The sequence below is a fragment of the Azolla caroliniana genome, unplaced genomic scaffold (genome assembly GCF_043228905.1).
Source record: "Azolla caroliniana isolate FFs.n. ecotype wild unplaced genomic scaffold, voAzoCaro1.0.p SCAF_17, whole genome shotgun sequence".
NCBI lineage: Eukaryota > Viridiplantae > Streptophyta > Polypodiopsida > Salviniales > Salviniaceae > Azolla > Azolla caroliniana.
Window position 1 is genome coordinate 1,391,089 of NW_028230452.1, and position 288,358 is coordinate 1,679,446.

The following is a 288,358-nucleotide window of genomic DNA, read 5'->3' on the forward strand; positions in this document are numbered from 1 at the left end:
TGTAATATAGGATAACGTTGAAACACAACTTAAACATTAACCTTTAATCAAGCCCAATTGGAAGATTAACAATGGAATTGGCATATAAAGGTAATGGTGGGATACAAGTTGGATGTATTGAACCATTGGAGCAAGATGAAACATTTTTTATGTTGTTTAATATATATAAATCATCACGAAAATCGTCTAGGTTGAAGTCATTCCATTGGAACCATGTATGTGTACAAGTGAAGTTACAAAATATAGAAGGTTGAAGTAGCCATTGTAGATTAAAGTATATCCAATTGATTTTGTGTGAATCAAAACATTGTGCTTTTGTAGAATATGCATGTATAGTAGGATAGGGAACAATAATTCGTCCATGCATAGTACGTAAAATTCGTGTTCGTCTAGTATAACATTCGTTTTCCTACATTGGAAAACGAATGCGAATGTTATTCAAACATTCTTGTGTGTTTTTTTTGTTTTTTCCCTATTCTTAGGCGTATCTACCTCATAATAAATAGTTAATCCAAAAGTATGGTATTTATCATTCTTTGAGGGTGTTTTTCTTTCTTTTGCACGTATGGTACGTATGGTTCATACTATGCTTCCATCATCCATGTATAAATTGGCCGAGCACCTTTAAGATATCTATAAATTAGATATGCATGAATGTGTACAACACACATCGAATTGCATAAAAGAAGCATGAAACCAAGGGCCCAGTTGGTTTTGACTTTGTAATTTCCTCATTTGTTTGTTTCTTCCACCATGAGTACTGATTTACGTACATGATATGTGCACACATGGTTTCAAGAAAATAACACATAAAACAAAGGGCCCTTCAACCTCATAATTTTATTGACTTCATTTGGACAAACCATGTTGTGAACTGAAGTAAAGTAGATACATACACGTACTCGAGTTTCAACACGTGTACACCTCCACCAAGAAATTCAAAAACAATGTTGTGAACTTAAATAGAGTATATATATGATGTACGTAACACATTTACACTTTTCCACAAGAAAGTAAGCATAAAAAGGACCATACAATTTCGTTGATGTTTTTTGATATATCTCAAAGATAATTACAAACATGAGGAAATCTAGATAACATCCTCACTTTACATTAATGTGTCTTCTAACACTAAATTCTAGATTAGACTTCCCATTTAGCTCTTTGCCAAAGCTATGCTTGAGATAGTCACTAAACATTGTTTCTCTATACATAGTTGTTTTTTCATCACTTATGAATTTGTCCATGGGTGCAATCTTATCACTATCATTAGGACCATAGAAACAACCAATCGACATTCTTGGTTTCTTTGTATTTGTCAATGCACGATGCTCCACACTTTTGTAGTGTCCATTTGTTAGTATCTACCATTCAAAGGAAAGCAAAGGTGTTATAATAACATATAACACAATTATAAGTGCTGAATTTATTTAGAACGCACATGATGACTTATTTTGCGATAATGTATTTAGTATTGGAGGATTTGCATACATAGATGATACATTAGGTGTTGAATGTACCTCAACTTGGTCTCCAAGTAGCACAACAAAAGAATTCGGAATAACCTGAACATTAATCCACTTGTCTCCCTTTTTAACTTGCAAGCCTTCTACATCTTGCATTAAGAGTGTGATTGTGCCAAAATCTGAATGTGAACTCAAGCCAAATGTAAGCTCTGGTTGTGGGCAAGTGGGGTAATAATTCATTCCCATTGTTTGACGAGAAAAGTGCCTCTGTAAGTCCTTAGTGTCTAATTCCAAACTTGAAGCAAGCAATTCTCTAACAACATGTACCAAGTTCTCCATTTCCTTGTGGAAGTTTAGTATAGGATCCCTATGAGAAATGAACAATCCATTGGAAACTAATTGTTAAACTAATGTTGACTCAAAACTTATGCGAGAATAATCATATAAATCATGACATGGTTTTGACCTTCAAGGTTACACATATATTCACCTTAGGAAAGTTGGTATGAGCTTTGTATCAGTAATTGAGCTAGGTTTGAACCCAAGGGTATCCTTCCACTCTCGGATCCGCTCATTCTTGTAGAATCCAGTGAAGAAAAACATCGGACAAGAAGGGTTCTTTGAGTTTAAACTCAATTTCTCATCGATCGGTAGTGCGAAAAACTCTGAAGTGGCTGCCCATATTTTTCTCACTACACTCGTTGGAACACAATGATGTGTCACCTAAGCCAAAACATGAGAAAGATCCAACTTCACAAGATCTTAATGCATTTAAGCTAGAACCTTATAAGAGCAAAAATTGTGTAGCAATTATATACATATTAAGGTGTAAACTCTAGGTCAAGGGGTTTGAAATTTTTGCACTTGGGAAAGAACCCACTTTATAGAATGTGTCCCAATTATGTGGGAAAGTGCCCTCCAAGATTGAAGATAGGATGTGTAACATAGCACCAAGCAAGGTAGAGGGTTCTAACATTAAGGCCTCACTCTAGATTGCATGTCCTAGCTAGGTATGCTCTCCTCGAACTAATGGACAAACTATGTTTTCCTAGACTTCATCCTAATCCATAATTCGAGTGTTAATTATTCTCAATATAACAAGGTATGTGTGTGCAAATGTCTAGAAAACGTATACCTCTAAACTAAGTGCTTCTTTACACATCAAGAAATTGGTGATCTTGTATACAACAAATTTCTCACTAATGTGAGGTGATGACCAAGTTGTAAAATTGTCCACAATCTAGAACCACTAAAAACAATACCTGGAAAACGCCCCAATTTGAGCAAGCTTCACGAACTTGGCCTACAATGTAGTCCCAATCATGCCCAAAAACATTAGCTAAGCTAATGACCGGTACAGTTTCACACATAGTAGTTGGGTTCCCAACACATGGTGAGTTGGGACGTTCATGTGGTGGTCGGATGTAAATGGATGGGACATGGTACAATCCTGCATCCACAAGCTCTTTTATGCTTCGGATTTCAATGCTAGTAACAGTATTAGTCGCCATCTTAGTAGTAGTAGAAGTATTGGCCATAATGTTTCTCTTAAGTAAAAGGGGGGGGAGGGGGGGAGGAGAGAGAGAGAGAGAGAGAGAGAGAGAGAGAGAGAGAGAGAGAGAGAGAGAGAGAATGAATGCGTACATGAAAATCAAGTAGCTAGCTCTTATATGGTGTGTGTGAGGGGGTGGGGGGGTGTCAACTTGCTTATACCTGTTTTGGTGTTGGTGAATCGGTGATTGTCATCCATGTACACTCTATAATAATTCTAGTCTATAGTGACCACAACTGTATTTATATACTAGTAGTCTAGCTTTTATGAAGTAAAACAAAATCAAATAGAAACAAGACAATATGAATAGACTTTCAATTGCCTCCACATCATCAATACGAACCATTGAAGGAATATTTTTAGAGAATCGATTTATTAATTTTAGGCTTTAAAATTGGCTAGTCATCTATGACCTTCATACACATCCATATGTTCACATTAAAATATGGTTTTAGCTTACATTCATATTTATTCTGAGGGGTAGGGAAAGCTAGTATGATGTCCAAAATATAAAGGACGACCAAGTGGTCAATATATATCTAGTTTTCCTACAACTCATGATTAGTACTAATTTCTTTGATGGCCTTGGAAACCCATCTATTCACGTACATCACGACCATAAATTTGGGTGTCACACACTTGATTCCCTTGTTCATTGTCTATTTGGTTGTTGACAATACCTAATTGTCAATATTGGATCCCCGTGTGTGTTTTTCTTGTTCTCCACAATAACACACAAAAGTGCACGAGGTGCATGTGTTTTGACGAGGAGGTTACGAGCAAATGGTGACAATAAAAAAATATAACATTTCAAGTAAAACCACCTAATGCAATTGCATATCATGCATATTAATGCCACAACACAATAAATACACATATGACAAGAGGTTCGTGATCTAAATGTATCTTGCCACTCACAAAAGTTTAGACCTAAATGATGGCCTTGATGGTGAAGTCACGAGTTTATACATCTTGGACCAAAAAACCCTTATTTCTCATTGTGAACAAAGTGACATGAGCATGCGACTATTAAGGCTCACTATTATAAACGTGGCTACGACTCTCCTAATTAGCAAGTTCGGCAAGTAGAATATGCAAACACAATGAAATCCACACACATGACTATGTGCACAGGCAATGAGAACACTCTTGACTAAGTGAAACCTTGGCAAGGATACTTCCAATAACATAACAAAATTATAATGTTGAGGCAATTAGGAAACAAATGCCCTTAATTTAGTTTAATGCTAATCCCACCAAGATTAATATAATTCTCTCCCCCCCTCCCTCTCAACAAGGGTGAGCACATGTGTGTGCATTATTTTCGCATAGAGAGTTTTTAGCAGAGTAGTTGCCCTTATTCTTAGGAAGGAGCCAAATACAAGATGATATGTGGATTTGGTCTCATGTGTCAAAATTGGCATCCTCATGGACGATAAAACATCTATTCTATTCTCTCTAACCTCTATTCACAACTCGCATGCTTAATTCACCATACGTCTTAATCGTCCCTCATTTAAACTTGAGCGTGTGTAACTTATTAGTTGTTGTCTAAGTATATCATGTCTTGCCTTTGATATCACTTAATGTCTTTGGGTTTGTATGAATGGGACGCTTGTTGGTGTTGGTCTTGTCTTTCTTGCACAGCACATAATACTATTGTATGCTCAATCAAGATTATACAACTTTTTCCAACACAACTCTAATGTGGTTTGTGCATGGTGATTATGTAACTCTCTTTAGTATATGGAAGTCTATTCACCTTGTAGTTTCCAACTAGTAATCACATAAAATAGACCCAATTAGATGAACAAAATATGAACTGTGGTAATCATCCAATCCTCCACGTTGCTTTAACATGTAAAACTCTATTGACCTCCTTTCAAAGAGAAAGCTTCATTAGTGTTTATTATAATGGTCAACTTTACTATCAAGAGATCTTGAGCTCAATGCTAACCAAAGGACACCTATTGTGAGTTTCAACACACTCTTATGATGAGTTTGACTCTAATGTGGAGGTGGAAGATATTCCTGACACTAACTCATATGACATCATACATTACGTTACTAGTTCTTGTTAATCACATGTGACATCACATATTGTTATTAGTTCTTGTTAATCACATGTGACGTCACATATTGTGTTACTAGTTCTTGTTGATCACATGACATCACATATTGTTACTAGTTCTTGTTAATCACATGTGACATCACATATTGTTACTAGTTCTTGTTAATCACATGTGACATCACATATTGTTACTAGTTCTTGTTAATCACATGTGACGTCACATATTGTGTTACTAGTTCTTGTTAATCACATGACATCACATATTGTTACTAGTTCTTGTTAATCACATGTGACATCACATATTGTGTTGCTCGTTCTTGTTAATCACATGTGACATCACAGATTGTGGTAGTTAGGTTAAATTGTCCATGTCTAAGGTTAATGAATAGGATATATCATGTATCTCTTCATGAGCTCTACCCTAATGTGGATAGCATACAAAGCTCCTAATAGTGAGATTGCAAGTCGAAACGTGGATGGGTGGGCATGTGTAAGAGAAAATAATTTAGAATATCCAAAGATGGTCTATGTGCACTTGCACTTACATAATACTTAAAATAATTTAGAATATCCAAAGATGGTCTATGTGCACTTGCACTTACATAATACTTAATTTAGAATATCCAAAGATGGTCTATGTGCACTTTCACTTACATAATACTTACATAGGCTTCTATAATAGTGATGGTGTTTATTTGGTAAGGACAACTTCTGACATGTTATATGGTGTATGATATATGCTTTTCCTTTTCTTTCTTTGTAGCACATACTCACTTTTTCTTTCCCTCTTCATCACCCCTATGTTCTAGTGAAATTTAGAGATGTCACGAGATGTCACTTTTTTTATTGCCAACTCATTAAGTTTGCTTGGCAATCAATCATGGCAGTCATGTATAGCTTTATTTTATTCATGCCTTACGTCATATGGGCCTTATTGTTCCATACACTACAACATGATTGTGGAACATTACAAATAAAGTGTTACCACAATCTAGAAAATGCCAATCCACATGCAACACAAATTGCCCTATTGTTCCATACTCTACAACATGATTGTGGTACATTAGAAATGAAGTCTGACCACAATCTAGAACATGTCAAAACACATGTAATGCAAATTGCCAATGACGCAAGCTCAGTGAAGGTCATACAATTCGTCAGCATTGATATGTCAACTCTCTCCTTTGAAGATGAACCAACCCCTTAATTTCTAAGCAACCATTTTTTTATCTAGATCTCCATGTCCCTATACGCATTGAGGTATTCTCATAAACGAAAAGGGTTTGCTTTTACTTTTTGCGATTTTATGGAGACATCAAATCACTTATTTCTTAGAAGGACAAGAAAACGCTTGTCTTTAAGTGTCGGCCCAAACTTAAAAGGAAGACCCACATATCACCCCACCTATTTACAAACTACAAAAATGCCCTCAATTTTAATTTAGGGTCGATATTTGAGTGCCTCATTTTTATTTTATTGCCAAAATAACCCTGGATTTTACTTTATGCTTACTATCAAAATTGCCCGCCTTTTTTAATTGGTAAATTTTATTTTAATTACCAAAATAATCCATTATTTTAAGTAGACTTATTGGGTGCTTAATAAGCTAAATAGATATCCAATTAGCCTTACTTTGGTGCCCAATTTGGGTTAACAATAAATCAATCATCAAATTTTATCTCTTTACATATTTATTAGTAAAATGATCAATATATTATTCTAATTAACAAGTAATTACTTAAAGTCAATCTATCTTGTCACAGTTAAAATCTACGGCCATTGTATTTAACAGACATAAAAAGGAAGTGTCAATGTATTCTAAAACTAAAAGCTTCAACTCCAATATCATTCAAGTTTTGTTTTTTGAACATTGCTATCCTGCACTAGTGTTGTGCACTCTCAATCGTGAAGTTCATTATGTCAAATGCTTGAAATTTGAGTCTCTTATCTACTATTCACATAATCTGTGAAAATGTGTCAATTTGGCTCCTTATGTCATACTCAACATCTAACAACTTATTTGTTTGATCACTCAATCCGGACTAGTTTGAGAAACATGACCTCCGGCTTGGTTTATTGTTTAAGTATTCATCTATTCCTTGGCCTCCAATACATGAAATTTCCATATTATGTTGTCCCTCGATCCATTGATTGGCCATTCATAACATTCACTCCAATGGCTACATGAAACATATCTTTTCCATCTTAGACATTCAAAATCCAGTTCATTACACAATCCTCCAATCAATATGTAATCCACAAGGCAAATTTGTCTCATGTGAGACTTGTAAAAACATGAAATAATCATGTGCCAAAGCTTGTATCTAAACCCTAAACCTACAATATCACAATTACTAGTCCCCCAAATGGATGAATAATTATAGTAAATATCGATGGGCTACGTAGGCATCGTATGACAACCATATGTTCTGACAACAATATATGATGTAGCTCCACCACAAGACGTTATTCGAGATAGGACATCTTGTAGTAATAAAAATATAAGACGGGACAAGTGGTTCAAAGCCCACCCTGAAACAAAGGTTTGATTGAAATGGCCATAAGCTTTTTCCAACTCTATTGAAACCATTGTCAATTCCTAATGAACATATCAAGCATAATCCATGACCATTTGAACATCCAAGACATTGCACATTATAGAATATATTCCTACTTACAGTGAAACCATATTGGGCTTGGTGTAACGACTTTGGCAAATATTTTGTAATCTATTTTAAAACAAATTTTCTAAGTGTCATCAATTGAGAAAGCATCAATCCTTCTATTGTTGATAGTCAAGTTTCTTCTTTTCTTGACGTTCTTGACAATAGATTCTTGTGGATGTCATGGATTAATCAATTCAGAAATATTCTTGTCTTTTTTTGCTATAATTCAAGTTTGTTGTTTTCTTGACTTTGTGATAAAAATAGCGAGGTTTGAGAAGAAGTCACAGAAAGGAGAGTAAGAGTAATAGAAAAATAATAATAAAGAATATTACAAACAATTATATATATATATATATATATATAGTTTTGTCATTGATTTGTATCAACACAATGGATCCCTATGTATTATTCAGTCTCTATTATGGTTTACTCACAACATTACTTGTTGGATTTTCCCAAATTCTATGTGTAAGAGCTTTGGTTACTAGGGCGAATCTTTGCGGTATTGTCACATTCAATGGATCAATGATCGGACAAGTATTAATTATTCGATCAATATATTGTTCACCCCTATATATCTTATTCTCCAAACCACACCTACTTACTATTGTAGTAGTGCCATACATTTTTTTCTTTCGGTTTCAAATAAAGGACTTACAAAATTATCAAGACTTACGTCCTACTACCTCATTGCATGATCCACATCGTATATTTCTAAATAGCTCTCTTTTTCAAATTTTGAATCCAATTTTATTACCAAGCCCTGTAATACTGAGACCGGTTCATCTGTTTCACCGGAGTACCATCATACCTTATGGCAAAACATTTACAACAATACATGTCTTCGGCAATTCTTTTTTTTTTTGTACTCTTTTGGGTTATTTGTTTTGATTAGATTTTTGAGGCATTCACAACTACATTTAGCAAACACCATCTTTTTTTTTCTTTTTTGTTGGAGTTTTGCTTTTCTAGGTCAAAACTAGAGTAGCAATGTCATATTTTTAGAGCTACTCAAAGAAACAAATTTAGAACTAATAGAGGAATTCAAATTTGTCAACTCCAACACGTTGTCTTCTATAACCGGCACAAATGTTCAAATAAATAGTGGGCTTGTCCACTCAATTGAATCAGATTATGATTACAGATCTTGTCTTCCTCTCGAACTACTGTGTTGTGCCATTATCTAGCATCATAGAGTAGCAAGGTTGTTCTACACATGAAACATTTTCCAGATTGACAGGTTAGAGACAAATTATTCAGATATGTACTTTAAAAGAATATATTGGGATAGATACATGATTCATATACTATACATTGGATAATTTGTTGTTGGGAGGGTAAACATACAAAGTCTTTGTTAATACAAACCTGACGGAGGGAATTTTTCTACACAAATGACAAACATAATTATCTGGTAGCCAGAAAAGGCTGTGAGAAATCATCATATTATATGATTTGATTCATTCATTCGCGACAAAAATACCTCCTTCAGTACCGATTGGCAACGTAATATCTCTATTAACACCTCATGAAGACCTTTACGGATTTCTTTTCTTCTGTAACTCCTGCATAGTATACAACCCACCTTCTTAGAAGACCTTTTGAATTATTATTTTTTCTTGGAAGACCCATTTTCTTTAGAAGCCATCATTGTGATAGCGATGTTTTCTTTTCTTCTAACTCCTGCAAGGACCACATTCCTGCGTACACTCCCTTTTTCTTCAGGAGTTCTTGGTGTTTCCCCTCTTCAACAATTACACCACCATCCATAACCTATTTATGTACATTTAGTATTTCAGGAAAAATCTGAAATATCCACAATTCATGAAGTTTTCGACTGCGATTGATCAACAGGCAGTCTTGTAAACTACAACATACCAGGATTTTATCACAATGCATTATTGTCGATAGACGATGTGCTACAAAGACACATGTCCTGCCACTAGATAACTCTTTGAGTGAATTCAAAATCCCTGCCTGTTCATTAAGACAACATTCTTACGCATTGAGAAATTTCAGTGCCATCGTGACATTCTGAAAATTAATTTTCATTACCTCTGTAGTGGAGTCAAGTGCACTAGTGGCCTCATCACATATAAGTAATCTTGGAGCCTGGAGACATACATCTCCGAATTACATCCAATCTTGGTATAACTGGTTCAAAATGAGAAAAGAGAAGCACTCACTTTAAGAAAAGCTCTTGCTATGGCTACCCTTTGCTTCTCACCTCCACTAAGCTAAAAGATAGATACAGACATCATTAGCATCACTAAAAATATAGAACATCAAAGTTCTTATCATTTTCAAAGATGTCTCTTTCTATGTTGAAGAATATATAAAGTAACTTTTTGTTATAATCTTCTATTGGATTGGCATAAATAAGAGAATATTGCAGTATGTTTTTCAATTTAGGAACATATGTGTCTGAAGGAATGAATACCTTGAGTCCTCGCTCACCCACAATGGTCTTATAGCCTGCAGGCATGCGCATGACAGCATCATGGAGCCGCTGCACCAAATTTTCAAGTCATTCAATTCTTAAAAATGGGAATTTTTTTATCTATTTTTTTTCTCAATCATGCATTCACCTGGAACAATGGGAATGCTCAAAGCATGCACCAAACAAAATAAAAAAGTTTCATATTAATAAATATGATCGACATTTGTAACAGTTTCCATACTCACTGCTTGCTTTGCAGCCTGCACCACCTCAGCCTCAGTGGCTGAAGGTTCACTATATGCTATATTGTGGAATATAGTGTCGTTGAAAAGCACCTGCAATTTAGGAGAAAAATTTGATAAAGATATTGACCAAAATTAGGTCCCACAACAATTCATATGCATCTGCACTTCACTGTGTCTTGAGGTACGACAGCCACAGCCCTGCGCAAGGAAGCTTGCGTCAAAGACCGTAAATCATGACCATCCATTAACAAAGTGCCTATCTCAGGATCGTAAAGCCGGAGCAAAAGCTTTACGATTGTAGACTTTCCGGAACCAGAAGGTCCTACAATGGCTATACTCTCTCCTGGTTCTGCATAAAATGATACACCATGCAATACCTGCATAGATAATATACGACTTTGAAAGATTGAATTCTAGAAATTGTATATGAGGCTCCATCATTAAACTCACTTTTCTAGTCGATTTAAATGAGAAATGGAGATTGTGTGCCCTCATTCTGACCCCATATCCATTTTGTTTCAGTTGCATTTGACCATCATTCAGACTTGACTTTGTCCTGCCAAGCCAAATAAACCATATATTCCTTGCTCTATATAGTCTGTGATTTTTAAAAGGAAAATGCAAACTGACAAATAGCAGTTTTCTTTCTTTTTCCCATATGGATTAACACTGGTTACACTTTAAAGCAATAGAACAATTTTCACCTGAGAATGTTGAACAAAGAATCAAGATCCACTAGAGATTGCCTTAAATCCCGATAAAGGAAGCCAAGAAACTGCAAGCTAGATGTAATTTTGCAAATTAATCACCATGGTGGCATGCATATACATGCATTAAATTAAGAAATATCAGAAGAATATACCTGCAGTGGTCCTGAGAGCTGAAGAATAAGCCCATTTGCAAGGACAAGATCACCAATTGTCATGGAACCTTGCAATACAGAGTGGCCTGCCAGTGCCATGACAAGTGCAACTCCAGTTGCCAGGATAATGCCCTGTCCTGCATTCAGTAGTGCTGATAGGTGCTCTGCATCCAGCTGAGGAGAAAGTCAATTACATCTCACACCAAAAATCATCTTCTAAATAGGTTGAAATTAAAAGCTGTGGATTCATTTTGTAAGAATTCATAATAGCAAGATCTGTTTCAAAGGTTCAAAATTTGCCACAATTTCTTTCTCAAAGCACCTTGAGAGATTTTTAAGAGGATCTACGCTAAATCAAGATTATAGTTCTAATGACAGAAATGGTAAATAAAATAGCATTATTCCTGTTCTGTTTCATTGTTGGAATTTGCATCAATTACCAAATGCAATAAAATGACCAATGCAGGAGGACTAAATTGATTGCTGTTCTGAATGCTTCAATGAATAATGGAAGTGATATGCAATAAAAACTTTCAGGCTTGTTGCTAAAACATAAAAGGGGAGCAATGCATAGAGCAATGGAATACCATAGCAACTTGTTGCCTCTTCAGTAAGTTATTATACTGTTGTACCTCAAGCTTCTGGCTATTGCACTGCATCAATCCATCACATATGTATCAGATTTAATGCATAAATAAATTCCCAACTGTCACTCACATAGAGCTTTTTGTAACATTAATTTTTTGACAGATCTTCCCCATCAGCCAAAATGCAAGTAGTTCTACCTGTGCAACCATCTCAAAGTTAAGCAGCGCATCAACAACCTTCCCAGTCACAAGCTCTTCAACTTTGTTTGCCTAAAAAACAGGAACACTCTATTTTTTTAAGGTATTGAAATCCCACAACCAGAAAACTTTTGCTTGCAAACCTCTTTACGACTTGATGCAGCAGCTTGTGTAATGTCAATGGTCCACCAAACATATGCCACAAAGGTCACGAGTACAATGCCCGCAATAGTAGAGCTTACTTTTTGTGCTAAGAGCACACAGACTAAACCAAGCTCAATGATAGTGGGAATGAATGTGAACACTGTTTTAAGAAGCAGAAAGTCAAACTTCTACCAGAATGGGAAAGAACAGAAACAAATTAAAACATGCACTCACAAATAAAAACCAAGTATGGAAAACTTACGACAGTTAAGTATTGTTTTATCAATAATGAAATATACTAACAAGAGATGTATAATGGCTTTGCATTAATATAACTGTAATCTATGCAGTTCTTGACAGATATAAATTGTTGTGAATTTATATGTAGGTGACACTCCTGTGGCAATGCTCCTGCTTATCTTTCCACCTAGAAGGGGTACCTTTATGTATGATCGCCCAGAAGCATTAATAAGCATTCTGTTAATTCATAGTGGCAGCTGCCACCTTTGTGCTTTAAATTCCTAGAGCAAGAGAATGCAGTTGAACAGAATACCAAGAAATGTGTATCACTACCCTGACAGTCACTGGCACTAATTACGAAACCAGAAATAGCATTCACCTCAAAGAATGGTCAAAAGGCAGACTTCTTCACTGAGTTGGGATTCTCCATAACTGATCACATAGTTTGGCAGTATCATGGGTAGCAGGGAAATTCGCTTAGGCATTCCAGCTTTAGGAATAAAGCTATTACCCTTCATACAAGACTTTAGTGTGGTATTTGATCATTTCCGGTGGTCACCTTGGTGGCCATCATGAGCACAGCATGCATTTCCAAACCCCCATATGGTACTAGCCTCTAATCTATTCCAAAATCCTAAGTTTGATAAGCTAATGGTTTACTGTAACAAGCTAGCCACAATATGTAAACAGCGCAACTTGGTGCTCCCAATTTGAGTAGCATGTGCACAATAATCTGAGGTTGTAAACAGCTAGCCATCAAACTGGTCATCCTCTAAACATAAAAAGAGGAGTACATGAGCCCCAAAAGGGGGTTATTGTAAGCTTCCAAAGATCAATGCCGAGTCTCAATACATAAACAGTAAACGTAAACACATCACTAGCAAGTTGTTCTCTCTCCCAGATCCTTACCAAGCATACATGTAGCTTTTGTTTGGAAGCTCCTCAATATCCCAATGAGTATCATTTGCTCCTTGGAATGTGAATCATCATCACTATACAGGAATTTGCAATGCTCAGAATTTGACTGGGAATAATAGATCCATCTGGTGTCATATTGGCACCCTTTTGCTTCAGATGCATAACTTTATTGATTACCATATGAATAAAGTGGGAAAGGCTTGCCAAGGCATTTCACTCATAACACTGCAGACTTTGATCCAGAGAGGAAAGGAATGTTAGTTTTGCAGCTGAATAGGGGCATCCCTTCTTGCATGTGTGACAAATTATGGAGTAATATTCTGGGGGGGATTAATGGGTCACTTAATGTATTGTTGGAGGAGAATTATCAATTAGAAATCCACGGTAACTCTATCAGGTGCAGTGGCAGGCCCCAACTTCTCTGGAATATTGCTAGGCTTCCCTTTTTCTATTACAAATGCTGATTATTGGTGAGATCCAATTTTTAAGAGGATGTTTCGGTTCCTGATTTTCTCTTTGTACTATTATCTTCTTAATGGTAGTCTTCTGAAACTGCATCAGTTCTAGGTCGAGATTGCAGGGAGTTTGCCAGCTCGCAATCCACATTTGTGCCTCCATGATGCAGAGGTACAGAGAAAGATCTTTAACCTGTTTGATGTGGTAATAAAAGGAGCATATTGAGGGGGAGGTTTTGGTATAGCTGGAACCTAAACTTCTCAACCAAAAAGAAACACAGATGTGCATGCAAAAAGTTCTTTCATGGCTACTTTCTAGGATCTTAACACAGTGGTACTGTTATCAACATTTCAGCCCCTCTTTTTCACTAGAAGAAAGCCTAAGAGCTTATTTGTTGGCTTAATTTTCCTTGTTCCACAAGGGGATGTCAAGATGATAGACATTCAGCATGATAAGTCACAATAGTGTGACCACAACAATAGTCACTTGCACTGGCTATAAATAGCTATAAATCCAAGCATCATAGTTTCTCTCTGAAGAAAACTATGTCTGTCATTGTGCTGTTTTATGAAATAAGAGGGAGACACCATTGCCTCTTTAAGTAAGGCACTTTGGCCCACCACGCAAGGTAATGGAATATGGATCAACAATGCTTGGTGCTGTTCTTGGTAGAACTGAAGAGATACAGGGAGAAGTTGTTAGAACAACAATACAACCACACAAGATCATCAACAAAGAATAATCACAACTTTCTTTACCCCAAGCACTCCTACTCAAACTACAAGTCTGTCAAGGGTTACACAAGTGGACTTCAGACCAAGACATTGCAGAGGGGTTACAATAGATCCAGCAAAAGCAATTTCTCATGCACGTACGCCCTGACCTCGTGGACCACAATCTCACCATCCTTGTCATCGACAAATAAAGGCCATTATCTCTGGCCATCGTTGGTGCTTCCCTTGCTTCAGAGCTCTCTCCATTTTGGATCGATAAAAATTCCAATCTATCAAACTTGAGAATATTACATGGATTGATAACGAGATTCTTTAGTCACTTCTGTTTTTTACTTTTTTACTTAGCTACATTTATTTTGATTTGTTCTCAAAGACAAGGCAACGTTTTAAGATGTAATCTCTAATTTGGTCGTTTAGCCTCTTAAAAAGATGTTAATATATCTTTCTTTCTCTTATTCTTTCTGTAGTTTCTAGTAAGAAAAAGACTCTCTAGTGAGAGTCAGAGAGAGAGAGGCATATTAGAGAAAGAGTACTTTGGCCCTAACGGGATTCTTGGGAGTTGTGTGTGAATTGTAAAAAAATGGTTGAAAACAAGAAACAGTCGCAAGCATCCTTCTCTACATGTGCAGCCTATCTTAAACAAACATTTTGTGAAGTAGAAGAACAGGTGAAAAAAGCAAAGAAGGACATTGCTGTTCACAGGCTTTTCTGTATGCCGCTAGTTTTCTAATTATGAATCCATAAAGGATAAAACAACTTCCTTAATCATGGGTTTTTCTTTCACATACCCACAGCTCGGAAAATATGTACAACAGCACGTTGTGCACGGTCAAGTATACGGGCAAGCACCCCGGTGCTCCTCTCTAGGTGGAATGCTAAATCAAGTCCCAGAATGTGATCAAGAAGATGAATTGCAACTCTTCTACCAGTAGCATGACCAAGGGGTGCAAAAATTACATACCGCATTTCATTCATGCCTGCACTGACTGCCTGCCAGGACAAGGAATTTATTTAGTGAAGTGTACATCCAAATCATGACAGGGACCTTCTAATATATGCAGTCTCATTAGAACCTTTGAAAAAAAATAAGCAAGGTATAGTGTCCAACGATTTTCTTAATATAAAGAGGATATAATAAATTTATGCTTGAGAGAATAATAATAACTATTAAAAACAAGACCTAATAAATATTTTACTGGCTGCAGCAGGAAACATAGTTGTAGTGAGATTGCATTCTAAAGAGGTAAATGTGTGAGAATGAGTTTCTAATGCAGTTAATCCAGCCAACACATTTCTCAATCAAATGTATTGCACACAAACTAACCAACACCCTAGTAAGAAAGTCCTAATATTGATGGAAGAGAAATTTTTAATTTAACTTTAGACAATTAGAAACAAGTTTAATAAAGTATTTATTGAAGACCTTGCTCATGGCAGAGAGAAGGAGAGCCCCTATTATTAACTTCGGTGATTGTTTATACATATGATCTGGCATAGCTTGCAACCCATCCATTGCCCACTTCAGAAGAAGTGGTCCCACAATTCCTGCAGCCTGCACAACTCACAAAGCAAGTAAAAATAAAAACTTCTGGAGTTGAGATCATTAAAGAGGAATACATTTCTCATTCTTGAAATTATATGAAAATTGCAACCAGAATGTTCATAAAATAGATCAGAACAAAAAATTGGAGAAAATAAGAGAAGATTCAAGAATCTATCACCAAAATACTTCCTCTCTTCTGTTCAGTTGTTGAAATCTTTTGGATCTATGCCAAATTCTGTTCTGCTGCCTACGTCCTTGAGTAAATTCGAAATGTAGCTCATGATATCTGAGACTTTTTACATATTTAGAGTTCCTAGAAGCTTAATTTGACCTATAGGACAAAACAAATCATCTAGTAGCTATTACATCCCGTCTTCGAATTGCAAAAAGGCACAGAAACAAGATACAAGTGAGGGTAGTTAATGGCACAGAACAACGTAAGACAATGTTATAAACATGAATAAATTATCCCTTATAAGGACAGCAAAGCTGAAAAAGCTTGCAAGAAGACAATGCATGTTAGAAACACAGACACAGAAAATTGAAATCATGATTCACAACAATCAACATTATCCATTGAAGCTCACTATTTCAAAATATTATGTTAACTAAGAAGAAAAAATAATTACCTTTCCTCCAATGAGCAGAAACAGTGCAACAAATAAGCGCCATCCCAATGTTTGATCTCCTGTTGCCAGACTCCAAAGGTAAGGCAACACCTATAGATTCAAGACATTAACCATGAAATAAATTTTTCAAATCAAACATTGAATCTCCCAAAATCTGCACATCTAAGTGACTTGATAAGCACTGAAGACACACATACAGTCCCTATGAATGGTGATTTCTGAAGATATAGAATATCCCTCCATACAATCAAAAATATGAATAGTTTGAGAAGTTAAATAAACCCAACTAGAATCTCCCTCCCTAACAGGTATGCATCGAAATCAGTGATCCATAAAACACGTTCATATGCTTTGATAGATCAGTATTACACAATAATTCTCAGTATGGTTATTTCTGAAGACATTGGCATATATGGAGCCATATAACTATAAAAATGCAAATAATTTATGGATTTGAAGCATGTTATAAGAGCCTATAACCAAATTACGAGGCATAATCCTAGACTTATAGATAAGTTATGGACTTTAAGAATTACAGTTATAACTTTAGAAATACATATATATTATTGATCACTAAGCATGCCATAACCACATTGAAGGTGTAACTTAATACATTATTTTCTTGCCTTATAGGGTTAGATCCTACTTCACCCACAGAGTTATATATAGAAAGAAAGAAATAGTAATGTCTTTTAAGAGGCCAAAGTGGCCTATTAAGACCAAACAAGAGATTATATCTTAAAATTTTGTCTCATCTTTCAGAACAACAAGCCAAATAAATAAATAAAAAGGTGACTAAAGAATCTCATTATCTGTACATGTGAGATTCTCAAGTCAAATATATTGTAATTTTTATTTTCAAAAAATCTCTAGCATAGGTCGATCTAGAATGGAGAGATCTCCAAAGCGATGGAAGCACGTGCGACGGCAGGAGATATTACCCATTTTCTAATAATGAAAAGGGTGGTGAGTTTGTGTTTCACAAGATCAAGGCCAACGAGCATGAAAATTTGTTGCCTAATCTATTGTAACCCTTTTGCAATCCTACTCAAGTGCCCACTTGTGTAGCACAAGTAGGAGTGATGGGAGAAAGATTTTGTGATTATTCTTTGTTGATGAGCTTGTGTGGTGTGCATGCTTATCTGAGTCTCTAAATTATGTGACAAGGTCCACAGATGCCCTATGACATCTGGTAGTGCATGTGATAGATGTGTTCGTGGCTCTTGGAATTGTATGCATGCACATTGTCTTTCAAGAGCACCAAGGGCTGCATACCGATGAGAAAGCATTACTCCTAGGTATGTGTAGGATCGTGTGTATGCACCTTTTCCTTTCTCGAGAAGAATTCTACATTTGATCTCTTTACCCATGCTTGAGTGGTGTAAAACACCATCACATTAGCTTTATCAAGATTGAGTGAAAAATCTTTATTTATACAAAATGACTTTAAAGAGATTTGGAGTCTTGGTAGTCCATCTGAAGAGTCAGAGAGCGCACAATATCATCAGCATATAGTAATATCTGTATGGTTGAACCCATTAAGCCAAGCACACGATACAATGTCGAAGGCAGCAATAGATCTTCTTTTAATGGGTTCTGCCCTCCCCAATAAGGGCTCGGAGGTTAATATGTAATTCAGCATTGTCAACCCCTTTCAAAAGCCTTCCTGCCCAGCTGAGAGACAGGCATTCCACTCTACCCACAAACTCTTCTGACTCTAGGATTGAGCCATATAGTTTAACCAAGTAATGACCAATCATGATTGTCCTATAAGTGTTCAGCACCATGGGTTCCTCACTCTTGAAGATTGGCACAATGGTATGTTCTGTCCAGCTAGTAAAAAAACCTTCACACATAGATCTATTAAAGATGTGTGCTAGGAGGGTGTCACGGGCATACATAAAGTGCTCACCTACCAATTCACTATGACTCAGGCCTTTCCGAATTGAGGCCAAACAACAGTGTTTCTTACATTTTGTGGAGTGAAAAAGGAATATTCATGTGGGCGTGAGCTATGTGGGTGGGGTTCTTCTAGAAGTCCTTTATCGCTTTTAAGAATGACATTCGAGATACATGAAGCAGTGTCACTTTCTTGCATTACTGTATTACTACGTGTATCCATAGGAATACGAAAACATGAATGCTCTCAAATCCACATTACTGGAAATAGAGGTACATTATCTCATTCAAGCATGATCTAACCACATTAATAGGTATAATTCTGATTTTAATCTTTTTGCATACCAATGATATATCTGAACCATTTGCTGGAGGCGTTGGAAGACCAGGCAATTCAGGCTCTTCTGATGATGATGATGATGATGATGATGATGACGATGATGATGATGAAGAAGAAGAAGTAGTAGTAGATGACGACGTTGACGACGACGACGATGATGATAATGATAATGATGGAGACAAGAAAACTGAGGATCGGTTGGCATTACTAGACGAGGGATGGATGAAACGAATTGGGCTGCAATGTTTGACGTGTCGAAGAAGGCGAAGATGGTGATGAAGAGAGGGAGGCGCAAACAGCAGAAGGTGAGGAAGGGGAGATGGCGTCCTGCTTCTGGTGCAGAGGATCTTGGAAGACGCCATGGGAGACTGATTCACTCGATCGATCGATCGATCGATCGCTACCCCGGCCCTCCTCCGCAGTGGCTCTCGCAGTTCATCTGTAGATTGAGTGAGTGGCTGAATTGAATTGAGTGACTACCACCAGAAGAGAAGAGAAGAGAAGAGAAGAGGAATTTTGGTGAGGATAGATTTTGAGAGGAAGAAATTTGAATGCAATGAGATAATACCAACAATAATAATACCCAATGTCCCTTTCATGGCTTTCCTTCCTGAGGTACACGATAATGTCCGGCACCATTTGTCCTGTGACACCACGGTAGGACATACCACCCCCCCCCCCCCATATAGACATTTTCACACTTGAGAACGTTCAATGCCACCTCGTCACTACCTTTGGTGTTGGGGCTATACATAAACCAGGTAGTGGGGGGCCCCTCAAATTTGGCTACTTTCACTACCTTTTGCTATCGGGCTACACATGATGATGTTTGGCACCATTTGTCCTATGAGACCACCATAGGACATACCCCATATAGACACTTTCACACTTGAGAATGTTTAACACCACCTCCGAATGGTGGTCGGTCTCACTACCTTTGGGGTTGGGGCTAGACATAAACGAAGTGGGGGTAGGGGGCTCGGGACTAGCTAGTTTCACTACCTTTGCTATTGGGCTATACATAAACCAAGTCATGTGGTGGAACTCAAATACAGGCTACCCTCCTTCCTTTTCGCGCCCTTAGATGTTTGTGTGACACTCTGTTGGTGAGGCAAAGCATGCTTCTTTCAAATCCGCTTGTATCATTGACATCCAAGGCATAACGTAGCATGCTAATTCAATGGTTCAGGACAACAATGGTATTATGTGTTCGTCTCTAGTCCCTCGCTTGGAGGTGGTTATGGATTCTTTTCTTAATCAAAATATATTCATCACTTAGCAATTAGTTTTGTATTCGTAATAAAGGTATAACTTCTAATTATCCAATAATCATTACAACTCAAGCAAGTCCGAAATGGTAACAAGGAGACACCTTCATTTTATTGTCATTCTTCTATTTTGAAGACGTGCATGCCTTGAATAGGAGCATTGGTGTTCAAGTTGCTTCTCATTAAAACCTAAATTGGTGATTCATCAACTTTTTGGATGTTAAATCAATCAAGATGACTTGGGAGATAATATTAATATATCATCATCCTGATTACTATGCCAGTACTCTAAATATATTTGTGCCTTGTTTTGTTTGGAATATTTCTTAATAATAAGCGTTATCTTAATTTTTGCGCTATGAACCTTCACTTTGATTGCACAAAATGTGTGCAATTCCAATTTATTTTTTTCCACTTCTTCAAGTCACAAAATATGATCGCGGGAAAGAGTCAAATATGTGTGAAAGGCTGAATTTTGTCATAGAAAAGGGAATATTGAAAGTGAATCCTATGATGTATTGAGAAATGAGAATTTACAAACAATAACAACTTAGTGACCCGTTACTTCATATGCAAGGTCAACGATGATGATGATTCTTTGTTGTTGAAGTTCACTTCATATGCACGACTAATGCTCAAAACGATGGGGCTGAAGTTAACAGGGGAAGGTTGGGCTGAACAATTAAATCCTCACGGACATGGATTTATAGTACAAGGTGGCAAGGTGTTTCAACGAGTTGGAGTTCGACCTGGCACTAACTCATAACTTTTTGAAGAGATATGGAGGATGGTGGCTTGTTTATCGGTCTGGCACATTTGGACCAACCGTTGTAAGTTTGTTTTTCAACAACAAAAGATCCCTAGTGGTGAGGTATTAATAAATATCTGGTTTGAGTTTGTCTCTTGGCTGCGGGGACGATACGACTCGATTAAGGGGGAATCTGATGCAGCTGAAAGATCTCGATCAAAGTTCTTGCTGAAATGGGGTAATTCTCCTATGGTCGGCAGATCATCATCAGGGCCTCAATGGCACTACCAAGCACCCCGGATGGTTGTTTCCCCCAATAGTTTCCAACAACGCCTAGGTGTTGTAAATTTGTATAGTTATGATACAAATAACTAGGTTATTGGAGTTGTTTGGTTACGTTTGTTGAAAATGAGGTGGGGACTATGTCCGCTTTGGTGGGAAGGCCAGAGTGAGGGCTGTTGAGAGGAATTTTGAGAGTTCTATGATGTAATTTTGTTTGCTAACTAATGCGAAGCAGTATTTTTTTGGAAAAAAAGAAGAAGCTCAAAACGATGCATCTAATCCATTAACAACAATGTTGACCAATGCCTCACATACTGAACCATAACATCTTCGAGCTTTTGTGGTTTTTTCTTACAATCTCATACGTTTTCAAACTTTGTACTCAGTGTTTGGAACAAAACCCCATATCCTACCCTAAAAAACAACAAAAAAAAAGTATGCTACAATTTAAGCATCGTGCAACTCATCAAACTCTTGCTTCAATTCCTCGATGATGTGCTTATCTCTATCACTTGTATCTCTAACTTGGGGGATGAAAAAACAATATTGCAATTTTCTTTTCAACATAAGGTGGATTTTGGATTGCGAAAATCAAATCTTAAAGGTATGGACGCATGCACACAGTAAAACTTGTACCAAACACATCACATTTAAATGTTTACAACCATCTGCAAAATGGATCATGTTAAAACATCACATGTAAATGTTTTGTTGTTTGCATATATCTACCATAAATCACCTTACACCTACATGATGGGAAACTATATCTTGCAAGATTTTTACATTGACTTCAAACAATTACCTTTTTATGGGAAATAAGTCTCTCCCTCTCCCTTGTATAGATATTAGAAACCATATTCAAGAGACTTCGTGAGGAAGGTGGACATACCCTCCAAACACTCGTGAGTATAAATCCATGAGACAATAAGTTAATTCATGCTTTTAGTGTTTCTATAATGGTTGAAGAAAATATTGTGTTATGACACAATTTTGTGCTCCTAAAACAATTCAGCATATGAGCATGGATGCAGTTAAAATAGCTTGTATACATAATTTGATGGGTGTGAGAAAGTGACACATTGGGCATAATAAACATGAGGTCAAATTTGACGAAACAACATAATAAAGGTCACCACACACTATCCACGATGGACTAGTGATACACTTATTCATACAAGAAAATGTTTTAAAGGCAACATATTTTAGCACATAAATGTGGCTAGATCCTTCAAAACTTACTTTATAAAATGCACTTGTTGTAACTCAATGACAATAAGATATATATATATAAAATTCCGCCTTGAGTATGGAACCAAAGTGAAAGATTTTCAATACAGGTTGTTGACTCTTGTAACTAAGTTGAACATGGTAGAGAGAGAGAGAGAGAGAGAGAGAGAGAGAGAGTATGTGTGTGTGTGTCGACACAAATGAGTGTGTGGGAGTGAGAGATAGTTGTTAAGGGTCCTTCTCTAATGTCAACTAAAATTAAACCAATATGTTTGCTCAATGCTCACTAGTTATAACTTATGACAAAGAAACATGCATACGTGTACATATATGTATGTAAAACAATGAAAAAAATTATATGACAACTTTAAGGTGACCTTCTCAAGTTGCATGTATATAAAAAATCCTCATTCATTGGAGACATGCTTTTAAGTTGTCCCAACAATAAATTGTATTGAGACGAAGGGAAAGAAGGTAAAAGGACTCTCTTCAATGTTGATCTAACGCAAGCTTGTACTTTAGTTTAAGATAGAAAAGATGGAAGGACCTTACATACATACATGCACATGTGTATATACATACACAGTGCAATGGAATAGATTTGTGATCATCGTTAGCATTTTTTAACCTATGGGACCGAATAAACACATCATGTTGCATATTACTCCTTCATAAGAACATGGGTTACTAATGTGAACTAAAAAAACTATATGCGAAGTCAATGCATGCATGTACATACACACTCTTCTTGGTGGAAATTTGAGTGTGGCACTTAAATTATCATTCATGTCTAGCAAGTCATCATACTTCTCGTTGATTAACTCAAATTTATTACACACTAGGTTTTCGTTGCATATCTTCATACTTGGGTGATGATACCATGATGCTACCTCAATACTTAGCTCGAGTGAGCTCAGAATCTCTCTTTTATTAGGATTTTTGATGAATGTGGATATATATAACCTTTTAATATTTTCGATGAATGTGGGTATGTATAACCTTCTAAGACATTCGATGTTGGGAAATTTATATAGAGAGATAAAAGGTAGAGGGACTCTCTCTCTTTAATGTTATTCAAGAAACAACCTTGTTCTTAGTTAAGACGACAAAAATGGTATGCATATGTATATATCATCCTCAGTGTATTTTGCAAGACCCAAACTCAGAGCTTGTATCTAGAGCAATGGCTCATACACTCAAATAAGAGATTGGATATGGATACGAAAAGTTTGATTTCAAAAGAGAGAAAAAAGCAAAAAGGTAGGCCCTCTCCAATGTTCATATAACAAAAGTCTAGTCACCGGTGAATACAAAAGAAAGAAATGGATATACACACTAAATATGCACAAATTATATATAATCACATCTTACAAAGTACTATCCGCATAACTAAAAGGGGGAAATTACAAACCTAGTTTAAATGAATATGCATGATAAGATGGTATCCGAACGTGGATTTGGGCCTCACCCATTCATTGGAATCTTCAGCATTGATCGGCTTAGAGAGGATAGATCTCTATACTTGTACGAGAATGCTCAACTCGATCATCCTTGGGAGAGACAATCTCGCACTGACACTGCTTTCGTCGGTCGCGACTGAACCAGGAGCTTGTATTTTACACTTCCCTGATTGGAGACGTCGACACTATGAGGTTCATGAAGACATCGATTCATGGCAGCAATAATCCAGAGGTTTTCGGGTGATCAGAGCATATATATTGATCTAAGTCTCATGCGCGCACACATGCACATGCACACCTACATACCCATATACTAACATACCCACACACCCACCCAAGACACACACACACACACACACACACACACACACACAAAAGTGGGTTCCCTCATTAAGTCGTTAGTTCAGACAGAACAAAAATAAAGAGAAAGAGAGTGACCACCATATGGATAAAGAGAGAGAGAAGAAAGAGAGAGAGTTATTAGCTGTTTCCTCTTTCTCTTCTTCTTCTTCTTCTTCTTCTTCTTCGGGCAGATTTATGCAAGAGAATTTCGATCTCTGAAGCTTTGGTAGAGCAGAGAAATGCAGGCCCTCTCAGATTCTCGATGCCTATCGATGAGCTCCGTATCATCGACAAGAGACGAGCTTCTTCTTCTTCTTCTCCCTCATAATAGTTGCAATAATCTCCCCCATCAGTCTGTTCCTTCTCGCCCTCTGCTGCGTAGCTACCCTGCTGTCTCTGCGAAGATATTCAAAGGCGGCAAGAAAGCTCCTGAGAAGGATTATCCATGGCCAAAGAACCTGAGGGGAGACCACAAAGACCACTCTTTGTCGTTCCTCAGTCGATTCAAGCCTTTGCCCGAGAAGCCCAAGTCTTTCACTCTTCCTTTCGAGAGACCGCTTGTCGATCTGTCGACGAAGATTGATGAGGCAATTCTTTTATCTCTTCAAGATCCGTGCATGCACCTTCTCTCTGTTTATCATCATCATCATCATTTATAAGATATATTTTTTTATTTGTGCTTTGTGATGGTTCCATTAGGTGCGTGAATTGGCGAAGAAAACTGGTATGGATTTCAATACTCAGATCAAGGAGTTGGAGGAAAAGTATGACCAGGTGAGACAGAGAGAAATATGTGCGATTCCTTCATGAAGGGATAAAGAGAGAAATACAGAGCGAGATAGAAACATAAATACAACGTTTGGGAAAGAGGTGCTGTCTAAAATGTTGGCGAAGTTTTTAACTTTCCGGTGGAAATATCTGTGAAAGGAGCAAGTATCCTATGCAAAACATATATATATATATATCGAATTTCTTATTGATTTTCACATAGTTTCATACATGTAAAAGAATTTCAGTGGATCGGATATAATAGTGTTCTTGGAAGCCAAAAATGAACCCATGGAACCTATTGCACAAAAGGGAGCTCATTTAGCTCAGTTTTTAAGGTTTTCTGATGCTTATGCACTCATCCATACATTCTCCAGTGGCTCATCTAGTACAGTAGTGTCGTTTCCTAGATCCATGGCTTACCACGAAAGGACAGCCCGAATATGAGAGGAAATGGCATAGTAAAGTCTTCAAAAGGTCAAACATCCCTATCAGACCAAAAGTTACATCCATGCGAATATTATAGAATGTGATCTATAATATGCATTCCTTAAACTATTTAGTTGCTCTATGTCACGTCTATGTGATCTAAGTGCAAAGATATAAGGACCATGGGTACAAGTAATGTGAGGATACAATGTTCAAAATAAATATTTATCTGGGAGATGTAAAAGTTGAGGATCAGTCCCTTGAACGCTCTCAAAGGTACAAGTAATGGGAGGATACAATGTGTCAAATAAATATTCATCTAATTGATGTAAAACGTGAGTAGATCAACCCTTGAACGCTCCAATAGGATGTTGCTGCATGAAATCAATGTTCTCTGTAGTATACCACCTTGGAGATGATGCCTGATCTCTGGGAATGATACTATCTATCTTCTATGTAATCATGTGCATATCCTCAGGCATCTGGAGTGAGGTAAATGAACTTCTTGCTCAAGCAATACACTGCTATGAGGTGCTGGTTTTGCTTGCTCTGAGATATCTTGACTCAACTTTCTCAAGCAATATCAGTCTATAAGTCTCTAGCAAAAAGAGATCTTGCCCGATGACTTTCCTGATCTCCGACTGACTTAATGTCAGAGATGCTGCACCTAAGGAGTATTGGAAGGTAGGTAGTCTGTGTATGCTGAAACCATATAACTCAAAACAATGGGGGCATTTGGGGCTACCAACAGATCGCCCTCACTGAACAACTATCTAGAGGATTGTCAACCCTGTTAGTCTAGATACAGATGCATTAGATTGAATAATTCTGGATACAAGAGGTCTCTCCATTGATCTCCATTGACTACATACCCGTCCAGATCAGCATTAAGGGTTCTCAAACTGCAGTTCATAAAGAATAGTAAGGGTGGCAAGAGTATCAAAAAGCCAGAAGTTAGTATGTGGCACTTGGAGCTGAGTATGTGGATAATTCCTCGCATCCCCTCTTATCCTCTTAGTGCTACATATGTCCTGGTAAGTCAATCCTGTGCAGCTTCTCTACCGGAGAAGATAGGTCTCAAGAATAATAAATCAAGGCAGGTACATGAATCTACACAATTCACTCTTTCCTCTCCATACATGATATTAGGCACCGGCCTCCTCATCCACTGAGATGTAGTGTGAAACACCACGACCATGGTTTTTTCAAGGTTCATTGAGAGTCTGCTATCTTGTGCAGAAGAATGCAGAGTATCCAAGTGTCTATAATCCCACTGGAGACTCTGCAAATAAGTGAGGTAACATCTTTATATAACATAACCAATTACCTGCCAACTGAATGTGTATATCCCCTCTCACTAAAGAGGGGCATCCTGGTGTCACCCAAATGCTGGAATGAAAGGTCTCTGAATGTCCCTCTGGAATTCTACCAACTACTTTCTGATAAAGTGCCACTTTACCCATGAAACTCCCGAGGAACTCCAAAACCTGTAACCTGCTAATCAATCTTGCTCCAGTGCCTGAGCCAAAAGCTTTTCTGGAATCCATAAAGCAATGATTATCCCGTCTGATTTGGGCTTTACCTACCTCAAATGTAGCTCATAGTGTAAATATATAATTATAATTAGAGAATCTTCTTTTGAATTCTGCCTGTCTCTTGACTAAAAGATCCCTCATCTAACTGCTTCCTGCAGGTTCGAAGAGACTTGTACACACATCTAACACCCGTGCAACGACTAAGTGTAGCTCGTCATCCAAATCGGCCTACATTTCTTGATCATGTTCTTAACATGACAGACAAGGTGTGTGTGCTTTCTATCTAGGCTTTATAAAGTAGTAGAAATATGCAATGATGAACTTATATGCTTCTTTTTTTTGGGCAGTGGGTAGAACTGCATGGAGATAGAGCTGGCTATGATGATCCTGCACTAGTCACTGGTATTGGTAAAATGGACAACATGAGTTTTATGTTCATAGGGCACCAGAAAGGGAGAAATACCAAAGAAAATATATATCGCAATTTCGCCATGCCAACTCCTCATGGGTAGGTTGACCTCGATTATAACAGTAAGAAACACTACAGAACGGTAATAATGCTGTGTTGATAATCCTACTACATTTTACCAATGCAAAAAAGAGATTCTATTTGCAAAATTGATCTATGCTGACTCGTGGGGTTTTACAGATATCGGAAAGCCTTGAGGATGATGAGGCATGCTGATCATCACGGCTTTCCTATTTTGACTTTCATTGACACCCCAGGTGCTTATGCTGATGTCCAAGCAGAACAACTCGGTCAAGTAAGCCACCATTTCTGTACCTAATTCTAAAATTTCTAAATTTATAACTTCATGTATTTCATTCTTTCCATCCACCAGTAATCTTATTTAATATTTAATACATGTTATAGGGGGAGGCCATTGCATTCAACTTGCGGGAGATGTTTGGTTTAAGAGTTCCAGTTATAACGGTTGTTATTGGAGAAGGTGGCTCTGGGGGTGCCTTAGCTATTGGATGCTGCAACAAAATGCTTATGCTTGAAAATTCAGTTTACTATGTTGCAAGGTACACATTACTGTAGCAATCACACTAAATCCTTGTTTGCATGGATGTTTTGTGCTGCTGGTGATGTATTGGATTTTTTTTGAGTGTCTTTTTCTTGTCTTCTCGTGTATTTGCCTATGTGGTGACAGTAAACATCGTTCTGATACATATGTCATTGGGATCTATGGTGGTTATGGGTATAGTTTGGATTTCTTCCATTACCTTTTGTCGGAAATAGTCTTGCACTGATACTTTGTTTGCTTTGCCTTTCTGGCCTCCCCTAATGGAAGTTGGAACACTTTTACTGCTGATGAGAGTGCAAGGTGCATATCAGTGGCATGCATGTGATGCACGAGGGATGCACATGCTTTCACCTTTATTATGCCACTTCAATATGTTTATCAAAGAATTGCCAACCTGGTATGCTGCAACGGATGCTTTGCTGGCTGGGTTATATGACCAGGTTCTTGGGTTGTATAGGTCCTGTCGTGTGAATGTTTCTTTTACAAAATTACAGTAGGTTAGCTTTCCTAAATTACATTTTGTTAGCTTTCCATTACCTCTTGTCAGAAATAGCCTTGCACTGATACTTTGTTTGTTTTGCCTTTCTGGTCTCCCATAATGGAAGTTGGAACACTTTTACTGCTGATGAGAGCGCAAGGTGCATATCAGTGGCATGCATGTGATGCACTAGGGATACTCCATTATTTGGGGGTGCACATGCTTTCACCTTTATTATGCCACTTCAATATGTTTATCAAAGAATTGCCAACCTGGTATGCTGCAACGGATGCTTGGCTGGCTGGGTTATATGACCAGGTTCTTGGGCTGTATAGGTCCTGTCGTTTGAATGTTTCTTTTACAAAATTACAGTATGTTAGCTTTCCCTAAATTACATTTTGTTAGCTTTCCTACTATTCCTTTCCTTGGGTTTTACTGAAATTACAAAGGCTTATGTGATCACTGGGTAAGGAACAAGAACAGGGTGTGAAGACAGTATAGACAAAATAAGAGATATATATGTGTATCATGACATCTCTGTTCTGTCCAGGATGTTGATGTTTGAACACTGGTGGTGAGGCCATTTTGTCCGTCCCCAGAGCTCCTTCAACTCGATGATTGTTAGCTTTCCTACTATTCCTTTCCTTGGGTTTTACTGAAATTACAAAGGCTTATGTGATCACTGGGTAAGGAACAAGAACAGGGTGTGAAGACAGTATAGACAAAATAAGAGATATATATGTGTATCATGACATCTCTGTTCTGTCCAGGATGTTGATGTTTGAACACTGGTGGTGAGGCCATTTTGTCCGTCCCCAGAGCTCCTTCAACTCGATGAGATTTCAGATCCTTTCTCCTGGGGAGGATGTAGGAATTCCAATTGTGTGTTATATCATGATGCTTTGCATTTAGATGTTTATGCCATTCGGAATCGATGTTAACATCTGTGCAGCACATGTATATTGTTGTAGTTATGTAATTATTAACTTCTAATTCTACATGGTGTTCACACTCTTTATAAATTTAGAAATCTCTTTAAAGACAAGGAAAGTGTTTAGCTCTCTAGGCGAACTTCGCTAAGATTGCTTGTAACCATTGTTGCCTCATGCATGACTTGCAGACATGCTATTTACAGTGGTCGCACATGACTTTTAGATAGGTTTTGTACATGAGATGCATTTTGGGATAATCTAGCTACTTTTTATGAGATCATGAAACCATCAGAATGCTCCAGCTGTTTTGTTTCTTAATTTTGAGAATTTCAGGAGTGATGGGATTTTTGGGAGAGATGGATTATAGGAGAAGCTGGACGTGTAGAATCAGAACACACCTTTGCATGTTTATAATAGTATTGTAGCGAGATTATAAGAAGCTTCTTGCTATTGTGAGGAATTAAGTTATTTGGATCACAGAATTTTCAATCATTTTTTTTATCTGAAACTTGGCATATGCTTCATGGTGCAGTCCAGAGGCTTGTGCTGCAATTTTATGGAAGACAGCTGATGCAGCTCCAAAGGTCACTATGTTTTACACTTGTCTAGCTACTTGTAATAGTAGAAACATACTAATTAATTGAGGAAGATGAAAGCTACACAAATATTTCATACGTGGTTTTATTTTCCAACTAGCTATTCTGATGGGGAATGGAATTGTTTTTTACAGGCTACCGAAGCATTGAAAATTACAGCAGCTGAGCTGTACAAACTTAAAATAGTAGATGAGATTATTCCGGTTTGATTTTTTTCACCCTTGTTGGTTTGTTACATTGTTAATGGGCTATTTTAACTTTAATAGGCTTAACTTTTGTATTGGATTATAGAAATCTGATTGTGAGAATATATGCTCAGGAACCCCTTGGTGGTGCACATTCAGATCCATACGAGACATCTCAGAGTATAAAGACATCGATTATGAAGCATATGGAGGTGATGAAAAGTTTATCTTCTTTGTGTTAGTAGATGTTTAAACGGTAGGAAAACAAGAACCCTCCAAATATAAATAATCAAGCCTGTTTATAATACCATGAGGTTACAGAAATTTTGGGGTAATCTTTGAACTTTTCATCTGGATATTTATTAATTTTTTGATTAATGCTTTGTATTAAGTAAACAGTTTTTTTTCCCAATGGGGCAAAGTTTTTGAACCCTTGATAAATAGTCCTTTTAGCGTGCTTCTCCTTAAATAATTTTACAGATGCTAAATCTTTTGAATCGGCTACAGGAAATGTTAAAACTAGATCGAGAGGCGATCATGCGACAACGGGACATTAAGTTCAGGAATATAGGTAGCTATCAGGAGGGTGTGGAGGTTGATCCTCGCCGCAAGAGATCGATGAAGAAAAGAGATGCTCCTTTGGAAGAGATCATCAAATCACTTCCTCATCCGACAGAGCATCATCTAGATTCTAGCACAATGTTAGAAAAAATCAATGCTGTTGTCCATAGGTCATCATCGGACTAGGCAAACAATATCATAATTCAAAATTCATGTGGTAGTTAATGTGGTTTCAGAGATAAGCAAACTAACCTAAATTGAGAGCCTTAGGAATATGCTTTCATTAGAAGCATGTAATATTCTTTGTTTTTCAGATAGTGATGGAACCATAAGCTTATAAACAAGCGTTATAATGTTTTGTATCATTATTTGACATGGAAACAATTTTCCTGAGGTTGAGTAACCCTCTTTAGAAGCTGGATACAAGCATTGTAGTGAAATATTTTTGCGTGTTCTGAGTCTTTTTTGTACATATGGTTTGTTATACGTTAACTTTGACTTCAGGAATCTAGAAAGCACCCAAAATTTAGCTATATATGTCATGCGAAAACATATTAGTGGTTTAGGTTGAAGAGATGAGATAGTTGGTACGGGATAAAGGGCTAGCACAAGGTTGAAACCCTAAAAAATATTTGTGTATTTGGACCTCAAAAAGTTCATGTGAGTTGCAAAACTTAGTGTCATGGAACCTCACCATCATGACTCGAATTGACATAAATTTGTCTATAACTTACGATGTATTCTATTGTTTCATTCTAATAGGTTATTGTGGCTTTGCATGACACCATGTTTGGATGCTATTTGAACATCAAGTACAACACTAGGTGAATCATATGTGTAATACTTGAATGCATTTCAAATTGCCCACTCATAATTCAGTTCACAAGTGGTTCTCAATATTCCTTTTTAGATGCACCCCATGAAGGCCAACTAGAACATTTATAGTAATTACTTTCATGCATGACAACCAATATAATCAAACGTGTTTTCTAATTCATTAAATCTAACAATTGAGGAAATGCTCTTGGTAGTAGGTATATTTAATGAGCCTTTCTCTAACATCCATACTACATTCAACATACAAGTGTTATCTTATTCTTATTCAACAACCAAAAAGTGCAATGAAGTTTGAACACATTAACTTTTAAATTAGAGACAAGTGAGGACCTATTACATTACCTATTCTTGGAATTTGGAGGTTTGATGTATTTCAATTGGCACGTATTATTGTGGAAGGTTTATTCAGTTTGTCGAAGGACAAGAACAATGAGAAATATGTTTAGAGGAATCTATCCATGGCTTCTCATTCAATAATTGCAAAAGCTTTCCCAATTAGGAATTGTTGATAATAGCATGTCATCTTTGTATTGTAATTCAATCAATTGGAAGATCAATTTCGATATTATAAGTTGGACATTGATGTGGTAAAGAAATATGGTTGCATAAAGTCGAGTGGAAGACTACCTATTCCGGTCTATAGAAGAACGGAATGAATGGAGCATGGCAACATGATAACACTTCTCTAGGATCAAGAATAAAATGACTTGCTCTAAATTCTAATAACAGGCAATGAAAATAATACATAGAGATGCAACCATGCCTATGCAAAAACAAAAGTAGTGTTTAGGAGCAGAGAGATGAGTGACGTTGTATAGGAAAATAGTATAATGTAGACAAATGTAAGCAAGTTCGTAAGATTATCCGATGGAGATCAAAAGGTTGTGCATTCAACCCATTCCATTTTGTTGTGCCATTCAAAAGAGCAGTGCAATTAGTGAGATTTGAGCTTGTATTCATGGGTTGCAACCAATGTATTAATTCTCATGTTTGTCCACTTATATTCTAAATTTGTGGCATAAGATAATATGTGTGCGCATGTGGGAACATTCACCATTAGGCATGGACCCCTTTATCACATACACTATTGAGAGAAGAGAAGATTTGAGACAGAGAAGTTGGAAATAAAATTCAAGTGGTAAAGGACATTATGCAATGTATATTAATGTCAACGACCAAGTAGGGGTCTCGATCAATGTGACACGTATCGTAGAAGACAAAGCAAGTTTCCCAGGTAGTAGGGATCACGATCCAAGAACTCAATTTCTTTTTCGGGTGAGGCAATGTGGAGTGTACTACATCTTGAAGAATGATCCATCCCAAGTTATGTGTAAGATGCTCATCAACGATCCAACCCAAATCATGCGTAAGTTGTTCATTAATGAAAAGAGGAGCGACAATCGGGTTGTTGACAAGATTGGGGTGGATTGAGGCATAATGTGTCATTAGAGGTTCAGGACTGAGTGCCAAGAGGTGTGTTGTTACGTACACAGAATAGACTCGGCAGTTGTGTATACGTACACAGAATGAATTCGACACAACGTGTCGACAAAGTTGTGGACCAAGAGACAACACCTCTTGCCCAACATTAATTAACACTTTGATCGCCTCTTTTTCCTTCCTTTTTTTCTTTTCAACATATTTTAAAGTTTTTAGCTTTTATATTTCTCATCGCCTTCGTTAAGTTCTTATAGCCTTCTTCTTCTTCTTCTTCTTCTTCTTCAAGCGACGGCTATGGCGGCTATCGTTCGTCACTGTCGACGGCTCGAAATCAGGTAACCAAAGATATATTCCCTCAGTAAACCGTTTATTTCTTATATTGTCTTATCTTATATTCGGTCTTCTGTTTGAAGATGGTGATTGATATTTGATTGATTGATATTTGAAGATGCTCGTTTGGCAGTTCAATCGCAAAAGGAATGAATCAGAGCAGATACTTTACTTCTGAAACTCCACCGTCTCCAGACCTGGACCCCTCTCCAGATCATGCAAAGTCAAAACCTCCAGAGAGAAACAAGGTAAGCTTCATTTTAAACATCTCCTGAAGAAAATGTATATGTTTGTTCGATAAATGTATATGCCACTTTTTTCTATATACAATTTTCTTTTAATATGAGCCGGATTTATTTTATGTACATGAATATTTCTTGTGACATCTGAATCTGAACCGATTTTGATGCATATAAATTAAATTTCAGCTGAGAAAAGTACAGGATAGCTGGGTTTTGATAGTCTTATGTAGAGAAACATATCAGAGTTCGGGAAATATGTAGTTTATCAACTGGTCAAAACACAAGCTAATCAAGAGCTTCATCAACAATTTATATATGACCGAATTTTATGTTGAGAAACATGTAATTTAGGGAAAATGTCCTTTTCCAAAAAAGTGTAGCTACCTTGCTAGTCAAGATCTTTGCTAGAAATTTTAACGTATGAATTTCATTAAAAAAATTCTAGATTCATGTAGAGGATAATGTATGCAAGTCACGAGAAACCTTTTTTCCCAATCAATCAATATGTTGGCTAATTTTACTAATGTCTTGTAAGAGGCCAAAATGGATTGTAAGATCAAAAGAGAGTTTGCATTGTCAGATGTCTCATCGCTGAGTACGACATATCCTAATAAATATAACTAGATTTGTAAAACTGCCCAATCTAACAAATATATTTAGCTAAGCAGTGAACATCTTTGATGTCAGGTGATAATGACCTTGATTGATTTGTCAATAACAAGGATGACATGGATATGATCCACCTCCACGAAAAATTGCTATTGATTCACCATTATGACCCTTGTTGAATGTTGTTTTCGAGACCCTAGTTGTGTAACCCTTGATTGACTTGTAAAATGCGAAGAATGGGTGTATTTCTTTGCTGATGAGGTTTTCTGGTTGTATTGGTCCTTCAACAACTTATCTCTACGTCTCTTGATTTCTAGCAAAAACAGTACCAATCAATTGTTGGTCCATGTTTTCCATCATCTTGCACAGTAGAACAAATTCTTATTGGACGAGATAGTGGTATCTCTGCGTTATTTCATAGTAAAAAGTATAATGGCTAACTTTTTGCTCTGATTCCACATCCTGATGGCCCACTCAGTAGATCAGCTCTTTCGTAGATTTGCGATTCATATCTGTGTGGCTCCATCTCTAATTGATGTAAGAGGGCTTGAATAGCCCTATCCGATTATAAAGTGCATAAAAAAGAGATGTACACCCATAAATTGTGCATCAATTGTAAGAAGAAGGCCTTGTAGTGGGCCATCTTCCAACGAAGAGGAGTTGTGGGGCTGACCCATGTTTTTTCATTATCTAATACAATGACAATTGTTTGGATCACTTTATTGTTTTCCATGTTGATCATGCCCAAGCGTAGATAATCCATGATATATTAGAACAGAATTAATACATTTCATACCATGTGATCGTAACCATTCTTTCATTTCAGCAAACCAACAATGATCATCTTCATCTTGAATGAATTTCTTGGTTGATATAAGTGCCAATCTTAAATACCTTTGCTTTTGGGGCTCCTTAAACTATGGAATACTAGTCACTTATCTGAATAGTGCATCAGTCACTATTTGGGCTTCTCCGATCTTAGCCTGAATTATATCATGGGGCAGTGATGCTTTGCTCCTTATTTTGTGGGGAATCATCAAGACTAAAGATCTCCTAAATCTCTCTAGTTTTATGCACTCAAAGGTTCTACTCCCTAGAGAAGACTAGGTGTTACATGGGTATCAGTCAACCACGAATTTGGTTGTAATTCTTGGAACTGGATTTGTGCACATTGTCTTCGAGGGCACAGTGGGCTACATAGCCACGAGAAAGTTAAGCACAGACAAACTTCTCATATGGACAATTGAGGCCATGTGAATGTTACCCTAGGCAGGTGTACAATCATGTGTATACCATCTTTTCATCGTCCAATAAGAATTCTGGTTCTGATCTTATTACCCATGCTTGAGTGGTGTAAAACACCACCACTTTTGTTTTATCAACAAATCATCATTTGTATAAAACGACTTTAAAACATTTGAATGTTTTGTAGTCTTTCCGTAGCATTACAATTGAGCACAATGTCATCAACATTTAGTAATACTGGTATGGCTACCTTTGCCGAACATGTTCTTGAACCACCCATTCTCGCTATTTATTTTGATACTTATCTATGTAAAGACTGAAGAGAGTGGATGGTAGTGGTTATCATTGTTTCAATCCAATAGTGATAGCCACAACCCCTGGCAACCTATGAGGAGCATGCATTGGTTCTGACACTAATTCATATAATGCATAGATTTCCCTTCTCATGTCTATCAGGACGCCACGGTCCTCTAGTCATTGCATAAGCCGAGCATGTGGTACAGTGCCGAAGGCTGTTTTGAAAACTACAAAGTGACAGCACATTCTCTTTTTATGGACTTTTCCTTTATCAATAAGGGCTCAAAGAGTACCCACCTTCGCATGTTCATGCAAATCTTGAGGTACAAAATAACGAAGCTATATACATGTGTATTAAGAGGCTAAAATGGCCTAGAAGATTAAATAAGAGATTACGTTGAAAAATGTTTAAGAATATCAAACCAAAATAAATAGAAGGTAAATATAGTACTGTAAAAAATCCAGTTATCTGAGCACTTAAGATTCCAAACTTAGATAGACTTATGCTTCTGCCTTTAAAAATTGCCTACAGGGGGCTGCCCCAAGATGGAGAAAACTCTGAAGCAAGGGAAGCAACTTCAGTGCTAGGTGATAATGGCCTTCATTTGTTGATGATGGGTGGCACCGGATGGTTGTGTCTGATCTATTGTAACCCTTTCTAGCGTCTTGGTCAAATCCTCATTTGTGTAGTCCTTGATGAACTTGTACCATTAGGAGTGATGGGAGGTAAAGAAATTCATGATGGATTGTTGCTGATGATCTGCTGTGGTTGTATTGTTATCCTTCAACAAACTCTCCTTATTTCTTCATACTCTTTTACCTTGCGTAGTGGGTCGAAGTGTCATCTCTCGCTGTTATTTCCTAAAAAACAGCACAATAGAAGACATAGTGTTCTTTCCAGTTCAACACCTAATTGCACAATTAGCAGATCTGTTCTTCCATACATTTGCATGCATATCTGTCTCTCAATTTTTAACTCATGTAAAGAGGCTCTGAGCTGCCCTATCACATTGAAGAGGGCCCTTAAAATAAATCCATCCTGCGACATTTATAAAAAAGAGTGCCTTATAATGGGCCATCTTTCTTCCAAGAGGTATGGGGCTGATCCAGGTTCTTCGACTATTCAATTTAATGATATTGTCTTGGATCACTCTTTCCGTTTCCACGGTAGTGATGTTCAGCTGTGGACAATGTTACTTATATTGGAATGGGGTTAGTGTTTTATACTTATGTGTGCAACTGGAACCTTTCTTGCATTTTAGCATTTCAACAATGACTATTTCCATGGTCGGCAAGCTGTTTTGGTGACATAAATGTCAGTCTAGAGTACCTTTGCTTGGGAAGGCCCCAAATTATTTGGATATCATTTCAACAATGATCATCTCCATTGTCAGCAAGCTGTTTTGGTGACATAAATGCCAGTCTTGAGTACCTTTGCTTGGGAAGCTCCCAAATTATTTGGATACCATGTTCCTTGCTCACTGTTGAGGCTTCTCACATCTCTGCCCCAGTTATATCTTCGAGTACCGATGCTTTGGTCCTTATCATGCTGGAAATTTTCAAGACTAAAGGTCTTTCCAAATCTATCCAATTATATACCACATGAAGGCTCGGTCCCCAAATGCTTACTCGGTAGAGAAGAATTGGTGCTACAAGTGTATTGAACAACCACAATTTAGTTCGTGGTGCACATTCTCTTTGAAGGGCATCGAGGGCTGTATATCCATGTGAATGTCAAGCACATGCAACCACAAATGCTTACCTAGTAGAGAAGAATTGGTGCTACAAGTATATTGAACAACCACAATTTAGTTTGTGGTGCACATAATCTTTGAAGGGCATCGAGGGCTGTATATCTTCGGGCACCGATGCTTTGCTCCTTATCATGCCGGAATTTTTCAAGACTAAAGGTCTTTCCAAATCTATCCCATAGGTTAGGGGAGATAGAGCCACTAAGATTGTTATTATACAGTTCAAGTATAACCATCCTAGGCAAGCTCCAGAGGCCTGCTGGGACGGAACCGGAGAGTTGGTTTGTATGGAGCCGAACATGAACCAAGGTGTCACACTGCCCATACCCATCTGGTATAACCCTAGAGATTTTTGTTAGAGAAGAAAATTAGCTTCATCAATGCCTTGCCATGGAGGAAGTAAGAGGAAACATCAAACTTGACCATGCTTCCACCTTGGCCTAATATTGGAGGGATGGTGCCCACCAGTTGGTTCTGGAAGAGCTGGAAGACTTGCATACTCTTGATATTGGCTAGCTCCAATGGTATCTCACCGGAGAGGCTTTTGTTCCATAGGTTTAAGAGAGTTAAGTTAGTGAGGTTGCCAAGCTCAGTTGGGATGGGTCCTTCTAACTGATTGCATGGCAGATCAAGTTCAGTTAGTGTGGTCAAGTTACCAATGGTGGTAGGGATAGTGCCCAAGAACTTGTTGAAATAGAGCTCGAGTCTTTGTACCACAATTTAGTTCGTGGTGCATATTCTCTTTGAAGGGCATCGAGGGCTGTATATCCATGCGAATGTCAAGCACAGGCAAACTCCTGTAGGGAGAACTGAGCCCCTATGACTGTTACTCCTAGATATGTGTAGTATTGTATGCATGCCACCTTTTCCTCTCCCAAGAAGAATTCCGGTTCTGATCTTGTTGCCCATGCTTGGATGACGTTAAACACCATCACTTTAGTTTTATCAAGGATTTACAAATCTTTATCATAAAAATGATGTTCAGTTATAAAGTAATAGTAATATGGCTACCCTTCCTAAGCATACTCTCGAATCCAATAATCTCTCTATGTAATTAAATTAGATATCTCATCTGTATAAAGACCAAAGAGAGTGGATGATAATGGGTAATTCTTATTTTATTCCAATTGTCTTCGCCTTGACCCCCCAACAGTTGAATTGGAATACACTCTTTTCTTGATTTTGATTCATATAGTGCACCCATCACGTATCTATTTGTAGAGCATCTGATATGATGGTGAAGGCATTCCAGGAACCACAAAGCAATAATAGATTCTCCTTTATGAAATGTCCCTCTTGAATAAGGGCTTGGAGGGTCAGTATGTGATCAGACGTTCTGAACCCCTTTTTGGGAATCGGCCTGTCCATCTCAATGGCAGGTATCTCTTTGCGCATACACTCAATTATGCTTTAGGAGCCAAGTAATGGCCACATTGATAGTCATATAATTGGTACAATACAACCTTCTGTCCCTCTACTAGGGAAGCCTTCACACATAGCTCTAATGCAAGTGAGAGCAAGATGTCACGGGCATAGATAAATGCTCACCTACCAATCCATCATTATCTCGAACTTTTCGAATGTGAACGTGAACCATGTGGGTGGGGAGGGGACAGAATGTCATAAGTACCTTTCATATTCAGGCCAAGCTGAGGTTACATCAGTTGTGTGCTAGGTTGAAAAATGCATATCTCCTAAGTAACTCCTTTTCCTCAACCATCAAAATACTTGTTAGTCAATCTTTCTAGGTATATTTTACTATGAATTGCTATTGTTATATGTAGAGAAATATATAAACTGAAAATTTGTCTTTTAGTGTCCCAATCAAATCCCCACAAGTCGATCTTTACCATGTTCTTGAATATGAACTAATTTCATATATATACATTTCATGAAAAAAATTATAGTTGTGTAGAAACAAAGAAAGATATATCAACATGTCTTAAGAAATCAAGACGACCAATGAGACTGAACAATACATCTTAAAATGCCATCTCTTTATTAGACAAAATGAAGTAAATATTACTAAATTAGGAAAACTGTGTATGATACCATATATACTTGTTATTTGTGCATGGATTAGCTTAGATGAACTGAAACCTTACCTTCTAAAGTTCTCCAACATGGGCTGATCCACGGTGCAGCACATTTTCACACAGACCTTTTCGATTTCTGATTTTCATACTTAGCCAGTGTCACTATACTTTTACGTTGTTATTGATCTACAACTACCGCTCTCTTATATATAAATGACTGAGAGAAATCTAATTTTATTTAGAGTAACGTGTATGTTTTCAGTAGTAGGTTAGGACAGTTTTTGGAATGCCTACTTTAAGTTATAGATAGTAAAAATATGCTATAGCACTGGTTATTAGTATATACATTAAGTGAAAAGAAAAATAGTTTTTGGGGAATTAAGGTTTGTGTAAAGGAAAATAAGATTTAGAGTGCCCGTTTTTTGATAATCTGTAAAAAATACATTGTACTCCCAGTTTCTGTAAAGCCATCATGACATGTGATCTTTGCTCCTGTGAGCAGCTGCTTGTTCTTGGTGGCAATGGATTTGTGGGGAGCCACATTTGCAAAGAAGCTCTGGTGCACGGAATTCCTGTGATGAGTCTCAGCAGGTGAATTGGAGTAATAAAAATTCATTTTTATTATGCAGAAAATGTATGAAGCTAAAAATTCGCAGGCTATATGCACTTATTCTTCATTCTTCAACCTTTTGTTTCGTTTTGTTGTGAAGATCTGGACGACCGAACCTGTATGAGAGCTGGGTTTCCAATGTTACTTGGGTTGAAGGTTAGTACATCTGTAATAGTTAACTGTTTGGAAAACTGAAATTGCGCTATTGCAAATGTGATCATATGTCTGTGATGAATAATGTATTAAGAATTTAGTAAATTTATTATTTGGAATTTTACATCATTGCAGCTGGCTGCTGTAACGGTGCAAGCTGTATTTAGAGTGAATGAGATATGAGGAATGTATGAATTCATTGTTAATGGTGGGATATCTTTTACTGTCTGGAACTTTGAAATTTGCACTGTTGCAAGTATAATCGTGTTCTGAAGAGGGCTATGAATTAACGATGATCTATAATCATGCAATATAATTCCTAGTGATCAATGCCTTGTACACTAGGCGTTAGCGGGGGAGTTAAGATATCCATGTGTAGCCATGTTGACCTAGTTTAGTAGTTCAATTACAACGTATGCAATGCAAGGTCACGTGGAATGATACCTGTTCATACTGATGTCTTCAGAATTAGTGGCCTCATGGAAAAGCAGTAGCACAGTTCTCATCTGTGGAGGTTACACATGAAGACTATGCAGAACTGCATGTAGAATGAGGTCCCTGTTATGACAGTGTCACGATAGAGTGCTTTAAAAATGTTAATTGTATAACAATTTCTGCATATGTAGCATATTTGTTAACAATGTTAATTTTTTTATGTTCAGGAAACTTGTTTGATCCCAACAAATGGAAGGATACCTTGGAGGAGGCATCTGCAGTGGTATGACTAGGTCCTACCACTATCAACAAACACCCCATGTGTCAATTCTCACTGAAGCTTTAATTCTATTAATTGATTCATAGCAGAATTTAACTTTTCTTTTGGCAGGCAGATTTCTTGTGTTGGTGGTTTTGGATCGAATGATGCAATGCGCAAAGTGAACGGGGATGCAAATATCAAAGCCATTAATGCAGCCCATGCCTCAGGTAGATTCCTCTTGCATTTTCAAGCAGTAGATTCGTATGCTACCTCTTTTGTGATGAGTATCAGAGGAGCTTATATATCAACCTTGTGTCCAGCCTTTTTCAAATAACTTTGATATTGATGTATTGACTAAGATTTTCTTTATTGTAAATTCAAAGGCATTTTTGACGTGTTTCTATTGCTCATCTTGTGATTCTTTTACAGGGGTGAAGCGGTTTGTTTATGTATCTGCAATGGACTTCGGTTTCCCCTCTTTTTTTCTGCGTGGCTATTATGAGGGCAAGGTTAGCTATTACGTGATTAAACTTCTCTCACTGCTCCCAACACACCATTTTAGGTTTGCTCATGCATGATTGAAACAGAGTAAACCTTTTTGCCTATTGAATGCTTTTTACGCTATTTGTTTTGCATGCCAAACATTTTCATTGTAATATTTGATAGTTTCTTGTGTTAAATGTAATTATGCTTAATTAAGCAAAACACGTTATTCTTTTCTTCATGCTGGAGTGCTCAAACAAATTAGAGAAAATATGCTAAGGATAGATGCCAAAGATGAGCCCATATATCTCATGGTTGATTCCGCTACTGCTTAGGAAAACTATTTTAGATGTTCTCTCTCATCAGGTCTTGCAAACCATTTTAGCCTCTTATGATATGATAATTCACATATCTTTCTTTCTCTTTGATTTTTGGAGCTGAATGGGAGAGCAGTAGGCTGGGCGACCTAAATGTAGGCCATCTCTTCCACCAGGACTATTAGGGAGATTCATGTGAATTGTCAAATAGCTGTTGTGGAAGATACCATAAGTTCATGGAAGAGAGACCAAACAATGTTAGTGTGGCATAACCTTGTTAAGAATATCCACACTTATTATTCTGGTATAACATAGGTTAAGTTGGATTGCTATATAAACAGTTATAGGCCAAATGTCTATATTTGTATAGCATAGACACCATTTGTGGACTTTTAGCTCGTTAGTGGGGTTTGTGTTTCAGGTGTTTAAAGAATACCCCAATTGAATCTTTTGCACCATATGATTGGCTTTGGTTAATTTGTGGAATTATACCCCAAAAATGATCTTCACTCAAGTTTGTTTTCGTGACTGAGATCATAGAATTTATGTAAATAAATTACGTTCTTACTAGATTTGATTTTCATTGTTCATATTATTATATCAGAAAGCTGCCGAAGAAGCATTGCAAGCAAAGTTTCCATATGGAGGTGAGCCTTCAAATCCTTGACATATTCTACTGATGGTCCATTTTGAGATATCACTGATTATTTTAGATGGCTTGCGTGCATGAATATTAACAGATTAAATAATTTATACAACAAATGTCTATAGAAACTAACTTTTCTAGGTTGTGGAAATATAGGTCCAAATTAAATAATTTATACAACACATTGCAACCTACGGATGGTTGAAAGGGAATTTGAAAATCTGTTTTCTAAGAGAAGTCTCATAAACGTGACCTTAAAACGACAATGATGAATGTTTTCTTAATGAATCCAAACCCTAAACCTCTCTAAAAAATTGTTTGTTATGTACTTTATGGATGTAAAGTCTTGTATAAATATGTAATTTATTCTTCTTTAATTCTCCACTTTTAGGTGTGATCTTGAGACCTGGCTTCATACATGGGACACGCCATGTAGGAAATCTGAAGGTTCCGCTTAGTATTATCGGAAGCCCCCTTGAAATGGTACTCTCATATGATGGTGTTTTGCTTCATTTTTAAACTATTTCTGGACTGTTGTCCAAAATTGTTTAAACACTGACTGTTTTTTGTTCAGGTACTAAAACATGCCAAAGGCGCTTCTCAAATCCCTATAGTTGGACCTCTCTTTGTACCACCTGTGAATGTTAAAGCAGTTGCTAAAGCTGCAGTGAGAGCTGCAACTGACAATGCAGTGCCTCCTGGTGTGCTTGATGTTTGGGGTATTAATCGGCTTGGGGATAGGTGATTGGCCCGTCGTTCAATATTGTTTTGATTAGGAAACATAAAAAATCATATGATCTTCAGCTACAGAAAAGAAGTTAATAAAATTTAGAATGACATCGACATGTTCTTTCAAATAAAATTTTAATAATTTATTTCTCTATATTGATGGCCTAAATGTGTTTCTGTAAACCATTAATTTCTGTAAATTAGCATGAATGACACTTAGCTGTGTCTTAAGGATTATTAATACCTCGTTTCATTAAGCTGCTTTCTAAAAGTCGCATTATTGTTTTTTATGGTAATGAATATGAATGGTGGTACGTGATCGCTCTATGCAATAACCAAGATGTTTATGACAGAAATATCTTCATGCTAGCCATTCCGGCTGGGTTCTTAGTAGCTCGTTGGCTATATTTGCATCCTAAATGGAAACTGGGTCTTTCTCTTGGGTTTAAAAATGTGGAATCTCGCCCACGCCAGTATGTTTGTATTCTTTTCAGGGTGAGTACCCTATAGCGTGGGAAGTTCATTTGATTGATGTAGCTGTTCTAGAATCTTTGTGTGTAGTCGTTAGGTGGGATACGATCTGTACTGTTAGTATGTAGCCTCAAGTCTTGGGCTTATTCTTCTTAGGCCTGTTGAGTGGCTCGCACAATACCCTAGCTCCAGATGTTCGATAGTGCTGAAGGAACAAGCATGGCTATCTCAACTTTCCTAGGTGTTCGGATAGCTTATTCCTGTACACTTTAGGTCTTTATGTCCATAACAATCTAATTGAACTAGAAAATAGCTTATTCCTCGACACTATAGGTCTTTATGTTCGTAACAATGTAATTCCACCTTGCTCAGTGTGAACTCATTCTTAGCACCACATAAAGGTGACTAGGCCTTTTTAATAATTGGAAGATGCCCAAATGAGCCAAGTTGATATGTTAACTGCATAAATTTATGTTCCAGAATGATTAATCATGATTGGAAACATCAAAACTATAAGACAAGGGAAAGCAATTTGGTTTGTCAACATGCACATTGCCAAATTGTGTCTTTTTGACAGATTACTCTTATCTCCACATGATTGTTTGAATTACAAGAGTGACATGATAGTAGTTCATTTGAAACACAAGCTGGTTGTAAGCCACATTTGGAGAGTAACGAAGCAAAGGTATTCATGTAGTCGACTATATTTTATCAATTTGTTGTACTTTCAATGTCCACATTAGCAAGGAGTTCTTTCAATCGCTCGGGGATAGGGCTACTTAAAAATTTATGGTTAGCAGGATTTTGTGCAAAGAAAACGTAATGAGTCATTACTGAAGCGTGTGTTGAAGCCATCATAAGACGAACCTACAAGAGCAGGAAAGCAAGTGATTACCATATGTGGTAGTTTTGAAAATAAAGAAAAACGAAAAGGTGAAAAAATGTGATGGAACGGTGTGTGATTTAATTCATTTAGTAGGATTATGCAAAAACAAATTAGGGTTTACTCACCAAGAAGTAGCCAATGAAGAAGGACACAATGGAAAGTGACGAAGATGGAGTTTGATGGGTTCCAAATGTCGATCCACAGCTAGTCAACATACTTATCATGCCTCCACATATGCCACTCAGCACACAAAAAGAGCTAGTCAAGTCGGTTGACAAAATAGCATCTAACTGCTTGGCAGAAAATAAGTCGGATGTTTCCTTGGCGGCTTTGAGAAAGGGTTTGTGATGGATGCCAACCTAGCAACAATTAACACGATCATTATTGTAAGGACAACGATATTATGTGCAATTTTCAAATATTTCTCATTAACAATATGAACAAACTTTTCCCATCTCTCTTGTAAACTATACAACATATTACCTGTATATATGCCCAACAGTTGGCATGCTTTGAAAGCTTGTGTATGGCTTCATAGAAGCAATGAGCACCCAAGAAGACCATCTCATTGTTCACATGGATTCGATTTAGTGCTCCAGCCTATGACATCCGAATGGCACGAATACCTTTGGGTTAAAATTTGCAATGAAGGATTTTTCAAAAGCTTACCATGGACATTAAATTAAGGTTAAGAACACACGTGAAAGCTACATTTGCTAACAACTAGAATTTGATTAAAACATACCATAACCTTAAGAAAGTGGACCAAGGGCACGACGAATGAGCCAAAAGAGATGCTCCCTAGAGTCGAGTAGAGAGAGGGTTGAGGAATCGTAACTTTGTTTTTGTTATTGTTGTTGTCGTCATCAACGGATGGATCGTTATAAATGGTTGCAATGCTATGGGCAGTGCCTACGACCACAACATTCCTCAATGTCCCCAATGTCCATGCCATACTTATCAACAATGCCATGATAACCAAGGGGAAGAGTGAGCCAATGCTCATCACGCTAACGATTCCCAAGCACCAAAAGAGTTGCCATGTGGCAGCTATCAATAGGAACCAGACGGACACAATGATGGTGGTGCCCCGGCCCTTGTGTGACGCGGAGTTGAGAGAGCAATAGAGCAAGTCTCCGGCGAACTTAAGTTCGCTTTTCCGATTGACCGCAGCGCGGAAGGCGTAGATGGATTGGGCGAGTGCAAACACTAGGGACACTATGCCAAGCCACAACAACAATGAAGAGGTGTGCTTGGTACTAATATCTCCTCCTCTTCTTTTAGAAGGGGGGACACTGGCCATGATGATGAGGAAGAGGGAAGCCGCAAAGGTAAGCATGGAGCTTATCCAGGCAATGGAGTGTGCCATTCTGCTTGGGAAATGGCGGAAGAGTGTCTGGAATATGATGCCACAAATGACTCCGGACAGTACCGATGACCCAAGCTCAGGGTAGTATGGGAGGAGAAGACTCTGGGGGACATTGTCTGTTGCGTTCCGGTACTTCATGTGTCGCAAGCTAAGGAAGAGGATCAAGCCTGATACAACCAGGAGGTGGAGGACAAAGAGGATGAGGAAAGGTAGGTCATTAATGGTGACCTGCTCATGTGAAGCTTTCCCTGGCAATGGGGTCTCGGCATTCCTACCGGTGTCTTCGGGAGCCACTTTGTTCATCATCTTTTGGTAGTTGTTAATCTTCGGCGGCAAGTTTACGTTCGTAGTATGGAGGCCTTCGTCCGGCACTGCATGAACCTCAGCATGATGATCCCCACATCTCCACATGTCATTAGGTTCTTGAATGATGTGATGGCCCTCATCATCATTGTCATGATTTATACAGTAATTCAGGTAATGGCTGCCTTCCATGCTAGCATTATCTAGGGTGTAGAAGTGTGACCTTCTGCTACTCCACTCTCCTAGGCTGCTTAGTATATTGAACAGTTGCGATACTCTTCTGCTGCCACTCGATTCGCCTCCGCTGACCATCGAGGAAGAAGTATTGTTCATGTGATTGACATTATAAATAAAGCGCGATGATGGTCTAGTCATATCGCTGCTGCATCGGAATGATGGCCCCGCACTCACATTGTAATTGTGGTTGTGGCTGTCTCCGTAGTCCCGGAAGAATGAAGAGCTGCCAGTATTATGTGGTTGGTTGGGATTAATGTTGTCCCAGAAGCTCCAGAGCTCGCCAGATTCCTGCATAAATTGCACAACAGGAAGAGAGCAGGCGGGCAACAGAAAAGGCGAGTTAGAAAAGCAAAACAGTAGAGAACAAGAAAGGGGGAGGCAGCACTACCAATCCAAAACAAAAACAAAAAATGGTTACAAGAAAAGAAAGAGATACGAATGAAAAGAAAGAGGAGATATTTGAAAGGGAAAGTTTGAGGTAGAGGAGAAGAGATAGTTTACTATGTTTCCCATGGCGAAACGTGTGATTGCAGGCTTTTGCTTTTCTGCAAGTGCAGAGGGAAAGAAAGAGCGATGGTGGCGATGGTGGTAACCTTGACCACTATATATAAGTCTATATAACTGGTCAAGGCTTTACAGACAAGAGAGAGAGAGAGAGAGAGAGAGAGAGAGAGAGAGAGAGAGAGAATGTGTGTCAGTGAGTCGGTCAGACAGACAGTCAGTTAGGACTCATGTGGGCCAGTCAAAGGGGGTGGTCATGGTTGGTCAAGATTTTGGAAACTCTAAAAAGGCTTAGAAACGAACCAGGGCTAACGAACTATAGGTAAGCCCAAACTGAACGAACTAGGTAGGCCTAACTAACTACCTGACCAGTTCATAAAACTCAGAGAACTGACCCTGTGAGTAACTAGAAGTAGGACACGACTAGTAGTAGTATGTAGTAAAAAAAAAGAGAGTGGGGCTTCATTGACTGCTATTCCGTTTCTGCACATTACTTAACTTTAACTTGACTTACTAACTGTTTCCAATTTCAAAAAACAAGTTCCCTCAAAAGCCGGCCAGCCGGCCAACCCTTTCTCTTCTTCTTCTTCTTCTTGCCTTCTTTACTCTTTTTGTCTGTTTTCAGTTGCCGACTTTGTCGACCGGTTGGTTCTTGTCCTTGCCGTGTCACGATTCGGTTTGTTGTGGTCGTGAATCGTGATCGTGGTTGTCTCGAACTCCAAAAAAACACATACTGCCGAATAGAACAATCGTACATACCTCCGATTCCCTGAATGCTTCACATTGTGAGAAATCTGTGTAATGCACACAACACTTGAGCACTCACTCGTTTGAGGCCTCCTCATTGTTTCGGGCCCTTCCTTTTATAGCTCCAACTCGATCATGAATAGTATGGGAAGCAATGCGCATGTTAGCGAAAAACAAGTGTTGGACGAATCTGCGCATATTTGAACCACACCCTATCAAATGTGGTCACGATAGGAGTGTGGAAAGCAACATGGCTATAGTAAGAAAGTCCACATATAAGGAAATTACCATCGAGCTTGATAGACTGAATGCTTTTTGTAAGTCGCATGAGCTCCTTTGTGCCTTTAGAAGAAATACTATTGGAAACCCGCAAGGTGTAGACTCGTTGGCCTTATAGGTGACCAAATGTGCAAAATCATTAGGGTCATAAATTTAAGTTGTATTAGACAAGGGATCTTCTCTTCCATGCTAGTGCACTAGCCAACAAGGCAAGAGAAAGGTATTATGATTAATTGAAACGTGAGATTGCTTCAACCACAATCCGTTTCCACATAGATTATGTGTCCCCCTTTCCACATAGATGATGTGTAAGCTCACTAAGACAAATTGTGCTACAAGCCTTTTAGCATCTCAATTATAGGGGATACACACCAAAGGTGGGTTGCAAGGGCAAAAGGCTAAGCCAAGGCAAATGAGTTTGTCTAAATGGTCTCTATATTACTTTTGAGTTATTCACCAATATACAAAACCATATTAGAGGATAATCATAATGATGTGATACATGTGTTTTAATTGAAACCACTTTGTTTCTAGTACTTGAATGAATTGAAACCCTAAACCCTAAACCCTAACTACTCTGAGACACCTATGTCAAGGACATGGTGATGTATCTTGGCTTCCATGTCTTGACTGTAGTAGTTTGTGAATGCCTATGTGCATTGTGAAGTTCTTTAATAGAAGTAATTGTTTCAGAAAAATTATTTTTGAAGACGAATGTTGAACTACGTATAATGGGACAAATCTACAATATACCAAAGCCTGGTGATGTTAATCACAACTATTCTTTAAGTAAAGACTCCTTTTTGTATGAAATTTTGTGAAGTTCATTATATTAAGGACAATATTACACAATAGTTTTGGCCAACTCACACCTTACATGCCAAATACGTGGGAATGAGGTGTGATTCCCTAATGGAAACACATGATATTGAAGTAATTCCCTGAAGGAAACTCATGAGTAAGCTTTTTCGATGAAGAAATGATTGCCAAAGGCTTGGCCGATTGTCTCAAGAGGATTCATTAAATCCTCGTTTTTTTAGCTTGGTTTCAATTATCTCTTTGGTCTAGTCAAAATATGGTATGATGTGGTTCGCCAAAAGTTGAATGCGATTAGAGCTTCAATCACCAAACCATAAATTCTAAAACTTAGTACATTAGTAATCAATGAGAAATTGTTTTAGACCTCTATAACGTTAATCGATATATCCTAGACATTGACAAGTCTATATCTCCACCCCAAAATCAATTTGTCATCTTTTAGAAACTATATACAATATGCAAGATTCCATGACCTTGGGTATTAATAATCCAAGGAAATGAAAGAACTTAAAACCTTTATATGTTAAAGTTAAATAATATTTAGGTTTCATGACGTGATCTTAAAACATTGGCATTAGTGATACATTTGTTTAATCACATGATAGGAGTTTTCCATTCCTCTTGAAACCCACAACATGCAACCAAGAGTCAGAACATTCTATAAACTTCACACATATTTAAGGTAAAGGCAAACATCTTACCCCAAGCCCCAACCATAGAATCAATATGGGGTCACCATTGAAGCTTGGAGTAAAAAACAAATGACTTATCTCAAATCCCATGGTCAATGTCCCACGAGATTCTACCATGCCTATTGAGTGCAAGACATAGAGTTCAAGAGTAGTGATATTTTCCCTTAATAATAAGGATCTAGATGTCTTGTTTATAAGATTACCAAATGCTCCCATAGTACTAGGAATTGGCAATGGTTCAGTTTCGGCTTCACCGGTTTGGCCTTGGCCCTTGTCCAAACCAAACCGGTATGAGAGTTTCAAACTTGAACCAAATTGGTTCTTAAAATGGTTTAGCGTCAACCGGTTTGGACAAACTGTTTAAGCATTAACTAGTTTAGGAATCGGTTTGGCCCTAAATGGTTCGGTTCGGCTTGAGCCTTGCCAAACCAAGTTCAAACTAGTTAAGTAGGCTGAAACCTAAACCGAGCTGAGCCAAGCTGTTGCCGATTCCTACCTAGTACAGAGTGTGTTCACAAGCTAAAAGTCACTATGTGCCATTAGAATGATAATGCATATCTAGGTGAGATGCATAAGGATATAATGTATCATTGTCTGGTTCTCATCATCGATGTTGCCGACAATTTAAATGCTTGTAGCATCAAAGCTAGCAAAATGGTGTAGTGATCTAGGAGATTCCCTAATGGACGGCCTCAGGACATTGTTTCCAATTGATTAGAAACTTGAATTGAGATTCACAGTAGGTTTAATGTTTTTTCCTTTTGATAAAAAATGAATTTGGGTTATTATGGAACATACCTTGACGTATTTATGAAAATGTGGAATTTCCTTGAATGGAGTTGCTTAATCATACTTTCCATGTTGCCCTTAGATCGTTAATGTGTAACGTGAGATGAATGATAATATGCAAAGGCAATTCTAATTAATTAGTTAATTCTTTATTATTTTGAATGGTTCACAATACTATCAAGAAGAAAATGGCTTTTGATAGTTGGGAAGTTGTCGCGCCATCTACTAAGCAAAATGGTAAAACCAAATAATGGTTGTATTTATATCATAACACTTAGACCTTTCTAACATGTAAATATGGAAGGAATGATATCATCAAATTCTCTGATATTGACATTAATCTCTCAATAGTTAAATCACCATATTCCATTGGACAATTGTTGCACAAAAGACTCAACTCAAACGACCAAACAATGAATATAAACGTTCAACTTATAAATTATGGCACATCCAAGATAATGGAAATTACAATATCATTGAACATGAAGTTCCCATGTCCAGGACACGTGTCCAATCTCTTGGTCTTCAAATGACCCTTAATTCTCATTTTAAACATGACCGTTCCAAAATTATTTTCTTAAATCACATGTGAAGAAATAAAATAAGGAGTAGGGTTGTTTTCTTGAAAAAAGAGAGTAGGGTTGTCATTTAGGCAACAAAATGTGCACTATCCGTCAATCCTCGGAAACAATATATTGGCATTAGGAAGGATTGCTACTAATTCAAATTCATACTGCAATTTTCACGAAATGCCCAGAAATATTGGCATTCGTGCACATATTTCGTTACTCTTCTAAAGGATCTACATGTAGGGAATCAAGGATTCATAAAACCATGGATTCTTGAATCCCATTAACCATTAATTATCAATTGGCTTTTGAATACCATGTATGAGCACCTACTTTATAAACATTGTCCATATTATCCTCCCTTCATTCCATCATGACTATGGATCTGCCCTTCGCAAAATGCACAAAACCATTTCTCTACAAGGTTAAAATAAAAACCTCTTCGGATCAAAATTGGGTTTTCTTGTATCTTAAAAACTATTTGATTAGTTACACATTATATTTTGCAATTATTAACTTGCACTTAATGTGGTATGTGGAAGCTATATGCACAAAAATGTGGGTCGTAAGTATATTGTATCAAGACATGCATACATGTGAATCTGTGATCCACACTAAACGTATGGATGTGCGATGTGCATATAAAAAACATACATATGTACGTCTATATATGTACATACATTGATACGTACATACAAGTACATGCATACATATATACATGCATGCATACATACATACATACATTCAAATTTTCAACCATCCATGCTTTCTAGACATTGACATACGTACATATAGATTTTACTGTTTTTTTGGTTAGCTTTTTTTGACCCTACTCAATAAATATGTGGTTCAGTTGCTAAGGAGCTAACACATTTTAATAGGGGTCAACAACAACAAACTAAGGATGGAGAAGGAACAAGAGGAAGCATATATAAGACAGAAGGAGAAAACAAACACAAAGAAGAAGACAAAGTGTGGGAGGGAACACATGTCTGTGTGAAGTGAGAAAAAATGGGGATGGTAGGAAGGAAAGAGAAAAACAGGGGGGGTTTGAAGAGAACACAGGATTTGACATTTCATGAAGAGAATAGAGGATTTGGCAATTTATCATATTTCATTCATTAACAAATAAGCTCCAAATGGGCGATCCCATTAGAGGAGGATTGAGAAGCATCATTGGGCATTCCATCTCCCAACAAAACCCATTGGCCACCCTCACCTTCACACTCCTCACCCTCCCTCTTTCATTCCTCCTCCTCTTCCTCCTCTCCTTCACCATACTCCATCCAATTGACAACAATCGGCTTCATGTCCCCGACAACCCATTGGTCCGTGCCCCCAGATCTGGATCTGGCCATTGGACCCATGGACATGATGACATCCTCCTTGCCGCGATCCTATCGGCTTACCTTGTCCTTATCCTAGTGTTCCGTGTAGTGTCGACCACCGGCATTGTGTATAGCATTGCTTCCACATTCCACTTGCACCGCCCATTCGCACTCGGGCTCGGGCCTGTCCCCATTGCCACAAACATACCCTACATATTGTGCCGCGCCCTCGTCACTTACCTATGGTCTTTCACATTCGTCTTCTTCCTCGCCGGCCTCTTTCTCGCAGCTCTACTCTTGGTCGACATATCGTTCTCCTTCGGACCCATGTCCGCATCCATTGGGGCTTGGATTGTTGTCCTTGTCTTCCTTGGGGCACTCTTCCGTACCACTTGTGTCTTTGGCCTCGCGAGCATTGTCTCAGTTCTTGAGCAATCCACATATGGCCTTGGGGCAATCAACAAGTGTGTATTCTTCCTTCTCAAGGGACGGGGTGTTGTAGCTTCCTCTTTGTATGTTCTCTATCTCATCTTTGCCTTCGGTGTTCTTGTCGCCTTCGATTTCACCCAAATGAATGTGGTACACCCAGCTTTACGTGTGCTCGTGGCGTTTGCGTTTGCTTTTGTTCTTGCTTTCGTCGACCAAATGGGCATGGTGTCATTTACAATGCTATACTTTCATTGCAAAGCATACCACAATGAAAGTGTTGACCTTGAACATCTTGATGCTAATTGCTCCTGTGAATGTCTTGATGTTGGAGATCCTTCCCTCCCAATCGAAACCACTCAACAAGCTTAAGTATCTCTCGTGATTTCACATTCATCGAAGAGCGGGCTTCTTCTTCTTTAATTGAGTGTTGTTTGCTAGGATCGAGTCTTCAATTTCGACGGGTTGCTTGGTGTCTCACAATATTGTTTGTCTAAGGAGATATCATCTTCATTGGGTTTAAGGAGATATCATCTTTATTGTAATATGAAGCAAATCTATGCCCGAGGCCAAGGTTAACAAGGTGTTCATTTCGGAGTTATAATTACGTGTTGTAATGGAGTTTCAACTATGTGATGGAATCCTCATTAACTTTTAATGGTTTGGATGGCTTCATGGCCATAGGTCCTAACAAAACGGTTGTTATACACTGCTTGACATTCAAATATTTTGTTGAGAGTTAACAACGATGATGTACACAAATTTTCCAATGGCAAAGAGACACATCAAAGAAAAAAATTTGGTATGTGACACATCTAGCAGGTAGCCACCCATCTTGAATCATGAAAAATTGTACAATAGATTTCAATGAAATTGGCATAAAGTAATTTATGGTATTATAAAATAGAATAAAACTTTACATAATAGTGACATTGCTTAACCACCGGATGTGAACATCAAATTTGGGCTCCTAAAATCCCCTATGCACTATTATAGAACCATAGTGTGTAGACATGGGCCTAAACAAAAAAAACATGGAAATTTACCTTTTGTAAAATGCCTTTTGAGCCCATGACCATGATTCACAAGCCCAAATTGTGAATAAAACAAGAAAAGCAATGCATGTTTAGTGATTACGACACAAAATCCCTAGTAATGAAAAAGAAAGAAAGAGAGACTTGAAGTGATGTAACCCCAAAAGATGTTCGATGGAGAGGTCGACAACCAACGTTGAAACAACTAGTAGTAGTAACTGCAATCTCTAAGAAACACTTTTGCCTCAAAGATATATATATATATATATCGGATGGCCATAATGGGATTATGTTTTTTGACTATATGCCATTTTCTAAAGGTATTTTGGGTCACATCCACAAATTTCGGTTGTTGAATAGATTCTGAGATTCGATTATAAAAAAATTCTATTAATCTTACAAGTATGGGAGGAGTTGAGCACTTAAAATTCCAACCAAATAGAAAATCATATATTAAAAGAAAATTTGTGCATGTGAAGTTGGTCGGAAGACTTGGTCTCTTAGAAACTAATGTGTTGTCCCTAGGTTGTGCCAACCGGGACATAGTCTCAATTTGAACTGGGACTCATCACCAAGGGGGCCAAGTCCCAGTCCCAAAGAAGCCGTACATTGGTTTGCAACAACTTAGTCCGAAGGGGACCAACCAATGGCTATCCACCCCAACAACCAGTCCAAATGGCCATATTTGGCCTATATAAGGAGGATTATTCCGCATTTTACAACCATTACCATATTTTGAGATTCATTCTTAGTCTTTCGTATTTCCTCATCACATGTGCAAATGCCCCAAATGCCCCAATGAATGTAGCTCAAAAAGAGAAGCGATTGATTAGGAGCACTTTTTTTTTTCTTCTAAAAGAGGTTGAAGAGATTAGGGTTCAAAAAGCTTGACAAAAGGTACTTTAGAAGTTGCCCAAGCATAAAAGGAAACCCACAAAGGAAATATAAAAAATAAAGAGACACATGCTATAAGACAAAGATCAAAAGGCCACAATGGACAAATATATTGTTGACTGTGGCATATTGTAAAGGTATCTTGGATCATGTCCACAAATTTCGCATGCCCAATAGACTCCTAAATCTCGATTAATCAGATTCTGATCAGAATGTCTGTATTGGTCTTTAAAAGTATGGGAAGGGCTTGGAGCCTTTAGGGTTAGGGTTCGGAAGAGGGCTGAGGTTGAGCAGCCATGGCCACATCAGTGGATTCAGCTGTGGACTTAGCCTGTCATGGTAGTAAGAGATCTCGTGCCCTCTTCATTCCCTACCCAGTGCATGGACAGATCAATCCAATGATGCATTTTGCCAAGACACTCACCAATCATGACCAAAACCTTCACGTCACCTTCATCAACAATTACCACTACCACACTCGCCTCATGGCCAAGCTACATCATGGCCATGGAAGCCCATCCACCACTCAGGAAGCTTCTGGAAGCCCATCGCCCATGGGAGAAGTAGTCACAGAAGAATTGGGTCGGAGGGGGTTCTCTGAGGAGACCTTGGTACAACCCAACATTGGTTTGGTTTGTGTGGACAATGGCCTCCCTACCGATTATGACTATGTCACTGCCCAGGATTCTCCTGACAGGATGAGAGTGATCTTCGAGAGTTGTTCATTCATGTCCAAAAACATCAAGCTCTTCATCCAGCATTTGGAGGAGAACGAGAAGCAAAGCTGTTACACCAAAGTTTCCTTCATAGCTGTCGGTATCTTTTGTGATTGGGCTATGGAGGTAGGCGTCGATCTCGGCATTCCCACTGTCCTTTTCTCTACCCAATCCACAACTGCGTTGAGCATGTATTTGCACGTTCATCTGCTTACCTCCAATGGCTTCTTCAGTCAAGGTTAGTTACTCAAAAATAATTCATTTTGTGCTTGAATCTTCTTCATGAACTTTGTCTCCAATCTCCAATGTTTCCAAGTGATGTAGACATGGTTTAGGCTATCATTTCCCCATATCTAAGAAGAGAGGGATATATGCACAGAGATAATATTATATATAGAGAGAGACTATGTCTCTGACTCATGAGATATTATAAGAGCTTATCCAATTGCTTAGCCAAGAACGTGTTCTGATATTTGTAATCTTTTGTTAATTGTTTCATTGAATGATGTTAAACACAAACCCTGTGCTTCATCTGTGTCAGATACCAAGTTTGATGAGGAGCAAAACCCAAAGCTTTATGGCCAAGATGCAAAAGATCAGCTCGTGACTTACTTACCTGGTATACCCGGTCTCCCGCCTTCGAGCTTCCCCACATTCATGCACGTGCACGATACATCGAGTCTTTTTATCGAGTTCCTCAAGTCATATTCCGACAAACTAAAGCTTTACAATGCAATCTTAATGAATACTTTCGAGGAGTTGGAAGGAGAAGCATCCCGTGCACTCGAGTCAGAGTTCCATATCCCCGTCTATCCGATAGGACCCGTGCTTCCGATGGGCTCGAAAATGAAGCAAGAAGATGAGAATGCTTGTATCACATGGCTGGATAAGAAATCCAAGCATTCGGTTGTGTACATTTCCTTTGGAAGCCTATGCACTCCTTCGGTCGAGCTCATCAAGAGTATAGCCGAGGGAATCAAGGCGAGCAAACAACCTTACTTGTGGGCACTTAGGCCCTCTAACTTGTGGCCTTCCAGCAATGTGTATGAGTTATTACCGGAGCATTTCTCCGAAGAAACGGATGGCCTTATCATTCCATGGGCGCCTCAACTCGATGTTCTCGCTCACTCATCAGTTGGTGCCTTCCTTACGCATTGCGGATGGAATTCAACATTGGAGAGCATGAGCATGGGGGTGCCCATGATCCCTATACCTATTAAAGTTGACCAAACTACAAATTGTAGGCTTATTATAGATATATGGAAGGTGGGTGTGAAGGTGAAGTTTGTACTACGTTCGGATGGACCTATTGTGAGTAGTGATGATGTCGAGAGGGCTGTGAATTTGTTCTTTCATGACGATGAAGGCAGTGAAATGAGAAGCAGAGCTCAAAAGTTTAAAACAGCTATAGAGAGGGCTACACAATGTGGTGGCACATCATATACTAACATAGAAAGGTTCATCCACTCATTCGAAACATAATCCTCCAAAGCCATTTATCATCATCATTTTATTCCATGATTTTGTGTATCCATCCCATAAATAGTTTTTGTAAGTTCAAAAGGTAAGGCTAATTTAAGAGTGTTGGGATAAAAGTCCCACTCTACCCAAATTGTATTCTTAGTGTGAACACACTTAGGGCTCACTTAACCTCTATAGATTTACATATTCGTATTCGTCAGGTTTCTCATTCGAATGCAAACGAATACGAATACGAATGGGTGGTCAAGTATTTGTTGAACTCCAAAAAAATAAACTTTGTCTTTTTTAATTTCTTATGATAATAAAAAGGAACTTGACAATAAATAGGGATTATAAAAGAGGGACTTGGGGATTTGTCATTACTAAATTTTTATAATAAATGTATAACTTATAAATTATAAATATTTGTTTTATTGTTAATAAATAAATAAAATAAAATAAAGGGTCATTAATTTTTCGCTTTTTATTCCTTCTAAATTTATGGATATTTTTATTTTTACATTAAAAATAGTACTTCAAACTGATCGTATATTCAAAGTTTATACTAATCATATTTGTATAGTAAATATAAAAATATTCGTTTTATAATTTTTTGTATTTCTTGGACTTTAAGAAATATATGATGATTAAGTATTCAATTTATATGATTTCATTATCTTTGTCGGGTAGTTATGTTTATTTGTGTATTTTCTATAGTAATAAAATGTATAATAATGAAGCATCATATAGAGCTTTTCATTATTAAAACTTGTACGCCAAATGACATATTAGTTTTTGCACTCTCATGTCATATGACATACATCTTTAAAAAATGCCCGTAAAAAAACTTAAAGACTAACCCGTCAAATTCAGGCCCTAGATCCATGTTTCTCTTTACTTTCTTAAATAGCCTTTAATTTTTGTTATTTCTCCAAATGTCCAAATCTATGGATTAAGCACCTAATTGTTGAAGTGCATAATTGTTTGAAATTGGGGTCAACCAATGTCAAGTAAAGCAGTTTTGAAAAAGTAGGGGCATTTGCAAGTTTTAACCTATTCAAAATAATGAATAAATTAAGGATTATGTCAGTGGTTCACATTTGATAATTTAATTTGCTTCTATCAACTTTAGGTTTGTTCAATCCTCAAAACTCATGTTCTTCATTGTTGACAAAAATTTCTCCTTTACTTAGTGGAGAAATATTTTGCACCTCATCACCACCAACTTTTGTGTATGTTCCATGCATGTAAAAGTAACCTATCATCTTCAATGGATTACCATGTCCTACACATTATCTATTTGTAAGATGCTATATGTTTTATAAATGAGAATGTGATTTTTCGTTACAAGTGGAGCTAATGATGCACAAGCGGTTGCAAAGGAGTTGAGCATGTTGTTACAAAATGAGCATGGTAAGGAAATTTTGGCTCCGTTACATATGTTACTGTGTATGGTACATACTTTTTAGTTGGGGCATCAAGTCAACTTTAGAGGTTATCTCACCCTCAACAGAAAAGTTGAGAACAGTTCTCTCGACTATAAGATCTAGTAAGGTTTGAAGGGAAGTATTTAGGAAGTATGCTAGGCTAGTTGAACATCGTGAAAGAGAACCCCCAAGGCTTGATGTTGTTACAAGAAAGAACTAACATATGCCTTTACTTTGCTCTAGGTACATATGGTTTATAAAAGAGGTAACCGAAAAAAATTCTAGAACATTTAATACCATGCTTCATGAAACAACGTAGAAGTATAACCAAGAGAAGGATTGAAAGCATGAAAACAATAGTTGAATTGAAATTCTATGGATGTTAGGTGGATAAGGTCGAATCATGGGGTAAAAGCTTTGTATGATCACTAGCAATGGGCACGGTTTTGGCTAAAACGGAACCGTTAAGCCATGGTTTAACAGTTTATTGGTTCCAAAAAAATTTAATAGTTTGGATTCTCGATAAACGGTTCGGTTTCGGTTCTAAAACTCGGGTTATAGGTTTACAGGTTTTTGGTTAACTTTTTTTTTTTACCTTAATAGTTTATTGATGTAATGGTTTAATTAATGGTTTTTATTGATTTAATTAATTTAACTTAAATGTTTATTTAATTTAATGGTTCAATTAAAGTTTTTTTATTGATTTAATAAATTTAACTTAAATGCTTATTTAATTTAATGTATTTTTGTTTCTTTAGATGTTTAACTAGTTTGACTTAAGTGGTTAGGTTTAAATTTTTTATTAAATGGTTTGATTTGGTTTCAACTTTTCCCTAAACGGTTTGGTTTTAACTTTTTCTTAAATGGTTTGGTTTAAATAATGTGAGTTCATTAACGGTTTGGTTTGGTTTTGTTTTAAATAAACGGTTTGGTTTCTTTGCCTTGAAACCGAACCGAACCGTGCCCATTGCTAATGATCACCTTGCCTACTATGATCACGGTGTGAACTCATTCTTTGCACCATATAAAGGTGAATGTACCCTTTAAATAATTGGAAGGTGAGTTATACATTGCTTGACTTTCAAATATTTTGTTGAGAGTAAACAATGAAGATGTACACACAATTTCCAATGGCAAACAGTCACAACAAAGAATTTTTTTGGGTATGTGACACATCTAGTTGCACATCTTGAATCATGAATAAGTGCACAAGAGATTTCGATGTAATTGGCGTAAAGTAATTCGTGGTATTATGAAATACAACACGAGGTTGCATAAAGTGACATTGGTAAACCATCAGATGTGAACATCAAATTGGGTTTCTAAAATCCCCTATGCATTATTATAGAACCATAGTGTGTAGACATGGCTCTCTAGAATCATATGCAAATTGGCTTCAACAAAAAAAATCATGGAAAATTGCCTTTCCTAAAATGCATTTGGAGCATGTCACTCGGATTCACAAGCCCAAGTTGTCAATGCATATTCATTGGTTATGAGTTATGACACAAAATCCCTTATAATGAAAAAACATTAATACGGACTTGAAGTGATGTGACCCCAAGATCTATTCGATGGAGAGATCAACAACCGACGTTGAAAGAGCTAGTAGTAGTAACTTAGTAATCGCAATCTCTAAAAACAAAAAACACTCTTAGTGTCAAATATATATATATATATATATCTATATATATATATATATATCGAAAGGCTGCAATGGGAATATTTCTTTTGACTATATGTCATTTCCTAAAGGTATTTTGGGTCAAAATTTCACATCCCGAATAGATTCTCAAATTTCGATGCATCAGAATGTTTGCATTGGTCTTAAGAGTTTGGAAGGGCTTTGACCATTTGAAAATTAAATAACGTGCTCGAAGGACAACCATATGTTAAAAGAATAGTTACTTTTTCCTATGCCGGTTGGAAGAATTTGTTGTACCAAAATACTAGAGACAGAAGCAAGTGCCTTGAAAATGTCATGCCATCAACAACTTGATCCTCAAGTTTGAACGAAAAAGTGATCGATGAGAGTAGGACTAGGTGCCTTGAAAATGTCATGCCATCAACAACGTCGTCCTCAAGTTTCAACGAAAAAATGATCGATGAGAGTAGGAGCAGGTGCCTTGAAAATGTCATGCCATCAACAACGTGGTGCTCAAGCTTCAACAAGAAAGCGATCGATGAGAGCAGGAGCACTTTTTTTTTTTTTGTAATACAAAAGTTGAAGAAAGTAAAAGGAGATGGATTGACGGGGAGTGAAAGCTCGAAGAAAAGGTGTGTAACCAAGGGAGCGTTAAGAAGCGCGGCCAAAATACATGTCATGTCGCCTCTTTGTGCTGAACGTCTTTCAAACCTAGAGACAAGAATGATACGTTCACAACTTACAAGAAGAGAAGAGAGATACCAAGGCAGAGGACAAAAGGTATAGATAGAGAGGCACATGCACACGTGACACACATACATATATGTACCCAACAAAAATAGCCGTAAAACGAGATAAATCTCGGACTACCGCTTAGGTTCATGGGGATTGCTTTTCCTGCACGGCACTAGGGTTTTTTGAATGGGTGGGGAAGAAAACAAAAACAAACCTAAAAAAAGCAGAAGAAAAGAAGGAAGGGGTTTGGACTAGGGTTTAGGGTTTAGGGTTAGGGTTTGGAAGAGGGCTTGTACAATAAGAACATGTGTAAAAAAGAGGCAGTTATTTATTTATTTACGATGAAAGTACATGTATTTAAGTCTCCTTGCTTCTTCTTCCCCTTCAATGAAAGCTCCATAGAGAGGGGTGACAGAGAGAGAGAGATAGAGAGAGAGAAGAGGTTGAGGTTGAGGTTGAGCAGCCATGGCCACATCAGTGGATTCAGCTGTGGACTTAGCCTGTCATGGTAGTGGTAGTAAGAGATCTCGTGCCCTCTTCATTCCCTACCCAGTGCATGGACAGATCAATCCAATGATGCATTTTGCCAAGACACTCACCAATCATGACCAAAACCTTCACATCACCTTCATCAACAATTACCACTACCACACTCGCCTCATGGCCAAGCTACATCATGGCCATGGAAGCCCATCCACCACTCAGGAAGCTTCTGGAAGCCCATCGCCCATGGGAGAAGTAGTCACAGAAGAATTGGGTCGGAGGGGGTTCTCTGAGGAGACCTTGGTACAACCCAACATTGGCTTGGTTTGTGTGGACAATGGTCTCCCTACCCATTATGACTATGTCACTGCCCAGGATTCTCCTGACAGGATGAGAGTGATCTTCGAGAGTTGTTCAGTCATGTCCAAAAACATCAAGCTCTTCATCCAGCATTTGGAGGAGAACGAGAAGCAAAGCTGTTACACCAAAGTTTCCTTCATAGCTGTCGGTATCTTTTGTGATTGGGCTATGGAGGTAGGCGTCGATCTCGGCATTCCCACTGTCCTTTTCTCTACCCAATCCACAACTGCGTTGAGCATGTATTTGCACGTTCATCTGCTTATCTCCAATGGCTTCTTCAGTCAAGGTTAGTTAATAAAAAATAATTCATTTTGTGCTTGAATCTTCTTCATGAGCTTATCCTTTTCATGAACTTTGTCCTCAATCTCCAAAGTTTTTTTAAGTAGTATAGATGGCTTAGGGGATCATTTACCCATGTGTTAATTGTTTCATTAAAGGATGTTGATCACAAACCCTGTCCTTCATCTGTCTCAGATACCAAGTTTGATGAGGAGCAAAACCCAAAGCTTTATGGCCAAGATGCAAAAGATCAGCTCGTGACTTACTTACCTGGTATACCCGGTCTCCCGCCTTCGAGCTTCCCCACATTCATGCACGTGCACGATACATCGAGTTTTTTTATTGAGTTCCTCAAGTCATATTCCGACAAACTAAAGCTTTACGATGCAATCTTAATGAATACTTTCGAGGAGTTGGAAGGAGAAGCATCCCGTGCACTCGAGTCAGAGTTCCATATCCCCGTCTATCCGATAGGGCCTGTTCTTATGATGGATGCGAATATGAAGCAAGAAGATGAGAATGCTTGTATCGCATGGCTGGATAAGAAATCCAAGCATTCGGTTGTGTATATTTCTTTTGGAAGCTTATGGAATCCTTCGATGGAGCTCATCAAGAGTATTGCAGAGGGAATCAAAGCAAGCAAAAAACCTTACTTGTGGGCACTTAGGCCCTCAAACTTGTGGCCTTCCCCCAATGTGTATGAGTTTTTACCGGAGCATTTCTCCGAAGAAACAGATGGCCTTATCATTCCATGGGCGCCTCAACTCGATGTTCTCGCTCACTCATCAGTTGGTGTGTTTCTCACGCATTGTGGATGGAATTCGACATTGGAGAGCATGAGCATGGGGGTGCCCATGATCCCTATACCTATTCAATCTGACCAAACTACAAATCGTAAGCTTATTGTAGATATATGGAAGGTGGGTGTGAACGTGAAGTTTGTGCTACGTTCGGATGGACCTGTTGTGAGTAGTGATGATGTCGAGAGGGCTGTGAATTTGTTCTTTCATGACGATGAAGGCAGTGAGATGAGAAACAGAGCTGAAAAGTTTAAAATTGCTATAAAGAGGGCTACAGAATGTGGTGGCACATCATACACTAACATACAAAAGGTCATCCATTCATTCAAAACATAATCCTCGAGAGACATTCATCATCATTATTTTTTATTCCATGTATTCTGTGTATCCATCCCTTACGTAGTTTTGGAAAGACAATTCATCGCTTTTTGTAAGTTCAAATGGTAAGGCTGATTTAAGAGGCCCAATGTATAATATATTCAGACAATCAATCGGTGTTTCATATCAAATGGTCCCAGTGCAATTTACCATCCAATTATCTAACCCTTTCTGCCATTCCTGCCCCTTTTGATAATTTATCGTATAGGTCATGCCATATCTAAGTTAGTTAAAAGTTTCTATCTTACAATGCAGTAAGACCATGGAAAAGGAATGCTCTTTCCAACCCTGTTGTGTATTCTATGATAAAAAAGCAATTCCTTGTATCTTATAATTGAAAAGGGATGGTTGGTAACTCACCAATCATGTAGAATTTGTTAAACTAGAGCAATTTTTCAGTTTGATCCTTTGACATTAGGGGGTTTTGAAAAACACATGGAGGGATATAAAGAAGGGGGGGGAACAAATTTCATTCATAAGAAAATAATTCTGCAAAGCTATTATTAACCTGAGATCAAGATATAATGGGAATTCCTAATAGCATTTGTGGCTTAATATGGACAAATGATTGTACATTACAGTTATAATAGAAGGATAAGTAGCAATAATGGGGAAATGGAGTGGTTTGGTTACGAGTTTGTGTCGAAAATGGATGGAATTTGACAACCTCTTAGATTTTGCATCTTTATTTGGTCTTTTTGGCGGTGTGCCATGGTTTCTAATTGGGCTAGGGCAACTGCCTTTCGACATATTCCAAACATGACAATACAAGAATAGCACTTACAACAATATTTTGAATTAGGTTTTAAAGCCACTTATATACTATTTGGGCTAGGGTAACGGCCATTATACACCCGTATTAGACAAGTATCCCATGAGCCAAATGAGTTGCTTTTCAAATTATCAAACATATCTAATAGCATTCTTGCCCAAGGCAATGTTTGTTCAACAAATTTTGGCAGTAAAGTAGCTTTTCTAACCAACATATGCAACGACAAATTAAGAATATTTAGCCCTCCACACAATTGTGGGGTGCATATTTTCTCTAGTGATAGGAGTTGTACACCTCTACGCGACTGCGTAGAGCAACACAATTTGCTTATGATTTCTGAGTTAATCTTTTGTATCATGTGTTTCGGCCAATCAGATATAATTAAGTAATACTGCATGTAAGCCATGAATATAGATTGCACTATCCTCAATCAGACAGGGAGCGGCCATGTTGCAATCTTCCAATAGCTTAACATTTGTCTCATTTTTTACAGAACCCATTCAACCTTTCCTTTCCGTGTTGCATTCCATCCCAATGGATAGCTGAAGCCTGAGATGTCTAACCATTTCATGTGGGCTAACAACTTGACTTGGCCACAAAAGTTGATTGCAATTATATGGTGTCAAGGGTAGGAGTTTGGATTTGTTGAAGTTAACATGTAGTCCAGTAGCTAATCCATACAATTTGAGGACATCCATAATCACTCTCATATCATTTAGATTGTTTTGTGACAGGAATGAAATTTAGATTATCATTCCTACCTAGTACAGAGTGTGTTCACAAGCTAAAAGTCACTATGTGCCATTAAAATGATAATGCATATCCAGGTGAGATGCATAAGGATATAATGTATCATTGCATGGTTCTCATCATCAATGTTGCCTACAATTTAAATGCTTGTACCATCAAAGCTAGCAAAATGGTGTAGTGATCTAGGAGATTCCCTAATGGATGGCCTAAGGACATTGTTTCCAATTGATTAGAAACTTGAATTGAGATTCACGGTAGGTTTAATGTTTTTTCCTCTTGATAAAAATGAATTTGGGTCGTTATGAAAATGTGGAATTTCCTCAAACAGAGTTGCTTAATCATCCTTTCCATGTTGTCCTTAGATCGTTAATGTGTAACGTGAGATGAATGATAATATGCAAAGGCAATTCTAATTAATTAGTTAATTCTTTATTATTTTGAATGGTTCACAATACTATCAAGAAGAAAATGGCTTTTGATAGTTGGGAAGTTGTCGTGCCATCTGCTAAACAAAATGGTAAAACCAAATAATGGTTGTATTTATATCATAAGACTTAGACCTTTGGACATGCTCAAGAGCTATCTGTATTTGAAGTCATTTAGACATAAGCTTGATATTGATAAAATGGAGTGCCCTTAGATGGAGATTTGAAGTCATTTTTGACAATGTAAGCTCATTTAGGCCCTTTTAGTCCACGCACAATTCACCGTGATCTCTTTTTTTAATGAAAAGCAAATGAGAGCCCTACAATGATGTATAAGGTTAAAAATCTTAGTGACATAACTTTTGAGTTGAAGGCCCTTCGTGCGTATCTCGATGAGAACCTCGAGAAAGGATTTATTCAACCTTCTAAGTCACCAGTCGGGGCCCCCATTTTATTTGTGAAGAAGAAGGACGGCTCTCTACGCTTATGCGTCGACTACCGAGGTCTCAACAAACTCAATGTGCGCAACCGCTATCCGTTACCTCTGATCCCCGAAGTCCTTGATCGGCTCCGAGTTGCGCGTGTCTTCTCCAAAGTTGATCTACGTGGAGCGTACAATCTAGTACGCATCAAGCCGGGGGATGAATGGAAAACTGCATTTCGAACACGGTATGGGCATTTCGAATACAAGGTAATGCCTTTTGGTCTTACTAACGCTCCAACAGTTTTTCAACATATGATGAACGATATATTCTGGGAATATCTTGATCATTTTGTTGTCATTTACCTCGATGATATTCTCATTTTTTCGCCAAACATGGAGGAGCACACTCGCCAAGTCCGATTAGTTCTTGCCAAACTTCACGAGCATGGCCTTTATGCCAAAGGCGAGAAATGCAAGTTCGACCGTACCTCGATCGAATTTTTGGGCTACATCATCTCGCCCACTGGCATCACCATAGATATGAAGAAGGTCTCTGTCATTCAGGTGTGGGCGACTCCAAGGCGACTTCAAGATGTGCAATCCTTCCTCGGCTTCGCGAATTTTTACCGTCGCTTCATCAAGGGGTTTTTCACCCTAGCCCAACCTCTTATCGCTCTCACCCGTAAAGGCACTCCATTTTTATGGACCTCCGAGGCGCAAAATGCGTTCGACTCACTCAAACACGCATTCATCATTGCCCCGGTGCTGCTACATGCCGACCCCACAAAACCCTTCCAAGTCGAAACCGATGCCTCTGGCTTCGCCATTGGCGCCATCTTATCCCAGGCAAACGACACCAACCTAATGCACCCAGTGGCTTACTACTCCCGGAAATTCACGGCATCCGAAATCAATTATCCCATATACGACAAGGAGCTTGCTGCTATCATTGCTGCCTTTGAAGAATGGCGAACCTTCTTGGCCGGCGCACAACATCGTGTCCAGGTAGTGACTGATCATAAAAATTTAGCTTATTTTTCCACCACTCGTACTTTGAATCGAAGGCAGGCCCGTTGGTCGACATTTCTCACCGACTACGATTTTGAGATCGTATTTCGACCTAGTGCCCAACATGGGAAGGCCAATGCCCTTTCTCGCTAAGCTGGCCTTGCAATCCACCTTGGGGATGCTACTTATGCTCAACAATCTAGAAGTTTGTTGAAACCCGACCAATTGCATCTTTTTGCCACTTGTATGTTGCAGGATGATTCATTACTCCAATAGATCACTAATGCATCCAAGACCGATGCGTTCGCCAACGAGATTCAAGATAGTCTACAAAGCCCCTCCAAGGCGACCAAAAGGAACGAACTTGACACCTTCACCATACAAGAGGGTTTGCTGTTCCGAAATCATCTCTTATACGTCCCAGATGTCATGACGACATACATTTTGGCCTTACAGGGATTCGAGCCCAAGACGTCTTGGTCTATATGTTAGACCTTTAACCATTATACTAACATATATGATGTATAGTTATAATAAATGTATTATTAGTTATTACAAGACATTTAGAGTATTCTAGAACATTCTAAGATATTCCATGATTATATTAAATATCATAAATATCTAAAATATTCTAGAACATTCTAGAATACTCCATAAGGACCTATAAATAGGTGTCTATTCATTCATCACAACTCATTCGCTTCAACACTAGTTTGTAGCCCCTTAGCCTACTCATTGTAATCCTTGCTCTCTTATAATATAAACTCTCTTTCCATTTCTAGTGTTCTCTCTCTCTCTCTCTCTCTCTCTCTCTACTTTCTACTGTCATCTTATTTTTCTCTCTCCTATTCTCAAGTCACGACACCAAAGGGCCCATGTCGCACCCGGGCGTTGCGGGAATGCCACGATGACCCACTTGCAGGTCACTTCGAGGTCGCGAAAACCCTCGAGCTAATCTCTCGAGGGTATTGGTGGCCATAACCATGGAAGTTGGTCAAAGAATACATAAAGAGTTGTGAGGTTTGTGCTCGCTCCAAAGCCATTCATCATCGGCCATACGGCTTACTACAACCGCTTCCATGTCCTCGTCGTCCGTGGGCCTCTATCTCTATGGACCTATTAACTTATCTACCCTTGGTCAATAGCTATGACTCGGTGTTAGTCATTGTTGATCGGTTTACGAAGATGGCTCACTTCACTCCATGCTCCAAAACCATTTCCGGAGAAGGAATGGTGCATCTACTACTCAACAATGTGGTACGCTTGCATGGACTCCCCATTGATGTCATCTGTGATCGCGGACCCCAGTTTGTCTCTCACTTCTGGCAACGCCTACTACAAACTTTAGGCATCTCTGTGAAGTTGTCATCCACTTATCACCCCCAAACTGACGGGCAAACGGAGCGTGTCAACAAAATCCTTGAGCAGTATCTTCGGTGCTTTGTTAGTTACCAACAAGATGATTGGGTCAACTTACTTTCGCTCGCGGAATTCGCCTACAATAATTCTCTCCATGCATCGACTGGCATCACTCCCTTCTTTGCCAACTATGGTTTACATCCTCGCTTCAACATTTCCCTTCCTACCACTTTCGTGAACCCTTCGGCGGAGGATCGCGCCTGCATTTTGGAAGAACTACATCATGATTTTATCCTTGGAGCTTAGTCTTGCTAGTGAACGATACAAGAAGCAAGTTGATTGCCATAGATCTGCCACTCCACACTTTGTCGTTGGAGACATGGTCTGGTTGTTACGTCAACACATCTCTACTACTTGTCCATGTGCGAAACTTGATTACAAGAAGTTGGGACCTGTTGAGAATCAAGCTTAACGTGGTCTAGTGTGTGAACTCACCTTGAGAGTGAAGAGACACTCCAACGGTCAAGAGTCACCATTATGTCACCACTTTGTATTCTAGCATTTAGTATGAGTCATAGAATCATATTCTATGACACATAACTTATGATCTTTCACATTCCCCATGCTCCATGAGCCTTGTAGTTAATGAAGAGAGAGGGTGACTACATAAAGCACCCTCCTCCCATCTTGTATAAGTTGAGTCTTTCTCCTTTGTTAATATACTTTTAACCTTGCGTATTCTCTATGTTTCACTCACTCACTCCCTCTCTCTCTCTCTCTCTCTCTCTCTCTCTCTCTCTCTCTCTCTTACACACACACACATAACTCACATCTCTTCTGCATCACAAGAATCCATCTCTTGATTCTTTACATGGTATCAGAGCAATTTGGTAGCTCGATCTAGCCCATTCGCCTCATCGTGATCGTGTGTTGTGCTCCACGCCGACGACCAAGAACCGGCTCATCGCTGTCGTAGCTTCGCTACATAGCTCGCATTCAAAGAGAGAAGAAAAAGAAGAAGAAGAAGAAGAAGAAGAAGAAGAAGAATCGACATAATGAATACTCAAATGGGGAGCGCTCTCCCTACCAAGAAGTTGGATCGAAACAACTTCGCATCTTGGGAGTACAAGATGCACCAATACCTTGTCGGACAAGGCTATTGGAGCTACATCAAAGGAGCGCATGAAGACCGACCAGCCGAAGCGGCTCCCGGATACGCAACATGGGAGCAAGCCGCGAGCCGCGTGATGTATTGTTTGGCGACATGTGTTCACGACCACATGCTCAGTTACATTCGAGAAGCCAAGACGCCGAAGGAAGCGTGGGAAAACCTACGAAAGATTTTCGCCGCCAACACGACCGCAAGGAAGCTTCAACTTCGCCAAGAGTTGAACAACATTCAACAAAGGGATATGTCCATCACGACATACACCTTGAAGATCAAGGAGCTTTGCGACTCGCTCGGCTCAATAAGCGTAAGTATAGATGATGATGAGATGGTGCAAATATGCCTCGGCGGCCTCGCACCACAGTTCGGCGCGATGCGAACCGCCGTTCTAGCACGGGAGAAATCTCCCTCCTTCTTCGAGCTCCAATCAATGCTATTGGTCGAAGAAAACCACGTGCGTACAAGGAGCAATGAGTCGGAAGGCCACATGCTCTACACGCACTCTAATGGAGGAAGAGGACGCGGACGAGCGAGAGGCCGATTCGGCGAAGGACAAGGCGGACAAGGTCCGACCTACGACAACAACTCCCAATTTCGGCCGCAAAACGGAGGCCAACGAGGAACCTTCGCAAGAAGGGGGAGCTTCCACTCCGGCCCGAGCTGTCAAAACGCAACCGAATGCGGATATTGCGCAAAGCTCGGCCACCACGAAGAAGAGTGCCGAAAGAAGATGCGTGAATCGGCTTCCACAAGCCAACAACTCACGAATTATGCGCACAATTCCGACTACGAAGAGTATAGCGGAATGTACGGGCACAACTCCGACTACGAGGATCGTGGTGGAATGTACGCATACAACTCTGACCGTGGCGGAATGTTCATGATGAAACATAGAGCAAAGTCTATGTCGGCCTCTACCTCAACTAGTGCCCTCAATCCGGAGGACGTATGGTTTGTTGACTCCGGAGCCTCAAACCATATGACATCCCACAAAGAATGGTTTCTCGAACTTCGAGAGCTGGAGCAACCCGGTTATGTCGAAACCGGAGATGACACTACGCACCCGATTCGGCACATCGGCAATGTTCCGTTCGGCGAAAGAGGTAAGCAAACATATATTAAAAATGTCTTGCATGTTCCCACCATCACAAAGAATTTGGTCTCGGTCGGCCAAATGGTTGAGCAAGGGATGCAAGTACGATTCGACCAAGAAGGGTGCTTCATCGAAAAAGAAGGCCGAATCATCGCACGCGGAAGAAGAGAGGGCCGGATGTTCATTCTCGATTCGCACGAGATGAAATCCGCCATGTTCGCGAAAAGCACGAAAGCCGACTCCGACATAGAGCTATAGCATAAGCGAATCGGCCACATCAATCTCAACAAACTCAAAGCAATGAAATCGAAAGGAGTCGTCATCGGACTCCCGACATTCAAAGAGAAGGAGATTGAAGGTGTATGCGAAGCGTGCCAATTCAGCAAGCAACACCGACACCCATTTCCGAAGGAGCGGAATGTGAGCAAAGGCGTACTCGACGTAATTCATTTCGATGTATGGGGTCCGGCTCAAACGGCGACATTCGGTGGATACCGATGTTACGTGCTCTTCATCGACGACTTTTCTAGGCACACTTGGATCTACCCGATGCGGCAAAAGAGCGAAGTGTTCGGACACTTCCAAAATTTCAAAAATGAAGTCGAGAAAGCCATGGGCCGACATGTACAATGCCTTCGATCGGATGGCGGCAAGGAGTACTTCTCGGACGATTTCATGACGTATCTCCGAAAGGAAGGAATTCGGCGAGAATTCACTTGCCGACACACTCTGCAACAAAACGGAGTAGCCGAGCGCAAAAATCGGCACATCCTCGAAGTAGCGTAGGCCATGATGAACGAGAAGCATATGCCCAAGTCATATTGGGCTGAAGCGGCAAATACGGCCGTCTACCCAATGAACCGGTGCACAACATCCGGCGTGCACGAGGTCACTCCGCACGAAAGATTCTTCGGAAAGAAGCCGAACCTATCACATGTTCGGATATTCGGCTCTATTGCGTACGTACACATCCTTGACGAGAAGCGTCAAAAGCTTGACTCGAAGTCGGAGAAATTTATCCTCGTAGGATACTCATTGGAGGAAAAGGGGTACAAGTGCTACAACCCCTCAACTCAAAAATTTCGGGTAAGTTGAGACGTCGTCTTTGACGAGTCTGCATCCTGGTATGCACCAGAGACAACTTCGACTCTGACCCCGCTCGACCCGAAATCCACCGAACAAGAGATAGAGGATGAAGATCACCTTACGCGCATGTTCGAAGAAAGTCCGATCACGACCCAACTGAGCGGACCACAAGAGCCTTTGAGCGATCAAAGCACATCACGGCCTAGCCCGAAGATGGACAAAGGCAAGGCGAAAATGGCGGAATATGAAGACGATGAATCGACTCACTCACTTGACAGTGAGTTCGGCGGTTTCGAGCTACCAATCGGAGCTAAGAAAGCCCTCATCTCTGCAAATGAAAAACTCCGCTGATACACCCGTGAAAAGAACCCCGTAAGCCGATTCGGCTACAACGATTATATGGCGTACCATTACGCCTTTATGATGAAGGTAGTGACCATAGATTGACATATTCGCATTCGTGGGATTTTCCATTCGAATGCAAACGAATACGCATACATTCGTGTGGTCAAGTATTCGTTTAAAAAAAAAAGGGAAAAAAGGAGATGAACTCCCTCCTTTTAGTTTCTTAGGAAAAAAAGGGGGGACTTGACAATAAAAAGGGGATAATAAAATAGAGAGTTGAGAGAGACTTGATAGTAATAAATTTTGATTCGAGATCTTGATTCTTTACTAAATAAATAAATAAAATAAAATAAATTTTCGTTTTATTTTTAATAAATAAATAAAAGAAAAGAAAGGTTCATTAATTCTTCACCTTTTCTTTTCCCAAAATTTATGGATATTTTTACCTGACATTAAAATTGAGACTTCACATTAATCATGTTTTCATAGTAAATATAAAAATATTCATTTTTTTAAAATAAAAAAATCAATTATTTTAATAAAATAAAGGTTCATAAACTCTCCTCTTTTTTTATTTGACACTAGAAAGGAGAGTTTATACTAATCATATTTTTATAATTTATTAATGAACAATTGTTCTTTTTTTTAGTGAATTAAATTTATTTATTTTTAAATTAATTAATTAATTAATTTTTTTATATTTATTTTACAAAACGAATGGTTTTTAAATATTCGTAGGGCCATTTTGTATTCTCGAATATTGAGAATATCACTCATGGAGAATATGACGAATATCTCGCATGTGTCAATCTATGGTAGCGACAGTACTGGAGCCGGAAACCATTTCAGAAGCCACGAAGGACCCGCGATGGATCGAAGCAATGAACGAAGAGATGCAGGCACTACGGAAGAACAAGACGTGGGATCTCGTTCCCACCTCACCACACAAAAAAGCGATCGGATGCAGATGGATCTACAAGGTGAAGTATAACGCCAATGTCTCCGTAAACCGCTACAAAGCTCGACTCGTAGTGAAAGGATACGCTCAGACGCATGGCGTCGACTACGAAGAGACCTTTGCCCCGGTGGCAAAGATGACAACGGTGCGGACCGTAATTGTGCTTGCCGCGGCGAAAGGGTGGCACCTCCATCAAATGGACGTCAAGAACGCCTTTCTACAAGGCAAATTAGAAGAGGTGTACATGATACAACCACCCGGCTTCAACTCGAGCACCCATCCGAAAGCTGTTTGCCGACTCAAGAAGCCTCTCTACGGCCTCAAGCAAGCACCGCATGCTTGGCATTCGAAGATAACGCAATATCTTCATCAAATCGGCTTTTGTATGTCAAAATCAGACAACTCCCTCTACATACGAAGCGATTCCGCAAGTCCGATCGTCATCATTTTATATGTGGATGACCTAGTCATTGGAGGTGAGCATATCATCGAAATCAATAAGGTCAAATCCCTCCTTTCCGACAAGTTCGAGATGACGGACATGAAGGAGATCCACTACTTCCTTGGCATCGAGGTAATTTGGACTCCGGCCGGAATCATGATCTCTCAATGGCACTACATCCTCAACTTATTATACAAGTTCGGGATGGCTGAGTGCAAATCTGTGGCAACCCCGCTCGATCGTAATCTCAAACTAGATGTGAACTCTGGCACCAAAGCATGTGAGCCGACTCAGTATCGGCAACTCATCGGGAGTCTCATCTACCTCACGATCACACGACCCGATCTGAGTTATCTGGTCGGTCTCCTTAGCCAATTCATGCAAACACTACGTGATACTCACTTGGATTGCGCTAAGTGAGTTCTACGATACGTGGGCGGCACAATGGATTGTGGCATCCTCTACAAGACCGCAATGCCAATACGACTCAAGAGGTATACAGACGCTGATTGAGCCGGCTACAAAGCTGATAGAAGATCAACCTCCGGATTTGTTTTCTCCCTCGGCAGCGGAGCAATATCCTGGAGTAGCAAGAAGCAGCCTACCGTCGCTCTTTCGAGTACGGAGGCGGAATATAGGGGCGCAGCCGTAGCTGCATGTGAAGCCGTATGGCTTAAGACTCGGATTTTGAAGGATTTGGGTGTTCCCATCAAGGATCCGACTTCCCTTTACTGCGACAACATGAGCAATATCTATCTGGCTCGGAACTCGGTGTTCCACGCGCGGACAAAGCACATCGAAGTGCACTATCACTTCATTCGAGAGCGCGTTCTAGTTGGCGATGTCGACCTACAACACATTAGCACCAATCTTCAAACGGCCGACATCTTCACTAAAGCCTTAGGAGCCGACAAGCTATGGCAATTAATGACTGATCTCAGATTGATGATCCCTGACCTGCCAAGCTTGAGGGGGAGTACTACTGAAGACACTACGCAATAACGCATGGATTCCGCAATCACGCAACAAAGCAGCGAAGAGCCGATCTACCGCGCAAAGCCGCGAAGAAAGACACAAGCCGAAGCACCGACTTCGCACAACGCAAGCTGGAGCACGGATTCCGCAACTCCGCATAAAACAAGCTGACGCGAGTCGATGCGTACTCCGGAACTCAAGTTGAAGCGGATTTCGGATACCGTATGAAACCAACCCGACTTGAGCTTGAGGGGGCGTGTTGAGAATCAAGCTCAACTTGGTCTAGTGTGTGAACTCACCTTGAGAGTGAAGAGACACTCCAACGGTCAAGAGTCACCATTATGTCACCACTTTGTATTCTAGCATTTAGTATGAGTCATAGAATCATATTCTATGACACATAACTTATGAGCTTTCACATTCCCCATGCTCCATGAGCCTTGTAGTTAATGAAGAGAGAGGGTGACTACATAAAGCACCCTCCTCCCATATTGTATAAGTTGAGTCTTTCTCCTTTGTTAATATACTTTTAACCTTGCGTATTCTCTGTGTTTCACTCACTCTCTCTCTCTCTCTCTCTTACACACACATAACTCACATCTCTTCTGCATCACAAGAATCCATCTCTTGATTCTTTACAGGACCATTCCGTATCATCGAGTGCATCAATCCCATCGCCTTCCGGCTCGCCCTTCCATCCCACTTCCGGATTCATGATGTTTTTCATGTTTCCCTCCTCGAACCCCATTATGCTTCACAACTCCCAGGACGTCAGGCCCCACCTGTGCAATTGACGACAGGGGAGGAATACGAGGTTGACCAAATCCTTGACTTGCATTGGCACTATCGACACTCACAATACCTTGTCCTATGGAGGGGTTACCCCATGTCTGAGGCCACGTGGGAACCATCAAAAAATTTACAAAATGCCCCAAAGGTCATCAAAGATTTTCATCACCGATATCCCCACAAACCAGCGACCGATTTGGGAAGGCGAAGTAGGAGGGGGGATAATGTCAAGATTCAAACTCTTGACACGACCATGTTATAATCTAGTATCATGGGTTAACCAATATATCTAGTACACAGTTATGTATATAATTGGTCCTTATTATTTTTCTAGCATCATGTGCGTAGTTGCTCCCTTGTAGTATTTACACTTGGCACATGCATGCATACCTACATGCTCTATTGTAGATTCACATGCGTGCAACAAGTATGCATGCCATGTAGTATAAATAGAGGAGTTCACCTTGAAGGAATTCCAGGTGAACAACACCAGTTATGGAGTCTTTCCGTTAATACTACTCGTCCATTTGTCTATCTTCTTTCTTGTCTCTTGAGCTTATGATCTATCCATGACAGATCCTGTCTCAAGGAGGAGGAGAGAGATAGAGAGAGTGTGAAAGAGATCTTGGAGTCAAAAGTGTTACTTAGAGATTGAAAGAGATCTTTGACTCAAAAGTTTTACTTAGACATTGTAGTTACTAGTTCATTCTACATTTGGTTGTTCGTCGCAAGTCACTTTTAAGTCTCTTTTTCATGTTTTTTTTCATTACTAAGCATTGATGAGTTTTACAACTTTTACATGATTGATGAGTTTTTTCTTATCATAGAATACACAACAGGGATGGAAAGGGCATTCATTTTCCATGGTCTTATTGCATTATAGGATACAAACTGACTTAAATATGGCATGAACTATCCAATAAATTATCAAAATTTAGAGTTAGTTCAGGATTATTTTTTGAATGAGTGAATGAACTTTTCTACATTAGTATATGATGTGCCACCACATTGTGTAGCCCTCTCTATAGTTGTTTTTAACTCTTGAGCTCTGTTTCTCATTTCAAGGCCTTCGTCGTCATCAAAGACCAGCTTCACGACCTTCTCGATATTGTCCCTACCCACAACAGGGCCATCCGAATGTAGTACAAACTTGACATTCACACCCACCTTCCATACATCTACAATAAGCCTACAATTTGTAGTTTGGTCAACTTTAATAGGTATAGGGATCATGGGCATCCCCATGCTCATGCTCTCCAATGTTGAATTCCATCCACAATGTGTAAGAAAGGCACCAACTGATGAGTGCGCGAGAACATCGAGTTGAGGAGCCCATGGTATGATAAGGCCATCCGTTTCTTCGGAGAAATGCTCCGGTAATAACTCATACACATTGCTGGAAGGCCATAGGTTTGAGGGCCTAAGTGCCCACAAGTAAGGTTGTTTGCTCGCCTTGATCCCCTCGGCTATACTCTTGATGAGCTCGACCGGAGGATTCCACAGGGTTCCAAAAGCAATGTACACAACCGAATGCTTGGATTTCTTATCCAGCCATGTGATACAAGTATTCTCATCATCTTGCTTCATTTTCACATCCATCATAATAGGCCCTATCGGATACACGGGGATATGGAACTCTGACTCCAGTGCTCGGGATGCTTGTCCTTCCAACTCCTCATAAGTATTCAGTAAGATTGCATTGCAAAGCTTTAGTTTGTCGAAATATGACTTCAGGAACTCAACATTTGGACTCGACGGATCATGCACATGCATGTATGCCGGGAAGCTTGAAGGCGGGAGACCAGGTATACCGGGTATGTAGGTCACGAGCTGATCTTTTGCATCTTGGCCATAAGGCTTTGGGTTTTGTTCCTCATCAAACTTGGTTTCTGAGACACATGGAGAAAGGGGTGTGAGTTTAAAACAATTGAAGGCAAACTTTTTCAGGAATGACACATCAAGACAATTAATAAAAGATTTCAAATTTCAGAAAACATTCTCGGATTATAGTGACTTTTGATTAATAGAACTTAATCCATCAAGACAATTATTAACAAAAAATTACAAACATTAGAAAACATCCTTGGCATATAGCGACTTCGAATGATTAACTTTGATACTAAGTCATCTAACTTTCTTTGAGCAAAGTATACATCCAAGATTCTGTCTTGGATTCGAAGGAAAACAAGACAATGATCTAACTAAGATAAGGGGGAACCTGGTAATTCATGGATACATTATGATAATATCTCATGAGTTATAAACACTCTCTCTCTCTATATATAATATCTCTATGCACATATACCGACCCCTAAATAGTATCTCTATGCACACATATGGGGAAGAGGATAGCCTAAACAATGCATCCATTATCACTTAAAAACTTTAGAGATTGAAGGTAAAGTTGACTTTAACGACTTTAAGAAACAGATTCATGAAAAAAGATTCAGGGACAAATGAATTATTCTCACTAACTAACCTTCACTGAAGAAGCCATTGGAGATAAGCAAAGGAATGTGCATGAGGATACTCAACACAGCCGCGGATTGGGTAGAGAAAAGAACAGTGGGAATGCCGAGATCGGCCCCTACATCCATAGCCCAGCCACAAAAGATACCGACAGCTATGAAGGAAACTTTGGTGTAACAGCTTTGCTTCTCGTTCTCCTCCAAATGCTCGACGAAGAGCCTCAGGTTTTTCGACATGACTGAACAACTCTCGTAAATCACTCTCATACTGTCAGGAGAATCCTGGTCAGTGACATAGTCATAATCGGTAGGAAGGCCATTGTCCACACAAACCAAGCCAATGTTGGGTTGTACCAAGGTCTCCTCCGAGAACCCCCTCCGACCTAATTCTTCTGCGACTACTTCTCCCATGGCCGATGGGCTTCCGGAAGCTTCACGAGTGGTGGAGGGGCTTCCATGGCCATGCGGCTTGGCCATGAGGCGAGTGTGGTAGTGGTAATTGTTGATGAAGGTAATGTGGAGGTTTGGATCATGATTGGTGAGTGTCTTGGCAAGATGCATCATGGGATTGATCTGTCCTTGCACTGGGTAGGGAATGATGAGGGCACGAGCTCTCTTACTACCACTACCACGAGAGGCTAAGTCCACAGCTGAATCCACTGATGTGGCCATGGTTGTTCAGCTTCAGCTTCAGATCAGCCTCTTCACTCTCTTTCTTACTCTCTGACACTCTCTCTCTATGGAGCTTTTCATAGGAGCAAAGTGATGAAGAGACTTAAATATATGTACATAGTACAATACCTTTATGGTAAATAACTAAAAATAACTGCCTCATTCCTCCTTTTAACACGTGTTTTTTTCACCCCATAATGAAGGCACATACATAGCTTCCACTGATGTGGCCACATTTTCTTGTTCATGAGCATTATTATTATTATTATGGCATTTTCACACCCACGTGCTTCTGTCTTTCTATTCATTTTGCTACAACAAAACTCTTCCAACCGACTTAGCAACAAACAAATACATAACTCTTTCTTTTTAACGTATGATCATCCTTCGAGCACGTGATTTGATTTATCTCCTAAATACATACATACCTTTCTCGTAAAATAAATAAATGCCTCATTCCTACTTCACAAATTTTATTTCATAAGCTTGGAACCCTAACCCTGACCTTTTTTGTTTTTCTTTTATCCTCCTTGTTTTCAAATGATGCCCAGTGCACTTGGATGTCTCTAGATAGTTCAGTGATGATATTTCTGTAGAGTCGTGGACATCGGCCCGTTCATTAGAACCCTCTCCTAAATGGCCACCATCTTATTGTTTTGTTGTTGACATGTGTATCTTGTGTCTTTCTAAAACACATCATGTGTCAATCAAGAATGAGGAGACAAGGGAAACTGAAAACAAGATTGGCGTGTGTTGTTTTCCTTATAATTGGCCACTTCTACCTAAGCTCATCAACTTTCAAGCACTTTTTTTCCTTTTTGAAGTTTTGGTTGCCTTTGTCCATGTTCCTCAATCATTGGCTGTAAAGTGAACATGTAACATTTGTTACGGGCATGACCATATAATACCCCGTGGTGAGAATTTACCGTAGTATTCTATAGACGTGGATAAGTGTGAGGGTTAAACGAGAGTGTAAAGAAGGGGAAGATTAATTTTAATCCTTGGGATTGAGACAACCCATTAGGCCAAGTGTGAACTTGCCTGGAGGCCTAGCTACCCTCATTTGACTATCTTGTTGACTACGTCGAGACTCTGTCTTGTGGTGGGTCAACTCTTGTAGCGAGCGCACCAGCACCAGGGACGACTCGTCGCCACGGCGGTGGTATGGGACGCCAATCGAGGCTTGAGTCCGTCTCGATCCCTTCGCCTAGGGGTGGTCGGGTGGATCGACACCCTTCTTTCTCTCTCTCCTTTCTTTCTATCTACCTAGATCTATCCTTATCTAATGCTTACTTTAGTACATGTCTCTAATATTTGGTATCCAAGCCTATGTACTAATCTTTCTTTTGTTTGTCTTATCTTATCGATGGATGGCGATCGATCGTTGTGTGGTTGGCCTTCATGCAGACAAGGATCAACAAGGAACTTCGGTAATCTTTCTTGCTATTTTTGGTCTATTTTTTTCTTCTCCCATCTAATCATGTGTATGGTTAATATGTAGATTATTTTCATTAATTAAATGATGTTGTAGTGGTATTTAATTGGTTATCTAAAATGTTTACATATGTGCACGAGGTCAATACCTTGTTTGACATATAAATAATATGTGATGAGTGTCGTATGCGTACGAGGTTAATACCTCAATTACGTATTACGTTCACGAACATATGTTACGTTTGCGTATGAGGTCAACACCTCGATTTTGTTGTAAATGATATGCGTTTGGTCTCGTATGCGTAAGAGGTTAATACCTCAATTGCATATTACGTTGAACCCTTATTTTTGGATGTCTCGTGTGCGTAGAGGTATATGCCTCGATTATGTCATTTTTGGCTATTAAATATAACGATTTCTTTAATATAGGCATATGTGGTCACGTGTATACGTAGTTGATCGTATATATGTGATAATATACATATGTGTATATAAGTTATTACGTTATTTTAAATCGAATGTTTTCCTTTTCGGGGAAAGGTTCTTGGTGGCCGTCCTCACATTTTTGTGAGAATTGTGTTGTCACCATCTTTTTTTTTCAACAATTTTTTATTGTTGAAATCCCCGTTGGTGACTTCGATATTTCGTTACGTAAAGAAACGCCAATAGCCATAATGATGTTGAGTACGTAGGGTTTGACCCACTTCATGTGAGGCCGCTCTTATGACACACGTATCCAACATCCCTCCCTCATTACATGGTTACGATGCCACCATGAGATCATTCTTACGAGAGGTGTTAACTCTTAGGGCCGGACAATGGCCTAACACAGGGTGTCTACGGAAGACACTTCACCAAAGGGTGTTACGGCAACAGGATTAGACTCAACGATTAATCCGACTTAATTAAGTTACTTAGCATGATCGTCTTTCATAATCACACGCGTAAGATATAACAATTAAGGTAGAACGACAATTAACACAGAGAGATAACAACACTAAGCTTTATTAATTAACCGCTCCTCATTACATTGTATCTGGGCCTTTAAATAGGTTTCCGGTCTGTATTACAAAACGGTGCCATCCGCACCTGTTCGGGATCGGTCCGGATCCGGAACGGCATACCGATTCCGGTCCGTCTGTCCACACTCATAGCTTAATTACAACCACATTCCTACTACTTAAATAACTCTCCATTTCCCACTCTGGACTCCTTTGCCGGCCGGTAACACATGGCACGCCTGTGGGACAGTACCTTGTACGTCGAATCCACAACCGAGCCTTGCTATTCTTCGTCCAAAATATCCAGAATGCTTTGTTCGAGAGTCTCCAATGGTTCATCTGGAATTGGTTGTTGTTGTTGTTGTTGTTGTTGTTGTTCTGTTGATGTCTGCTGCGATGGGTCTGTTGGTGGCTGCTGCGGCTGCTCCTCCGTTTGTTGCTCTAACACCGGCGTCTCCGTCGTTGCTCCCTCCGTCGTAGTGGTCTCCGGTTGACTGGTTTCGGGCTGGCCCTCGGCCGGCGACGGGTCCTCATCACTAAGGTTAATCGTTGCCACTTCCCGTGCTTTTTCTTCCCGAACCCGAGACCCCTCGTAGTTTTCAAACTGGATTTGAACGTCTAGCCTATCATCGTCTAGCTGAGCTACGAGTTGCCTGACCTGCGCCAGCTGTTCATCCGCCAGGACTTGGAAGTCGTCGGCCAGCTCGTCCCATATGACGATGAAGTCCTCAGAAGTCAACGTATAACAATCATCTCCTTCCTTCCGCCGGTGTGCCACGTCTGCCCGTAGCAATTGGAGTTCCGCCGCGTTTTGTGCCCACTTTGCCCACCATCTTACGGAGCTTTCATCAATCAAGTGTTTTGTCTGATTCAGCCATGCCCGGAGGATGGATTGAATTCGGCCCGTTCCCAATTGCGATTTGGTTTCCGCAGCTTGCTGTTCCTCCTTCAGTTGCTTGATGATTTTGACGTTGTCTTCCGCCTGCTCCTTGTAATGCGTCAATTGCCTTTGATATGTGCTTTGTAATTTTTGCAATACTGTTGACGCTCTCTCCTTTTCTTCCTGTTGCTGCCTCTGGAGCTCCATCCGGACCTTCTCCGCCTCGTCCAAGCGTCTTGTATTTTCCGCACGTTCATCGGCGATCGCCGTCGCGGCCCGATCAACTTCCTGTTGGAGCTCGGCCATCCGTTCCTTATGCTCCGTTTCCAGCCGTTTGTAGTCCCGGTGCAGGTGCTCAAAATCATCTGTCTTTTGCTTGAGCCGTGCGTTGATCTGTCGACGGGCCCGGTCCTCACGGTCCTTCTGCTGGCGGAGCTCTTCCTTTAGCCGTTCAATTTCCGTTTCTACCGTCTTCTGCAGCTTGTCCTTTTCCTGTAGCACTTTGTCTTTTTCCTCCCTTAGCCGGTCGTACGCTTGATGGCCTTTCTGGAGGCTCTCCTTTGCTCGACGGAGGTTCTCAGCAGTCTTCTTTAACTCGGCTTCGGCCGCTGTCTTCAATTCCTGTTCACGGCTCCTTAGCGCTTCCTGTGCGGCAAGTTCATCTCTCAATTCCGCAAGCTCCTGGGCTTGCGCCACATCTCTCGCCGGAACGGTTTCCGTTGCTGGGGTCTTATTGCTATGTACAGGTCGATCTGTTTCTTTATTCTGTACACTTACCGGAGTCACCGGTGATTGGATCTATGTTGCCGTTACGGCCATTTTGGCCATCTCTGTCATGACCTGATCCAAGTCTTTTTCAAGGCACCGGATTCTGGACCGGGCCGTCTCTAGTTGTTCGGTTGTGACGAGCAACCGTTCGCTTTGTGCTCTTTCTTCCGCCTCAATATACCCCACTGCTCCGGCTATCTGTTCGCCTATCCACCGGAGCCATAGGCTACCGGTGCATTGTTGTGCTTGCACGAAGGTTTGATAGATGGGCTCACTTGTAGATGGGTGGTCCCGCCTGGTTGCGCCGAGTTGCAGTTCCGTTTCTGCCCGTGGACCACCCTGCTGTCCTGGTTCCCCTTGCGCTTCTTCTTGGTTGGCCGAGGGAGGCTGCATTGACCTTTCCGGCTCTGACGGGATGGGACTTGCCGGAGTTGCCGGTGGTGCCGGGGCTTCTGATTCCGGTGCCATGCGCACCGGTTCCGGTTCCTTCCTCGACGTGGGAGTCTCAATATGGGGAGCTGGTGTTCCCTCCGTTTGAGGGTCCGAACGTTTCCCGGCTGCCTCAACGGTCCTTGCCGACGACCATCGCTGGAGGTGCTCCGTAGGCTCCTCCTCTATTTCCTCTTCCTGAGTCCCGACATTGAGTTTTGCCGCCAAGGGGTCCGCTTCTCTATTCACCGGTCCGCGGAGTGTAACCTTTACGGGCCGTGCCGGTGGTTCCTCCTGCGCATCCGTTGGCCGCTTCCGGCTGGCGCTCTCCTTTCCCTCCTGTTTTGCATCCGCCGCCTTCCCCTTAGTGGCCTTAGAGGCCAACAACTGTTGTCGTTTGGAAGCCGTCTTTGGGGTGCCGTCCGCCACTCTTCCTCACTTCTTGGGCTGGACGGGCTGGACGGGTGGCACAAGCAAGGTGAGCCACTGCGTTACGGCGTGCCATATCCTCCGTCCGTCTCGGCCTTCTTTGTCGTCTTTGCCTCTGACGATCTTGATCGCCGCACACAACCCATCTGCGATCAATATCGGCCAATCCACCTTGATCCCTTCATAGGTGGCGATGATCATCCCTACCCGGTTCTGCGGCATGGCAGGGGGTCTAGGGTACACATGGCCGTATTCGTGGAGCACACAAGCAATCTCGCGGAACAACATATCTCCGCCGCCCTGTGTCCGGTAGCCCTTGCTGGCTAGGGAGTACTCACCAAAATACCTGATGAGTTGCTCCGGGGTTGGATTGTCAATCGTGAGTATGCCTCCCTCCGGAAGGCCTGTTAACGCTCGAATCGCCTCTGCCGTTATGACCTCTGTGTCGATTTCTTTGATCACCTTGTCGGCTTCTTTGTGTGGCGGTACTTCCATCATCATCAAGAAGCCCTCGAGCCCGTGTTGCTTTAGCCATGTCTTGGCGGCTTTCGACAGCGTTTGCGGGTCCATGTCTGTGTCGAGGTCGGATTGCGGTGGCGAGGTTGGATGGTGATGAGAGTGAGATTGAGAGAGAGAGAGTTCAGAAGGCGGGGGTTCTCTGTGCGTAGGTTCTCGTCTGATGATCTTGTAGCGCCTTGGTGCTTCTGTGCTCCTGGGTTCGTGAAAGTAAAGGGTCTCCACACGCAGTGGTTTTTCTCTGTGCATTCTGGCGCCTTTTTCGAGTGTGTGCACGTCGTGTACTAAAATAGCATTATGTCCTGTGGTGGCGCTTTAAATGCCCACTACGTACCTTTTCGCTCCTCGCTCTTTCATCCATTCATTCCTCGCTTTTGCATGATTACTTTGTTTTTGTTTTATTATTATTATTATTATTATTATTAGTGTGACGTTACTTGTCCGTTGGTCCTCTCGGACCCTTACCAGCCTCATTTTCCCCAGTTACCGGCTCGCCGTCTCTGCCGTCTTGGTGGTTGCCGTTTCCCTCACTGGTGTCGGTCCTTTGCTCAAATGGGTTCTTAGGCATCCGTCCTCTATATGGCTTCAATCGGAATCTGTTGACCCATTTGCCTAGCACTTCGCCGGCAAGTGTCCCTAACTGGTAGGACCCATTATACTCACGTGTTAGCCAGTACGGTCCGGTCCATCTAAACCGTAGTTTACCCGGGCATCTTGCCCATCCGGGTCTGAAATACTAACACCGGTTTGCCGATTGCGAACATTTTCTCGTTTCCTTTACTGTGCCGGTCAACAAATGCTTTCCGTCGCCGTTGTTCCAATTCTAAGTGCAGGATGCTTGCCAGTCGTTGTTCCTCGAGTTCACACAGCGCTGTTAACCGTATTGCCTCCGACTCCTTCTCGTTCAGCCGTTCCCGTAGCTGGATCCGTAAGTTGGGTACTTGGAATTCCACCGGCATTACCGCCTCTAGTCCGAACGCTAACCGGAACGGTGTTGTTCGGATGCTCGTCTTGTATGCCGTCCGGTATGCCCAAAGCGCGCTATGTAGCTTGGTATCCCAATCCGTTCGGTTTTCGTTGACGATCTTCCGGAGGATATTCTGGAGCGTGTTGTTCGTTGATTCCGCTAAACCGTTCGCTTGTGGATAGTAAGGTGTGCTCCGTTTGTGGACAACGGCATAGAATGTCGTCAGGCTTTCCACTACTTGGCCGAGAAAGTGCCCCCCTTGGTCGCTTATTAATTCGATTGGGCATCCGTAACGGCACCAGATGTACTCGTATAGAAATTTCGCCGTTGACGCAGCGGTGTTGTCTCTTAATGCTTTGGCCTCCACCCATTTCGTGCAGTAATCCGTCACGACGATGACGTACCGATTACCTGTTCTCATTGCCGGTGGTTTGAACGGTCCAACAAAGTTCAGCCCCCACTTCTGGAATGGCTCGAGTGGTAGTACCGGCTGGTGTGGCATACGAGCTTGCTCCGTTGGCTGGCCCATCCGCTGGCATAGGTCACATTCTTTTGCGTACCGTACCACATCTCTTAATGTCATTGGCCACCAGAGGCCACTTTGCCATATTTTCCTGGTCGTCGCATCCCCGGCATAGTGACCGCCGGCAACTCCGCAGTGAGCTTCCCTCAGTATCAGGTCCTTTTCATTGTTGCGCACAGCCCGTCTCCATATGCCGTCCGCGCCCTTGTGGTAAAGTGTGTCTTGCAGTAAGCAGAAATGTCGTCTTTGCACCGCCAGGCGTTTCCGTTCGTCCCGGTTCATCTCTTCCGGAGGCAGTCGTGTGCTCAGAAACTGGTGCATATTTGTGAGCCACTTGTCTTCCTGTGCCACCGTCTCATTTGCTGCCGTTTCCGTAGTGACTCGAAACAACTCCGCATCCGGAAACTCATCCGCTACTCCGTCACCCGTCTCTCTGGACTCTAATCGGCTTAAGTAATCCGCCACGACATGCTGTATATCGGGTCGGTGGAATATTTCAAACTCGAATTCCTATAACAGTAAGGTCCACGGGGCCAATTTTCCGGTGAGTGACGCTTTGGACACCAGGTAAAGGAGTGTCGAATGATCTACATGGAAGGAAAACTTCATTCCCAATAAATAATGCCGAAACTTTGTCACACTGTAGATCATTCCTAGAGCTTCCCGTTCTGTGGTAGAGTAGTTCCGTTCTGCTTGGGATAGCTTTCGGCTGGCATAGTACACTGGCCGGTACCACTTTGGCTCCGTAAGCTGCATCAGTACGCTTCCGATTGCGATGTCGGAGGCGTCCACGAACACATGAAATTCTTTACTCCAATCCGGAGGCTGCACTACCGGTGCTTGCGACAATAGTACCTTGAGGGCCCTATACGTCGTATCCTCAGTGTTGGTCCACTTGAATGGTGTCCGATGTATGGTGGCATGCAATGGTGTAGCCAGGTCGGCCAAGTATCGGAGCATCCGGCTGTGCCACCGGATATTGCTTAAGAACCGGCTTAATGCCTTTGCCGTTGTCGGCGCCGGTGCTTCTAATATAGCTTTCACTTTGTCCGGGTCGACTACAATACCTTCCTGGCTCACAATATGTCCTAATAGAGTTCCACTGGACACGCCAAATACACACTTTGCCGAATTTAAGCTTAGCCGGTACGCTCTACACTTTTCTAGACAAAGACGGAGGTGCTGAAAATGGTCCTCCTCCCGGCTATAGACGGCGAAATCGTCAAGGAAAACCTGCATAAAAGTCGGGATATATTCACCAAAGATTTCCATGATGATTCGTTGAAATGTTGCCGGTGCCGTTTTGAGTCCGAACATCATCACCACGGCCACAAACACCCCCCATTCGGTGACGAAAGCCGTTTTCTCTTGGTCGTCGGGGTGCATCCGGATCTGATTATACCCGTTGAATCCGTCTAGAAAGCTATAGACCTCATGGCCGACGACGGCATCCAACACTCCATCTGTGAACGGAAGTGGAAACACATCCGTTACCGTAGCTGCATTGAGTTTCCGGTAATCCACACAAACTCGAATTTTTCCATTCTTCTTCGGTACGACTACGATCGGGCTCAACCATGTCGCTTTCTTTACCGGACGGATAAAGCCAACTCTTAGCAGTTTGTCGATTTCCTCCTTGACTTTGGCGGCATAATTGGGATTCATTCGGTACTGTCTTTGTGCCACTGGTTTTGCGTCCTTGCTCAAGTGAACCTGATGCTGGTATAAGTGAGGGTTGAGTCCTCGCATGTCTTCGTATGACCAGGCGAACACATCGCGAAATTCCGTGAGAAGTGTGATCATCGCCGTTTTGTCTTCAAATTTCATGTCCTTGGCGATGTGCACCGGTTTTGCTTCGTCCGTGGTCCCTAGGTTCACCTCTTCCAATTGCGACGCTTTTACGCGCTGTGAAACGGCCATTTCCCGTTCCAACGCTTCCTGCGGTTGCCGTAACTCCCGGATTGCGTCTTTATCCGGTTCTGCTTCAGCCTCTTCTGGTTGCGGTAAGTATGGTGCTACTGCTTCGGCAATGTCAATTTCGAAGAGGGGTATGATCTTCGGGTTTTCCTACAAGTACTGAGCTTCTTCTTCGTCAGCTAACCCTTCTAGCATGTTGACGCATTCCGCATATAATGGTGTACATTCCTTGCTAGTGCTCGTCCTTGGCTGTGTTGGTACCCGTACCTTGGCTTTTCCTCGCCGGAAGGTAATTATATTTTTCCTCCAATTCTGTTTGATATGTGCCGTTTTCAACCACGGCCGTCCCAACAGTAGCGGGTATGTTCCTTGTGCCTGTAATTGTAGCACTACTGCCGAGATGTCAAATGTATGACCGCCGACGGTGACTTCTAATTTCCGTATTAATCCTGTCGGCCGCACTGAGCTTGTATCGGCCATCCACAACCAGAACGGACATGGCTCCCACTCGTGGATTCCTAGGGCATCACACGTCCGGAGGCTTATTACATTCACCACAGAGCCTCCGTCTATAACTGTGCCGGGGAGTTCTTTCCCTTTTACAATGGTAGTGATTACCGGATTGTTGGTGTCCACCACCGTTGGTCCCTCCTCCGGATTCGAGAAGAGTACCGGTGCCGGTGATGATTCTCCTGTCGTCATGGCCGTCTTCAGTCCTTCCGTGAATGTTGGCACGAGTTGTAGGAGTCTTCCGAGTGGCAGCGTAATCTGGCATTCTTGCAACGCCTGCCATGTCTCGTTCTCGGAGTGACTACCGCCGGCAAGCCCTACGGTGTTTTCCTTTTGCCGCTTTAAGTCTGTGACATTCTGCTCGTTTGCTTTCTTCACCCATTCCGTCGCTTGTTTCCGGATGGTCTCCTGTGTCTCCCATTCCTTGGCCATGCCCTTCGACCTTGTGGTCACCTGCTGCAGATCTGCCACCTCAGGGACTACCATATTTACCGCCGATCGTTTTTCATAGCTCTTCACCAGGCATTGATTACTATAATGGCCTTCATGTCGGCAGTAGTAGCAGTAGGCTTTCCGGGTATTGCTGGATTCAGCATTGTCTGTTGTACCCGGGGTAGGTCCTGCGGTACGCGTAGGGTTTTGGGCCGGTTGGCTGCTTGAAGCTCCTTGTTCCGGATCCCGTGGGTAGCCGCCTTTTTTGAAATGCCGTTTTTTGTTATAGCTCTTCTTATTGCGGTACTCTTGACGAGGTTGCTCGTTATATCTGCCGTATTCCTCTCGTTGCTGACGATACCCGGGGGAGTGCTCCCGGTCGTAATGTTCGTATCGTCTATTGTAATCCCGGTACCGATCATGCCTGTCATAGTTATTCCGCCGATTGTCGTACCAGACATCATTCTCCCGTCAATCGCCGTACCGGACATCCTGTGCCGGTCGGTCGCGGTCCATTCGCCGCCAGCGTTCCTCTTCTTCATCCTGGCTGCTGCGTGGCTCAATTTGTCGGACGGGCGGTGCTTGCCGGTTCAATAGATTATACTCGCACCTATCTGTCGTATGGCCCTTGGATTGACAGATTACACATTGCGTCCTCATAGTGCATTCTAGAGCCGAGTGTCCGGAATTCAAGCAGGTTGTGCACTGTATTGCTTGCCGAAACTGGAGGTCTTCATCGGATGGTAACGCCCATTGGAGTGCTCCCAGTGTGAGCCAGGAGCTTGTCTTTTCCATCTCTCTCACCCGGTCAATGACCTGGTCGATGGTACTTGTGCGGAAGTCAATTACCGTGCAAACCATGCGTAGGGGTTCCCGGAGCGCGTTTAGGAATATAGTCCGTAATTCCTCCTCCGAGGGTGCGCGGGCAAGCTGACTATGCATCCGTTGAAACCGGATGACAAACTAGGGAATGCTCTCCCCTGCTTCCTGTCGGATGGTATAAAATAAGCCTACCATTACGGTCTGGTCCACCTCCTTTTGGAAAGAATGCAAGAATTTAGCTTTTAAATCTGCAAAGGTGTTGATAGTAGACGAGTCCTGCGTCCGGCGCCATCTTGCTGCCGGTCCCTCCAATGTGACGCAAAATTCCGCTATCTTAGAGCGTTCTTCTTCATCCGGGGTCAATCGCTGGGACACATGGTTGGCTTCCCATGCCTGTTCAAAGGCGTGCACATGAGCTTCCGCGTCCGGATCATCTCTATACTTGGAGTACTGGAACGGCATGTCGTCGTCCGGTATCGGTGCGCGGGCTGGCAGTGTTGGTGCTCGTTCCGGAAATTTCTCCGACGTCGGTGGTCTTTCCCGATTTGTTTCTGGCATCGGTGGTTTTTCCTCTTCTTTTGGTGACGGAGGCCTCTCCTCTTCGACTTCCGGTGTCGGAGGTCGCTCTTCCTCTGCTGGTTCCGGGGGTTCCAGCGTTAGCACTTCCGGTTTCGGTGTCGGTAAGGTATCCGATCCTTCGTCCTCCGGTCCGCCTGGGGTTTCGTTGCTGCTACGGTAGTTCGTGTGCACGTTGTATTCCCCTTCGGAGTCCGATTCATATGCTTAAAAGGCTTCTGCTTCGCCTTCTCCATTTGCCAACGCGTGGAGAAGGGATTCGGTTTCCCTGAGGTTGCTTAGGCTACTGCCGTCGTCCGGGTGCGATGTTTGCTGTAACCAGAGGGAGTCCTCCGCTACTCTCCGGATTACGTTGGAAAACGAGCGATCCGCTCTAATTTCCTACGCCGCTTGCTGGAAAGCCTCACGTCTCCTTTGCCTTTCGGCAAGGCGTCGAGTTCGGTCTGTAACTAGGTCGTGCGTTGATCTAGACATCCATCTGTGCCGTCTTTCGTTGCAAAAACAGGAATCGTGGTCGCCAAAAACTGTGTTAACTCTTAGAGCCGGACAATGGCCTAACACAGGGTGTCTACGGAATACACCTCACCAAAGGGTGTTACGGCAACAGGATTAAACTCAACGATTAATCCGACTTAATTAAGTTACTTAGCATGATTGCTTTCATAATCACACGCGTAAGATATAACAATTAAGGTAGAACGGCAATTAACACAGAGAGATAACAACACTAAGCTTTATTAATTAACCGCTCCTCATTACATTGTATCCGGGCCTTTAAATAGGTTTCCGGTCTGTATTACAAAACAGTGCCATCCGCACCTATTCGGGATCGGTCCGGATCCGGAACGGCATACCGATTCCGGTCCGTCTGTCCACACTCATAGCTTAATTACAACCACATTCCTACTACTTAAATAACTCTCCGTTTCCCACTTTGGACTCCTTTGCCGGCCGGTAACAAGAGGCATTCGTAATGACGTGACAATGTGATGGGCCACATGGGCCTACTACGAAAAGAGGGCTCATTTGGCTTGACCATTGGGTTGCACTTAGGCGTATGCCATCGTAATTACGAGACTTGAGGTTAGGTAACGTACCAACGTAGTTGTAGTAAATGAGGGAGAAATAAGGACTCTTGACATATATATTTCTTTTAAAAAAACATATATGGGCAAACGCCTCACATATCTTTTATACGCATGAAACATTAAACATTCAAGAAGAACAACTTACTTGGTTGGCTCAAATGTTTAATGCATTTGTTCTCGAGGTCTCGAGTTCAAATATGACCAAGACCATACAACATCATTGATACATATGACTATAATACAACATCATTGATACATATGACTATAACACATGTTTAGACTTGAGGTCTAAGTGCACTTCAAGGTCCTCGTAAAAGGAGTTAAAGAGCCGAAACCACATATGTGGGCGCAGAAACATAGTTTATTGTTAACATTTTTTTCGTGTATAAACTATTCATGACGTGAACATACATGGTTGAGCCTCGGGGAGCCACCATGAAAAATTCGATATAGAGATCAGGGAAAGACATTTATTTGTCACCCCCATGGTTTTTAAAACACCTTTGTGTTACCATAGTAACCTGATCTTGAACCTCATCTCATATGTCTAGAGGAGTATTGACATGAGATCATGCTATCGATTAATGTTGGCCCATGATATGTTTACATCACGACATGATGTTATGACTATCTCTTTGACCTTATCCTATTTCTTTTCTAGAAATAATCATTTAATGGCTCAAAATAACGACCCGATGTCATCCGCTCAAGCGGAAGGAACTCAAGGGAATCCTCCTAGACAAATGTCCATTGAGATGTATTTTTCGCAAATAACCCAATACCTTAGTTTCACCGCTCAATAGATGACCGAACTTCGGCAATCTCAAAGTGCTCTCGAGGCACGTGTCATTAGTCTAAAACATGAGACTAATAGACCTAATGAGCGATAGGATGAACCATCGTTTGTCATTAAGCCATTTACGGGAGACAAAAAGGAAAGAACCGAAGAAGCAATCTGCACGTGGCTGGGTCAATGGGAGTCTCATTTTGAGCTCTATCCCACGCCAGATAGTACGAAGATTGCATATGTCGGCCAAGAACTAGGGGGTAAGGCCGCCGCTTGGTGGCGTGGGCTTCGTACTTTGGGGAAATTGCCCGATACCTGGACAGATTTTGTCACAATTTTCAAGGGCCAATTTCTACAACCTCCCTCTCGAACCGAGGCAACACAAGCTTTAATGAACCTCTCTAGTCGGAAATTTTCCTCGCTAGAAGACTATGTCCACCATGCTAGAACCCAAATCCAAAAATCGGGTCTAGAAGGGGACAATTGGTTAATAGCTTGTTTTGTCAATGGCATCCCCAATTCGGACTATCACTGGATAGTGCACGATAAGGATCCAAAATCCTTCGAAGAGGCTGTTGAAATAGTTCTTCGCTATTAACGCACTTCGAAGAAGGACCACAATAAACCCAACGAAGCGCCCGGGACTAAGCAGTCGCAATTCACTGGGAAACGCAAGACACCCAACAAATTCATGGATCGCGATTGTAAGCGACAACATCCTTTTTGCGTATTTTGCAAAAAGAAGGGTCATACAAAAGATCAATGTCGAAAGCTCCAACGGAAAGAGCACGACAACAAAGCTAAAGTTGCAGACCATAAAGGTCAGATTCCTAATGTCCTTCAGGTCTATACACATCATTTAAGTAATTGTCAATGTTCTTTCCCTCACTATGTATTGGGTACCAATGATTTACTACGTGCAAACGGGTATATCAATGGATCTCCCGTACAATTTTTATTTGATTCGGGAAGCTCACACAATTTTGTGAATGATCGTTTGGTTTAGATATGGGGAATCCAACCCACCGTAAGTGATCACACCTACACGGTGCACTTGGCTGATGGAAGAGTACAGTACATCAATGGGGCGATTCATTCATTAGGAATTTCTATTGACACTTATATAGAGGAAGTAGACTTCCATGTAATGAATCTTTGTACCACTAATGTAATACTGGGTTATCCCTAGTTCTATAATAAAAGCTCTTCTTTATCTATTGATTGGGTTCATCATTCAATTACATTTGTATTGAACAATTGTACTCATTTTATTCAATTTGTAAAAAAACAATCCCTCTCGATTGTTTCCTCGTGTCCATCAATATTTGAGTTGTCTTGTTCAACTCTATTCACGTTTACAATATCGATAATGTCTCGATTCAATTAACATATTTTGAACAACAACAACTTGATAAAATCTTAAATGATTTTCGTGATGTTTTTCCGAGTGAACTACCAGCTGGCTTACCTCCTAAACGTAATATAGACCATCGTATAGATATTGTACCTGGTGTTGCACCAATAAGTATACCTCCTTATCGCTTAAGTCAATCTGAAGAGGATGAGGTATCTAAGCAACTCAAGGACTATTTACGAATGGGTTATATACATTATAGTAAATCTCCATGGGGTGCACCAGTTCTCTTGGTTAAAAAGAAAGAGGGCACATGGTGTATGTGTATTAATTACCGACGCTTGAATAAAGTGACGATCAAGAATTCGTATCCATTGCCCCGGGTTGACGATCTAATTGACCGTCTCCAAGGAGCTCGGTATTTGACGATCTAATTGACCGTCTCCAAGGAGCTCAGTATTTTACGAAACTTGATCTCCGTACTAGCTACCATCAAATTCGTATAAGTGAGGACGGTGTTCCTAAAACGACATTTCGTACGCGCTATGGCCATTATGAGTTTTTGGTTATGCCTTTTGGTTTGACCAATGCTCTAGCTACATTTCAACAAGAAATGAATGACATTTTCCGAGAACAACTTGGAAAATTTGTCGTTATTTTCTTGGATGATATTTTAGTTTATAGCCGTACATTACAAGAACATGCTAAACATGTCCGCTTTGTTTTACAAGCATTGCGTGACAAACAGTTTTACGCGAAGATCTCAAAATGTGAGTTCTTCAAGAAATCAATTACTTATCTTGGACATTTCATAACCAAACGAGGAGTTGAAATTGATCCTTCTCGCATTGAGAAAATCAAGCTTTGGCCCACTCTTCGGAATATTCGAGAAGTTCGAGATCATTCCTTGGTTTTGTCGGGTTTTTGCGAAAATCCCTTCGTAATTACTCCCAATTGACGACGCCGTTTACTAATCTTCTAAAAGGTCAAACGTGTAAGTCTACAAAACCTATTGTGTGGAATGCTACACTAGACCTCGCCTTTAAGGAACTCAAGAACCTGGTTTGCAAGGCTCCTTCACTTCTTTTACCCAATCCTTCAAAACCTTTTGAGGTTGAAACCGATGCAAGCGATTATGCTATAGGTGTTGTCTTATATCAAGATGGTAAACCAATAGCATTCGAGAGTACGAAACTTGATTATGCTCAATGTCGGTATACTGTTCAAGAAAAGGAATTATTTGCAATTATATATGCGCTCAAAACATGGCGCCATTATCTTTATGGAAATCGCTTTGTGGTAACTACGGACCACGAGTCCTTGAAATATTTTTGTGACCAACGAGACCTGAAAGGTCGTAAGGCACGATGGGATGAACTCATCCAGGACTTTGATTTTTCCATACGATATCGTAAAGGTTCCATGAATATTGTCATTGATGCACTAAGTCGCATCCGTGAAGTTAACATGCTTCGCTTCACTGAAATACCATCAGATCTTTATGATCACCTTCGAGGAAAGTATCCTGATGACAATTATTTTGCAAAATATTGGGCAAGAGTTGAGTCTGGAACAGACACCACCACATCCTCGAAGGAATACTTCCACATTGCTAACGGTCTGCTCTACCGTAATGGGAAGGTTTGTGTTCCAGATTTACCTGAGCTCAAAAAGAGAATTCTTTTTTAATGCCATGATGCACCCTCAACAGGGCACCCTGGAATACATCATACACTCATTCTCATCTCCACTCAATTTTATTGGCCTAAGATGCGTCCTAACATACATAGCTATGTGTCTAAATGTCACCAATGTCAGGTTAACAAAGCCGAGCGACTTAAAGCCGCAGGATGTTTACATCCCTTGAACATTCCCAATAATAAGTGGGAAAGTATATCCATGGATTTTATTGTTAGCCTTCCTCGCACCCAAAAAGGGTGTCCGTTGAGGTACTGCCATCTCTATTTCAAAGTCTGTTAGGCAAGGGTGTCCGTTGGCCCCTTTCCTATACTTATTAATAATTGAGGTTTTTCAAGTGTATTTTAATAATCATGCTTTAACAATTAAAGGTTTGCAATGACGAATAGATAATACGCAAGTGCTTGATAATGAATTTGCTGATGACACATCATTATATGTGTGGATGGGGAATAATAGAATTTGCATAATGTTCAATGCGTCGTGAAAGAATTTTGTGAGTTATAAGGTGCTATTATAAGTTGGAATAACTCCATTGGTCCAATAAGAATAAAGAATAATGGAGTTTCACATTGGTTACCCTATCCGGATTTTCAATGGCTTCAACATGGGAGGCCAATACGGTATCTTAGTTGTCAAGTTGGTGTACGATCAATTTATTGCTCCTTTGTTGATTTCATTGAGGAAGAAATTGTTATTTTGGTCTACTAGGCATTTATTGTTTGGTGGAAGAATCCTAATTGCTAATCAAGTGTATCTATCTTCGACGCTCTCATCTTGGTTGTTTTCGAGATCTTATGGGGTGCATCCTGATGTAAATGCAAGATTTAAGGTTGTGTGGAAGGTGATATTATCTCCTCCTCATGAGGGCGGATTGGGGTTGATAGACCCAATGTTTCAATGTAAAGTATTAATTGGGAAATTTGTTGTAAGAAGTATGCTGCTAGGGAATGAACCATGGAAATTGCTACTTCATGAACGTATGAAGAAATTGGTTCGTTTTATAGGTGGACATTGGAAGCCAAATCTGAGGTGGTGGTTTGTGCATGAGGATATGCCTTTGGCTTCTATTTTCACTTCGGATAAATTTTTAAACTCTTTGTCAAGAGCTTGGAAATGTTTGTTGCCTAATCTTGTTCATAAACATCTTACATGGGCAGACAAGTGGAAAAGGCAACCCATTTGCTAGAACCCCTTGATTTAGGATGATTATGGTAATATGTTGGGAAGAAGGACAAGATTAAATTGGGTGGCGGTTGATGATGCATTTGCGGTTAATATCGGTACTTGGTTGAACTTTAATCAATTGTCTAGGGATGTTAAGGAGCAAGCCTTGAAATCAATAAGAGGTGGTAAGTTAACGTTCCGAGAGATAAGTAATGCTTGTAACAGGGTCTTGCGTTCTTCTTTTAAGTCAAACTGTGTATACTATGGGGCATTCTCTTCTTTTAATGTGTTGATTGGAGCAAGAGCTTATACATCTAATGAATCCTTCTTCAATATGTAATGGCTTTTGAGGGAAAATGGCAATGGGTACCTATGGAGGATGATGTTCTCAATTTAGTGGAGTGGAAGCCTATTAGGGTGGTTGCAAAAACAAGAAAGGTATGTACTATTGATCCTCATCCCAAATTATTCACCTCGTGTGAATGGTCCTATTCTACATGGAGAACAGTATACATATTCTAAAAGGGAAGAAATTCCTTCAGTTTATTAATTGACACATGTTGATGCTTGTTAGGCTTTATACGGAATTATAGTTGTGCTAGGTATATACTTATCAATATCTTTAGAAAATTTTGGGCAATATTTTGCCAAATGACCAAATCCAAAACAACGAAAGGCAAGCCGCTATACAAGATTTTATGAGAATAAGATGCCTGCCTTGGGTCAAGTAAATTGGGCAACAAGATATTTGAGGGCATAAACTCTGGACATAGAAATAAAAAGTTTTGTAGATGCAACTCCCATATACTTATCTTGAATCTGACGGGCTTATCGTAAGTTTCCAAAACTATACAAATAGTGCCAACAATCAAATGCACAAAAGACGCCAATTCTTTATGCAAATTGGGAAACACTGCCAGACATGTGTGGTATAGATGTAAATCATGAAGTACCTTATTTGCGGAGAAGTTGTGAATCCACTTTGTGGAAGGAAGCCCATCCTCCCTTGACTGCCAACACCTGATAGTAATTTCAACCAAGCATCTGTACGTCAAAATCTTGTTTCAAAGAAACTTGCAACAACAAATGAAGATCAGCGCACCTAGGACGAATGCCCAAAACATGCGTAATGATAGTCCTCTTCTCGAGACGCTGAATCTCTCTTACGATCTTGTGTTCGATCTTGTTCCGACAACAGAAGCTCTACTACGCTGTCTAAAATAGGTGGGATGTCCGGGTTAGCTGTATGGGAGCCCCGGTTAGACTGTTTACTACGGCGCAGCAGCTGCTCCTGATTCGCGGCAGTGAGGCAGGTCGAAGCAACTGAGCTGGCTGCGGCATGGAGGCCACCGGTTTGTTCGCAGCTATTGTGGCAAACGTGACAACCCCTAAGCATACCGCGGCATGAGCTGAACACCCATCAACAACAGCCGGTAAACAGGCTAAGCGGTGGCAAGTTGGAGGGTTTTAGGCGGAGCGGCGGGAGCCTGGGCGGTGGCAGGTTTATGACGGCATTCATCGCGCTTATCTCTAGGAATATCATTAAAACCCTTGGCACACCACCAAAAAGACCAACTAAAGATGCAAAAATCTAGTAGGAGGAATTGCCAGAAGAGGTTGTCAAATTCCATCCTTCTTGGACCCAAATTGCTAAACCAAAACACTCCATTTCCCCATTATTACTACATATCCTTCTATTATCACTATAATGTACAATCATTTGTTTTTGGAACAAAAAAAAAAACAATCAGTTGTCCATATTAAGCCACAATTGTTATAAGGAATTCCCATGATATCTTGATCACAAGTTAATAATTGCTTTGTAGAATTATATTCTTATGAATGACATTTGTCGCCCCCTTATCTATATCCCTCCACGTGTTCTTTGAAACCCCCTAGTGAAACTGAACAAATCGCTCTAGTTTCATAAATTCTACATGATTAGTGAGTTACTAACGATTCCTTTTCAATTATATGATACAATGAATTGCGTTTTTATCATAGAATACACAACAAGGATCGAAAGAGCATTCCTTTTTCCATGGTCTTACTGCATTGTAGGATAGAAACTAACTTAGATATGGCATGAACTATACGATAAATTATCAAAATTTGGACTTCGGTATGCAGGAATGGCAGAAGGGGCTAGACAGTTGGATGGTAAATTGCACTGGGACCATTTGATATGAAACAACAATTGTCTCAATATATTATACATTGTGCCTCTTAAATCAGCCTTACCTTTTGAACTTACAGAAGCGATGAACCGTCTTTCAAAAACTATGTAAGGGATGGATACACACAGAATACATGGAATAAAATGATGATGATAAATGTCTTTCCAGGATTATTTTTTGAATGAATGGATGAACTTTTGTATGTTAGTATATGATGTACCACCACATTGAGTAGCCCTCTTTATAGCTGTTTTAAACTTTTCAGCTCTGTTTCTCATTTCACTGCCTTCATTGTCATGAAAGAGGGGAAGGCCACAAGTTAAGAGGGCCTAAGTGCCCACATGTAAGGTTGTTTGCTTGCTTTGATCCCCTCTACTATACTCTTGATGAGCTCGACCGGAGGGTTCCAAAAGAAATGTACACAACCGAATGCTTGGATTTCTTATCCAGCCATGCAATACAAGCATTCTCATCTTCTTGCTTCATATTCGAGTCCATCGGAAGAAGCACACGGGTCCTATCGGATAGACGGGGATATGGAACTCTGACTCGAGTGCATGGGATGCTTCTCCTTCCAACTCCTCCAAAGTATTCAGTAAGATTGCATTGTAAAGGTTTAGTTTGTCGGAATGTGACTTGAGGAACTCAATAAAAAAACTCGATGTATCGTGCACCTGTATGAATGTGGGGAAGCTCGAAGGCAGGGTACATGTATGACATTTTCAAGGCACCTGCTCCTACTCTCATCCATTGCTTTTTCGTTGAAACTTGAGGATCACATTGTTGATGGCATGATATTTTCAAGGCACTTGCTTCTATCTCTATTATTTTGTTACAACAAAGTCTTCCAACAGACATAGGAAAAAGTAACTATTCTTTTAACATATGGTTGCCATTCGAGCACGTTATTTGATTTTTAAACAGTCAAAGCCCTTCCATATTTTTAAAACCAATGCAGACATTCTGATTCATCCAAATCTATTCGGCACGTGAACTTTTGATTCAAAATACCTTTAGGAAATGACATATAGTCAAAAGAAATATTCCCATTGTGGCATTCCGAGATTTATTTATTTATTTATTTATTTGAGACCAAAGTGTTTGTTGTTTTTAGAGATTGCAATTACTAAGTTACTACTACACGCTCTTTCAACGTTGGTTGTCGACCTCTCCATCGAACAGATTTTGGGGTCACGTCACTTCAAGTGGTATTAATGTTTTTTCATTATAAGGGATTTTGTGTCATAACCAATGAATATGCATTGACAATTTGGGCGTCTTAATCATGGTGATAGGTTCTAAATGCATTTTAGGAAAGGCAAATTTCCATGATTTTTTTGTTGAAGCCAATTTGCATATGATTCTAGAGAGCCATGTCTACACACTGTGGTTCTATAATAATGCATAGGGAATTTTAGAAAGCCAATTTGATGTTCACATCCAATGGTTAACTAATGTCACTTTATGTAACCTCTTGTTGTATTTCATAATACCATGAATTACTTTATGTAAATTACATCGAAATCTCTTGTGCAATTATTCAAGATGTGCACCTAGATGTGTCACATACCCAAAACAATTTTGTGTATATCTTCATTATTTTGTGTATATCTTCATTATTAACTCTCAACAAAATATTTGAAAGTCAACCAATGTATCTCACCTTCCAATTATTTAAAGGGCACATTCACCTTTTGTGGTGCAAAGAATGAGTTCACACTCTGAGCAAGGTGGTGCTATGAATGTAGTAGGCAAGGTGATCATACAAAGCTTTTACCCCATGATTCGACCTTATCCACCTAAAATCCATAGAATTTCAATTCAACTATTGTTTTCATGCTTTCAATCCTTCTCTTGGTTTTACTTCTACGTTATTTCATGAAGCATGGCATTAAATGTTCTAGAATGTTTTCCGGTTACCTCTTTTTTAAACCATATGTACCTAGAGCAAAGTAAAGACATATGTTAGTTCTTTCCCCATAACGTCAAGGAGATTCCTAAAACCCTATTACTTAACATCTAAACTAAGAAGTTTTTTAACGATAAATATATGCTCTAGTTCAATTACATTGTTACAAACATAAAGACCTAACGTGTAAAGGAATACAGTATTTTCTAGTTCAATTATATTGTTACATACATTAAGACCTGAAGTGTAGAGGAATAAGTTATTTTCTAGTTCAATTAGATTGTTATGGACATAAATACCTGAAGTGCAGAGGAATAAGCATTCCCAACTCAGATTATTTGTGTTACTCAACTACAACCTTTAGTTTTGTGGGTGAAATCCCCTTAGGAAAGTTGTGTACAATCACAAATCGGTCCTGCTACTGCTAACCCTCCAAATCCTCCGAAAGTCTCACCTCCACCAGAGCGCAACCCTTTTCCGGCCCTTTCGGACGACCCAGACTTTGATACAATGCCGTATCACCCTATGTACGCTACACGGATGGCCCGGATGCCGAAGCCCACATCCACTCCTTTCTCAACACATGGCAAGCCAACCATTCGACACAACGATTCACTGCCGCCGAGATCGACGCCTCCAAAATCGCCGAATTCACTTTCTCCCTCGACGGCCCTATTGCACAATGGTATTCCCAGCACGATCTTGGGGAGTTCACCACATTCTAGGACGTCCGCACACAGTTTCTAGAATTATTCCACCGAGAAATTCCTAAACGGGAATTGCTTCGGCAATTTTACACAATCTCACAGGGACCCAACGAAACCGTGTCCTAGTTTGTTCTCTGATTTCAAGATCTCTATCGGCAATTGGCACAGAATGTCTCAGTGAACCATCTAAAGGATACGTTCCTGGCCAGCCTCCGTGAGCCTTTACGCACGACGTTGGCTCTCACGGATCTCTCACAACAAACCATTGAGCAAGTGGTTGCCCGCGTTCTTGCGCTCGCTAGGGCACATCACAACAATTCATTTACAATGGGAACGCTTCAAACTGCCCTTTCAACGACTGAGGAAACGCAGTTCCGGCAAGCGCTAGAATGCACGCTATGCGCCAAATCTAGGCACTCATACAATAGAGCAATGCGAATATAACATGTTGAACCGGACGAATACGACCACAATCCACTAAATCGAGCCTTGTTCCAATCATGCGCAACCACGCCAACCTAACAGAGAGGCGACACGGTAGTTGGAAGAGAACCGACCACAGTACAACACAAGGGGTAACTTTGACACGGTGTCGCGTTGCTACGCGCGTGCGTGGAGAACGAGGCGGGATCACCGGGTCTTGAACCAAAGAGCAGGTGATAGAAGGGGAAAGAGAAAGAGAGAGATGCTCGGTTACGTATGAGCAAAGAAACTCAGGGACACGGCCCTGTCAACGCAGAAGACACGAATGGACACAGAGACAGAGAGACACGAATGTTTGTATATTAATGAATGAAAAATAAACAACAAAGCATGCAAGCGGTTACAACCGAACAGGCTGGCGAACAGATGTCGATGCCTGCTCGTCTGCTCACGAAAGGGGATAGGATGGAGGTGCTGCCAGAAGCACACGGGCGTTCCTCGAAGCAGCGCGAGCCTCCCAAAAACCTGCAGAGAAGAGCGATGGAGAACGAACAGAGGAGAAGGGTTCGGTTTCAGTCCGACAACACTTCGTCCTCCTCAATAAAAATTAATTTCTGTCTCCCCGCGTCTCCCTCTCTATTATAGCTTCAAGAGGGGAGCCGTTTCCCTCATTAACTTCCTACCTACCGAATCTAACTACCTAGGATATACCTTTGTACCCAATTCTCTATTGTATACATTAAAGGGCACGCACGCGTGAAGAGCCGGTTCACGCGCGCTATGCACCGATTACGCTAAGGGACGGTTTTCTTCACGACAACGGTATGTTATACCAAGGCCAACTAGTATCGAGCCGAGCCCCCTTGCTACTCTAATCAATCTCATGATCACTGGCACTGTCATCAAGATCACCACCACTATTGTAGGGATTATGGTCGCGACGATTACGACGCACCACGAAATAATCGTGGATTCCGGAATAATTGTGGGTTTAGAAATTCAGGCAATCGATGAAACTTCGACAATCGTCACTGAGAGAATCATCGCCCCAATAACTGGCGAAACCAACAACACGAGTCTCGAGGCAACTCTCCGTAGGGCTATTCCCCATAGGGACGGGAAGATCCGCCACAAAACCACACACCAACCTAGTTTGAGCACGGTGAACCCAACACCTCGACAACCATCACCTGTTTTAATTGCAATCAACTTGGCCACTACCTAACCAATGCCCCACCATCAATAGGGGAAAAGCACCCGCAATTAATATGATCACGGTCGACGTACAGCAGGTGACTACACGAAGTAAGACCACGCAGCAATCGCAGTGGGACATCCAGGATTCAGTTCAACAACAGGCTAAGGAATGCGTGGACGCAGCCAATAATGCCAACATAGACCATATGAAACCTGACATAGCGGAATCCACTAAACGGAGCCACGACCAACTACAGGCCGCACACTCGGATCGACCTACCTCTGCCGATCAGACGGATACCGATCCCGGGTGGCAGGCACTCGCTGTAAGTTTCTCAGAGAAAAATGCCTCTATGTATAAAAACGCCCTACAAAATCATTCTTATTGATGGTAAATATATATAGGTACAATGTGGGGAAAACAGTTACATATGAACCTTCACGGTTCTTGAAGACAGTTACATGTGAACCTTCATGGTTCTTTATTCATGGTAAGTATTTTCTAATTTCCTAATATATTTATATTGCTTACATTAAAAATGTTCCAACACCCCCCCCTTAAGGTAAGCAATTTATTTCTTCTTAGGGTTTAGTAAACTAAGGCCAATTTTAGAACAACATAACCAATGCTTTTGGCTTGAGACAGGTTTCTTTAAGAAATCAGCCCACATGGTGGTTGTTGAAGTATACTGTAAAATCATTTCTTTTGCTGCTACCAATTCTCTTATAAAGTGATGTCGAGCTCTAATGTGTTTGTTTTGATATGTGATCTTTGGGTTTTCAGCTAACTTTATACACAACTGATTGTCGCAATAGATCTTCATTTCTGAGAGTTTGAAAATGTCAAGCTCTTCAATAATTGTCTTAATCCAGATTCCTTCTTTGGCAGTGAGAGTTGCTGCTACATACTCTGCTTCAGTACTCGACAGCGCCACCGAAGTTTGTCTTTTACTTCGCCATGCTATAGTACCTCCAGCAAATGTGAAGAGCATGCCAGAGGTTGATCGAGAGGTGTCAATATCCCCTCCCCAATCAGAATCCGTCCAACTTTGTAGGGGAGCATGAAGCCATCCGTTGAGTTGGTACGAATTCTGGAATTGGAAGCTGCGGTAGGTAAGTACCATGTCTTTGGTATGTTGTAGGTAGCGGAGAACCCGCTTTAGAGCTTACCAATGTGCTATTCCAGGATTTTGCATAAACCTAGATAGAAAACCAGCACAAAAAGATAAATCTGGTCGTGTACAACTTACCAAATATTTGACACTTCCTAAAATTTGGCGATATGGAAGCGATGTCATGATTTTCTCGTCCATTATAGTTTGTGGACTTATCATTAGAAGATAGTTTGCATGGTACTGTCATTGGTGTTCGAATAGGTTTGCAATCAGCCATGTCAAATTTCTTTAATATATCTTCCACCAACTTCTTTTGTGAAAGAGTGAGAGTACCTTCCATTCGATTTCAAGTTACTTTGATACCAAGGCAAAACTCCATTGGTCCTAAGTCTTTGACTGGAAACTTCATTTTTAGTTGGGAGATGGTCTTCCTCATAGCAGTAATTGAATTTGAGGCAATAGGGAGGTCATCAACATATACACCAAGAAGTATAAAAATTTTACCTTCCTTTCGGATGTATAAATTTGGTTCTGCCTGAAGACGTTTGAATCCAATAGATTCAAGATAAGTATGTAGCTTCAAATGCCACATTCTAGGTGATTGTTTGAGACCATATAAGGATTTCTTGAGTTTGCACATATGATGAGGATTCTTTGAATCTACAAAGAATGGAGGTTGCTCCATATAAATTTCCTCATCCAAGTCACCATGAAGGAAGGCCGTTTCTACATCAAGATGGTGTAGTTCTAGGTTTAAACCAACACTTCTAGCAAACATAAACCTTAGCGGAACTGCTTTAAGAGTTGGGGCAAAAGTGTCTGTAAAGTCAAGGCCTGGAACTTGTGAAAAACCTCGAGCAACAAGTCGTGCCTTGTGTTGAAGTAGAGCTCCTTGTGAATCAAACTTCTTGGTCAAAACCCATTTGTTTGAGATGATATTTCGGTTTTCTGGAGGTGTAACAAGTTCCCAAGTGTCATTCTTTAGTAAAGCATCAATCTCAAGTTGCATTGCTTCTTTCCACTTGACACTATCCGTCCATGAATGGCTTCTTCTGCACTAGGGGAAAAATCATCATTATCAAGAATTTCGAAATCATCTTGTGCAAAATCCACTTCAAGAGAAAGATCAGCCATTAGTGCTTCTAATGGTTCAATGATCTCCATAATTTCTTTCAAGCTTCTAAACTTAGATCTCCTTGTGGGAAGACGAGGGTAAGCATCTTCATCATCAAGCGAATCTAGATCAAGATTTGGCTCTAGATGGGAGGAAACTGAGGAAATATCTTTAGGGGATGTAAAATCTGTTTTAAAATGGAACCCTAAACTTGAATCAGAGGGAGAATGCCAAGATTTTCCTGAGTCTTCAAGATTTGTTGTAGAATCAACTATTTCATAAGTTGAGTGTATTGGTTCACTATCATTTCTGATTATTGTGTCCTTATTGTTTATAGCTAAGAAGGGTGTCGATGCAGAAGCACGATCCATCGCTGGAGTTGTAGTGGCAAATATAGGACCTGTTGTTGTTGTGGTTTGTCCTATTGGAAGCTCCTTTGGAACTGTTGATGTTATCGTAGGAATTTTTGTTGTTGCCACCGGAACTATCGTTGTTGCTTTGGTTTATGTCCAAACCAAACCATGTATGGCGTGTGCAGACCTAGCACTTTGTGTGGAGATCTGTTTTGTAAATAGCATGATGTCGCTACTGCCTCTTGCCAAAACCGGTGTTCAAGTCCTGCCACTTGCAACATGCTTCTACTTGCATCTAATAGTGTTCTATTCGTTCTTTCTGCCACTCCGTTCTGTTGTGGGTTGTGTGGTACATTGAGCTCATGTCTAATGCCATGTACATTGCAGAAATTCTGCCATTCATTTGAGACATATTCTCCACCATTATCTGACCTAACGCTGTTGATTTTACTTTGACATTGATTTTCAGCCATGGATTTATAATAGGTAAAGGCTTGGAAGGCTTCAGACTTTTTCTTTAAAAAATAAAGCATGGTAAATCTACTAAATTCATCGATGAATGAAATGAAATAGTGATTACCAGAAATTGATTTCTTTTGGAATGGACCACAGAAGTCTGAATGTACTAACTGCAACTTTCTTTCAAATCTGCGTTTGCTGAGGGAAAACTTTTGTCTCGTTTGTTTCCCATAAATACATCCTTCACAAAGTGAAAGGTATGTAAATGGTTGTGTTGGCATACCCTCTCCAAGGTTATGAATTTGGCATGTCTTCATGACTCTTGGATGTAGATGTCTGAGCCGATAATGCCATAATAAAGTATGATCAACTTGAGAGTTTCTTGAGGCACTGTGTGCTTCGATTGGTGTTTTGTCCATAGCTTGAAGGGGGTAAAGTCTTCCATGTTTGGGAGACACTATCTTTACGACTTTTCCTGATGATAAAGTATATTTGATAATTGCACAGTTGTGATGAAATTCAATTATTGCACCATTTGTTGTGGCTTCACTTACAGACAGCAAGTTCTTCGCCAGGCCAGGAACATAGTATACATTGGATATACTAATTGTTTGCTCATTGTCAATTGATAGATGAACTATTCCCATTCCTAAAGCCAACTTGATTGCATTGTCACCAAATCGAACTTCCAGAGGTGTAGCAAGTTGGATGTAATCATGAAGAAGGTTTCTACTATGGGTAAGATGATGGGTTGCACCTGTGTCAAACAACCATAAATTTTCCACATTGAAGTTCTGATTTATTGCCACAAATGCTTGGATAAAAGGGTCATTATCTTCTTGTTGGTTTTGTATTGAGGCTGTGTGAACATGTGCTGAGTTTCTTTTATTCTTATTCCTGTGATCATATTGCTTCTTTCTGCAGTCTCTTTCCATGTGACCCACCTTACCACAATATCGACAAATAATTTGAGAGGAAATACTAAGGGCACCTGATTTTTTATTCTGGAACGATTTTTTATTGTGGAACTTGTTTCCATCATGTACACTTGGTATGTTCTTTGTGTACTTATTATTGTTCTGAAATTTGTTTCTATTAAAGTTACCTCTCTGATTCTTCATCGTAGCAATCATTGCCATGTGTGGATTGTCTGAGACATTTTGAGGCTTTCTCCTTCGAAGATCTTCCTGCTTCATCTTTGAGATCAGATTTTGTAGCGAAAGTGTTGGATCAGCCCCATGGATCACTATAAATGGGCCCCATGAAGTTGGTAGGGCTCCAAACATGATGTCTACCTTCATTTCTTCATCAATCTTGTTGCCCGCTGAAATTATTGTATCATATGCAGATTGATATTTGCTGATGAAGGTGTCAAGTGAGTCATCCTCTTTCATTTCCAAAGTTACAAGGTAACGAAATGAAAGGACTTTTGTCGTTCTATCTAATGGTTCATGGTGTTCTTTAAGAAGATCCCACATTTCTTTAGATGACTCAAGGTGTTTGACAAGATCCACTTGTCTATCTGTTAGATGCATGATGATTTCAATCCTTGCATCCAGATCTTTCATCTTCCATTATGTTGTTTCAGGTTCTGTGGTTGGTTGTTTGATCTCACCTTTCATTATTTTAAGTAGATCCATTCGTTGTAGGATGAGTTCCATCTTTAATTTCCACATCCTGTAGTTGTTTTCGTTTAATTTTTCGATTAAATACTTTCTTGTGGTAGGTGTTGTTGATGTTGTTGTTGAGGTCGTTGATGTTCCTTCACTCGAAGCCATTTCTGCAGACCTTCCGGATCAACCTGTAGAGAATGCTTAGAGAGAAAATGAATATCTAGGATTGTTTTCACTCTGATACCATGTAAGTTTCTCAGAGAAAAATGCTTCTATGTATAAAAACGCCCTACAGAATCATTCTTATTGATGGTAAATATATATAGGTACAATGTGGGGAAAACAGTTACATATGAACCTTCACGGTTCTTGAAGACAGTTACATGTGAACCTTCATGGTTCTTTATTCATGGTAAGTATTTTCTAATTTCCTAATATATTTATATTGCTTACATTAAAAATGTTCCAACACTCGCGGACTCCCAAATCTCAATGTCGCTGCATAAATTGCTACACGTACTTCCTCGCTTTCAGGAGACGGTCCATTCCCTCACAAATCGGGATCTAGTGGCGCCATCCGTAAACCTCACGACCCCGACACCAGGACCTCCTCTGATGGATTCCCAAAATCCAGCCGTACAACTCATCATACGAGGTCAAGAAGTTCCCGGATGCATTATCGATGGTGGGTCAGGCGTCAATATCGTTAGCGAAGCAACATGCCACAAGATCGGTATCACTCAATGGGAGTCGTGTCCATTTTGGTTATGAATGGTGGATACACGGTCGGTACGGCTGATAGGCCTCATCGGCAATTTGGAATTTACCCTGGGAGGCCACGCTTTTACCGTGTCCTAGATCTTGCTTCGACATGCAAAGGAGACAAATGGGACTACTGCAAGCAGAAGAGGGGAAAGTGTTAAGAAAACGTGAAGAAGGCACTCGGGCTCTTCTTATGTGTGTGCGGCGGATCGTAGTGTGCTGGATCGTTAGCGTGCTCTAAACAGACAGAGAAAGGAAAGGGGACTTACCTCTGTAGTAGCAAAATGGTTTTCTTCTATTACATGTAGAGCTCAACTTGCTCTCGTCAGTCTTCTGGTCTCTCACTCTCTCTCAGAGTTCTCTACTCACTGTATGTCTTCTTACTGCTTACTTCCTATTCACTCTCACTTACTTTTACCTAAGTCATAAGTTATTACACATGCAGCTAATTAGCTGCCAGTAGCTAATTAGCTGTCAGTCGCTAAATAGCTGTTCACTAGCTAATTAGCTGTCACTAGCTAAATAGCTGTTTTACCTTTTTGTTCACTAGTAGCTAAATAGCTACTATAGCTTATTTCTCATAAGCATCGCATACCATGTTGAGCTTGCTTCTCAACACTCCCCCTCAAGCTCAACTTATCCTTTCTTGGGGTTCTCTTCAATCTTCTTTTCCATTTTGCTTTTTAGCCATCTCATCAATGTTTACAACTCCCATCATGTTCCGAAACTGTGTATGTTTTTCCACACTCAATCCCTTTGTGAGAATATCAGCAACCTGCTGATTTGTATTCACATACACCAGATCAACTTCTCCTTCAATCACTTTTTCTCTAACAAAGTGATAATGCACCTCAATGTGCTTTGTTCTTGCATGGAACACTGGGTTCTTTGCAAGCTGAATGCTGCTCATATTGTCACACCAGATTGTGACAGTACCGTCTATATACTCTCCCAAATCAGCAAGCAATCTTCTAATCCATACCTCTTCACAAGTGGCTATGGCAGCTCCTCTGTACTCAGCTTCAGTACTAGACAATGCAACAGTAGCCTGTTTCTTGCTACTCCATGAAATACCTGCACTTCCCAAGGTAAACATGTATCCACTTGTGGATCTCCTGTCTGTTTGGCTTCCAGCCCAATCAGCATCTGTATATCCTTAGAGATTTATGTCTAGATCAGCCCTGTAAAATAGTCCAAAGTTCTGAGTTGCTTTTACATACCTCAGAATCCTTCTGATGCAGTCCAAATGTGGCTTTGTTGGCTGTTGCATAAACTGGCTGACTAATCCAACTGCATAACTCAAATCAGGTCTTGTTATGGTCAAATAAATAAGGCTGCCCACCATAGACCTGTACATGTTTACATCTTCTATTTTGGCTCCCAAATCAGCCCTCAATTTGCAGTTTTTATCAAGTGGTACAGCAATAGGTTTGCATCCAAGCATACCATACTTTTTCAACATTGTTGTTGCATACTGTTTTTGCAACATACATATACCACTTTCAGATCTGATGATTTCAATACCAAGAAAATATCTCAGATCTCCCAAATCTTTCATATGAAACTGCATTTCCAGATTTTTTTCCAACTTTCTTATTTCATCCACGGAATCTCCTCCAATAATCAAATCATCTACATAGATCAGAATAATAACAATGCAATCATTTTCACTTTTTACATACAAAGAAGGATCAGCTTTTGACATTTTGAAACCAAGATTTTTCAGAGAATCTGAAAGTTCTCTGTGCCATGCTCTTGGTGCCTGTTTCAGTCCATAGAGAGCTTTTTTCAGCTTACATACATAATCAGGATGTTTCTTATCTTCAAAACCTGGTGGTTGACTCATATACACTTCTTCTTCCAAGTTACCATGTAAAAAAGCATTTTTTACATCCATGTGATGCAAAATCCATTTTCTGGCTGCTCCTACAGCAAGTAGTGTTCTCAAGGTTGCCATCTTTGCAACCGGTGCAAAAGTCTCATCATAATCAATCCCTTGCATCTGAGCATATCCTTTTGCAACCAATCTTGCTTTATGTCTACTTACATTCCCATTGGAGTCATGCTTTGTCTTGTAGACCCATTTGCAGCCTACCACATTTTTCTCTTTTGGTAATTTCACTAAATCCCATGTTTTGTTCTCAGCCAATGCATCAATCTCTTCTTGCATTGCATCCATCCATTTCTTCTCAGATTTTGCTTCTTCAAAGCTGTTTGGGTCAGGGATCTGTACCACCTTAGACATATATGCATAGTGCATAGCCATATATGTATCATACCCAAATCTTTCCACAGTCTTTTTCTCTCTATCTGATCTTCTCAGTTTCTGATTTGCATTCTTTATTGCCTTTTCCATACCAGGGATTTTCATTTCCTGTATTCCAAGGAAATCATCCAAAGACATATCTGAATCTTCATCTTCCATGTTTTTTGATAGGTCATCCGGGATTTCATACTCTGGCATTTTCTGTTTTCCTTTTTTGTCATCAGATTTTTTCTGTCCAGTTTTTCCACTCCATGAATTTGAATCAGATTTACCATCTGAGCTTTTTGATGGTCCAGAACATTCTGTTGATGTTGGACTTTGCTGTCCAACCTTGTCTCCATCTCTGTGACAGTCTTCTACATTTTCTGATCTGTCTTTGTCTTCATTTTGACAGTCTTCATCAGTCTCTAGATTCTGTTTTGGGCTGTACCAACTAGCCAACTCATCAAATATCACATCTCGACTTGTCACAATCTTTTTAGTCACAGGGTTATAACATCTGTACCCTTTTTGTTCTTCTGAATATCCAACAAAGATACATTTTTCTACTTTTGGATCCAACTTACTTCTTACTTCTGCAGGCACATGTACATATGCAAGGCATCCAAACACTTTCAAGTGTTGTAAGCTAGGCTTCCTGCCATAAAAACACTCTTCAGGAGTTGCCTCATGTACTCCTGATGTAATACATCTATTTAAAATGTAATTTGTTGTATTTACAGCTTCTGCCCAATAGTATAATGGCATGTTCTTCTCAGTCATCATTGCCCTTGCTATGTTCACCAAAGTTCTGTTTTTCCTCTCAGCAACTCCATTTTGTTGTGGAGTATATCGGCATGTGAACTGTCTTCTTATTCCCTGATTACACAAAAAATCAGAAAATTCATTGGAGAAATACTCTCCTCCTCCATCAGATCTCAAACATTTTATCCTTGTACCAGCCTGCTTTTCTACCATGCATTTAAACTTACGAAAGCAGTCAAATACTTCACTTTTCTCCTTCATGAAGTACACCCATGTCTTCCGTGAACAATCATCAATAAATGTAACATAAAATCTGCATCCACCAATAGATGCATTCTTTGTTGGTCCCCATACATCTGTATGTACCAAATCCAACAGATTTTTGCTTACATGTCTCTCATGAGGGAATGGCAACCTGTTCTGCTTACCATATTGACATGCTTCACATACTTTTCCCATTTCACACTTTTTCAAGTTTGGCAGTCCAGCCACTGCATCTTTTCTCAACATATTCTTTAATGTTTGCATACTTATATGGCCAATCCTTTTATGCCACATTTCCACATCTGAGATTACACTCGTTCCATTTGCAAACATGGCTGAAATCTGTTTGGGCATTTCTACATCCAAGATAAACATTCTTCCTTGTCTCTTCCCTTTTGCAATGAGCTTCCCATTCTTTTCTATATAGCATCCACTTTGCTTAAACTTCACTTGCATACCTTGCTCTACAATCTGTCCAACAGAAATCAGATTCTTAGCAAGGTTTGGAACATGCATCACATTCAACATATACTTGGTTTTTCCTCTTTCTTCCCACAATGGGATATCTCCAACATGTTTTATTTGGTGAGTTGTGTCATCACCTGTTTGTACATAACCAGGAACCTCTGGTTCTCTTAAACTCTCAAACCAATTTGCATGTCCAGTCATATGGTTAGATGCCCTCGAGTCTACATACCACGTAAACTCTTCATTACATTTCTGTGAGCTTTCAGCCACTGCTGCTATCTCATGTTGCACTACAAAAACACCTTCCTTTTCACAATCTTCACTAGTAGAGGCATAGTTACTCTGTTGTCCTTTTCCTCTTTTCTCATCATTTTGTTTCTTGTAACATTCAGCCTGTGTATGGCCTGGTTTACCACAATACCAGCAGCCATCATCATTTACATAAGTTTGCTTACCTCTACCTTGGTTGCTCCCCCTGCCTCTGTTGTTGTTTCCTCCTCTATGAGCTTGTTGTCCTCTTCCTTGAAAACCATTATTATTGGTTCTTCCTGAGCCAAATCTTCCATGGCCTCTTCCTCGGCCTCTTCCGGCATTATTATAGAGGGCTTGCCCCTCGTTCTCTGAGTTTCCTTTATTTGCATCATCCATCTGATTCCTTTCCTCTACCACAAGCATTGAGACCAGATCTGAAAAACTTGGGATACTATCCCTTGTGAGCATAGAAGTTTTAAAACTCTTGTATTGAGGTCCTAAGCCTCTTAAGCATATTTCCACTTTGTCATCATCTTCTATCTTCACATTGATAGAAGCAAGTGACTCACATATACTCTTGATTTTTAGGGCATATTCATTTATTGACATCTTACCTTTCTCCAAGGTATTTAGCTCAGTCTTTAACTGGAGCTTTCTAGCCTTTGTGTTCACAGCAAACAGTTTTACCAAGTTGTCCCAAGCTTCTTTTGGGAGCATAGCATCTTGTATATGCCCAAGCATTGAATCTGAGATGCTGAGTGATAGCCAATGCATTACTTTCCTTGCCCCTTGATTCCAATCTTTAAATGCCTTAATATGTGCAGCTGTTGCATTCTCTTCTGGGATCTCTGGAGCCTCTTCTAGGTCTCCTTCAATGTAATCCCAGTATCCTTTCCCCATCAGAAAGTTTGTCATTCTGAATTTCCACGCCGGGAAATTGTTTTTATCTAATTTCTCTGTGACCATTTGGCCTACATTCTCTGCAGCCATTTTTTTCCTTCCAAAAAACCAGGGTTTTGCTTTAGTTACTTCAACAAGTAACTTTCTGATTTCTGATCAGCAACCAGAGAAATAACTTTCTCAGATTAAGGCACTGCTATACTCTTCCTTACGAGCTACTCTGCTCTGATACCATGTTAAGAAAACGTGAAGAAGGCACTCGGGCTCTTCTTATGTGTGCGCGGCGGATCGTAGTGTGCTGGATCGTTAGCGTGCTCTAAACAGACAGAGAAAGGAAAGGGGACTTACCTCTGTAGTAGCAAAATGGTTTTCTTCTATTACATGTAGAGCTCAACTTGCTCTCGTCAGTCTTCTGGTCTCTCACTCTCTCTCAGAGTTCTCTACTCACTGTATGTCTTCTTACTGCTTACTTCCTATTCACTCTCACTTACTTTTACCTAAGTCATAAGTTATTACACATGCAGCTAATTAGCTGCCAGTAGCTAATTAGCTGTCAGTCGCTAAATAGCTGTTCACTAGCTAATTAGCTGTCACTAGCTAAATAGCTGTTTTACCTTTTTGTTCACTAGTAGCTAAATAGCTACTGTAGCTTATTTCTCATAAGCATCGCATACCATGTTGAGCTTGCTTCTCAACAGAAAGGAGCCGAATCTAGAAGGGCAACAAGAGAGTCAAAAATCGGCATGACTAAACAAACTGAAACGGCAAAGTCGAAAAGGGATCATTGGTAACTCACCAATCATGTAAAATTTGTGAAAGTAGAGCAATTTGTTCAGTTTGACCCTTGAGCTTAGGAGGTTTCAAAGAACATATGGAGGGATATAAAGAAGCGGGGGGACAAATATCATTCATAAGAAAATAATTCTGCAAAGGCTTTACAACTTGAGATCAAGAAAGGATGGTAATTCCTAATAGCATGTGTGGCATAATATGGACAAATGATTGTACACTATATTGAGAATAGAAAGATAAATAACATATTTCCATTAATACCAAGGTCAATCTTTAAATAAATAAATAAATATATCAATGGTTGTATATTATTGATTCTATGTGATAACCAAGATGTTTATAACGGGAGATACCTTGATGCCAGCTATTCCTACTAGGTTCTCACTAGCTCTTTGGCTATATTTGCATCCTAAATGGAAATCAAGTCTTTTCCTAGGGGTTTAGATGTGGAATCTCTCTCCAACCACTATGTTTTTAATACTTTTCAGGGTGAGTACCGATAGCTTGGGAATTTCATTTGATTGATGCAACTATTCCAAAATATTTGTGTAAACATTTTAGGTGGGACAAGATCTTTACTGTTAGTATGTAGTTTTGGGTTGGTTCTTGGGCTAGTTGAGTGGCTCGCACAATACCCCAACTCTAGATGTTCTATAATCTGAGGGGAATTACTGAAAGTGAAGATTGGGTTGCCGGATTCACTGGTGGTGAGGTTCGCGATTCCAGGGATGAATGTTGGGTGAGCACGGAGTCAGCCGTGTCCTCGGCAAGCTCTGTGCAACGAGACGGTGGCCGAAAGTGAGCACTTCTGTTGGGCACTGTACTGGCGACTAGGATTACCACCACGTGAGTTCGATGTGCTACACAGCGTGAACAGGGTGTGCCAAATTGTGTTACCTTCCTAACTAGAGGTGACACCTTCGACTTCTAATCAAAGTCGGATCAAAGGATTGTGGTACGGGGTGGTCGGAATGATACTCGCCATAGAGTATCCACATGTTACGTAAGGGAGGATTCCTCCCCTTAAGTGCTAATATGTGGGGGTGATTCACCACGGGAATTCACAAGGAGTAGTCACACGTAACACGACACGATACATACAAGAACACAAAGTAGACCCAACACTATATGTATTACGAAATGAGATACTGATTACAATCACATGGCTAACTGCTGGAATGGATCCAATACCCTGGATTAATTACGTAGTATACTTAGATCTTTTTCCTCTTCTTTTCTATATCTCTTTCTTTGCTCCTTATATAGGTGTTCTTTGGTGCGCTCCTTCTCCTTCCACGTTTACGGTTGTGTGTATTTCGGCTGATTCTGGTTGTTTACCTATTGCTACCTAATTCCTATTACGATTCTTATTCTTTACAATTTGGCCCATGGACAACACCAAATAGCCTCTTTGGCCACCTCTAAGGCAACTATGATACCTGACCTCAATGTGTTTCATCTTCGTGTGATATACTGAATTCCGAATGAGATGGATTGTGCTCTGTGAGTCGCGATACAAAGTTGGCGTTGGATGGTTAGTTCAGCGCTTGGCCGAAAAATCGACCGATAGTCGTTGCAACTAGATAACCTCTTTGGCTGCCTTTGATGTGGCTATGTATTCGGCCTTTGTTGTGGACAGTGTCATGCATTCTTGCAGTTTCCACCTCCATGAGATGGCTCAGCCTCCATAGGTGAAAATATATCCTAGCGTAGATTTTTTATTGTCAAGGTTGCCAACATAATCAGAATTTGTGAAGTCAGTTGTAAAATCTCGGTGCCTCAAAGGTACCAGAATATGTGTTTTACAACTTGCTATTGGCTCTTTCCGGGATTAGACATGTATCGACCATCGTGTGCAATATATGCAACATATGCAATATTTGGTTGAGTGACCATAATCGTGTACATGAGACTTCCTATGGTTGATGCGTAGGGAATTCGGTTCTTGAGCTCGCTCTCTTCCTCTGTGGAAGGAGAATCCCTATCCAATAGTTAGATCGACATTAGGAGAGGTGTTGGTGTCGGCTTCAAATTCTCCATGTTGAAGCGCTTCAACACCTTCTATAAGTAGTCGGATTGGGAGAGCCAGAGGATCATTTTTGTTTGATTTCGCTCTATCCTCATGCCCAATATGTGTCAGGCCTCTCTGAGTTCCTTTGACATCGAGAATTTCTCGTGAAGTTGACATTTTAGCTTCCCGATTTCTGCTTTATCGCTACCACCAATAAGCATGGCGTTGACGTATACGATCATGTAGATCTAGGACTCATTTGCCAATTACCGAATGTACAAACATGGGTCTAAGTCAAATCGGCTATAGCCAAGCTACTGGATGAAGAAGTCGAACTTCTAGTACCACATCCTTGCCACTTGTTTTAAGCCATATAGGCTTTTCTTCAGTCTACAAACGAGGTGCAGTTTCTCCCCCATTGTTGTGAAGCCTATTGGTTGGACATGTAGATATCCTCTTCCAAATCTCAATGGAGGAACGTTGTCTTCATGTCCAGCTGCTCTAGCTCAAGTTCTTTCGTCGCTACGACCCCAAGAAGGAGCCAAAGGGTTCTCATCTTCACTACCAGATAACAAACCTCACCGTAGTCGACCATGTTCCAACTTGAAACCTTTCACAATGAACTAAGCAGTGTACTTGGGTTTGTCCGAACCATACACATATTTGTACCTAAAAACCCATTTGCAGAATAGCGGCTTCCTTTTGGCTGGTAGTTCAACCAATTCCCATGTGCTGTTTTCCTTTATTGGGTCCATTTCGGATCACATGGCTTGGTGCCATGTTTCAACATCTAGCACAATTATTGCTTCTTCATGAGATTAAGGTTCGCAAGTGTCTGTGTAGTCCAAGTACAGTTAATAAAACTCTGTCCGCCTTAAGACTTGTTTGAATCTCTTTGGTGCCGATTTTGTGGGTTCGGATTCTTCGATTAGCACAAATGTCAGATAGACATGTTGTGAACCTCTATGTGAAGGAGATCATTAAGGGGATCTGTTGTAGCATTAATCTTGTGTTGATGTCAAATCTCCTCTACCCCTACCTTGAGAGTATTCGACCAGTAAGTTTGTGTCTTGGCCGGCTCGGATTGGCCATGTGACATCCTGGCCGATTTGGCTCTGGTAGCCGATTTGATCTTGGTCGATTTTCTAGCCGATGAAGTTTCAACTGTTGGACCATTTTATGTTGGATCCCTTACTCGAATAGGTACTTAGCGAAGGCTTTGGAGGTGTATTCTCTTCCATCGTCTTACCTTAGCGTCTTCACTTTATAGCCAGACAGGTTTCAATTTCGGCTAGCCACCGAGTGAAATCCTCTAGTGCTTTGTTTTTTTAACTTAATTGAGTAAAGCCCAAACCTTCTGTATACAATCATCAAGAAATGTGATGAAGTATTGAGAGCCGCCTAGAGATCTCCCAACCATTAGCCTATAGATGTCAATGTGGATCAACTCCAAGGGCTTACGTACCATCTCTTAATAAATTGAGTGTGGACTTGTAGTCTGTTTCTCGTATTAGCAATGATTGCAAGAGTTTGTTTCAGCTTAACGGACTTTCGGTATGTAGCCAATTGCCGATAGTCGTTCTAATCCGGCTTATGACATGGGGCCAAGTCGATCATGTCATAACGTAGTTGTCGGCATTTCAGCTACATCGAGTGATCCCCTCAAAATTATCACTATAGGCGGGTACAAATTATTGTACTTGCCGCTATGACCGATTTTGAGATTTCCTCTAGTGATCTCCTATGACAACTTGCTTAGTGTCATCTTGTACCCATCTTCAGCTAGCATGCTGATGGAGACGAGACTCCTTTTGAGCTCGGGTATGTGCCGAACCTTGCTCAGGTTCAGTTACCCACTTTTATAGTTCGGTTAACCGAGCCCTAAGTGTGTTTACACTAAGAATACAATTTGGGTAGAGTGGGACTTTTATCCCAAACACTCTTAAATCAGCCTTACCTTTTGAAGTTACAAAAACTATTTATGGGATGGATACACAGAATCATGGAATAAAATGATGATGATAAATGGCTTTGGAGGATTATGTTTCGAATGAGTGGATGAACCTTTCTATGTTAGTATATGATGTGCCACCACATTGTGTAGCCCTCTCTACAGCTGTTTTAAACTTTTGAGCTCTGCTTCTCATTTCACTGCCTTCATCGTCATGAAAGAACAAATTCACAGCCCTCTCCTTTGTGGGTTTCCTTTTATGCTTGGGCAACTTCTAAAGTACCTTTGGTCAAGATTTTTGAACCCTAATCTCTTCAACCTCTTTTAGAAGAAGAAAAAAAAGTGCTCCTGCTCAATCGCTTCTCTTTTTGAGCTACATTCAGTGGCGCATTGGGGCATTTGCACATGTGATGAGGAAATATGAAAGACTAAGAATGAATCTCAAAATATGAGAATGGTTGTAAAATGCGGAATAATCCTCCTTATATAGGCCAAATATGGCCATTTGGACTGGTTGTTGGGGTGGATAGCCATTGGTTGGTCCCCTTCGGAATAAGCTGTCCCAAACCAATGTATGGCTTCTTTGGGACTGGGACTTGGCCCCCTTGGTGACGAGTCCCAGTTCAAATTGAGACTATGTCCCGGTTGGCACAACCTAGGGACAACACATTGGTTTCTAAGAGACCCAAGTCTTCCGACCAACTTCACATGCACAAATGTTCTTTTAATATATGATTTTCTATTTGGTTGGAATTTTAGGTGCTCAACTCCTCCCATACTTGTAAGATTAATACAAATATTTTATAATCGAATCTCAGACAAAGTAGGGGAGTGTGACACAATCAGTGGGAGGGATGGTTGGGGTTGTATGACCAGGCGTGTTGTGGAAGTGAATGAGGTGGAACCCAAGTTTGGCGCTCTTCCTGGCGAAATACGAAAAGACGATTGTCACAATGGACTGCTTGTGAAATAGCTTGGGATACCGAGGTGGGCTCCAAAAAGTTTAAGAGAAGATTCTTGACTGTCATGATGACACTTACATGCAATTTAGGTTTACAAGGAATCGAACCCACAACCTTGTTATATTCGCATCTAGTTCTTGACCATTGTAATGATATATTTATTTGTAAAAGAATTGATAAACTATATGAAATACTATAGAGTAATCTAGAGTACTCTATGTTCTAGAATATTCTAGAGTGCTCTTTTGTCTAGGAAATTCTAGAATATTCTAGCATGGTCTTTATTCTAGGAAGTTCTAGAATATTCTAGCATGGTCTTTATTCTAGGACTTTCTAGAATATCCTATTAAAACTTATAAATATGCATACTACCTTAAGGGATGAACCAATTTGGTTCAACACCATTCTTGAGCTCCCTTGTTTACTCGTTGTATTCCACTCTTCTATTGCAATACATTATCTTTACAATACTCTCTCTCTCTCTCTCTCTCTCTCTCTTGACAGACATTGCTTTGAAGGCCGCGCCGAAAGTGATCAACTAAAGCTTGATCATCCCAATTGATGTCGCATGCTAGTTGTCGCAATTCTGAAACATAGACTGAAGTTGCACGTGAACCTTGTTCGAGTGCATAAATCTTGTTAAGAGTTGTACGTCGTCGATCCGTCTCTTCAAATGTGGCCTCTAACTCGGCGAGGAAGGTGGGAAAGTCCTCCAATAGAGGTGACGAGGTTTCTACCAATGGTGCAAACCAAGCTTGGGCCGGACCGGAGAGAAGGGTGCCCACAAGGCCGACTTGTCGCAAACCATCTCCATAACGTTGAGGTTGTAGTTGAATGATAAGTCGAACTTGGTTGATGAACCCTCGGAAACGCAACCTCGTTCCATCAAAATTTTCTGGGATGCTAACCTTAGGCTCAAGAAAATGCAACGAAGCTAGGCTAGATGTTGGTAGAAGATCGGGCTCTAGGTTAGGTTGTTGTGGGAGATTAGGCTTCGGGGGTTGTGAGGATAGGGAGGCACCGACTTGAAGTTCTTGTAAAGAATTCCAAAGAGCTTCATTTTCAAGCTGGAGTTGTCGTAAGGCTACCATTATTTGGCCTAACTCACTAGTTGAGTCGGACATAACTATGGCTTATGAGAGGGAGAGCTATGAGGATGGGAAGGTGAACAAACTGTCACGGATAGATCATAAGCTCAAGAGACAAGAAAGAAGATAGACAAATGGACGAGTAGTATTAACGGAAAGACTCCATAACTGGTGTTGTTCACCTTGAATTCCTTCGAGGTGAACTCCTCTATTTATACTACATGGCATGCATACTTGTTGCATGCATGTGAATCTACAATAGAGCATGTAGGTATGCATGAATGTGCCAAGTGTAAATACTACAAGGGAGCAACTATGCACATGATGCTAGCAAAACAATAAGGACCAATTACATACATAACTGTGTACTAGATATATTGATTAACCCATGATACTAGATTATAACATGGTCGTGTCGAGAGTTCGAATCTTGACATGATCACTTCCCATTGAGATCGCAACTAAATAAATGCTTAAGGTTCAAAAATGTCCCTCACGTCGACTTCCTAGAATTGCATGGAAAGCAAGAAAAAAGATCCAAAAGCCGCATAAAAGCAAAATTTCGTGTTCCGGTTGGATGCAAGATATGGAAAAATGGTTTGATATATGGGATGCAACACACTTGATTCATGATGCTTCATTGGATTCCTCTATAAATGAGGCCTTTTTGCAACTCCAATGTATCATGGCATGGGACTTTCGTGTTCCGGTTGGATGCAAGATATGGAAAAATGGTTTGATATATGGGATGCAACACACTTGATTCATGATGCTTCATTGGATTCCTCTATAAATGAGGCCTTTTTGCAACTCCAATATATCATGGCATGGGACTTTCGTGTTCCGGTTGGATGCAAGATATGGAAAAATGGTTTGATATATGGGATGCAACACACTTGATTCATGATGCTTCATTGGATTCCTCTATAAATGAGGCCTTTTTGCAACTCCAATATATCATGGCATGGGACTTTCGTGTTCCGGTTGGATGCAAGATATGGAAAAATGGTTTGATATATGGGATGCAACACACTTGATTCATGATGCTTCATTGGATTCCTCTATAAATGAGGCCTTTTTGCAACTCCAATGTATCATGGCATGGGACTTTCATGTTCAGGCTCATGCTTCACACATTATACCACACATATTGCACCTAACTACAAAACCATATTCTTTGGAGAACGGGGAAACCGTACATATCGATACATGTTTTTCAAGAAAACATATCATTCCATTAGTTTTAAGAAGCATATCAGCTACAAAATACAAAATAGATGGAAAGGAAGTGACTATCCTTCCCTAGTCCGTCATGTGTAAGATAATGGCCAACCATGAATCCTTCGTTTGATAGACTTGATTGAGCACTTCCTCAATAGTTGTTATCTACCATTTGAACCATTGCTTCCATGAGACTTAGCTCACATGCATTGCGATGTGAGCTGGGGCGTTGTGGCATAAGTGATGAGAGTGGTCGACTATGCACACTTTGCCCTAAACAAGTCCAAGATTCTAAGTATCACACTTTGATACAATGCTCTACCTTTGATCATATTCAACCATGCTTTCCACAAATCTTCGACCAAGCCCAATCTTTGCACGAACTTCTCTCACAACCACAATGTGCACTCTCGATTGCAATATTCATTGGTAAAGTTCTTGAACATCGAGACTTGCTACTCACTTTCACACGTATCACATGAATTGTAATATTTTTTGTCTCGTATGACATATTTGACCTCTGAAAACGATAATAGAATCTAAGTATCTCTCTCTCTTGTCAATTTCTAAATGTATTTTAGGTCACATCCATAAATTTGACTTGCTAAATTGATGCTGAGGAATTTGTGTATTGGTCTTAAAAAGTATGGGAGAAGTTGAGCAGTAAAAATTCCAAACGTGCAGGATGGACAATCATATATTAAAAGAACACTTATGTATGTCGAGTTGGTTGAAAGACTTGGGTCTATTATGAACAAACACATGTTTCTAAAAGAGAGAGAGAGAGAGAGAGAGAGACTACACACACCGACATTTTGATTTATGAGAAGCGAGGGGAAAGCGATTAAAAAATTCAAATGACGTGCCTGAAGGAGAACCATATTACAAAAGAACATTCCACCACACATTCAAGATTTTATACATGTCAAAAAAAAAGAAGATTTTACATATGCTATGTTGGGTTGGAAGATTGATCCGTGAACAATGAATAAAAAAGGGCATTTTAGTCATTAATTTACTTTACCATGAAGGTATATATGTGTATGTATTTACCTGCCTTCATCACTCCAACCAAAGCTAGCTAGAGGCAGAGGCTAAGCAGCCATGGCCACATCAGTTGATTCAGCTGTGGACTTAGCCTCTCATGGTAGTGGTAGTAAGAGAGCTCGTGCCCTCTTCATTCCCTTCCCAGTGCAAGGACAGATCAATCCCATGATACATCTTGCCAAAACACTCACAAATCATGACCAAAACCTCCATATCACACTCCTCAACAATTGCCACCACCACACTCGCCTCATGGCCAAGGCAGGCGGTCATCATCGAAGCCCATCGGCCATGGACGAAGTAGACACCGAAGAATTAGGTCGGAGAGGGTTCTCGGAGGAGACCTTGGTACAACCCAACCTTGGCTTGGTTTGTCTGGACAATGGTCTCCCTACCCATTATGACTATGTCACTGCCCAGGATTCTCCTGACAGGATGAGAGTGATTTTCGAGAGTTTTTCAGCCATGTCCAAAAACCTGAAGCTCTTCCTCCAGCATTTGGAGGAGAACGAGAAGCAAAGCTGTTACACCAAAGTTTCCTTCATAGCTGTCGGTATCTTTTGTGGTTGGGCTATCGATGTGGCCGTTGATCTCGGCATCCCGACTGTCCTTTTCTCTACCCAATCCACGATTGTCTTGAGCCTGTATTTGCACGTTCATCTGCTTACCTCCAATGGCTTCTTCAGTGAAGGTTAGTAACTTAGTGAAAGTAATTCATTTGTCCTTGAATCTTTTTCATCAATCTGTTTCTTAAAAGTTGTTACAGTCAACATTATCTTCAATCTCTAAAGTTTTTAAGTGACAAAAGATGGATTGTTTAGGCTATCATTTCCCCATATCTAAAGAAGAGAGAAATATTTTGCATCAGAGATATTATATATAGAGATACCATGTCCTTGACTCATGAGATATTACCATAGCTTATGATTTATCCATTGATTATGAAGTTCCCCCTCCCTCATCTTAGCTCTAATCTAAGACAGAATTTTAAATGTATACTTTGCTCAAAGAAAATGAGGTGACTTAGCATCAAAGCTAATTGAAGTGATTATAGTCCTGATCTTTCAGTAATTGTTTCAATGGATTGTTCCTGAAAAGTTCACTTTCAATTATTACAAACATTAACCCTGTCCTTCATGTGTCTCAGAAACCAAGTTTCATGAGGAAGAAAACCCGAAGCTTTATGGTGAAGATGCAAAAGATCAGCTCGTGACCTACATACCCGGTATACCAGGGCTCCCGCCTTCAAGCTTCCCGACATTCATGCATGTACATGATCCGTCGAGTCCTTCTGTTGAGTTCCTGAAAATACATTCCAACAAAACAATGCTTTGCAATGCAATCTTAATTAATACTTTTGAGGAGTTGGAAGGAGAAGCATCCCGAGCACTCGAGTCAGAGTTCCATATCCCTGTGTATCCTATAGGGCCCGTGGCTCCGATGGATGTGAAAATGAAACAAGAAGATGAGAATGCTTGTATCACATGGCTGGATAAGAAATCCAAGCATTCAGTTGTGTACATTTCTTTTGGAAGCCTGTGGAATCCTCCGGTCGAGCTCATCAAGAGTATAGCAGAGGGGCTCAAAGCAAGCAAACAACCTTACTTGTGGGCACTTAGGCCCTCAAACTTGTGGCCTTCCCCCAATGTGTATGAGTTTTTACCGGAGCATTTCTCCGAAGAAACGGATGGCCTTATCATTCCATGGGCTCCTCAACTTGATGTACTCGCTCACTCATCTGTTGGTGCCTTTCTCACCCATTGCGGATGGAATTCGACATTGGAGAGCATGTGCATGGGGGTGCCCATGATCCCTATTCCTATTAAATCTGACCAACCTACAAATTGTAAGCTTATTGTAGATATATGGAAGGTGGGTATGAATGTCAAGTTTGTACTACATTCGGACGGACCTGTTGTGGGTAGTGACGATGTCGAGAGGGCCGTGAAGGTGCTCTTTCATGACGATGAAGGCAGTGAAATGAGAAACAGAGCTCAAGAGTTTAAAACAGCTATAAAGAGGGCTACACAATGTGGTGGCACATCATATACTAACATAGAAAAGTTCATCCACTCATTCAAAAAATAATCCTCAAAAGACATTGATCATCACCATCAATTTTATTCCTTGTATTCTGTGCATCCATCCCTTACATAGTTTTGGAAAGACAGTTCATTACGAGGATTGCCTAAATCTTTATATATCCTATAATGCAATAAGACAATGGAAAAGGGATCCCCATTCGATTGCTGTAGTGTATCCTATAACAAGAAAGCATTCATCTTTCAACCTTTGTACCATATAATCAAAAAGGTATATATATGGTAACTCACCAATCATGCAATTTGTTCAGTTTGACCCTTGAGATTAGAGGGTTTCAAAGAACACAAAATGGGATATAAAGAACACGTGCAGAAATGTCATTTATGCGAAAATAATTTTGCTTAAGGCATTACAAATTTGAGATGGAAGAAATATGGGAATCTATAATAGCATTTTGTATTGGACGTGTCTTAATATGGACAAAAGAGGTGACTAGTGATAAGAGAAGGATAAGTAGTAATAATGGGGAAATGGAGCCATTTTTGTTAGGAATTTCAGTTAGAAAATGAATGGAATTGGACAACCTCTTTTAGCAATTCCTCCAAGATTGTGCATCATTATTTTGTCCTTTTGGTGGTGTTCCTAGGGTTTTAATGATATGCCTAGGAGATAATGTGGTCTCCATGTTAATATAAATGGAATTTTTTTTATTCTTGTGGGATTATTAAAACACCCATTTTGTCCTACTGTTTTGACTCTTTCCATGTTATCCTAAGCTCCTGGGAGTCGGGACCCCTTTAAGAAACTTTATAAAGAGTAGCTTATATACCTAAAGATTTGGTCCTTTTACTGAAATTCAAGATGAATTTCTAAAGTTTCAATTTACACCTATGAGATGGCTTTGACATCAAGTAATTATGGAATTTCCTCATGACACAACAAAACATTATGATGCCATATTACTTACTTCTTTGCATGCTAACTTTATAGGTGATTACAACATTGTAAAACCATTAGAATGGTTTTAATTATGTAGCATGTGAGAAAGGATTGCCCACACACGTAAGCTTAGATGTGCTCTCTATCAATTGGAATGATGTAAATTGGTTTAGAGTTCATCATGTTATGCATGAACAAATACTATTAGGCAACATTTTTGGGAGCCTTCCAAATCTTGAAAGCTAGCTCGTGGAGAAATCGATCAGCCGAATTGTAAGATTTCTACCATTTGGTTGGAAGCAAATGAAGAAAAAACAAAATATGTTACACATTTCTAATGTGACGATACCATATTTATGATAGAATTTGTTGTATTATAGAATATCACATAAAGTTTTATAAAGTGATATTTCATGACCACAAGATATAAACATCAAATGAGGGCCTAAAACCCCTTGTGTACTACAATAGAACCATACTATAGGTATGGTCTCTACAATCATAACTTATAGGCAAACTAACCCCAACAAGAAAATATGGAAATTTTCACATTTTAAAATGTATTTTAAAGGAACGACCATGATGCACAAGCTCCTGTCATTAATAAACAAGAGAAGCAATGCATGTTTGTTAATTATGCCACAAAATCCTTAATAATGAAAAAAAAATGGAGACTTGACGTGATGAGGAGGTAGCGATGGACCAAATCCCCCATGATACTTGAGAGAGAAGTCAACATCCAAACATTGAATGATCTAGTAACTATAGTCCCTAGGAAATATTTTTGTCTTGAGTATCTCCCATTGTAACACCACCAAAAATTTTGTGATAAGGGTGGATCGTCGATCAGTTCAGACTCACGTGTCGACGCTCCTCGTCTACGGGAATCAATGACTATGAGAGAGAATTTGGATCCACTGACCCCCCACCCAACCACCCTCTGTCCAACTTAAATAGAAGATCCCTCTTCAGTCTCTCGTAAGTCCCCCCCATATAGTACATGAGTACCCTATATTCATTATAATGGTATTGAATACAAGTCTCTAGGGAGATTCCATTTATCATTAGATTATTGAATGGACTAGGGAGATTCCATTCCCCCACGTAGGTACTTGAGTACATTAGGTTATTGAATGCACTAGGAGATTCCATTCCCCCACATAGGTACTTGATTACATTAGGTTCTTGAATGCACTAGGAAGATTTCATTCCCCACATAGGTACTTGAGTACCTTGGGTTATTGAATGCACTAGAGATTCCATTCCCTGTGTGCACCTTGGCAATGGTACACATGCCACAAGCACATGACTCAAACCTTGAGTCATGGGTGTCTTCTTCATCCATCGAGAAGACTTAGAAGCCCACGACTCACACCTCGAGTCATGGGTGCCTTTTCTATTCGTCGAGAAAGGCCCTCACCTCAATCCATCGAGGTGGTGTGTTGTGGTTCCAATCACGGAACCCTCAACACATCGGATGTGTTACAATTCCCCCATTTGAAGAAGGTGTCCCCCTTTTGTTTTAAAGGGGTGAAGGGAATTATATGCATTAACCATATCTTAAAATTGCCAAAAGGTTGCACCTTGTTGCCATGAATTCTCTTCTGTGGGTTTTCCTTTCCATTGGCAATGGTAAAGCCTATTAGGCCCATTTTGGTTTGATCAATCCCGATGATGAAGGATGGCCTCCAAGACGAAGTCACTACCTTTGTCAATCACCAAAGCGGGACCCCTTCGAACCATTTCCTCATGGTTTTCATCCAAGTAGCTCCTCTTGAGCAAGGAAATGTGGAACACCGAATGCACACCCATGTGCTCCGGTAGCTTGACTTTGTAAGTCAAGGGAGATAGTTTCTCGATGATAGGAAAGGGAACATCATACCGCCGAGCAAGCTTTGGAGTGATACCCTTTGGAAGAATAAATTGTTCGCTATCTAAGTTGATGAACACCAAGTCTCCCACTTCGTATTCTTCATGCCTACATTTGAGGTCGGCATATTTCTTGTACCTAGCTTGAGCCTTCTCCGTAGCTTCCTTAGCGTGGTTGAGGCAAGTGGACCACCTATCCATTGCGATATTAACACTTGGAACAATGCTAACTAATGGTAACGTCGTAAGGTCTCCAGGAGACAAAGGTTGGAACCCATAATTGAGTTTGAAAGGACTAAATCTCGTGGAATTTTGCTTGTGGAGGTATTGGGACCAATCCTTTTGGTCCAACCTCACATAATGACGAAGATAATCCTCCAAGATTTGATTAGTCCTCTCCGTTTGGCCATCTGTCTGTGGGTGATAGGAACTACTAAACTTGAGATTCGTGCCCATCAAAGCGAAAAGTATGAACCAAAATTTACTGGTGAAGTGGCTGTCACGATCACTAATTATCTCTCTCGGGAGCCCATGGTATTTGAACACATTCGCAAAGAAAAGTTTCGCCAGATACTCAACATTCATGGGGCTTTCATAAGCCACAAAGTGAGCATACTTCGTAAGTCGATCCACGACGATGAAGTTACCCATGTAGTTTTGGCTTTCCGGCAATCTTATGATGAAGTCAATGCTAAGGGATTGCCATGGTTGGTTCAGGATGCTTAACGGTTGAAGCAATCCCACGGGCTTACATCCTTCGGTGTTGTCTTGTTGGCACACTTGGCATCCTCTCACATAGGCTTGAACTTCTCTTTTCCATGTGTGACCAAAAGTACCTACAAGTCAACATTTCCATGGTTTTATCCCCACTAGGGTGTTCAGCCTACATTGTATCGAGTTCATGTCGAAAAAACACAGTTTTGAACACGAACTCGATATCGTGTTGAAAAGCTAACTTTTTGACATGAACTCGATACAATGTATCGAGTTCATGTTTAAGGTTTTATTTTAGATTTATTTTTTTTAATAATTACATTTTATTTTATTTTGGTATTTTGTTTTTCTTTTTAAATATTGAGATTTAGTAAGTGATGAAAAAACCAGAGTTTTTATCACAGGTCGATACAATGTATCGAATTGATGTTTAAAATTATTATTTTTCCATAAAAAATTAAAAAAATTGAAAAAAATTGAAAAAAATTTGAAAAAATTACTTTAAACATGAACTCGATACATTGTATCGAATTGTAATGAAAAATCTAGTTTTTCTATGAACGCAAACTCAATTTATTATTATTATTATTATTTAAATCCGGTAAACAAAACTTTGAGCAACAATTCAATACATCGTATGGAATTATGATGAAAACTCTATTTTTTACATCAACTCGATACAATATATCGAGTTAATGTTTAAAAATCTTGTTGTTTTTTAAATAAAAGAGGTTTTTTTAACATGAACTTGAATCGTACTAAAATCTTTGTTTTTACAAGAGAAAAAGATGCATATCGATAGTGCAAAGAAGTATGTTGCACAACAAAATACTTTATGGTGAACATGTGCATCATTGATTAACAAAAAACTATTAATAATTGTGGTGATGGTAATTGAACCTTGCAAATGCCATTTACATGGTCCATAAAGTGTTCACGTGGTTCTCAATCACTACTTAATGTTGATCTTTATAGTTAAAATGAAGGATGATGACACAAGCATAATTCAAGTGACAAGGAAACTTGCAAGAACTCAAGGTGGGGATATTAATAGCTACACATGTAGATGGCCATGACCTAGGGTACCAATTTTGCATTGGTAAAGTTTTGGACGTGATGATGCATTGAACCTTTGTAATACATCTATCATTGACATTAATGAGGTGGATATCATTGTGTATGACTTTACACTGACAAAAGTTGGATGTTTAAGGACAACAACGATATACATAATAAAAGAGATATTAGCAAGTCTAGAAGATATCTCAGATTGAAGGTGAAGAAGATTTACTGCACACAATTTGGATATACCATTTGGTGAAGATAATGATTTGATTGGTACATTGGAAGATGAGGAGGAAGAGTCACAATTGTATATTATCTATAGTAGTGATTCTCAATTGGAAGGATTGCGCATTCCACTTGTAGAATCTTCTTAAAACGAAGCAAATACACCCTCTCTACAAAAATTGGATGCACTAGTATCACATGTTCCTCAACTTGATGAGAATTTGCAAATATAAAAATACATGATAGGTCTACGAGTGGAGATCATTAGAAATCATGCAAGTTTAGACGCGTTGATAAGTTAATGTAGGCATAATAAAGTTCAACAATGGCTCAATATGTCACTACTGTGCGACAAGGGAAACACTAACTTAAATACTTATATTAATTAGGTAAGTTTTACAAAAATAACAGGTGTACTTGTATCCATACTAATAAAATGAGTTATAATTTATACTTTGACCTATACGTGCATGTATATAATTGTGGAAAATGTAGGATAGTGCACATTAGGATAAGTGATTGGAATAACTAACTTATTAAAGTATTCAATACTTGTATTTAAAGTTGATCTAATCTATTCCTCAGTTTGTTCATATGGGATCAAACCATATGTATATAATTGTGGACAATGTAAGGCAGTGAACTTTAGGATAATGTCGTGGAAATAACAAACCTATTAGGCTTTCATACTTGTATTTAAAATTGATCTACTCTATTGCTTAGGTGATTCACACAAGATCAAACTCCGAACGATAACGCAACTGGAACCATTATCAACACACTACACAATCTAAGCAGCAATGGAATAGAAACATAATAGTTTTAACAATAGAAGACAAAGATCCATAATAACAACATGGACAGTCATGGCAACAATTGTAGGGCCATGTTCTGTTAAGGTTAGCTTTGACCAAAATCAGCCTCAATTTAAACTAATTCATGTTTCTCCATAAATTTGGTAGTCAGTTATGCACGCGGTGAAACCAATGTCATAAATCTACTAACCAAGTATATAAAAATAAAATTGAAACATATAGAAGATTATAAAGAATAGAATCCACTAGGTAAAACCCAAAATTTGTATTAATAATGTGAAATCCTAACAAATCGTCAGTGTCATTTTCTTCATAGAGTCTATTACATAGCAATCAATTCATCAACGTCATTTTCTTCATCATCTTGTGTAGAACTCTCTTCGGCTATACGTGCATTGACTTCCCCTGTTAGCCGAGCCAACGAAATATCTTCTATAAGCTCATCATCAAGCTCTATTAGCTCCCCCGGTTCGCCGGCTAACGAAGGAATAGGCTCTCGCGAAGCAGGTTGAAACCTTTCTGTATTAGCGAGGTTCTTTGCACCGACCTCCTCATCCTGGTCTAGGCACTCCCACAAAGCCTTAATCCGCATATTAATAAATATAACCTGGTCCTCGTCCTTCTCCAATGCAACTGTATTTCTAAAGAGCTTCAATGCACATGCAGACGTCGTTCCTGTGATGTAAGCAACCAGAAGATTTAGTTGTCAAACAAAAAAGATTCGGGATTGGTTATCTCAAGATCGTTAACCTAGTTTCAGGAATACTTGTGCCAGAAAAGAGATCTAATATCCAGTCTCCTTCGATAGAAAACATCTCGATCAAGCGCATTTTTGATATGGGTTGACAAGTCCCCGTTCTGTCGTGGTGACATGTCGCAATTTCCGTGTCACTGCTGGATATACCAACAGATTTGAACCTCCCACTTCATTAGAATGCTCCTTGATTCTCTGTTTCTTAATTTCATCAAAGTAGCCAACCGTGATGTATTCAATGGCATTAACGAACTGAAAAGTTGGCCCTCTATTTACATTGGTCTTGATCCTATAAAAAATAATACATCGAGTTAAGAATAGATTGAACAACCTTAAGAAATGCAATATAGTGAAAGACACCTATAAATAATCATTACCATGCAAGGTTCTCGATGCCATGGCAATGAGATCTCAAAGCTTGAGCTACCGAGTATCCTTGGTCCATACTATGAAAGACAACTATTCGCCACAAGGATGCAGTCGTTAGCTCAGCGAAATCCTTGACCATCTTCTCCAATTGTTTAAACCTAAACGGTTCATCGTCGTATGATGACCCAACCATTTGAAATTCGTAAGGAATATCTGCAATCATTAGCGTATATTCCTTCTTTGGCACCTTTTGGATCAAGTCGACGACATCACCGCAAACCACATTGTAGTAAAGATCTCTCGTAATATCTTTTTTGTGGCTAAATTTTTTAAAGGAGCCATCTTCCTCCATTTCATATGCCTTGACTAAGCGACGATCCTTTTCTTTTCTGGCTCGCTCGAGATGTGCAAGGAAGGATGTAGGGAAATCGTGTATATCCTTAACTTCTCCTTGTTTCTTGCCTCGACACGGTTTCTAATAGAAGCAATAGGACATCAGGTATTATTATACAAGCTCTACATATAATGAAAGGGTAATCAAAAACCATCAATACTAACCCAATCCTTGAATGCAATAAAATACTCTGATAACGCCTTATATGAAGACGTTAGAGGATAATCCTCGGTCACTTGTTCCCAAGTTATACATCCAAGTTGTTTCATCATAACTTCTTGGATTTTCATGTACACCTTATGACTGTAAAATTAGAAATCAAGATTAGAACTTTGAATTACACCATATAGACTACAATTTCAGTATTTGAAAGACTTACTTATTGAACTCAGTGACCATTTCTTCAAGGCTTAAATCTTTCGCCACAACCCTTGACAAAATAGACACAAGAAGCTGCTCGTCCTTAATACCTTGCATCGCTCTCCACAGAGACAGCTTCATGTCGTCTGCGGCTTCTTCAATTGTCAAGTCAATTTTCTTGGCGGCTTGTGACTTTAACTCTAGTTGAGGGTCAACCTTACATTTCTTTTGTCGTTGACCCTTTACCTCCTTATTCTCCCACATTGAGAAGATTTGATCTTGTAGGTACCATACTTCTCCATCTCTAAATGCCAATTGAAACCAAGACTCATATTTTCGAAGACCATCGGACTTAACATTATCATCTATGACAATGCCGACTTCATGCAGACATTGACGTCGTAGGCCTGGACGTAACTTCACACCAAACTTTTGTTTCACGTCCAAATACTCGTGGTGGAAGAACCGTATACCGCGTATCGAGTTCGTGTTTAAAACCTAAACTTTAAACGGGAACTCGATATGCCGTATCGAGTTCCTGTTTAAAAAGCAAAGAAATCACAAGAACTCGATACGGCGTATCGAGTTCCCGTTTAAAGTTTAGGTTTTAAACACGAACTCGATACGCCGTATCGATTTCCCGTTTAAAGTCTGGCCCTGAAAGAGAAAAATTATGTTTTTTGGGGCAACAATTAATTATTGTGTGGAAAAGATATCAAATTGTCTGTCAAAATCAGTCTTTTTTATGTATCGAGTTCCCGTTTAAAGTTTAGGTTTTAAACGGGACCTCAATATGGCGTATCGAGTTCCTGTTTAAAAAGCAAAGGAAACACAGGAACTCAATACGGCGTATCGAGTTCCTGTTTAAAGTTTAGGTTTTAAACACGAACTCGATACGGCATATCGAGTTCCTATTTAAAGTGTATGTTTTAAACAGCAACTTGATACGTCGTATCGAGTTCCTGTTTAAAAAGCAAAAAAAAAATATGAACTCGATACGCCGTATCAAGTTCCTGTATCAAGTTTGTATTGTATAGAGGAACTCGATACGGCGTATCGAGTTCTTGAGCGACAAAACATATTTACAAAAATGTCCACTAGTGTCAGAGGCCTACCTGGAGCAGTGTTGGGCAAAGTCCCAGGAACAGTGTCAGCCTTCCTGTTGCATTGGGACTTTTGCCGGCCAAGGTGGGGGAATGCCGAAATTGATTCCGGCCAGGTTATCCTACCAACAGGAATCTAGCCGGTTGATATTTTTTCAACCGGCTAGTTATATAGTTTTAAAAAAATATAGGTATGTATATATAACAAAAATATAGTTTTAACTTTCCCCCTCTTTCCCCCTCTTTCCCCCTTTCTTCCCTCCTGAGAGTCAAGAGTCGAGACTCGAGACCTTACGTTTCTTGATCCCTGTTCGCTGCTCACAGTCGCTATTTGCTTATCCCTATTGTTGCTTCCCGTTCCCTGCTCCCTATACCTTGGTCTCTACTCTTTGATCGATACTCCTTGTTCCCTGGTCACTGCTCCCTACTTGTTCTTCCCTGTGCACAAACCACCACTCTCAGGTATGGATTTTGCTCATTTTTCTTATGAGGTATGTATTTTGGCTTTCCTCTAGCTAAACAATGTCTTGTCTCTTGAGGTTGTGCTCATTATTGTTGGAGATGAGCTATAATAAAACATTCAATTCTCTAATTCTTTCATAATTATATTGCATGTTGAGGTCTTTATGCATGGCTAATAAAAGCTCTATTTTTGTGCAAAAATGAAGAAATTAAATCCCCATTGTTGTATATATGGTAGTAGACTTCATAGGTTTTTTCATGTAAGAATAACAATCATATTGTTCCTTCTCTTCTTCTTCTTCTTCTAGCATTACATCAAGGCCTTCACAAGATTTGAACCTCCTATGTTGATGGTGAGGATGCTGCATTTTAGGTTTTTGTCTTGTGAAGTCATTATAAGGTTTCCATAGAGGTGAATTAGCCTCTCGATCAAAGCAAGATTCCAGATCATGGATCCTATTAAAACATAAAGACCTTTCTATATTTAGAGGCTTTCCTCCTTCTTGACCAAGACCAAGACCATGACCATCCCAATGACCATGACCATCATCAATATCATCATCATCATCATCTAATCCTTCCATTAGCTCCCATGCATTAATAGTTTCCAATTGATCTACACCATTATCAGCATGAATGCTATGTTGATCAGGGTGACCCATACCTTCTTGCTCTTCCTCTTGTTCTTCTTCAATGATCGGATTAAGCTCTATTCTGAATGATTTGAGGTTATTATAAATGTGGCCCAAATCATCCTTTTTGTCACTGAGCTTGAGAAAACCATAGCTTGATCTAGAAGCAAGGGGAACGACATGATGCCTGTCTTTCACTCTGTTTCTCTCACTTTCTTCTTCTTTTTCTTCATCTTCTTCTTCAATATGATGATAATTTATAGGTTCTGATACAGTTCTTGAAACAGGGGCATACCAGCTTTTATTCATAACATTACTAGAGTTAGTAGTAGTACTAGTACCATTAGTAATGGTTTTTTGTGGAAATTTTTTACTAGTACTATTAGAATTTTTTTTGGTAAATATATATCTTTAGTTTTTGGGTTCCAAAATTTTGTGATTGATTTGATTTGGTATTGCATTAGATTTTTTTTGGTTATGCGGCCAAAAAAAATTTCAACATGTTCCGGTTGACATTGTCGTTGGTAGGAACATGGCCGGCCAAAATTTTAAAATTCCGGTTAGGTTCATGAGAAGCAGGAAAATTTCCGGTAGAGGCTACAAACTTTGCCCAACACTGACCTGGAGTCCTCGCGCTCGATTCTCTTTGAAGACATGGTTGATCGTGTGGCAGTGGAGGCAGAGATCGCGCTTTTGTGCTTCGTGCTCTGTGTGCTTTGTGTACTCTGTGTGCTCTGTACACTCTGTATGCTCTTGTGTGCTCTTGTGAGTGAAATATGACGAGGTCTTCCTATTTATAGGGATTGACCACATTGGTTAAAGTAACCATAGTCACCTTAACCAAGGTTGGTAAGTTTGAGGATAGTTAGTTGGTAACCATAGTCACATTTACTAGAGTAACTTATGATTGCATTAATGATTACAAAGTCAAACTAACATATTGATCAATCTTTTATAGTGATAACAACCTGCAATGACTTCAAAGGTCATGAAGGAGACAATGATAGAGGTTCATGAATATACCAATGATTGATTACTAAAAGCAACAATTTTTATGACTCTCAAATGCTGTGTATTAAAGATGTGGGCATGAATTAACCAATGATTAATAAGTCTAATATTTAAAATGGTGAGCATTAAAGAACCAATGAGTGAGAGGTTCTATATCAAATATGGGTGCCATTAATTAGCCAATGATTTTAACATTAATCCAACATATTTATGGCTTGGTAATGATTAGATTTATATTATACTTGATTTAACTTCATATAGATGTAGTTTAAATAATAATTGATATTTTAAATACAATTACTATATTAAAAATAAAATTTTTATGTATTGTATTAATATAATATTACATAATATAGACATTCTATTGATTTGGCTTTTGTTTAGAGAGAAGTTTATATTTAGAGAGGAGTGTATGTTTAGAGAGGAGCTTATTAGTTTTTTTCCTTACCCTAAGCACATAACTTACAGAGCCCTATCTAGACCTTAAGCCATGAGTGAAGATTCACCGTTCTCGATTGAAGAATATTGTTTGTCGTCAGACTCATCGTTTTCTACTAAAGAGTATTGTTTGTCGACAGAGTCACCATATTCTATTGAAGAATATTGTCTGTCGACAGACTCACCATATTCTATCGAAGAATATTGTCTGAGCTCATCTACAGGGAATGTAAATAATGACACATGTGAAGAGTTCTCTATTGAAGAATACGATATTAATAAAGATACGGAGAATGAAGGTAGTGCCAAGGAAACATTGAATAACATTGGCGATGGTCACAACAAAGAATTAGATTGTAACAAGGTTACACCAACCTCTGTGCAGGAAGAGAAATCTGGGAGCCCTATGCATATTAGAAGAATCCCACGAAGAATTCGTCTGGCTAGATTTAGCTTGGTGACATCAGATAAACAGATTGGATTTGATGTCAAAAAAATATGTTGTGCCCGTGGTTGTATGTCTATGATGGAAAATCAAAGTGGCGAGAATTACGGCGATACTATTTTTCGATGACCGGTGATGAGCAAGACACTTACCTCAAGTCACATATGCAACTAGTATCTGACAAATGTATGGGGATCAAAGTATCATTCGAGTATTATATCTTCCATGCGCAACAGATATGTAGAGTTGCATTCAAAATTGCGTTATGTGTTAGTAGCATGCAGCTACATAGAGTACAACAACGTCTACTTAGCGGGGATCAGATGCTCAATTGTAAAGAGGTTCCAAGTATGAAAGGTGCAATTGGAAGACATGCCATTGGTTAGATGAAAACTTACTTTCAGTTAAATTGTGAAGTAATGCCCACTACAGGTAGGATGCACCTTTCTGATAATTATACACGTCGGGAAGTTTATGATGTCTATCGATCTGATATGCTGGGCTCACGTAATAAGTTTATCACCTATAGCCAATTCACAAGATTATGGAGAGCTCGGTTTTCAAATGTTATCATTCCTCGTAAAGTACGTATGGGGTATTACTCCATTTGTGCAAATCTTAAAAGTTTGGCTAAAGGTGCAAAGACATCAATGGAAAAGGATATGAGTAAGAAGTTACTACAAGAGCATCATGAGGCACAATCCTTAGAACGAAAGAAGGCGATGCATCATAGAGAGAAGTGTTTGAAGAGGCCCGAACAATACATGTGCTTAATGATAGATGGCATGGACCAGAAGAAGACGTGTTTGCCGCATATGCGGAGGCTCCCCAAAGATGTCAATGATGAGTGCCTTGTTCAAATGCACTTGGTGGGATGCTTGGCTTATAATAGGTATGTTGGACCTCACGTCTTCATTACATACCCCAATGTTCACAATGACCCTAACCTAACAGTTACAGTCATTCACCGAGTTTTGATGTCTTGGGGCCAACCTTTCCCCCATGTTCTATACATTCAATTGGACAATACTGCTAGAGAGAACAAAAATTCAACTGTATTTGGCTATCTAAGAATGTTGGTCAACCAAGAATTGTTTAGGAAAGTGAAAGTCAATTTTCTTTTGGTTGGCCACACACATGACCATATAGATCAGATGTTTAGCACATTCTCCAAACAGTTGTCTCGGCATGATGCTTTCACTTTACCTAAACTATTTGATGTCATTTGTGATGCATATACGCCACGCCCAAAAGTGTTACACTTGAAGGAGGTATATGACTTTAAGAGATATATATCAGATGGGGGTGGTGGGAATGTTAAAGTGCTTGCTCAGTTAAACAATATAAGTTTCAATCACATTTTTATGATAAAGAAAAATGGAATAAGTGGTTCTACACTTTTGTATGCTAAACATGGGAACCTGAAGGTGGTTGCTAGTTATTACTTTGTATGCCAAGTACAATTGTCCATGGAGCTAAGTAAATGCCAATTGAGAAGAAAGGACAGTTGCAGAGCGACTTGGTATCAGAACAAAAACGATCATGGCTCCAAGCCTTAGAAGAAAAAAGAAAGCATATTGAGGCCGCCAAGAAATATGCCGCACAACAAGACACGTCATGGTGGGATGTATTTTATAGTGATCAGAAAGGAATTATAGACAATTGTGTATCTTGTGATAATTGGAATTTGGAAACGCCATTCACATGGTCGCTGCAACATGATCGCGTAAATAGAACTCCGGAGCAACTACCAAATGCGATTAATGACAGCTTAGTCCATCCACAACAAAGAGACATTTATGTGGGACCAAGGATGACCAAAGCAGCCGAAGCTAGATGGCAAGGCAATTTACAAGAGCTCACCGCGGGGATGTTGATTGCAACGCCGGCTGATGAGAACTCACATGGCCACCAATTTTGGGTTGGTAAAATTCTAGAAGTGCTAATGCATGAAGTAGAAAACACGATCAAGTCTATAAATGTTCATTGGTACAACACTAGAAATGCAAATGCTTTTACAGGTAAGTATACATTGGAGATGATTGAATGCCCAACAAGAAGGGGAGGTAGGAAGAGGAAGCGAAACATTCGTAACACCTCGACCCTTGATATCTCTGATGTGGATATCATCGTGTACGACTTCACACTTACAAAAGCCGGACGATTAAGGAAGTCAACAATAGATATAATAAAAGAAAAATTACCAGGTCTACAAGGTGGCTCGAGTCAAAGGCAAACGAGATCTGCTACATATAATCTAGAGTCAAACCATTTGGTTTATGACGAAGATAATGCACTGATTGGTACATCCGAGGATGATGAAGAGGAATCGTCATTGTATATTAGTTATAGTAGTGATTCTCCGTAAAGGAGTGATCATGAATGTATATTTGGCTATTAAGTGTAACTACATTCCGCTTGTAACAAATCGAGTAATATAAAAGCATGTGTTTTGAATTCTTATGATTTCTAAAAAATCGTTTCTTATAAAATAACATTGGTTGTAAAGTTTGTGATATAAATTGAGAATGTATCTTTTTGAAATTCGTCTTTTTTTAGTTACTTCTAAATCACAAAAATAGTGGATTTTTAACCTTTTTCATAGTATGTTTGAACATGTATGATACTGGTATCAATCTGTTTTGTAAAATCATTGAAAAAGCCCTAAAATCAACCAAAATTTCCCTTATCCTTCCATTTATGCGCGATCCTTCCACTTGTGAACGCGAACGTGTTTCATGAAAAGAATGATGATAGTTATGCAAATAACTCCCAAATGTATTTGTTGTGCAACTATATGTAACAAATTTAGATAACATTTTATCGAATGAAATAAAAACGTTCATTGTTTTGAAATCTTCTGCTTTCGATTTCTTTAAGTTCTAAAAACTTATTAGTTGTCATTTTTCTTTAAATATCCACAAAGTTACTTTTCGTATTTGACCAGAATTTGGCATTTTTCAATTTTACCAAATGGTGAAAATTTCAACTTTTTCATCAAGTTTTGGAGACCACGTGATACTAGTATCAAGGTGTTTTGTGAAATGGCAAAAAAAAACCCAAAATCAAACAGAATATTCCTTATCCTTCCACTTGTGAACGCGAACGTGTTAACCGGTTTGTGAATGCAAAGAAACGATCTTGTTCTCCCATGGAAAGAATTTGTAACCTAAGAGCACGAGAGGATTTAATATAATCCTTGATATGGCCCGTGTGATGAAGTAGGTCAAGTTGTTGTCCAGCCTTCCACTCAGAATTAGAAGGAAGTAATTGTTTGCTAAGAGCTTCCTTCAATTCTTCCCATGCACGGGTCCCTTTCGTTGAACGCGATAGTTTAGCATCCCCGGTCAAGAAGGTGGAGCAATGGAAGACATGGTCCACCTCATTGACGATACGGACAACTATAACTTGGGCATCTCGAGCTCCATTGTAGTTTTCGTGTTCATGAGGCTTCACGCGTGGAGCTTCATTGGCGCTTCAAGCGGCACGAGACTCTTTGGCAAGTAGGCGCGCACCAACTCTGCATTCGTGTTGGTGATGCAAGCACTAAGGTCCTTGACCGTAGATTGTCGACTTCCCTTTCAAGTAAGGCAACTCTTGTCTCGAGTTCCTTAGTGTAGACAGAGATTTCATGGAGGATTTATAGGAACCTCCTCCTAGGCCAACGACACATTCGTCGGGTTGGATGTAACAGAGGCATTGGGATCGGATGTGTCACAATATAGATACATATTATACATCGAATTGAAACTTGGGAATATGAAGCCATGCATACACCTAATGTTGATGGTTGTATCATAAAATGGTCATGCACTAGAAGGGAGATTGGGTGAACAAGAAGAATAGCATATATTTATCATGTCCGCTTGATGTAACATTGTAAAGTATGTATTTATGGTGTATATGTATGTGTGAGTGTGGTGAATACAAAATATGTTGTGCATTGAAGTAACATCATAAATATAAACTTCTATTGGCAAGTTGTTACATTTCTTCATAGAGTGTCCAACTTTTATAATATGTATGAGTTGGATCTTCATGATCTTTTTTTGTGTGTGTGGTGACTTTCTTACATATGAGAAGATCGGAAATGTTACAATTGGTGATAATGGAATGGTTTATGATTCATCATAGTTTAGAATATTGTCTTATGTTAAATGTTGGTAGATTACTTAATTTCACAAACTATTGCCGACTGTTACTGCCTTTTCCATAATCTCAACTATTGCTACTAATCTCTACTCATTCCAACATCTATCATCACTATCCACCACCTATTGGCACCCACCATTGATGGTTGCAGGTGACGTCAATAGATGTTGACTACAATGTCGCAAGTACTTTTTCATTTATCCATTTTTACTTATTCTCTCACCCCCAATTCAAATAAAGGGAGGGATAAATGAAAAAGTGTAAGTGGCATGGAAGTCATTGAAGTCAAACATACATCCCCCAAATCGGACAAGCAATCGAACATTGTATGCAAAGATGATTATTATCTTCCACTTGAAAGTGCAAAAGAAGCATTTAATGTTACATGTCCACGACACTTTAGAGCTCTTGTATCATTATTGTACCATTTATCTCTTGTATCATTACTCCAAAATTAATGTTACGTGTCCACTTTACAACCAATGACTAAGGAGCACGAACAAAGGCAACCAAAAACAAAAAAACAAAAAAAAAGTGCTTGAAAGTTGAGGAGCTTAGATAGAAGTGGCCAAATATAAGGAAAACAACACATGCCAATCCTCTTTTCGGTTTCCCTTGTCTCCTCATTCTTGACCGACACATTGTGTGTTTTACAAAGACACAAGATACACATGTCAACAACAAAACAATAAGATGGTGGCCATTAAAAAGAGAGGGTTCGGACAAACAAGCCGGTGTCCACGACTCTTATAGAAATATCATCGTCGGTACAAGTCTTCACACCATAGCTGAACCAACTAGAGACATCCGGCTGCACTGGGCATCATTTGAAAACATGGAGGATAAATTAAAAACAAAAAAGGTCAAGGTTAGGGTTCTAGGCTTATGAAATAAAATTTGTAAAGTAGCAATGAGGTATTTATTTATTTTACAATAAAGGTATGTATGTATTTAAGTCCCTTCACCACCTTGCCTTCTTCCTTCCAACCAAATCTATCTATCTATCTGTGTGTGTGTGTGTGTGTGTAGAGAGAGAGAGAGAGAGAGAGAGGAAAGGCTAAGTAGCCATGGCCACATCAATGGAAGCTGTAGACTTAGCCTCTCATGGTAAGAGAGCTCATGCCCTCTTCATTCCCTTCCCAGTCCAAGGACAGATCAATCCAATGATGCACCTTGTCAAAACACTCACAAACCATGACCAAAACCTCCATATCACCCTTATCAACAATTACCACTACCACACTCACCTCATGGCCAAGCTCCATGGTCATGGAAGCCCATCATGGGCCATGGCAGAATTAGGTCGGAGAGGGTTCTCTGAGGAGACCTTAGTACAACCCAACATTGGCTTGGTTTGTGTTGATGATGGTCTCCCTCCCGATTTCGACTGGCTCACGGCCCAGGATTCCGATGACACTAGATGGATGGTTGTCAAGAGTGGTTATGTCATGTCGAAAAACATCAAGCTCTTCATCAAGCATTTGGAGGAGAACGAGACGCGATGCCACACCAAAGTTTCGTTTGCTGTCGTCGGTATCTTTTGTCAATGGGCTATTGATGCCATGGTCGATCTCGGCATTCCCACTGTCCTTTTCTCTACCCAATCCGCGATTGTGCTGAGCATGTATTTTCATATTCCTCTGCTTATCTCCAATGGCTTCTTCCATGAAGGTCAGTACTAAGTGAAAATGAACTATTTGTCCTTGAATCCATTTCTTGAATATGTTTGGTAAAAATGTTATAGTCAAGTTTAACTGCTAATAAGATAATATATCTACTATCCATGACTTATGAGGGATTTTGATTCCCCCTCATCCTAGCCCAAAGTTATATTTTCCTATTAAAAAGAAAAGTGAATTGAATTAATATCAAAGTCAAATCAAAGTGATTATAAGCCAAGAACGTGTTCTGATATTTGTAATCTTTTGTTAATTGTTTCATTGAATTGTCCTTGAAAACATCACACATTTAATGATGTTAAACACAAACCCTGTCCTCCATGTGTCTCAGATACCAAGTTTCATGAGGAGCAAAACCCAAAGCTTTACGGTCACGATGGAAAAGATCAGCTCGTGACTTACATACCCGGCATACCTGGTTTGCCTCCTCGAAGCTTCCCTACATACATGCATGTACATGATCCGTCGAGTCCTTCTGTTGAGTTCCTGAAAATACATTCCAACAAAATAATGCTTTGCAATGCAATCTTAATGAATACTTTTGAGGAGTTGGAAGGAGAAGCATCCCGAGCACTCGAGTCAGAGTTCCATATCCCTGTATATCCGATAGGGCCTGTGCTCCCGATGTTTACCGGAATGAAGCAAGAAGATGAGAATGCTTGTATCACATGGCTGGATAAGAAATCGAAGCATTCGGTTGTGTATATTTCTTTTGGAAGCTTATGGAATCCTTCGGTGGAGCTCATCAAGAGTATTGCAGAGGGAATCAAAGCAAGCAAACAACCTTACTTGTGGGCACTTAGGCCCTCAAACTTTTGGCCTTCCACCAATGTGTATGAGTTTTTACCAGAGCATTTCTCCGAAGAAACAGATGGCCTTATCATTCCATGGGCTCCTCAACTCGATGTACTCGCTCACTCATCTGTTGGTGCCTTTCTCACCCATTGCGGATGGAATTCGACATTGGAGAGCATGTGCATGGGGGTGCCCATGATCCCTATACCTATTCAAGGTGACCAAACTACAAATTGTAAGCTTATTGTAGATATATGGAAGGTGGGTATGAACATCAAGTTCATACTACATTCGGATGGCCCTGTTGTGGATAGTGACAATATCGAGAGGGCTGTGAAGCTGCTCTTTCATGACAACGGAGGCCTTGAAATGAGAAACAGAGCTCAAAAGTTTAAAACGGCTATAAAGAGGGCCACGCAATGTGGCGGCACATCATATACTAACATAGAAAAGTTCATACACTCATTCAAAAAGTAATCCTCAAAAGGCATTCATCATCATCAATTTATTCCATGTATTGCGAGTATTCCTTCATAGTTTTTGTAAGACAATTTATTGCGAGGATTGCCTAAATGTCAACCTCGTAAGGCAGATTTTAAGAGGCCCAAAACATCATATAACAAACATTTGGTGTTTTCTATCAATTTACTATCCAACTATCTAGCCCCTTTGGCCATTCCTACGCCACTCGATCAATCATGTAAAGTTTGTAAAACCAGAGCAATTTGCTCAATTTGACCCTTGAAATGAGGGCTTCAGAGAACATCAAGGAGAATATAAACAACAATTTTGCATTACAACATGAGATCAAGATGTATCTTATTATAGAGAAAAGAGCTGACATCATTAACATAGGCAAAACAGCAGCTACTCATGTTTGTGCGACAAGCAAATACCCATTTTGGCCTACCTTTTCACTCTTTCAGTGTTATCCAAGGCTTCTCAAACTCCTTCTAAGGATCTAGATAAATATTAGTATATAACAAAAGTTCAGCACTTTCCTGAAAATCGAGATGCATTTCTGAAGTCTCAGTTTACATCAATTGAGATGGCTTTGAGATTGAAATCTCGTCATGATACTATAAAACATTTTTTAATTTGATGATAGTGACATTTCCTTCCGATACTATAGGACTTGTATTTGCATGCTAGCTTTATTGGTATGTTCCAACATTGTAAAACTGGTCAAACAGTTTTTTAATCATGTAGCATCAGAGAAATGATTGCCCCACACTTAAGCTTAGATGAGTTCATTATCTGCCAGTATTCTGAGAACTGGCTATGAGATAATCATGTTATCCATGAACAAATAATGTCAGGCTCCATATTTGGGTGCCTTCCAAAGCTTAAAAGCAATCTCATGGAGAAATCGATCAGCCAAAATTGCAAGACTGCTACCATTCTGCATGAAGCAAATAAAACAAAGAAAATATGTTAAAAGAGTTTCATTTCCAATAAAAAGATGTTCAAATTTATAGAAAAAGCAATTCAAACTAACAGTTCTATTGCCTTTATGAATTCTTGAAAGCTAAGAAATTCAGTCTCATCTCGGCGTGTGACCCCATCCATGTGATGCACAACCAGTAATGGATGATTATCTCTAATCAACCATAAAGAAAACAAAACTTTCAGTTTCATTTCCCAAAAGTCCATTTAAATTAAAATTAATAATAATTCTTCGTAAGCCATTGTTAAAGCAAAGATTAATAATGATGCTCAGTTAAACTATTCCTTAAAATTAATAATCTCTATTAGACTTACCTCACGCCATCAACTTGTCTCCCATCCTTCCATTTGTATGATTGCTTGGGACGAAATACTCTCATCCTTTCTGGCATCTGCCCAAGCAATTCTAGAGTTGGAACTTTGGCAGCTTCAATATTTTCATGTAAAATGGCCTCGTCTCCATAACCCAAAACCAAAACAAGATACAAATGATCATTTGCTTTAGTTCCTGGCTGCATTAGAGCCTTAATTTCGCCAACCAAGGAATTTATCCAATCAAGGTACTTTAGGCTGTCATCATTGGAGCCCCTTCCAAGGTGCAATAAAACCAACTCATTACTAACAGCAGAATCGTCACATTTAGTTCCCAGCCCTAGCATTTCTATGAGTTCTAAAGCTGCTATTGAAGGTTTGGGCAGCACTGAATCTGAGATACTGGTAATTGTTTCTTCTTTGACAAATTTGATCTTGTCATTCATTAAGGTAAACCCAGCAGATTTACCCACGTCCCCTACAATGCTTGAATTTGTGATCAAAGCTGCTTTCATGCCCATGAATCTGCAACAAAAACCTAAGCTTTAGTCAAAACCCTAAAGATGTTGAAAACTAGACATCAGACAGTATATTAACTTTTGTTTAGGATATATGGGTTATGTAGTACTTCCTTCACATGTTTGCGACAATAAGGCCTATTTAGTATCTACGCAGATTAATCATTACATAACCTTTACTTAAATTTGATCTCAAAGTCAACTACCACAACACAATAAATCAAACATTCTTTTCATGGGTTCTCAACAATGATCAAAGGAAAAATCCTAAGATTCATATCCCTTTTCCACAGGTTTTTAAAGCTTTATCTTTTACTCAATAGTATCTGCTTGTCAAAAATATTCATGCAGCTTCTTTGCAAGCAAGTTTTCATGATTCATGACTCCTGATTAAACTTTAATTGAAGTTAACAAGGATTATGTTTATTTCAAAATGATCTTATGACACCTATTTTTTGTAGTGAGACAATCAGCAATTTTGCTGGGTTTTCTGAAATATTATCTTCTAAGAACTCAAATAGCACTCAATTTTAATACTTCCTCACACTAGTAATGATAAGCTATAAAACCATGGCAGCAGGCCCTCTCTGCCTCAGCTGGTGACAAATGGAATCCTCCTCAAAAGATAGTGTGTGGGAACTAAGTACCCCCTCAAAATCTACAATGAGAATATAGTGGAAAGAAATTAGATTGATATGGGATATGAATGGGTAAAAATGCAATAAACAGATTCTTGGTAGTAGCAATACTCAATCACACTTTCATAAATAATTTACAAGTTGATATCATATACCAATCACAGAGAGAAAATAAAATAGATCTTTTATCGTCCATGATAAGCTCAATTTTGACCTATGGGACCAAAACAACATATCATCTTGTATGTCACACCTTCCTAAGAAGGGAGGTTACTACTCCGTAGTTAAAGTTGTATTTTGTGGAGAACAAGATTTGAACCCTACACCTTGACTTTATGAGGGGCTGTACTGAGTATTAGGAAAACAGGTAAGGGTTCCAACATGGCATTACATGGCCAGAGAGAAATGGTTGATAAAGGCCAATGAACCCTAACTGGATGAGCCAAGAGTTATGTGACCGATATCAGCATCTGGTGGCTCCAGTCAGCATTGGATTCCAGTGTGTGGGAAGCTGTGTCCATTGGTAAAAATAAAGACGTTCTAAAGTTAGGAGTTAGGCTCCAAATAAAGTGAAACTAAAGTTATGTGTGGATTAGACACTTGGCAGCCTGCACATGATTTGCCTTTCTCAAACAAACCCCTTTTGATGTAGAAGTTGAAATTAAATTTTGGGGCTGCAAGAGACTCTTCCAATGCTAAATGTGCAGATTTCCTGATGAATGATCAGTAGGCAGTACTCTAGAAGTTCCATGGGTTGGTTTCAGTCTTCGAAAATAGAATAAACACAAATCAAACCATCAAGTTTGCTGGATTTCACCACTGGAGAAGTTTTATATAAATGAAGAAATATCTACTTAAGATTTTCACTCACTTGACTTAATTAATTTTACCCAACGAAGCTAGGTTGCTCTTGAACAAAGAATTTGACACCCTGTTGACCTCAAAGGTTGGTGTCACATTGGGATTGATAACTAATAGAAGAAAATACACCAAGATATAGCGCTACTACCATTGGCCCTCAACTGTTTCACACTGCCATGCAATTTTTTCATGTCCAATTTCAATAGTTCTGGATCACATCAAAATAAAATTACAATACAGGCTACATTTTGTGGACCTGAAATTCATCCTGAGTCCATATTGAAATTATTAAATTCCTTTTTAATTTGGTATAGCGTGTCAAGTGTTATCGGGCCATCATTCACTAGAATATAACTAATTTGATTTGTGGGCAAATATCAGGTATCCTTCACTCGTAACTTGTGATTTTAACGATTTGCTGCAGTACATAAATCTCTTTAAAGGCAACTCAAATAAGCCCAAGAGATCTTTGTATAGCCCTTTATTTGTTTCTGTTTCAGTTTCCGCCACTATTTACACTACAATTTTAAAGTGATCAGTATCTAAAAATAAGATGAATATAAAAACATAGTTAAGGATAAAATGTTTTACTTTTTAGTACCCAGAGCATAGTAACAACAGCCTCATAAAGGAATGCCCTCGAGATATAATAGAACTATAAAGTATGCCCAAACCTTTCAGCAATGGAGGGCATGGCATCTTCTTCTTGGTAGCTTCCCTCAGCAGAATTTACCTGTGCCACATAAAAGCAGATTCATTTGTCAGTAATATTTTCTCTAAGCATTCATTTCTTGAACAGAATCCAGATGAGCATGAATCAACGAACCAGAGGATCATGCATGTCAAGAATTTGTTGCATTTCAAACAAAACCCTGCCATTGGGAGTCGCTGTCATCATAAGAATAATCTAAATTATTTAAAAGGACCTCATGCAGTGTTGACGAAAATCTTCTTTATGCATCAGAAAAGTATTGATATGCATGAAATGATAGAAAGTTATGGGAATTCAGCAGAGCATTTACATATTTCAGCAGGATTTTGTTCTTATAATAAATATTTCCATCCAGTGTTCAGATTTTGACAGAGGCTCTAGTGAATGAACTAACATTTTTCCTAGACAACATGGATAAAATGAGTTTAAACTGAACAAATATTATTTTTACCAGGACTATGGATAGCATGAAAAAATATATCTGTAGGACTTTTTATTCTCTTAATAAAATTTCCAACTTAGAAATCTCTACATTTATAAGAATTCAGAAGGAAATGTATATGCTTCTGACTTAGCAGATCTAAAATCTGCAAACAGACCCCTAAACCTTATAGGTTGGTTGAAATTTTTGAATCTCTACAAAGATATCAAGAAACAACAATAAAAAAGACCACAATTTTGAACAAGATTAGAATGAAGTAATGCCACTTTAGCTAAGATTAAGTTCAATGAATATGAATGTATGGTATACATACCAAAAAATCCAATAAGCACGCTATTGAGATTAAAAAGATGAATTCCTACTCGGGTGGCATGAAATAATAGCAATGAATGAATGTTTTTATGGAAAGGGTGCAATATAACAAGCTTTCTATCTGGGGTTACAACGATGACTCAGACAGCATTAAATAATAGAGAAGAACATCACAAGACCTACAGGAATTTGGACAGAATTTTGTCCATAAGTAACACTGTTTTGGTCTCTCATATGAATCTCAACGAATGATTTTGATTGAATGAATGAAAGAATGGTTGAATATCTACCACGATGGGAAGGGATGTCGCGAAGAGCAAGAAATCCACATGATCCGTCTTTTGCTAACCTATGGAGGTTTGTGTGAGAGTCGCTGAGAGCTCCGATCAGACCATCTCCAAAGATGATCAACGCGCGAGCAGGGGCGTCTGCTATCACCATCGCTGCGTTGTTCTTCGTCTTCGTTCCTCCCTTCACTTTGGAAGTACTTCCTTCTTCTTCTTCTTCTTCTTCTTCTTTTTCTAATACGATGCCTCGCTTCTGTAAACAAGTTTTAGGTATTTACTGGAATACCCCTGCCTGGCTTCTCACAGAATTGCCCAAAATACCCTCATTCGAATTCAATACGTACATACCCTTGCATTTGATACCCATAAAGCCATATGGGTGTTCTTTTTTTTTGCTTCCATTCAAAAAGGGCCTTAACTTCGAGCGCCATGTCCATGTCCAAAACATACGAAACTTTGAAGATATGAGAAAGTCAAATGGAAGGTTGTATAGAAAAGGTCAAGTTATATATATGTCAAGGTTTAGTCTTGATTTTGCTTAGTAGAATACTATGGGGAAATCTAGCGGACATGGGAATCGGGATCCCGTAACGGATCACAAGTTAAACAAGCCACAAATACATAGGAACTCATAATGTTTTGGGTGATAATTGAGGGGGGGGAGGAGGAAACAACTCAATGTTTTTTTGGGTAACACTTTTATTACTAGTGGGAAACCTCAAAGTGAGGTGAAAACCCACAAAGAATAAAGAGAAATATACAAGTGCCGATTAGGAGGAAACAACTCAAAATATGTAGGCCTCCCTCCTCTCGTTGCTTGGTTGTTTCATCCACAACACAAATGTCAGTGACCCCTCTAGCAAACAATTCGATTCACACTACCAATTATACCACATATTAAGTTGAATTTTGAAATTAAATTAGAGAAAGAGCATCATGGGCAAACTTTGGAATGAGCCATACACAATGACTTTTGTGTTCTTTCTTTCAATGTTGAACCTTTGCTTGGATAGTATTATGTCTTTACATACGGATGGAACTAAATATTGGTGCTTTTTGAGTGACGTTGAATTATTTACTTGATAAAGACTCAAGATTATCTTTTTAATGTATAGTTTCTGTGATTCAATTGGTAGCTATATAATTTTTATTTATTAAAGCATTTGAGATATTTATCATATTGAAAAGTTGCACAACGTTGGATTATGAATGGAATGGGCTTGCATTCCCCTATCACAAAAGATATTTCTGAAAATAAAGACAAGTGGAATGACTTTATGAGCATTCTATGAGAATTTATCATGTTGAAATGCTAAACATAGTGATCATTGATATTTTAGGTTCGTCTTTGTGGGCAAAAACAGGTGCTTTTGGTGAGATAGTTTTGGTAAAAAACTAATTTGAAGAAGCATTTTCAACTTCCGGTGGCGTTGGGGAAAGTTCGAACATTCGTTCTTTTAAGTTTTGAGATAATAAATTTCCTTAGTCAATTCGTCAAATATTGAACAGTGGGCCGACCACCTTACAACCACCTTTGAGAAGGTCCAAAACCCGTCACAACAGTGGGCCTAAGGACTTGTCACGACAATGGGTCAAGACTCAAGAGCCCTTGTCAAACAACTAATGATTGAGGAAATACTATAATTCATTCATTATAATGAATGTTGTAATGCATCCGTGGCCAGATTGTTAAATGCGAAACACCGTCCTTACAACCACCTACTACTAGAAGGTCCACGATTTCATCGCATCAATGGGTCACACAACTTGTGGGCAAACACTACAAACAAACAAAAGCTTCGGTTCTTACAATCATGGCAAGGTACAGACAAGCTAGTTTTCTAAGTCCTCCCATGTAATCACAAAAAATGTATAGGGTGGTTGAAAGACACAAAGTTTTCCAAAAAATATCTTCGAGTTAGTTGGACTTAAATTTCCAACCCTTTGGATTCCCCCCCTTGTTCAATTGACAATGATGCCGGGGGCGCTACAATCGCAACTTAAATGTCCAAGCCCTTGGAGAAAACGGTCTCTAGGGGCACTTTGGGAATTAGCCAAAAAGCCAACAGCTTCATGATAATACATAATGATTAATAGTAGTCATAATAATGATTACTACTACTATTACTGGTATTATCAATATTAAATAATGATTAATATTATCTATCATTCTAGTATTATTAACAGTGATAATGACTAATATGTACTAATAATAGTAGTAATATAGAAGTAATGACAAAAATAATAGTACTACTAAGACTACTAATTATAATTAGTAAATGAAATTAAGCCCTTTTGAGCTGCCCATTAGCATTGCGCCACGTGGCCGCCGCTTTTCTGCTCCCCGCCCCCTCCCTCGCGCAGGTCGGAGGAGGCAGAGAAGCTTCTTCCTCATCATCACGTTCCGACTGGAAATTTAGGGTTTCGAAATTAGGGTTCCCGCACTCGTTTCCGCCATCGCTCCCCCAGAACTGACCGATCTATATTTCTCATGTTTCATTTCTTCTTTTCTTCCTTCTTCCAAGAAATGTTTGATCTCTTTCTCTGTGTTAGAAATTAGGGTTCCCCCCCCCCCCCCCCCTATCCACTGTCCTCGTTCATTTTCCTGCTTCCGAGAACCATCTGATCTATTTCTGATTGTTGAAACTAGGATCCCATATTTATTTCCCCAGGGTTTCATTTCAAAGAATTTATCATCTCTACTCATACAAACATCTCTCTTCCTGAATTGCAGAAGTTTCCTGGCTTGCTTGTACTCTTCTGTGAAGCTCAGGGATTTTCAATTAGGTGATCTCTTCTTTCTCTGTGGAGTATGGTTCTCATGGTTTCTGGCTGAGAATAGATCGCCTCTCTTCAACAAAGGAAGAAACCTTATTTGAAAGTTTGTTGCCTTCCTTCCATTCATTTATGAAGCTGAAGGAGCAGCAATGAGCCGGCTTCTTATTATTTTGTGAAATTAGACTTGTGCAGAAGTTGCCTGAAATTCTTCACTGGAACAAATTCAACGAGTTTCTCGCTTCTTTCCTATCGACAATATGGTGTCTTTTGTTTGCTGTATCACCAAAGAGGAAGAGGAATAGGGAGAAGAATCATTCTAGAAACGTTTCTGCATATATTTCATTCGTTTGTGAAGCTAGAGAGCCACGGGGAGCTCGTTTCTTCTGTCTTTGGGAAACTAGGGGTTGGTGGATATCGACGTCAACAAAGAAGAAGCTTTGTGCAAACTTTGCCGTCTTTCCTTCACTCATTATCAAGCTAAGAGAGAAACTGAGTTTTTTTATCTTTATTGTTTAATGACTTCCTGGATGCTGGCGATATCTATTTGAAATAGTAGACGATGAGGTGGACACAGGTCGATTTGAAATGGTACATTTTTCACATCCTTTTCAAATTGTTTGTTTCACTTCTTTGTTGTAATCTATGGTGAACAAGCTTTTGTTGCTTCAATGTTTCCAATGGTTGACTTGTCTGATTGTGAAATTCTTGTTGTTTCTGTTTGAATTTTGCAGGTATGATGCCTTCTTTCTTGCCATGCTTGCAGTCAGTGCGTATCCTCTTTAGTAGTTATTCCAAACAATTCATATGACAATGATCTCCACAAGCCATTACAACACATTCATCACTGCGATTCTTTGCAAGAGTAACATAACTTACATGCAATAATATTTTCTTGTAGGGGAAAACATTCCTTTACTAATCAACCGATCTTTATTTTCATCCATGAAAGTATGAGAAAATTGACACAAATCTTAGGAATATAGTAGATGTGATTATTTCGGAATTTTATGTTTCCTTTGATAGTCCAACAAGTCTGAAAATTGACGTGGCTGCTATAAGGAGGGAGGAGGAGGGAGATTTGTAATAAAAACGTGTATCACACAGGTATGGGTGGTTACAAATCCACCCCTGCATTCATGAAAGATAAGTACACCAAGTGCCTCAACCCTTCAGCTTGGATCAGTGAAGATCAATCATTAACCAACTTGGTTTTGTTTGTAATCTCTGTGTCACTCTTTCGCCTGAAACACTGCTTTGTAAGCTTCTTTTGCACATAGTATACTGTGGATCTAAACTGCCATCCTGCTTGTTGTTACATTCATTACTGTTTCCTGAGACTTGTTTTCTTCACAATTTTTTAACCAATTCCCAAATTGATTGTTGGAATGTTTAATCATTTCTATCTATTGAAAATGTCTAATACTTCGAAAGATACACCCAATCTTAACCACAAAGTAGAATTGTCATTTCAATCAATTGGGAGAAATACAGCACCTGTACATATCCACTGCAGATTTGGATAATGGTAAGATACTGACCACTCCTTAATGCCTCACACTATAACAGATTTATAGAAATGATTAATTATCGAAAGCTTTCTTTCGCTTCATTGCAGGTAGATTATGCGACTATATTTGTTTTCCGCAGTCTTATGTTCATTGACAGTGGGCTTTCAGCAGGTTTGAGATTGTAAGTAAAGTAAAATGTCTCAAAGTACTTTGTTCTTATCTGTTTCTGTTCCTGTGACATGCTTATTGCCTATTTACCATTAGATTGCACAATGAAGCATGTCTGGATCCTAGTCACCAAATGTGACAAATTATGCAGACTCTTGTCTTGCAATTGAAAATAGCTTATTAAAATCATTTGAAAGGAAATGTCAAATGAAACCTATTAGAGACATGTAAGCAACCAAGTGTTTGGAAACAATTAGTGGAACTTCTGTTATCATTGAAGCAATTTTCTTGCTTGATATATCCTTGATATTAGAGGAGAATTAATGGTGTTCAAATTAAAGTAATGATCCATCACTCAAAGAAGTTGTGCACACCAAAAGATGACACATTCTGCTTACGAAATTTGATTAGTAAAATGCAATATGATCTAGCCTACTAATTTGGGATTTTAGCATTTAGCATTTTAGTTTTTCGTTGGATTTTGATTAATTAACTCATAACATTATGTCCTAACTTTCTGTCTTTAATTAGCATAGCATACATTTGGGATTTTAGCATTTTTAATTTTAGTTTTTCGTTGGATTTTGATTAATTTTCTCATAACATTATGTCTAACTTTCTGTCTTTAATTAGCATAGCATACATATGATTCAACCCAGAGGTCAATCCCTAACTTCCAAAAGGGATATTGTATTTCCAATATCTATTAGGAGAAAAGAAAAAGAGAAACTCTAATGGCCAAACAACTAGCTATGTATAAATTACTGTACCATAAAGAATCATGCATGGAGTGGAAAGGCCTCAGAGGGCTCACTTTTAGTATAGAAGAAGGATCTTGATCTAGTTCTAGATCTGAACCATGAGTGGATTAAATCTTTCCCATTTCTCTATTTATGCAGGCATAATGATAATTCACAAATGTCTATGAGATTCAAGGGAAGGGTTATAGTCTTATCATGCTTGGGGTTAGGTCTCTATCCATTCCTTTGGGCTTGGACAGTTATTGGCTGTATATGGTTCACCAATTCAAGAAACTGTGTGAGTAATGGAATGATTTCTCTGGCACAGTATTTTGACGTTTGCATTTCTCACATTCTATTATTGAGAAATTGACAGATTCCGGAAGGGCAAAAATGGGGCTTCTTGGTTTGGCTTATCTTCAGCTACAGTGCATTGATATGTATTGCATGCTTGTCAACAGGAAAGGTAATCTTTCAATATATGAATTTATGTGATGACTTGGCTATTATGTATCGAGGGGTTTTCTAATTCAATGTTCTGTATACAAAAACACCACATAAGGATGGCTATGACGTAAGATAATAGATTTTGGGCATCTTCATTTGCATGCCAATGAATTAAGACTGGTAGATTGGAGAACCACAAAACTTTAGCCCTTTTAATTTGCACATCATATCATTTATAAAGCCGAATTATAGGACATAGACAATACAGCCTCCATCCTTGGTGTCTGAAATTATGAGGTATAATATTAGAATTATTTGTGACAAACAGATAAGAATGAAAGCAGCATATTGAATCTACATGAAGACCTTACAGGAGTTTTAAATAATCATAACATAAGTGAGACTCAAAATAAATTTGGAGTTTGGAACTTAATTCATGCTCTCTTGTGATAGTGGCTGATTCGGCGCCAACTGCATCTTGAACAGGCATCACACGACTCTGAGTTCTCCAACTTGCAGGTAGAATTTCTATGTTTCTGGACACTTGCAATAGTTGCAGTTGCATTCAAAATAAAAATATGCGCACTCCTCTACAGGTCTTGGTAGATCTTATCAGAGCTCCAGAATGGGCAATTCAAAATGCCACGTCTCGTCAAGAAATACGAGGGGCATTGGATGCTGCAACATACCACCCTGCACATTTTTTGACACAAAGCCATGTTTGTGACATTCTTTTGTGATGGTTATTAAGATATTGTCTCCGGAGCTATTGCCTGATGGTAGTAGTCTATGCAAGTAATATACAAATTGTTTCTCATCCCGAATCTTTTCTTTCCAGAGGGATCTAATAGAAGGGTTGATTCAACAACTCCCTAAGTTCCAACTTAAGGCAGTACCTACAGATTGCAATGAATGCCCAATTTGCTTGGAAGAATTCTGCGCAGGAAGCGAGGTATTCAAATTTTCTGCATCTCTTTTTTGTTCTATTTGTATATCTTAGCTTACACTTGTCATTTTGAGAAATCTCTGTTCATATATCTGTTAAGATTTTTTGTGACAGGTGCGTGGTCTGCCCTGTGCCCACAATTTCCATGTTGATTGCATTGATGAATGGCTGAGGCTCAATATCAAATGCCCCCGTTGTCGGTGCTCAGTTTTTCCTAATCTCAATCTTTCTGCCCTTGAGAGTGGTAGCACTACACAACGAGCTCTTGGAATCGCAAATGTGTATTTCGGAACAAATGTTCCTATCCAGGTTCCTACTGGAGAGAGCTTACAAATTTCTCGCTATGTGAGGGCACCGATTAGTGAAAACAATCTCTTGCGACTCCAAGAGATACTTGGAACCATGAGAATGGAAAATGTATCATATCAAAGAAGCGAAAACTGATCCAAGGGAGTAGGCACAGACTAGATCAAGAGGTAGGTAGATCACAGGAAAGGCATTCTTCTTAGCCCTACTGTGCGTAGGACCACTCCTGAAACATCCCCGCATGACCAATTTCGACAATTGTTAATTAGATTGTTGAATAGTTTTATGGTAGCAAAAATGTATTAAAAATTGTTCATAGGCTTAGAAAATATACAAGCCATCATCACTTCGTAAATAGAACTACAAGATTGAAGCTCATGAGTTGTAATATTTGTTTTAAGCTCCAAAGAATGGGAAAATGATGTAAAGCCTTGCAGGAAGGGAGACATCATCAGAAACACAAAGAGCAACCTTGTGAAAAAACAAGTTGCACTAGATCAGAAGAAAGAAAGTGTCTTGAATATCTTCCTTCAATAAAGGAATGGAAATGTTTTACATGCATGAAGGTCTTGATTCGGAGCCTCAACTCCTGCATGCTGTAGTATGACATTTATTCAGAGTTCATGATTTCTTTTTTCATAACCTAAGATATTCGCATTCGTAATCATGATTTGACACATAGACCCATGTGCACGTTTTTTTCTCCTTTCTATATAGACATTTATCGGGATAATTAAATTGCATGGCCAAGTTAACAATCTAAAAATAGGTGAGATTTGTGGTTGCTTGTCTACCATCTGCCTAACATTTTAATATGGATATTGAGGAAGTTTGTTATGCGACCATTTTAGTTGCTTAAAGAACTTTATTGATTTTTGTTGATACTATATGCCTAACATTGTTATGCCAATTTTAGTTAGTTCAAGGATTTTACTGATGTTCATTGATATTGTATGTCTAACATTTGACTGTAGCAAGTGAGTTGTTTGTTAAGGCCTTTTAAATAGTTCAAGCATTTTACAGATTTGCATAAAATTTTAGAATCAACATTGTGCATGGCAGAGAAAGTAGCGCTTGACCAAGCCTTATCCGTCTTTTATCGAAGATTGATGAGGTCTACATAGAAGGTGGCATACTTCTCTCTAATGGGTTTATTAGCTAGAAATCTCAATATTGTACTTGACTTTCACACCTTTGTCGGGGATCGAACATGTGTCACCCGTGTGACAAACAAGAATACTCGCCACTATAATGAGTGTAATCTTTCCCTTGTGAACATTGGATATAGCCAGAAACTCTCTTACTTTGGTTTTCTTGAAAAAATTGGACTATAGCTCATTACATAGAAGACTTAAGATAAATCCTAAGTTAGGTTTTTGCAAATAGAAGCTTGGATTTTATTATTGGCACACAAAAGCTCGTGAGACCTGTCTTTTCCTTCAATATCCTTCCTATCCTACACTCTAATTGTTTGGTTTGTCATCAATAAAAAGGTAGTCATCATCTCCGCTCTCGAAGCACTCTAACTTTAACATCTCTCATTACCGATTTGATACTATTTATTTCTTGGTTTAATCGAGTATTGTCTAGTCTTGTGAGATAAATACATGTACTCAATTTTTGTTAGGAGTGCCTAGCACCTTGAAGAGAACACGTGCTGCAATGCGAGTATGGGCAATAATCTCAAATTTGGACTAACTTTTACGTCGTTGCAAGGATCAAACCCCGGTCACCTATGTGATGGGTGGGAATACTCATCACTATATTACTTTCAATGGTCATCTAATGCAATCTTTTCTATGTGAACATTTATTTAGTCAAAAACTCTTCTTTTGATTCTCCTTCCATGATTGAAGTTTAGCTCACTAAATAAGATACTTAGGATAAGTACCAAGTTACCTTTTTTCAAATACAAACTTGGATTTGGAATAAAAAAGCTTGTGAGATGTATGTCTTTTCCTTGAATATCCTTCCTATCCTATACTCTAATTGTTTGTATGGTCGTCAATAGAAAGGTAGTCATCATCAAAGGTAGTCATCATTTTCGCACTCGGAGCAATATAACTTTAATATCTCTCATTACCAATATGATTCTATATATTTCCTAGAGTGTTTGGTCTTGTGAGATAAATACATGTACTCAAAATTATGTTAGGAGTGCCTAGCACCTTAAAGAGAACATGTGTTGCAATGTGGGTATGGGCAACAATCTCAAATTTGGACTGACTTTTATGCAGTTGCAAAGATCGAACACAAGTCACTCATGTGATGAATACTTATCACTATACTACAACGATACATGCATACTTTGTTTTCAATAGCCATCTTATGCAATCTTTTCCATGAATGTTTATTTAGTCAAAAACTCTTCTTTTGATTCTTCTTGCATGATTGAAGTTTAGCTCACTAATAAGAGACTTAAGATAAGTACCAAGTTACCCTTTTGCAAATACAAGCTTGGATTTTATTGTTGAAACAAAAAAGCTCGTGAGACATGTATTTTCCTTGAATATCCTTCCTATCCTATACTCTAATTGTTTGTATTGTCGTCAATAGAAAGGTAGTCATCATCTTCGCTCTCGAAGCAATCTAACTTTAATATCTCTCATTACCAATTTGATTCTATATAATTCCTAGATCTGGTCTTGTGAGATAAATGCATGTACTCATATTCTGTTAGGGGTGCCTAGCACCTTGAAGAGAATATGTGGTACAATGCCAGTTTAAGCAACGATCTCAAATTTGTATTGACTTTTAAGCTATTGTAGGGGATTGAACCCGGGTCACCCATTTGACAAGCCGGAATAATCACCACTAAACAACAAGCCATGTGTACATTGGTTTCAATAATTATCTAATTCAAACTTTTCCATGTGAACATTTATTTAGTCAAAAACTTTTCTTTTTATTTTCCTTGCATGTTTAAAGTTTAGGTTGCTATATAAGAGACTTAAGAAAAGTACCACGTTATGTTTTTGCAAATACTAGCTTGGATTTTATTGTTGGAACAAAAAAACTTGTGAGACATGTCTTTTCCTTGAATATTCTTCCTATCCTACACTCTAATTGTTTGGATTGTTGTCAATAAAAAGGTAGTCATCATCTTTGTTCTCAAAGTAATATAGGTTTAACATTTCTCATTACCAATTTGTTTCTATTTATTTCCTCATTCAATATGAGATAAGTACATGTATTCAAAATTGTTAGGAGTGCATAGTATCTTTAAGAGAAATGAGGTTGAATGCAAGTATGAGCAACAAACTTTCTCGACGTTACCTCAATGAGTATCAAAAAATGAAGCATGTACTTCTCTCAATCATTTATCTATAGAATTCCCCTTCATGTTGATCTCTCAAACGAAATCCTTTACTATACTCAACACCCACTATCGACGCAATGTTAGAATCCTAGCCCTTCCAGAGTGGTATCTCACTGATGGCTCAGGCCCCTCCTAGCCCTTCCACCTAAGCTGCACAAGAAGAGCTCGAAGCCAATCCCAGGGATCAGTGAAGCTTCATAGAGTCTTTCTGTCCACGTGTGGGTAGTCCGCATCTTCACAGACATGTCTATTTCACCGAGTCGTGCTTGACATTTGTCGGAGAAAGCACACAAATGTTGAACTCAAAACATAAATAGAACTTCCTATTGTTGGCCATTACCGTTAGAGATTCCCTGATTTCCTGCTTCAAATCCAACACCAATTCCAACCTTTACTGAGTATGAATCTATGCTTGTTAAGGATCTATATTTCCTGGCCCAACCACCATCTTATGAAAGTATAGATGGGCAGGTACACAAGTTCACAAAATAACTCTTCCTACTTTAAGCAGTCAACTGATAATGCAACCATCATATTCTTATACAATGAAGATAGATCATTTGTAAGCTATTTTGAGTTGCCCATGGTTAAATTCGTTTTGAAATAACAAAGGTCACCTTCAAATAGCATGTGAAATAGCATAGGAAACGAAGGCTGTTGGACATAGCATAGAAAGAATACCTATGACAAAATTCAATCTAAAATAACGAAGGCTAGTTTCAAATGTGTATGGTAGAAAGCATACACGACCCAGAGTACGCCAGAAAAAGAATCCTTATTTTAAATCAAAATTAAAATTCCTGCGTTGTGCAAATTCCAATATATATGCACAGCAGATTCCAGCTTCCATTCTGAACAGAATTCAGAATTGTGTATAAAGAATCCTTATTTTAAATCAAAATTAAAATTCCTGTGTTGTGCAAATTCCAATATATATGCACAGTAGATTCCAGGTTCCATTCTGAACAGAATTCAGAATATTGTGTATTGTTCTAATTATACAAGCCATAAGAGAAAAGAATGTCATATGCTGCTTATCATATGGCATACATTGGCGTCCATTTTTTAACTAAAATAAAAGAAGGCAATGGGCAAGAATAACTTAAAACCATTCAGACATGAATAGAATCCACAACAGCAGAACTAGTCAATCACATATTTCAATATTAAAGGATATGCAAAAATTTAAGAAGCCAGTTCCAAGCAGAGCATTAAGTTGCTTTTAAGTACAGTAAATTAAAGAGATCTGTATGTGCTGACAATGATCTCTAAAACCATGCATTCACCATCCACTTCTGATATATATGATGTTCATCTGCTTCCCATGGGAGGCCTACTCCTTTCCATGACGTAGAATAACAGAGCTCTAAGCATCCAAAAATCTCCTGTTTAGCTGTGGCATGTAGATTTGATAAGGAAGACTAATGTCGAACTTCAACAATCAGGCACAAAACTTCACTTTGGCTTCGAACACTAACCAGTGATAGCTATATATAGAACATATATAGAGCTATCCATATATTACATTATAGATAGCTATCAACCAATATCCTGAAGAAATGAATAGATAAGTTTAAGACCACCTTCATCCACCGTAACCAAAAGGCCTTGTCTGTTAGAAACTGCTGCTGCTCTGAGACTACTCAAACAGCCGTGTATAACTGTTTCTGCGGATAACCATCCTCGTCAATTGTAACTGGCTTTTATATCCTAACACTAGAATCATTCTATAGATGTCACCTAGACAGCCACCCATACATAATAAACCTACAGACCACACAACCAAAAGACACTCATAAAAAACAGAAGGGAAAGCATGCAACAAAATTTCTAAGCACGATGTTATATATGAGCAGAGAGCAAAAATAAAATAAAGACACGATAGGCTTGGCTCTGCTGATCATGGCCCAACTTTTATCCAGCATCCTGCAAAGAGTGAAGGAGTCAATTAAATGATAAAATATAGGTGGAACAAATCTCTAGAATGAATTAATAATAATTACCTGTGGGTTTCAACTTCTAATGACTACTTTTAGACGGAGATGGTGAGCTGCTTCTGCTGCTAGGACTACTGCTTTCTCTTGGTCTACACACATTTTCATTATTGTTAAAATCCTATTCCAAAACTAAATTGAAGATTGTAAGAAAGCTTCGAACTACCTCCTGGGGCTCCTGCTTTTAGAGGACTTTCTAAGGGGTCGTGGAGACCTCTGCAAACAATATTAACAAATCTGCTTTACTCATAGGTCTAAAATATTAAAAATTTCAGAATTTCATATATTAAAGCTAATGATAAGGACCTTTCGAACTGGTGATGGTGATGAGTATGAACTTGATCTTCCACGCCGTCTAACTGGAGACCGTGCCCTATTCACCAGAAACCGAGTTAGTTTCCCTTCGTTATCAAAAAATATAAGGCATTCGATTTAGATGTCATGTACCTTCTGGGTGCTGAGCGAGAGCGAGACCTCAAAGGACGCCGAGGCGGAGATCTTGATCGTCTTCGGATAGGTGGTGACCTTCGAGGGGGAGAGCGCACACGTCTAGCTGGGGGCGGAGACCTTCATCACCAATTGAGAGTTAAATTAAAAAATATTCTTTGGGCATAATGTAAACTACAATGATAGGCCATAAGTTGTAGCACAGGAACAAATCTAAAGTGTGCAACCGATAAACTGTAAAGAACAAGTGGGTGTAAGTCAGTTGGTAAAGGGTTCAACCCAACCCATAAATACATCACTAGGTTTACACAGAGAAATAGCAAAATAGGTCAGTTATGAACCCAATGCTTGAGAATGACCCATCACGAACATAGGCCTGTCCATGTAAAAAGAAAACTGTAAAATAAAATATAGAAACAGTTACCTCCTTCGTAGCACAGGGGATCTTTGCCTCACTGGACTTCCTCTTCCTCGGCGGGGAGATCTACATGGCACAGGTATACTGATTCACTTACTTTTATCTACACAAGTAATACCGAAAACAAAAATCGATTTCAAAAGAAAAATTACCTGATAGGTGATCTCCGCCTTCTACGTGGTGGTGATGGGGATCTCCTCCTTGGAGAACTAGCAGGAGGATGACGGGCACCTTCAGGACCTCTCCGCCTTGGTGAAACCCCTCGTCGCCTCTCAGCAGATGGAGACCTCCGTCGTAGTGCTGGCGATGGTGACTTTCTACGTGGAGCTATAATTGAATGAACCAAAGCCAACTCAGTGCCAAGACATATACTTCGAGAAAATGTTCCCAGTGAGTGATTTTAAGCTATATATTTATCAACAGTACATATCATCATTGAAGTAACAGTCGTATCAATGCAGTTGTGCAAAAGCATTAAGTCTACACACTCCCAAAACTAGATTCAGTATAAATACATTTGAAGTATTCGGTCACAGAACCTGAAGCCCAGTAAGAGATACAAAGTCTAGTAAAAGATACTTCACAACCATTGAAGGCTATGCTTATGTAGTTGACACATCCCAAACAACACAATAAAAAACCCCTAGAATCCACAGACACGAAAAATTGGTCAACTATTCTGTAGATGGTTAGCCTACAAAGTCACAATACACTAGTAATGAATGGTACTAAAAATAGCATACATTCTCGACGTCGAGAAAGACCATCTTTCTCCCCTTCGCCTTGGTTAGTTGCTCTTCCACCTGAACTCTTTCTTGAGGGCAGTGGATCCTGTTTAGGAGGTGGTGATGGTTTCTTTGTAGGAAGAAGTCCAAACTTTATATTAATTATGTTGCCATCAATTTGGCCCTGCAACAGAAAAGTTATAATTCGATGGAGTTAATCACCCATTAGAATCCCTGAACAATTTTTCATGCCAAAAATAATAGGCATTATTCCATGCTCATCCATTAGAATACTTTGCAAGACTATCATCTACATACTTCATGAAGGTGGAGTTGAGCCTTTACAGCATCTGCCTTATTTTTGAAAAACACATATCCATATCCCCTAGGGAGTTGAACCTGAAATAAACCAGGAAATCACTGAATATTTGTGCGCAAAACAGATTGAAAATATGGTAACAAAAGGGCCCAAAAAATTACCTGTCTATCCATAGCAAGCTCTACCTTCACAATATCCCCATAATTACCTAGATACATAAAAAGCATAACATCATTGGCTTGCAAAACCAAAATTCTGTTAGGAGATAAAGAACAAGAATGTTCATATTTTATAAGCATTCATATGATGACTGCAGTAAATAAATATCGGATGCATTCATGTTCAGAGCTGCTCAGTAATGCATCAAAACGCAGATCATATATTTGTAGTTTTAAATACCCAATCCAAGTTTATTCTAATGTTAAGCAATCAGAATGATAAATGTTTTTAAATGCTATCCTGAAGTGTTTGTCTCGGTTAAGAAAACACGGTTTGGCATCAAACACAATTAAACATGTTCTTTGATGCCAGTCTCTACATAAATCTTTGAAATAGTTATAATTAGAATTTACTCTTGAGATTAAATGACTTAAACAAAATATTCTATTATGTAAATTTAATGTAACCTACCAAAAATCTCCTTCAGATGTGCATCATTAACATTCCTTGTCAAGTTGCTAACAATCAGAGTATCAGATTCGGGAGGTGGAGATGTCTCCTTTCTGAAAGAAATAAAATTTAGAGGGACGATGAAGGATTGGCATAGACATTGACAGGAAAGAGGTGAACTTCAATACCTTGTAGGAGAAGACCTTTTCTCCAGGGGGGGAGCAGGTGGAGGAGGAGGAGGAGTCCTTTCTTTTTTGGGAGGGCCAGCCTGATTACTGAAATTAAAGTAAGTGTAACACCAAACTCTAAGGTTATAAAAAAATAGATCAGAAGGGAACAATGTGGATCAAAATTTCAACAAACAAATGCCTGATATGTAAACAAAACAAGCAAAGAAGCAGAAAAAATTTGTAAATTTGTGGACGAATGAGCAAAAGAAAAGCACAAAAGCCTCACCAAAGTGATGGGGATATGTAAGAACATAGAGGAAGAGCAAGCAAAGAATCTTTCAAGAAAAGCAAAGCATGCACATTATTTCATTTATGCAGGGAACATATTCTGCAGGTTGGGTAAGATAATAAAATTGTAGTGAACAGAAAATCCTGGAATTCATGTTCGCATAAAATGAGTTGATGATGCAAACCAAACCAAAGGTCGAACAGGAAGAAAAAAAAGTAAAATATAGAAGCGACACAGGAAAACCTAAACAAAGCAATTGAATATATCTTTATCAAAGGGCAATATATATATGCAAAATGCAGATAAAGAGTAAAGTACAGCGGAGAAGAAAAAATGAAGGAAAATAGAAAAATGGAAAATTGCAGAAGAAAATGAAAATTGCAGAGGAAAAAGAGAAGATGGCGACGTGTAAGAAGAAATAATAAAAGAAATAGAAAACAAGAAGAAAAGCAATCTAGCCAACTCAGGACAATGTGAGCAAAAGAAAAGAAAGCAGGAGAATAGGATAGCAAAGACGATGAATAAAAAGCAAAAAATGGATAAAAAAACCTCCTCATAAACGCAGGCGAAAACGGAAGAAAGGAAAAAACGCCAAAGAGAGAAGCAGAAGACACCATTGGAAAAGAGCGCAAGTGATGTTCCAAGTGGAGCAATCGACAGGAGATGTAAGCAAGAAGATCGGAGAGACGAAGTCATATGTTAAAGAGGATCAATCATATATATGTTCGCACGTACCTTTTATTCCTCCTGTTCCGAGAGATGGGACTGCGGCTTCGGGAAGAATCAGAGGCGCTGGAGGAGAGAGAGCCAGAGCGAGAGCGAGAGCGAGAGCCAGAAGCAGAAGAGGATGCAGAGCTGGATCCTGAGTAGGAGGAAGACGGAGAGGCGGAGCCGGAGCCGGAGCCGGAAGCAGAGGGGGAGGGAGATCGTGCAGGTTTCGCCATCGCCAGAATCTCGCGACGAAGAATCGGGAGGAAGAGCAGACACAGGAAACCCTAAACCTGAGAAGCAAAGAAAGAAAAGAAAAGAAAAGAAAAGAAGGAAGTGTAAGGCAGGGTGAGTGATTATTGAGTTGTTTTATGAAGAGTATGTATTTCCGCCAAATACCCCTGGGATTTCTCTAAATTCCCAAAATACCCCCCAACTCCTTCTCATCCGGTTTCTATTGGGTAGTTGTTGTTTTGGATTGAATTTAAGTGAATTTTCCATCTCACACACCAAGTTACTTACGAAAGAATGCATACATACATACGCACGCTCCAATAACACTTCAGGGACCTTCGATAATCAAGCGTCTTGATTGAACCAAGCTTAGCATACTTCTGATCTGAACAAGAGCTGTTTGCAAGTTGTCATTGCTTCGTAGGGGACAAGTTACGGGCTTATCTCTTATCCCATACATCGTGTATCACTTCATTGCTAATGATCTTGGGAACTCTAAAATGTATGGGATCTTAACTTGTTACAACTTGTATAATAATTACATTGAATGTATCGATTAAGCACATTAGGGCTTTACCTTGCTCCTAGTAAATTATACATTGAGCCTCTATCATCCCTCAACCTCAACAATGGTCATCGATTCAAATCTTTGTTTTCACACACACATGTATCCGTGTATAAGTTAAATTACACGTATGCCATCACCTTGTCAACCCATTGGAACTTACCATCTTGCCATCCTTCAAATGACATTGTTGCCATCTCAACTTCATCTCTCTTTCTTCCATAATACTCAAGGGCTACATGATTCCCATGACCATATAGTAGAAGAATGAGACATGCTCCCTAACTTACAAATCAAGAATTGATATATTTGGGAAGCATCAAAGGCTTGAGTCTTCTCACACCTCCTTCAGCAGTGTAATATAATCGAGATGATGCATCTCACATGGGTTTTTGAGGCGGATCAACATCGCCAATTTCTTTCCTTATTGCTTTTGGTCTCTTATGTAGGGTTTGTTCATTTCTATTTTTCTCAAATAAGTGATCAAGTCACAAAAATGTGTATCATTTTTGTCTCATAGACCACATTGCCCTCTTTAGAGAAGTTAGGGGATCCATGAAAATTGGAGGTAAAATTGTTATTTGTGAAAAAAGAAAACTTTTCAACACAAGCTTCTCAAATCATGGTTAGCATACTTGTAAATGTAGTACTAGTAGCAAATCTTGACTTTTATGATGTCAAAATTGCAACAACTAAAGTCCACATAAGATCTTTTGGATTTCAAGGAATAACATAATCATGTGCATAAAGTGATTACTATGGTTTGATGAGGGTTGCAACATCTAAAGTGTACAAAAAATCTTTTAAATTTCAAGGAATTATATAACCACATGCATAGAGCGTTCATTATGATTCCACTAAATCCAACAAGTTTCCAATTCGGCAAAATGAATCTAAAATATATGTAAATTTAGAGTTTCTCTCCTCAAAGGAAGAGAAAGTTAATTGTGATGTCTCACACAAACATGAAGATATGCTTGTATAAAAGAACATGTGAGTACTTTGTTTCGTGTAAGATTTACAAAAACTCTATCAAAGGTTATTCATACTAAAGCACTAGACAATCTTAAAGCATTTCAAATCAAACTAGACTAGGAATAAAGGAAAAATTCAAAGCTATAATTATCTACCAAAACCCTTTCCAAGCAAATTCTCATATCCACATGTCAAAATAGTCGTTGTCGGGATCTAGAATTTAATCGGGCTTTTTTGAGTTTACCATTTCAAAACACCTCAACATGATTTCATCCAAATTAAAATTGGAGACAGATTTGGGTGGACCCAAAAAAGATGTTCATTAATGAGATTTATACAAAGCGAACAGCATTTTGTTCAACAATGGTATTGTTTGTCGAAAAATCAACACGATACATGGAATAAATCGTATAAAGGAATTACAAAGTGATTATCACCAATAAAGTCGTATTTGTCATTGGCAACCAATACCTCCTATCTACTCAATAATCAATCTTGCATTTGATCATGAAATTCGACTTTGTATTTTTAGCTCTCCGAAGCAAGGTGTGAGCTGCACCACTCATGCAGCATTTCGCAAACAAATTAATGAAGGGTTTCATATTTTGGCTTTAGGGTCTACGATTTTCATACTTTCGACGAATAACTTAAAAACGCCATGGGACTGTGTTTTGTCTCACATCTGAGAAACGGATTCGTACTTCGGGATTCCAAATCATTAGTACTATGACATTTTTAATGCAGCTGAATGCTTGCCTAAACAAATCATTCAAGGGTGATGAAGGATACCATACTTATACAATTTGGTTTCTGTTTGCACGCATTAATTCACAATTGTTGATCTAAAAGATTATTGATGGTGGATGTTTGTGATGGTCGAGATGTCAGTACCGAATGAGCTTTGGCAAACCAAGATCCAGCCAATGGTAGAAACAATTTACCTTGGTATTGCCCATTCTCCTTTTCTACCAAACGGTTTCTCTCCTCCTCCAAAACACTTTGCCATCTCTCCTTCATAAAAGTCATAATCGCGTCTAACCCAGCTTCAGCAATTTTCATCGGTGGAATCACCAATGGATTATCGATAATATTGAGCCTCTTGAGATTTTGCAACTTTCCAAAAGAGGCTGGTAAAATCTTAATCTGGTTGCAACTTAAATCAATTTCAACCAAAGAAGTCAAGTCACCAATTGTGTCAGGCAGGGTTTGTAAATCCTTGAAATTGCAGCTAACATCAAGAACTTCCAAATTTGTCAGATTTCCAATTGCTGAAGGCAAAGCCTTTAACTGATTGAACCTTGCTTCAAGGCGTTTCAATGACTTCAAATTGCAGATTGAAGCTGGAAGACTCTGTAATTTATTCCACTGAAGTGATAGTTGTTCCAAATCAACCAGACTAAACCCAATTTGTGAGGGAAGGTAAGAAAGTTGGTTCAAATTAGCAATTAGAGACACCAAAGAGCTGCAAAATCACATGAAAAGAGAGGTCATTCTCTTTGTTAAGGAATTCAGCTTTCCCCTAGCAGCAAGCCATGTATTTACCAACCCTTGTACCCATGTTCAAATCTCACTATGTGCATTACTTTACAAGATGCCATTGTGGAATGTGGGGGTTGAAGGCATGCCTTTCTCGTCTCTGTTGGACAACCTTACAACTGTGCAACAGACCTAAGCAGGATTTAGCAATACTTAATGAGCCCTTAATTAACTTGATGCAAATTATTAATTATTAATCAACTAATCAAATTATTAATTATTAATTTAAGGTAATTATTAATTAATTAATCAAATTCCATTTGGTATGCCATGAAGGCTGTGTACATTTCTTGTATCAATTAATGCCTATATCTTAAACTCTTTGCACACCAGTGACATCAATATCTACCACTAGTTCATGACTTATCTTTCACATATATAATAGGACACTGAATCATCCTGTTATAATCAATCACATACTCAATTATTACAAAATAAGTTTATGGAAAAACATTCTATTTGACCCCATATGATTGTTTTCTCTTCCAGTGTATGCTAGCATACCGTATAATGTGCCATGATGAGGTAAAAAAGAAGTATACCTGCAATGCAAAATACTTTCTGGAAGGACTGTAAGCTTGTTGGATGAGACATTTAAAACCTTCAGATTCTTCAGCAAGTTGATAGAATCAGGAAGCGACTCCAAATTGTTGTGCTCCACATTGAGAATCTTAAGGTTCACCAAACCACCAATTGCATAAGATAGCTCCTACACATGTAATGCAAAAAAATGAAGGATAAGCATAAATATGTCATGTGATTCATGACCTTTGCCATCAACATAATATATTGACGATTCATTCACCTTCAATTTATTTTCTGACAGATCAAGTGAGACTACAGTGGATATTCTGCCAAATGCATCCGGGATGTTGGTTAAACCTCGCCCTTTCAAGTCAACTTCGATAATTGGTCCTTCTTTAGCTTCTGACAAAATTCTCAACACATCTTCATTAGGATCACCCTCTTCTTCATTTTCCAAAGATCTCAGTGAGGGTGCAGGGGAATGGGATGTCATTGACAACCTAATTATGTCCATTTCTGCATCCCTCAATAGCAATTCATAGCAACGATATAGCTCATCTGTCTGAATTAAGGCTCTAAAAGGTAATTGTGTATTGATTGCATTGGCACGTAGTTCATTCTCTTTCCAAGCCTGTATAACAAGGAATAAACACCACGGAAAACCCTCTTTAGGGTATAGAACAGAAAGTACAAAAAAACTATATTCATTCAAAGGCCAGAGAAAACAACATCTAGACCCTAGGGTACAAGAATGTAATGCAGTCTCGTTCTGATATTGTTAAAAAAAAGGCAACCAACGAGGAAAGTGCTGAAGAAAAGCCTGATTAAGGAAAGAAAATAGAGAAAACCTAATTTACAGTAAAAAGAAAACAAAAAGAGCAAACTTTAAATAAAAATGATTAGGGTAAAAACTAACAAAAAAAAGTCCGCAATTAGGTTAAGAAGACAAAAGCTGCCCAAATTAGATCACAAAAGAAATGAAACCCTGATTACAGCAAAAAAAGAAAAAAGAAAAAGAAAAAGGAAAACCTAACTAGGGGAAAGCAAACAAAGGAAAATCTAATCAAATAAGGAAAGAGAGAGAGAGAGAGAGAGAGAGAGAGGAAGCGGCAGTAGAGATAATGGCATACTAGGTGAGCAGCCCACCGTCGAGGATCCATAGCTGGGGGCAGAGGGGCGAAGTGGAGACGTTCAAGGTCCAACAAGAGGGAAGCATCAATGGATGTGATCGCATCCCATGCCCTTTCTACTGCCTCGCGCAGAGGAGGCTCTCCGAGAGCATCCAGATGCCTCCGGCACTCTGCAACGCCTATGAGTGCAGGGGCAGCAGATCCAACTGCTTCTTCTTCTTCTTCTTCTTCATCATCATCATCATCTGCTGATACCATCAACGGTGGATGGACTCTGCCACCCATTTGAGCCTCTGATTCTGAGTCTTGGTCCACTGCCATGGAGTTGGGAACTAAAAGAGATCGGTTTTCTACTCTTTAAGTCTGTTCTTTGTGTCTGCAGACTGCTTCTTCCTCACAAATTTCTTTTGCTTTTCCACAAAACCTTTTGGGATTTTCAATTCCTTTGCTTTCTGCTTTCTGCTTTCTGCTTTTTGTGTTTTGTGTTTTGTGTTTTGCGTTTTGCGTTTTGCGTTTTGCCTAATTTGCGTTCCTCATACATACACATGTGGGAGTGATGTTTGTTTTATAAGTTATAACAAAGATCTATGTATTTTTCGATGTTTTTTTTTTTTCTTACTCATGATCTTGCTTTGCTCTGCCAGATGTGATGGACGAAGGCATTGAGATGGACCCCGCGTGCATGGAGAGAACACTTGTGTATATAATTGGGTAAAGAGCTTTCTCAAACTTCCACCCTAGCGTCCACCTTGTATCGCACATCGTTCACATACATTGTATTTGGACACTTTCCTGAGGTCTCCCTCGTCTCTTATGCTTATGTGTTAGTTGTTCAACAAACCATTTGAAGAGTTGGATCCTCGTCTTTTTCCATTTGGTTTTCATATTTGTGGACAAAAAAAACAACAACTCAAATTCGAGTAGTATAGTCTCGTCCACTTAACATATGAATTTGATTTAAAAAATGGTCAATCTTCAAAAGTACCTTGGTCTATATAATTTATTCATTCGCCGTAATTAAAAGCTTTTTATCTCCAAACTTGAAATACAGTTTCAAATGTGGTTCCTTTTAATTCTTTGGTTGGATTGGGCTACCAATAAGTGAATCATAATGCATGAAAGCCCGAATGGCGATTTATATAATTAACAAGCTTGACTAATGTGATCATTCTTAATGTAGTGACAACATGCATGCATTGGTCATGCATTGGCAACTTATGCCAATGGAATGCAATGCAACATATAGAGTGGAATGATCATTTGTGTTTTGACTATCTCCTAGTTGGCCTTTAAACGAAACACATAAAGAACACGCACATCCAAATATCAACTTTATTTTCTTGCCCTCGATATTACTAGTAGTAAGTGTCTTTTAACACGAAGACATGAGCTCAAATCCCTACATCCACACATAAATGTTAGATTGTCTAACACTTGTCTTCAAGTATAGGCCACACAAAATCATCAATTTTAGCGACCTTGTAGTATCCAATTTGTTGGCATGACCATCCCGAGTATGGATCAAACGACTCTCTCATTCACTCACTTACATTCTTTTTCTCTCCCTCGTTCCTTTGACCTTCGCAATATTCCATAGATCACAACCAGTTAGTCATGGACATAAACAAAATAATTTTCCCTTCCAAAAACAGTATATAAGTTAAAACAACACGACAATACAAAAAAGCTCATTGTCTCTACCATGGTTGGTAATATTGTGACTAGGTAAACACTCGAAGATTCCTTAAGACCAGCTTGCATAAAGGGAACTCCTTTGAGGGTATCAATTTGTACCATAGACCCAATACCCAAGGTAGTGAAATGCTCTACCTTGGGCAATGGGAGGGAAAATATCTAACTCATCGAGTGAAAGCCATTGAAGCATTACAAAAAATCCCCAATTATGATGCCCAAAGTTGTGACTCTAACACATCGCAACACTAAACACCACCATCATATACATTAGGGTAAGATGCCATGCAAGGTTTCTCTTTAATCAACTTAGATATGTACATGTCGTCAATGTGCACACAAATCTTAAAAAAATTGTTTTCAATTACAAAGAGAGGATATTATAATGTCCTTTGGAGGCCCAAAACATGGCCTATGGCAGCTGAAATGAGCATTACAATAGCCAAATCGCTTAGAGTGGAGGTTGTAATCACATATTTTCTTAAGCTTTACCATGTGAGTAGAAATCATGTGGATGTGCGTAAAGATGTAGGTAGGATTGTCTTTACGAAGTCATGGGAGGTTGGTGGAAAGTATGCAATAAAATGATAATGGGAAGCATCGCTAGATTTTGGTGAATGTTTCACATCATAACACAAGATGCTATTTAGACGAGAGAAGATTGAATAACGGAGGCAACGGGGTTATAAGCAAACAATACATTGATGCAACATGTAGCACGGGAGAAAGTGATATACAATGTGTTGCGGAGATTTGCTAAAACATACAAAATCGAAAGGCCATGACTGCATGCATGTCAACAATCCAGCTACGTGACAAGGGGGGGCAAGATGAAGAATATACAACGCAAAAAGGAAAATCTATAACTACACGGTCAGGCCCTCCCTTCAAAAGAATGGACGGAAACGTAACACTTGACAGAACAGGCGGAATGGCAGACATGGTGCATGGAAAGGCACATACATGCTCCGATAGAGGAGGGAGGAGGGACCGATCGAGGGAATGACACGATTGATTGATCCGATGGCCCCGCCGCAAAAGGAAGAGATGGAGCAAGCGTGCCAATGTGAGTAAAGAGGGAGAGGCCTTTTTTGGGCCGAAGGTCATATTTCTCGATAGATAGAATGGATATGGAATTGTGTGAGAGAGAGATATTAGCGATAGGTAGAGATAGAGGTGGTTCACACGGAGGGGGTTGGGGGGAGGTAGGGTTAGCGCCTTCTTTCTATTTATGCTCCAAGGGTTTTTTTTAGCTGCCCCCTCTGTTCTGCTCTTGCTCTGCTCTACAGTGCTCTACTCTGTTTTCTCTCTGTGTTTTCTTCAAAGGAGACAGAAGACAAAGAAAGAAAGAAGAGCAATTCTTAGGCCTCTTTGCTGGAACACTTTTCGTCGTGCTTTTTCTTCGTCTGTCCCCTTTTCTAGGGTTCCTTTTTTCGCTTCATTGGCTTATATCACACACACACACACACACACACACACACACACATAGATGTATATATAGAAGGATCAATCCCTTCTTCATGAAGCTTACTCTGCAGAAGAAGCTCTCTGATTTGCAACGAAATATTCTTCTTCTACCACAATCCGAGATTATGCTGTGGGACAACGATTAATTAGAAGCTATGGAAAAGCTTCTCGGATAAGATCCCTTGTCAATGAAAAGAGCTCGATCAGACTTGCTGTAAGATGTAGAAGAAAAGATTGCCTAGCCTTGAGATTCTTCTTCAAACAAGGTTCCCCAGAAGTATTTTAGAGAGGAGTTAAAGGAACCATTGACGAACAAGTAGCTCATTCTTCAACCAGCTTTCTCAGAAGTATTGTTTTATGTAATCTTTCCATCACGGTAGTTTTTTATTTGCATTCCAAACTTCTTGGGAAAGCTTTCTCAAAAATGTGGTCGAGATAAAGCAACCAATGAAGTTGAATCTTGTGCTTCTTCATTCAGAGGTGTTGTAAACGGGGTAATATTTTCATCAGACTTAGTTTTTGTTTCAGCATGGACGACTTTGAGAAGGCCATTATCTATAGCTTTGATCAAAGTGGAGGGGTCAATGATCAGCTGAAAGCCCAAGCGTTGAGCTATTGTGAGCAAGCTAAGCATTCCCCTAATATCATACAAGCTTGCTTGGAGAAACTTAGGGTCTCACAGTATGCGGAGGTTCAATTCTGGTGTCTTCAAACCCTGGAAGAGATTGTGAAAGCTAGATATGTTCTCATGGATGTGGCTGAGAGGTCGTTTTTGCAAAACGCAATACTCGGGATAATGGCTAGTTATGGCCATGATGTGGACGCTTCTTTGGAGCCTCGTCCTATTTTTGTAAAAAACAAGCTAGCCCAGATAATAGTGATTCTCATGTGTTTTGATTACCCTTCAGGCTGGCCTTCAGTCTTTTTGAATCTACTGAGCTTTGCAATGAAAGGACCTGGTGAAGTTGAAATGTTCTGCCGTGTATTAAACACACTTGACGAAGAGGTGATAAGCTTAGATTACCCACGGAAACCTGATGAAATTGCCGTAGCTACTCGAATCAAAGATGCAATGAGAAGCCAATGTGTGTCTCAAATTGTTGGAACTTGCTATAACCTTATGATGGCATATAAAGGGTCAAGGCCACACTTAGCTGGCATGGTGCTTCAAACCTTACAGCGATGTGTTGCATGGATTGATATCAACCTTGTTGCAAATGACACTTTCATTCCTATCATATTTGAGTTTGTTACATCACCTCAGGAGAGTACTGAACTTAGAGGTGCAGCGCTGGATTGCTTGCTGGCCATTGTATCAAAGAGAATGGAGGCTTCATTGAAGCTCTCTCTCTTAGGACAGCTTCAAATTGGTAGGATTTGTGGACCTAATATGGAAAAGCAAGGGACAGAATTGGCATTGAAATTGAGTGCTTTGCTTACTTGCTTTGCTAATGAAGTGTTAGAGTGCCATAAGAAGCTTCCTGGAGGGTCATCAACTTGTGGGACAAGCACGGAAGATCTATTGGATGCTGTATTGCCCTCAATTTTCTACTACTTGCAATATGGAGAGGAAGAAATATCATCCACAACATTTCAGTTCTTCACCAATTATGTGACTGCAATGAAAACCATCAAGTTCTCTGGGGAGAAGCAAGCTGCCCATTTGACACAGATACTTGATGCTATTTCCAAAAGGATGTGCTATGATCAAGAAGACCAAGAATGCCTAGATTTGCCTGATAACTCTGGTAAGGAGGAGGAGGAAAGGATGTCCGAGTACAGAAAGGATTTGCTTGGGTTGTTCCGGAGTATACATAGGTTTGCGCCAAATGTAACAGTAGGATTTGTGAAAGGAAATCTCGCTAGATCTCTTGGAAACTCAGAGGTGCAATTTCAAGAAGCTGAAGCAGCTATCACTCTCTTTTACATCCTCGGGGAGGGATTAACTGAAGAAAGTTTCAAATCTGGAAATGCTGATGTAGAGGAAATGGCCAATATCTTGTTCACAAGTCAAATATCTTGTCATTCTCACCGACTGGTAGCTCTTCCTTACTTGGAAACTGTGACAAGATATGGACGCCTTGTACAACAACATCCAGAGTATATTCCTGTGATTCTTGGGATTTTCCTAGATAAGAGAGGGATACATCATCCCAATCACAATGTTAGTGGGAGAGCTAGCTATCTTTTCATGAGGTTTGTGAAGATGTTGCGACTTCAATTGTTACCATATGTGGAAGTTGTACTCCAGGTACGATATTTTATGCTCTGGTGAATTGATTCTAAACAAGGGATCATCGATAGTGTTCCTTATTTCATACGCAAAGTATATGCAACCATTGGTTTAAGGACCATGTATCTAACCATGCAATAGTTTTGTATGAATGTCCACATTGTAATTATAGACTTTGTTTGCAGAGTTTGCAAGACATTTTAACCGGGTTTACCAGTGGTAAAACACTGGCCAAAACAGTCCAAAATGTAGGCTTTGAAGATGGAAGTCATGCATTTGAGGTCTGTATACTGTGTCATATAGAGTTATAATTCCTGAAGAAATATAGAAATTTTAATAAGCTACATTTTTACAGGCTATTGGTTTGCTTCTTGGAATGGAGGATCTGTCTGAAGATAAGCAGACGAAATTCTTATCTGTGCTTCTTTTACCACTTTGCAGCCAAGTATGTGGCCACAGTTTTCTTAAACTTCCATCAAAAAGCTGAAATTAATTGAATATAGTACATTTCAGGGTTTGTTAACTGTTCTATTTTGGATAATGTTCCATTTGGAGTCACACTTAGGTTCCAGTCACAACTTGTGAAATAAGTGGTTTGTTAAGATGGAAATCATGAAATAATTCCCTGCTGTCTCTTTGGTTATTTTTAGTAAAACTTTCATTATGTAGGTGCAGAACAATGTGAAGCCATTTGTTTTCTTGCATTGGCAATAGTCGATTTGACAAAATGCTAGTTTATAAATTGTGCAATATCACTTTATATGTGGTAAAACTTTAGCTTGAGTAGATTTGGATTCACAAAAATGAGCTATTGCCACTTATCGTTATTTTTTGTTTGGATAAAAAAAAATCAGGATTGCTCTGAATTGCTTCCTCCTAGATACATTTTGAGAAATATGTTTTTGCTTAAAAATGATGTTCTGTTTTCCTGTAGCCTTCAACGGAATTATCTATTAATTGATCAATTCTTCAGGTTGAAACGTTACTGGCTAATCGACCTCCAGGAGAAGATTCTGTAGGACCATCTCCCACTGCAGTGGCTTTGCAACAAGTTATTGTAGCAATCAGCTCCTTGAGCAAGGTATTGTCATTTTTGGATAAATTTAGGATGCTTTGGAAATTCAGAAGTTAATTTTATGTTTTACTTGCTCCAGATATTCAATAATTGTGATTGCTTTCTAGTTTTTATCATTTTGCTGGCTATTTACTTAGTATTGTTACTTATTAGATGATGGTTTTGATACACAAGTAGTAAGGACTTGCTGTTTTCTTGTGTTTATCATGGCTTTTCGTGGTTTCCTTATCAAGCTACACCTACTTTTGTTTTGGCCATAGCCATTTTCAAACATGCATTAAATGTTTCATGCCATTTGTGGTGAACACAGTTGACTAACATAGCTTGTAAGTAGACATGATACGTTTATGGTTTGTATTGGATGTATTCAAAAGCATGCCAAAATATAGTACAGCTGTCTACTTTCTTCTCCCCTACCAGAGAAATGATGACATGGCAGCTTGAGCCACCAGCTACTAGTCTCTCTGGTTCAGCTGTAGATGAACAAGGTTTTCAAGCAGCCAACTGTCTCCTCAATCAACAGGTGGATGGCCTTATTCTGAATATCTATATTATGGACACAGATATGGTCATGGTTGTAGAGTTATATAAAGGGCTATCCAATCTTCATAATTTTGTAATCGTCTTTTCTTGTTCATTGCACGAATGAATCCACTCACTTGTGGTGGAAAGAGGCAGAGATGTTGGATGAAAGTATCTCTATGCCAAGTATGGGTTGTGCATCAACATCTTAATAACCTGATTGGACTCAACCCAGGAGATAGGAGAGTCCTACTCTAGCTTTAAAATTATTAAAATACACAGACCTGTGCATTAAACATGAGATTAGGAATAAGGTTAGAGACAGGTATGGTCTGGGCATATAGTTTGGAAAGGTATTGTCTACACATTAACATAATTGATGCACTATCTGAGGCTTTTAAGATATGTAAAGGATTAGCTATGTTTGATCATCTCTTCACCCATTCATTACCTGATGTATAGGTTTTAGTGCAATATGGAACATGGTAGGGATCTGTGGGTAAATGAGCCAACAACATACGGGGGCTCAGAAATACTCTTCTAGGCATTTGACTATGTGCAGAAATATAATTTTTGTTCTGATAGATCAGATATATTAGCTAAACGTGTCATACTAGTGGTTTCTTGGCCCATGCCTGTCACATACTTTTTGTGCGAACTGTTGCACAGCAATAATACAGAATCGGCCAATCCTTGTTTTCCAGATCACAGAGCTATTTGGGGATTGTTCTGTTGTGATTGAGTTGTACACTGCCTCCTCTAATTTCAAAACCATGCAGCTACTAGCCTGTGCCTGTCACATATCTTTTTCTGTTTGACCATTCCACCCAACAATAAAAAACTGAATCAGCCAATCCCTATATTCTAGATCAATAGAGCATTGCGATTTCAATTCTATAGTGAGTTTTTGAGCAAGATTCTATTCTGATGGAGTCAACAATAAAAAACTGAATCAGCCAATCCCTATATTCTAGATCAATGGAGTATTGTGCTTTCAATTCTATAGTGTGTTTTTGAACAAGATTCTATTCTGATGGAGTCAACAATAAAAAACTTAATCAGCCAATCCCTATATTCTAGATCAATAGAACATTGCGATTCAATTCTATAGTGAGTTTTTGAGCAAGATTCTATTCTGATGGAGCCAACAATAAAAAACTGAATCAGCCAATCCCTATATTTTAGATCAATAGAGTATTGCAATTTCAATTCTATAGCGAGTTTTTGAGCAAGATTCTATTCTGATGGAGTCAACAACAAAAAAAAAGAATCAGCCAATCCCTATATTCTAGATCAATTGAGCATTGCGATTTCAATTCTATAGTGAGTTTTTGAGCAAAATTCTATTCAATAAAAAACTGAATCAGCCAATACCTATATTTTAGATCAATAGAGCATTGCAATTTCAATTCTATAGTGTGTTTTTGAGCAAGATTCTATTCTGATGGAGCCAACAATAAAAAACTGAATCAGTCAATTCCTATATTTTAGATCAATAGAGCATTGCAATTTCAATTCTATAGCGAGTTTTTGAGCAAGATTCTATTCTGATGGAGTCTATTCTATCCACGGTAAGGCTCCGAGTAGGCTAATTTGCGTCAGCCTGGTGGATTGCTTGCATAGGAGAGCTCTGCTGCATTTGCACATATTCATTAAGCATTTCTAAATTGACGCAAATCTCTTGATTTGGTAAGCAGCTCATAATGTTGCAAATTGATTGCCTAATTAAGAAATCAACATCAGTTTATGTGTATGCTTTCTACACACTTGACACCTGGTCACACCATTTAAATTGTTACCAAGATATTTTAATGTACCCAACTATCATCATTTATCTATGAACTCTGGATCAGCATTTATTCCTTAGGCTAAAAGGTTCTTTAGGTGAGGTACAAAAAATTGCCAAGACGTAAACTTATGTCACATGCATTTCTTTAGGTATTGTTTTGTCTCGAAATTGCAAGGCAATTGAATACTTGTCATGCAAACTTTCCATGGTTTTGCAAAGCTTAACAAAATCTGAAACAGACTATTAAATCTTAAGCCAGGTATTTTAACATGTATCGGGCAATCATGAACTATTAATGAATTCTAAATCTGCATTTATTCCTCATGCTGAAAGGTTTTTCTACGTGAGGCATAGCCAGGACTTCCACTTTTGTCACAAGTATTTCTTTAGTTTTGTTAATGAGTATTATTTCAACGTTTAATTGCAAAGCAATTGAGTGCTTATCAGATAACCCTTCCATGTTTCTTGCGCAGTTTCACAAAATCTAAAACAGTTCTGTTAAATAAATAAATGCTAATTTATGTATGCACATGCACACACGTATATATCAATGCATAATGTGTAGTATTTAGTCCGTGATGCTATGTAGTATCTGTTATGTGATGCTATGTAGTATCTAGTACATAGCAGATATGTGGTGCTACCTAGTATCAATATGTGATGCTTTGTACTATGTAGTTCGTGGCAGATGCTACTCAGTATCTACTATCTAGCATCTAGTACATAGCAGGTATGTGGTGCTACCTAGTATCTAGTAAATATGTGATAATACGTAGTATCTAGTATCAAGTACCTAGTATGTAGCAGATGCTAAATGGTATCTAGCATCTAGTATGCAGCAGATTCTAGATACCACGTCTAGTATATTATGCTACCTGGTATCTAGTATCTAGTACATGATGCTACCTGGTATCTAGTATCTAGTATGTGATGCTACCTGGTATCTAGTATCTAGTAAGTGATGCTACATAGTATCGGTATCTAGTACATAATACGTAGTACAGAATAGACAGTTGACGACAGAGAACACACATCATTAAAGTTTGAACCAAATCACTTGAATATGTATCACATATTAGTTATCACGTATCATGTAATCCGTAAAACCTAATATGTAACGTGTAATTCATACTATGTAATCCATAATGTGTAATGCATAATATTATATTTTTTGAAACCATAGGTGTATGCTAATTTTTCATACTTTTGTGATGTGAAACTGGGATTCATTGTAGCTTTCTCACTCTTCAACGATGTGAAGAGACTTGTGTCTTCTTAGTTTTGAATGTCAGCAGCCCATCTTTCATTTTTTAGGCCCTTGTATCTGACATAACTTGTATTCGTTATACTATGGATGTATGCATGCACAAATGGGTCAAAGTACATGCACTACATATCATCCCTCTACATACAATCTACGTTGAGTGCTATTTTTATCAAGATTTCCATTTATTAGATGTAAAATACTCCCGACTGTGTTTGCGAAAACTAGGGTTTTGGAGAAGAACTTGCAACGAGTATGCGCCCAGCCATTGGTGTACTTTTTAAACAGGTAAAAATTAATTAGGTCTATAGAACACAACTTTGCTGGTTACTAAAATTATTTGCTGTATTATAAACAGGCATTGGATGTTTCCCTCCACATTTTACAAATATTTCCAAAAAATAAACCACTTCGAGGAAAGGTGATTCTGGTTTTCCATAGGATGCATGATCTATTATGTTGTTTGTCTCTATTGATGAGATTCTAATGTTTGCCAATGCAGGTGGTGTCTTTTCTTCATCGAATGATTGAGACACTTGGTAGTGCTATGTTTCCATTTCTACCAACTGTGTTTCAGCAACTTCTCCTTGATATTGAGGTGCTTGCATTTCCATTTATCTATCCCCTTCTATAATCTATGAAGATTCCTAGAAATTCTGGAAGACATGTGCCTGGAGTGAGTCATGAAGCAGACTGCTTGCTTGTTTTTTTGTACCTGTCATCGTTATACTGCATTAAGAACTAAAATTATACATTTCCTTGAAAGAAAATGGAGAGCAAAAGTGGCAAAATGCAATTTGTGAATGTTTAATGTGAAACGTTCTTCAATCTTAAAAATATTAGTTGCAATAATACTGTATTCAGCTATGTGGGAACTTGTAAATCACACAAAACATATTCCACACATTCTATATGGTAGCATAGTGTAAATAAATTCTTTGAAAATAGGCAAAAGCAAAATTTGTGTTGTTTACTGGTGGTTTCAAAGGCTCTACATTCCGTCAAATGGATGCAATTCAATATAGGAGTTTCTTGGCGCTTTCTTTATGTGTTGATATCATGCTTGATATACATGCTAGGAACAAATTTAACTGGTTTATTCTGGTTGCAAGTATGTGGCTGATTTTGTAGTCCATTATTTGGCAGCCAAGGGAAATGGTGGAGCTTCTGGTTCTGATTAATCAGCTTATGGGAAAATTCAAGTCAGAAATTAAAAATCTTGTTCAAGAGATGTTTCCCTTCGTTGTTGGTCGAATTATATCCATATTACCTAAGGAAGCTCTTCCAGATGGCCCTGGATCTCATACAGAGGTAAACTATAAGGATACATGAGAAACCTTGGAAGCACATGCTTTTGATTCTATGTCCTTTCAATAACGTTTCAAAGTTATGTGCATTTATGTAGCCTTGATTTTCCATGTTGTCTACTGCTGCTTATTCGTTGGTAGGACCCTTCTTTTGTAATTTCTCATAAGTGGTTTTACTGCTGGTCCTCTACTCTGCATGCAAGTTGCTTCATATCTTCTAGTAATTCATGCAATCAGGTTTATTTCAGTTCCGGTGTATGTTTCTTCTGACCTCAGTATCCGCTGACACTGTTGCCACTTACATAGTTTTAGATTTCTCATTGTAGGTTTAATCCTAGTGACAGGCTTTGGGTAGGAAAGTAAGGGCAGTATTTAGCGTAGCAACATAGGATATACCATTTACAGTCTTCTTGATCTTCTAGAAGTTCCTCTCAGTGAATTGCCTCCTTCTGTCTCATCCTTATTATTTCAATTACTGAGGGATGTCTCTTTGCTAGAATTCTGAGATATTTTGAAGATGATTGCCAAAGATTACAAAGCTACTATGGTGTAAGACCTCATAAGCTATTATAGATTCCATCTATTGTTTGAATCTCTCAGATGTGTCACTTTGATACATTATTATAGATTTCCTCATAGGGTATGTGGGCATGAAGACACATGATGTAATATATATTTGTTTTTTGGAGTTTGTCACAAAAAGCACTTACATATATTGCTACCACTCTGAACCTCCAGATGAATGTGAAATTAGTGCAATACCATGTGCATATTGAATAGATAATTACCACTCTGGAAGAAATAGGTGATTGTGGGCAGTCATGGCCGCTGAAAAGATTATTACATCCACATTTGGGTTCTTGTGCATCAGACACTCAACTGCCATGGCACTATTATGATATACTACCTTCAGTTATTCTAGATGATGTGAAGGGAATCACAGACATTGCTATGTGTTGTAGATGCATTAGGTCTGGAGCTTGATGTTTTTTGTCACACTAAGATATGGAAAGTGGTGCAGCTAATAAGGAGCGCAGCAAAGATTCTTTTTTCAATGTCACACTGTAGAGACAATAGATTCGAGCTTAGGATTTCTTGTCAAGCTAAGAAATGTGATTAGCTATGGAAATTTCATAAATGCTTTATGTTCATGTGCGCACTAAGATATGGAAAGTGGTGCAACTAATAAGGAGCGCAGTGAAGATTCTTTTTTCAATGTCACACGGTAGAGACAATAGATTTCAAGCTTAGGATTTTTTGTCAAGCTAAGATATGTGATTAGCTATGGAAATTTCATAAATGCTTTATGTTCATGTGCAGGAAGTACAGGAATTGCGGGATCTTGAGCGTACTTTTTTCACTTTTCTGCATATGATTGCGCAGCATGGGTTTTCCTCCATATTCCTTTCAAGCGAGAGCAGTCATCTTCTCAATGACATCATCCAGTCAATTATGCTTGCCTTATATGAGCATAAAGATGCATTGGTCAGGAAGGTATGCTAATTGTAAATAATGCTATGAGCATCAGAGTGTGTATACATTGATTATGAATGGCACTATATCGTGTTTAGATTGGTTTATGAAAATAGGCTTTCCTGTCTTAGGTCTGTGTGCAGATTTTTATACAACTCATTAAAGATTGGTGTGGCAAGTGTGCTGAAGAAGAGAAGGTATGGAAGTTTATTTGAATTGAGGATGCTGATAAATGTTCCCTTGTATGATGTGGACCGTCATTTCCCTGATCCAGGTTCCTGGATTCCGAACCTTTGTGGTAGAAACATTTGCGGCAAAGTGTTGTGTTTATAGTGTTCTAGATCCATCATTCAATCTGCGAGATGCAAATACAGTAAGATTGTTCTAGTCCAGTGCTTTTTGAACTGTTGATTTTTTATGGCTGCTTAATCTGAAATTGTCGTCGTTGCTATAGTTTTCTCTTTTTGGTGAGATTGTAGCTGCTCAAAAGGTGATATATGAGCATTGTGGTAATGAATTTCTGATACATCAAGCAACAAAAGTGCTTCCTGCAGTCCATTGTCCACCAAACCTAGCGGAACAATACTGCTTACAAATTCAGGTATTAGGATTTTACATCAAGTTTGACAGGTTCTCTTATTTGAGAGTTTACATCTTGTTTGACAAGAACCTTATATTTGTTTCTCATTGCAGCATTTAGATGTAAAAGAGTTAAGGTCATTTTACAAGAACCTCGTGGAAAAGTTGAGACCACATCAAAATGGTAGCATGGTTTCCAGATAACGTTCCGCTCACACAGTCAAACTGTGCTAGATTGTATATTTGGTGAAATTATTTGCAAGATTTGCTAATGGAAGTGTTCCATAATGTGGGTATTTGTGTGGACCATTTGGAATTAAGAGATGTGTCACTCCTGTTACTCCTAAGGGTATGTTTAGATGTCCTCTTTTTTATATTCCTTTTATGCTACTTTGTAGTCATTTGTGTCTCTATTTTCTGGCTGCAGATGCAGATGGGTGAATTAAGCTTACCGTCTCTTGGCCAATCGAATGTTACAGTTAAAGATTTTGATATGAGGTTAGGGAATATTTAGTTAATTTGTTCTAATGGAAACAATTTTGGCAGCTGTTTCCATTGTAAATGCTCATTAAGGTTGGGAGTTGGTTTGTGGTGATCCTCCTGTAGATTGTCTAATCTATCCCATCCTTCAGGGATTTTTTCACCTAAGAGAACATAACCCCGGGAAATGATAAGCGTTGTGATTTGGTGGCTTGTAAAATTGGCGACAAGGCGATGTTATACTTGCTTTACATGGATCACTTCATCCTTCAGCTCATGAAAGATCTGTCATATATGAAAAACTTGTATGCCATGGGGTGACAGTTTGACATTGTTTCCCTTTAGTGCCAGCACGACTTGTGAAGCTTTTAAATATTCATAATGAAGATAATACTTGTAAATGTTGTTTTGCTTGTTTTGATGGCAATGACATGGTTGTGAAATCTCATACTTAAATGTATACAAATTCCATATCATTCTGCAGTCCCTTTGTATACAATATTGTATGTATTGTTTCCCTAGAATGGTGGACTGATTAGTATGAAATGCTAATGATTTGGATGCCAATTTGAGATGATGACTGCTTATGTTCAATTTGCAATGCTGCCATTTGCACATGAATGATGACAAATGGTTATTTGTGTTTGCTTCACGTTTAAACCTCATATATATGAAGTTATCTTCAAAGTTAAATGCGAATGTAGATTCTGTGAGCCATGCGTACAGAAACTCTGGTGTTGTGTTTGACTGCATGAAGTTCGTGCATGTATTATATGATGCTCTTGCTTCTCCAAGGAATTTATAACTATTTAGGAATGTCTTGAGTATGATGGATAAGTGAGTAATATCTTCTTATTTAAGTTTGTTTTTGATTTGTGTACAGTGTGCACTTGAATCATTAGAAAAAATGTTTTATATTATTGCATCCTGTCAATTACCAAAAGAAGAAAGCAACTTTAAAAGAAACTTGGAGACTACATTTCACCATCGTCATTTGCTCTCATATTTCCCATCTCAATCTCATGTTTCCTATCTTAAACTTCTTTTTTTCCGTAATTTATCATCTCCTTTCCCATCTCAATCTCGTATATCCCACTGCATGTCATTTTCATGTCTCCCATCAGAATATTGTTTAATACCTTTGTTGACATCTCAAACTTGTTTTTCCAACTATCTATGTCACTATTTTCATATTTCTCGGCTCAAATGTGTTTTTTGTACTGTATATACTCTTTCCCATTGGAATATTGTATATCTCACTATATACAATATGTTTACCATCTGAATCTTGGGGACAATATCACCATCATATAGCATGGGGATTTGATTCAGATGCAGAAGATATAAAGGTCTTTGATCCATTCTATGGAAAATATCACCATGGGGACAATCGTCTCCCTCCATAGATCATCCTACGATAAACAGTATCAGGAAAGAGCGATGTGGAGAGATCAAGCAAAATACACATAATATAAGAGATAATGACGATGTCGAACCATCATCTGATTGAAACGTGTTACTATGGAAAACTATGGAGGCAAAAATGATGCTTTGGTCGGATAATAGTAAAGGTATCACTTACCTGTTCCGAGGATGAATCGAAAGAAGAAGTCTGGAGTGAAGAAGGTGAAGGCGAGGCTGAGATCCTGCAAGACGAAGAGTAAGGCCGAATAGAGTTCCATCCGTGGTGATTTTCGTGAGGCACACGAGAAGAAGAAGGAGCGCTGTTTTTTTTATGGTAAAAACCTCAGAAATACCCTCAGCGCTTTGTGTTATTTCCATTATATGCCCTTCTGTGTTTTCGTTTGTAATTAAAACAATGAGATTAACAAGACATTCAAAATATCGAAGTCTTTGTTTCAAGAAACAAGAAGGAATCAACGTTTGACAACAACTATCTCGACTTGCATCAAAAGAGGGTCCTAGAGTGTACAATTAATTGTTCACGTAATGAGTTGAATCTACACCTGATTGATTATAAAACAAGTTTGCTCTTGATTTGTTACCCTCTTGCTTTACGTAGTACCGCCCATGAAGACATTGGCACCAACGAACAAGAGAAAGGGGGTCTACAATTTTAAGCTTAATGGTCACCCCAATGTGTCCAAGTCAAGCGACATTCACGACATTTCAACATGGGACACATTTGACTTAGCCATTTCTTGGATGTTGCACACAATTGGATGAACCACTAACTTCCATTTTGTGATGGCAGTGCTCTTAAAAAATTGAACCGCAATATACTTTTTTATTTTTATTTTTTATAAAAGATTTTCTTCAATGGTATTAAGAACAAAATGCCCAAAGGCTACAACTTGAACCTAGCGACCAAGGAGGTTACAACTTTTCTTATACAATGATGTAAGATACTCCTAAGATCCAATATCAAACTTTGTAAAGGATGTTTACATTTGTTGATATTCAAGAAAGAGTCCATGGAAGTCGATATTGCCATTGAGGCTCTTGAGTTTAGCCTCTATAGATTGCAATTGTATACCTTTGGTTGCAATTATCTACAGGACTTGCAAAGTGCACCAGTTAGAGTGGTTGCTAAAACTGGAAAGAAATGGATCCTTGATCCTTATCCATCAATTGCTCATATGTGTGATATCATGTGGTCATACACAAAAGATCTTGTTGCACGATTAACATGGGATCTGGGGGGTTGGCTTTGGTCACATTCCTTGGGGGAAAAGATCGTAAAGGTCCCCTTCTTTCAGTACTCAGTAAAACTTGGAAGATCATTATTGCTCTCTCATAATGTAACGATACTAGCAGCTTAGAAACATTGGACCAATTAGGGTGTCTCCACTTTGCATTTGAGAACCTACTGGAAATGGATATGATCATTCAAGGGGCCAACTAAATTTATTCTCTTTCGATGGTTATTAGTGCATATGGCACTACCAATTGGTCATTCATTGAAAGGGAATGTAGCACCCAATTTGCGGCAATGTGGCTTTTGCCATGAACCTCAAGAGACTACCAAGCATGTCATATGGTCTTGTTCTTTTGCTCAACAAGTATGGAAGAATGTCATGTCTTTATTCCTAACAATCAATGTAGGTTGCCTATTCTCATGGGGATCAGCGATGTGGGGAGTATTACATTCCAACTTGATGTTGTATGAGGCAAACGATGTTCATGAGGCAATGACAATACATAATAGAAGATTGATATTAGTTAGTCCCTTTTAGCAACCTCGAAAGCAGGTGCAATCTGTCCAAAATTGGAAAACTGTGACCACAATAACGTTATGGGCATTATGGAAATATCGATGTAATCGACTTTATGATGTGGTAGACATTCATCTCTCAGATGTGTTGTTTGAGATATGGGAGAACTTGTTGGCAGTCTGTGGCCAGTATGACAATATGCAGGGTTCCCCAAATGCTGTGAACAAGAAAAGGAAAAAGCTTCTTCACTTATGGAAAAAGGTGCCCCTGTTTACAATGTCAAACCGCAATATACTTAGAAGTATTTAAAGCATATTGAGAAATGCACATAAGAGATCAAAACCAGTCTACTTAGCTTCTTACTTCTTAATCAATTTATGGTTGATACAACGGAACCCATTTGGGTTGGCTTGGCTAAAAAGGGTGTGCTAAAAGGGTGGGTCAACTTGGGTACATGCATCCTAAAAAGGATGAGCTAAAAGGGTGGCACAAAGGAACACATGCACACCACATTTCCCCCCTGCGAGAAACAAGAGATTGAGGGGCATGAACAAGAACATGACATGGACAAGCACAAGAACAAGAACAAGAACAAGAACAATGGCTTGTCGAAGGAGGGGGAGCAACTGATGGTAGCTTTCAAATGGAAATCCATGGATGATTCTAGTGCGAGGTGAGGGTTACGCCCATAGAGTGCTCGAAAATGGTTGATTTATGCAGCCATCTCGTGTTTGAGGGTCTTGTTGAGGCGTTCGGTGAAGATGGCATGGGGATGTAAACATCTACGGACACGTAGTTGAGTTGCAACGAAGTTGAGGACAAGAAGTTAGTGGGCAACCTAAGGTGAGGGGGAAGAGTTGGTGGGGCAAGACATAAAAGTGGTGTGAGAAAGTGAGAGTGTCTAAGGTGAGGGTGTAGTGGGCTTACATGCTAGAGAGGTATAGATGGCAATCGCCAAAAAAGGACTTGGATGGAGGAAGTGGTGGATATCGGGAGGCCTAACTAGTGAACTAAGGCGGTGCTAATAGAAGAGATACTATTACAAAAGACTAACAAGAGTGTCGGTGATGGTGGCGAGGGTGATGCTACCTACGAAGCGGAAGAGGCGGATGCTTGGATGTGGGGGATTGGTACCCTGCATCTCAACCAATATGTGAAATGCACATAAGAGATCAAAACCAGTCTACTTAGCTTCTTACTTCTTAATCAATTTATAGTTGATACAACGGAACCCATTTGGGTTGGTTTGGCTAAAAAGGGTGAGCTAAAAGGGTGGCACAAAGGAACACATGCACACCACAATATAATAGATAGTTGAAAGCCAATGATGTTGTTGGATTCTCACTCTAACAAATAAATATTAAAAACTAGAATTGATTTACGTATAGTTGTATTTTAAAGCAAAATTAGGGTATGACTCAAAACAATTAGAGAAGTTTCGATCATGGATGGTGGTTCTGAATCATTTAAAGGATGTGAAAATTTACTGATATTTTCTTGTAATGCTATATTAATTGGGAAGAGTTTTTACTTTTTCTTCATTTTATCAACCTAGTGGTAAGGTATTATGCTATCAACACGATACAAGTATAGGGTTCAAATAATATGAATTTCCAAATTCCTATACAATTTTAAGCATGTGAGTTATACCCCCCCCCCCCCCCCCTTTTTACCGATGACAAAAGGTGATAATATTAGAAATACCAAGGGCTGGATCGATATAACCCCTAACCATTCAAAGACTAACACACCTTAAATTGCTAAAAACTTGGTGTCAAGACTTAAACTAATGCACAACAAATTATGCCTCTCTTTTATTTCTACCTAAACTTTTTAGCTTCCATCTTTGTGATGTTTAGTTTTATCTCTTTAATTCTAGGGAGATAGAAAAACATGAAAAGCAATGTGGATGAGTTACCACAATAATGTAAGGATGAGATACCACATTGCTTCCATTGAACCTCTTTGGTCAATGGGGCTGAGTATGTGATAATGTATGCACACTTGTGCAAGATGATGACGATGTTGTATTTATATACTCAAGTTGGCATTAGGTGCCTAATGATGGAAATAATCGAGAAAAGTGAAGAGGTTTTATGAGGTTGGTGTATCGCATGAGAACGATGAGAAACACTTCTTGATGGTAGTGAATATTTAGTTATAATGGTACTAGCTTCAATAGAGGATTGGGATTGTTTGACCTAGGCCTAATTTAAACATTCCTTGAAGCATAAGTAGCTTTAAAATACTCTTAGGCAATTTTGGTAAATTTTACAACTTCATCAAAGTTAAACATCCCATAACACATGAGTAGCTTTACTCTAAAATATGGTAAGGTAGTTTTTTAAATATTTTCCATCATCTTCAAGATGAAATTAAAAAGAAATTTTTGGCCAATTTCCATACGCATGAAAGAAAATGAAGTCCAAATACAAGAAGAGTCAAATGTGTGTGTGGTAGATTGAAATCGAAAATTTACATTTAAGGGAAAAGTTTCAACAATGCACAACTTCAAGTGCCAAACTTCGAAAGCTTTTATTTTGGATGTATAAGCATCATTTGCAAGTGTAATGAAAATATGAATGGTCATCATTATTTGTGGACATAATGACTACCACTATGACAGTATAAGGCTCCAAATTGTAGAAAATCAAGATTGTGCTTACCTCTCGAACTTGATGAGCTTCTATAAGAAAACATTACAACCAAATGTTTTCTATCTACCATAACATTCCATTGGGACTGATTGGGAAGGGTGTCCTAATCAACCAACATCTCTTTCAAAGCATCAATGGTAGTGTTGCATGCGAACTTCCTCACTCAAAGTTGGAAATCCAATGCAACATTGGAAGAGAAACCAACTTGACCCATGAATTAATTTTTGTCCTTCAAGTTTAAAAACAAAGACAATGCTTATTCCTACTCTTTGACGATGCACATTCCTCTTTGACGATACACAATGCTTCACATATATGGGTTCAAATCTTTCTAGCTTTTGTCATGAATCTCTACCCAAATATGATACATACCACTTCATGAGGTATATTCATGAACCAAGAACCACGAGATCACCCTAAACACCATATTATATTTGAGTCTTAATGTGCTCTCGAATGAATTATGAGGAGGAAATTAAACACTTATAATATCTTTATACACATAACAAATTTATCAAAGGGGAAGTAGGTGTGGTGCATGATAACCACCCCACTGTACCAGTAACCATACAATATGTACATTATAGCTTGCTTCACATTATCCTCATATAATCTTCATTAGTGATCTTTTCCCCTTATTTTAGTCTACAAATTGGCTCATATACAACTATACCATAGCCAATAGCATCTAGGTAGTTCCTAGCAAGCAAGTGTGTATAAGTAACCATTCTTGCATGCTAGAGGTGCTCGTTCATCCTCAAGCACTTTTTGCAATGACATTGTCTAGCTAATGTAGGATTTGGGCAAAGGGGATGTGACCATAGGTTTTGACCTTGATGTATAGTTGTACATGAGGAATGTGTATACATTTCAACCATTGAAAAGAAAACAAACCATTGAATTTTTTATTGCAACCTATCTATGTTGTAATCACATGCCAACGATACGATGAGGCCATTATGCAACCATTTGAATAGCTTATGTTTTTACTAGAATTTATGGTCAATGTATTTCCTAAAAAATACCCCAAGATAAACATAATCAATCCTTACATCTAGCTACATCCTCAATGGGAATTTCGTTTCTTGTTGGATAATTTTTTTTAAGAAGGTTCGACTTGGTATTAATGGAAAGATGCCGAAAAGCTACAACGAATTCGTAAAATATATAACAACCCTCATATCCACATCAACCAACATGTCAAGTATCAAAAGCCCTCATGTAGGGTTGTTCGAAGATAGGGGGGTGGAAAAAGCCATCTTGGTGGAGCATATCTCCACTTTATTCTTTCTCCAAAAGAGGTGAAGACCTCAACATTTTTCCAAATTTCTCGAAACTATTGTTGTTTACAAATCACAACCTCAGGCTCACCAGTTATTGCATCATATTGACCCCTTAAAGTATCTAAGAGCATTAACCATACCTCTTTGACTAACTCAACCGCATTCTGTTTAACTTTCTGAAATACACATTTACATGTAGCCTTCCACAATACCCAAAGTACTAGAGAAGATATCGTAGACCAAACCATATCCTCTTCCAAACAACTGACTGTTGTAGTATTAGAGACCTCCAATACATGTCTTCCATCGGAGAGGAGAAGAAAATCACCATACTCCTTTTCATAGTTCAAAATTTCTTTAGCCAATCTTCCCCATCTCACAAAACCCCATGTGTACACTTGCCTACCATAAATAGGATAACATTCTTTTCCAAACTACTCTAGCAATAGTACATATCCATAAATCATGGTAAACCGATTCAATGGGAGAACCACAACTGTCACATTTTAAATCATGGCAATGTCCCCGCATCCATGCCTTCACAGGAATGGCATAATGTGTGAACAACCATTTAAATAACACAACTTTTTTAGGGATTTGCATGGCCCATAACTATTTCCAATAAGCATTCAACCAAGAATCTATTACATTATTGGTGAAAATCAAGGACATGGCAAGCCAAAATTGGGTGCCGATTAGCGATAAGGCAAGATGGTTGTTGTGGATGTAAGAAGCAATTTTCTTATGAGTGATAAGGAGTGTAGATGGTGTGGGGGTTGAAGAAGCATATTATCATGAGTTGGTGAGGGTTTTTTTACATTAATTTGTTTGTGGTCTATATGGAAGGATGCTTGATGGAAGGAAATCAAGGACATGGCAAACCAAAATTTGGTGCCGATTAGAGAGAAGGCGAGATGGTTGTTGTGGATGTAAGAAGCAATTTCTTCTGAGCGATAAGGATGAGTGTAGATGGTGTGGGGGTTGAAGAAACACTTATCATGAGTTAGAATTTGGCGGTAATCGGCGAGATAGTTGATGTGGACGTAAGAAGAATTTTTTGAGGGATAAGGATGAGCGAAGACGTTGTGGGGGGTGAAGCAGAATATTATAAGTAGGTATAGGAAATTGTTGAAAACGAGCAATGATTGCCAAGATGGATGTTGTGGAAAAGGAAGCTGCTTATTTTTTGAAAGGACGAACGAGAATGTTGTCAAGGTCATGAGTGGATTGGGACAACTAATTTTTTCTTGGTTGGCTATGCAGGAATTTCAAGGAAAATGGAGAGATGGTTGATGTGGAAATATTTGAAGCACATTTTTTGTTTATAGTTTATATAACGATGAGCGAAGATGGTGGCGGAGGCAGAAGCAAAGTTTAGTGAGGGTCTGAGGAGAGTGGATTTTAGTAGAGAACTAGTATTTTCATATGCTTGAGGAAATTAAGATTCTTGCACACATGAATCATGAGAATGTTCTTGAAGTGATAGAATTTATACCAATTGCTTCGAGGATTAAAATACATTCATTCAGCAAATGTACTTCACCGAGATTTGAAGCTAGACAATTTGTTAGTGAATGAAGAATGTGATTTAAAGATTTCTATTTCGGCTTAATTTGAATATGTGGTAATAAGATGTTACAGATAATCATAATTGCTTCTGAATGCGAGAGCTTACAGTGCAACTGTGGACATTTGGTTGGCTGCATCCCCTTTTTCCTGCCAAACATTGTGTACATCAGTTCAACTCAATCACAGAGTTGATGGGTACTCCAACAAATGCTGAATTATCATAGTTTTCTGCAGGCATTTTGAAAGCTTGTGGGTGCATTACATCCACAAACAAGGGCGAGGAGATACATTTCAATTTTGAGAGGAAAGAGCTTTTTTGAAAAAGCCAACTTGTTGGAAATGCACTAGTAAATATGATGTGAAATGTGGCATGAGCAAAAGGCAGTGCTTGACATGGAATACATTGACATCGAATACACTGACATGGAATACATTGTTTACAGGGAATGGCCAGATGAGAAGAAATGGAGTTTTAGCAAAGCCGGTTGGAAATGCTTGTAGACATACAACCATGGTAGATAAAGGTCAAATATATTGTGAAGCCATGGTGATGAGCGTTTATTTGTATGCTGATCAGCGTCAGCATGCGAGAATGGAAGAAGATGGAGGAACATTGGGTCTTAGCCAATGATCACATGAGATGGGAAGAAGAGTCATGTATGTGTGTCCACCGTTCTTTGTAGTCTTCTACTTTGAGTCTTTCCGTTTTTTATTGGCCTATCATGGCCACAACTTTTACGATGTTGTCAGACTAATCATTTTCTCGTGTATGAAGAATTTATACTAATGAAGAATATTGTTTTGGAAAAAAATAAAAAAGATCTGTTACATTACCAAATCTCCAAAATTTACAAGTTGTTGGTGTAACAGTCATACCTCTCCTTAGCATTTCTCTACCCATTTTTACCGAATACTGAAAAAATGGGAGTTGCTTACTTAACATTCCTTGCGTTGATCTAATTTGTCATTTCCACTCACTAGGATCCCACAAAAGGCGATCGATGGGCTTATTCTCATAAACCCATAAATCAGAGAGATTGTTTACATCATTTGGATGTGGGTTCAATATCCATTTTTTATCTTTCTTGTTGGATAGTTTACAAATTTTGTTTATTGAAAACACTCTAAACCAATGGGAATGAGCCCTCAATCAATTTACATTACCTAGTTACATTATCAATGTAAATTTTGTTCATTTTTGGAACATTTGCAAGATTTGTATAGCAAAGATATCAATCATGTTGAGGGGTTTGATTAAAATATACGAATTTCACAATGGTTTCTTCTAGCCTGAAATTGCACATTATGATAAACAATATCCATTTAACCTAGTTTGGTGCGATTTTAGAATAGTTGCTTAACAACATAACATTTAAAAAAGTGATATGGGATGATGAGCATGGAGAAATATTGATGTGAGACTTTAATTTAACTCTATTGTAAACCCAAGTCAAGTTGATTATTACTTTAAGTTTGATTGAATAGTTGTGGAAGAAATTCACGGCTATATCTCAAAGTATTAAATCAAAATTGCACATTAGTTTACTTCGAAGCCATTTTACAACATATGCATATGAAGACTAGGAATTGGAAAGGTATATTGAGGGACAAGGAGACAAACCAATGCCAAGACATCGGTTAACTCTTCTTTGTTCTTTAGATAATAAAGTTTGGAATTGCTTTATGTCTCTTTCTTTACCAATGGCATGATTTGATATTTTATTTGATTCTTTTCATATATCACTCAATCAAAGGTTATTTATGTGAAATTTCACTACTTTTTATACTTGAAAGTGTGATGTATGAAGTCATGACACCAAAACCAAATTAATTATAAACGTAGAGCTCGTGTCTAAGAATAAAGAGAGAGATTTACAATCCAAAAGTCACTTTAGCCTAAACCAAAAGAAACTTCTTTGTGAAGTTGAATCTAAGTAAAGAATTAATGGATACAATGAATCTCTCGCTATCGAGCAAAAATTGTGGATTTCAATTATCAATATGAATCTCTACAATTTCAAAATGCTTGTATTTACCTTGTATCTATCAAATATTCATTGAGTTCATACATCTATCGTCAATGATGTCCACAAATGTGCATTGCTCCATACTAAATACTAATGCCAAACCTCGAAGGCTTAGGCTACCTAGCATGGTCTTGCATTAGATATATCTAACACATATATCTTGGGACTCTAATTCACAACTTTTTTAAACCATTGGATTCTAAATTTCTTGAATCACCCATCAAGTATGCTTGTGTCTCTTGATCAAGGAGATATCACACCCACACCAAATACTTTGGGTCTCCAACTGTTGCAATAATAAGTTGTTTTTATTTTATTTTTTGAATGAGCTCACGTACCAAGTTGCATGTAAACATTCTCGTGAGCATTCTTAGAAAATCGATTCCTTCATTTGTTCAAGGTTGTCACATTTTCCGATCCACGGAACAACATTGGTTGTCGACATTAGTTTTCCCTCATTAACATTAATAAGAGATGACCGCTTTTTAAGAAGAAACAAGGTGACAGATGCATATAGTGACCAATGATTTAACAATATAAAGTATTACTTTCCTAGGTTTTTGTATGCTAGACTTTTGTGCAATCATCTTTGAATTTCAAGAAGAGGTTACACTGATTCAATTTCCATTTCAATCAATTAACCCTCGAGCAGAAAGAGGTTTGAATTTATTTTAAGAATAAATTAAAACCACTTGCTCGACTACATTGAACACCACTAAAACCAAATGAAGTTCATATTCTACAAACACAATACATGAAGATTATTTGGGGAATACAAGTTTCTAGAGCCATGGATCATGTAGAGTAGGCCTATAGAATCTATTAACAAATCATAGATACATTTCTTATTATTTATCAATAAGAAAAAAATTCACAATGAGCTCAATGTGATTTAAATCTTTGTTGATTTTGTAAAAGCTCATATGTTGTTTTCATCAAGTAAGCATTTCATAGTACGCATGTACCCCATACGCAAATACATTATCATAAGTTTGGGTTAGCATTTAGAACTTTTGTTAGAATGCATTTGATTAATTTGGGCAATAATGGGAAGAACATTGATTTTCTGTTTTAAAGAAAGTCTATGTGGCATGGATTCACAAACATATCCGACAAACTATATGAGTTTGTGATTGCATTATTGGAACATTTCATGGTGATAATGCTTGAGTTGTATGTGCATAAATGTGTGTGAATGTGCCTAAAACTCATGCATCAACATCCCAAAAATTTCTTTTTATAGGAGTAGGAAGTTCATGAAGGACATTGTAAGAGGAATAACCGAAAGGCTGCAAACAATTGTGTTGAAATTGTTAAAGTGCCAGCACAACACATCACGTATTCCCTTGGGAATTTCAAAGGTGCACCAAAGTAGAGATACTTTTAACTGTGCAATGTGCAAGGTTATAGAGTCTAGGCAATGCCAGAGCAACTACGTCTTACAAGACATCACAAATGTGTCAAGAAGCAAAATCTTCATCTACTTGAAAAGAAAGGAAGTTGACATCAAGGGCAACGAGCAAACACCATGAGAGAGAGAGGCAATGAGAGGTTAGACTTCGGTTGAAAAGAGAAGAAAAAAAGGTATGAGAGAGAGTAGTGGAGGGGGGGTTGGGGGTGTTATCCAATCGAGGAGGTGCATGGTGGATGAGGAATCACAAGGTAAGGTTGGTCCAACTTTATGGAAAGGAGAGTGCGGTAAAGATTGAGATTATATGTCCGTGACGCGAAGTGTCTTTGAGGAAAGGCTTTATTTAAATACACTTTAGGGCCGTCCTCGGAGCAACATTGCAAAGATGAAGGAAACGAGACGTTTTACAAGTCGAGATATGCATCCAAGAGAACATCTACAACATGTAGAAGAGGTTTTTTCACGACCTCTCTCCTCCCCAAGTCTTCTTAAAACAAGGACATGTGTAAAAAGAGTTTTTCTAGAAGGCCAGCCCCAAAAAAACACAATATTGAAACCTTCATTAGGGGCGGAAGGCATAAGGCCAACCAAAGGGCACAAAGAAGCACAAAAAGTGAGAGGTGTTTTAGAAAATGCAAGAAAGCAAAACAAGAGGATTCTTTATTTATATTATTACTTAGCAATTATTTGTGAGAAGGGGTAGGGGGAGCTGATGGAGGCATAAAAAGGTGTCAAAAAAGAGTGAGTTAGTTAAATCCTTACTACAGTGAGTGAGTAGTGAGTGAATGTGTGTGTGAGAGAGAGAGAGTGCTTGGTCATGAAGCCACTACTACCACAATTCCACCTTCATCTCCATCTCCATCTCCATCTCCATCTCCGCCTCCGCCTCTTGCCGCCCAATCCCGAAGAAGTCTTCGCGTTCGTCGCTCTCGTTTCATCGATTTTCCTCTTCGTCCTACCTATCGCCTCTGCCCAATTGGCCCCCTCCGACTTCTTCGCCCTCCAAGCCGTCCACCGGTCACTACGAGACGTAGTTGGCCCCCCCATCACTTCCTCGCCTTCTTCTTCGTCTTCCTCGGTATCATCCGATTCGGCCTCCTTTTGGCCCTCCCCCACCTCTTTCTTTGCTTCATGGGACTTCGCCAGAGACCCTTGCTCCTTCGATGGCGTCTTGTGTGACATGGTGGGCGGCCATGAGCGGGTAGTGGCGCTGAATTTAGGCATTGCGAGCGGGGGTTCAGCCGGCTTGCGTGGACATCTGCCTCCGGAGATCGGCCACCTCACCGCCCTTGTACAGCTGACCTTGGCCCCGGGCAAAGTCAGTGGACCTATCCCCACCTCCATCGGCTACCTCAAAAGCCTGCAAAACCTAGGGTTGGGCCACAATCTCTTGGTGGGGCCCATACCAGTGGAGCTTGGCCAATTGACCGGCCTCCAGACGCTAGATTTGGGCTACAATCGGCTGAGCGGCGGGGTTCCCCAAGAACTGGCGGCGATCACAAGCCTGGTTACACTAAGATTGGCACACAACCGCCTGACCGGGCAGCTACCGATCAGTTTCCGGTCAATGAGTCAGCTTGACCATGTAGACATGAGGCGGAATTCTCTAGAAGGCCCGCTCCCGCTCCTCCCGCAGTCGGTGACCTACCTTGACTTGTCAAGGAACCGGCTGACCGGACCCTTGACTGAGGCCATATCTCCCTTGACCTCATTGACCTACATTGACCTCAGCGAGAACGAGCTGACGGGCGGGATCCCGGGGGAGCTGTGGGGCTCGTCCACTCTCGCCTCGATGTCTCTGAGGCGGAACTCGCTCTCGGGGCCGTTGGTCCCGGGGGGCCTCGTGACAATCCCAACCGTCGATCTTGCTTTCAACGAGTTGTGGGGCCCGATCCCGCCGTTTCTCGCGTTCGTGCGGGACCTATACCTAAACAATAACCGGCTCACCGGGGCGGTGCCGCAAGAGTTCGTGGACCAAGTGCTCGGGGGCTCAATGCATACGCTCTTCCTACAGCACAACTTCTTGACTCGGTTCCCGGTGCCGTTCTCCACTCCCGGTGGGCCGTGGCCGTGGCCAGGCCCGGGCTTGGGCACGGCCACTACAGCCGTGTGCATCCAGTATAATTGTATGATGCCCCCCATAGACTCACCTTGTCCACACAGCGGAGGAACGCGTGCTACCAGACCCTCCTCCCAGTGCAAGAACATCTCCTAAAGAATCATCATCACATAACGCTTCAATTGTTTTCTTAACGAATTCTTTTCTAATTAGTATTTATGTATTAACCCCCCTTTGTCTCTCAATAGCGCACCATACATTTTGCTTTCTTGGCTTTGGCTTCTTCTGACCCCACCCCCCACCCACCCACCAAGCCTCTCTCACCTCAAGTTGCCATGTCATCACCTCTACTTGCCATGTCATTACCTCCACTTTCCATGTCACCACGCCCCCCCCCCCCCCACTTGCCATGTCATCACCTCCACTTTCCATGTCACCACTTCCACTTGCCATGCCATCACCTCAACTTGCCATGTCATCCCCCACCCCATTTCTTACAATGACATGATGACACCTTATGTCACAACTACCCCATGCGACAACATGATCATATCTTGCTTACAAGCACCATGCCTCGTTTCTCGATGGATTGTTACCCTCCATCCACGCTTCTCCTTTCTCCTTCGCGTCACAACTCACAAGTACCCCCCCCCCCCCCCCCCCCATGTGACATGATGACAACTTACATGGCTTGATGTTACTTTTGGCTTCTCGATTGATCTAGGCAAACATCATGATCTTTGGGATTCACTTAGGATTGTTCTAAACACCATCATGATCATCAATCACTATACAATATGTTCCACATAGATACTTTGATATCCCCTCTCGATGTTAACATCATTGCTATTGCGTACCACATAAAGCACACCTTGTGCATATACTCTCTTGGCCCAATGTGAAATTAACCCCTTGATTAGATTCACTCTCAACTTGGTTTTTTCATGCAAGCTTCACCAACCCTTTAATGACATCCACTCTTGTTCTTGCTCCTTGTAAAGTAAAATAAATTTATCCCATTCGGCTAAACTTTTGTTTTTGTTGAGATAAACATTGGTGTTGCCTATCAAATAATGTTCTATAATTCTCTTTTGCATTGCCAATTAATGTTGTGAGGTGTTTTTATGCGTTATTAAACACAATAGAGGAAGTACATCTAGTTAAAAGACGCATGTATGTATCTCATTTGCAATGTCATTAGGATCCCCACTTCACTGTAGCTTCAAGGGTACAATATCTTCCTTTTGAAATTAAGGTAACCCCATACTTCTTCACTGTATAGCTTCACTATTCTTCACAAGTTGAAGTCTTACTTGAAATGAAGCCATGGTGTTTTTGTGGGATGGTGAAGCTTATTAGCATTCTTGAATGACCTTGGTGAATAGAGAGACCCTACGTGAAACTAAGAAACCAAGCCTTGGCAGTTAGGGCCCTCCATTTATGCATGAAAGTTTCTATAATATCATATTGTGTTGCTCAAATTTACCATACAAAATTACAATTCATAGCATGGGAATGTCATTTTGAATATGGATTTTTTGTCGTGCTCCAAAACGATTTTGATACATCTACATCCATTATCTCACGTTATTTGTAATTTGATTTTGAGAGTATAAGCATACATGGGTTGAATGTCTCACTTTATTTCTTGAGAGCTTGAAATCAAGTTTAAAGTTATCAACATCCATGATCTTACCTTCAATTTGCAAGTCATCTTATAATGTAATTTTGAAGCAGTTCTTTTATACATCATGAGGTTAAAGAGTCTAGGAACATGACAATGTGATTGTGATTTACACCGCTAAGATTGTGGTTGAGTCTAGGGTACTAGTTTTGATATTGCATTTACATTAGCATTTTTTTCCTAATTTTAATTTTAGATCATGCGCAAAAACAATGGCTTTCTCATATTCATTATTATTTCCAGAACCTAATGGTGGTAGTGGTAACATTGCCCTTCAAAAAGCAATGCTAACAAAATAGTACTTCATCTGTAGTCTTCTTCATATCCAAATGGACCACTTCCTTCATGATCATGAACGACAAGAATTGACAAGTCATATCAAGAAACATGCCATTTATAGTTTGATTGGTTTAATGAATTTTACAGTTTTGTTCATGGTGGATGCAACTACCAACCTATTAAAAAAACATTGCATTTGATGACATTGGCATAGAAGTACTAGATATAAAGGGACAAAAGGGTCCATAAATAATGTACATGTTAATTCGGCACAAGTAGTATGGGCATAGTTATTCTCTCAAGTGTAAGCCGACATTTAGCAATTAAGAATGGCTGTAGAAGCTCGCACATAAAGTTTTCAAGTACATATGCACAAAATAGAGAGAGTTTGTGTGTGCGCATGCACTTAATCGAAACATAAAATAAAATGAATGTGGATAAACACATTTAAAACAAACATTATAGAACATAAAAAATTATAATTGCATTAAGATAGTTGTACAAGGATATTAATATTCATTTATATGAACTCGATTGCATGGAGTCATAGTCATGGAGCACTTGGATGGATGTAGCTTGTTATGATACACTCTATTGTGTATAGTAAGCCCATGAGGACAACACATGATGTCATTCATATCAAGCCAGAAGTGTCTTGTGTTTCCATTATGTGTACATGCACAAGTAATGTGTTGAACTCTTATAATGCAACTATAATTGCATGATACAAAGAGATCATGTCCTATTTACTTTCATAAAAGCTTTAATTCATTGTCTATCATTTCCACTACTACCAAAAGTGTGTGTCACATTCTGCATATTTTGGTGGTGGAGCACTTTGACAGTTGCATATAAAGGGGTAATGACAAGATACAAAGTTGCATAAATTCCATCATATACATACATGTTATTCTCTTATTTCATGATCATTGAAATAAAATTGATACACAAGTACTTAAAGATGTCATGATAATGTTCAATTGCTTGAAAAGCTTTTCCAAACGAATTTGGAAAATTGAACGTGCATGGTCACCTACAACTTTAGAATACACTTCCATTTATACAACGAGTTTTGGTTTACTTCCATAGATGCCCTTAAAGTTTTTGTAATTGTTGTGAAAGCCCTGTGTTGACCCTTGATAGAGTGAGAAATGGGATGAATTGACCATGTGAAGGCACAAATAGCACATGTTAATTAAGAAAAGTGGCATGACTAGATATTTGCACAAACAACATATATAAGATGGTTGATTAAGAGCAAAAACTAGGGTATTTGTGAATAAATAAAAACATACAAGCATTTCAAAGTTTTTCCAAAAATATATGTATGTTGTTGAGTGGCAAAAGATAGCAAATATTGGGTTTCGATTTCGTTATAGATAGACGCGTGTTATAATTCAATTGCTTCATTGAATAACTATGTTAGCATTGGATATGTTTCTTGTACACTTATTTGTTCATTTTAGATGCAATACCTTTGTGCTACTAATTTATCCTATTCCCAAGTGCAATGATCTACTAATTAATGTGTTTGGCCTTAATCTTTACACACATTTAACTCATTGCATGTCATCCTCTACATATTGATATTGAATCACCCATGTTTAGATCTTGTTCATAATTGTTGTCTCCTTTCATTCAGCTTAATAGATTAGAGTCACCTTGAATGTGTTTGTGTTTGTGTGAAGCTAGGGGAGTTCAGGGACGACAATACTTGTCATCAAGGATAAGACAACCATGTGAGCAAAAGATTCGAAAAAAAACATGCATTTGTCCACCCCCAAGTGGTTAGTTAGAAATGACTTTTGTTCAAGTACTGCTTTGTGCACTTTTCTTCCTTGTTTACCTTAGATAATTTTTTCCCATCTCAAAAGCATTTGAGCTAAAAGAAAAAGTTTGGTGTGGCCTACATTTTTCACATCCAATGATGAATCTTAGTCTTGCCAGTGAGTCTAAAACAAGAAGAATATGCATTAAACACGTGGAAACTTTTCCAATTTAACCACTTCCTTTACATCATTCATAGGGAGGACTAAAATGAAAGGGAGTAATGGGAAATTCAAGGGTAAGTAAGATTATCTATATACTCCAAAGATACATGGACTCAAAGATGAGAGGACATGTGCACATTGACATACCATAATTGGTCAACAAGACTGCCATCAAGTAGCTTTGCAAATCCAAAACCTTGCGCTTAAGTTTCAATTCAAGGGGAAACCATTGAAGAGAACTAATTGAGATCACCATCCTCATAGGGAAATTATGAAGTATGAGGAAGGGCTTTTGAATTAAGAACGATATTTGGGATTCCCAAACATCAATTCAATTTTGCAGGAAAACAATGTAGCATTGGAAGGTCTCTACGATGTTGGGTTAAGTTTTGTATTCCACTTATTGTGAGCTCACCCAACAAATTTTGAATGAATGTTAAACATCATGAAAAGGAGCACTTGAGCACAGTTGGGTGAGCAAAATAGTTGGGATTGGATCCCTTGGTGTTGATCAAAACTAGACACAATATAACATGGTATGATGGAAATATGACATTAATCAAGCAAGGATGCATGAGTATGTTGGCTCTAATATATATAGAAAGAAGGAGATTGACCTTGTATGTGAACCTAATGGTGGGAGTTGGTCAAGATTGTATTGTACAACCTCCAAGTCTGTGGTTTTAAGTCTTGAGCAATGGAAGCCTAATATAATGTTATCAAGGAAACTTGAATAATTTAGAATATTAGACATGGCAATGAAGCTGGAAATTGGAAAGTAATTCTGAAGACAGATGGGCCAAATTCACTACAAATTAAAATTCAATATGAGTTATTGATTCATAAGAGAATATCCTCAATACTTGAAATAAGGCTAAAGTGGAAGAAACCATATAAGCGTTATGTAACTTCATATGTATATGCAATTATATTTCATAGAGTGTAATTCCCTAATGCTTTCTTGAAGTCAAGGGAATAGGACATGAAAACACCATGAATGCAAGTTGTAAAATGTTGGCTCGTTGAACCATTAAACTAACTACAAGCAATCAATCAATCAATCAATATTGTTCTTACAGTAATCAAACTAGCTACACACATATTGTGATGCCATTATATCAATATATTTGCCTTATCTTTTTCTTCTATAATAGTGGTCATGTTGGACATCACTTTTATGATATCTATCTCTTAGAACACTTAGAAAGAAGGTCCACAATCAGTCGACAAACTCAATCAGCCTAAGCATTCTCGTGTAAGTGATGTTGTAAATTTTTTGTTAAAATGTGGAGAGAAATCCTACATAGCTAATGTCAAACATGAATTGGCTCGGTTCTCTCTATGTCAAGACAACACAAAACAATCATGATGCATGTATGTATGAATAAGTTGTTGAGGAACTTATTAAAGCAATATACATAGTACATTGTCAGGACTGATAAATTAATAATTTTTAATTCAATGCAAGGTGAATAACTTGCACATGTAAAACATATACAAGCATGCAAACTACAAAATATATGTTGGCACAATGTGAAATGGTTGCACAATACACCATAAAGGGGACTTTAAATGTCCCTATAAACTGTGCCTACATTCACTAGGTTACATCATCCTAGTAAAATATATAAATAATGTGATGGTGTAGTAATAATGCTTGTTTTTGGCAACACTAAGGTTTGTAGTCTCAAAACAACTCTTCACGATTATTGTTGAAGATCATACACATTAAGAATCCACTCCAATAACATGTCTTACCATAAACTAATTTTGACATTTGATCCATACCACATAGAGTGAAAACCATAACTATTAACCCTAAACACAACACAGAGAGTAAAATGTCTTAGTATAAATCATTCAAGCAAAGGTGATGCAATCTAATGTTACAACTAATAGTCAAAGGCCTACAAGTATGTATGTGGGCAAAGGCATAAACTAGGTGCCAAATCAATAGGAGAGTTAAGAAATTTGGTGTCCCCAACTACCTAAAGTATTGCATGGTTGGCACTGCATATTTTTTTCTTTGCATATTTACCTCAATCTCTATCTCACCAACCCTTTTAAACATTTTCACTTCTGTGTGTCACCGACCCAATCAATGCCTCCACCTCCACTTTTTTGTATCCATTAGCCAAACATCTTCTCAATCAACTATCCAAAGTCAATAGAGAGAGATACATGACATGCCAACATGGTGTGATGTGGTCACTGGTAACCAGGAGAGAGAGAGAGAGAGAGAGAGAGAGAGAGAGAGAGGGAGAGGGAGAGGGAGAAGAAAATAAATAACATGATTGTTCAAACATAACTAGAATAGTCCAGTAATAGCATGAGGAAATGTAGAGGGAAGATGTTATAGGGTAATGGAAGATGTTGGAGGGTATTAACAACCAAGAAACATTTGTTGCAACAACAAGGCATCACAATTCACAAGCACTACATTCATAAGCTACATACACATGTGTATGCATATGAACAAATATCTATACAAACATACATAATATATGCATATGTATATATAGGTACATACTTGCTTTTGGATATGGAAAGTCATAATTTGTTTTTAAAGAGCTCTAAGGTTTTAACTTCTCAACAATAACACATTTATGGGAGCAAGCGTGAAGCTTCTCAAAAAAGAAACAAGGCCACCTAGTGCTAAAGCACATTTCAAGTTTATACATATGACGGTAAAGTTTCTCTTTTGGGCAACATTAATGTCATGGGTTCAAAGCATGACCATGTGATAAACCTTGTGGCTAGGAATCGACAATTGTTTGGTTTTGGAGGCTTAACCGATTTTGAAGATTTCAAACTTGAATTCAAATGGAGCCTAAACCAATTAAGCCCAAACTGGTTTAGGCAACATTGGGGATGGCCAAGAGATAATAATAAAAATTGTAAATGACTTAACTGGTTTGAGGAAACTAGGTAGGGCTCAAGCCGAACCGAACCAACTCGAATCGGTTAAGAAAACCCATTCATGAATTGAGCCTAACTGAATTGCCAAACTGTGAAATCGTTTAATGGTTAAATGGCTAGGTTGCCGACTCCTACTTGTTGACATTATAAAACCTTTTATAGAGTTTGGTTTGCCACACTTATTTGCTTTTGCTCCATAATGTCATTGACATGTTTTCCACAAATCTATGAATGAAAAAGATAACGTTGTTGTTTACAATAATTATGGCAATATAAGCACAATAACTATAGTTTATTTACCCAACACGTCCATTGATAGGTGTAATGAGAACAATGATGGAGGTACATTACATGTCCTTGCAAACAATATAACAATAGAATTGAAGGGCAATGAGTCAATTAATAGAACATAAAGATCATGATCTTGCACCAATATGTGCATATACAAAGTACACATCACAAATGATGAGAGGCAAGTTTTAATGGATAGAATAGAATGGTTAAGATATAATGGGTACAGAATGTAAAGTATTGAAATCTACTACGTGTCAATATATAGAACATAAAGATAAGTACATAGGATCAACAAATACACGAACTAAGACAAATATAGAGAAGTGTTCTAAGTAGATAGACCATACACATATTTAGGTTTGACGAGTGCTAGTAGATAAAAAACGAGGATCCAAACATGGCAGAAACGAATGCATGAATAGATATATGTTTATATGTAGAGCATTAGGATGCATGTCCTTAAATAAACAAAGTGCATACATGGTATGGATAAAGGTGTACATGAGAGGTGTGCTTCATTAACCAAAATATTTGGATCGACAAAAGATAGAACTTAAGGATTAAGATTGAGAATTTACAAGGACATGGGTAGAGATACATGCAAGTTTACAAAAAAATTAGAACACATGTGTCTTAGGAGGCAAAACATATGGGATTGATGATTGGTGTGTCTCCACAAATAGTACATATGGATCGATGGTGGGTGTGCGATGGTGGGTACTAAGTGCATGGACAGAGATAATGTACACAAATATTGACAAGAGTGTCCCGGTAGATAAAACATAAAGGATTGAGGGGGTTTAACGACTCCCAAATGATAGATAGAGCACAAGGGTCAAGGGTTGTGACGTGTAGCGACAAATAGAAACTTAAGAACTAAGTTCCTAAGGATGAATTGTGGGTCATGAAGAAGAAGAGTATGAGGATAGTCGTGGGTGTTTTCTATCAAAGTTGGGTGTCTAGACTCTAGACATTAGCATGTGGATGCAAGGGGATAGGTTGGTAGTATGTTGGTAGCTCATGTGAAGCTTAAATTATAATACCTTGCTCGCAGCCCAATAATAATGAAGAAAACCATACGCGGGTATGTACATATGTAATTATGTAATTATGAATTAGCCAGAGAGAGATAGAGATCCAGGGTTTTAGTCAGGATGATTAGAATAAAGGCCCTTGTGCTCACAGAGCTATGGATTAGGTCAATAAAGTACCTTCCTCTCACATGGTGGGGTGAGGGGGGGGGGGGGGGGGTGTTGAGAGTATTGAAAATACATGTGATCCATCATCAACCAAAGTAGGGCTTTACAGTTGGATCTTCTTCTTTTTTGCCAGGTATTTCATTATGTTTTTACTCTCTTATGTTGACTGTGGAATATAAGTAGGCTTCATGAATTTGTAAGTGAAAACAAGAAGAAAAGTTTAGTGCTGGTTCAGGTACACTTTCCTCATCAAATTCCTTATTTTCAGTTTTTAGTTAGTCTTTCCCATCACTGAAATGATGTCTTTCCAGCTGAAACAAATCCTTGTAAGGATCGATGCATGTTTAACTATTCCATGTTGGGTCATTCATATTTTTAGCTAATGCATATGATATTCGGTAATTCATGTATAGATGATGCATATTTTATTGCCTCATTGGCTTTCCAGCTTAAGCAAACCCTTGTAAGGAGTGATGCATGTTTAACTATTCCACATTGGGTCATTCATATTCTAGTTAAGGCATATGATATTCTGTAATTCATGTATAGATAATGCATATTTTATTTGGTCATTTGTCTTTTCCAGTATTTGGTTAGTCCTTGCAATCACTGAAAAGGATTGTCTTTCCAACTGAAAAGAATGCTTGTAAGAAGCTATTCATATTGCCCTACATCTAGGTGAACTCTTCAAATTTAGTAGTCCCATACAGTATTTAATAGTGTTCTACTTATACAAGGGCTGCCTATATTTTGGGGTTATTCAATAGCGTCTTTGCTCATAAATAGGTTTGTTGTTCTACTTATACAAGATGCTCTTCTTATGGCCTAATGGATATCTAGTAAGAACAGATACACGTACACGAACATATGTAATTATCACTAGTCTGGAGTCATAGATCTTATCTTAAAAGAAGCCAGGAATGTTGTAATCTTGTATTATACTGGACTCTGCCATAGCTGCACATTATTTGATCCAGATGAAGGTGTCTTCTTAGTTTCCTCTCACTCCCCTGGTTTACAATGCACACCATTGCTTCAGATGACTTTGCTCAAATTCCCTTTGATATGAGATTTCACATTGGGGCACCAGTGAAGAGACTCATCGGCTATGCATGTTTTGCTTGGAACAAGTTTGCAAGTCTGACTCTGTCATTCTCTTTCAATGCCCTCCATCCAAAACTTACTTTTCTCTCACATTGTCAACCTCACCATATATATCCCTAGGGTCTACACAATGACAGAGATTGTTTGAATGGAGGATCATATATCATCTCAGTGTCAATCTGTGGGTCATGTTGCCCTCCCCCTGCAGATGCATATATATCATCGTGTCTCTCAGGCACAGTGTGCACTCTCAATTGAAACACTAATTAATAAAACTCTTGAAATTCAGGACTCGCTTATTCAACTCTATGCATTATGTGAACATGCTCCTTTCTCTATCAAAAGGCAGGTATCAACTCCATAGGTCATTTTTTATCTCTGAGAAGAATAATCAAGATCTTTCACCATCTCATTAATGGATTCATGTGAAAAGCTGAATTTGTCTTAAGAGGAAATGCCACATGTTTATTTGGCCTTTTATTAAAGATAATGAATGATACATCAACTATAATAATGATGTTGATTCTTTTAAATGTCTAATGAGAAGACATAAAGGGGTGGGGGGGTGTTTGCTTTAGCTACTAGCCAGAGAACCAACCTGTCTGTTGGGGTTGATGGCTGCAATATTGAAGAGTTCATACGATGATCCTAGTAGACAGCAGGCCACCTAGAGTGGTGAGGTAGTGTTCCCTTTTCCTCTCATATAGCTACTAGCCAGAGATCCAACCTGTCTGTCAAGGTTGACGAAAAATACGAGATCGAAGAGTTCTCGTGACAATGCTTGTAAGATCTTGTGGCTGGCTCTAAGTGACTTCAAAAGCATCCCATCCTTCACAAATGTAGTGTGTGTGTGTGTGTGTAAATATATATAGATAGACAGATATATAGATATGTAAACCATCATAAAGATGGTATCACTTGGTCAGAATCTCAGTTCCTTGCCTTCCTTGATTTAAAGTAAAGACTGAGGTGAGGGTATGAATACAGTGGTCCAATAAGTCTGCCAGATGTTTTTGGAATCTTCAGCAATTATAGGTTGATCTGATAATGGAAACTGTAAATCCTCTTGCTTAAACTTGGCATGACTTGTATATATGCATATGCGTTATTGCACTGTCCTTATGCATTTACTTGATAGAAGTTTGTAATTCTCTTTGGTTTGCAATGCAGAAGATGATGTAAAGGATTGGATCAGCGGTATTCCTTTAATGAATATGTTTCAGAATAACCTGAAGAGAATCCATATATTTTTTGCATAAAGCGTGAGATCTTCAAGGTTTTTCAGGTATTATATAGGAGCCCAACAAGGTTATTAGGTTTGCATTTGAAAATGGATACTATTAATACAAGGGAAAACACAAAAAATTCTCCTTGTGTGGATGTTCGAACTCCAAATTCTTCAAGGAGAGCATCACTAGATTGCAACAGAGGTGATTGGTTATCTCCACAGTTGTCTACAGGGAGATTGGGCAGAAAAATACAAATAGAAAACAAAAGAGAGAGAAGATATAGTGAGAGCGATAGCATACGGAGGACGAGTACTAGTGAAAAGGGTCAAGTATGTCAAAAATAATGAACAGAAATCATGGTGCTTTGTTGTTCACTTATAAAGATGTGTACTATATAAAATACTTTGTGATTTTGTTTAGTTCAAAGAGGGTTCCTTGGTCCCAAAATTCGGGGACTGGGACGTAAATGATCCATCATGCGGCGTAGGATTCACTGCTGTTTTTGAAAGAGCAGCAAATGAGAAGAGGACAGGTGGATGTGTTCATGTTTCTCCCAAGCCATTGACATTCAGAAGTTCTTCTAAAAAGGTAGAAACTCTATATCTTCTTTCTTTTGGTAATACTTTTCCTCAAACTTTGTTCCTTGTCACAAGTATTTTATATGGATAGTACATAAATAGCATTTGTTCATGTTGATTGCCCAGTAAAACTATGTCAATCCTATGTTGCATCTTAATTTGAAACCAATTATAACTGCAGAAGTTATTTGGCCATTTTGCTGAGTTCCCTAGCAAAATGTTGTTGTATGAAGGGTGAAAACTTTACATCCTTGTGTTAGAGCTGTATGAAGGATTGAATCTCATGAAAAAAAAGGAAGGAAAATTCCCTTTAGCTCGTTTTGTTTTCTTTTTTCTGCATAGTATTTTCTTATTGAAAGGCATAAGATTTTCTCCATTTTTTTCTATACTTGTCTGTATTGGTCTTATGACTATTTTCTTTTTGCTTTTTTAATTTGAATGTTGTATTGTAGTATTGGATCTTGTAAGTCAATTTCATCTTTCGTACACATATTTATCAAATGCAATAGAAACACAAAAAAGTAAATCTTGTTAAATAAATTGCGTTGTCAAGATTCAACTGTTTTAATCATAGTCGACACGTCCTTTGATGGAATTATCGTGGAAATTCTCTATTGAATATTTGTTTTTGTAACTTCCCACCATAATATCGATTTCAAGCATTTCTTGGTTTTGGTTCCATGGATTTTCTTTTTTCCAGAAACAATGCTATTGGTGGTGCTATCCTAGAAAGGGTAATTCCATGGTGGACACATGATTTAACCAATGCTTAACAAGGTTGGGTTTTGATTAGATATAGTATATGCTTATTTTCTTTTCATATATTATGATCAGCTATGTGCTTGCAAACGTCAACTGTATAGCAATATTTTGTCTTGACATGGACAAAGGATGTTTGTTAAGCTATAAATTTTGCTTGTGGCATTCTGTTAAGACAATCTGTAATATTTAATGATCAACTGATAACATTGATTCTCTACCTAATAAAATGATAAAACTACCAAGTGGTAGAAGGCTCGCTGCAATGCGAAAATGGATTTTGGACACATGTACATTAATGGCTTTTATTAACTAAAGCTATTTAGATTAAAATCAAAGGACGCCATTCAGCTTTGCCCCTAGGAAGGCAGCACTATTGTTTTATTTCTTTAGTTGCGAAGAATGATTTTGTAAAGCTGTTGTTTTTGGAGAGGTGCAATAGTTTGAGGGATTAATCCAAATATTATGGTTCCACACATTACCTTAGGCCAGTATTGGAAACATACTGAATCAATTCCATCAAAGTGTGTGAACATTGTGGTATGGGTGCGGTGGGGTTTAGGCTTTAGGGTAAAATATTGTTGAGACAATTGGGTCGATAAATTATAATGTGTTCATAATAGAGACATGTTGGCACATTAGCATGCATGTATGAAATAAGAGTAATCAGAGTCATCAAGACATGCATGATAGGATGTTCATGGATCATAAAATTTTCATGGTGAAGATGTTGTTAGTGAATGAACATGTTTAAGATATCAAAAATCACATTCATTGATGTATGCAATTGAAGTTTAAGAATGATAATTGCCAATTATTATAGTATCCACCATTAGGCTGTAAAAACAACTATAGCTGCAATGCATGTGTTATACCATTTATGAAACCCAATGCATATAAGCTATATTGGATGCAAGTTTGATTACTTTGCTATAAAAACTTGTGATAGTAGTATATAGGGCTTGCATGATCATCTCACTTTTTTTATTGCATTCTTGGCATCACTTTTAACTGTTAGTCGTGATAATTAATTTCCAACGCCATATTTTTTTATAGCAGTCTGTCTTTTTGCACAATTTCATGCCAAAGTATGAAGGATTTTTGTAATGTGCATGAAATGAAATTCATTTCTAAATGCTTGAGCACTTGAACTTAAAAGTTTGCAAAGCAAGAGCTTTGGAAGCACAATTTAATGTGTGTATACATACGTCAAATTATTTTAACAGGTAGGCTTGACCAAATTGGTGGGACATAGAAAGAGCTTTATTTGATGTGTGCAACAATACTTTGACAATGCCCTGTAGCACATAAAATCCATGTGTACCATACTGCTAATACTACATTATATCATGGGTCATCCTCAATGTTCATGATGTTTGATTTACAGAATATATCTAAATTGCTTTTCAGGAGTTGTTTAACAAGAGTTCAATGTGGTCGAAAAAAATTCACAATCACATGTCAAATGCTATCTGGTTTTGGGATACACATAGTATAATTAACACGAAAGCCATTTTCATATCACATTCTAGACTTGACCGAAACCATTTAAGGATATTGTAAGAACATTGGGTTTCAATCCCCGAAATAATGTCAAATGAGAAATAATCACCTATGTCCTACATTAAAACAACAATTTGCTAGCTTCAAACAAGATTTTTTAAATGGATAGGACATTATTGAAATATTCTTTTGTTCCATTAGTAAGATATTTGGGTGGATAAACAATAAACTATTGACTAGTGAATGTAGCAATATTGTTTGTAAGCAAATTGATGTATATGTTATAGAAGCAAAGATTGTTTATGTCAATATTGTACCTTAAGTTGGGGATGGAATCACCTGCATCTATGGTCTCACTAAAGAAATGGCCAACAATTGGCAACATCTAAGCATTGTACAATAGGACAGACGACTCAAGTATACATGATCAAATCATACATTCTTTTTATTGGTTGCTTCGTCTCTGATTGGTCTATGATATTTCATTATTTGAATTGTTGTGCTAAGCTAAATAGATGTGGTGACAATGTTGTTCCCATTTAACTCACACGCGAAAGAAATAACATGTTTTTGAATATGAAGGTGTATGATCATTGTTTATTGCTATTGCTAGAAAGTATGACTGCTTTTTTGTTTCATAATGAATGCAATATCATACCAACTACCACTTAATATCAAGCCTTAAACAACATGTAAAAAGTGTCACCACTATCCCATCTTGGTTGCAAGTTTGGGTTTTAAATTAACTGATTTCATCCCATTTCTCTTCCATGCATAACCTTTTTTGCACAATGAAGAGAGCTCATAACATAGTCGAATCACCACGTAATCTCACAATTTTTGGTAAACAATTATAAGCAAGTAGGGGGGTTGTGTCCCATGGGAAAAATAGTAATCTATACTAGCACTTGAAATATTTCCAACATTCATTCAAGTTTAAGGACTCGACAACTAGTTTAGGCATTTTAGTGGAGGATACTTTTATTTTCCCCAAACAAAAGTTTATAATTGATTTCATACCTCTCTAACTCCGATCATAGCATTACTGATGCTACCTTCTCCATGCAATTTAGTTGTACGCATCACGAGAAATGTTGTCTCTGCATCCCAATATAGTATCTTCAAAAACCACATGCGTCTTCTCGATATCCTTAACCCTAGCATCCCACGGTATTGTCCCCCTCACTGACCGACTTGTAGTAGCTCATGATGAAGGCTTAGGTGTCCTTGACAGATTGTTAGATAGCTCAAGACTACTATGCGAGCTCTCGAAATCTAGATTGAAACATGACATGATATTGTCCCCTCCACTTGTCTGAGTCATATATATGTATAGGTCACGAGACATCTATGACTGGGACATTGGTACATGGGTGGACACTGGACACACACACATACACACTTCTCATGTTCTAGGCAAACTTCAAAGCAATCCAATGAAAATTACAATCCCAAGATGGAATTAATGCTATCTATCTACTACACCACGAAAGAGAGAGAGAGAGAGAGAGAGAGTTTTGGACGCGTGTCCGGCCAGGGGACGGATTCACACCGTCCGGACAAAAGTACGTGGCTTAGTTAAATGATTCTCTCTCTTTCTCTCTCTATCTCTCTCTCACACACACACTGTACACACACACACACACACACACACACACACACACACACTCTCTCTCTCTCTCTCTCCCCATTAATTCAGCTCAAGCCTCAGATCATTCTGAAGCCGGAAGAAGCAAGGAGAAGAAAGAAATGGCTACGCAATGGCTGAGGGGTACTGTGAAATCTGTTCCTTCTGGAGATTCTCTTCTCATCATGGGAAGCGTTCAAAGTGGAGCTCCTCCTGAGAAAACGATTACTCTTTCTTCTCTCATTTCTCCCAGATTGGTAAATTCCCCTCTCAATTATAATTTTTTTCCCATTCTCATCTCGTTCAAGATATTCTCTGTTTGTCTTTGTAAGTAGTTTTGGATTCAATACTTTCTTTTTTATATTGACCATTGGACTATATTATAGCTCTAGATCAAACACTCTAGCTAATGTTTAGCTTTAGATTGAAACTTTTAGCTATCTTTTTAGGTTTAGATTGAATAATTTAGCTGTGAACTTTAGCCTCGAGTTTTGGAGTTTGAAATCTAGTTTGTTCTCGAATGTAATTGAGATTAAAAATATAATGAAGCCTGCCTTAAGAAAAAACTTCTTTGATTCTGTTTCTCAAACGGCTCATTTGCTAATGATATGCATACTATATCTATGCGATAAGGTGACAAAGCATCCAATCTTATCTGCAGTTAAGAATGTGCTATCACGTGATATGATCCATGATCAAGAAATTAAAAGTATCCAATCTGATCTACAGTGAAAGTTGAAAACATCCAATCAGAAAAATTCAGTAGATAAGAACTATCCAAGATTATCCACAATTAAGAAGATAGAAGCATCCACTCTGATTTACAATTAAGAATATTAAGAATTTAATCTGATCTTTTCCCACATTGTGGCAATACTTCTTTGTGATGTTATTTTCAGGCACGGCGTGGAGGCCAAGATGATCCATTTGCCTGGGAAAGCCGTGAGTTCCTTCGAAAGAAATGCATTGGCAAGGTATTGTCTTATGTTAAAGATGATTTAGGTTTTCTTTAAGGTAGTTTTCTCTTGGCATATCAGTTGTAGAATTGGTTCATGCTAATTCCCTTCGAAGATGTGTTTACGATCAGTTAAGGCTGATTTGATCATCTGAAGGATGGGTTCTGGATTTATTAAGATTATTTAAGGCTAATTTTCTCTTCAAAGATGTGTTAGGATTTGTTATGGCTCGCTTGAATGTCATAAGGATAGGTTTAAGACCAGCTGGATGTATTAAAGTTGGGTTTAGCACTGGTTTAAGACTTTCTTTCTTGTGTGAAAAATGGTTTACGTTTGATTTTTTAAGGCCAAATTTTGCATGGTAATGTGGGTTTAGGATTAGTTTAAGGTTGGCTAGCTCATGTTAAATATGAATTTAGAATTGATTTTAAGACTGGATTGCTCATGCCAATTATAGTTTGGGATTGTCTTACGTTTGGACAGCTTGCCTAAAAGATGGCTTTAGGATTGATTTCAAGGCTCAATTGCTTCTGCAAAAAAATTGGTTTGGGGTTGATTAGCTCGTGCTAAAGATGGGTTTCTGATTGGTTAAGCAGGATGAATCATGTTAAAAACGATTTATAGATGGTTTAGGCTTTGTTAAGGCTGGATCTCTCCCAGTAACAATGGGCTAAATTTTGGTTTAAGGATGGCTGTCTTGTTTGGAAGATTGAATTGCATCCAGGATGACTGGCTTATATTAAACATTGATCAAGTTAGTTTGAGGATATGTGGTGGTATATATGTGTATTTAGATCAGTTGAATGTTTACTCTCTGCGTGGAAGTTGGTTTTCAGGATTAATTTAAGTCTGCTGATTCTTGTTAAATATAGGTTTGTTATTGGTTTTGACTTTTAATTGGTGGATGCATCTATCGGTTGTATTCAAGATTGGTAAAGGCTAGGCTGGATGGTAAGTATCAAAGATCGCATAAAATTGGGTTTCTTGCTGTTTAATACTGCCAAGCTTGTGTAAAAGTCAGATGGATCTTGCTAATTAAACATTTAAATCTGGCTAGTTCATTTTAAAGGTTGCTTAAGGCTGCATGATCTGTAAAATATGGGTTTAGGATTACGTTGCAAGCAGACTTTTCCTCTTATGTGTACTGATTCGTATGCAGGATGTCATTTTCCGGGTGGACTACACAGTTGCAGCTATTAATAGAGATTTTGGATCGGTTTTCATGGGAGAAACTAACCTTGCACTGGAGGTGGTTAGTCAAGGATGGGCAAAGGTAGGATGATGGTTACTAATGATGAGTTCTTGAATCAATTGTGTTCTAATGGTTTTTGTTACCTCTTCAAAATGTAGGTTCGTCCCCAAATTGGACAAAATACTAGTGAGCTTAGTCCTTTCATTGCAGAGTTGGAGCAGCTGGAAGAGCAGGCAAAGCAAAAAGGACTTGGAATATGGAACAAAGCAAGTTTATCTCTGTTTGGAGTATTTAACTGTTGTTATAGTTTTAGCTTTCTATTTGAGAAATGGATGATAGTTTCTAATGTCTCGTCTCCCAAATAAGCTTCTGTTTTGAGTGTCAACTCGTTCTTCCCTTTCCATTTGCTCAAGGTTCTCATGGTATGCATGTGATGTGCCATAGTACGGTGTATTTATTGTATTTTAAGATCTATATCATACAATACTGTAAATATGATGAAGAAAAAACAATTACATATTTAAGCATAAAAAATCGCAAACCTTAATGATTCAATAGAATAGAGAACGGTAAAATCCCATAACTTGGAAAGTAGATGAAAATTTTAAATATCCAAAATCCTTTGAGAACGTCCCGGAATCTCCCATGTTGCTTTTTCTCTTTCACAATGACGACTTAGACAGTAGAAGAGATAGAAAAGTAGGAACTTTTAAGCTCAAATAAGAACAAAGTATAAGAATGAGAAGCTGAAGGACATTTGCTCCACGAAAATGGTTGCTGAAGGTTGTCGATTAGAAAATAAAATATGGGTTTTGTTAATTTTGCTTGCACATTAAAGCATCTTCTTGGCAATGACGAGATTGCTGATTTATTATGAATTGAAAAGTGCTTCTTTCTTTGCTGGGATTGCAGATTATAACCAGAAGATGATATCTTGCATGGTCCTTCTGAAAACAGAATTGGAATTCCTGCATTCAAAATTTTCTGCCTCAATAGAGATCAGTTTCATTCTCTCATTTTATTCCTGATAGTAGAGACCTGAACTTATTAATTGTTAAGGCCAGATTTAAGGGTTTTGACAAAACAAAATGCACCTGTGCTTCTCAGTTGCACCCCACATGGTAATAACCCTGCATTTGTTGTTTGTAAACTGTTCGTTTAGTAATATCTTTTTTCTACCTTGTGCAGTGTATGAGAAATTATTTTTTGTTAAGTAATCCTTCCTTTTGGCCCTTGAGCAATCATCCCAAATTGTTTTAAGAAAAGTAGAAAAATTAATTTTCTTTCTGCAGGATCCTACTACAGTGGAAGCATCGACAAGGACTCTTCCTCCATCTGCTCTTGGTGATGCATCGAATTTCGATGCATCGACTTTTCTAGAGGCAAATAGAGGAAAACCATTGCCTGCTATTGTGGAACAAGTGCGAGATGGAAGCACTGTGAGGGTATATTTACTTCCAGAGTTCCAATATGTTCAAGTGTTTATTGCTGGAATTCAGGTAAATGTTTTGTCTCTGATGCTCCGATATACACATTGTTTTTGTTATTTGACTTACTGGTTTAGGCATTCATTCTTGGGTCTGTACGTTTGTAGTCTCCATCCATGGGAAGGCGAAGTACTGCAAGTGAGAGCCAAACATCTACAGACAATGGGGAGGCAGAGCCTGTGGATGGCACTAGCTCAACGGCAGTTCTCACTACTGCCCAAAGATTAGCTGCATCAAATGGTGTGGAAATTCCACCAGACCCATACGCAAGGGAGGCAAAGCATTTCACCGAAGTTCGGACCTTGCATAGAGATGTAATGAACCTTTCATTAAGTTTGCATCTGTAGGGATAAATATGGATTATATTTGTATTTGCACCGTGTGTTCATTTTGGTAACTTGGTGATACAGGTGAGAATTGTTCTAGAAGGGGCAGACAAGTTCAGCAATTTAATAGGTTCTTTGCATTACCCGCATGGTGATTCACCTGTAGATTTGTCTCTGGAACTGCTAAAAAATGTGAGTGTTTCTTGATGTAGGAGAATTTGCTGTAATCTAGAATTCTATGTATCCTCTAATACATCACTTGTCATGTAAGGGGCTAGCAAAAGTTGTTGAGTGGAGTGCCAAACTTTTAGATGAAGAATCTAGGCGGTCTCTGAAGAACACAGAATTGATTGCAAAAAAAGAAAAGCTTCGGTTGTGGGCTAACTATGTACCTCCCCCATCAAACTCAACAGCTATTCATAATGACAACTTTAAAGGCAAAGTAAGTGGAATAGCCTCAGTATAATATCAAAGGAACTTATGACAAGTCATTTCTCATGTGATGGTTCAAAACGGATTTGCTTTCCGTTGACAGGTCATTGAGGTTGTCAGTGGAGATTGTATTATAGTTGCTGATGACACCTTACTTATTGGAAGTCCATTGGCGGAACGCAGGGTCAATTTATCAAGTATACGAGCTCCCAAGATGGGGAGGAAGGGTGAAGACCCATCGCCTTATGCCAGAGAAGCAAAGGAGTTTCTACGGACTCGTCTAATAGGGCAGGAGGTTAGGGTCCATCATTTGGATGTCTTTCTTACTAAATAAATTCATGTAGCGGAAATAGAAATGACGCAAACTTAGGAAGCCACTTTGTTTGGAGCAGTATATGTTCGTGTCAGCTGCAAATTGATTAAGTGGAACTGAACTGCTTTTGTTTTCTTGGTTAGTGTACCCATGGAACAATGGCCTGTTGGAATGTTTTTGTTAGTGAGGCGTTTTCGTCATGAGTTTTAATCTTGCTAATGAGTCTATCTTTGTAAGGCTTGTTCATCATGACTTGCAACCTGGCTAATGAGTTCGTCTTAGTTTCTCTAGGTTTCTGTATTGATGGAGTATACTCGCAAGGTAACAGCAGCAGATAGCCTGTTACCTGTTCCCAGTATGGCTACAGGGGATGCAAGGATAATGGATTTTGGTTCTGTGTTTCTGCCATCTACATCAAGGGCGGATGCTCAGGATATAGCTCCTGCCCTTCCTGTGGCAGGGCAACCTGATGGTATAAATGTTGCAGAAATGGCGGTTGCTAGAGGATATGCGACTGTTGTCAAGCATCGAGATTTTGAGGATAGATCTAACTTCTATGATGCACTGCTTGCTGCTGAGGCAAGAGCTAGGAAGGGAAAGAAAGGCTTGCATTCTGAGAAAGAGCCTCCTCCATATCACATCAATGACCTGTCTAGTCAGGTATGTCTCTGCTCATAATGTAGCTTCTTTACCTTAAAAATTGCTGCATGGTTGCTATCTTTGGTACTAGCCCTTGTCACCATGCAATGAAGTTCCATATTGGTGTAGTCTTCATTAGTGTAATGTCTTGAATGCTGTACCTTTTTTTCACGCCCTTGTCATTGTCTAATTAAAGCTCTATATCGTGGAGTCTTCATAGGTTGATGTATAAATGTTTCAAATGTTATCTCAATTTATGCGGAGCTTATACATAATTTGAAAGCTTGGTGAATCAATTTTGTTCTTGTTTCGAGCAGGTAGCTCAGAATCCCCTGTCAAACCAGAATGGACAGAAAGCACAGAGCGCAGCTCAAAAGGGACAAAATCTGGCGGCTAAGGCAAAGCAGTTTTTACCGTTCCTTCAGAGATCCAAAAGGCTCCCTGCCATTGTAGATTATGTACTAAGTGGCCATCGTTACAAGCTAGTCATACCAAAGGAGACTTGTGCCATTGCATTTTCTTTGTCTGGTGTTCGTTGTCCGGGTCGTGGAGAACCCTATGCAGATGACGCTTTAGCATTTATGCGCCGTAGAATACAACAACGAGATGTTGAGGTATTCAATGGGTATTAAATGAATTATCTCCCTAAATTGGAAGACTGGGATTAGAGGATCTGTGTGGTGTTTATACCCTTTCTTGTTATTAAGAATCAAATTTGTTCTGGACTGTTTTGATTTGTATGGACAGATTGAGATTGAGAATGTTGATAGGACTGGAACATTTTTAGGTACCTTGTGGGAATCCAAAATGAATGTGTCTGTCCTCCTACTAGAAGCAGGTTTAGCCAAGCTTCAGCCATTTTTTAGTTCCGAACGCATAACAGAAGGCCATCTTCTTGCGCAAGCTGAGGAAAGAGCCAAGAAATCATTGTTAAAGGTAACTCCATAGCATTCTGGCTGAGGAAATGCAACCAGAAATGCTAGGCATATCAAAATGGTAAAATCAAAATACTGGTTACCAAATGATGCATCAAAGAACCCTGAAAAATCCTAATTATCAACTTCGGCATGAGAATTCACTACTGTTTAATGTTCTCTACAGGTTTGGGAGGGATATGTGGAAGGTCAAGAAGCCGATGTTTCTCTATCGGATTCTGCAAAGCCAAAGCAGGAAGTTCTGCAGGTAATTTATAGGGTGCTTTTAGGGTTTTTAGTTTGGCTCATTGTGACAACTTCTTCATAAGACAAAGATATCCACTGGAAAAAAACTGATCCAATCTGCAATGTAGTAACTTCAACCTTTGTATTACGCAATCAGTTTGAGCAAACTAAAATCTATCTGTGCAGATTAGAGTAACTGAAGTTATGGGTGGAGGCAAGTTCTATGCACAGTTGGCCAATGATGCTCGTGTTTCTGGTCTCCAGTTACAGTTGGAAGGACTAAGAGTGAAGGACAAATCCCTCACACCAATCAATTTTGAACCCAAAAAGGGCGACATAGTCATGGCACAATTCAGTGTTGATGGATCCTGGAACCGTGTGCTGGTGAGGAAATTATACCCCTGAGAATATTTGTCCACATTTGACTATCTTCTGTAATAGATTTGCTTTGCTTTGTGGTGTGTAGATAGTCAATGCTCCACGGCAGTCTTCATCAGAAGCCAGCAAAGATGAATATGAAGTCTTTTATATTGATTATGGAAATCAGGAGAAGACTATATTTTCAAAGCTTAGGCCCCTAGATACATCAATTTCTTTGGCCACACCTGGTCTAGCATTACTATTTAGCCTTGCATATGTTAGGATACCTGAGCTGGAGGATGATTATGGTCAGGAAGCAGCTGAGTACCTTAGTAGCCTGATTGGAGAAAGGGTTTTTATGGCTAAAGTGATTGAAAAAGACACATCGGGTGGGAAAGTGAAAGGCCAAGGAACCGGTACCAAGCTGAGTGTCATTCTTTACGAGGCTGAGCCAACTGAATCCATAAATATTTTGATGCTTGAGGTGTGTTGATTTTAGTTGGGTTTCATGCTCATGCTTTTGCTTAGTCGTTTATCCTTTATGAGATTGATGACTGTCTGAAACTGTTCAGCAGTGCTTGGCATGCTCTCTGAGCAGTCATTACTATATTTGTTAAATTGGTAACATTTGGTAACTTAGCATTGGTAACATTTGGTAACTTAGCATAAGTCAATTACTGTGGTTAAACTGATCAAATGTCAACTTATCATAAAATTATAGTCCAAAGTCAATTTATGACCGTTTGGAATGACAATTGGCAATTGGTTAAAATTCCCTAATGAAATGACTATGGTTTTCCTTTTAACTTTTTCTTGTGATGATACTCTGTTTTAATGATGTGTCATTGTCATTCCAGGCTGGGCTCTCTAGAGTAGAGAAGAAGAACAGGTGGGATCCCAAAGAAAAACAGGCAGAGCTTGAAAAGTTTGTAGAATTCCAAGAAGTGGCTAAAAAGCAACGGTTGAACATTTGGCACTATGGTGATATTGGGTCTGATGAAGAGGACAATGCTAGTTCTCGGGGAAGCCGTCGCTGATCTATACATGGCATTTAAATTGTTGTTGACTTAGAAGTGTTCAGCAGAAGTCATGAGAGGGTTTGCTTGCCTTTATGATAATGATGTACACCTATACAAAGTTCATTTCCGGGTGTAGAGAAGTTTTGCTTATGTAGCAAATAAGTGTAGTTTCTCTCTCGTAATTATACTTTGAATTTATCACATCATGATTGATCTCCAAAAGAGGCATTTGCTTATCAAATCATTACTTTGTCTTTCTGTACAGTTTGGATCCCCTCATTATTCCATTTTTTATACGGTGTTGTAATGTCCTTAGTCGACTTGAATGAATTGAAACATTGAGCAATGTTTGGCTTCACTTAGGACAACTTTTGCCTAAGTACCACTTCAAAGCAAAAAAGTTACATGAACATGCTTCCGATTGCTACTTCACAGGCATCGATAAAACCCATGGAACTTTGTTCGAGGTTCTAATTGTTGTGGGAATATTTGGAGTGCATAGTAACGGAGTCTCTTTGGGTTTATTGAATTCTCATCTCCTCATTTAAGTTTAGAAGAGAGTATCCTCATGAAGCATCTATAAAAAAGGGTTTTCTTCCCAAACCTTATCATTTAAATAGTGACACCTTGAATACCATCCATTGATTAGTAGGAATGACAAGGTGGAGAACTTGTAAACCTTAGGGGGAAGACCTTATCATTACAAATGTAAATGAGAGAGAAATGAAAGTACTTAAATAGAATCAACATGAATGTACTTAAATATAATCAACACTTGTCATCAATCAACTTCTCTCATGCTTCAATGCTTTCTTCCTCTCTATCTAGCCTCCTTTCATTTCCATTTGGTAGTCAAGTCCGCAACATCAACCTTGCTTTTTCGGCACCGCAACGGTCTTGATCATTACACAATTTTCATTAAGTCATAAACCATGTCACATTGGGATTTTGTGAAGCGTCAAGTAATTAGGTTTGATGAGCATAAACACAATGCCTTTAATTCAATTGTTTGGAGAAGAAGACATACAAAAATCAAATATAGGGCTATTCTAATTAGGGCATGTCCATTGATAAACAAGTGAATACTTCTTATTGAGTCCACAAACAAATGGTGCCAAATTTGAAGTTTCTTTTTTACTATTTATCGTAGGAAGTATCTACCTCGTTGGTTCGTCACTCTGAGGCTTGGGTAGATTAATGCCCTCTGTATGGTGAGTCGGGCAAGAGAGTGTCAATCACCCTTGAGCTCGTTGACGAATAGACTAGTTCACTCGTAGAAAAGTAGTCTCACCTAAAAATATTCACTTGTAACAGAATTAAATTATAAGATGTTATTGGCACCAGGACTTAACCTAGGTAGCATACACATTTTATTAATGACTTAATCAATACACACATGCACAAAATCATTCGAAAACAACCATCTCTATCAATTTAACCACTTTGTGAAGCCACCCACTCTCTCATGCAAAGAGGTTAACTGCAAAAAATTAAGATTTGAGCATTAGAATATTAATGAGGATAAAGGAGTACCGATACATGTTAAACCGAAATGTGGAATTTAAATGGGTTCACATAAAACCAAGACTCTCTACAATTTGTTTAGTACATCCCTTACCACAGTTGGCATGATTCGTTGATTGTGTCCCTCTAGTGGTCTTGCAACATGGATAATTTACTTATGATTCACTCCATTCTTGAGTTGGGAGGCAAAAATGTGATATGCCACATGTTGAAAAGAGATCAAGGCACTTTAGTGTGGAGATAAGTGGCGGCGTCATGGACGAATCGTCACATGAGCTTTGGAGTGTAAAAGCTTGCGGAAAGGTTAGTGGGTTGTATGGTACTATAATTGTTGTTGTTGTCTCGTGTTCGAAGAGGGGAAGTAAGGTCAATGTACTAGTTAGAGACATAGATAGATATATGTATATATATCCCACATACAAAATCACTTTTTGGTGTCTCCTATAAGTATGGAAGTAGAAGCTCAGAAGAAATCATACCTTTCTCGGCCTTTTGGCTAAGATCAAGTGTAGTATCTGTTCTTATCAGTTTAATATCTGATACGTGGCCTATAAGGTCACATGATATTAACCTAATTTCTTTCATGGGGGCAGCACCCGTTCGAGGCAGCTTGCTGTCTCTGGGAGCTGCGTGCGTCGCCTCGGTATTGCACTGACGCCGAGGTCATATAGGCGCGCCCCCCCTCCCCCAACTACAAACACGAACAAAATGTTATTTCTTGAAGTATAAATGATGAATAAATCAATAATGCAAGCAATAGGTAGTGTAAGGCTGGTAAATAACTGCCCGTTTGCCTACAGTTCCAATGGTTGGGGTACCCATGATTCTACACACCCGTATCATGGTAAGACTTTGGCGGCATCTAGCATGTCCAGGAGTGATCAGGGTTGTATAGACATGCCATGTGATGCTTCCTACCCGACTGATGTATATATATATATTTATGCCTCATATCCACTCCATGATTCTATCTGACTATTATATATTTGCCTCCATCTTTACCCTATCGTTTGTTTATCCATGACGACTCCACCCCAGCTGTGCTAATTTACATCACATACATGTACTCCCTCTACCCCGTCACGTCTGTTATTTACATAACCTACATCTAAAGTATATACACCCCATACGTCATTTACACATTACGCAGTCCAGGTAGACTCAATTTTCGGACATTCAGAGTTTAATTGATTGGAGATTATTTGAGAAGGGGGCCGCGCGAACGTGAGCCCCCACAGCCACAAATTATGACCTGCACTCTCCCACCCAGACTGGTTTATATATATGGCTCCATTTACAATTCCATGATGCTCTCGCGCTATTATATATATACATTCATTTCTCCATGACAATCAGAGGAATTACATTCATTTACAATTCCATGATACTCTCTTATCTCTCTATTCTATATATAGATCCATTACCATGATAGCTAGTTTGTTGAATTTTGGATTATTTTCCGCTGGGAATTGGGTGAGGAATTACATTCATTTACAATTCCATGATACTCTCTTCTCTCTCTATTCTATATAGATCCATTACGATGATAGCTAGTTTGTTGAATTTTGGATTATTTGAGAAGGGGGCCGCGCGAACGCGAGCCCCCACTGCCACAAATTATGACGTGCACTCTCCCACATTGGGGAGATGCTAGGGCAAACAGCCCCTCCGGCAGTGCAATGGAGGCGCCGGCCCTAAGCCATCGGCCTTGCTGATCACCGATAGACCCCGCCCAGGTAAGTATGTTTAGCTGCTGCTCAAACCACTCAATTTATAGCTCCCTTCCTCCCCGTCCTCTCTATGTGGGACAAATAGAAGATATACTCTATCTACACTTTTCCATTTCTGCTCTTTTTTGTATTTATTCGCCATGGCCCATGACACACACGGTGGGGCCGTGCCTACAAATTACGAAACTTTTTCTCGACTATTTCATGGTGTTTCCACATGGTCGACAAATAGTTTATGCATGTGGAGTTACATTAGGGAAAATGCATCGAATGCATGGCTCCCCCCAACGCCGAGAAGTGTGCCTTAATGTCTCGATTGAATGACTCCTCTGTCCAAGAAAGTTTACAGTTATCCTCCAAGCCACGACACCAACAAAATGTCCACATGTAGTCTTCATTCCTTGGGCAAATTCACTTGTGACGACACATCTTGGCACTTTGTTGCACAAGATTTCCTGCGCATGGACAATGGTTGATCGAAAAAACATACAATGAACTTTGGGTTGTGTTCTTAGAAGCATCAAAGAATCAACCATCGGTCTAGAACAAAAAGTTTCATGTTACCTGAGCGTATGTCATACGGATTCCCACTTCCATCATTTCGACCCACCCTGCACAAATTCTCTGATGTTTGTATGCAACATTTGAGGCACGTGGAATACTGTCAATCCCAATTTGTACAACATTCACACCCATCGCACTAATCTTATGGTTAACATGGGTTACACCACCACATATCATAATGGGATGTAGTCAATGTGGAATATCGACGTTCTCTCGTCATGGGTGGTACTATAACATGTTCTTGTTATCGATAATATTTAGTGGGCCCTACTCGGTTGTTGAATGGTTTCCTTGTACTACGGCAACAATGTGTGAGTTCTTGCTTCAAAACACCATATGCCTATACGGGTGTGTGGAGAATGTAGTGGCAAGCATGTGAGAGTTCAATGCCAATGAAGCCACATAGCTCTTCGAGCAACTAGGAGTTAACCTATCCCTTACGATTGCTTAATAGCCCATTTAAGCCAATGGGAAGATAGAGCTTGGGCACGGTCCGATAAACAAGGCTATTGGCTGAGCTTGTGAATGAAGGGATGGTGATTGGCCTCCTTGTGGGTCGAGAGGACCACCCACAACTCATCAAAAGGGTTCATGCCAACTGAGCTCGTGTATGGTCTAAAGGTGTTAACGCACAAAGAAGAGACGATCACATCGTACGTGGCAATGTCCTGCCAAGGGGAGATTTGACAATACGCATTAACTACGACCAAGAAAGATCGATGACGGAGACTGGGCGATCGTGTGCCACAACTGCCCCGAAGACCAACACAACTGAAAGAAGAAGTTCATGTGGTCATGGTTTGGGCCGTATGTGTGATCAACGAGAATGAAAAGATCGTGTACGACCTCGCTAAACTAGATAGTAGGGAAAAAAAGGTATGATATTCAAGAAGCGGTAGGACGAGATGCTAGACCTCGATGGCATTCACGACGACAATGACGACGAGGAGCAAGCATTGGGAAGCGATGGCGGCCACAAGTGACCACCTTCAGTCACCCCATTCTTGGCGTATACGGGTGGACGTGGGGGTTTCACGAGGTGGATGTTGTCACGTGGCGAGACCAAAGGAGGAATGCAGGGCAATGAGGGGGAAAGGGGAAGATGTAAAAAGATCAATGTAAATAAAATCTAAAAAGGTTATAACAATAAAAAGTCAAAGACCCTACTGATTGTGGAGTTGTAGTGTCCCTTGGCCACTTCAACAATAGGAATATAGTTGTCACACGACACAATCACATCAAATACGTAGTTAGTGAGGATTGAACCTGCAACCTCACATCTACAAAACGAACGTCATGCTTAACCATCTAGATATGAGCATGTATTTGTATATAATAGAGTATTGTATATTCTAGTATATATACATTCCAGAATATTCTAGAGCCTTTAGTGTATTCTAGAAATATTTTATGGTGTATTCTAAACATGTATAATCTAGAGATATTTGTTAGGTATATTCTAGAGATACTCAATCTTAGAACTTGTATAAATACTTGTAATCTCTTTCATACCTTCCAAGGGATTCAACACCAGTCATTGACAAATTAATATAGTATTCTAATTTCGCGCCATCTTGTCTCCTTGCTCTTCTTATCTTTGTCTTCATGGTCTTGTTTCGTGCCCAACTTCTTAAGTTCCTCGCCTCGTCGTCCCCAACTTCCTGAGTTTCTAGCCTCGTCACTTATAGCTCGTCTAGCTCCATGTCCTTGTAGGCATCCTCTTCCTCCACCTCCAAATCCGGATCTGGATCCGGCTCCGGCTCGTGTCCCTTCTTGAAGGCCTTTATTTGCTTCCTTGCAACCAATATTGCTATCCTTGTTCCATTGAGCTCCGCCAAGTGGTAGGTCGCGTTGTCATTGGCGCTCGTCGCCACGTATGGCCCGAACCACCGTCATGCGAACTTCTGAGTCGACTTGTGTTGATTGTTGAGACTGTTGTCGTAGACCAGCACCCAATCGCCTTCTTTGATCTTCTTTGGTCTCAATCGGTGCGTCATGTCGAACCGATCCTTACTCTTCATCCTCGCCTCCTTTAACTTTGCCTTCACCGATTCCATTTCCTCTAGATGCCTCTCCAGTTGTCGAATCCGCGCAACCAGCAACTCTTCCCGGCTCATTTCGTCTAATCAGTCGACCAACGTCCATGATGTTATTGTTCTCTCCACTGGAATGATCGGCTTTTGTTCGAACATGAGTTCGGCCGACATGTATCCGGTTATAGAATTGTGCGTAGTTCGGTCGGCCCATAGTGCATATGTAAGAAGTCTCAGCCAATTTCCGACTCGTCTGTCGTAGGCTCATACTATCGCTTTGACAATCGGCTCGTGCCCTCTTTCAACCTTCCCGTTCGCCAAATCACATCCTCGATCAAGAACCGACATACTATTGTAGTCGTCTTGTTCGTTAATGCTCAGCCCTCTACCTAGTTCGTCAGGTCTTCTCTTGCTAACACCAAGTATTGGATCTGTCCTACACCAGTCGGCATCGTTAATATATCAACCATCCACTTAAAGTGAATGGTCGACGAGTAGGTCGGGTACAGTTTGTCACGGTGCCCGACTCCGAAATGTACCTAGCAACTATCACACATCGACACAAAATGATGCACATCTTTGTACATCCCCGACCACCAGTACTTCTCTTTCAGCCTTTCGAAAGTCACTCACGTTCCTCGGTGTCCGGACCAAGGACTCTAGTGGATGTCCAACAGCAACACTGACGAGTCTTTCGCCCGCGTCACCACCCAGAGTGGTGGGTTGTTCCTCCTCTTCGAATGCTGCCATATCACCCCGTCTCGCAAGAAGAACTTGTAATCCTTTCTCTGGATTCGACCGACCTCTTCCTTCATCCACAATGCATCATCTATCATCGTGCTTAGGAACCGTCCTATACGAGGCCACTCCTCGTTGTAATCATCCTTGTTGAACTTGTTCAAGGTTGGAGTGATTCGCCTGTTTACTGACAATTAAGTTGACTCGAAGAAGTCCATGCCAACATCCTCGTCTTCTGATACCATGACATTCTCATTGTCGTATCACCCTCTCGATAGCATGTCAACCATGGCATTATCCTTTCCAGAGATGTGTCGTATCTCCGGATCGAGGGACTTAATGTATGTGATCCACCTGAGCATTGCCAGGTCAAAAGTCGCGCATCTGGAAACCATCCCAAGGATCGGGAGGCAGTCTTTCTTGATTATCACCTTCATCCCAATCAGGTACTCTTTGTCGGCCTTTACCGCCGAAACAATACCCCATAGTTTGCGCTAAACATGGGCGTATCCTCTGTGTCGCTCACTAAGAACCTTCGCGTCAAATCGGATGGCATTGTCATGAAGGATTCCGACCATATGAAGAAATGGAGTTGGATGTGCGTGAACGTGTGTGTGCACGGATGCACACGAATTAAGTGTTAGGTACAAACATATGTAAATAGCATAGGACTAGTGAGTACTAGGGAGTATTTACATAGTTTGCGCTAAACATGGGCGTATCCTTTGTGTCGCTCACTAAGGACCTTCGCGTCAAATCGGATGGCATTGTCATGAAGGATTCCGACCATATGAAGAAACGGAGTTGGATGCGCGTGAACGTGTGTGTGCACGGATGCACACGAATTAAGTGTTAGGTACAAACATATGTAAATAGCATAGGACTAGTGAGTACTAGGGAGTAGGATTTAATGGGCACTTTAAAGACCCGCACGGATAGAGAGGATACGGGGATTTGATGTGAGGAAATCGGGGGGGGGGGGGGGGATCTCTAACAATGATCACGATGTAACGCCCCCCCCCCCCCCCCCCCCTTGTGCTATTAAAGGGGAGGCTTGAGCCTGTTTTAAGGATCCATGATCGGGGAGGACGAAGTGCTCTCGGTTTGAGTACCGATATCTCTCTCTCTCTCTCTCTCTTCCCCGCTCTCTGTTTTCTTATGTGTGTGTGTTTCGTGCTGATCTGGGAAAGGAGGTGAAGCCTCTGCTCACGCAGGAAGCTCGTGAGCTCCCGAGTAGAGGTTCATCGTTCTATGGGTGTTCGTGGTGGTCGTAGTTCAGAGCACCATTGCCAGCCAAGTCCGGTTGTAAACATTCATTCTATGTTAATCATTAGTATTTTGTTGTGTCTCTTCTTGTGTTGGGTATTTCCACGTAGTTCCTGCTTGTTGTTGTTCGCTGCGCACCCATTCTGTCTCTGGTGTGTACGTGTCCGAGTCTGTGGGTTCGTCAACTCATTACTATTGTCCAACAGCCTGACTAGAACAATACCTTTCTTCAAGCCCTTGTGCTAACTGTTCGGGATCCGGTGTCGCGTTATTACACGCGTGTGTGTAGAAGGGGCGGGACCACGGGGGTCTCGGACGAGGGAGAAAAGGGATGCCAAGAAAACCAACACCAGATACGGCCTGGATGCAACCGAACACGAGAGAGAGAGAGAGAGAGAGAGAGAGAGAGAGAGAGAGAGAGAGAGGGCGTGCGCACTACACCGACTCTTATGCACAGGAAACAAAGGGGTGGAAACACCCAACATTACCAGAGATGCGAATGTGCACAACCGAACATATATATATATATATTACAATGGAACAGTTACAACTCCGGCTCCGAGCCGGACTAAGGTAAGTTAGGTCACAATAGTTGTCTGACGCCAAGCCACCGTTGGGGAGCTCTTGGGCTTGTCGCGCCGAGCGGGGTCTTGCACAGGAAGCCGAGCCGAAGTAAACCTACAAAGGGGGGAAGATACTACCACGGCCACGAGCCGGTTACACTCAGAAGAAGAGAAGTTAACCTAACAGCTTTGCTACCATAGTTGCAGCTCGACTTCTCGAGAAGGAGAAGACTAAAGGAGACAAAAGAAGGAAGAATGAAGCTAACCCTAGAAAAACACGAAATGGTATACCCTTTGTGAATCAAAATGGGCAACCCTTTCACAAAGGGTGCTCCCTTCCTTTTATAGAACAAGGAGAGGGACGCATTACAATGTGACATAAATCCCGACTTAAATGGGATTCTTTGTCCCGACTTGACTCCTATTATTCACACGTTTTACAAGGGTGAGCACACACGATGCACTCCGCCGATTCTCCCGTTATTTTCCGATTCCACCTAGGGACGGTTTTCTCCACAACATCTGCCCCCACCTAACCGTGCATCCACCGATATGCGCCAAAATGGACTCTTGCTGGAGAAGACCGGCCCACGCTTATCCTTCACCTTCTGGATCGACATCCATTCCAAGCCGATCGTTGTCACTATCCATGTCGTCTGGGTCCGGTTCATCCTCGTGCGCTTACCTCTCCGTAGGCCCATTCGACCCGTCAATAGGTCGTTCATCACGACCTCGTAGCACGCGCACTTCATTGTTGGCCTTTCACTTGGCCGAATGCACGCTCCGCTCTCCGTAAGTCCGGGGTCCTCCGCTTGAGGAGCACTTGTAACGGCCCGCTTGGCCTCAGTCCGTTGCCACGTTGTCTTGGTCGCCGTCTTTGCCGCCGCTACCGTCTGTCACTCTCGGTCTCACACGGCTCTCGGGCCAGATGCTAGAGTCTCTAGAGTCGGTGCGTGCGAAGTCCCGGCACCACCGCTTCCCTTTTGCCTGTGGGTGTCCTCTACGTCCGAGGAATACTCGTAGTAGCTTGCTTGGCCCCTCTTTCGTCTTGCGCCGTTGCCGCCGGGTTGAAGCCTTTTGCTCGCCGTCTTCCCCTTGCCCCCACCAGCTTGTCATCTCGGGCTTGGCTTGCCACGCCAGTCGTTGCCACTTCGACTAAGCCGTTGAGACCTCCGAAGCGGGCGTGGAGGATCCTTCTCCGGCCTGTATCTTCCCCGGTTTTCGACCCGTGCAGCTCATCGCGCACCCCTTTCCGCGTTCCCGGCACCACCGCGTGCGTGCCATCCTTTACTCGTGCTCCGATTCGGCCGTCGATAGCCACTTGCACGATTCTTCTTCAACTCTGGGTGTGCCCTTCTTAGCTTGGCACACCGCCCGTACTTGCCCTTACTGGCTCCTTCAGAAAACGTAACCGGCCAGTAGGGGGTTCGCACTTAGACAACTTCCGTCTTGTCGACTATTGTCGATGCCGGGTCTCGTTCCTTGCTGCCACCAACCTTCTCTCTCAGTCTTACGTTGCCACGTTGGCCGAATAGCCGGAGTCTCCGGATCGGTGTGAAGATCCCATAGGGTTGGTCTTTGTTTCGTTGCTTGCCGAAATTCGGGTGTCTTTTGTTTGAGTCCCTCCCGGACTCTCCTCGTGTCTCCCGCGTAGTCGGGTCCCGCTTCCCGCCGCCACCGGCTTTCTTGTAGAAGATTGCTTGCGGAAGCGTTAGAAAGAACAATACACAAAGAGAGAGAGAGAGAGAGAGAGAGAGAGAGAGAGAGAGAACAAAACACACTATTTTCCAAAATTATATGAATACTCTGTGCTCTGTATCTACAACGCGCTCATCAGCGCTATTTATACAAGTCCACACGGGACTGTTAGAAGTATGGTGTACTTCAATGCTCACACGAGCATCTGACACTAACTACGAGACTATAACTGCCTAGTAGTCTAACCTATACTAGGCTTCCGGTTACAGATTGGATCCGGCATACCGGCTCCCCAGCTCACTGGTCCTTACTGCTTACCGGCTTGGTTGCTCACCGGCATACCGATTCATCTCGCTTACCGGCTCAGGCTTATTCAGCCGATTCGGCTCTGGTTGAGCTTGCCGCTCAACACTCCCCCTCAAGCTCAACCTGAGGTAGGGTCGTAGTGTCAACCTCTGTGGCAGCCGGTTCTTCCAACCGACTTCTCCTGGCGTCGCTTCGCCTTGCTCGCGTCCTTGTTCGGTCTGGTCCCATTTGCCGCGACCCTTTTGGTTCTACGCGCCTCGACCTTCGGCATGTCTGCTCAATAGGCCCATCTCAGCTCCTTCGCTGCTATGACTCCGACGCTTGCCGATCCATCGGTTCCACCGTGATGGCATCAACTTCCGCTGCGTCCGTGTCTCCTTGGCCTCTCGTTGATCCGACTCATCCGGATCCGTCTGTTGATCCGAATTGGTTGTCTCCAACTCGTTCCAGCTCTTGTCCGATGTTACCGGCTGGCAAGGAGTCCAAAATACGGAGTGAAGGGATTAATTAGATATGGTTGTAAATGAGCATAGTGTGGACGGACGGACTGGAAACGGTATGCCGTTCTAGTTCCGGACGGATCCCGAATAGGTGCGAGAGGCACCGTTTTGTACTACGGGCCGGAAACCTATTTAAAGGCCCGGACCCCATTGTAATGACAGCGGATAATTAATAGAGATTATGATGTTTATACTTCTGTCTTGATTTCCGTTCTGTAATCACTGTTATATCTTACGCGTGTAATTAACCAAAGCAATCTAATCGTGTAACCTACGTAAGTCGGTGTAATCGTTGAATCTTAATCCTATGCCGTAATCACCCTTTGGTGAAGTGTCTCCGTGACACCTTGTGTTAGGCCTTGTCCGGCATAACCTATAACACAGTTTTGGCGACCACGATTCCTGCTTTCTCGCAGCGAACGACGGTAATGGATGACTAGACCAACGCACGACTTGGTTACAGACTGAGCTCGACGCCTCGCCGAACGGCAAAGACGGCGTGAGACTTTCCAGCAAGCAGCGCAGGAAATTCGCTCGGATCGTTCGTTCTCCAACGAGATCCGGAGAGTCGCGGAGGAATCTCTCTGGTTACGGCAAACTCGCGACCAGGACGACGGAAGCAGTCTAAGTAGTCTCCGGGAAACCGAACGACTCCTGGAGGCGCTGGCAAGCGGAGAAAACGAGGCAGAAGCCTTTTCAGCCTACGAATCGGATTCCGAAGGGGGATACAGCGTGCACACGAACTACCGGAGCAGCAACGATACCCCCGGCGGCCCGGAAGACGACGGGTCGGATACCGTGCCGACTCCAGAACCGGAACCGCGCAACCAGGGCTATCCGGAACCGCAAACGGAAGCCGTCAACCCACCAACACCGGAAGTGGAAGAAGCAAAGCCACCAACACCAACGAAAGAGCCGGCAAAGGTACCGGAAGAAGAGCCGGAAAAAGGACCGGCAAAAGAACCGGAAGTGAAACCGGAGAAAGAATCGGAAAGATATCAACAAACGCCACTAAACCGCTGCCTAATACTGGACGACGACATGCCGTTCCAATACTCAAAGTATCGCGATGATCCGGACGCGGAAGCGCATGTTGATGACTTCGAGCAGACATGGGAAGCAAATCACACGTCCCAGCGAATGACACCGGAGGAAGAAGAACGCTCGAAGATAGCGGAATTCGGAGTCACGTTGGAGGGACCAGCAACACGATGGCGGCGGTCGCAGGACCCGGCGACCATCACAACATTTGCAGAATTAAAAGCAAAATTCTTGCATTTTTTCCACAAGGAGGTCGACCAGACGACAATGGTGGGCCTGTTTTATACGATCCGGCAGGAGGCAGGGGAAAGTATTCCCCAATTCGTCATCCGTTTCCAACGGATGCATAGCCAGCTTGCCCGTGCACCCCCGGAGGAGGAATTACGGACGATATTTTTAAACGCACTCCGGGAACCGTTACGCACGGTGTGTACGGTAATCGACTTTCGAGGATGCACCATCGATCAGGTCATTGACCGGGTCAGAGAAATGGAAAAGACAAGCTCATGGCTTACGCTGGAAACACTGCAACGGGCGTTACCCACCGAGGAAGATCTCCGGTTCCGGCAGGCAATTCAATGCACAATCTGCTTGAATGCCGGACACTCGGCAGTAGAGTGCACCATGCGCACTCAGTGTGTGATTTGTCAATCCAAGAGTCATACAACGGACCGGTGCGAGTATAACCTGTTAAACTGACAAGCACCACCCGTCCGACGGATCGAGCCAAGAAGCAGCCAAGACGAAGATGAAGATCGTTGGCAAAAAATGAACCGGTACCGACCGGCACAGGATGTCCGGTACGGAGACAGGCAAGAGAATGATGGCCGGTACGGGAATCGGCGTGATAACTACGACCGGTATGAGCGATCAGACCGTTATCGTGAGCCCAACAGGCGACACGAGCAATACGACAGAGACCATTCCCCTGGTTACCGAAGGCACCAGGAGGACTACGGCCGATTTTACGATCCACCACGACCGGACTACCGAAATAAACATAAGAATAATAAGAAACGTAATTTCAAGAAAGGTGGTCACCCAAGGGACCCGGAACATGGAACCCCAAGGAGCCAACCAGCACAGAACGCACCACTCGCTACGGGACCGACTCTGGCTACCAGCAATGCTGAATCCAGCAATACCCGTAAAGAGTACTGCTACTACTGCAGGCAGGAAGGCCACTACAGTAACCAGTGCCCGGTAAAGAGCTACGAGAAACGACCAACAGTTAATATGGTGGTTCCGGAAGTGACGGATGTACAGCAAGTAACCACACGGTCGAAAGGCATGGCCAAAGAGTGGGAAACACAAGAGGCCATACGAAAACAGGCAACAGAATGGGTGAAGGAAGCCAATGAAAGGAACGTCGCGGACGCAGAACGGCAAAAGGCGAATACCATAGGGAGTGCCGGCGGTAGCCACCCAGAAAACGAGACATGGCAAGCACTGCAAGAATGTCAGATCACGTTGCCGTTAGGAAGACTCTTGCAGCTCGTACCGCGATTCACAGAAGGACTAAAAACGGTCATGACAGACGGTATAGCCCCACCGGCACCAGTCCTCTTCTCGAATCCGGAGGAGGGACCGACGGTGGTGGACACTAATAGTCCGGCGATTACAGCTATTGTCAAAGGGCACGAACTTCCCGGCACCGTAATCGATGGAGGTTCCGGGGTGAACGTAATAAGCCTCCGTACGTGTGATGCCTTGGGTATACATGAATGGGAGCCATGTCCGTTCTGGCTACGGATGGCGGATACGAGCTCTGTACGGCCGACGGGCTTAATACGGAAATTGGAAGTCACCATAGGAGGCCACACATTTCACATCTCGGCTGTAGTGCTGCAGCTACAGGCGCAAGGCGCGTACCCACTGCTGTTGGGCAGACCATGGTTGAAAACAGCACACATCAAGCAAAATTGGCGGAAAAATATGATTACCTTCCGGCGCGGAAAAGCCAAGGTCCGGGTACCGACACAACCACGGACGAGCAACGGTAAGGAATGCACACCGCTGTATGCGGAATGTGTGAACATGCTTGAGGGATTGGCAGACGACGAAGAAGCCCAGTACTTGGAGGAACATCCGAAGATCGTACCACTCTTCGAGATTGACGTAGCTGAAGCCGTAGCCGCATACTTGCCGCAGCGGGACGACACCGAAGCCGAACCAGACAAAGATGCGATTCGGGAATTACGGCAAGCACAGGAAGCGTTGGAACGGGAAATGGCCGTTTCCCAACGGGTAAAAGCATCCCAGCTCGACGAAGTGAACCTAGGAAGCAAGGACGAATCAAAGCCGGTACACATCGCCAAAGAAATGAAGCCGGAAGATAAAGCGGCGATGATCAAACTTCTCACGGAGTTTCGCGACGTATTCGCCTGGTCATACGAAGACATGCGAGGGCTGGACCCTCAATTATATCAGCATCAAATCCACTTAGGCAAGGACGCGAAACCAGTGGCGCAAAGACGATACCGAATGAACCCCAACTACGCCGCCAAAGTGAAGGAGGAAATCGACAAACTCCTAAGAGTGGGCTTCATCCGGCCGGTAAAGAAAGCGACGTGGCTGAGCCCCATCGTCGTCGTCCCAAAGAAGAACGGTAAAATCCGTGTGTGTGTAGATTACAGGAAACTAAATGCCGCCACAATTACGGATGCATTCCCTCTTCCGTTCACGGATGGAGTACTGGATGCCGTCGCCGGCCATGAAGTTTATAGCTTTTTAGACGGGTTCAGCGGGTACAATCAAATCCGGATGCACCCGGACGACCAGGAAAAGACAGCGTTCGTCACCGAATGGGGGGTGTTTGTGGCCGAAGTCATGATGTTCGGCCTAAAAACGGCACCAGCAACGTTCCAGCGAATCATCATGGAGATCTTCGGCGAATACATTCCTGCCTTCATGCAAGTTTTCCTGGATGATTTTGCAGTTTATAGCCGGGGAAAAGACCATTTGCAGCACCTACGGTTATGCCTTGAAAAGTGTAGGTTATACCGGCTAAGCTTAAACCCAGCAAAATGCATCTTTGGGGTTTCAAGTGGAATATTGCTGGGACACATTGTAAGTAAGGAGGGCATTGCGGTCGACCCGGACAAAGTAAACGCCATACTAGGGGCACCGGCGCCGAAAACGGCCAAAACACTAAGCCGATTCTTAGGACAGATCCGGTGGCACAGCCGGATGCTCCGTCACTTGGCTGACTTGGCTACACCATTACACACCGCGGTACATCGGACACCGTTCCAATGGACGGATACGGAGGATAAGGCATACAATGCCCTGAAGGTACTTTTATCGCAAGCACCCGTCGTGCAGCCTCCGGATTGGAGCAAGGAATTTCATGTGTTCGTGGACGCTTCCGACATCGCTATTGGCAGCGCCTTAATGCAACTTACGGAGCCTAAATGGTACCGGCCGGTATATTACGCCAGCCGGAAGCTGTCCCAAGTGGAGAAGAACTATTCAACGACGGAACGGGAGGCCCTGGGCATGATCTACAGTGTAACAAAGTTTCGTCACTACCAATTGGGAAGGAATTTCTCCTTCCATGTGGATCACTCGGCGCTCCTCTACTTAGTTTCCAAGGCGTCCCTGACCGGTAAGTTGGCCCGTTGGACCTTACTGTTGCAGGAGTTCGAATTCGAGATTTTCCACCGGCCCGGTATCCAGCATGCCGTAGCAGACTACCTGAGCCGGTTAGAGTCCGGAGAACCAGGCGACGGAGTAGCGGATGAATTCCCGGACGCGGAGTTATTCCGTATCACCCCGGAAACGGCAGCGGACGACACGGTGGCATTAGAAGATAAATGGCTGACAAACATGCACCAGTTCCTAAGCACGGGCCTGCCACCGGAGGAAATGAACCGGGACGAGAGGAAACGACTGGCGGTGCAGAGCCGCAATTTCTGTCTGTTACGGGACACTCTCTACCACAAAGGAGCAGATGGAATATGGAGACGGGCAGTCCGTAGTGACGAGAAAGAAGTAATCTTACGGGAAGCACACTGTGGGGTTGCCGGAGGACACTATGCCGGGGAAGCGACGGCGAGGAAAGTATGGCAGAGCGGCTTGTGGTGGCCCACGACGTTAAAAGACGCCGTCAAGTATGCTAAGGAATGTGACCTATGCCAACGAATGGGCCAGCCTACGGAGCAAGCACGGATGCCACACCAACCGGTACTTCCACTAGAGCCATTCCAGAAGTGGGGGTTGGATTTTGTCGGACCGTTCAAGCCACCGGCAATAAGAACGGGTAATCGTTATGTCATCGTGGCAACGGATTATTGCACGAAATGGGTGGAAGCTAAGGCTCTGAGAGACAACACCGCGTCATCCACAGCAAAATTCCTGTACGAAAACATTTGGTGCCGGTATGGATGTCCGATTGAATTAATCAGCGACCAAGGAGGCCACTTCCTCGGCCAGGTAGTGGAAAGCTTAACAACGTTCTATGCCGTGGTCCATAAAAGAAGCACACCGTATTACCCACAGGCGAACGGGTTAGCAGAGTCCACCAACAAAACGCTGCAGAACATTCTCCGCAAAATTGTCAATGAAAACCGGACGGACTGGGACACAAAGCTCCATAGTGCGCTATGGGCGTACCGAACGGCATACAAAACAAGTATCCGGACAACGCCGTTCCGGCTGGCATTCGGCTTAGAAGCGGTCATGCCGGTCGAGTTTCAGGTACCAAGCTTACGGATCCAACTACGGGAACGGCTGAATGAAAAGAAGTCGGAGGAAATACGGCTAGCAGCACTATGCGAACTGGAGGAGCAACGGCTGGCCAACATCCTCCACATGGAACTGGAGCAACGACGACGGAAAGCGTTCGTTGACCGTCACCGGAAAGGTAACGAAAAGATGTTCGAAATCGGAAAGCCGGTGCTAGTATTCCAAACGAGGATGGGCAAGATGCCGGGTAAACTCCGGTTCAGATGGACAGGCCCGTATTGGCTGACAAGGGAATACAACGGGTCCTATCAGATAGGGACACTTGCCGGTGAAGTACTAGGCAAGTGGGTGAACGGATTTCGACTAAAGCCCTATAAAGGACAGATGCCAAAGAACCCGTTTATGCAGCAAACCGGCACTATACCGGGAACCGGTCCGGGATCGGTACGGATCGATCCGGAAGAAAAAGACGACGGGGAACCCGTAGCAGAGACGGAAGAAGACACGGCAACCCGTAAGGAAAACGGTCAGGGTCCGAAGGGACCTACAGATGTGTAAGGTCACACACCGTCATTAAAGGAAAAAAAAAAAAAAAAAAAAAAAAAAAAAAAAACATTAAAAATCGAGGTATGAACGGGTGTGAAAGCAAGGCGCGAAAAGGTACGTAGTGGGCATTTAAGAGACGCCACGCTACTTAATACTAAATTGGTACACGACGTGTGCATGCTCGAAAAAGGCGCCAAAACGCACAAAGAAGAAGCAGAACGCATGGAGACCTTTTCATTTCGCGAGCCAAGAAGCACAGAAGCACCAAGACAGTGGAAGCTGAGCAAACGCGAACCTGCACGCAGAGAACCCCCGCGCTCAGAACGCTCTCTCTCTCGCTCTCACTCGCATCACCACTCTACCTCGCCATCTTCCCTCGACCTTGAAGCAGACATGGAACCACAAACGCTGTCGGAAGCGGCCAGGAAATGGTTCAGGCAAAACAGACTGGAGGGGTTCTTGGCCATCATGGAGGCACCGCCGCACAGAGAAGCCGACCGGGTCATCAAGGAGCTCGCCACAGAGGTCATCACCGAGGAAGCGATCCGCGCGCTAACAGGCCTTCCGGAGGGAGGAATCTTTCAGATCGATAACCCAAACTCGGAGCAACTCACCCGATATTTCGGTGAGTACTCTGTTGCCGGCAAAGGCTATCGGACGCAGGGCGGCGAAGATCCGCTATTCAGGGAGATAGCTCGAGTGCTCCATGAGTACGGTCACGTGTACCCCCGACCCCCTGTCATGCCAAAAAATCGGGCAGGGATGATCATAGCCACCTATGAAGGGATTAAGGTGGACTGGCCGGTGTTGATTGCAGACGGGTTGTGCATGGCAATCGACATGATACGAGGGAAGGACGGCAAGGAGGGCCGGAAGCTGTGGCACGCCGTAGCTCAATGGATAACATTGCTCGTGCCGCCGGTCGAGACCGTCCAGCCAAAGAAGCGGCCAAGAGTATCGGAAGGAAGCACCTCGAAGCCGGCGTCCAAACGACAGCAGCTGCTGGCGTCAAAGGCGACGAGAGGGAAGAAACGGGTCCAAGAACCGGAGGAGGTGTCACCAGTCCCACCCGTCAAGATAACCATACGGAGACCGGGACAGAAGGAACCGGAACCCTTGACGGCACAGAAACATGCCGTGACACAGGAAGAGGAAACGGAGGAGCCAGAAGAGCACCTCCAACGACGGTCAAGAAGTAGGACCGCCGAGACAGGAGGGGAGCGGTCGTACCCGCGAGAGGCAGAAACGCCCCCAACTCAACCTGAGCAAACCACAAGGGAAGAACCGGAACCGGTGCGTAGGGAACCGGTCTTGTCGACTTCTATAGAAGAAGTCAGTCCAACGGCTCCGGAGACGGCGAGAACCGGAACTCAACAGCCGGCGAGCCCAGCCAGAGCACACGGCGGCCAAGGAGTAGAACCAGAACGGCATATGCAGGCAATCAGGCCAGACAATTCCACAGTGAATGAGCCGACCCGACCAGTACAGCAACAAGGCACCAGTAGCATGTGGCTACGGTGGGTAGGCGAGCAAATCGCCGGAGCGGTCGAGTATATAGAGGCGGAAGAGAGAGCGCACCAGGAACGGTTGCTCGTCACAACCGTAGATCTAGAGACGGCCCGGTCCAGAATCCGGAGCCTTGAACAAGACTTGGACAGGGTCACAAGGGAAACACAAGTCCAAGCACCGGTGACTCCGGGCAATGTACAGAATAAAGTGTCAAATCAACCTGTACATAGCAATCAGACCCCGGCAACGGAAACCGTTCCGGAGAGAAATGCGGCACAAGCCCAAGAGCTTGCGGATTTAAAGGATGAGCTAGCTGCCCAAGAAGCGCTGAGGAGCCGCGAAAGAGAATTGAAGACGGCAGCGGAGGCAGAACTCAAAAAGACTGCTGAGAATCTACGCCGCGCCGAGGAGAGCTTACGGAAAGGCCACCAAGCATACGACCGGCTCAAGGAGGAAAAGGAGAAAATGCTGCAAGAGAAGGACAAGCTCCGGAGGAACGCCGAAACAGAAGTAGAGCGCCTGAAAGAGGAACTACGGCAGGTAAAGGACCGGGAGGACCGGAACCATCGCCAAATCAACGGCAAGCTCAAACAAAAAACGGAGGAATTTGAGCAATTGCACCGGGAGTATAAACGGTTGCAAACGGAGCACAAGGAACGGACGGATGAGCTCCGGCAAGCCGTTGATCGGACCGCAACCGCATTCGCCAAGGAACAAGCGGAAAACAGAAGACGGTTGGAAGAGGAGGAGAAGGTTCGGACAGAGCTCCTCAGGCAACAGCAGGCGGAAAAAGAAAGAGCGGCGGAGGTACTGCAGAGGCTGCAAACGACATATCAAGGGCAGCTGACGCGCTACAGAGAGCAGGCGGAGGATACGGCAAATCTCATCAAGCAGTTGAAGGAGGAGCGACAAGTGGTGGAAAGCAGAGCTCAAATGGGAGCAAGTCGCATCCAAGATATAATGCGGGCCTGGTTGAACCAGACCAAGAGCTTGATTGACAACGGTTCCGTCAAATGGTGGACCAAGTGGGCCACGAACGCGGCGGAACTCCAATTGCTCCGGGCTGACGTAGCGAACCGGCGGAAGGAGGGAGATGATTGCTATATGCTGAATTCTGAAGACTTCACCGGCATAAGAGATGAGCTGGCCGAAGACTTTCAAGCCTTGGCGGAGGACCAACTAGAGCAAGTCCGGCAACTTGTAGCTCAGCTGGATGACGACAGGCTGGAGGCGCAGATCCAGTTTGAAAGCTACGAGAGGTCCCGGATCCGGGGAGAGAAAGAACGAGAACCAGTTACGGTTAACCTCAGTGATGAGGAACCGTTACTGGAAGGAGACCGTACCGGAAGCAGTCAAACGGAGATGCCGGAGCCAGAAAAACAAACGGAGCAGCAGCAGCAAGCAGAGCAGCCGGAGCAGCCTCAGTCCCAACCGCAACCACAGCAGCAGCAGCAAGCACAGCCGCAACAACCACAACCGGAAGAACAAGTGGAAATTCTTGAACAAAGTAATTTGAACAATTTGGGTGAACAATGAAGGGGCCGAGAAGGGTTTGACGTACAAGGTACTGTCCCACGGGCGTGCCATGTGTTACCGGCCGGCAAGGAGTCCAAAATACGGAGTGAAGGGATTAATTAGATATGGTTGTAAATGAGCATAGTGTGGACGGACGGACTGGAAACGGTATGCCGTTCTAGTTCCGGACGGATCCCGAATAGGTGCGAGAGGCACCGTTTTGTACTACGGGCCGGAAACCTATTTAAAGGCCCGGACCCCATTGTAATGACAGCGGATAATTAATAGAGATTATGATGTTTATACTTCTGTCTTGATTTCCGTTCTGTAATCACTGTTATATCTTACGCGTGTAATTAACCAAAGCAATCTAATCGTGTAACCTACGTAAGTCGGTGTAATCGTTGAATCTTAATCCTATGCCGTAATCACCCTTTGGTGAAGTGTCTCCGTGACACCTTGTGTTAGGCCTTGTCCGGCATAACCTATAACATCCGAATCGGTATCCTCCGATTCGATTTTCGGCTTCAGGCCTCTCACCACATCAGACCATGTCCGAATCTTGGCCTTCTCCGTGCTTCCCTTGGCTTCTTCAGCCGGTTCACCGAAGTCGAATTCTTCATTCGACTCCGCATCATGGCCATTACGATCGTGATGACCTCCGCATAGCATGCACTTCTCTTCCTGAGTGTACACTTCTTCTTCACAGCCGCTCACTCCGACCTGTTCGGATGTGCCGACTTCCTTCGTCGACTCGGCTTCATTTTTCTTCTTGTCTCCACCTCTACCGGTTCTTCTCTTACCTACGGGTTCAACCGTTTTTTTGCCTTTGCCCGTTTCGGTAGTGTCTTTGCCCTTGCATCTCCCCCTCAAGTGCGGCACGTCGAGATGCTGAACACCAAGCATTTCGGTAAAGTGTTGCAACTTGTCCGACGCGAGCGGCTTGGTGAAGATGTCAGCAACTTACCGATCCGTGTGAACATACCGTAGTTCAACTTCACCGCTCAGGACCCGCTCACGCACGAAGTGATAATGCACTTCTATGTGCTTTGTGCGAGCATGGAACACAGGGTTCTTGGCGAGCTGCATGCTGCTGAGGTTATCGCAGTAGATCAGGATCGGGTTCGGTACCTTGATCTACAGGTCTTGCAGTAGTCGCCGAAGCCAAATGGCTTCGCAAGTGGCAACGATCGCGCCCCGGTATTCAGCCTCAGTGCTGGATAGAACCATTGTTGGCTGCTTTTTGCTGCTCCACGCAACAGCCGCGCTCCCAAGAGAAAACATAAAGCCGGAAGTTGAGCGACGATCCGTTGCATCGCCAGCCTAGTCGGCATCCGTGTAGCCAACAAGCTCTTTGGTTATACCTTGTCGGTATAAGAGCCCCCGGTCCTTAGTGCCGCTTACATACCTAAATATTCATTGCGTGCATAGAAGGTGCTCCACGGTCGGCTTCTGCATGTATTGGCTTACCACTCTGACCGGATAGCTAATGTCGGGTAGGGTGATGGTCAAGTAGATCAGGCTTCCGACTATTTCTCGAAACCTTTTCTCATCGCAGGCTGGTCCGGAGTAGGGACAGATCTTCTGATTCCAGTCCAGGGGTGTGGAGACAGGTCGGCATTCTGTCATGCCAAACTTGTACAGTATATTCAACATATAATGGCGTTGAGAAAGCAATATGCCGTCGGGGGTGCGGATCACCTTGATCCCCAAAAAATAATGAAGGTCCCCCAAGTCCTTCATGTTGGGATTTCGGTCCCTTTCGGATGGGATGGTCGGATATCGGAGATGAATGCCGACAAGCCCGGTTTCGGTTTCGGATCCGGATGACGAAGACCCCGGTTTCGGTGCCGGATGACAAATGTACCCGGAGAGCGATCCGGATGCAGGGACATATCCGTGAATATGTTCGCTATGGGCCCCTGAGGCTATAGTTGTAAATAGCCCAAAGTCATATAAGTATAAATATGACTTAGGGCAAACAGTTTTTTAGTTGCTTCTCATTTTTCTGTTTTTCCACTCAAGAGGAGTGAAGTGTAAGCAACCGTGAGAGAGAGAGAGAGAGATAGAGCGCGAGAGAGGAAGAGGACGACGCCTCTGTGTATTTCCGCCGCCTGTGGCGAGGACAGCGAGCTCAAGGTCGTCGCCTTGGAGCTCGTCATTGTATACTTCTTTTGTATAGTGTTGTTTGGAGTCTTGTACTCCCGTGGTTTTTCCCATCTAGGGTTTTCCACGTTAATCCCTGTGTACTCGCGTTTTGTTTCTCTCTTTGGTTCCTATTTTCTGCTGCATTGATCCGCGATTACTCGCTTGGGGTCAAGTGAAGAAGGTGAATAGAAGGGTCTATTCCTTACAAACTGGTATCAGAGCGACTGTTGCAGAAAATGGAAGGCGGCGGCAGCGGGCAGCCGGGGATGATGGTGCTGAATGCGCAGAATTACGCCGACTGGAAGATCAAGATGGAGGATCTTCTGATTGTTCGGGACCTGTACGAACCGATTGACAGGTCGGAAATACCGAAGGGGGTACTTGAGTCGGAGTGGAAGCTCCTGAACCGAAAAGCCGTAGCGACGATCCGACAATATGTCGATGTAAGCGTCCTACAACATGTGGCGAACGACACCAATGCATATGAGATGTGGAAGAAGCTGTCGGGCCTCTACGAGAGGAAGAATGCGTTGAACCGGACCTCCCTGATGAGGAAGATAGTGAATCTCAAGTACCGGGACGGCGAGAGTATGGTGGAACACGTAAGCACGTTCATGGGATTCGTGAATCAGCTTGCGGCGATCAAGTTCCCGTTGGAGGATGCAATGCAAGCCATCATCCTGATGTGTACATTGCCGGAAAGCTGGGAGAACTTGGTGGTGACTCTCAGCACCTCCTGCACAGAAGATAACTTGTCCTTGCAAACGGTAAAGACAAGTATTTTGAACGAAGAAGCGCGTCGGAGAGATAAAGAACCGGCCTCCGACCCGAAGGCGCTGCTTACCGAATCGGATCGGGGAAGACAATGGAACCGGAGTCCGCAAAGACGGGAGAAGTCGGGGACCCGGTCGCAGTCAAGAGGAAGGCCCACATGCTTCCACTGTGGGAAGCCGGGGCACTTCCGAAAGAATTGTCGGCATTACCGAAAAGACAACGGAGCCGACGACACCGATTCGAAGAAGTCACCGGAGAGAAACGGTGCATACCGGGGAGCCACGGACCGGAGAGGTTCGGATCGGCGAGGGCAGGACCGGAAAGGAACGACGGCACTCGCGGCAAGTGAAGAGGAGATCATGCTCATCACCGAAGAAGGTGAACTAAACATTGCCGGCGATGAGACGACCTGGGTGGTCGATTCCGGAGCATCGTTCCACCTGACCCCGGAGAGAAGATACTTCTCATCCTACACAGTCGGCGAGCATGGCTGTGTTCGGATGGGAAACGAAGGTACGTGCCGGATTGCCGGCATAGGAGACGTGTGGTTGACAACCCCGACCGGATGCAAAATGCTGCTGAAGGATGTCCGACACGTTCCGGAGGTTCGATTGAACCTGATTTCGGCCGGAAGGCTAGACGATGAAGGCTACACAGGTAGCATCCGGAACGGCGTAATGAAGTTCAGCAAGGGGAGCCTGATAGTGGCTCGGGCCCGGAAGATCAACACACTGTACCTGATGAATGCCCGGTTATGTCCGGAAGAGTTGAATGTGGCAGCCGACACTGCCGGTGAGCTGTGGCACAAAAGACTGTGCCACATGAGTGTGAAGGGGATGAAGAGGCTTGCAGAAGACAACCTTATCCCAGTGAAGCATGTGCACCTGGAGAAGTGCACCGATTGCCTGGCCGGTAAACAGAACCGAACCTCCTTCCACTCAAGGCCACCGACGAGACGTAGCGCACCATTGGAGTTGGTGCACACTGATGTGTGTCAGGTAGAAACGAAGTCACATGGCGGATCCCAGTACTTCGTAACATTCATCGATGATCATAGCCGAAAACTGTGGACGGCACCGTTGAAGACAAAGGACCAAGTGTTGTGCGTCTTCAAGGAACTCCACGCGAGAGTGGAAAGGGAATCCGGCAAGAAGCTGAAAGCGATACGAGCGGATAATGGAGGGGAATACCGGGGGCAGTTCCAAGAGTACTGTCGCTCGAAGGGAATCCGACTCGAGTTTACTGTGCCGAAGACGCCGGAACTGAACGGGCTGGCCGAGAGGATGAACCGGACCATAATGGAGAGGGTCCGGAGTATGCTGGCGCATGCGAAATTACCCAAGGGGTTTTGGGCTGAGGCAATGTCGACGGCGACATACGTGATAAACCGATCACCCTCAGTACCTTTGGGCGGAGACACGCCGCAGAGAGTGTGGACCGATAGGGAAGTATCCTACCGGCATCTGAAGGTGTTCGGGTGTCTCGCATACGTGCACGTGGCGAAGGACCGGAGAGGAAAGCTAGATCCAAAGACCCGGCCATGCATATTCCTCGGATACGGCGACGACGAGTTCGGCTACCGAGTATGGGACCCGGTCGACAAGAAGATATTCAGGAGTCGAGATATCGTCTTTATGGAGGACAAGACACTCGCCGACTGGGAGTCGGAGAAGAAGATGAAGAGCTCCAAGTCGACCGGTGAGAATAAACTCTACGAGGAGCAGTCCCGACCGGCAAGGGACCGGTTAGCACTCGAGGATCCGGCCGAAAAAGGTGAAGAAACCGAACCGGCCGAAGAAGACGAAAATGATACCGGAACCGGCCCCGATCCCGAAATGGATTCGGATGAAGAAGAATCGGAAGAACCGGTTACCGAAGCTCCGGAACGGAGATATCCTCTAAGAGAGAGAAGGGCCCCCCGGAGATTCCCGGAATCAGAGCACGTGCTGCTAACCGACGAGGGGGAGCCGGAGAGCTTTGAAGAAGCAAAGCATGACACCCAGAGCCGCAGGTGGTTGAGTGCCATGCAGGACGAGATGGATTCCCTGCATGAGAACCACACATATGAACTTGTGGAGTTGCCGAAAGGAAAGCGGGCACTTCGAAACAAGTGGGTGTTCAAGCTGAAACCGGGAGATGCCGGAAAACCCCCGAGATACAAAGCCAGGATCGTGGTGAAGGGGTTTCAGCAGAAGAAGGGCGTCGACTTCGACGAGATATTTGCCCCGGTAGTGAAGATGACCTCCATCCGGACGGTGCTGAGCATAGCGGCAAGCATGGACCTCGAGGTAGAACAGATGGACGTGAAGACGGCATTCCTTCACGGTGACCTCGATGAAGAGATCTACATGCAGCAACCGGAAGGATTCGAGAAGAAAGGGAAGGAGCACCTGGTATGCCGGTTGAAGAAGAGCCTTTACGGACTGAAGCAGGCTCCCCGGCAATGGTACCGGAAATTCGACTCCTTCATGACCGACGAAGGGTACCTCAAAACGCAGTCCGACCACTGCGTGTTTGTGAAGAAGTTCGAAGGAGGAGACTTCCTAATACTCCTCCTGTACGTGGACGACATGTTGATCGTCGGACGGGACCAGGTCAAGATACGGATGCTGAAGAAGGCTCTTCACCGAACCTTCTCAATGAAGGACTTGGGACCGGCGAGGCAAATACTAGGGATGCACATCATCCGGGACCGGAAGAAGAAGCAGCTGTGGCTGTCACAGGAGAAGTACGTGACGAAGGTGCTTCACCGGTTCAACATGTCGGAAGCAAGACCGGTCGGATCGACCCTCCCGGCAAACTGCAAGCTGTCCAGCAAGCAAAGTCCCAAGACAAAGGCTGAAAAGGAGGATATGATGAAAGTGCCGTATGCCTCAGCCGTCGGGAGCTTGATGTACGCCATGGTGTGTACGAGACCGGACATAGGATATGCAGTCGGAGTGGTGAGCCGGTACATGAGCAATCCCGGCAAAGAGCATTGGAACGCGGCCAAGTGGATACTCCGATACTTGAAGGGCACGGCAAACGTGTGCCTCCGATTCGGCTCCGGTAAGCCCGAACTCGACGGCTTCACCGATTCGGATATGTCGGCTGATGCAGATACCAGCCGGTCCACATCAGGGTATGTGATGACGTATGCAGGGGGAGCTGTTTCATGGCAGTCGAGGCTGCAGAAGACGGTTGCATTGTCAACCACGGAGGCGGAGTACATGGCGGCTGTTGAAGCCGGCAAGGAAATAATATGGATGAAGGACTTCATTAGAGAGCTCGGTATCCAACAGGAGGAGTACCGACTCTACTGCGACAGTCAGAGTGCAATCCACCTTGCGAAGAACGCGGCCTATCACTCCCGGACGAAGCACATCCAGCGAAGATATCACTGGATCCGGGAAAGGATAGAAGACAAGGAGTTCGTGCTGACGAAGGTCCACACGGACGAGAACGGGTCGGATATGCTGACCAAGGTGCTCACACCCGACAAGCTGGAAGCATGCCGGAAGAGGATCGGATTGGAGAGACATCCCATGCCGAAGTGAAGGGGGAGTTTGTTGGGATTTCGGTCCCTTTCGGATGGGATGGTCGGATATCGGAGATGAATGCCGACAAGCCCGGTTTCGGTTTCGGATCCGGATGACGAAGACCCCGGTTTCGGTGCCGGATGACAAATGTACCCGGAGAGCGATCCGGATGCAGGGACATATCCGTGAATATGTTCGCTATGGGCCCCTGAGGCTATAGTTGTAAATAGCCCAAAGTCATATAAGTATAAATATGACTTAGGGCAAACAGTTTTTTAGCTGCTTCTCATTTTTCTGTTTTTCCACTCAAGAGGAGTGAAGTGTAAGCAACCGTGAGAGAGAGAGAGAGAGATAGAGCGCGAGAGAGGAAGAGGACGACGCCTCTGTGTATTTCCGCCGCCTGTGGCGAGGACAGCGAGCTCAAGGTCGTCGCCTTGGAGCTCGTCATTGTATACTTCTTTTGTATAGTGTTGTTTGGAGTCTTGTACTCCCGTGGTTTTTCCCATCTAGGGTTTTCCACGTTAATCCCTGTGTACTCGCGTTTTGTTTCTCTCTTTGGTTCCTATTTTCTGCTGCATTGATCCGCAATTACTCGCTTGGGGTCAAGTGAAGAAGGTGAATAGAAGGGTCTATTCCTTACACTTCATATCGAATGCGTCTAACAACTGGGACTTGACGCGGTTGATTTCCGAAAGACTTGGGCCGGTGATGACTAAATCATCAACATAGAGTAAGATACATACCGGACCATTTGAGCCTTGACGGATGAACAAGGAAGAGTCCGACTTAGAGGCAACAAACCCCATCTTTTGCAACCGGTGCGTGATCTTAGCATTCCAAGCACGGGGGGCTTGCTTCAAGTCGTACAACGACTTCCTCAGCCGACATACCGCCGACTTGTTCACCTCCGACTGAAATCTGAGGGGCTGAGTCATAAAGACTTCTTCTTCAAGATCTCCTTGAAGGAAGGCATTCTTCACATCCATATGATGAAGATGCCACCCCCTTGCCGCAACAACCGCCAGTACCACACGAACCGTCGTCATCTTTGCTACAGGAGCGAAGGTCTCGTCGTAGTCGATTCCGTGGGTCTACGCATATCCCTTTGCCACTAACCGGGCCTTGTACCGGTTAACTGTACCATTGGCATTGTAGTTTATCTTGTACACCCACTTGCATCCGATCGGTTTACAGTGACGGGGAGGGTCAACCAGGTCCCAAGTTCCGTTGGCATCCAGTGCCCGCATTTCTTCCTCCATAGCGGCACACCAATTTGCATCCTTTGTCGCTTCTGCGTAGCTGTCCGGCTCACGCACTTCTGCGACCTTGGTCATGTACACATAATGATGCGCCATGTACTCGTTATACTCGTACCGTTTAACGGGATCCTTCTGGTGGGTGGACCGGCGTAACTCACCGTTACCCGGTATGAGACCCTTCTTGGCTGGTTCGGTCTTCGTTCCCGAAGATCTGCCTATGTCCTTGCCGAAGTCAGATACGCACCGATCCGACTCATCATTACCGATCCCTTTCTCTTTGCGTGTGAACCGTCTCCTCGGTTCCTTGCGCGGGGAGAGCACGACAGAGTCTCCACTACTCGCCGTCTCATCATCCGACTGGTTGGACTGATCTAGTCTCTCATTTGGTCCGCTTAACCGGAACGATTCCGAACTCTCATCTTGAGTCCCGTCTTCATCTTTCTCTACTTGGGCCGGTTCGGGCTCACTAGCCCCATCCTCCGACATTGGGTCGGGATCAAAAGTCAGAGTCGATAAGGAATACCACGATGCCGATTCATCAAACTCGACATCTCGGCTGACTTGGACCTGCTTCATCCGAGGGTTATAACACTTATACCCCTTTTGCTCTTGAGCATAGCCGACTAGGATGCATTTTTCCCATTGTGCATCTAGCTTTCTCCGCTTCTCATCCGGCACATGTACATAGGCTATGCTGCCAAATATCTGGAGGTGTCTCAAATTCGGCTTGCGCCCGAAATACAGCTCGTGAGCTGACACCTTGTCCCCGATCCGGTTTTGGATGTAAACGACCATTTGGACCGCCTCCGCCCAGTAGAACTTGGGCATACTCTTTTCCTCCAGCATTGCCCTAGCCACGTCAATCAACGATCGATTCTTCCTTTCAGCCACACCGTTCTGTTGCGGTGTGTATCTGCAGCTGAATTCTCGCCGAAATCCTTTTTGTTGTAGATAGCTGTTGAATTGGCCGGAAAAGTACTCTTTTCCGCCATCCGACCGTAGGCATTTGATCTTCCTCTCTGATTCCCGTTCCACCATCTTCTGGAGGCTCTAGAAACACTCGAAGACTTCGCTCTTCCGCTCAATGAGGTAGATCCACGTATGCCGCGTGTAGTCGTCGATGAAGGAGACGAAATATCGACTCCCGCCAATGCTAACATTTTGTGCCGGTCCCCACACATCCGAATGGATAAGATCAAGCTTGTTACGGCTTCGATTTCTTTCGGTGGGGAATGGAAGCCGATGTTGCTTCCCGAGTTGGCAGGCTTCACAAATCTGGGCTCTCCGGCCGCTAAACTTCGGCAAACCGAAAACGACTTGTTCCGTTTGCAGGTCTTGAAGCCTTCGGTAGTTGACATGGCCGATCCGCTTGTGCCACAGTTTGATATCCGACTCGACCTTCTGTCCTTTGGCGAACAATGCGGTGCCGACATCATTGCTATTGAGGATAAACATCCTCCCATCTCTGCGCCCTTGCGCAATAACTTCGCCCTCATCCTCAATGAAGCACCCGAGGTGCGTAAACCGCACCTGCATCCCCTGGTCGACGATCTATCTGACCGACACCAGGTTCTTCGTGATCGTCGAAACATGTAATACATTCATCAGCTTCCCCCTCTGTCTGACGTGGCTCAAAGGGACTTCTCCGACGTGCACGATCGGGTGGGGAGTGTCGTCTCCGGTTTCGACAACTCCCGGTTGATACCGGCTTCTCCAAAAAGGAGAACCACTCCTCGTGGCTTGTCATGTGGTTCGATGCGTCGGAGTCAACGTACCACACTTCCTCCGATTTGGAAGTGGTCTTCTTCATTGAGTTTGCCTTATGCTTCATCATCAAGGCTGGCCCCTTACCGTTCTTGGATCCTCCTGATCCGTTTGCGTAGTGCGAGCTTTGTCGGCCTTCCTTACCAGTCTTGCCGGATCCGGATTTGTCTGAATCGGCACGCTTTCTCCAGCACTCGCTTTCCCTGTGGCCCTTTTTGCCACAGTACCAGCATTTCGTAGCGGATTTGTCTTGCCGGCCTCCGGCACCACCTTGACTCCCTCTGCTTGTGGAAGTCCCAGAACTGTTGTCGGCACGTTCATTGTGCCTTCGTTCTTGCTCTTGTCGGCCGCCTCCATTGCGTTGTCGTGAAGAATTTCGGCCAGAGGCGGAAACCGGGAAGCATTGGCTACATTGGCGGGGGCAGCATGTGTGTTCACCCCATGTACATTTAGTGTGAATAACAAGGGGCCTTTATGGCGCCGAAGAGTAGTCAAGTCGGGACAGACGATCCCATGTAAGTCAGGATTTATCCCACATTGTAACGCATCCCTCTCCTTGCTCTATAAAAGGAAGGGAGCGCCCTTTGTGAAAGGGGTTGCCCATTTTGCATTAGAGGGTATACCGTTAGATTTAGGGTTAGTTACATTTCTTCTTCTTCTCCCCCCTTCGTGTTCGCTTAGGGTTTGCTTCAGCTCCTCTCCTGCGCAAGACCCCGCTCGGCGCAACGAGCCCGTGAGCTCCCCGACGGCGGCTTGGCGGCTGACGACTATTGTAACCTACCTTGGTCTGGCTCGAAGCCGAGAATGTATTCTTCCTTTTATATATATACATTTGCGTCTGTCTGTGTATATTCGCGTCTTTGTTGGTGTCGGGTGCTTCCCCTTTCTTGCGTTTCCTGTACATAAGGGCGTGAGTCGGGTCGGCATGTGTCTGTGTGTGCGTGTGTGCGCGTGAGTCGGTGTTAAGAGCGCGCTCCCTCCCTCTCTCTCTCACCCTTCGGTCGCTTCCGACGTTCTTCTGGGATCCCCGGAAACGGTGAAGCACGACTTCCTACGCTCCGTCACTCCCTAGTTCAAGACCCCCGTGGTCCCGCCTTTCTCCACGCACCCGCGTAACGACGCAACATCTTTGGTGAAACCGACGTGAAAGGCGGCAAGGGAGGATGGAGTTGGAAGACGACGACCTTGCGGAGATTGTGGCTGAAGTGGTGTTGGAGTCGGCAGGAGTGGTGATGAGGCGAGAAGCAGCGCAACAAGCGATTGAGCGAGTGGTCGAAAGAGTCGGTCGTTTCAACGGGGACAAAGTCCCATCTTACTTGGAAGCCTACAATGCGGAAATGGAGGAGCGTGGCGTAGACGAGGCGTTGAGGCTGGAGTTCTTTTGTCGGGTCGTAGCTGTTCGGATGCATGCGGAGGTAAAGGAGCTCCGTGGGGCTCATAGTTCGTGGGAGGCCTTCGAAGAGGCGCTCCTGAAGGTATACAGAGGACGGCGGAAGAGCCGAGGACGACATGACTTCGACCAGTGGGTAGCATCGGCAAAGACCCACCGGGGCACGACGAAGGCGTTCCGAGAGTTCGAGCGACGGCTTGCTTGGCTCCCGGAGCGGGAACAAGGTTTGGTGGGGACGGACAAGGTCCTATTGTTCGTCAGGTCGATCGACCGAGTGGAACGGGAGGCCATCGGGATTGAGCTCGAAGATGATGACGGAGCGAATGGGCTTACGGAGGACTGGTCGAAGGTCGGAAGGGTGTGCCTACGGCTAGACAATGAGCGAGCCGAGAAGGCTAAGAGGAAGGCGCGCGACGGCATGCCATCACAGCGGGAAGAGGCCGAACGGCAAAGAGAGCCGGCAAGGGTCGGCGTTGGGGCCAGGATTGCGGAGGCGTACTCAGCTCTCAAGGCGATGCTCGAGGAAGAGGAAAGATCAAGGCCGCAAGCCGAGACTGAGGAGACAGACTTGCCCCACGCGACGGCGGAAGATCGGTACCACGGTACCACGGGAGAGGGCGCGAAACAAAACGCCCTCTCGACTTGCGGAGATAGAACAACCAAGGACGAGGCCGAGATACAGATTGCGGAACCGGATAATTGGGACCAACGGTTTTGGGCGTGTCAGCCCGAAACCCCGGGAATCAGAGAAACAAGCCTAGGCGGGGCTTGCGCGATCGGTAAGAAGACGACCGCCGACCACGAAGAGTCGGTGGCTACGGACAAGGGCGTGAAACGGACGGGGGATTCTTTGTGTCTTCTCGCACTTGCTCCCGAGACGATGGCAGTCGGGCCTGAGTGCCCACGTGAGTCCCAAGCGGAGGAAGGCGGCGGCGAAAGACCAAGAATCACCGGCGAGAGGATACGGGGAAGGAGCGGACGAAAGCCCACGGACCCGATTCCAGAGAACTCGGCATTCGGGCCCGTATGCCCATGTAAGACCGAGGTGATGGATGGTAGTACCGAGGAGTCCTGGCACGATGCCAGCGAAGATGGATGGGAGATGGCCAGCAAAAGGGGCGATGAGGAGACCAAGGAACGACCTGACCGGGGACCGAACCACGCGACGCTCCGGTACGGGTGGAGCGTGATCCGGTCGTGGATTGTTCGATCGGGGCCAGAATCGGCATGAAGGTGCCGATACGGGAGAGGGTGCGGGACGAGCCGCCCTCTTTTACATGTGGAGAAAGACCGACCAGGCGAAGGTCGGGAATTGGAAAGGAAGGTGATCAAAGGTTCAAAACGAGTCTGGCAAGATCGGCATCGGAGCCGAAACTCCGTACATTAGAGAATCAAGCTCAGGCGGGGCTTGATTGATCACAGAGCAGATGCTATCCACAGACACCACTAAAAGGGGCGGTGGCCCAGACGAGTTGCAAAAAGACGTTGCGAAATCGGTTACGCCACATCTTATCCAGAGACTTTGGCAGTTCAGCCAACGTGGCAACGTGAGACCTAAAGAGATGGAGGATGGAGGCAAGTACGCGAGAAGGAGAGAAGCGACGAGTTCGGGAGAAGTACAAGGGATGAAGAGGAGAACGAAGTCCGGTCCTACGGGATCCCCACACCAGTCCGGAGGCTCCGGCAGTTCGACCAACGTGGCAACGTGAGACCAAGGGAGAAGGCTGGTGGCGGTAGGAGAACGGGACTCGGCAATACGGAGAAGGACGGACGGAGCCGGACGAGAACCGGGCAGAACGGACTCCCGGATGACCATTCCGAGAGGGAGGAAAAGAGCGAGCCTACGGAGAGGCCGAGGAGACGGTACGTCGGTACCACGGGAGAGGGTGCGGAGCAAACCGCCCTCTCGGCGTAGGACGACCCGGGTCAGGGTCAAGAAGACAAATCGGAGGCCCAAGGAGGATCCTTCACACCGGTTCTAGAGACTTCGGGGGTCGGCAACGCGGTTGACGTAAGACCAAGATACTGACGGTGGCGGCGAGGTGACGAAGGCAAAAAGGGCTACGGATGGGCGGTCTACGGAGATCCTCACACCGATCCGGCGGTCGGCCCGAGAGCCGGCGTGAGTCCTATAGGGGAGATCGGTGGCGGCAGGAGAACGTGATCGAACGGTAGGAGGCGACGAACGGCAAGGAGGTATCAGGCCGGCGAGGCGGCCACGAACCAAATCGGACCTTCTAGCAAGGTCAGTGGGCGTAAGGAAGTCCGGTCCTACGGGATCCCCACACTTAACCAGAGACTCCGGCAGTTCGGCCAACGTGGCAACATGAGACCGAGAGAGAAGGTCGGTGGCGGTGGGAAACGGGACCCGACTACGCGGAAGACATGAGGAGAGTCAGGGAGGGACTGAAACAAAAGACACCCGAATTTCGACAAGCATAGAAACAGAGTCCGGTCCTATGGGACCCTCACACCGATCCGGAGACTCCGACAGTTCGGCCAACGTGGCAACGTGAGACCGAGGGAGAAGGACTGTGGCGGCGGGGAACGGGACCCAATGACACGAGGAAGCGGATAGGGAGCCGGTAAGACGGGCGGATGAAGTGTGAAACCCTCACCGGCCGGTTACGGTTTCGGAAGGAGCCGGTAGGGGCAAACATAGGGAGGTGTGTCAGGCCGGAAAGGCACACCTGGGACGGAACAAGAGTCTCGCAAGTGGCCATCGCGGGCCGGGTCGAAGCGTGACTGCGGGACGGTGTTCGGCGCGGGCGGAAGACGGCACAAGGGAGGTGTCAGGAACGAGGTGACGTAGCGGACTGCACAGGGTCAGAGTCAGGGGATGACAAGAGAGACCGGAGGAGGATCCTCCACACTCGCTTCGTAGATCTCGAGAGCTCCGTCGAAGTGGCGAAGACTGACACGGCAAGCCCGAGGTGACAAGCTGGTGGGGGTGAGGGGACAACGGCAAGCGGAAGACTCGGGACCTGTTGCAGCAGCACGAAGACGGGAAGGGCGGGGGAAGGGCCAAGCGGGCTACTACGGGGTGTTCCTCGGATGCGAAGGACACTAGTATGCGGGTGAGCGGCGATGCGCGATCTGGCCAGAAAAGGGGGGCCGACAAGGCGTGCAATGAACCGGAGTACGGCACAGGCAGTGCCAAACAACGAACGAAGGTGCCGGAGCGGGAAGGCGAGAGCGGAGACAGTTTGTGTGGTTCGGAGGTAGAGCGAAGAAGGCCAGAAAGGGATCCTCCACACCGTTCCGGAGACCATGGCGGTTCGAGGCGACGCGGCAATGTAAGACCATGGAGAAGGAAGGTGGCGGCGAGAGGATGAGGGCAACGCGAAACAACATGGGACGGCAAATAGGACGACGCGAATGATCAACGAAGGCCAAGCGGGCCGCTACGGGCGTTCCCCAAGCGAGGGACATTGGGCTTACGACGGGAAGCGGGGCGTTCGGGCCAGCGGAAGTACGCGTACTACGGAGATCACGGTGGAGGACCCATCGACGGGTCGAGCGAGCCTACGGGGAGGTAAGCGCGAAGGAAGAACCGAAGCCGACGGATCAAACCAACAACGAGCCAGGATACGGATTACGAAAGACCGGTTTCTCACCGGCCGAAATCTCTCACCCTTCAACCAGATTTGGCACGTACCGGTCGACGTGCAGTTAGGTGGGGGCGGATGTCATGAAGAATTTCGGCCAAAGGCGGAAACCGGGAAGCATTGGCTACATTCGCGGGGGCAGCGTGTGTGCTCACCCCATGTATATTTAGTGTGAATAACGAGGGGCCTTTATGGCGCCGAAGAGTAGTCAAGTTGGGACAGACGATCCCATGTAAGTCAGGATTTATCCCACATTGTAACGCATCCCTCTCCTTGTTCTATAAAATGAAGGGAGCGCCCTTTGTGAAAGGGGTTGCCCATTTTGCATTAGAGGGTATACCGTTAGATTTAGGGTTAGTTACATTTCTTCTTCTTCTCCCCCCTTCGTGTTCGCTTAGGGTTTGCTTCAGCTCCTCTCCTGCGCAATGAGCCCGTGAGCTCCCCGACGGCGGCTTGGCGGCTGACGACTATTGTAACCTACCTTGGTCTGGCTCGAAGCCGAGAATGTATTCTTCCTTTTATATATATACATTTGCGTTTGTCTGTGTATATTCGCGTCTTTGTTGGTGTCGGGTGCTTCCCCTTTCTTGCGTTTCCTATACATAAGGGCGTGAGTCGGGTCGGCATGTGTGTGTGTGTGTGTGCGTGAGTCGGTGTTAAGAGCGTGCTCCCTCTCTCTCTCTCTCTCTCCCTTCGGTCGCTTCCGGCGTTCTTCTGGGATCCCCGGGAACGGTGAAGCACGACTTCCTACGCTCCGTCACTCCCTAGTCCAAGACCCCCGTGGTCCCGCCTTTCTCCACGCACGCGCATAACAACGCGACAGCGTGCCGACCTGCCTCGTCCACGACGCCCGCGGGACCAATCCGCTCCCGTGTACAACATCCGGTTGTCTGGGGATGCACTGGTAAATGCACCAACGTGGTTCTCCTCTACAAGGAGCATCGATTGTAAGTCGAAAAATGAGGGCGTATTCTCCCTTGTACAAACCGTAGTCCGAAAAGCTCCGAACTTGGATGCTAGGCCTCCATTACAGACCTGCACCATCTCGTCTTCCTCTACGGTGACTTTAATAGAGGCAAGCGAGTCACATATCCCTTTGATCCGGGCTGTGTAATTTGCCACTGACATGTTCTTCTGTCGAACATTGCTCAACTCCTGTCTGAGTTGCAACTTCTGGGCAGTGGTGCTTGCGGCAAAAACCTTTTTCAAGTTTCCCCAAGCATGCTTCAGTGTCTTGGCGTCACGGATATGGCTGGGCAGTTGGTCACCGACACTGGATGAGAAGCAGTGCATCACCCTGCTTGCCGCTTGTTCCCACACTAGGAAGTCCTTGTGTGTCGTCTCCGGTGCTGAGTTGTTCACTCCGTTGACATAACTCCAGTAGCCATGCCCAAGCAGGTGCTGGTGCATCTTGTATGACCAAGATGCGTAGTTGGTTCTGTCGAGCTTCTCCACCGAGAGCGACGTAGCCATACCTCTGTCCATTTCTCCTTTTGTGTCTGCTTTCCGATCTGTTAGGGTTTCCTTCACAAGCGTAGATGTCTGCAGTAGAGGTTCTCAACCCACGCGCTCTGATACCATGTAGAAGATTGCTTGCGGAAGCGTTAGAAAGAACAATACACAAAGAGAGAGAGAGAGAGAGTACACGGGAGAGAGAGAGAGAGAGCAAAACACACTATTTTCCAACATTATATGAATACTCTGTGCTCTATATCTACAACGCGCTCATCAGCGCTATTTATACAAGTCCACACAAGACTGTTAGAAGTACGGTGTACTTCAATGCTCACACGAGCATCTGACACTAACTACGAGACTATAACTGCCTAGTAGTCTAACCTATAGTAGGCTTCCGGTTACAGATCTGATTCGGCATACCGGCTCCCCAGCTCACCTGTCCTTACTGCTTACCGGCTCGGTTGCTCACCGGCATACCGATTCATCTCACTTATCGGCTTAGGCTTATTCAGTCGATCCGGCTCCGGTTGAGCTTGCCGCTCAACACTCCCCCCACGGTCTCACGTTGCCACGCTAGCCGAACTGCCGGAGTCTCCGGTCTGGTGTGGGGATCCCGTAGGACCGGAATTCCTTATGCCCATGACCTTGCTGGTAGGTCCGATTCGGCTCGTAGCCGCCTCGCCGGCTTGATACCTTCCTGCTCTGCTTTTCGTCGTCCGATCACCGTCCCTTCCTATAGGACTCACGCCGGTACTCAGGCCGATCGTCGGATCAGTGTGAGGATCTTCGCGGGACCTCCCCTTCTGGCTTCGGTTGCCCACCTTGTTGCCGCCACCGTTCCTTACTCTAGGTCTCATGCAGGCTCTCGTTGCCGGCTACCGGAGTCTCTAGAACCGGTGTGTGTAAGGTCGCAACATCACCGCTCTGCCTTCACCATCCTCCGCATCGGCCTCTTCGGCTGGTCGCGTTCACCTGCCGCCACCGATCTCTCCTATAGGACTCACGTCGGCACTCGGGCCGACAGCGGACGGTCGGAAGGGTGTGCCAATGGCTAGATGACGAGCAAGCCGAGAAGGCAAAGGGAAAGGCGCGAGTCGGTGTGCCATCACAGCGAGAAGAGGCCGAATGGCAAAGAGAGTCATCAAGGCTCGGGTTTGGGGCCAGGATTGCGGAGGCGTACGCAGCTCTCGAGGCGATGCTGCAAAGAGGAAAGATCGAGGCTGCAAGCCGACGCCGAGGACCCGAACTTGCCCCACGATATGGTAGAAGACCGGTAGGACGGGAGAGGGTGCGAAACAAAACGCCCTCTCGACTTGCGGAGATAGAACGGCCGAGGACGAGGCCAAGATACCGATCGCGGAATCGGAACATTGCGACCGGCGGTTACGGGCACGTTAACCCGAAACCCCGAACATTGGAAAAGCAAACCCATGCGGGTCTTGCGCGATCGGTAAGGAGATGACCGCCGACCATGAAGAGTCGGTGGCTACGGACAAGGGCGTAAAACAGACAGGCGATTCTTCGCGTCTTCCCACACTTGCTCTCGAGATGATGGTAGTCGGGCCCGAGTGCCCACGTGAGTCCCGAGAGGAGGAAGGCAGCGGTGTGAGACCAAGAATCACCGGAGTCCAACAAGGTCGGCATCGGAGCCGAAACTCCGGACATTGGAGAATCAAGCCCAAGAGGGGTTTGGTTGATCACAGTTCGGATGCTTTCCACAGACACCACTAAAAGGGTCGGTGGTCCCGGATGAGTCACCGAAAGACGTTGCGAAATTGGTTACCCCACATCCTGTCCGGAGACTTCGGCAGTTCGGCCGACGTGGCAACATGAGACCAAAAGAGATGGAAGATGGAGGCGGGAACGCACCAAGGAGAGCGACGACGAGTTCGGGAGAAGTATAGACGATGAAGAGGAGAACGAAGACCGGTCCTACGGAGATCCTCACACTGATCCGTGCCGGCGTGAGTCCTATAGGAGAGTTTGGTGGCGACAGGAGAACGGGACCCGACAATCCAGAGAATAACAGTCAGACCTGGACGAGAACCGGGCTGGGCGGACTTCCGGATAACCGATCTGGAAGGGAGATAGAGGCAAGCCTACAAAGAGGCCGGGAACATGGTATGATGGTACGACGAGGGAGGGTGGGGAGCAAGCCACCCTCTCGACATGCGGAGATAGACGACCCAGGATAAGGGTCGGAGATACGACAAGCCGGAGGAGGATCCTTCACACAAGTTCTAGAGGCTCCAACGGTCGGCACGAGAGACTTTGCGAAATTGGTTACCCCACATCCTGTCCAGAGACTTCGGCAGTTCGGTCGACGTGGCAACATGAGACCAAAAGAGATGGAAGATGGAGGCGGGAACGCACCAAGGAGAGCGACGACGAGTTCGGGAGAAGTATAGACGATGAAGAGGAGAACGAAGACCGGTCCTACGGAGATCCTCACACCGATCCGTGCCGGCGTGAGTTCTATAGGAGAGTTCGGTGGCGACAGGAGAACGGGACCCGACAATCCAGAGAATAACAGTCAGACCTGGACGAGAACCGGGCTGGGCGGACTTCCGGATAACCGATCTGGAAGGGAGATAGAGGCAAGCCTACAAAGAGGCCGGGAACACGATATGATGGTACGACGAGGGAGGGTGGGGAGCAAGCCACCCTCTTGACATGCGGAGATAGACGACCTAGGATAAGGGTCGGAGATACGACAAGCCGGAGGAGGATCCTTCACACAAGTTCTGGAGGCTCCAACGGTCGGCACGAGACCTAGAGTGACGATCAGTGGCGGCGAGGGGATGAAGGCAAAGAACTGCGAATGGGCGGTTTGTGCATCTAGAATACATGCATCCCTTGACACCAAGATGCTCAACATTCGATAAATGAACACAAAACAAAGAAAGAATGTGAGTGCAAACTTTCTCAGTTAGTTGGAATAGGGGAGAAGCTAAAGAAGAGGAGGTAGGAAACTTCCTCAACACCAAGATGTTGAACATTCGATACGGTGTCACGTTACTATTCGCGTGCGTGGAGAAACGAGGCGGGACCACCGGGGTCTTGAACCAAAGAGCAGGTGATTGAAGGGGAAAGAGAAAGAGAGAGACGCCCGGTGACGTATGAGCAAAGAAACACAGGGGCACGACCTGTCAACGCGGAAGACACGAACGGACACAGAGATAGAGAGACACGAATGTTTGTATATTAACAAATGACACAAAAACAATAGAGCACGCGAGCGGTTACAACCGAACAGGCCGGCGAACAGATGCTGATGCCTGCTCGTCTGCGCATGAAAGGGGATAGGATGGAGGTGCTGCCGGAAGCACACAGGCGTTCCTCGAAGCTGCGCGAGCCTCCCGAAAACCTGCAGAGAAGAGCGATGGAGAACGAACAGAGGAGAAGCGTTCGGTTTTGGTTCGACAACACTTCGTCCTCCTCAATGCCCTATCCTCTCTCCCCGCGTCTCCCTCTCTTTTATTGCTTCAAGAAGGGAGCCGTTTCCTTCATTAACTTCCTACCTACCGAATCTAACTACCCAGGATATACCCATGTACCTAATTCTCTATTATATACATAAAAGGGCGCGCACGCGTGAAGAGCCGGTTCACACGTGCTATGCACCGATTGCGCTAAGGGACAGTTTTCTTCACGACAACGGGAGGGAATGAGACCAACATGGTCACTACTACTGTATGAGTCCTTTGCAAGCCAACGATCGTCAAGAACTTAGTGCAAGGATAAGAGGAATCAATTTGGGGTTATGTAGGCGTACGTACGGATAGGTGCACATGGATTCAAGATGGAGTGAGTTGGGGAAGCATTGCCGAAGCAAGGCGGCATTGAGCTTTGTAATGTCAATTATGTATGGAGCGAGGTGCACGAGAAGCAACTAAGCTTTCATGAAGGTTGTTATTATACATGGTATTGTTATTTGATGTGGGAAGAGAAAAGGTTAACATACGTAACTGTAGATAAGAGGGGGGAAGATATCCCACATAGGGAATCCTGCTTACCTGAGCCTATAAGTATGGAAGTAGAACCTCAGCAAGAATCATACCTTTCTCGGCCTTTTGGCTAAGATCAAGTGTAGTATCTGTTCTTATCAGTTTAATATTTGATACGTGGCCTATAAGGCCACATGATATTAACCTAATTTCTTTCATAGGGGCAGCACCCGTTCGAGGCAGCTTGCTGTCTCTGGGAGCCTTGGTATTGCACTAACGCCTAGGTCATACAGGCGTGCCCCCCTAACAAAAATCACGACCAAAATGTTATATCTGGAAGAATAAATGATGAACAAATAAATAGTACGAGAATGTCCTCCAATTCCTTATATTCTGTAAGATAGGTAAACTGAACCTTCCTACTCGTTTGGAGTACCAGATGAATGTGGACGGAATATGTATGTGGAAGCTAAACATGTGTTTAGTAAAATTACTGATGCGCGTGATCCGAACACCAACAGGTTGAAGATCTATGGACATTGACATGGAAGGTGTTTAGCTGGGAAGGGCCCATAATAGATAATACATTGATCTGACCAAGTCCGTTGCATTCACACGGCAAATCCTTGACAACGGGACGCTCTCTATTCTCTGATTGGGGCCACGAAGGCGGCCGTAACCTAAACAAGAAATGAATGGGTAATACCCAGTGTAGGCAGGCCTAGCTGGTAGCCCGTTTGCCTACATTCTCTTTACACCTCCTATTGGTTGGGGTATGTATACCCATGATTTTCCGCACCCGTATAATGGTAAGAATTTGGCGGCATCTATAGCATGTCCAGGAGTGTATAGGCATGCCATGTGATGCTTCCTACCAGACTGATCTATAGATATATTTATATGCCTCCATGATTCTGTATGTCTGTCTCTATTATATATTTATATATATATTTGCCTCCACTCTGTATCTTCAATGTCCCCCCCCTCCCTATCGTTTGTTTATCTCTCCTGTATATACTTATCCATGACCACTCCACCCCATGTGTGTTATTTACATACATGTACTCCCTCTACCACGTCACGTTTACACCATATCTGCTATTTGCATTACAACATCGATACAAACTCCCCATATCTCTATTTACAGCCAAAATTTCGGTATGACATTCAGAATTTAATTCGATTGAGAAAGGGGCCGCGCGAACGCGAGCCCCCGCTTCCACAAATTATGACGTGCACTCTCCCACATTGGGGAGATGCTAGGGCAAACAGCCCCTCCGGCAGTGCAATGGAGGCGCCGGCCCTAAGCCATCGGCCTTGCTGATCACCGATAGACCCCGCCCAGGTAAGTATGTTTTCCTGCAGCTCACAGCCCTCCATTTATAGCTCCCTTCCTCCCCGTCCTCTCTATGTGGGACAAATAGAAGATACTCTCTCTTGAGTCTCTCTCTATCTACACTTTTCCATTTATGTAATGTTCTTGTTTTCATGTATTCATTCACTATGACGCACGCACTACTTATTTTTTCAACAAATGTACATATATCATTGCTAGTGCCACTCTTTTCTATAGTAGAATAAATTTGTTCCATTAGATTTGGTTGATGGCTTGCATCTTTTTGTCTCTAGGCTGAGCCAAGATTGTACCTATTGTGAAAGTCTGACATGTTTGGGTGCACATGAACTTATTTTCCCAACTTCGTGATCAAGATGGTGGTGCTCTAGTTAGTATTCCTTGAGTAAATGAAACGCTTTGGTGCATTCCTTAGGTCAATTTAAACTCTTCAAGGAGTCCATAGAGAAATGTTGCACCTTCTTGGCGAACATTTTAGTGAAACACTAATAATAACTTGTGTACCCCATCATGCATGCACATCCTTCTTGTTGGTTTATGGGGTGGCACGTTTGATATCCATTTAACTTTAGCCTTGTTAGGCAAATGTATTTGCGCATAAAAAATGAGTCAAAATGCAATTGATATTGCACTCATTTTGAATCAATCACTTAGTAAGGTTAAGTGCTCTTCCGAATGGACTTGCAATAGAGCCCATTTACATGGAGATGGATACGCGATTTGCCCCATGTTTAAAACTGCTTATGACATTGGTGGGTTTAAATGGCATTTGTTTGTACTGAAAAATGCCAAACTTTGTGTCAAAGGTTGTCTCTATATTGATATTGGGGTGCAACAGTCATTTGATTGTACCATGAGAATATGTTAATGGAACTACATGCTTCTTTGTTTGTTGCATGTGTTAAGAGGTGCTTGAGGTATGACATCAAGTAGTTATCTCAACTAGTGTCTTTGTTAACCTTACAAAAATCAATGCATATCTTGACTTTGTTGTTCTTCTTGAACAACTATAATGAAGAATACACACGTAGTATGATGGATATGCTATTCCAACACAAAATACAACAAAGGGCTTAGAACGAAATGAATCAAGATTGATGCATAATTTGGGAGAGTGTTTTGTATCTTGTATCATTCTTAATGAGGGGGTTTCCCATTACACTTTTGAATTTTGTTAGACAAGGATGGCTATTAAGCCATTTAATATTTGTTGTTTGCTTGTGTAGCACGTCTAATATTTTGGTAATGTTGCACAATGTGACTATAGATGGAGATTTGATATGATTTTCCTTAACATTAGGCAAATCTAGCATTAGCAAATGATCATATTTTCATTTTAGGAGCCTATGAGATGACATTACAACGGCAAAGCTAGTGTGGGAATCATTTCCCATAGTATCATTTATGAAGATAAATATGCACAAACTGGTTGTCATGTCATGTATAGAAAGACATAGGCACTTGTTGGACATAGAAAATAGCATATGTGTGTATGTTTTGTATCCTATTGGCAATCTTAACGAGGTTCACATTGTGGTAGAGGAAAGGAAAATATGAGTCTTACTTGGGTGGCTTTCGAGTAATATTCATACTCCAAAACAAGTTGGTGAGACAATATTATTAAATCTTTATGAATATATCATGTATTGCCAATGTGCATTTCTCAAGGCCATGTTTGAGGGTCAACGACGATGGACAAAATATGTTGCACTCTTTATAGAGGAAGAAGGTAATACACATGGTAATTACAATTTGCAACCTCTTCATGGCATGTGGTTAATATCAATAAACAAACTAAAATTGCAAGGTCCTGGAGTATTTGGTCTTATATCCACTAAACTTGAGGTTTTCACAACATCCCTTCAAGCACAATTTAATTGTATTGCCCAATTGGGTTTGGTTATTGTAGGGGATACCTTGTTGTTAAGTAATTAGGTAATTAACTAGGGTTAATTAAAGACTAATTATATGGTTACGTTAAGCAGCGGAAGATTAGTATGATATGCACGTGAGAGTGTGTGAAAGGAAGAGAGAGAGAGAGAGAGAGAGAGAGAGAGAGAGAGAGAGAGAGAGGAAGTTACACTTATGAAGACGAAGATAAATGGGGGATGATTGACTATATTGAAAAGTGTCATCAACATACAAAAATACCTACAATGAGGTATATATACAACCCATGTGCAAAGGTGCACATGTGTGGGTAGAATATAGGTACTTATGTGTAAGTCCTACATTAAATGTACTAAGGAGTGGAGGATCTAGAATATCCCACTTAAGTACAAGGTCCTATTTAAAGGTTTAAGGTTAACACATTAACTAGATTCGATCTAGGTAACTACTAAGTTACATGTGTTGACTAACTAGATTAAACTAGTTGAGCTTGATATCTCAACACGCCCCCTCAAGCTCAAGTGTGAGGCGTCCAACGTCTGGTTTAGCTTCCTTCGGCTTTGTCGGCATCGGTGTGGCTTGCGGCTTTCTTTGCGGCGTTGCGTGGCTTTCATCGCGTCTTCACGGCCTCGTTGCGCGGCTCTTCGCGGCTTCGTTGCGTGACTCTTCGCGGCTTCGTTGCGCGGCTCTTTGCGTCTTCGTTGTGCGGCTCTCTGCGGCTTATTCCCCCCGTCAAGCTTGTGACGAAGTCTTGGATCCTCGAGCTCTTGTTCGGCCACTACCTTCATCGCGAGGGCATAGTGATGGGCCATATACTCGTTGTAGGCGTAACGAGTGACTTGGGTCTTTGCTCGTGATGAGCGGCGGAGTTTCTCATTTGTCGATGTGAGTGCCTTCTTTACTCCGAGTGTCCTCATGATGGGTACACCGAACTCACTGTCTAGTGAACGAGCTGAATCATCCGAATCACGGTCGTCAGGGTGGACCTCGACTTCGTATTGGGGCATCTTACCTTTGCCTTTGTTCGATTTCGGACTTGGCCGCGACGTGTTTTCATCGCGTGGAGGCTCTTGTGGGCCAATTAGCTCGGTAGAGCTTGGATTGTCCTTCGGTGGAGGACTTGGCCGAGTTTCGTCGTCTGAGTTGGCATTCAATTCTTCCTCGATCGGGTCGGATGGAGTCGCATCGAGCTTATACCAAGATGCCGATTCGTCGAAAACTACGTCGTGACTTATCCGCACCGCTCGGGTCGAAGGGTTGAAGCACTTGTACGCCTTTTTCACGGACAAGTATCCTATGACGATACATTCTTCCGACTTTGCGTCGGGCTTCTCTCGACTTTCGTTCGGGATGCGTACATTCGCAATGCTTCCGAACACCTTGAGGTGCGAGAGAATGGGCTTTCTTCCAACGAAGATCTCGTATGGAGTAAGCTCGTGCATGCTATTTGTGGTGCATCGATTCATGAGATAGACGACCGTGGATGCCACATCCGCCCAATAGAAGTTCGGCATGTGCTTCTCACGCATCATGGCGTGTGCTACCTCGAGTATTTGTCGATTCTTTCTCTCAGCTACTCCGTTTTGTTGGGGAGTGTGTCGGCATGAGAACTCTCTACGAATGCCTTCACCTTGGAGGTAGGAGGTGAACTCGTCAGAGAAGTACTCCTTTCCTCCTTCCGATCGTAGGCATCGAATGTGCCGACCGGTTTCTTTCTCCACTTGGCTTTTGAGCCTTTGAAAGTGGGAGAGCACTTCACTCTTCTTCTTCATCGGGTATATCCACGCGTAGCGCGAGTGGTCGTCGATGAAGGTGACGTAGTAGCGGCATCCGCCGAGCATCAACGTTTGAGCCGGTCCCCATATGTTCGAGTGGATTATGTCAAGGAGGCCTTTGCTTGCGGAGCTCTCCTTCGGGAATGGGAGTCGATGTTGTTTGCTGAGTTGGCATGCTTTACACACTCGGTTGACTCGTTTCGATTCGAAGGCCGGAAGTCCGATTACGACTCCCTTTGATTGCATTCTGCAAAGCCGTTGGAGGTTTACGTGGCCGATTCGCTTGTGCCACAACTCGATGTTTGTCTCAGTCTTGAGACCTTTGGCGTACATGGCCGATTTTACCTCGTTCAAGTCGAGGATGAACAAGCGACTGTCTCTCCGTCCCTTGGCTATGAGTTGGTCGTCTTTCTTGATGAAGCAACCTTCATTGTTGAAGTGGACTTGCATGCCTTGCTCCATGATTTGGCTGACCGAGACCAAATTCTTTGTTATTGTGGGCACGTGCAAGACATTCTTGATGCAGGTTTGCTCGCCTTCTTTCCCGAATGGGACATCGCCAATGTGCCGAATGGGATGCAGAGTGTCGTCTCCGGTCTCTATGTAGCCGGGTCGATCCGGCGTTCGCAAGTCGCGAAACCACTCTTGGTGCGACGTCATGTGGTGTGAGGCGTCGGAGTCTACGACCCACGCGTGTTCGGAGTTGGAGGTGCTTGCGGAGTTTGCGGGATCGGAGCCCATCATAGAGTTCGCTCTATGCCTCATCACGAAGAGTCCGTCGTAGTCCGCGTATTCCGCGTTCGCGGCGTAATTTGTGAGTTGCCGGCTTGTTGAGGCCGACTCGCTTCATCTTTTTCGGCACTCCTCTTCGCGATGGCCGATTTTGCCGCAATAGTTGCACGTAGGTGGCGTCGTTCGCCCACCTTGTTCGGCGTGGAAGCTCCCCCTTCTTATGAAGGTTCCTCGATGGCTTCCGTTTCCTTGCCGAAATTGTGAATTCCCTTCGTGGGATAGGTTGAATTGACCTCTCCGCTTCGACCTCGTCTATGGGCACCATCTGTATCGGAGAAGAGCATTTGTCCTTCCGATGTGTTGGTCTTTGGTTGAACGTGGTTTTCTTCGACCAATAGCATTGATTGGAGGTTGAAGAACGAGGGAGGGGTATCTCTCGCCAAGATTGCCGTTCTCAACAGGTTGAATCGTTGTGCGAGGCCGCCCAAGCATACTTGCACCATCTCATCTTCATTGATGTTTGAACAAAAGCCGAATCTGATTTGAAATTCGGGAGACTCGATCCGAAGTTGGACCCGAGTATGTTGATTCGATTTTCAAGATTTTCGAACACAAAGTATGTGTCGATTATCCATGCCAGTTTTGGTTCAGGTGACTACAACAATGAGAAGGACAATTTCATCTAATCTTTCCGAATGTTGTCTAGGCGAATGAAGTACAAAAGGGGGTTGTTCTTGGAGCCCAGACATCTACAAGTGATTACGACAAGTGAGTGACTAGCGTCAGGTGACCTATTCGATTGTTGTCTAATCCAATGTAGTTTGACTGAGGCAGAGCTTGTGAAGTGAAATCTCACTCCAAGCGGCTACAATCACAAGAGTGAAGTGTAGCCGATTGGCTCACTTCAATGGTGATTTAGAATAGTGGAGTGCAAATTTTGTCAGCGTTTCTCTTCGCGAAAATGATCTTATAGAGATCTTCACGGTGTACAGAAGAAGAGTTGCTGATAGCAACTAGATAGACGACAACATCAGAATCGAAAGAACCTCAAGCTTTGATACCACATGTTGGAGATACGGTCGTCTAGTGCAGAACAAATCAACACTCTTTTGTAAGAAGATCAATAAACTGATACAATCAAGGTAGATTGATGGCAACAGAGACATAGAACAATATGTCACTTAGAACGCAAGAGAGAGAGAGACGCTGGGCACAAGATGAACTAAGTTATATCAACCAAAGTCAGTTTATATATTGACTAACTTAGGGCAACTGCCCTTCTCACTATTTACATAACTAGCCTAAACTTAGTGTGTACAAAAGGAGATAGTGTGAATACGTCCATTAGAGACCCGCATTCAACACGGAGGGCCACCTAGACTTGGCTGAGGTGGGGGATATGAGGACTATAGGAGGATAGAGGTCAATCGCTCCTGTGGACTGAGAGCCACCTAGACTTAGCTGAGGTGGGGGACAAGAGGGTTATCGTGTAGGAGGGGGATCGAGGAAACTCGTGGGACAAGAAGTTAGTGGGCAACCTAAGGTGAGGGGGAAGAGGTGGATGCTTGGACGTGGGGAACAGGTACCCCGCTTCTCCACCAATATGTGACATGCACATAAGAGATCAAAACCAGTCTAGTTAGCTTCTTACTTCTCACTTAATTTATAGTTGATACAAAGTTACCCATTTGGGTTGGCTTAGCTGAAAGGGTGGGTCGGCTTAGGTACATGCATCCTAAAATGGGTGTTAAAAGGGTGGCACAAAGGAACACATGCACACCACAATATTATAGGGGGGTGACTCATGAGCACATGCTATGCCTTTTTCCTTCAAATGAGGGTATGTTTTTTAGCCAAAAACTAAAGATACCCCTTTTCCGTAAAAGTAAACTATGTCTTTTTCTTGTAAACATAAATCCCCCCCTTCTAAAAACAAAGAACCTCAACATCAATTATGCAATCCAAATTTATAATTTGCACACTCATAACCATATGATTTGCTCGACGACCATGGCTTGTGCACAACATTGCACTCTACGACATTTAATTCAAAAGAGATATGCAATAAAACATATTGCATTAACACTTGGAATACATACAACAAAATATGAATGGTGATATGTTGAGTTCACATTGCTTCAAGCTACCACTTTGGTGTTGCTAATACACATCACGTGGAAGCAAGTGCTATTGACTTTGTGGTAGCTATCTCCATGATATATCAACACTCCAACTTTGTGTATGCTCTCATTCTTTACCCATTCATGCATTTAAATCTTGGTGCAATCATGTATATCCATGCACAAGTGTATGTTTTGTACTATGGATTGCCCTAAATAATCAAAAAGATCATCATGGCATACCCTAAGGGCTAGAACGGCCTTGGCACATCACTCTACGTGTATTCTATGTTATTAATATGAATGAAGGCGTCTACATGATGATTCAGTAACCCATTAGAGAAAATTCGTAAAATGGTTGCTAAGACACGGTACTTTCAATTGTAATTGCAATAAGTTTTTAACCAACAAGAAAATGACAAATGCCCTTGTTAGCTTATCTTAAGTTATTACTCGAGTGGAAGAACAATGTTTTCATGAAAACAACTTTGGAATCATCTCATACTAGAAATCTAGACTTCAATGTCTCAAACATGGTATCCTTTTCATAGATGTAACTTTGAATAAGGATATGTTCTTGAACGGGGGGGGGGGGGGGGGGGGGGGGGGCATAAACATTAGAGAAATCAAAACAAATTTAAGAATTACTCAAGTGAAAGAACAATGTTTTAATGAAATCAACTTTAGAATCATCCCGTACTATAAATCTAAACTTCATTGTCTCAAACATGGTATCATTTTCATAGATGTAACTTTGAATGAGGATGTGTTCTTGACGGGGGGGGGGGGGGCATAGACATTAGAGAAATCCAAGCAAATCTAACAAATACCCAATCATTGAACGATACAAGATCGTGGGTACAACCATGACAAATAAGATAGATAGATATTTTTTTAGCGTTTGAGCTTGAACATGTTATGCATACGGCAAGCGGATATGATGGACGTGCACATGGAAAATACAGTGTTTAACTCCGAAGGGCCCAAAGATCGACCTAACAAACGTGGTCCATTGACACCACAAAGTTTACAATAACAAATGATGTCCCAACGTCCGAACAAGCAATGGGCAGTGTAGGGCTAATACATAACACCCCGTTTGGCTACCCACAGTTCTTTGCCTCCTACCCACCTAACTTATCTATCTATACATATGTATACATATAATGTGCCTATACATACAATCCATGATTCTATATACAATTCACTTCCCTATTGTCTATCTCTTCTATTTACATATATACTCTTCATGACACATAATATGACTTGCACTCTCCCATTTGGTGAAACACTAGGTCAAACAACCCATCTAGGAGGGCAATGGGTGCACCGGCCCTAACCCAATGGCATTATCTGAACTTTGAAGGACCCAGCACAGGTATATAAGTAGACATGTTGCTCACAGCCCTCAATTTATACCTCTCTTCGTCTCCGTCCTCTCTATGTGGGACAAACACAGACACACAGTCTCTATCTACACTCTTCTATTTCTGCTCTTTTTGTATCTATCTATTCATTAGCCATGACACTGTAAACATGGAACATATGATGTATGTTTGTGTGTATGTACAATTGATTTTATGAATACATATATACGTGTATGTATAAATCTTTATATTAATGTGTATATGTATGAATGTATATACACGATTGTATGATTGTATGTATGATAATAAGACACTCTATTGCATATATTATACATTCTCCGCCAAATAAGTTGAAACCCCTCATTTCGTTGATAAGACCATTAATTAACCATTGATCAAAAAAAGTATTTCACTTAGAAATATTATGTTAAACCTGGATTTAATGACCAAATAATATTTGGCGTAGAATGTATGTCGTACATTCTCCGCCAAATAAGTTGAAACCCCTCATTTCGTTGATAAGACCATTAATTAACCATTGATCAAAAAAAGTATTTCATTTAGAAAGATTATATTAGAGATAAAATAAGTATCATAGTATTTATCAATATAACCTGCTGGATTTAATGATGATCCTCGAACAAATTGTTTAAATGAATTTTAAAAAACATTCTTTACGAAGTTCCTTTTTATAAAGAAAGAAACTATTTTTTGCTTTGCGTGCGTGTGTATGATTGTGTGCATATAATCCTACTACCTATGTGTAGGTGTGGTCCATTGCTTTGGGGAGGAGAGCTTAGACAAAGAATGTGTGCTTGGTTTATGCGATGGCATAATGCTTTCCAACATGGAAACGTCACTAAATTTTTCCAAATGTAGCCTAGCACATGAAAGAGAGACAGAGTGATACGAAGAAAATTTGCACGTAGACAAAACAAACCAAGCTTAGGCGTAGAGGGTGACATAGATAAACTCTAGAATTGTATGTGTCATAGATAACTATATTGCCTACTTTCATTATGAAATGTGTTCATTGTACAATGAAAGGAATCATGAAGATGCCTAGACTTCTCATCCTAAATTTTTGATATTACATACTTTGGGATGTTATTTTATGTTTTATTTCAACTTAATTGTGCCATAATCGAGGTGCATTTTGGGACATTATTTGATGCTTTACTTCGACTCGTTTATGCAACAATCTAGGTGAATGGTACTCATCTTAGAAGCTCTATCACCATGTATTGTAACCTTTCAGGTTAGAGCTCAAGTTGAGAGGTTGGTTGAAGGAAGTTGGTTGTTACAACTCCATTATAATTATTTTACTACATGTTGGATGATTTTGGAAATGGTTTATAAGCACAAAATGCATAATTGAGCTATGAGTAGTGACTAACCTATACACATGCATGCATCTCAATGTCCTTGTAAGTTGTGCACATTGGACATGGTGCACAATTATCTCCATGATCTTGTAATGGTATGGTCCATCTACTAGGTAATGGAGGTCTTTAATGTTGATAAAATTCCTTTTCTCGCTCCATGGCGATTCCTTGGAAACAAACCAATATTGTCCTATAGCATCTTGCATGCTAGAATAAGAATCAATTCTCTATCCTTTGGAAGCTTGAGCAAGATTTGGCTAAACTATGGTGGCTCAGCCTTATCAAAAAAGGGGTGGTTGGTGGTGGAGTCCGGGTGGAAGGTGGCAAGCTCAATTTCCAAATAATGGGATCAGTAGTAAAGGAAAAGAAATCATTAATTCTCTAGTCGAGGTTGGCACACCTTTCTAAATGATTTCTACATCACTCTTCTTTTTCCTTCTTCTTTGACGTATGTATGTATATGATCTATCAATCACAAACATATTTTTGTCAAATGATAGAGATTATTGGAAGGCCCAGACTATTTTTTATATCTGCTGGTGTTAGTAGTTTCCCCCTCGCCAAAATTTCCAGCTCTTCATTTCCCCTCCATCACCAGAACAGCACCCTTTCGACAATCCTTCCTATTCCCGTGGTGCAATGCTGAACCTCCGATGCACTCTCCATCTCCTCTCAATCCTTATCGTGATCATCAATTCAGCAATGGCTGCAGAGGTTGTGGCCCCTGCTTCCTCTCCTACCTCCGATAATGACGACGACATGGCGGTAGTGCAAGCCCAAGCCCAAGCTCTCATAGCATTCAAGGATGCCATCACCCATGACCCCTTCTCTTGCCTCTCCTCCTGGGTTCAACCCTCTCATGGGTTCCATCCCGAGTGAGCTGGGACTGCTAATAAACCTCCAGGAACTCTCTCTATTTAGGGCCAATCTTGAGGGTCCAGTTCCCGTTGAACTTTGCAACTGTACCCAAATGGTGTGGTTCGATGTGGGATGGATGCAGGAATCTGGTTTCTTCAACTACCTTCCACCAGGATACCCCGTATCCCAGGGTCTTACAGGGAGCATACCTGAGTGTTTCGGTAGAATGGCAAACCTGCAAACGCTGGCATGGCAGCTCAGCCATATTGAGGGGGGGTTCCCTACGAAGGCATTGCAGAATTTAACGCAGCTCAACAGTTGGATCTGTTTTATTGCAGCATGGTCGACATCTTCCCCCCTGAGTTGAAATGGAATTTTCCACAGCTGACATATCTAAACCTCTCGCAAAACCTCTTAACAGGATCTATACCACCACAGATTGGCCAGCTTCCCAACCTGGAACGACTCAGCGTCGGTTCTAATGATCTGAATGGAACAATCCTAGAACAACTCCTCCAAATCCTGGCACAACACAGCACCGTCACCAGTGAAGCATTCCTCCATCTCTCAGCCGCCTAATAAACACAGAGAGCTTAACATTAAATAACAATAAGCTTTCTGGATACATTCCTCTCGAAATCGGGGCATTGACAAAGCTGCAGAAATTAGACCTCTCCACAAACAACCTGCAAGGGATCGTCCCTGTCCACGCTTTACATAATCTGTCTGGTCTTCAGACTTTACGCCTCTTTCAGAACAATTTGACTGGGAAGATAGAGAACTTGGATCTGTCCAAGTTGCCTAATCTCGACACTTTTAGTGTCTATGGAAATGCTTTAGAAGGGGGCCTACCTGCTGGCCTAACAGAGAGTAAGGCACTAATCATCTTTGATGTGCAGCGGAACAAATATTTAAACGGATCCATAGGCAATACTACTACTCTTGACATCACTGGCTACAACCAGCTAAGTGGCCACATCCCGGGCTGGGTTTGGAAGCTTCCCAAACTACAGGCACTGGACCTCTCCAATAATCGTTTCCACGGCCGCTTCCCTGCGACTCTCACGCACCTCGTCTACTTCAAGCTCAATCAAACCTCACACAAGAACCAGACAACCCTCTACGTTGAGGTGCCTGTCACGCTGAAGAATACTGTCTACATTCTTGAGTATGTGCTGAGTGCACGGATCTACATTGATGTGTCCATGAACGATCTGGAAGGCGAAATTCCGGAGAGCTTCGGGGAGCTGCAGGGTTTGACAGGAGTCAACCTGTCCCACAACCGAATTGGCGGCACAATACCTGCAGGTACATTCGGGAGATTGAGGCAGTTGGAGGTGTTGGACCTGTCGTACAACCAGCTCAGCGGTGGCATCCCACAAGATCTCACGTCTCTGGACAACCTCAATACTTTAAACCTCGCCCACAACCAACTGGAAGGACTCATTCCCACACAGAACAACTTTGACACCAAGTTGGGGAAAATGAGCTACGAGAACAACCCGGGGCTGTATGGCTGCCCTCTTTCCTCCTGCAACACAAGTTACAATGTGATGAATACTAATGATGTGGTGGGCATCACAAGCACAAGCACAGGTGGGCAAATGCAGATCATGATTTGGTTCCGTGAGTTCGTATGTCCGTGGGCACTTCTGGTGGGCTATCCGGCAGGGCTTGCACTCGGTATATTCATCGGCCATCTCCTCTCCTCAAAATTGAAGTGAATACTCGCACGAACAACACAATCAATCCCCAACATGAGTTTTTTTTTCACCAAAAAACAACATGAGTTTCTAATACAAGATGTATGTATGTCCATATGTATTCATTTTTACTTTTTTACTCCCACGTCTTCCAAACAAACAAACACTTTGGATCTAAACGGGCAATTGAGAACGCCAACGGCATGGGATAGATAGATTACTACCAACCACATCCATACATACGTTACCTCCCAAGTTCTATTAGTTTAAAAACTTTATTTGATGAACATGAACATGAATGACAATGACCACATTAAATGTTACAATGTCCCTACAATCGGAGGCTTTGCCTCATGAAGCAGTTCTTTGAGGACTTAGCATGGCAAATTTGATCAAGTCTACCTATTGCGCCCCTAGTAATTATGGGGTTCTCAAAACAACATGAAAACTTGGTTGGGACAAAGAGAATTGGGACAAGAAGATGATTTATATTACATGAAAGAGATACAAGATTACAACAATCCTAGGTTGGGACAAACCAAAAAGATGATGAGGGACTAGAAGATTACAAAAGGAGAGAGTAGGACTCATAGATTGAGAATGACTCAAAATGAGGACAAGCTCCTCCATATATAGCCCAAGGGGTGGGTGGCTTTTGGACTACCCTAGCCATTAGGCCAAGAGGTAGTTGTTGGGCTTCCCTAGCCGTTAGGTTAAGAGGTGGTTGTTGGGCTTCCTTTTGGCTAGTCATTGGGACTGCTCATTGTTTGGGACATCTTAGGTCTATCTGTTGGAAGAAAGGAGGGTCGTCTGTGCGGAAGATCAAGGAGCATTCGATTCTTTTATGAATACCTGCGTATGAGAGATTGTAGGTCGTTGCACAGAGAGAGAGAGAGAGAGACACAAAAGAGTCTTTATTTCTTAAAGCAAATAATACAACAACCAACCTCACAAAGAGGTTACAAGGTCACTATATATAGTGACCGACTTAGGGCAACTACCCTTTATGCTAATTACATAAATGGCCAAAACGGGATAATGTGAATACGTCCATTATACACATGTATTCGACACTCCCCCGTAATGGGCGTATACATGGGTTATCTAAGATTACAGGTATAGGCTTAGGTTCTCGGACATATCAGCTTTGTTCGAGTCGGCAGGGTCCGAAGGCAGAAGACCGAACTGGTTGGGTCGGAACAGTTGAAGCCGATCATTAAGCAACTGATGTCGGTTGTCGGGAACCATCCTGCTCTGTGTCCGGCTCTAACCGGACTGGTTTGTCGTTACGCCCATCTGATGCCGAAGAGACCGAAAGCGGTCTGCCGAAAGACATTTGGTCATTCCATCTGCGACATTGTCGGTTGTGGATATTTTCTCTAGACCGATTTTCCCTGAAATGACGCAGTCCCGAACGAAGTGATATCGAACGTCGATATGTTTGGAGGCGTTGTGGTGAACCGGATTTTTCGACAAGGCAACAGCACCTTGACTGTCGCTGTAGACAACTGGAGCCGAGTCATGGTCGACTTGTCGAAACGTGTGCGCCAGCCGACCGAGCCACACGGCTTCTTTTGCCGCGTCGGACGCAGCTACATATTCTGCTTCGGTCGTTGAGGTCGCTGTGCACTCCTGAAGTTTCGACTTCCACGAGATTGCTCCATTGCCGAATTTGAAGCAGTATCCGGTTGTTGATTTCCGACTGTCTATACAGCCGGTGAAGTCCGAGTCGGTGTAACCGACTACGCCTGAGGTTCGGTTCGGACCGAAAAGAATGCCATGGCCTTTTGTGCCAGCCAGATATCTGAACACATGCTTGACTGCGTTCCAATGCGATCGGCCAGGATTGTGCATAAATCTGCTGACGACTCCTACGGCGTGAGAAATATCAGGCCGTGTCGCGACCATCAGGTACATAAGGGAGCCGACTGCCGGTGCATACGGTACCGACTTCATATCTTCCCCCTCCGGACCGGATGTCGGGCAGTCTCGCTGAGAGAGCCGAAGATTCATGGGGAGCAGGGTTGAAGCAGATTTGGCTGATTGCATGTTGAAGCATTCCAAGACACGTCCGATATAGTCGGTCTGAGACAAAAAAAGATGTCGTTTATCGCGATGCCGACTAATCTTCATGCCGAGTATGTGTCGTGCCGGACCGAGGTCCTTCATGGCAAACTTCAACCGCAGTTGCCGAACGAGGTCGGCAAGTTCGCCCGCGTGGCGTCCAGAAATTAGCATGTCGTCCACGTAAATGATGAGGAAGATGGGTGATCCATCTTGAGCTGTGTTGGTGAAGAGACAATGGTCCTCATCGCTTTTGGAGAAGCCGATCGATTGGATGAAGTCGTCGAACTTCTTGTACCATTGTCGCGGTGCCTGTTTGAGGCCGTATAGACTCTTCCTGAGTCGGCAGACTAGATGTTCTTGGCCAGTTGCCACGAAGCCTTTTGGCTGCTCCATATAAATTTCCTCGTCAAGATCACCATGGAGGAATGCTGTTTTGACATCTAGCTGAATCAGCTCCAAGTTGTCGGCTGCCACTACGCCGAGTAGGAAACGAAGGGTTGTCATTTTCACCACTGGTGAAAAAATCTCGTCGAAGTCGACGCCATATTCTTGTCGGAAGCCCTTCGCAACTAATCTGGCCTTGTACTTTGGGGTGGTCGAATCAGACGTCTCTTTTAGTCGATAGACCCACTTGCAAGGAAGAGCACGTCGGTTCCTAGGTAATTCGACCAGATCCCAAGTCTTGTTTGCCCGAATGGAGTGCATTTCCGACTCCATCGCCAGATGCCAGGTGGCGGAATCGACAGATGTCGATGCTTCTTCGTAAGACGTCGGTTCGCCGGTGTCGGTGAAGAAAATTCCAGGAGAATACCTCTCCGGAGGTTGCGACAGTCTCTCGGATCGTCGAGGTATGATTGGACTGGTCGCATCGGGTATCGAGGTCGGATGGTCCGAAACCGAATCATTCGGCTGTGCCGAGTCAGAGTTGTCCGAGTCGGTAGTGTAAGGTTCAGCTACCCGTGAAGCTGACCGTGTGTTGTGAGCGGGGCCTTCTTGAAGGGTCGGCACATCGGAAAATGTTACCCTTCGGACTTCGATCGGTTTTTCGACTGATGGAGTCATAGCTGACTCGTTGAACACAACGTCCGAACTTCGAACGATTTGTCTGCGTTCGGGGTCCCAGAGTCGGTATCCCATTTCGCCGTCGGATCCATATCCAAGAAAAATGCATTTCCTGGACCGAGGTGCAAGTTTTCGGCGATCATCTTTCGGAATAAGGGCGTACGCCTCGCATCCGAAGATCCTCAGCTTGTCGTAATTCGGCTTACTGCCGATCCATAGTTCCTGAGGAATTTGAAGTCCTAGAGGTCTACTTGGCGACATATTGATTATGTGTACTGCCGTGAGTAGAGCCTCTGCCCAGAAGCCATCCGACAGTCCGGAGTGTTGGAGCATGGAAACTATCCGTTCTTGGATTGTCCGATTCATGCGTTCGGCAATCCCGTTTTGCTCCGGGCTATGTGGTGCCGTAAATTCACGTCGGATGCCGCGTTGTCGGCAGAATTTGACGAATTCTTCGGATTTAAACTCTCCCCCATTGTCTGTCCGAAGGCATTTCAGCTTTCGGTTGGTTTGATTTTCTACCATAGCGAGCCAGTCGGTGAAGATCGAGAAGACACGATCTTTAGTGCGAATTGGATAAGCCCACACCTTTCGAGTCGAGTCGTCAATAAAAGTGACGAAGTAAGAGGCACCGCCTAGAGACTGATGCGGCATTGGGCCACAGACGTCCGAATGGACTAAATCGAGAGGTCTCGTTTCTCTTGGTGCGGATGTCGGGTGTGATGCGGCTGCTTGTTTGCCATACTGGCAATGCTCGCAGAATTGATGGTCCGAGAAGGAGAGTTTGGGGATGTATCCGGCTCTGGATAGGTGCGTGATGCCGGCCTTGCTGAGGTGTCCTAATCTTCGGTGCCATAGTGATGACACAGGAATATCCACCAAAAACAGGTTACCCTCTCTGAGTGTAACATGTAACGGATACAAGAAGTGTATCTTAGGTCCTCTAGCAAGCAGGAGGTTCCCCCTGTGGAGTGTCCACCCTCCCGAAGAAAAACCGGCACGAATGCCGTCTTCATCTAGTTGTCCGACTGAGATCAAGGGCCTTGAGAGCTCGGGTACATGTCGGACATTGTGGAGTACAAGTGTAGAGCCACCTGCAAGGTTGAGCTCTACTGTGCCGATTCCGATGATGTCACAGTGTTGTGAGTTGCCGACCCGAACTGAGTCGGAGTGACGGATCGTATATTGCCGAAATTGGGATCGATGAGGAGTCACGTGAAATGACGCGCCCGAATCTAAGAGCCATGTGCTCGATTCTTCAGTCGTGAGTAGAACTTCTGATCCGACTGGATTTTCGATTGATAGTATATTCGGGTCGTCTGGTAGCACATCAGCCGAGAAGCTGACGTAATTGATCTCCTCATGCCGGCCACTCTTCTTGTTGTTCTTGTTCTTGAGTGCGCGGCAGTCGGCTTTGATGTGTCCGGGTTTCTTGCAATAGTTGCAGATTCGGTTGTCCCGTGACTGGCTCCGTCTTCGCTGATTGTTCGGCGGTCGTGAGGAATCTCTTCCTCGTATGTTCGATCGGTCTGTCGAACCTTGTACTACATAGGCGTCGTCTGTTGAGTCTTTGGCGAAAGACTTTCTCCGAGCTGCTTCGGTCAGGATTGCGCTCGTGACTTCGGAGTATTTAACAGCCGTGGTTGACGCGTTGCACACGGTTGTGACGAAAGTTTCCCATGATGAGGGAAGGCTGCTCATGAGTATCATTGCTCTGAGTTCATCCTCGATTGCCGTCCCCTGTGACGAGATTTGGGAGCTTATGCTTTCGTACTCATTGAGGTGTGCTTGAACCGAGTCGGATTCTTTCATCCGCAAGTTGTAGAGGCGCCGGATCAGAAACATCTTCGTTGCGGCGACCTTCTTTTCGTAAGTGTCCGACAGTGTTTTCCACAGTTCGAATGCTGTCGTACACGATTGCACCGTAAAGTACACCGATTCCGATAGGTGCATCCGAATCGTGGCGCGGACGATTCTGTCCAGCTTCTGCCACTCAATTGGTTTGTATCCTTCTGGAGGTTCTTCATTTTCGATGGGATCGATTTGCCCCTTGACTATGAGATAGTCCTGCATTTGCTCCTTCCAGAAGTTAAAGTTCGATCCATCGAACTTTCGTAGACTCATTTCTGACGAGCCGGATGTTGATGCCATCAAGTTCGGTTTTGGTTGACGAAGCTCGGTTCGGAGTTGACTACGAACCTTGTTGGAGTGCAGCCGGTTGGCTCACCCGATATCGTTCTAGTCGGATTTGAACCCGAGTCGGTTCGGCTTCGGAACTTGCTCGAATTGACTCCGGTAACTTGAGGGACAGAACCGACTGGTCTTCCCGAGTGTTGCCGAGTCGGAGTGAGCCCGGTTCGCTTCGGATATATGTGCCGAATACCGATTATTGAAACCGATTATCTGGACCGATTCTGCTTCGGGTGGCTGCAGCGACGAGAGAGACAGATCCAGCTGATCCTCTCGAATGTCGATCAGCCGGATGAAGCACGAGTTGGGGTTGTTGTCTTGAGACCGATCTGCACCGAGTGGTTACAGCGAGCAGCGTTTGGTGACCTCTTCGGATGCCGTTTAACCGAATGGAGCACGATCGTGTCAATGATGCACAAGGGGATTTCACCTCGAGCGGTTACGATCACAAGGAACAGAGTACAACCTGAAGGCTTACTCCAAGCAAGAGGATCTAACGCGATGAGGTGCAAACCTCGTTTTTGTTCTTCTTCTCTCTTTCTTCGAATGACGCGAATACTGTGCAGGCGGTGATGAAGTGAAGAACCGAATGCTGTGCAGGCGGTGACGACGGCCGAACCTCTGCTCTGATACCAGATGTTGGAAGAAAGGAGGGTCGTCTGTGCGGAAGATCAAGGAGCATTCGATTCTTTTATGAATACCTGCGTATGAGAGATTGTAGGTCGTTGCACACAGAGAGAGAGAGAGACACACAAAAGAGTCTTTATTTCTTAAAGCAAATAATACAACAACCAACCTCACAAAGAGGTTACAAGGTCACTATATATAGTGACCGACTTAGGGCAACTACCCTTTATGCTAATTACATAAATGGCCAAAACGGGATAATGTGAATACGTCCATTATACACATGTATTCGACACTATCCAACTCTTGTTTGGGACTACTTTGGTCTGTCCCAACCTAAACCTTGCTTGGGTCTTTCCCAACTATGTTTGGGACTGATTGCTAGCTGGGACTAATTAGGTGCACCATACTAACCTCTTTTTTGTTGCCCTACCCCATAGTGCCAACTCTTTACAATCATGAAACCCACATTATCCAACATAAGTGATCGAAGTCTAGTTGTCTCGATTTTACAAGGAAACACAGTTTGCATTAAATCAATATTCCTAATCTTGTACTACACTTTATATCAAGCATTCAAAACATAATAAAAAATATTATAAACTCTTCAAAAAAATCTAAATCTAATGATTCATGCGTATATATCATATCTAGGTTTCTTAAGTCGATTTGTAAAATTCATCAAAGGAGTGTTTTAACAATAAAGGGGGAAACAAGGCCATGCTTATAATCATAGAATGAACCATACATAGCATACGTGCATTCGCGTGCGCGAATGATTCAATCATACGTGTATGGTAAATCATCTCCAAGTTGGATTGGATTGACACGTTTGATTGGATTGAATATGGCCTATATTATATATTGATTCAATCTCAATCCCAACAAGTGGACTATGTCATTATAAACTATCATCAAAGATTCAAAAACTCATAAAGCTTATATTCGAGAATACGAAGAAAATATGACACTAACAAAAAATTCTACTAATTCAATTGACGTAGTAATTTGTTTGAGGACTCTCACTAGAATGTGCCTCATTACTATCAACAACATAACTGTCTTCAATGTCCTCATCTTGCATACTATTGAGGATATCATTTGAATTTTCAGTATGTAAAATTTCTCGCTCTTTTTGCAAGTTCAATAACCTTTTAACATCTTCCTCTTTATCAACCATTTCCATTGTAATTTCCAATGGGGTGTAACCTCTTTCTTTGATGCTCTTGAGAAGCCGTAAATTAGTGTGCAAGTATGTATAGATCACATGAGTCTGTCGCCATGATGATGATGATGATGATTAATCAAGCATCTTTCTCGTTCTTCTGATGATCCGATTAATCAAAATCCCAAGTGAACAAAAAAGAGACAAAACACAAAAAAAGTGTTTCTTTTCTCCCCTATGCAGGAATGATCCTCTCTCTCTCTCTGCCTTTTTCTTGCTAATTCTCTTTTTTTTTTGTTATAATAATACAGACATAGCCCACCCCCCCACCCATTTTCTCTCTCTTCTTCCAATTGAGCTTTGCCCACACCCCACCGAAAGTCCCCCATTGGATTGGTGCAGCACAAAAACCAATGAGAGTGTGGAGTGTCTCCTACATCCTCATCAGAGAAATGCCCCTTTAAGATCTCATATCGCATTAGAATTGGGAAGCCATTCATTCCTTTGTGGATCCATTCATTACTAATTAATTCGGGTTACAGAGTTCATTCACCTCCCACCCAAAAAAGTATGCAAACTGTGATTTTGTGTGTGTGTGTGTGGGGAGAGAGAGAGAGAGAGAGAGAGAGAGAGAGGAAGCGACAACGTATCTTTAAAAAAAGAATACAAAAAAAGGGGAAAAAAAGGACCACGCATTTTTCCCCTTTCAAACGTGTTCGTTTCCAAACGTATTCAAACGTTTGGATGCCTCCACGAACACGAATACTACGTTCTATGCTTATAATGCATCATATAGTGATTATGACCAAATAAAGAGATAACATATCTTAGTGACCATAATTTAGATGAGGACAATGATGACTCCTTATGGCCCTTAACTTCACTTGATTGTATTCCCACTTCCATGTGGATCCATCCTTACACGATCCACATGCCACCTCGCTTTGTTTATTAGAGTGTAAGGGAAAGTGAAAAGTCTTGATGTTGATGTTACAAAGACTTGGCATTGGGATAGAAAGGAAGTCTTCGATCAAAGTTCAACCAAATGACAAGGCATGACATGGTAACTATGGAAGATGCTATTTTTGAATCGCGTAGACAAATATGATGGCCTTTCAAACAATGCGAACAAAGTTTAATGTACCACATGGATATTGATTATAGTTGGCAACCAAATTTGACATTGCAAATTCTATATTCCCCAATTCAAAACATGGTTGTCAAGGAACCACACAAAGATTGGACATTCGGTAGTGAAGTTTTTAAATTTTGTGGTGCACATTCATGATGTATATTATAACTTTGTTGAAGTCTAAAAATAAAGCTTGGTTAGAGAAGAAGGTATTGGATACATGGCACATCATGCGCTATGTTCAATGGTGGTGTCAACCTTTAGATCAAGGAAGGAATTCTAATCTTCCTTTTCCTCCAAAGGCGTTTCTTTGGTGTGCGATGGTTGATGGGCTACCATTGGTGGTGTCAACCTTTAGATCGAGGAAGGAATTCTACTATTCCTTTTCCTCCAAAGGCGTTTCTTTGGTGTGCGATGGTTGATGGGCTACCATTGGTGATGGAACATGAGAAATAGGTTGATGGGCTACCATTGGTGGTGTCAACCTTTAGATCGAGGAAGGAATTCTAATCTTCCTTTTCCTCCAAATGCGTTTCTTTGGTGTGTGATGGTTGATGGACTACCATTGGTGATGGAACATGACAAATAGGTTATTGTTTGATGGATTTCATGGGGTGCCGCAACCAATTCGTAGATATTGTCGTTTAACCCGGTTTTCTATTGTCATGGGGAATATTTGGATTGCATAGTGTAAAGAATCAGATGTGATTCTTGTGAAGCGGAAGAGATGTGAGTTATGTGTGTGTATGAGAGAGAGTGAGAGTGAGTGAGAGAGACAAGGAGTAAGACACAGAGAATACGCAAGGTAAAAGTATATTAACAAAGGAGAAAGACTTAACTCAATACAAGGTGGGAGGAGGGTGCTTTATATAGTCACCCTCTCTCTTCATTAACTTCAAGACTCATGGGCATGGGGAATGTGAAAGCTCATAAGTTATGTGTCATAGAATATGATTCTATGACTCATACTAAATGCTAGAATACAAAGAGGTGACATAATGGTGACTCTTGACCGTTGGAGTGTCTATTCACTCTTAAGGTGAGTTCACACACTAGACCAAGTTGAGCTTGATTCTCAACACGCCCCCTCAAGCTCAAGTCGGGTCGGTTTCAGACGGTATCTGAAATCCGCTTCGACTCGCGTTCCGGAGTCCGCGTTGTCGTGCCCTTCGGCTCCGGATCGTTGCGTGAGTCGGGTGGGAACCGCCGAGGTTTTTGACTAGGAGGAAGAGGAATACAACTTAAGGCTAGTTATGAATAATAGGAAGAGAAGTAAGATAGTAATCTCGTGAATCCCACGAGTTTAGTGTATTTTAAAACAATATTTAGATTATAAGAGTAATTTAGATGGCAAAATTCGTGAATCCCACGAATATATTAGATTGATCAATTCTTCTATATTAATCAACAACCATATACATATTTTTCTCCTCATATAAAGATGGAAGAGGCTAAGCATGGCTTCATGCTTTTTCGCTTAAAGTGTCCATGCACACTAAATGTGCATGTGATGTTTTATCATTTTCTAAATATAGGGCTCGTGCACGCTAGATGTGCATGAGTCTCTTTTAATGTCACGTGTAAATAAAATATTCACACTCTAAAGAATACATGATTTTTACCTTTTAATAAAGGTATGTGTAAATAAAGGTCTTATACGTATTAAATCTATATTTATAACACTAAAGATAAGTTATTGCAATGGTAAAGTTGGGGTTTATCTATGTGGAGGTGCATGGTTTGAATCCTACCCTATGCACGTGATGAATTCTTTTGATATATTATTTATTTATTTATATGTATCTAAATTCGGATATATTATTTTATGGTTTTCACGTAGTGTGCGGAATACACTACGACACTCGCCCCCTCCGAACCCGCACATCCTCCGGTATGTGCCAAAGTTCTCGATTCCCCATATCCGTCTTCACCCAAAGCTTCCTCCGATTCTCCCCTTATGTCGACTATGAGTTGTAATTCACGTTCTTCGCTTCCCGCATCCCCGTGGTCTTCGTTTGATTGCTCCTCGTAGTTGGCCTTGGCTTGGATCACATAGGGTTTGTCGTTGGTCCGCTTCTTGAAAATCTTCACCCGCTTCCCGGCTATAGGCACTCGTAGTATTGTTCCATCCAACTCGGACAGTCGGTACGTTCCGTTGTCGAAGACTTTCCGAACCTCGTATGGCCCGAACCACCTTTTCGCGAATTTCCGCATCGTTGTATGTTGATGGTCCAAACTACTGTCATAGACGATCACCCAGTCTCCTTCTTCAATCCTCCTCGGTCGTAGTCGGTGCTTTGTGTCGAACCGGCTTTTGTTCCTTAATCGTGCTTCTTGTTGTCGGCGTATTGCTTCCGCTATGTCTGCCGGTCTTCCCTCTAGTTGTCGTATCCGGACCGCTAGTAGTTCTTCCCGGCTCATCTCTTCCTTCCACGGTAGCACTGTCCATGTTGCGATCGCGGTTTCCGTCGGCATTACCGGTGCTTGTCCGGTCATGAGTTCTGCCGGCATGTAACCGGTTATGGAGCTATGCGTTGTCCGATCCGCCCATAGTGCATACGGAAGCATCTGCGGCCAATCCTTCACCTTTCCATCGCATGCCTTCGCAAGTGCTTTTACGATCGGACTATGTCCTCGTTCGATTTTCCCGTTGGCCTCCGGATTGTATGCCGTTGTCAGCGATAACCGAACTCCGTGTTTGGCGAAGAATCCCCTAGCTTTGTCCGAGTCGAGTTCTCCCCGGTCTGCAATCACTTGTCCTACGCACCCGTACCTGCAAAATACTTCCTCCAAAAGAAATTGGCATACCGCGGAACACGTTTTCCTCCGAAGCGCTCGACCTTCTACTTGATTCGTGAGATCTTCCCGAGCTAATACCAAGTATTTCTTTTGTCCGATCCCGGTCGGCATGGCCACTATGTCGACCATCCACTTGAAGTTGATTGTCGGTGAGAATGTCGGATGTAACTCATCTCGATGTCGAACCCCGGAGTAGACTTGACATTTCTCGCAGCTTTCCGTAAACTCCGCGATATCTTTGTACATTTTCTTCCACCAATATTTTTGCTTGATCTTCACAAATGTTGCCCATGTTCCTCGGTGTCCAGCCCAATCGGATTCGTGAAACTCGGACATTATCCGGTTTCGTTGCTCTTTTGTCCCGACTACTCGAAGTGGTATACCATCCGGTCTTTTCGGCGCCCTCCATATTAATCCGTTTTCCAAGAAGAACTTTTGGACTTGCCTCTTCTTCCTTCGGATCTCGGCTCTTCTTCCTTTATCGTTTGTTGAGTCCTCGGCCTCTTGTAACATCTTTCCGATCATCAAACTTTCTCCCTCATATTCTTCTTCCCGAAATTCTCGGATTACGTTCACTCGGGGCATATGTGCTCCGACGCGAAGTAGTCTTCGGAAACTTCTTCATTATCCGATTCGGTTATGTCGTCTCCGAACCGAGCCCTTGATAACATATCCGCTACCGCGTTTTCCTTCCCCGAGATGTGTCGAACCTCCGGATTAAGCAACTTGACATATGCAACCCACCTTAGCATAGCTACATTTGGTATCGTACAACACCGCATCATCCCGAGTATCGGAAGACAATCCGTCTCGATCACCACTTCGGCTCCGATCAAATAATCCCGATCCGATTTTATCGCCGACACGACTCCCCACAGTTCTCTTTTGACTTGTGCATATCCACGTTGCCTTTCGTTGAGAACCTTTGCTCCGAATCGGATCGGATACCGCGAACCATCCGAGTCGGCTTGATTGATGACCCACCCGATACCGGTTGGACTTGTATCAACCGTTACTATGATCGGTCGGTCGTAGCTCGGCTTCTTAAGTGCTTCCGCCCTCCAAAGTGTCTTCTTCAATTTCTTCATGGCTTTGGTGTGTTCCGGTTTCCATTCGAATTTCTTACCTTTCCGCAACAAGTGGTAGAGCGGGTCCGCTATATGTGCATAGTGCGGAATCCATATGTGATAGAATGCACATGCACCGAGAAACCTTCGGACTTCGGATGTTGACTCGCATACTTCCTCCATAGCTTGAATCGCATCTATCTTTGTTGGTGACGGTCTTCGGCCGTAGGGCCCACATAGATGTCCGACCACCAATATTTCTTCTTGCCCGAATGCCGATTTCTCCCCGAAAAGTGTTAGGTGCACATCTTCTAGCTTTCGCAACACTTTCTCGCAAGCATGAATATGGTCGACCACGAACTTTCGGCATCCCCGATCATCCATAGTCTCATCTTTTTCTTCGACCGCGCATCCTTTCATCGGAATGTCATCGAGGAACGGCATCGTTATCTCCGGAATGTAGTCTCGAAGCACCTTGTTCATCGCGTTCATCATATGAGCAACCGAGTTTGTCGCTCCTTGTGGTAGTGTGCACATTCGGACTAATCCTATCGGTGTTCGCATGGTTGTGATGTCTCGGCTCTCCACGGCTAGTTGGAATTGGTCATACCCCGAGTATAGGTCTCCGATGGAGTATATCGCATGACCGGCAAAAGCTTCCGCAAATTCGTCCACTATCGGACCGACTCCCGAGTTCCGGATCGTGACCTTATTCACCGGTTGCAAGTCTTGGATAAATCGGAGTGACCCATTCTTCTTCGGAACCGTAAACCATCGATTTGAGTACGGAGCAGTTGATGGCTCTAGAATCCCCATCGCCACCTTCTCCTTGAGCAAGTCAATGACTTTCGGAATATGCGCCCGTGGCACCGGAATCGGCTTCAGATTCCACGGTACATGGTCAATCGTAAAGATCACCATCGGCTCCACTATTCTCGGATCGACGCACCCTATCTCCCTTGATGTAAATGCAAACGCTTTGCCGTGTTGCTCCAACATCTCGCGAAACCGTTCTTCTTCTTTCTGTAATAGGAACCCACCTCCACCGATCCGAAGATTCTTCCGGGTCTCATCCGTGAAGGCATGTCCGATATCCACGGACTTCCGAAGTGTCGGATCTCCCGAGACTTCTTTCTTCTTTTGTTCGCTATCGGCGGGTAGTGGTCCCGCGGCCGGTTTCACCTTCTTCTCCACGGTCTTGTATTTCGTGTCGTGAATCAACGCTTCGATTCACCTTCTTCACCTTCTTCTCTCCGTCCACAACCGAGTAATCGCGGATCAATGCAGCAGAAAATAGGAACCACACGAAAGAAACTTAGACGCGAGTACACAGGGATTAACGTGGAAAACCCAGGCAGGAAAAACCACGGGAGTACAAGACTCCAACCCAACACTATACAGAGAAGTATACAATGGCGAGCTGCAAGGCGATGACCTTGAGCTCGCTGTCCTCGCCACAGGCGGCGGAAATACACAGAGGCGTCTACCTCTTCCTCTCTCGCGCTCTATCTCTCTCTCTCTCTCTCACGGCTGCTTACACTTCACTCCTCTTGAGTGGAAAAACAGAAAAAATGAGAAGCAACAACAAAACTGTTTGCCCTAAGTCATATTTATACTTATATGACTTTGGGCTATTTACAACTGTAGCCTCAGGGGCCCATAGCGAACATATTCACGGATATGTCCCTGCATCCGGATCGCTCTCCGGGTACATTCGTCATCCGGTACCGAAACCGGGGTCTTCGTCATCCGGATCCGAAACCGAAACCGGGCTTGTCGGCATTCATCTCCGATATCGGACCATCCCATTCGAAGGGACCGTAGTCCCAACAAACTCCCCCTTCACTTCGGCATGGGATGTCTCTCCAATCCGATCCTCTTCCGGCATGCTTCCAGCTTGTCGGGTGTGAGGACCTTGGTCAGCATATCCGACCCGTTCTCGTCCGTGTGGATCTTTGTCAGCACGAACTCCTTGTCTTCTATCCTTTCCCGGATCCAGTGATATCTTCGCTGGATGTGTTTCGTCCGGGAGTGATAGGCCGCGTTCTTCGCAAGGTGGATTGCACTCTGACTGTCGCAGTAGAGTCGGTACTCCTCCTGTCGGATACCGAGCTCTCTAATGAAGTCCTTCATCCATATTATTTCCTTGCCGGCTTCAACAGCCGCCATGTACTCCGCCTCCGTGGTTGACAGCGCAACCGTCTTCTACAGCCTCGACTGCCATGAAACAGCTCCCCCTGCATACGTCATCACATACCCTGATGTGGACCGGCTGGTATCTGCATCAGCCGACATATCCGAATCGGTAAAGCCGTCGAGTTCGGGCTTTCCGGAGCCGAATCGGAGACACACGTTTGCCGTGCCCTTCAGGTATCGGAGTATCCACTTGGCCGCGTTCCAATGCTCTTTGCCGGGATTGCTCATGTACCGGCTCACCACTCCGACTGCATATCCGATGTCCGGTCTCGTACACACCATGGCGTACATCAAGCTCCCGACGGCTGAGGCATACGACACTTTCATCATATCCTCCTTTTCAGCCTTTGTCTTGGGACTTTGCTTGCTGGACAGCTTGCAGTTTGTCGGGAGGGTCGATCCGACCGGTCTTGCTTCCGACATGTTGAACCGTTTAAGCCACTTTGTCACGTACTTCTCTTGTGACAGCCACAACTGCTTCTTGCTCCGGTCCCGGATAATGTGCATCCCTAGTATTTGTCTCGCCGGACCCAAGTCCTTCATTGAGAAGGTTCGGTGAAGAGCCTTCTTCAGCATCCGTATCTTGACCTGGTCCCGTCCGACGATCAACATGTCGTCCACGTACAGGAGGAGTATTAGAAAGTCTCCTCCTTCGAACTTCTTCACAAACACGCAGTGGTCGGACTGCGTTTTGAGGTACCCTTCGTCGGTCATGAAGGAGTCAAACTTCCGGTACCATTGCCGGGGAGCCTGCTTCTGTCCGTAGAGGCTCTTCTTCAACCGGCATACCAGGTGCTCCTTCCCTTTCTTCTCGAATCCTTCCGGTTGCTGCATGTAGATCTCTTCATCGAGGTCGCCGTGAAGGAATGCCGTCTTCACGTCCATCTGTTCTACCTCGAGGTCCATGCTTGCCGCTATGCTCAGCACCGTCCGGATGGAGGTCATCTTCACTACCGGGGCAAATATCTCGTCGAAGTCGACACCCTTCTTCTGCTGAAACCCCTTCACCACGATCCTGGCTTTGTATCTCGGGGGTTTTCCGGCATCTCCCGGTTTCAGCTTGAACACCCACTTGTTTCGAAGTGCCCGCTTTCCTTTCGGCAACTCCACAAGTTCATATGTGTGGTTCTCATGCAGGGAATCCATCTCGTCCTGCATGGCACTCAACCACCTGCGGCTCTGGGTGTCATGTTTCGCTTCCTCAAAGCTCTCCGGCTCCCCCTCGTCGGTTAGCAACACGTGCTCTGGTTCCGGAAATCTCCGGGGGGCCCTTCTCTCTCTTTGAGGGTATCTCCGTTTCGGAGCTTCGGTAACCGGTTCTTCCGATTCTTCTTCTTCATCCGAATCCATTTCGGGATCGGGGCCGGTTCCGGTATCATATTCATCTTCTTCGGCCGGTTCTGTTTCTTCACCGTCTTCGGCCGGGTCCTCGAGTGCTAACCGGTCCCTTGCCGGTTGGGACTGCTCCTCGTAGAGTTTATCCTCACCGGTCGACTTGGAGCTCTTCATCTTCTTCTCCGACTCCCAGTCGGCGAGTGTCTTGTCCTCCATAAAGACGATATCTCGACTCCTGAATATCTTCTTGTCGACCGGGTCCCATACTCGGTAGCCGAACTCGTCGTCGTCGTAACCGAGGAATATGCATGGCCGGGTCTTCGGATCTAGCTTTCCTCTCCGGTCCTTCGCCACGTGCACGTATGCGAGACACCCGAACACCTTCAGATGCCGGTAGGATACTTCCCTACCGGTCCACACTCTCTGCGGCGTGTCTCCGTCCAAAGGTACTGAGGGTGATCGGTTTATCACATATGTCGCCGTCGACATTGCCTCAGCCCAAAACCCCTTGGTAATTTCGCATGCGCCAGCATACTCCGAACCCTCTCCATTATGGTCCGGTTCATCCTCTCGGCCAGCCCGTTCAGTTCCGGCGTCTTCGGCACAGTAAACTCGAGCCGGATTCCCTTCGAGCGACAGTACTCCTGGAACTGCCCCCGGTATTCCCCTCCGTTATCCGCTCGTATCGCTTTCAGCTTCTTGCCGGATTCCCTTTCCACTCTCGCGTGGAGTTCTTTGAAGACGCACAACACTTGGTCCTTTGTCTTCAACGGTGCCGTCCACAGTCTTCGGCTGTGATCATCTATGAAAGTTACGAAGTACTGGGCTCCGCCATGTGACTTCGTTTCTACCTGACACACGTCGGTGTGCACCAACTCCAATGGTGCGCTACGTCTCGTCGGTGGCCTTGAGTGGAAGGAGGTTCGGTTCTGCTTACCGGCCAGGCAGTCAGTGCACTTCTCCAGGTGCACATGCTTCA

The 288,358-nt window shown here is 41.5% G+C and overlaps 18 protein-coding genes, 2 long non-coding RNA genes, 3 other non-coding genes and 1 pseudogene across 34 annotated transcripts; 15 read left to right on the forward strand and 9 right to left on the reverse strand.

Annotated features, from left to right (window-relative positions):
• Window positions 1-1,014: 1,014 nt before the first annotated feature.
• On the reverse strand, window positions 1,015-3,036 carry LOC147852686 (fe(II)/2-oxoglutarate-dependent dioxygenase 4-like). The gene is made up of 4 exons (XM_087333320.1): window positions 2,729-3,036; window positions 1,957-2,189; window positions 1,521-1,833; window positions 1,015-1,364 (listed from the first exon to the last, which is right to left on the reverse strand). The coding sequence occupies exons 1-4, from the start codon at window positions 3,002-3,004 to the stop codon at window positions 1,104-1,106; spliced, it is 1,083 nt and encodes a 360-aa protein (XP_087189446.1). The 5' UTR covers window positions 3,005-3,036; the 3' UTR covers window positions 1,015-1,103.
• A 5,994-nt stretch (window positions 3,037-9,030) lies between these two features.
• LOC147852687 (ABC transporter B family member 23, mitochondrial-like) lies at window positions 9,031-19,367 on the reverse strand. The gene is made up of 17 exons (XM_087332985.1): window positions 18,996-19,367; window positions 16,752-16,841; window positions 16,003-16,131; window positions 15,368-15,569; window positions 12,231-12,391; window positions 12,088-12,159; window positions 11,890-11,955; window positions 11,303-11,476; window positions 11,145-11,215; window positions 10,891-10,996; window positions 10,611-10,817; window positions 10,441-10,530; window positions 10,196-10,264; window positions 9,942-9,992; window positions 9,811-9,867; window positions 9,634-9,732; window positions 9,031-9,528 (listed from the first exon to the last, which is right to left on the reverse strand). The coding sequence occupies exons 1-17, from the start codon at window positions 19,350-19,352 to the stop codon at window positions 9,403-9,405; spliced, it is 2,127 nt and encodes a 708-aa protein (XP_087189111.1). The 5' UTR covers window positions 19,353-19,367; the 3' UTR covers window positions 9,031-9,402.
• Window positions 12,933-14,825, forward strand: LOC147852688 (uncharacterized). Its single transcript, XR_015531268.1, has 2 exons — window positions 12,933-13,391; window positions 13,667-14,825. It is a non-coding gene; the product is annotated as an uncharacterized LOC147852688 (long non-coding RNA).
• Window positions 19,368-24,471: 5,104 nt separating the features above from the next.
• LOC147852689 (uncharacterized) lies at window positions 24,472-31,286 on the forward strand. The gene is made up of 10 exons (XM_087333016.1): window positions 24,472-24,904; window positions 25,017-25,091; window positions 27,208-27,315; window positions 27,397-27,557; window positions 27,699-27,813; window positions 27,924-28,078; window positions 30,023-30,074; window positions 30,221-30,289; window positions 30,406-30,483; window positions 30,779-31,286. The coding sequence occupies exons 1-10, from the start codon at window positions 24,557-24,559 to the stop codon at window positions 31,016-31,018; spliced, it is 1,401 nt and encodes a 466-aa protein (XP_087189142.1). The 5' UTR covers window positions 24,472-24,556; the 3' UTR covers window positions 31,019-31,286.
• Window positions 31,287-33,301: 2,015 nt separating this feature from the next.
• LOC147852690 (uncharacterized protein At1g32220, chloroplastic-like) lies at window positions 33,302-43,408 on the forward strand. The gene is made up of 10 exons (XM_087333698.1): window positions 33,302-33,444; window positions 33,573-33,687; window positions 40,122-40,210; window positions 40,330-40,385; window positions 41,045-41,100; window positions 41,213-41,306; window positions 41,509-41,588; window positions 42,484-42,526; window positions 42,917-43,008; window positions 43,100-43,408. Exons 1-10 carry the CDS (start codon window positions 33,404-33,406, stop codon window positions 43,268-43,270), a joined length of 837 nt encoding a protein of 278 aa, XP_087189824.1. The 5' UTR covers window positions 33,302-33,403; the 3' UTR covers window positions 43,271-43,408.
• A 994-nt stretch (window positions 43,409-44,402) lies between these two features.
• Window positions 44,403-47,053, reverse strand: LOC147852691 (uncharacterized). Its single transcript, XM_087333295.1, has 5 exons — window positions 47,022-47,053; window positions 45,357-46,808; window positions 45,095-45,211; window positions 44,737-44,970; window positions 44,403-44,592 (listed from the first exon to the last, which is right to left on the reverse strand). The coding sequence occupies exons 1-5, from the start codon at window positions 47,031-47,033 to the stop codon at window positions 44,437-44,439; spliced, it is 1,971 nt and encodes a 656-aa protein (XP_087189421.1). The 5' UTR covers window positions 47,034-47,053; the 3' UTR covers window positions 44,403-44,436.
• A 5,002-nt stretch (window positions 47,054-52,055) lies between these two features.
• Window positions 52,056-53,120, forward strand: LOC147852692 (uncharacterized). The gene has a single exon (XM_087333273.1). It carries the CDS (start codon window positions 52,056-52,058, stop codon window positions 53,040-53,042), a length of 987 nt encoding a protein of 328 aa, XP_087189399.1. The 3' UTR covers window positions 53,043-53,120.
• A 1,715-nt stretch (window positions 53,121-54,835) lies between these two features.
• Window positions 54,836-62,873, forward strand: LOC147852693 (uncharacterized). Its single transcript, XM_087333274.1, has 6 exons — window positions 54,836-55,552; window positions 55,856-56,794; window positions 57,908-58,007; window positions 58,127-58,188; window positions 61,046-61,711; window positions 61,900-62,873. The coding sequence occupies exons 1-6, from the start codon at window positions 54,895-54,897 to the stop codon at window positions 62,838-62,840; spliced, it is 3,366 nt and encodes a 1,121-aa protein (XP_087189400.1). The 5' UTR covers window positions 54,836-54,894; the 3' UTR covers window positions 62,841-62,873.
• A 12,429-nt stretch (window positions 62,874-75,302) lies between these two features.
• LOC147852694 (linamarin synthase 2-like) lies at window positions 75,303-77,627 on the reverse strand. Its single transcript, XM_087333695.1, has 2 exons — window positions 76,956-77,627; window positions 75,303-76,365 (listed from the first exon to the last, which is right to left on the reverse strand). Exons 1-2 carry the CDS (start codon window positions 77,614-77,616, stop codon window positions 75,428-75,430), a joined length of 1,599 nt encoding a protein of 532 aa, XP_087189821.1. The 5' UTR covers window positions 77,617-77,627; the 3' UTR covers window positions 75,303-75,427.
• A 27,389-nt stretch (window positions 77,628-105,016) lies between these two features.
• LOC147852695 (uncharacterized) lies at window positions 105,017-105,739 on the forward strand. Its single transcript, XR_015531258.1, has 4 exons — window positions 105,017-105,106; window positions 105,293-105,419; window positions 105,495-105,638; window positions 105,717-105,739. It is a non-coding gene; the product is annotated as an uncharacterized LOC147852695 (long non-coding RNA).
• Window positions 105,740-120,751: 15,012 nt separating this feature from the next.
• On the forward strand, window positions 120,752-141,706 carry LOC147852696 (7-deoxyloganetin glucosyltransferase-like). 2 transcript variants are annotated; one of them, XM_087333018.1, is made up of 3 exons: window positions 120,752-121,400; window positions 121,857-122,803; window positions 141,456-141,706. In XM_087333018.1, the coding sequence occupies exons 1-2, from the start codon at window positions 120,767-120,769 to the stop codon at window positions 122,795-122,797; spliced, it is 1,575 nt and encodes a 524-aa protein (XP_087189144.1). In that variant the 5' UTR covers window positions 120,752-120,766; the 3' UTR covers window positions 122,798-122,803; window positions 141,456-141,706. The 2 variants fall into 2 exon arrangements, with proteins under 2 accessions (XP_087189144.1, XP_087189143.1); XM_087333017.1 differs by lacking the exon at window positions 141,456-141,706 and having other exon boundaries at window positions 121,857-122,998.
• On the forward strand, window positions 139,532-141,450 carry LOC147852697 (7-deoxyloganetin glucosyltransferase-like). The gene is made up of 2 exons (XM_087333019.1): window positions 139,532-140,170; window positions 140,510-141,450. Exons 1-2 carry the CDS (start codon window positions 139,567-139,569, stop codon window positions 141,448-141,450), a joined length of 1,545 nt encoding a protein of 514 aa, XP_087189145.1. The 5' UTR covers window positions 139,532-139,566.
• Window positions 141,707-141,912: 206 nt separating the features above from the next.
• On the reverse strand, window positions 141,913-146,736 carry LOC147852698 (rhomboid family protein). The gene is made up of 6 exons (XM_087333020.1): window positions 146,505-146,736; window positions 145,575-145,636; window positions 145,423-145,481; window positions 142,735-143,256; window positions 142,483-142,573; window positions 141,913-142,375 (listed from the first exon to the last, which is right to left on the reverse strand). The coding sequence occupies exons 1-6, from the start codon at window positions 146,653-146,655 to the stop codon at window positions 142,289-142,291; spliced, it is 972 nt and encodes a 323-aa protein (XP_087189146.1). The 5' UTR covers window positions 146,656-146,736; the 3' UTR covers window positions 141,913-142,288.
• A 2,166-nt stretch (window positions 146,737-148,902) lies between these two features.
• On the forward strand, window positions 148,903-154,041 carry SIS3 (SUGAR-INSENSITIVE 3). Of its 2 annotated transcripts, none has more exons than XM_087333189.1 (10): window positions 148,903-149,867; window positions 150,011-150,049; window positions 150,738-150,804; window positions 150,895-150,968; window positions 151,855-151,993; window positions 152,072-152,161; window positions 152,596-152,661; window positions 152,739-152,861; window positions 152,981-153,094; window positions 153,189-153,399. In XM_087333189.1, exons 1-10 carry the CDS (start codon window positions 149,839-149,841, stop codon window positions 153,258-153,260), a joined length of 813 nt encoding a protein of 270 aa, XP_087189315.1. In that variant the 5' UTR covers window positions 148,903-149,838; the 3' UTR covers window positions 153,261-153,399. The 2 variants fall into 2 exon arrangements, with proteins under 2 accessions (XP_087189315.1, XP_087189314.1); XM_087333188.1 differs by having other exon boundaries at window positions 148,905-149,867; window positions 153,203-154,041.
• A 3,816-nt stretch (window positions 154,042-157,857) lies between these two features.
• On the reverse strand, window positions 157,858-162,719 carry SR45 (arginine/serine-rich 45). Of its 2 annotated transcripts, XR_015531296.1 has the most exons (14): window positions 162,420-162,719; window positions 161,414-161,500; window positions 161,247-161,338; window positions 160,778-160,824; window positions 160,616-160,696; window positions 160,316-160,481; window positions 159,725-159,899; window positions 159,579-159,638; window positions 159,155-159,274; window positions 159,014-159,080; window positions 158,874-158,923; window positions 158,717-158,799; window positions 158,297-158,639; window positions 157,858-158,106 (listed from the first exon to the last, which is right to left on the reverse strand). XR_015531296.1 is itself a non-coding variant. In XM_087333347.1 (13 exons), exons 1-12 carry the CDS (start codon window positions 162,626-162,628, stop codon window positions 158,733-158,735), a joined length of 1,221 nt encoding a protein of 406 aa, XP_087189473.1. In that variant the 5' UTR covers window positions 162,629-162,719; the 3' UTR covers window positions 157,858-158,639; window positions 158,717-158,732. The 2 variants fall into 2 exon arrangements, 1 of the variants encoding a protein (XP_087189473.1); XM_087333347.1 differs by having other exon boundaries at window positions 157,858-158,639.
• A 1,748-nt stretch (window positions 162,720-164,467) lies between these two features.
• On the reverse strand, window positions 164,468-167,720 carry LOC147852701 (plant intracellular Ras-group-related LRR protein 1-like). Its single transcript, XM_087333622.1, has 4 exons — window positions 167,358-167,720; window positions 166,508-166,858; window positions 166,245-166,411; window positions 164,468-165,628 (listed from the first exon to the last, which is right to left on the reverse strand). The coding sequence occupies exons 1-4, from the start codon at window positions 167,676-167,678 to the stop codon at window positions 164,995-164,997; spliced, it is 1,473 nt and encodes a 490-aa protein (XP_087189748.1). The 5' UTR covers window positions 167,679-167,720; the 3' UTR covers window positions 164,468-164,994.
• A 2,803-nt stretch (window positions 167,721-170,523) lies between these two features.
• On the forward strand, window positions 170,524-181,714 carry PSD (ARM repeat superfamily protein). Of its 2 annotated transcripts, XM_087332923.1 has the most exons (15): window positions 170,524-172,767; window positions 172,935-173,030; window positions 173,105-173,194; window positions 173,723-173,830; window positions 177,628-177,687; window positions 177,758-177,820; window positions 177,902-177,997; window positions 178,546-178,710; window positions 180,027-180,200; window positions 180,311-180,376; window positions 180,454-180,552; window positions 180,634-180,780; window positions 180,873-181,107; window positions 181,186-181,256; window positions 181,391-181,714. In XM_087332923.1, the coding sequence occupies exons 1-13, from the start codon at window positions 171,046-171,048 to the stop codon at window positions 180,960-180,962; spliced, it is 2,976 nt and encodes a 991-aa protein (XP_087189049.1). In that variant the 5' UTR covers window positions 170,524-171,045; the 3' UTR covers window positions 180,963-181,107; window positions 181,186-181,256; window positions 181,391-181,714. The 2 variants fall into 2 exon arrangements, with proteins under 2 accessions (XP_087189049.1, XP_087189048.1); XM_087332922.1 differs by having other exon boundaries at window positions 181,186-181,714.
• A 12,018-nt stretch (window positions 181,715-193,732) lies between these two features.
• On the forward strand, window positions 193,733-195,736 carry LOC147852703 (uncharacterized). The gene has a single exon (XM_087332976.1). The coding sequence runs from the start codon at window positions 194,179-194,181 to the stop codon at window positions 195,574-195,576; it is 1,398 nt and encodes a 465-aa protein (XP_087189102.1). The 5' UTR covers window positions 193,733-194,178; the 3' UTR covers window positions 195,577-195,736.
• A 7,880-nt stretch (window positions 195,737-203,616) lies between these two features.
• Window positions 203,617-207,722, forward strand: LOC147852704 (uncharacterized). 7 transcript variants are annotated; one of them, XM_087332977.1, is made up of 4 exons: window positions 203,617-203,919; window positions 206,061-206,448; window positions 206,540-206,707; window positions 207,398-207,722. In XM_087332977.1, exons 2-4 carry the CDS (start codon window positions 206,221-206,223, stop codon window positions 207,452-207,454), a joined length of 453 nt encoding a protein of 150 aa, XP_087189103.1. In that variant the 5' UTR covers window positions 203,617-203,919; window positions 206,061-206,220; the 3' UTR covers window positions 207,455-207,722. The 7 variants fall into 7 exon arrangements, with proteins under 7 accessions (XP_087189103.1, XP_087189105.1, XP_087189108.1 ...); XM_087332979.1 differs by having other exon boundaries at window positions 203,919-204,021; XM_087332982.1 differs by lacking the exon at window positions 203,617-203,919 and adding an exon at window positions 204,049-204,112.
• A 2,933-nt stretch (window positions 207,723-210,655) lies between these two features.
• LOC147852705 (ribonuclease TUDOR 1-like) lies at window positions 210,656-218,734 on the forward strand. 2 transcript variants are annotated; one of them, XM_087332975.1, is made up of 16 exons: window positions 210,656-210,843; window positions 211,486-211,560; window positions 212,702-212,815; window positions 212,893-213,000; window positions 214,027-214,233; window positions 214,329-214,535; window positions 214,632-214,739; window positions 214,819-214,989; window positions 215,083-215,274; window positions 215,584-215,952; window positions 216,249-216,545; window positions 216,679-216,867; window positions 217,033-217,113; window positions 217,278-217,475; window positions 217,558-217,935; window positions 218,309-218,734. In XM_087332975.1, exons 1-16 carry the CDS (start codon window positions 210,709-210,711, stop codon window positions 218,486-218,488), a joined length of 3,009 nt encoding a protein of 1,002 aa, XP_087189101.1. In that variant the 5' UTR covers window positions 210,656-210,708; the 3' UTR covers window positions 218,489-218,734. The 2 variants fall into 2 exon arrangements, with proteins under 2 accessions (XP_087189101.1, XP_087189100.1); XM_087332974.1 differs by lacking the exons at window positions 210,656-210,843; window positions 211,486-211,560; window positions 212,702-212,815; window positions 212,893-213,000 and adding an exon at window positions 213,692-213,855.
• Window positions 218,735-220,469: 1,735 nt separating this feature from the next.
• Window positions 220,470-220,676, forward strand: LOC147852706 (U2 spliceosomal RNA). The gene has a single exon (XR_015531356.1). It is a non-coding gene; the product is annotated as a U2 spliceosomal RNA (small nuclear RNA).
• An 897-nt stretch (window positions 220,677-221,573) lies between these two features.
• On the reverse strand, window positions 221,574-221,738 carry LOC147852707 (U1 spliceosomal RNA). The gene has a single exon (XR_015531375.1). It is a non-coding gene; the product is annotated as a U1 spliceosomal RNA (small nuclear RNA).
• Window positions 221,739-258,664: 36,926 nt separating this feature from the next.
• Window positions 258,665-258,854, forward strand: LOC147852708 (U2 spliceosomal RNA; annotated as a pseudogene).
• An 889-nt stretch (window positions 258,855-259,743) lies between these two features.
• On the reverse strand, window positions 259,744-259,908 carry LOC147852709 (U1 spliceosomal RNA). Its single transcript, XR_015531353.1, has one exon. It is a non-coding gene; the product is annotated as a U1 spliceosomal RNA (small nuclear RNA).
• Between the last annotated feature and the right edge of the window lie 28,450 nt (window positions 259,909-288,358).

Coding starts and splice junctions, on each gene's coding strand:
- LOC147852686 (XM_087333320.1), bottom strand. CDS start 3,004: ATGGCCAATACTTCTACTACTACTAAGATGGCGACTAATACTGTTACT. Junction 2,190..2,728: donor CAAATTGGGGCGTTTTCCAG/GTATTGTTTTTA, acceptor GTTTTGGCTTAG/GTGACACATCATTGTGTTCC. Junction 1,834..1,956: donor CTCATACCAACTTTCCTAAG/GTGAATATATGT, acceptor CATTTCTCATAG/GGATCCTATACTAAACTTCC.
- LOC147852687 (XM_087332985.1), bottom strand. CDS start 19,352: ATGGCGTCTTCCAAGATCCTCTGCACCAGAAGCAGGACGCCATCTCCC. Junction 9,993..10,195: donor TGGGTGAGCGAGGACTCAAG/GTATTCATTCCT, acceptor TCTATCTTTTAG/CTTAGTGGAGGTGAGAAGCA. Junction 9,733..9,810: donor CACTTGACTCCACTACAGAG/GTAATGAAAATT, acceptor CTTAATGAACAG/GCAGGGATTTTGAATTCACT.
- LOC147852689 (XM_087333016.1), top strand. CDS start 24,557: ATGCAGGCCCTCTCAGATTCTCGATGCCTATCGATGAGCTCCGTATCA. Junction 28,079..30,022: donor TCAGTTTACTATGTTGCAAG/GTACACATTACT, acceptor TTCATGGTGCAG/TCCAGAGGCTTGTGCTGCAA. Junction 30,484..30,778: donor CGATTATGAAGCATATGGAG/GTGATGAAAAGT, acceptor AATCGGCTACAG/GAAATGTTAAAACTAGATCG.
- LOC147852690 (XM_087333698.1), top strand. CDS start 33,404: ATGGCGGCTATCGTTCGTCACTGTCGACGGCTCGAAATCAG. Junction 33,445..33,572: donor TGTCGACGGCTCGAAATCAG/GTAACCAAAGAT, acceptor CTCGTTTGGCAG/TTCAATCGCAAAAGGAATGA. Junction 41,101..41,212: donor TGGAGGAGGCATCTGCAGTG/GTATGACTAGGT, acceptor TTTGGCAGGCAG/ATTTCTTGTGTTGGTGGTTT.
- LOC147852691 (XM_087333295.1), bottom strand. Junction 45,212..45,356: donor TCCACTTTCTTAAGGTTATG/GTATGTTTTAAT, acceptor CGGATGTCATAG/GCTGGAGCACTAAATCGAAT. Junction 44,971..45,094: donor ACTGTTGGGCATATATACAG/GTAATATGTTGT, acceptor AATTGTTGCTAG/GTTGGCATCCATCACAAACC.
- LOC147852692 (XM_087333273.1), top strand. CDS start 52,056: ATGGGCGATCCCATTAGAGGAGGATTGAGAAGCATCATTGGGCATTCC.
- LOC147852693 (XM_087333274.1), top strand. CDS start 54,895: ATGGCCACATCAGTGGATTCAGCTGTGGACTTAGCCTGTCATGGTAGT. Junction 55,553..55,855: donor CAATGGCTTCTTCAGTCAAG/GTTAGTTACTCA, acceptor CATCTGTGTCAG/ATACCAAGTTTGATGAGGAG. Junction 56,795..57,907: donor CATCCACTCATTCGAAACAT/AATCCTCCAAAG, acceptor TATCAACTTTAG/GTTTGTTCAATCCTCAAAAC.
- LOC147852694 (XM_087333695.1), bottom strand. CDS start 77,616: ATGGCCACATCAGTGGATTCAGCTGTGGACTTAGCCTCTCGTGGTAGT. Junction 76,366..76,955: donor CAATGGCTTCTTCAGTGAAG/GTTAGTTAGTGA, acceptor CATGTGTCTCAG/AAACCAAGTTTGATGAGGAA.
- LOC147852696 (XM_087333018.1), top strand. CDS start 120,767: ATGGCCACATCAGTTGATTCAGCTGTGGACTTAGCCTCTCATGGTAGT. Junction 121,401..121,856: donor CAATGGCTTCTTCAGTGAAG/GTTAGTAACTTA, acceptor CATGTGTCTCAG/AAACCAAGTTTCATGAGGAA.
- LOC147852697 (XM_087333019.1), top strand. CDS start 139,567: ATGGCCACATCAATGGAAGCTGTAGACTTAGCCTCTCATGGTAAGAGA. Junction 140,171..140,509: donor CAATGGCTTCTTCCATGAAG/GTCAGTACTAAG, acceptor CATGTGTCTCAG/ATACCAAGTTTCATGAGGAG.
- LOC147852698 (XM_087333020.1), bottom strand. CDS start 146,655: ATGGTGATAGCAGACGCCCCTGCTCGCGCGTTGATCATCTTTGGAGAT. Junction 143,257..145,422: donor ATGCCCTCCATTGCTGAAAG/GTTTGGGCATAC, acceptor TTTTTGTTGCAG/ATTCATGGGCATGAAAGCAG. Junction 142,376..142,482: donor GCTTTCAAGAATTCATAAAG/GCAATAGAACTG, acceptor TGCTTCATGCAG/AATGGTAGCAGTCTTGCAAT.
- SIS3 (XM_087333188.1), top strand. CDS start 149,839: ATGAGGTGGACACAGGTCGATTTGAAATG. Junction 150,969..151,854: donor CTTTCAGCAGGTTTGAGATT/GTAAGTAAAGTA, acceptor CTATTTATGCAG/GCATAATGATAATTCACAAA. Junction 153,095..153,202: donor AATTCTGCGCAGGAAGCGAG/GTATTCAAATTT, acceptor TTTTTGTGACAG/GTGCGTGGTCTGCCCTGTGC.
- SR45 (XM_087333347.1), bottom strand. CDS start 162,628: ATGGCGAAACCTGCACGATCTCCCTCCCCCTCTGCTTCCGGCTCCGGC. Junction 159,275..159,578: donor TCCCCTGTGCTACGAAGGAG/GTAACTGTTTCT, acceptor TTGGTGATGAAG/GTCTCCGCCCCCAGCTAGAC. Junction 158,924..159,013: donor CACCATCACCAGTTCGAAAG/GTCCTTATCATT, acceptor TATTGTTTGCAG/AGGTCTCCACGACCCCTTAG.
- LOC147852701 (XM_087333622.1), bottom strand. CDS start 167,678: ATGGCAGTGGACCAAGACTCAGAATCAGAGGCTCAAATGGGTGGCAGA. Junction 166,859..167,357: donor GACGGTGGGCTGCTCACCTA/GTATGCCATTAT, acceptor CTTGTTATACAG/GCTTGGAAAGAGAATGAACT. Junction 166,412..166,507: donor TGTCAGAAAATAAATTGAAG/GTGAATGAATCG, acceptor TTACATGTGTAG/GAGCTATCTTATGCAATTGG.
- PSD (XM_087332922.1), top strand. CDS start 171,046: ATGGACGACTTTGAGAAGGCCATTATCTATAGCTTTGATCAAAGTGGA. Junction 173,031..173,104: donor ATGGAAGTCATGCATTTGAG/GTCTGTATACTG, acceptor ACATTTTTACAG/GCTATTGGTTTGCTTCTTGG. Junction 180,377..180,453: donor AGTGTGCTGAAGAAGAGAAG/GTATGGAAGTTT, acceptor TCCCTGATCCAG/GTTCCTGGATTCCGAACCTT.
- LOC147852703 (XM_087332976.1), top strand. CDS start 194,179: ATGAAGCCACTACTACCACAATTCCACCTTCATCTCCATCTCCATCTC.
- LOC147852704 (XM_087332977.1), top strand. CDS start 206,221: ATGGATACTATTAATACAAGGGAAAACACAAAAAATTCTCCTTGTGTG. Junction 206,449..206,539: donor GTACTAGTGAAAAGGGTCAA/GTATGTCAAAAA, acceptor GATTTTGTTTAG/TTCAAAGAGGGTTCCTTGGT. Junction 206,708..207,397: donor TCAGAAGTTCTTCTAAAAAG/GTAGAAACTCTA, acceptor TCTTTTTTCCAG/AAACAATGCTATTGGTGGTG.
- LOC147852705 (XM_087332975.1), top strand. CDS start 210,709: ATGGCTACGCAATGGCTGAGGGGTACTGTGAAATCTGTTCCTTCTGGA. Junction 216,546..216,678: donor TACAACAACGAGATGTTGAG/GTATTCAATGGG, acceptor TTGTATGGACAG/ATTGAGATTGAGAATGTTGA. Junction 217,114..217,277: donor CAAAGCAGGAAGTTCTGCAG/GTAATTTATAGG, acceptor CTATCTGTGCAG/ATTAGAGTAACTGAAGTTAT.